Source organism: Amblyomma maculatum, chromosome 5, assembly GCF_055883805.1.
Source record: "Amblyomma maculatum isolate TAMU_Amacu chromosome 5, ASM5588380v1, whole genome shotgun sequence".
In the NCBI taxonomy this organism is placed as follows: domain Eukaryota; kingdom Metazoa; phylum Arthropoda; class Arachnida; order Ixodida; family Ixodidae; genus Amblyomma; species Amblyomma maculatum.
Genome location: NC_139348.1, coordinates 80,766,289 through 81,017,989, shown reverse-complemented (window position 1 = coordinate 81,017,989; position 251,701 = coordinate 80,766,289). Strand labels below are relative to the sequence as shown.

General features: G+C 43.7%; 1 protein-coding gene, 1 long non-coding RNA gene and 1 pseudogene across 6 annotated transcripts; all 3 read right to left on the bottom strand.

Moving 5' to 3' along the window:
• Positions 1-34,831: 34,831 nt before the first annotated feature.
• LOC146188587 (uncharacterized) lies at positions 34,832-64,747 on the bottom strand. The gene is made up of 2 exons (XR_014707231.1): positions 64,445-64,747; positions 34,832-34,957 (listed from the first exon to the last, which is right to left on the bottom strand). It is a non-coding gene; the product is annotated as an uncharacterized LOC146188587 (long non-coding RNA).
• A 7,981-nt stretch (positions 64,748-72,728) lies between these two features.
• Positions 72,729-72,822, bottom strand: LOC146188586 (U6 spliceosomal RNA; annotated as a pseudogene).
• A 3,321-nt stretch (positions 72,823-76,143) lies between these two features.
• Positions 76,144-234,276, bottom strand: LOC146188585 (membrane metallo-endopeptidase-like 1). 5 transcript variants are annotated; one of them, XR_014707559.1, is made up of 23 exons: positions 234,112-234,276; positions 223,473-223,569; positions 223,292-223,405; positions 222,604-222,681; positions 221,166-221,327; positions 196,870-196,950; positions 196,378-196,571; positions 195,235-195,384; positions 175,205-175,276; positions 174,345-174,472; positions 159,619-159,811; positions 151,678-151,776; positions 149,704-149,781; positions 142,184-142,296; positions 134,611-134,669; positions 134,173-134,224; positions 122,035-122,102; positions 114,582-114,697; positions 105,186-105,254; positions 94,253-94,351; positions 83,225-83,329; positions 83,067-83,146; positions 76,144-76,362 (listed from the first exon to the last, which is right to left on the bottom strand). XR_014707559.1 is itself a non-coding variant. In XM_084603858.1 (18 exons), the coding sequence occupies exons 2-18, from the start codon at positions 223,368-223,370 to the stop codon at positions 112,164-112,166; spliced, it is 1,776 nt and encodes a 591-aa protein (XP_084459984.1). In that variant the 5' UTR covers positions 223,371-223,405; positions 234,112-234,276; the 3' UTR covers positions 112,098-112,163. The 5 variants fall into 5 exon arrangements, 1 of the variants encoding a protein (XP_084459984.1); XR_014707560.1 differs by having other exon boundaries at positions 223,478-223,569; XR_014707558.1 differs by lacking the exon at positions 223,473-223,569.
• Between the last annotated feature and the right edge of the window lie 17,425 nt (positions 234,277-251,701).

Here is a 251,701-nt window from a genome sequence, read left to right as displayed (position 1 = left end):
CTCCGCACTACTACTTTGGTCGTTACCTTTTTTAGAGCAGAAGTTGCTTGGTACTGTCTTGTTAAGTGTATTAAGAGTAAAGAAATTATCCATTTTGTTGCCTCCGACCTGTATTTTGAGAGCCTAATAATAGTAATTGTACACTTTTGAGCAGGCAGGTGTACTAATTTTGGATGCAATTTATAAAATTTATTGGGGGATTTAAAATCACTCTGCGCAAGCTGCATCAATCTTACGCCCTAACGTTTTGATCTCATCCCCTCAAATGTCGTGTCACCTACTCTGCTGCAACTACCTTCTTTAGGAATACCCGCTTTTAGGACGAATGACCATCACTTACTTTCTCTTCGCGTTATGGAGAATACCAGGGTTCTTTCTTGTTACATATTTATATATTTCGAGTACAGCATCATTAAGTCACCTCTCTTTGCCGACCAGCGCAGGTGTCATACGTTTTATTATCACGACATCAGTATTTTCCTTTACAATGTTTGCCTTGTCTGTATTTTGAGATCGCCGTTTTTAGCCCCACGTTTGTACTAAATAGTTGCGTCCCAGCAAGATATAGATGTAATGTTTACTTGTCTTGATGCACGCCGGAAAACTGCCACTTCATGTCCCCGAGCGCCTAATAGACACACTGCACGCAATCGTTATTTCAACGTGGTGGTGTGCTTGTGCTTCGCAGAATATTGAAAACTGTCGACGCCTTTTGAGAAGCGCCCCAATATGTATTTTTCTTATCACGTTTAGACACTTTGTTTAGCCTTTAAGACCTACGTCGTGAATTATACATTTCAATTCTTCCACTGAATTTCTTAGCGAAGAAGCGTCACAAGCAGTTATTCGCAGCCGACATGGGAGAATACTTTCTGTAATCTTATCTTGATTAGAATTAGGGAGCTTATGTCGTAGTGTTGGACATTATTCATGTCTGCTACATTTCACCCTTCTGTGGTATGCACTGACAGAGAAGCCCGATAGGTGCCTCTTCGTGCCTTCGAAATGTGCCTTTGAACCGTACACTACCTATCAGCTTGCACTATGGCAATGATTTCGAATACCAATTGTTCCTCGTATTCTTTGAATTAAGAATCTTTTTATCAAATCGGAATCTTTGAAGCGGTAAAGTAGAATAGAAATTTATATATATATATATATATATATATATATATATATATATATATGTGAAGGAAAGAAGCCAACAGTCAGCGGGGCCAAGAAAAGCGTTGGGAAAGGTACTTCGTGTCTTTTTTTTTAATGTTTACTTGGATAATCACACAAATTAGTAATGTAATCTGTTTAGGGGAAAGATAATTAAACACAAAAAATAGGCACGAAGTACAATCCCCAACGCTTTCCTTGGCCTCGCGGACTGTTGGTATCTTTCCTTCATGTATTATAACGAGCACCCTCATTTCCCCTTAATTGATCTGCTTGTAGCTTACGGGGGTCTCGGTTCTGGCAGTCTTGAAGCCATAGGTAGCGTTATAGGGTTCTAGCACAGCTTTCGCCCTCGCTCTTGATCACGTTCCACGGGACGCTGGCGGTAACAAAGGACGTTCCACGTCCGCCGCTATGGCTGAGGGTGGCGCTGGTGAACACTCTCAAGGTTCGTATACAGACAACATAAATACCCAAGCAAGTAGCAGGGGAGACAGCGGCCGATGTAGCTCAGTTGGAAAAGCACCGGACGCGATATTCGGAGGTCGTGGGTTCGGTTCCCACCATCGGCAGGCTGTTTTTTCTTCTACTTTGTGTTTAATTATCTTTCTCCTAAACAGATTACATTACTAATTTGTGTGATTATCCAAGTAAACATTAAAAAAAGACACAAAGTACCATCCCCAACACTTTCCTTGGCCTCGCCGGCTGTTGGCTTCTTTCCTTCTTTTATAATAACGAGCACCCTCATTTCCCGTTATATATATATATATATATATATATATATATATATATATATATATATATATATATATATATATATATATATATATATGCATATGTGTATATAAAAGTGAAACTAAAGTAATGAAGAAAAAAATTGTAGAGATGACCAAGAATTGGCCAAGATGAGGAAGAGGATTCTGGGCGTTGTCTTCATTGTCACAACTTGACATGTCTATACACGGACCTTCCCCTTGCTGATTCTTGACTACAATTACCTCTAATAAACCTTTATGCTACATTTTGTGGGTTTGCAGGATAGAAACGTTGGTCTTGGGTCTCCGCAGCTGCATTCTTCCTACACCTTTAATACCAGACTACGTTCAGCATCGAAGCACACAAGCGGGCCCATCTGTAGTCAGCGCCGGCTCCTTTTGCCAGAACGACTCGCTGTTTTAAACAGGACCGAGTAGCATGCTGTTAAAGATTGCGTCGTTTCTTACGAATGGGTGGCCCTCTGTAATAAATGGGATGACGAAACGAAACACAACAACGTAAATGTTTACGTCACTGGCAGGTAAAACGTTTGGTACAACAACCAAGATGGTGACATCCGTACTTGGGCTGCCCTTGAGACCATTTTCGCGTAATTCTTTAGCCGCCGGCTATTAGGAAAATGCGAGGCAAACAGGGTTTGTGTGAACGTTCACAGCAGATCGCGAAAGCTTTACAAGGTGTATAGAGCACAATGACGTCGATTGCTTGTCGCGGGCACCAGTTGATACTGCCCCTCTCGACCACCGACATGGCCCAGCGACCACCGACCACCGAAGTGGCCCAGCGTCAACGGGCTGACCCCGACACCTGTTTGCGCCCACTTATTGAGCATCTCGAAGGCCTTGATGTGGCTGTCCGACGTGCTTTCGCACGGTGTTTATCCTCCTACAGCATTCGCAATCGCGTCCTATATAGAGAAACGTTAAGCACAAGAAAACCTTTCTTCTAGTTGTGCCGTCCGACTTCTGGCCAGAACTTTTACACGCATGCCACTATGAGCCTTCGGCTGAGCATTTAGGAGTCACGCGAACATTAGCACGCATTCGACGAAAGTACTATTGGCCTAAGTTGCTGACTTCAGTCGAGCACTACGTTAGAGCATGCCGAGATTGCCAGCGGCGAAAGACACCTCCATTGAAGCCTGCAGGGCTCCTTCAGCCGATACCTCCGCCAACAGCTCCTTTCCAGCAAGTGGGTATGGATCTTCTGGGCCCTTTCCCAACGTCCGCATCAGGGCGCAGATGAATAGTAGTGGCGACGGACTACCTAACGCGATATGCAGAGACACAGGCACTTTCCCGTGCAACTGCTGCCGAAGTATCCCAGTTTTTTTTCTTAAGACCATCGTACTGAGCCACGGTGCCCCATCGGCTATTATTACTGACCGCGGTACAACCTTTACGGCCAAACTAATGCAGGCTCTCTTCAGCCTTACCCGCAAAAGTCATTGTAGGACTACTGCTTTCCACCCGCAAACACACGGACTGACTGAACGCCTTAATAGGACACTTGCAGACATGATTTCCATATACGTCGACGTTGAACATCGCACGTGGAATTAAGTCCTTCCGTATGCAGCTTTTGTGTACAATGCGGTTGAACAGCGCCATGAACAGCGCCATTAAACAGCGCCAACAGGGGTTGAACAGCGCCATAGAACAGCGTTATTCCAGCTAGTCTACAGTCGTCCCGTCACTACAATGTTGGATGCTATGCTACCCATAAGTCACGGCGACGGTGCCACCAACGCCTAAGCGGACGTCGACATATTTCTGCAGCGGGCCGAAGGAGCGCGCCAGATCGCACGGTGCCGTATTCAACATCAAAAACACCGCGATGCCAGCCGGTACAACCGCCGACATCTTGAAGTTCACTACCAGCCTGGCGATCTTGTATGGGTGTGGACACGAGTGCTCCGTAGAGGACTCTCCGAGAAGCTACTTCGCCGTTACTTTGGGCCATATGAAGTCATTCGACATCTTAGTCGTGACCTAAGAAGTTGTTCCTCGGGGTCAACGACGCTCAATATGGCGGCGCTCAACTGCTGAAACTGTTCATGTAGTGCGGATGAATGAAACCGTAATATGAGAGACAGTGACCTTTTGCACGTGTGCAGCTTTGTGTTCCCTGTATCTCCTGTGTCCATATAGCTTGAGGACACTCCCAGCGTCGAGTCGCCGCTTTTGAAGAGGGGGGGGGGGGGGTTAATGCCGCGGGCCTCTCGGAACCGAGAAAGAAGAGAACGAAACTGAGTGCAGTGTGTGGAACTGATCGGTTCAGTGTTCGCTTCCTTGTACTCGTTACAGTATGTTAGGGGGTGCCTTGCATACATTTATTGAAGACTTGATGCCGTACCAGAGTTTTGAGGATGTGCGCAAGCAGAGAGTGTTGACGTGTCAGCCGCAAGCAAATGTTGAATAGCTTGTGGAATTGAAGCCTGCAGTTGACAATACTCCATGGCTGCAGCAAATTGAAGGCTTTATTTGTAAAGGGGTGGCATTTCAGCTTTCCCTGCCCACCCATATAGCATCGACGGTGCGGCAGTCCATTCAAGAGCCGATAACTGAACTGCTACCATCTACACGTACGTCATCAGCTCTCGCTGCTTTTCCTGTGGCTTACGTCCAGACCTTTCCGAGGCATGTTGCCGTTCCTATGAGCTATAATGATGCCATCCCAAGGCCTGGTTTCGCTCTCTTGGCTTTCGTCGGCATAGTTGTGCAACCTCAGCCGCCAACGTAGATCCTACTGTCGGTGCCTGCCCAAGTGCCATAACACTATATTCGACAGGTTCCAAGACCACGCAATGCTTGGCGTACAGCAGATAACCGATCAATTTGCTACACTTTCGAACTGGTTGGGTATATAGCAGAATCTGTCTCCCTCTGTCAGCACCACCTCTTGAAGCTTCTGGTACTGGTCTTCAGCGTTTCAGTATTCCGCGCCTAATGACTCTGCAGGAAGTATTCATTTCTCCCCAGACCACTCAGCTCTCTCCAACCGCCATTCAATCTCGCAGTGACATCGCTCGATCTCTACGATCCGATGGGGAGCGAACGCTTCTAGGGAGGAAAACTGTAGGGCTCAGTTTCTGAGGCGAGAACTGCGGCACCGTCGATTTTTCGAAAACTTCGTCTATCACTTAGCAAGCATATTGAAGTTGCGGTTTAAAACGTTTCTCTCATGGCCGTCATTGCCTCTTGGGCGGTGATTTCGGTTCCTCGGCCATATCATTAGCAAGGATGGCGTTCGCTCTAACCCTGAGAAAACGGCTGCGATCACGCACTTTAGACCGCCCGCGTACAAGAAAGCCGCGCGCATGCGCTTATTATAGACAATTTGTCAGGGACTTTTCGAGCATCGCCGAACCGTTGACGCAGATTACAAAGGTTGACGTAACTTTTAAATAAGGAGCGCTGGCCACTTTGATAAAAACGCCTAAACCGAAGTTCACACCAACGCAAGCAGTTTGGCCCTCGCAGTTGTCGTTTAGAAGAGTGCCGGAGAGGACAAAGTTATCGCCTACGTTACCCGTTTCCTGTCAAAAGCTGAATATAATTATTCGACGACGCAGAAAGAATGTCTTGCCATCATTTGGGCGGACTATTTAAGGACGACCATTCAGGGTTGTGAGCGACCACCATGCTCTCTGTTGGCTCGCCAACTTAAAAGATCCCTCCCGCCGCCTTGCGCGATGATGCCTGCGTCTTCAAGATTTCGTTATCACAGTCAACAAATCCGGCTGCAAGCACTCTAATGCCGACTTCTTGTCACGAGCCCCCGTTAATGTGCCGCCGAAAGAAGACGACGAAGACGCCTTTTGGGGGTGGCAAGCACCAGCCGTTTCGCAGACCAGCGATAAGACCATGAGCTGAAATTGCTGGCCGATTACTTAGTAGGAAAGACCACTACTCCTCCCGCTGTGTTTAAGTGTCGGCTGTCCTCCTTCGTGTTAAAAAATGACATCCTTTATAAAAACTTGGCATCCAACAGGACCACACAACCTCAAACCTCACAAACTAAATTCTAGAAGCGTGTCACGATAAGCCAACGGCCGGACATCTCGACCTTGCGCGCACATTACACCGAAGCCGGGAGAAGAATTAGTGGCCACGATTTGCTGCCGATATCGTCCGTTACGTCAAGACGTGCCATGAGTGCCAGCGATGCCGCACACCACCGGTGTGCGGTGAAACCGGTGTGAAACCCGATGCCACCTCCAACTAAGCCTCTTCAACAAATAGGAAGGGACCTGCTCGGATCCTGCCCGACTTCATCGACGGGAAACAAGTGGATAATCGTGGCTACTGACTACATGACCCATCACGCCGAAGCAAAAACCTCACCTTATTGTTTCGTAATAGAAGTCGCCAAATTTTTCGTCAACCAAATTTTCCTCCGACACGGTGCCCAAGAAGTGTTCATTACGGACAGGGGAACAGCATTTAAGGCAGAGCACACTCAAGCCATCCTGAAGTACAGCGAGACAAGCCACCGGAGGACGACCGCCTGACACCCACAGACAAACGGCCTTACAGTACGTCTCAATAAAACTATTGCGGACATTCTTGCTTTGTACGTCAACGCCGAACACAAGAGGTGGGACGCCATCTTGCCGTACGTGATCTTCGAGTATTATTTCGGCTATCCAGGAGGCGACCCGGGCAACACCGTTCCAGCTTGTATATGGTAGGAATCCAGCGACCACGCTCGATATAATACTGCCTCACGTAGCAGACGAGAAGAACCTTGACGTCGCCGCGTACCGTCAGCGTGCAGAAGAAGCTCGACGACTTGCAGGCTGCGCATTAAATACCAACAAAGCACTGATGCTCGAAGATACAACTCCCGAAGCCGCCACACAAAGTACAAGCCCGGAGACCAAGTATGGGTATGGACACCAATTCGTCGTCGCGGACTAAGTTAACAGTTGTTGCGTCGATACTTTGGGCCGTGCAAAATCATTCGCCGCATTGGACAACTGGAATATGAAGTCATTCCCGACAGTGCGACAGCCTCACAACGGTGCCGCGCACGTCCAAAACTCGTACAAGTTATACGACTGAAGCCATATTGCGCGCGTTAAAGAATCTATGGTGTTTAAACTTTATAATATTTATGTTTAAGTGGCTTTGTTTTGGAACATCGAGGCCATGTTTTTTTAAGGGGGGAGTAATGCCGTGAAACCTTTGAAACTGTCTTTATTGTTTTTTTTGCAGCCGACGGGGTGCGCCCTTATCACTCTGATTGCGGCACGCATATCAATTCTGTATTCTTTGTTAATACTCGATGTCACGAGACGCGCCTTTACCAGTTTCTTTGTCGCTCAAGATGCACCGAGATCTGTCTCGAAGATTCCGGCCACTGGCCTATGTTTTTATAGTTGTTCCAGGTTGTGCTAGTAACAGTTTGTGCCTTTAAATTGAGCGTCGACGTTTGCGACAGGCATTCTTCGAGGACTGCCTAGCACGATTGTTGCTATCGCCGCGGCAGAATCGCTTAGTTGTTTTGCCCAAATAACGAGTTTCTTCAGTGCACTCATCGACTCTTCATTTGTGTCATCGACCTTGTCCCCACAACGTGACAATATTGAGCATCCCCACGCCTATTTTCCTAAAAGTATAATTATTCTGCCCGTTCCGTCACCTCAACCATTTATTTTTAGATAACTCTTGAAACAGTTACGTAAGGCATGACTGAGCAAACATATGAAGTAAGGGTGTGTCACAAAGCTATTTATGATCATCTTGGTATAGATTTGAAAACAAATTAGAGAACACTTGTAGAAGTACATATATTTTGTGCACATGAATGCAGTTAAGCAACTAACTCAAATAATTACAACACTGAAGTAGTGAACACGAAGCACTATATACGACAAACATTTTTGCAACAACAGCACATGAAATTCAACAAAACGAGAGAATACCCGAACGAAAAACAACAAGGCGTGAAAACTAACTACTAGAAAATATGCCATAATGACAGAAGAATTAGGAGAAAAATAACAAGACAGCGAACCAGCATAGCACAATAATATGCATGTTAGTGGGAGGGTCGAACACTGATATTTATTAAGGCGAAAACCTTTCTGGTTCATTGTAGCGTACGTGTCGGTTAGTCGGCAGTGTTTGCTGCACGGAATTAAGAAGGAAAATGTGTGCACCTGTAATCGAACCGCTATTCCTCTGATTCCTAGCGGAGTGCGCTAACCACTAGAGGCTCGACTGGGCTAGTAGTTGGGAGGGAGATCGCTACTCCAGCCACTTTTTGTGTACTCGACAATAATTATTCGATTATTCGCGGTTCCTTCAATGAAAATCAGTCCACTAAAACTTAGTCGGTGAGGATGGTTAGAGCGACTACAAAAAAGTCAAAATAAACGTTGCATTAGTTCCAATTTTTCTCATTCCTTACATCTAAGAACAGGCTTGCTTTATACAGAAAGGACTAAATTAATAAAGCAAAAGGAGCAATCGATACACCAACACTAAATCTGAAATGCTCACCAGTCAAAAAACGCTTACCAAGTGCTAAGATGTGCTTTTTATGCATCCTGCTTATATTACCGTTAGCCGCGATCATTATGCTCCTTGTGCGGTTCTTTTTAGTAGATTTAATGTTTTGCTTTGTTATATTGTCGGTCTTAGGTTTTTAACAATGCTTCATTGCCGCGTGCGGCTCTAAATATTGTGTCACAATCCAATAATAAAATATACCCTCTGCCTATAATATAGAAAATGTTTAAGCGCCTACTTTAAAAACACAAGCCTAACGCTGCCCATGAATAATATACAAAAGCAATAATAAACGGCACACCACATGCCAATGCTCGGAGTATTACGTGAAATATTTGGCTGAACTAAATGTCGAATCATTAGCAATACTGTGCAGTTGATGGACTTGTGAAAAGCAAGATCTGACTTTTGGTTTCAGTCTTTTCCATTGGGAAGCGCCCTGTCAGTAGTGCAGCAAATACGCACCCTGAGGTGGCGTTAACCGAAAACATATTTTTTTATTTAGGCTTTATGAGCATGCGTAACTGAGTAACCTTTATTTTTTTTCTGCAGGCACCTCTCATACTAATTCTGGTAGGGTGACTTTTTGAAATGGCTGTGGTGTTGTAGCATCCGAGCTACAGAGCATTAAAAAGCCAAGAGATGAGTCCCGTTATTTATCGAGGCATGTTCTATACCTGTGTTAAAAATCATGCGTTTTTAAATATTACAATTGTACACCCGGTTGCAGTTGGAAACTAACAGCCGGCCATGAGGAATAACCATGGACCATGTTGTTGTAGGAGAAAGTGTTAGAATGGGAGAAAAAGCATTAAAAACTCTGTGTCGGGCCACTTTGGAACTTGCTCGTCTATGGTGTGTGCCAGTCGACGTCAGTCACTAGGCATCACATTGAGGCACACGCACACAAGTCATGTGAGTCTCTAATGTGTTCCACAACAGCTAGAAGCGATGAGCACGCAGAGCTTTCGGAAGAGAGATGGACATGCGGCACATGGGCGGAGAAATTTGTGAATTTAACTGCGTGATGCTGGCAGTTCGAAATGGGCGTTCAGCGGCGTAAATTTTTGTCTCACAGCGCCAAAGCAGCTGCTTTTTTTACAATTATGGAAGTAGGGCGACTTCTGTAAACGGTGAGGTACAAATATGCATTCGCATTGCAAGCGCTTAAATATAAACGCCAAAAAGCTAACTATCATAAATTAGCGCGTTGTATTTATTTTTTAATTGTTTCAGCCGTTTCTCAACGTCCATGATATTTGCTATAGGAGGAAACAATGGGCACGACTTCTTGACATCTAAAAACGCTACATTTAACAATTCTTGTATGCAATACAGTCATCTGAGTTTCCTGCACATGTGTCGAAAAAAAACATATTCTCTTGAAACGCATATGAGCGGAAGTATTTTATCACTAAATCCATAAATATAATTAAATTTGCCATAACAAGTTCAAAATAAATGAATGAAAAAGTAGTCACTTTACCTCTTTCTTCGCACTCTTCGCTTCGGCACACTTGATAACCACCTAAATCATTGTTGTCGGATGTGAACTCGACTGTATCTAGTGCAAAGAAAAAACTGTGAATTAACCTGAAAATAATATCCTGTTGAGAATTAAAAACCTTAAACCTTGGTGAGATTAAGTTATCCAGTCTGCATGCATGCACCCACTGACGTCTTAGGTAAAACAATATGTTACCTTCGAACACCTGTCTGCTATAAATTCTTTTAGGAATAAAACGAAAATATGCACATGACCACGGGTGCTGTATATTAGGGTTTATTTTTACTGAACACAATTGCTATTTCGCGCAGAATATCTGCCCCATATACCCATTCGTTATTTTCTCATGCCTTTTATTTTTATAATGCATTCTCAGGTTTAATGGCTTATATTTTGACATTGTAATGAATATTTCAAAGCCATATTTTACGTTCATTCAAAGCGCTATTGATTTGGATTGAACTATTCCGACTAAAGTCAACATACATCGAGCCACAATTTGCTGAATGCTTCGGCAAAGAACATCAGCTCTTGTCAGAAGAACATGCTAATGGCCTTTTTCCGACAGTATAATACTGCTCTTGAAGACAACCTAGGTTTACACACCTGGCTCACCGGCTATGTCTTCTCCTTTTGTAAAGATATGAACCGATAATATTGCAAATGCCGCCAATATTTTGTTCATTGTTGCTTGTTGACAATCAGCAGCTTGTCAGGCTGTTTTCTGGAACACCAACATGAACAGAAGTGTATCCAAACCAAAAATGTAAAATTTCGTCCTAAGGCAACTTAGTATGCATGCTATAAATGAGATAAGTCGCTGATAATGATACAGTCTTTAGGATCAGCTGAGTCTACGATATGACTCAGGAGAACATTATAAACTCCTATGAACAAAACAGCAACGGCGTTATGAAAAGATACTGACCATCGTCAATTTGCACAAATATCACTACATTCTTCCAAAAATTTGCTAGAAAATCGTCAAATTATTTCAGCCTCATCCTGCAAATACTTAGAATCGCAGCAGAGGGAATTGAGAATAAAGCATAACAATAAATGCCCGAAATATGGTTAACACCATTGACAACAGCCCGCGTCTACAAGTTGCCCTGCATGAAGAAGAAAGCACGAAGCAAAGCATTTCTTATTCATCATAAACGCATCACGACATTTTGTAATAATATACCTGTGCTGAGGTAAGACGAGATGCTCATCATAAGCCTTCATTATAGGTAGGGTAAGTGAATCGTCTTTGACAAATCCGACAGCAATATTTGAGCTCAACTCAAACCTACTGCGAAGCACTGTCCGTTTTCAGTTTCAGTCTGTGCCGAAGTTTTGTGTTCATCACCGCTATCAGACTTGTTTGTCTCCGTGTGCATTGCTGTCATGCTCTATTTTTTATGTAAGAAACTAAGAGGAGTGAAGATCATTCTACAGCTCTTTTCGTCAGTGAGACTTTACATATAGCTTTTCTAAAATATTTTTATATAGCTTTTCACAAGAGTGCCTCGTGGCTTTTGAAATAAGGCATTACTTGCGCGACAATCAATTTTTATATCAAGGCACTGAGAATATTTGCTGCTGTCGCCGCCACTGAATGGCGAAGGAGAAAAGTCTTGACAGATTGTTTAATATAGGAAAGGTTTATTTCGATTTTGTAGTTCCACAGTCATTTTACTTTCAATTCTACCCAGGCTCTGTCGTTACCGCGATGCAGCTTTGTAATGGTAAACATTAATACCCAAAAGCTCACAATACTGGACGCTTGTCAAATGGGGGTTACATTTAAACCTGGGCTTGGCAACCAATTTCGGCCTTCATTAGGTAGCAAGTGTGCCAGCCCGAAATGAGCTTCCCCTGTGTATACCAGCGAAGTGCCTATAGGCATTAGGGTGAAAAACGTGGGAATTTTCACATAAGGCTTGCGCGGGTCCCTTGCGGAGAACTTGGTGGCAGTTTGGAAATAAATGGTGGCTATGTGTTTGTGATAAAAGGGCTAATCAAAGTGGGGCTCCTTGTTCAAACTCTTAAATGTGCCGCATGGGCCGGGGTATGCCTCAAAACGGCATTGCCGGCATGATTCTCGCATGAGTTTCCTTCTGAGGACACTCGGGAGAAGGTATACGTCTGAAATGTGGGATTTACGCAGGAACACCCTAGTCTAGCTTAAATATGGCTTCTCGCGTACTATTGGAATAGCTTCCACATGAGCTGCAGAGGGGCTAGACAAAAGGTATTCCCGCGGATTTCCGGCTTTGGCTTCCCTTGTGGAGAAACTTAGGGAAGATTCGAAGCAAAGACAAAATCAGGCGTCAACATGAACACTCGCGTTGATGTGCTTTTTCCGTCATCGTCTCTTTCGCGCTGTTCTATAATTGGTAACGAAATCCACATACCCAGCTTTCTCTTCTTCAAGCAATCCTTTAAGAGCCACTATGCCAACACCTCACTCCATAAAATTCTATAATTTTCACTCTGCAGCTATGATAAATAACAAACCGCCTGCCATTGAAAAACTTGCCATTAATAGCAGTAATTAAAGACTAATTCTTATATTCAGCAAGCGAAATTGTCTCAGTAGCTATTTTTGTGAACCACCTGAAGATGCACACTCTTGGCATAGAAAACTAAGGGAAAGAGAGCAAGCAGTTGAGATTGTGGTAATGATGCATAATTGATGCTCAAACGCAGAAAGACCTGCGCATTTAATGGAGACAGCACAAAGGAAGTGCTGGTCGTCTGTGGTCTTTCTTCTGTACACTCATCTTTTGGGGTCTTTAGAGTTGATTATGAAAAGTGAGGGACAAATAAGTGCAGCTTTAAGGTCATTTCGGGAATGCGTGAATGGCTCACATTGCAGCTCATTTTGCGGATGTCCCTGTGGAGTATTACACATCGCTATGTCCTTAATATCTCATTACGTAATCTACCTCTGTATTATCTCGCCCATATTTTGGCACAGAGTCGCAAGCTACTCAGTTATTAAAACTACCACCTGGCACAGACATCAGTAAAGCCTGTTTAAAGAACCAGTATATAGAGGTCTGCGTGGCACAAGAACAATGTCTATTACTCATCACCCAAGAGTCCTGCAATGCCTTCATTCGCATCGCGAACACTTTTCAGAGAGAAGGGACAGACCTAACAGCTCTTTTCAGCTACCCAGTTAAGTCATCAGGAACCTACTGATTATTAGACATGTCTGTTATTTTTCCATCGCAACGCCTAGAACACTGACAATAACAACAATGTCGACAACGATGAGAAGTTCCAAATTTGTGCATAATGAGGATCATAACACTCTCGCCTTAATGCACAACTTCAGGAAAATATTTTTGGGCTCTTGCGAGCTGGAAACTAAATTCCCTTTATTTGAACTGCATAGGAATATGACTTTACGACAGCATAACTATGAAATTCTAAAAAAATGATTATCGTTCTGGCGCAATATTTGTTTAATATCTATTCAGTCAAATAACTCAAAGGTTGCTTGTACATAGGAATATTGTGTGAGTGGACGTACAAGTGAATATTCATAATGTAAGAACAGATAGAGTGCAAAATAAACAGTGCTAATCGAGTCAACCTTGCAGTTGATATTGGCGACACATTGGCTTCATTTCAGTGTACATGTTTATAAGAATAGTGCTGCAAACAACTGCCAATGTATTTTGTTTGATTATTTTCATCGGGCTAGAAGAGCGTCCATGGACAAGCTGCCTATGTCCAGGCCCTGACCGTCGAAGAAGCCGTTTTTGTTACTAGCGCGCATTGAAATAACACTATCTTAGAAGCACTGAACACCAGAGAAACCACAGCATTAAAACAGGTTTTGCTGAGCTATAGCTGATTAGAAAGTCTTTTGTAGATGTAAAACCCTATATTTCCGCATGTTCGCCATAGTAAGATGATTTGCTTCTGTCTTTGAAACGTATCACGATACTAAGCGTCTAAAAGTTTGAAGAAAGCTTTGCTCATATATTTATCTGAGAATGATAAACCGCATAAGCAACATTCGGAACGTCGTTCTCGAAGAACAAAGTACCATGTTAATGCGTCTCTGTCCACGCGGGGAACTCGTTAACAAAAAACGTTTATGTAACCAACCAATGAGCATTGAACGGATGCTTACCTGTGGTGAAAAGTTCGATGGCAGATGTATTTTTGTAGAAGAAAAAGAACTATTTTAAAATGCTCTTTATACCACTCTATAATGCATACCAATTCCGCTTTATAGGCATTGCAGTTGAACTTGGTTAGCTTGCGGCGCCAGCGTACTTAACCTATGAGCCTGTCTTTATTTTATAATGCGGAACACACTTTTCCTCGCATTAGAAGTTGCAAAAGCAGGGTTAGCTAAAATGTCAAAGATGAATAGTTGTGGAAACAACACATTCGGGTCACAGCACGTGCCTTACATCAAATGGAACACAATAACATGTGTTCAAGAATAGAAGATTTCTTCAGAATTGTTACACCTTCGCTGAAAAACACGGAGCCTTATTGCCGTGGCCTGACTTGAAATTCCTACTTCTGCGTGACCAAGCGTGACGCTTTCACGTTATGTAGAAGCGCACCACACGATCAATGTAGGATTATTCTCTGCGAAATGGTTGCTTTGTGCAGAAGCCTTCAGATTTTAATATACAGTGGAAGCTTGTGGCGTAGTGGCACCGAATTGTCTAATCACGAGGGAGACCATAAAAGAGCGTAAGGTAAACTATATTCAGCTGTAAACCCGATTTGAAGTGCTAATTAAGCCATGAGAAGATAGCGCATAGTATCATCACATGAAATCCAAAGTGCCTCAGGGTTAATCATTACGGAGGCATACATCGAAGTGTGCCGTCAGCAGTTCGTCTTCACTGGAAAGAATATTATGCAGTAAGACACGCAAATGTAATATAAACTCGCTATTCTACGATTGTTGTTGCACAGTTTCATGTTTTATATTATCAGCGTTACAAGGGGCCGATATCCAGCTTTCTTTTACACTCTTAGATTGAGTGTGGCGACTTGGATGCGTGTAAATCGAGGCCACGTATTTCGAAGAAATTGTAACGTACGAAGGTTTTTTGGGAAATAAAACATACGACAATTGCTCTCTTTGTATTCTTTTTGTAAATAATGCCTCAAAGGGGTGGAAGGGGACGGTGTGAGAATATTTCGCAATTTTTAGAATCCCAAATTTCTTATATAAATCCCAGAGGCTTTGTATATTAGAAACGTCAAAAACGTCTTGTAAGAATAGGCAGATTTGATCAGACATGAAAAGAACAGATAATATACGAGTAGTGAGATGTAAATAATACTTTTTATATCATAGAGAGCATATATTTGATAAATCATGTAACTAAGACGACCCTTGAGATCTTGGCAAAGATATCAATGTTCGTAGAACATGAATCATTCCTGTTAATGTTCTTAAATACAGTGCCTGAAGTCTTGAATGAGGCGTAGGTCTAGGCAACAAGTCCTGAGTAGTTCCGAGTACATCAATTATGTTGTAACTTTACGGAAACATGCCGTCTTTGCCTTGTACCTATACGTTCGTATTGTAATTAATCGTTCACGGGCGCGTAAATGTCTTAGTGGGGCATTTGTTATGGAGTACAGATAATTCCGACATGCGGACTAGAAAAGCATGATAATAATATTATTAATAATATTAATCATCATCATCAGCAGCCTGATTATACCCACTGCAGGGCGAAGGCCTCTCCCATATTTCTCCACTTAACCCGGTAATAATAATAATAATAATAATAATAATAATAATAATAATAATAATAATAATAATAATAATAATAATAATAATAATAAAAGTAATAATAATAATAATAATAATAATAATAATAATAATAATAATAATAATAATAATAATAATAATTGGTTCACAAGAAGGGAAAGGCGCAGTATCTGTCACACTTGCAATGTGGACACCTGAACCGTGCCATAAGGGAAGGGATGAAGGTGGGAGTGAAAGTGGAAAGACAGAGAGAAAGGGGAGCCGTAGTGGAGGGTACGGAGAAAAGCATGATAGTGCTGTCGTCATAAATGACCTGCGGAGGAAGTTGCGATAGCGCTAGCTTGTGTAGGAACAGAAGCCAAGTTCATAATTAGCGACAGCAAAACTGCCATTCAAAATTTTGGGAAGGGGAGGATATCGCCGGAGGCGGCCAAAACCCTCACCCAAAGACAATAAATAGGAAAATTCAGTTAATTTGGACACCCGCTCACGCTGCCGTCCCTGGTAACGAGGCGGCTCACGAGCTAGCCCGAGCTCTCTACTTCCGGGTAGCCGTCGAGCCCCCCGAACACTGGGCATACGACGAGCGTCTGCTAAATTACAGGGAAATCATAAACCATTATAAATTGGGACGTAGACTGGTACCCCCTCCCAGATGTTACACTAAATAATAGATGAGCTGTCGCGTGGAGGCGGCTACAAACTAATACGTTCATGAACCCGGTCTGGGCGTTTCATGCGCTACCAGACCTTAGGGACAATGATCTCTGCAAATACTGTGGGGCGAGAGGGACCCTAGACCACATAATTTGGGAGTGCTCACAATCTCCAGGGATAGGGCAAAAAAATTTGGAGGACGCTTAAGCTTCGCCTTCAAGACTGGAATGCGATAACATTATTGCACCTCGTTCGCACCACGCACTAAAGAACTCGGTGTCTCGGAGGGAGAAAGCCGGGCAGCGACGCGCCATGAAGGCGGACGCGATCATGGGGCTCACGCCTTGATGGGATCGTCCTCTATATCGCTTGGGAGCACCACGCAGAAGCATGATTCCTCGGAAGCAGCTCGGCACACATCGCAGGGGACGCTTTCCCAGCAGAAGCGCTACGGCGCAGCGATCACGTCAGAGGCGTCCGGCATCTGACGCGGCACCTAGCAATCGCGCTGTGAGCGGAAAGAGCAGCCGCGTCGCCTAAACACCACTGTTCGAGTGACGCACCTGGATGTTGGAAGGGGAGAGAGCGAGAAAGCTTATATAACGCATGGGTATTGGGGCATCCTCGCACCGGTACCCGCGAGGCCCGAAGGGGAGAAGCGGGTGAGCGAAGATAGTGATCTAAAGAAAGGAAAGACGCTTGATTCTACAACACGTGAGGGTGTACGGCGAAACGTCAGGTGCGAGTGGCGCGCCACGTGTCGGGGCAGCGCCGCACATTGCGAGGAAGGGTTTTTCTGTGTTTGCCGCAAGATGGCTCTGCATGTGCCCAGAGCGCAGAAGAAATGTAGCGGAAACGTACTTCGCTACTCGTGTAACTGCGACTTCTGTAACATGCTCATAATTACCGATATACACCGCAGTATAACGTTCTACGGCACGTTTCTAAGGCAACACCGCATTCATTAGAAGCACTTTTGTACCGCTTTCAAGCATCGAGCTCGTGGCTGAGTGGTAGCGTCTCCGTCTCACGCTGCGGATACACTGGTTCGATTCCCTATCAGCCCATCTTGTAAGTTGCTTTTTATTTATGAAGTGCATGCCGGGATTTACCACTCACGGCCAACGCCGCCGACGCCGACGACACCGGCTTTTCTGCGACACGAGCTCCTTAACGCTATCGCGTTAATATTACAAGTAGAGAAGCCTGGGATACCCTGCTGCGAAGCGCGGACCCTGCGGTCCAGCACCGCACCGTCCATCTGGCGGAAGAGGCCGCAACAAGCCAAGGGCTACCTGCCACTCTCTAATCCGCGGGCACACGACTCCCCATTTCCGATGGAAATAAAAGTTGTACAACCAACCAACTTGTTGCTGTTTACGCGCTATACATACATTAGTACATTTAATGTCATTTAAGCAGATATACAAAAGGGCCAAGAATACGAAAACGCGCATAACCTATAAAAACAGGCGAAGGTACATAAGAAATTTTGTGTATTCGGCTTTATATGTTTATTATTAGAAACATTTCTTCTGCGGGAGTTCTGTTAGCATTCCTGACTTCAAACGTGATCAGGCAGAGTATATTCAGCCGGCGCCGCATTTCGTTCAGACCACCCTAGTTGGTAATGATTGGTTCACTCGTTCGAGGTTTTGTGTTTTCACCGTGGCAAGCCCATCCATTACTTATGAGAGGGCCCGTTTTGCTAACTAGGCCTGCAAGCTATCCCCCAACGCGCGACAACCACCCTACGGGCAACGAGTCACGGAAATCGAACAGTATGTCACTGAACAACGTATGCCTTCTTAAGCGTCCCAAGCGTTTTCACGTGGGAATCTGGGCGATCCCCTAGGGCACACTTGTAAACTAGAGACGGCGGGATCACTGGAAGTCATCGCGATGAAGTCCCCCTGACGACGCGGACGACAGCTACCATGGACTCTACGAGAACCACGAAAACATCAGAAATGAATAACCTCCTGTCACATGACATGCTTGTAGATTTGGATGGACGCAAGTTAAGAGGCTTGGTGGACACCGGTGCGGGCTTCTGTATTTTGAGCGGCAAACTGGCCACGTTTCTTCGAAAACTGGCACACCAGTTTGCACCGCTGGGGGACACGTAGTCACCCGATAAGACAGTACACGGCTCGGGTGCAAATTCGTGAACACCAAATTTGTTTTTAGGTTCCTTGTGCTCTGGGAGTGTTCGCGCGACTTGGTACTAAGTGTTTAGTTTCTGCGGGCGAATGGGGCTGTTATTTACCTTGTGCAGCGCACCGCTAAATTTTTAAGAGACAATGCGGATCATGACTAGGCCATTTCATCGCCTTGTTCGGTGCGGAGAATTTCCGCGGACAATGTTTCTATTTCCCTCCGGGCCAGTGCATTTGTGAATGTCGCCTGGGAATGTCCAAGTAATGGTACCACCCCCCCTCCTTCAGTGTTTGCCTAAAAAAATATTTCACTTTTGGTTAGGGCATAGCCGCGAGACCCGCATTAGAGCCTTCTGCCGGTGACCGAAATAGAGAACAAGATAAAATACTAGAAATACCTGGATTTTGAGTTTTGTATAAGCACTACACATGCTCCGCCAAAGTATGAGAGAGCGGCAAGGTAGGAAAGATATGTAGTGGGGATGGTGTGATGGTATTCTCCTACCAGCGCCATTGTCCGCTCCTTTGTCTTCCTCATCAATAACAATATGAAAGGATCTGCCCTAGCTGGCAGGTTCTCCCACCTCGTGCAAGTCAATCAGTATCCACCGACATGATATACAAACTTGCAGATACTAAGGTCTGCTGCGGGTTTTCCTAACGTTAAGCCTTCCAACGCTGGCTGAAAAATATGACCAAAAAAGGGCTGACAATGCTCAGATGTTAAAAACATTTACTTGTAACAGCAGGTCCCAGCTATCCAAAAGCAGTGCTTCAAGCCGACGGGAAGGTGTTGTGCGAAATGTTCATAATCGATTGTAATCATGGAGACAAAATCCAAACACTTTCGTGTCTGCCATTTAGCTCATCGTAAGAGACCATGGCAGTTAATTCGCTTTTATATTAGGTTCATGAAGACGTGCTATTATTCGCACTTGTCAGTTTCACGCACAATAGTTTGGTTTTAAAATATGAAGTGAAAAAGCGTGTTAAGGCAGTGTATTAAGATTATTTGGTTAAAAAGTCACCTCCATCGGCGCAACTGAAAATTGAGAAAAACGGGACGCAAAAAATCGATAGGGAATTTTCCATCAAAGTTGTTGCACAATCTTTGTGCAGCCTCCTAGGTTGTGGTACTGCATTTTTTCTAGCTGGCTAGTTACGATGAAAGCTAGTTCATGACAAACTCCAACTGATTGCATGTTTGTATCGAGTTATAATCGTTTATTTTACGTATAGGTGGTCGTCCAAAGACTGAAGATATACTGCGCCTTCCTGTTCCCTAAAGCAAGATCAGCTACACATATTTAACACTGTTCTAAACTCTGTGACAGTCTCTCATAACAAAAGTTTGAGGAATGAAAATACATCGTCAAAGACTTTATCGCAGCGGCTCTTAAGGCGAAACGTGAGCGCCAACCTGATTTTTTAAACTAGCAAAAACATGAGGCTGAAACCGAAGCTTCGTTCACAGCCAGATATGATGCTCAGGTTATGCATAGTTGAATTAGGCAAACCACTTCTAAGCAAGTTCTCCAAATAGAATAGTGACTGGATATAAATAACCCTCCCATAAACACCTCAGGCAGTCAATTACAAGGTTGAAATTTTGCGCGTTATAGAGGTTCAGGACACTTACATGCCATTAAATCCTCATACATCAAAAGCAGAGTGTTGTAAGAGCCAAGCGTCCAGCTGTATACAATAAAATCTAACATTTTAAATAGACAGGAATGATTCACATGTCGGTTATTCTTGATGAATGTGAACACAATCGAAAGAAAGAAAGCTCGTAGCCGACATTTCATGGGTAGATATAAGCCTTCATGTTGGAAATTCGTTCGCATCACACATTACAACGGATTATAAAGGATGTTCATTAAAACTTTCAAACATCACGCAAAATAAAAAACCTCCTAACCCTCCTATAAATACGCACGCTGTCGTAGCTGCATGAAATTTGTCTTCCTGCCTACGCCTAAAGGAGAGGTCATGACATCAATTCTTGTAGCGCCCAATTTCAGTTTGTTTGTTAGTGAAACAAATCTTATGGAAGGCGCTAAAAAATTTGCCGGCTATCTAGGGCGCAGATTACTGAAAGGCCAATAGGAGCTCACAATGTGCAATATGAATTACGCATACTAGTTCAATTGAAATGTTTTCTCTCTGACGTGGCTTTAACCAGTGAAGACCTTCGATTATAAAAAAGTATTGTTGAACAAAAAAGGGCTGAAGGTTTAAAAAAGGGATTGGAAAGAAACTGTTATAACGAAAGGTAAATGATTGAATGATGTCGATGTTGTTATGTGGGACTAAGAGGTCTTCTTCATTTTTCAGAAAGAAACACGAGAGCAATATTTACGGAACAGCATATTTTCTTGGAGCCGCTCTGTTTTTTAATGAGTTCTCTATCCTACCTTTGGTAAGAGTGACGGAACGTTCTCACTTCGCATATTACAGCACCGACATGTCTTGCACACATTAAAACTGTGTAATTGTCCCGCCGCTTCTACACTCATTTTACTGTAATTACGCTTAAACGTTGCATTTTCTCCTAATTGCGTCCTTTAAAAAGAAGGTGCCCCTCTGCAAAAATAAGGACGAGCCTGTTTTCAGAATTCAGTGATGAGCAGTTTTTCTTTGTCACTGGTAATCTAGACACCCGGTAAGCTATCTCCAAGAAACTATTCGGTAATACGTCTCTGAAACAAATCCCATTAATTGCAAGCCCATATTTAGTATGGGTGCTTTTATAAAATTGTATTGAAAACATCGGGGCTATATATTTCAATTGAGGAATAAGCGAACATTTTTACACCCAGGATATATGAACTTGCCAAATATTCATTATTAAAGTAAAATTCCAACACGTATCGTTTCTGCGACGTACCGTGAGCTCCACTATTTTCTCATTCAAGTTATCTAGGTATGCTCCAGAAAAAAACACAAAAGTGTAAGTTTTTCGAAATATCACTGAGTGTTATTAAATATGTCAGACGTCTATAGTGTTTTATTTTTTTTCCAAGATTTTTACGAAACGATGCTTACACCATTAAAAAACATGGTTTCTTGCCATACATTCTCCTTCGAAATGAAATTACTCAAGGAAGTTGAAATGAGAAATTTAAGGTGAGCATAAGCTATGAGCTGAATATTTGGGGATTCAAATGTTATAATATTTCGTTGGGAGCGCTGAAGAGAGGAAAGAGGAATTGTCTTAGAGGAAGACGCTCTCCATCTGTCCTTGAATGCACCGAAATGAGGTGAAGTCGCACCCTGTAAATAAACCTTAACAGTGTGATGGCAGGTGCTGGGACGATCACCATGAACCCTTTTCTACCTGATTGGAGTCGACGATTCGCTAGACGCCCACGTTTGACCATGACGCTTCATCCAGACATCGACGCCCGGCAGCAGGCACAGCGGCACCTGCTTGGCAGCACTACTGTGAGCGCGGAGCTTTTCTGGCAAGGCTGGCTAAGAATCTGCACACAAACAAGCATATATCATCATAAGATACAAACTCAGTTTCTCAACCCTTATCCAAATGAATAATTTAAGTCTTGGGGCTATATAAAATTGAGTTCAAAATATATTTTGAAGACCTATGTCGACACATTCTTGCTTTAGTTTTTTGCTCTAGGTCTCTGGGCCAGCAAAGATATACAGCATCTTATGACGAAGGCATTATAAAAATACAAGCAAACTAATATGCATCCCACATACAAACAGAAAGATATTTGGGAGAAAAAAATTACAGTTCCATAAAATACGAAGACTTTAGATCCAGAACCTATCAGTTTTCAAATATTCCTGTAGAACAATATAGATTAGTATGCACGCAAAACCTGATGATATACAGACCACAATAAAGGCCATTCTTCTGCACTACACCCCTTAAAGGCGCATGTACGCTACTGTGGCCAGGATAAAAGTAATGTTGCCCTGAACAAAAGCTAAGTGAGGGAGATGTGTATATTGCATATATTCTCAAGCCTGTGCATGAATATTATATTCTCAAGATCAGTGATGAATGAGAGACACCTGTTTGGTTTGCGACAGCCACATCATTTCAAGTTCCAGCTTTTAATGTACAAGATAAGAGTTTTCATACAGACCTGATTGTTCAGCAGGAATTCTTAAAGTCAGGCTGCGATGAGTAATTCAGCAAGCATTAGAGATTAAATTTGCATAGGCAGAAAAACTTTTTGCTAGAGCCGAGTACAATGATTTGGTACTTCCTTATCAGCTAGCATATATCAGCTGTACAATTGTCCTCATAGCAGCTAAACATATGACCACACAATGGGCATCTTTCCATGTACAAAACTGCATTCAGTCAGGCATACATGGATCGTTCGATATCAAGGTACCAGGTGTGATGTCCAGACATCCCTCATATCTTCAAACCGAATCGTCGTAGTTGTTGGTTATGGACAACAGTAATGAAGGCTGAATATTTGAGGCAAAAACTTATTTTCAATGCTAAAGCCCACCTTAAAATAAATTCTTGATGGTAATATGGGATCAAAAAAACACCATTATTATGAAAACGATTTTTCATTTTCTCCCCATAATAAGTTCCTTCAAACACCAGTTTAATCCTGAGGTGAAAAGTTGTTTCTCACACATTTTATATTTAAACACCTATAACATGTTGCCGTTTTGCTAATTTACTGCAAAACCAAAATTTCTCAAGTCTCAAGAATTATTTTTTTTCTGAAATTAACAATAATTTGTAATCAAACTAAAAAAATATTGTGCCTTGAGAAATAGTTTTGTTTGCAGAACAAAATAGCACATATGCAAGAAATCAGCAATATGCCTCAAGTTTAGGGTGGAATGCATGAACTGAGAGTTCATTTAAAATACCTAGTACAACGATGCTAAAAGTACAATCTATTGTCTTCTGGCTCATTCAGTTTTCTAAAAAATATCTTGTCTGGCAGAGGGAAATATTTGGAGCAAATCAGCTTAGCAGCATAAGATCCACACGGGTAGTCCAGCACATGACTCCTGAATGCACTTACAATTGCAATTTGCTTAGTCATGCGGCAGTTCATTAAATCATCATTTGCCCAGACATGACAATTGAAAAACATTGCGCGATTATTTCTGCTTTTATTAAGACATACAAGAGCAGTCTTGCGTAGTTTATGTTGTTGGCCTAGCATTCAGAGACTGCGGGAGTTTGGCAAAACGTTTTATATCCTATTTGGTTTGGCAAGGGTAGGAAGTGGATGAAGAAAAAGAAATATGAGTAGAGAATATAACGAGGTGACACCATCCCAAAATGAAAATAATGGATAAGTGATGTACTGTGCGCATTTTAAATGGCTTCACTGATCATAATAGACACAGAAAACTGCCCCTGAGTATCACGCATTTCAAGCCCAGGAGGTGGGTTGGTTTTGGCCAAATAATTGGAAAGGGGCAGTCTCCGCGAGAGGCGAGCGACATACCACTGCCACCCATTATGGATAAAACACTTCCAAGTATTCAGGCAAGGCTGACGTATTAGAGCAATACAACCCGTAACAGCCCACCCAAGACTGAGCAGCTGAACTAGGCATTATTTATTGTCTTGAAGCCCACCTCTCGTGCCTGCTCATGCTTGCCGACCTCAGAAGTATATGTAAAAACAAACAAAATGATCTCTAAAAATGACGAAATTAAAATGCTACTTCATGAAGTTCCCCCTTTATAAATGTATTGCTCTAGGGTAAACAATAATTTCACTGCAGCTGCGAATAAAATCAGTTTCAAAGATAATGGCAAATCTCAATGACCTGGGGAGAGATAACTATATATAATTGCTCCTTTGAGCGACACAAATAGTGTATAGTTTAGGTAAAAGTATTATTATATCTAGTGTAAGCTTACAGCTGCTCTAACCAACCAGCAATGTACAAGCAATCAGTAACTGCATATCAGTGTTAACAAATGCACACAGTGCAGGCAGCTGTAATGAAGAGAGAATGGAAGGCAAATATCCTGAGCAATAATGAATGGTTTTGTTCTCTGCAACCTCAATACATTCCTTCAGTGATTTCTTATAATGCAAGATAATGAACTACGATAAATATTTTATTGCCTGATGACCCTGCACCTCCCAAGTCGAGTGTTAATGTCTACTACTTCGTCATTTCTTCAAGATAAGTCTGACATGGTACTACTGCGGCACAGGTTCCCTCAATCTTGCCTCCACTTGAAACGTCACGTGCTGTTGAAATGAAGCAGCCAAATATAGCACCAGGTTTTAAAGCACTGCCAAAGCCGCGAAGGATAACATTTTCGGCATACTGTGGGCAAGACTCTTGAACAAGTATTAGAGTAAAAACATATACCCACTGTTACGTTACTTCCTAACGCGAAATTTGACGCCGCTCATCACCTGTTTAACCTTTTCTATAGATTGAGGAAAAGATTTTGCGCAAGACACATATACAATTACAAGCAATTTTTTTTAAATTTTTCATACGTATTTCTTCAAGAAACACTCTTTTAACAGTTCTTGTCTATCATGAAAGAAGCTTTGTGGTCGGAGAAATGAAGAAAGCAATTGAGTTATTGGGAGTTTGCGGGAGGTTGCGGGAAGCAGCGCGTGGACCCATAGTAACGTTGCACGACGAACAGATAGAACGACTGGCTGATGCCGCTGGCGCCGCTACTGAGTGAAGCGAGTGAAAACGGGATGCACGCACCGTGATCCGCTGATAGCGAGCCGGCGTTTCGGCAACCGGAGAGCAGCCTAGCAGTAATGCAAGAAGATGGGGGACCCCCTCCTCTTCTTTCTGCATGACGTCGACGGTGTTCTACGTAGTCACGTTGTCTTGACTCGCTAGCGGCGGCAGCGGCATCATTCCGTCGCTGCTAGTGCTGCCTCCGGTGAACCCTCCCTCCTTCTTTTCCTCGTGTTCTCCTGTCTCCATCATTCGCGTTGAGTGTACGCCCCCTCTTCCTGCGAGCCTCCGGTTGCCGAAGGGCTGGCTCGAACGGGGGGGATGAAAGGGGGCGAGCAAGTTACGAGGCCGACGCCGACGACGGCGCCAACAACGACGCGAAATCCAGAAACGGGCGCCAAAGAGCTGCGCTCTAAAAGCCAGCAAAAATCATGCAAGGGGTATTCACTGACGCTCCGAGCGCAATGCCTTGTGGGTAATTGTGGTGAAGTCGGCCGCTTTGTGTCCACCCAAACAACAGAGCGAACGTATGCGTATCAAGGTGCTGTCATGCACGTGTGCAATGAAATCCGCAGATATGACGGAGGTCGTAGAGTGTCATTGCCTTGCACACTATAAGCAACGGAAGCTGAGCAGTTGCACGGACCTCGGCTATTTTAGGGTTTCGAAAGTACACAAAAACGACCCAGCCCTAGCGAAACAACTCACCGAGATGCGATGTCGCATATGACTGGCACAACTCAACCGCGCAAGTATCACGGAAGATGCGAACTAACTCTATGTCAAAAATGGGCTGGACTGAAAACATCCGGATGGTCACTGGCAGCCTGCTGTTGCCACAATTCGTGCACGACTACTCGATCTTCCTGTACTCGCACGCCGTATTACATGTGAAAAAGGAGCGAATTAACCTGAAAACATGAACCGCCGTGTCTAGCTATGCCCATGTGTGTGATAGGATCACAAAAACGGGACAGGGCTTTTAACTGGGACCAGTGGAAATTAAATTACAAGTTGATTAAAGGTGAAATTTTCAGAGATGCAGTAACGGAAGAAATAGGCAAGAATGACCTTAATAGTACACAGAATATGGCAGCAATGGGAGCTTTGTGAGGAACAGCTTAAAATAATGGCAATTAATAGATGTAGTGTCCTTGCCTACGAACAGAAAAATTTGAACGTAACTTAAGGTCCCTGATTGGAAAAATGCTTGAAAATGAATATGCAGCGCCAGGCAAATGGACAGAAGATATAAGAAAGATAAAAGAAAAAGTTGAACTGGTAGAGAAAGAGCGTTATTGTGGTGCGTGCGCTTGTACGGGCGAAAGCGGAAGAGACAGCAGCAGGGGAGGCACCGTCGAGACGAGCGCTAGGAATTGAAAAGGCGCACGCACAGACAAATCGCATCGGAAATATAGAATGGGGCGGCATCTTATCGGATGACAATGCGCATATCCAGCGAACACTCTTTCAATAAGAGTCGCCAATAACTCAATCAGAGGTCGAACGGGCGATAACTAATTTAAACCCGGGAAAATCACCCGGTCCAGACGGCCTAAATGCGGCATTTTACAAAGAATTTAAACTCGAAATAGAGCCAGCCCAGACTGTAGTGTTTAACGAAGCTTATGACGTCAACGCACTGCCTCCTCCTTATGACAAATCCCACAAAGTTCTCATACCCAAAACTGATGAAGCTGATAGGCTGCTACAAGTAACATCATACCGGCCAACTGCACTCACGAACGTTGATTACAAAATTTATATGAAGGTGTTAGCACGAAGGCTGCAGTCGGTAATTCAGGAAATCGTTGGGCCACATCAAACGTGTGGGATAAAGGGCAGGTCTATTGTTGCAAATATACACAAAGCAAGAAGTGTATTAGAATTCTGTGATTGGGGGGGGGGGGGGTCATAAATGGCCGTGTGGCCATCCTGCAGCTTGACCTTGAAAAGGCGTTAGACTGTGTTGCCCATGAAATTCTACTTTGTATAATGGACCATATAAATTTTGGTTTCGTAATTCGTTACGGCGTTGCCCTGGCGTACCGAAATTGCGCTAGGAGATTAGCCGTAAATAAAAATCTGGGGGCCCCATTAGCGTGCAGCGTTCTGTGCGTTAGGCTGTTCCCTCAGCCCCTTGTTATTCTGCATTTACATTAAAACCTCAACAAGAGTTGTTGTCGGGCTAGTTGGCTTGAATCATGTAATGCCATTAAGGCTATGCGCAAAAAAGACAACACAAAAAACAGAGACAACGACAGGACGAGCGCTCGTCCTGTCGTTGTCTCTGTTTTTTGTGTTGTCTTTTTTGCGCATAACCTTAATGGCATTACACAACATTAAAACCCTTTGCTTAAATATATTTGACAATGAGAATATTACTGGTTTTCGTTTGCAAACTGTGGAAGTGAAGCTGCTGGCGTACGCCGCTGATGTTGCCGTTTTTACGATTAACCAGGAGGGCATAATCGAATTTGTTAATTCTGTAAAAACTTTTAGTGAAGCTACAGGCAGCAGGGTAAACTGGTCCAAGTCCCTGGGACTCTGGCATGGTAGATGGAAAAGTGCTCCTAATAATTTCGCAAACGTGTCCTGGGTGACGATTCCGCCAAAGTACCTTGGCGTGCAACTAGAATGCTATCGTGATAGCGAGACATATTGGAAAGCATGCACAGATGACATACGGGAAAGGGCAGATAAGTGGAAAGGAACTAGTTTATCAATTTTTGCTTGAGCCACGGTCTGCAGCCTCTTCTTCATTTCTAGACTGTGGTATGTAATGCACGTTTTACACTGTGCAAGACTGAGCGTGCAGAAGCTGCATAAGATACTCGTGGTTTTTGTGTGGGCTTCAAAATGGGAAAATTGCAGCCGCACGAATTTATTTAGAAGTGTCAAGGATAGAGGCTTGGGCTTAGGGAATCTTATTTTGCTACAGATTGTCAGCCGATTTCTGTTCCTGCGTGGCGTTTATGATCCATTTTCGTTCACAGTCTGTTAAATTAGGCTTGGACGTGCACTGCCAGATTTTGCTGTGCCAACCGGAGGTATACCTCCCGTGCTGTACACGGGAGGTATATTTGGTTACTTTAGAGAAATTGTTCAAAGTGTGCGATTTCTTTCTCCAAGATTTTCAAAAGATTATTTGTCAACTGTGAAAAAGAAAAAGTTGTACTAAAGGTTGTGCGACGTTGTTCTTCCGGAGCCCGTCTATTTATCCGTATAAAGGGGAGGCCCTGGCAGCAATGTACTGAAGAATGAAAGTACCAGCAGCGGCTAAAACTTTCTATTTTAAGTTGCACAGTGGAATGTTGCCAGTAAAAGTGTTTTTACAAGAAAACGTGTTTTTGCAAGAAAAAGGTTTATTTCCTCCGTGGGGTGCACATTGCTTAATTTGTAAACAACCAGAAACGATAGATCATGTGTTTCTTCACTTTAGGGAAGGGATTTATTTTTGGGACGTACTTCAAAGAACCATAAAGATTTACCTAGTAGTCCTTACGGAATACGGTACTTACCCACGCTAAATGAGGAGGGGGTTTCATATGATTCCATCATGCTAATGGGCCTCCACAGTATATGGCGTTCACGCATGGCATGATATCACTGGTGGCCTGATGCGCGTCCTGCACGAAATTTTTTTCCGTGAGGCTGTCCATTGGTTTATCGAGATTGTGAAGTTTGACGATGATAATCCTGAGTGGTTGCCAAAGGCAGAAGCTTTGATGGATCTAATGATATTTTAGAACGTCGAAGCCAGCCCCTGACAGGCTTATTATATCAATGTCTTGTGTGTATTTGTGTTGTCTTGCAAAAGTCAGGTAATAAAGAAAAAAGAAGTGCACCACCAACACCTCCTCCTCCTCATGTTTTGCTGTAATCCAAGACTTCAAAAGAAGGCGCCCAGACTCAGTGTTTGGGAAACAAACGATGTTTGCATCGTCTGTGCCAGCTGCGAAGCAATATTCGGCGAAGGAACGTCGGCGGACAGAGTTGTTTTGCCGAAGGTTTGAAGAGCTTTAGAATCCTTTTATAAATAATAACAAGCGAATCTTAGTTTGGCCGAAATTGCACTGTATTTGAAAAAAGTTTTTTACAAACAATTATTTTGAGCCTGCATTGCAATTTTTTTGCTCCACCAATGCAATCTCTCTACCAGAGGTTTATATGCTTCGTTGTCCTCACAAATGATGAAAACATCCGACTTTTTCCGATTAAGTGAGGCAAGTAAACCAAAAAAATTCGATGTAGCAAATACTGAATAAAAAATGCAATTTCTGTGCTAAATATGAGCGACAAGTGCTCAGCGGTTTAGTTGGGATAAGCTGTGTGCGGCACGCATGTAATTGCGCAAAGCACGAGTTCGTCTGCTTCAACCGCGGCTCTTTGACCCTTACCCTGTAGCTTGTAACGTAGTTGTGTCCTTCATCTGCAGCCTTTCAGGTAGTTTCTTGTGACGAAGTTCATCCGTAGCATAAAGAGCTCTCGAATTTCGCACATATCCTGCTGAGCGGCACTTCTTCTACGGGCTCCTACGCGAAGATCGTTTGTGTTCAGATGAAATTCCGTGTGTCAAGGCCCCACGCGGATATATTTCGTGTTTAAAGTTCCTGTGAAATGTGAAAGCCGGCCCGCCGCCGTGCCGCGGGCGACTCTAGCTGGCTTTGTGACCATTTTTACTACTGCAGTGATTTGAATATTTGAGGCCTATTTAACAAATAGCTGGCGTGCTCGTTTGCCAAATTAGTGTTTTAAGATAATCATACAGCATTTACCATTACGGCATGCGCGCGATATTTTGTCAGTAAATAATGAGCCGCAGTCATTGCAGTCGTACTTTTGCTTATGCACGTATGCGATGGTAAAGCGTGAGATGTAAGTTCGGCGAGCTCTACTGATCTGAAATAGGTGTATGAAAGAAATAGCGCCTTTAGGTATCGCGGTTGACCTATTGCATCGTAAATGCCCGCTTAGGCGAGGGTCGTATGTACCTCGAACCACACTTGGAGAGTCCAGGGCTTGCTTTTTGGACTGCACTGCGCAGCATGCAACCAGACAGCCCCTGCATGAAGAGCTCCGAGCATCTGCTCGGGCAAGTAAGCGACGCTGTTGCTGGCGCCGTGTTGCCCATCTTCCTTTGTTTCTGACGTTTTAATGGACTAGTGAGCCGCCAGTGGAGTGTCCCTATTCTGGTGCGAGTGCGATCACTGGATACGAACAGCGCTACACGGTTCGTCGTCAACAAGGGCAGATGCTCGAGAAAAATTGTGCTAACGAGTGCAATGAAGGATTGAACTGTAACCCAGCTCATTTTTTTCATCATAGCCTTATTGTTCTTCATAAGTGATCGTAAGCGTACGTGATGTGTTTTCTCTCCATTTTTACTTTTTGCTGTTCTCTAACACTTTATTGTACCGGAACGAAGTAGAAAACCTCGATACAATTTGCCATATGTGGGAAAGTCTATGTGCGGACCGACTTTTACTCGATATCCCGGCTTTAATTTATATCACCAATGTTAAATCGTTTAAACCAAAGTATGTGCTGCGTTCCTTCTATTCTTGTAGCTTAAACGGTCTAGTTTATTTTTAAGTGCATTTCGATGGCAGCGCGCAAGCTATAGTCGATATGGGTCACGTATATGCATTAACACGCCGACGCTTATCGCTTGCTAAAAGCATCGCATCGCATGCGTGTTCGGTGGCAATAAACTAAAGGCTAGCGGAACACTGAAACAACTTGGAAATGGCAAGGACAAAACCTTTCTGGTCTCCCATTGCCATTCCTGTCAGACAGTGAAGAAGGAGAAAAAGAAGTGCACTCCACTATTTCACCAGGTTAGAATTTTGTATCGGCACAAAGAAAAGCTGACGAAAGAACTGGTTGAAGAATATTTTATTGCAAAGGATAGTACGTGCGTCAGCACGACTTCTCTTGCTCTTTCAAGAAAAGAAATTTCTTTTTTGAGTGACTTTTTGTATGGCAGATGAACCATCACTTTTGTGTTTTATATGGGCCTTGGAGTAAAGGCTGAGGCTAAGTTGTGAGTCAGCGCTTGTCCTGTAGCTACTTTTTGTTTTGTCTTGTGTCTTCTTGTTCGGGCTGTTTTTATTAACAATGGATGTTTACCAGCTCGTCCAACAAAGCATCTTGGTCTGTTTGAAGCCACTGTTGTTAAAACACAAACACTTCGTCGTATACGAATTCGCTAAAACTATTTTTTTTCTCTTGGCCTCGAGCAGCAGAAATCGCCACGGGAGCAGGCACGGAAGGAGCTAGACCATCACCGATATAGAATATTAAAATATAGCAAACATTGCCTATTGATGATATATAACAGATTGTTTTGATTATTTCTAAGCTCCCCGTCGGCGCGGAGCTAGTTTAGCGCAACCGCCCTCCTGGTAGACGGGCGACCGATGGCGAAATTGATATTTGATGTCGTCGACCGATCGCCGATCTCATCCAAATTTGTCGCAGCATACAAGTGGATATAATACTGTGCCAGCCTATGTGAATGGCGATCTAGTCAAAAAGAACACTGTGTCATTCCAAGCAATAACAGGAATATCTAGAAGGGATTAAACAAACAGGATGGAAACCAGCGCCCCGGAACTGCAATGAATTAGACACAAAATTTTCGAAGCATTTAAAGTGGCAAAGGTAAATAGCTAACAATAATTATCAGAGCACAGTAATGAATACAAATACGCGAAGGAGCCTGCCAACCACAAAATCATCTTAAGGTGGTTGCCCACCGAACATTTGCAGCCACATACTAATTTGATTCTAATATTGACCAATACCTGGAATAGACGAGACATTGCTGACTATAGAACACTGTATATCTGGCTTTGGCGGTACATGGTAACAGATATTGCAGTATTGTCCAACTTCAACCAACGTCAGTAGAGTGGCAGAGTAACGCTGTTTTATAAAGCCATCCTTATGAATGGGAAAAACCAATAACGGTGATAAGTAAGGTATGCCAATGTATATCTGACAGTGGCGGGCTATTGTAACAGAGCTGACTTTATTGTCCAACTAATGTCACATATTGGTCAACTTCAGTAAAGTTAGGGCTAATGCCGTCCGATATAGCCATCCGTTATATCAGAACGTTAGGTGGCCGGATGAGGTTAAGACGTGCGCAGGGGTCAAGTGGATGCAGCTAGCACAGAACCCGGGTAATTGGAGAAATATGGGAGAATCCTTCGACCTGCAGTGGGTGTAGTTAGGCTGATCACTATGATGATAGCCATCCGTATAAAATGGAAACGACAACCACGGCGATGCATAAAATATCCAGGCCCATCATAGCCGTCCTGATATAACGGCAGAAACAGTATTATGAGGTCACCAGATATAACGGACCAATGTCACCATCATTATAAACATGCAAGGTCAATATTGGTTATTAACGTAATACTCAGCGATAGTGCTAAACGTGTTAAAGATTGGCCCAATCCATATCAGCTACAGAATGGTAGCGCTGAGCCTACATGGGGGTGATCTTTGCTAGCTCACTGACAATATTGGCCCACGCTCTTGCGCTGCGTAGGAAGCAGTCGTTATAGCATATGTCAAAAAGCGACACACATATTGCCCTTTTCAGAAATATGTACTCTGCTTTGGAAACTCTCTTTGAGACACCTCTGATTAATCGATGACCAGTCATTTCATCTGCAAATTACTACGTGCCAGATGCATGTCCGGCAGTTTCCAGGGCTATGAAGACTGAAACGAGTGCTACAGGATCCCCGTGTGTACAATTACCATCTGACCCCTCAATATTACCAAGAGGTCTTGAAGACAATGAACACAGAACATGAGAAAGGATGATGGAGTGATATATTAAAGTTTGCAAAAGTAGAGGGAGCGCTCACGCCCAAGGAGCTGACCGCTTCGTCTTCCACCTCCGTACAACTACACGCAGCCAATCTCGTCGCCTTGACAATGGATACGGAATATTGATGAAGTTCATCAAATGCATGAAATGTTGAGAGGCAAGGCTGGATGTAGGAACTGCTGCGATTAGGAAGGAGCTGATTTGTCGCCATGGTGATGACACAATGAAGCTTGGTGTACGAGCCATGCAGGCCTCTTGTCACCAAAATCCGACGTCTAAGGCCTATACACGCATCTAGCAGCACCGGTATTGGGCGATCTCCTTCTATGTCGCGGCGTCTCGGGTCAGTGTGCTCCACATTCCAAATCTATATTTTGTGAATTTGTTCTCCCATATGTTTGTCTCGGAATCATAAAAACCACGTCCCTCATTGCTTGTCCGGTTATATTGTCGAGCAGGAGCACAGTAGGACGGGAAGGCTAACTGGGTATGCTCTAGCGGGTCGCGGTAGTACAGCAGGACAACGTTTCACAAGAACCTTCTGCTTATGGTCGAAGCACAAGTAAAATACCGCAGCTCTAATAGCAGGGTATCAGGAATACAGGAGTATCATGCCAGCTCTGTCAAAATGTAAAGGGCCATCAAGCCACTCAACATTGAAAATGAGTGCTTACTAAGAGAGTGTTTTTAATCATAACAAGCGTAACCATTGCCCTTCAGCGAATGCCACTGCATGCTGCTCGGTCTTCCTCGATCAATGCATACGAACTGAGCCGTCAGAGCTGGCAACTGTTTCCAGTTCCACCTTGCCACCATGTCTCGTGACGTCATCTAACTTCCCCATCAATCAATGTCCGCCTGCGTGATCTGCCAACCACAGTATGACAGACGCATGCGTGTATTTTTTTTTCAAGCTTCAACGTTTCACGAACCATTATGTGCAAGGTTGGGAAGATAAACATAGCCCCAAATAAACACATACTCTAGTGCAAGGCACAACAGACTGGTGCTATCCACGAAAACCTCTCTTCGAGATGGCCTGCTGCTCTGCTCCGCTCCATGCCTCAACGACCAACTCAGGGCTGTCCAGCAGGCCCTCAAGGCGGCGAAGAGACAAGATCTCAACGTTTTTACGCGTGAAGCCTATAGGGACAGGTCACGTTACAGTTTTCCGGATAGTAACTCAAGCTATTACTCACTCTCAAGGTTTCAAATTGTCAGTTCCAATGCATTTAGAATTTTCAAGCATGTGGTTGTAATATTGCTCACGTTTCAAGAATAATTTACATCAATTTCCTGCTACAAGCGATACAAGAGGTCAGGTGCAGTACAAGGAGTAGGGGCTCGACGACGTTTTCTAAACCAGAGTGTGCAGTACCTGAGGTGAAATGCAATATATCTGCCTCTCTGCCATTCAGCTCACTGCAAAGAGGACCAAGGATGATCCCTTTATCGCATTAGTTTGAGGGTGACATGTAACTTTTTTGCCCCCCGTTTAGGGCTAGAAATGGTTTTACAAGACAAAATGCGAGCATTTTTAAAGTACAGACAGAAGCCGAAACTACTTTCACAGCCGGGGATAATGCTGAGGTTAAACCAACTTGAATTTTACAGACATTACTAACTCATTAGCGAATTTAAATCATAGAATAATAAGTGTAAATTATTTAATCGCCCTAAAAGCACACACAAAAAAACTGCGAAGTACAGAGGTTTCTTTCTTGCGTAGATGCGGACAATGGACACCTTTAGCCTACCTTGTTACAACATGCGCTACCAGTGGGAGTGAGCTCTCTGCCGGCAGTCCACGAACTTGATCGATCCCGACGCCAGGCAGAATTCATTGAGGGGGCAGAATGGCACCATGCTCCCGCCAGCCCCACTGCACTATGACCGGTCAGATCATGGGCACTGCCAGTAATAGGGCTCTGGATAATCCAATAGCCCGAACTGTAACCCTCTAAACTTTATGTTTATTGTATATAATATCACGCAAATAACGTGTGAGATTAACGCAGCTATTGAGCGCTCAACAACATGAAATGAATACACGAAAACTGAGACATTTGCTGTGAGGCTTCAGATTTTCAAACAAATGCTCAAGGCAGTAAAACTTTCGCCGCGAGTTTCATTTAAAACATGTAATAAAACGAAACCTTGGCTATAGCACATTATGGACTGCAACTTATAAAAATTCTTTCTCATCTGCAATGGTGCCACATTGTTTAGGCGTTTTAGTTGGTGTTTAAGCTTGGAACCGGACCTAACATAAATTAAACCTCCTGCCACTAATGAGAACTGGCGCAGTCTTTCTTTCGACGAGAAATGTGCCGTTCAGTCTCCGCCAATTAAGATGTAATGGTCGCATTTCTGGCGGACGCCAGAATTATGGGCGTTCAAGTTGTACTAAGAGTATTTAAAAATACGAACTAAATTTGATGCTTCCTTGCATATAATTTGTTCATGAGTAAAAAATCAGGAGTTTAATTATGTAAAGATAGATCGTAAGAAATTATTTGAACAGTAAAAAGAAAATCTCAGTGAAATCTCATGTCTCTTGTCGTTATATATGTTTACAAATAACGACACACAATATGTTATTTTTTAAAAAGCATTGATATCAATCGACAACAAAACACACAGCTGTGATCAAGAGTCGATGATTGAAATGCATTTCCAGGAAATCCATATCGCTGATACATTAACTTGCTGCTGTCTAAAGACTGCTCTCATATATCTTTCGTAATTGCAAACACACGCTCTTAGATCTCGCAACACCGATACCGGGCAAGCGTCAAAATCATCGAGCGCTTTATGTTTGAAAAATTTCCACAATTTCGACCATTCCATTATCCACCTGTCAGAGTACTCATAAAACAAAGTTTGATTCTACTTATCTTCTACTTCAATAACCATTTTATAAATTCGTAAAATAAAAAGTGGAAATATTTGTGCAGTTGCTTCCAATGTTTAAGGATAGGCGACGTTCAAAAAGCGGATTATTTTAGGTATCTTCTCTGTGCTTACATTTGATAGCCATGGTGCTCTGAGAGTACATTTCTTCAGCCCTTGTTGTGTGATGGCTTTAAAGTAACCATGAAACAATATTTAAGGTAACATTCTTGTCGTACAATTACTTAGAGGAGATATATGCTAATTCGAGAAAGTTTTGCAGCCTATACAAAAACAAATTCTGAAAATCTTCTTGATAACCGCTCGTAACCAAATAGGGCGACATCACCCGCGCACCCCTCTTAGCTGATGTTAAGGGGGCCTTCTGGGTGCGCCCACTCACTTGACGCTCCAAAGTGATGCGTGCGAATGAAGCCCAGTGGCGCAGCATCGTAGCTTGTTTTGTTTATTTTACTAGTGCGCCAGCATGCACTGAGTTGAGTGGGGAAAAAAGTAGAGTCATTTTCAATAGGCAATATTTTTGGTTTTAACGAATCAAGCTTGAATATTATTTTTTTGTGGAGAATAGCAAAGGAATAGTTATTGCTCGCGCGCGCCTTCTAATTTCAGTAAATGGTCTTTAAAGCATCTATAAGAATTCTGATAACAGAGATTACATGAGTGAACACAGTCGTATTCTTTACGCATATGCAATGGCGCCACAATGTTTAGGAGTTTTTTTTTTTTGCTTCACTTTTTGAATCTGTCCTATCATGAATAAACCTCCTGCCCCTACTGAGAACATGGCACTTCTACAAGTCGCGGTCTATATTATGGCATCACCGGTAACTGAGGTGATATGGAACGGTAAATAGTGAGAACTAGCATGCGGCAAACCAATATGGTGGTACATTCGGGCATGTGTAAAAGCAAGGCTACGACAACCGCGTGCCAGCTCAAACAAGAACAAGTTCAAAGAGGGCTAATAAGGTCTTCTCAAATACATTATAAAGGCAAGCCATCTGTGTTCCGAACTGGTAATGAAAGAAAAAGTCCTCGAGCAGTCATTGTTTTCTGATCTCACGGTGATGTTCTGTATTCAGAAAATAACAATTTCGTTTCTTCGTATAGTGCGTTTATTCATAAATATTTGCTAACACTTCAATAGCACTACTTTTATGCCATCCATTTAGTTTGCTTCTATTGCGTCTGCTTGAAGAAACGAGCCGGGCAGGCTATGGACAATTTGGCAGTCGCCGTACGTCGTAGGAGTTTTTCTGTTTAGCTTACCCTTAGGGACAGAATAATGAGATCAAATTGGCCATATGTTTCACCTCAGTTACTTTACCTTTCTTCAGTAACAGAACCTCCTGGAGCTTTTTGACATCAGTCAGAATATTTTGACCTATTCATGAACATTCAAGTCCCTGTCGATGTGGCCATTTGCTCGGGCTGTTTCGACACAAATGTTGTGAGTGCGTCCTTTCAACACACAAGTGCAGTAACTCGAAACCTTAGTACACCGTCCTCCATGTAACAGCTTTCACCAATCGCTGTCGATAGCACGTCGTATTAACGAGCAATCATGTACACGACATCAACGACAGTCATGAACTTTTCAGGAATTTTTCTGTAGCAACAACACTTTTTACTTTTCTTTTTTTCCGCAAAAAGTGCGCGATTGGAATGCACTTGACGCCTCAGTTGTAAGGCAACCTACAGTCCAAAAGTTCTTAGAGCTTGCCGAGCCTACTTTGTTGTCATGAAGCGGTCTGAATTTGTGTCAAAGCTCCGGTGATATATTCTTTCTATTGTTTAACTGATTTTTGGTGGTCTTTGGGCTATTCTATGAAGGTTTTCCATACTGAATCTGCCACATCAGCAATCATGTCCATGTCATGCAATTCATGTCCACTTCTGTAAAAATCCCATTGGGGTTGACAGTATATCAAAACAAAAATACAAAAGCATTCCCTACGTAATGAGGCGTGGGTAGAATATGTCCCCCGAATAATCAATTATGAAAAATGATTGATAGTCCTCATGAAGGTAGCTAAAGCACAGCACTTATTGCCGCAGCTGAGCTAGCTACCGTTACTCTGCGCCCAGTTCCTGAGAACGAGCCCTTAATTGCTTTAGTCTAGCGTGAAGACGCCGGGGGCCTTTGAGAAAAGGGGACAATTGAGCGCTGTGGAGGAGAGGTAAAATGTCAACGGCGACTACACGTACCCGTTGCCCACGGCCACCAAAATAAGTTGCCATGGAGGCTCAGAGTCAATAAAATGAATGACACTGAAATCAAATAACGCAGACCGAACGTAAAGAAACACTAAAAGGGTGCAAGAACATTGAAGAAAAGAAAGCTAACGATATAAAGAAGCATTGATTAAGTGTGATTAAATAAAGCGAGAAGTAAGAGTGCACTTATACGTCGTAAAAGCAACCAAACGAAGAACAAGCTCGTAGCAGAACTGCGCACGGAACATGCAATGATTTTGCATTTTCGCACCTAAGGAGACTCAAGTGCCGCTCATAACGTTTGCCCTGACGCCTTCGTATTCAGCTTTGATTTTCGCGTCTTTTTTTCTTCGCCCAGGAGAGTGGCTGCAAAATTGGGAGCGGAAGGACTAGTAGAGAGAGAATTAAGCCAAATTCTCAGTGCGGATGACCGGAAAAAAGCCTAATAAACACACAAAATAGTGTAGAGGTTTAATTACTTTTGAACCAAGTTTCACGGCTATAAGGCATCGATCGCAGCTACATGTAGTCAGCACTGCCGCTTCTACGTTGGCACTTTTTCGCGCTGTGTTAGCTTCTCGAAAAAAAGATAGTCCGCTTTCTCGTTGTTCGGCAATCTCCGCAAGCTATAACTGGCATGGTTATGTCAGTTTGGTTTGCCACCTCGATACAATTGTTGAATGATCGTATTTGCCGTGATGCTTACGGTCATGCGGACGGGCTGACCTCAAGGCAATGGACCATTTATGGCGAGATTGAAGAGCGAGCGCCACGAATCAGCCGTTGTCCGCTCTAAAGCAGTTTCGATGTTAGCGCGCCGTGATTAGATCTGCCACCATACACTCTAAGCTAGCTCAAGGTTACAGCAGCAACGATGAATGATCTTGAGAGACAGGGTAGCAGAACTAAAGGTGTAAAACAAAAGTTCATAGCCCATGCCTTCTCTCAGTGCTATAGATTTGATTTTGACCAAGCACCTTGCTGTCGAAAGTGACGGCTCCGGCCTCAAAGAGACCCAAATGTCTTGCCCGCAGAGATAGAGAGGCCAATGTAGCCCATGGAAATGTGAATCTGCGGCGGGCAGGAAAGGTATATGCGCTGCGAAGCCACGCCAGTTAAAGCGCATATAAAGCGAAAGCGCCGACTCTGACGAATTTCGTGCTAGGTGCGCAGTGCTAGAGCTATAGACACCGAAATCCTGAAACCGCCGCTACCACGCCATTAGCTCACATTGTCTCTTCATCTGGGCCGTGTTTTATTTCAGCTAATTATTTTCCGTATTTAATGAAGCTTGCGCTCCTCAATGAACATTCAAAAACATCATATTTGGCTTAGAAAATTTATAAATGCATATTCTATATTTCCGAAATTGTTTCTGGTATAAATTTGGCAAACTTGGTGCAGGCGGCGTTCTCTACGTCAAAGCAAACAAAGGATAAGTTTCCAGTTGGCTACTCAGGCTACTTGGACTTTCAGAAGATCAAATCAGTCGATATTGTCGACCATAAACCCTGACTGCTCATTGGAGGGTCAAATTCTAAAGTTAAAACTCAGCTACTTTGGTCATCTGATGAGAAGAGAGGAGTCGCTGGAGAAAGCTTTGATGTTGGGAAAAGTTGAGGGTCGCCGGAGAAGGGGTAGGCAGCGAACGCGATGGTTAGATGGCATCCTCGAGGCACTGCATATGAAGTTATGTGATGTTAGGAAGATAGTGAGAGACCGGAAAGCGTGGCGTGACATGGTCCGTAGGGTCACGAAGAGTCGGACATGACTGAACGACTGAACTGAACTGAAACAGTACTGGGGAGATCGTGTCTCCTTGCCAAACGCCTTCCTTGTGACGTGCGCATTGTGGTTATTGATGAGTGGCGTACCAAGCACGGAGACCAGTTCACCCTGACAGCTGGAACTGTTCCGCTCCTATTGCGATGAAAGCAACGTGCAAGACATCCCGGAAAAATTATCAAGTGAATCAAACATCTCGGGCTTGTTTGTTCATCACAAGGTAGAACAGTGCAGGCTAGGCTAAAACGATAAAGGCAGTACGCGTCTTGGCGGCCTTTTCTCGTCCTTTTTTAGCCTGCGCTGCTCTTGTTTATCATTGAAGAAAATCATAGGAACCTTCATTATTCATCTATGTTGAATACTGAGGCATGGTGGATGCTAGGAAGCCGGATGACCTCCACCCGATCGCACGTGTAAGCGCAGCAGACCAATACGGTGTGCCCTCGAGGCGCAGACTCCTATTGATCCTAACCCCCTTGCACCTGGGCTTCCCCGTGCAGTCCAAGTTCTAATACATGAGGCGTGCACGGACTGCGCACTCACCGCAGGTTCATTGCCAAATGACTACTGTCTAATGAAAATCCCAGCCACCACGACCTCGCAGCTGAGCCAGAAGATCGGCAAGATTACGACGAAAATGGGGCCGCAGTTCTATGCAGAAAATGCAACATGGACGACAGCCCAACGGTGCAACACGTGTTGTGGGATTGCCCTGGCTACTACGAAAGCTAGTCATAATGAGAAGAATGGAGCTGCTGGAGAAAGATTTGATGTTGGGAAAGATTGAGGGTCGCCTTAGAAGGGGTAGGCAGCGCACGCGATGGTTAGATGGCATCCTCGAGGCGCTGCGGAAGAAGTTATGTGATGTTAGGAAGATAGTGGGATACCGGAAAGCGTGGCGTGATATGGTCCATAGGGTCACGAAGAGACGGACACGACTGAACTGAACTGAACTGTACTCAGGCGCGGATATATTAGGTTACTTGTTTTGCTCTGTCAAAAATACCAATGTTAAGAGATTAACATTCTGTTTAGCGGCAAACTGCTGTATTTTAAGTTTTTCCAGGACCACTCCAAATGCTGTGGATTCCATATTATTCATGGTTTTGATCACATTCCTGCACTGAGATTTTGGTAGATCATAGCACGTAGCCGTTTATGTAGGTAGCTAGATATCAGACATTTCACCTTGCGTGCCGTTCTCTTTCCCTCGAGACCTCAAATAGCAAATATTAAATGAAACGCATTATGAAAATGTCGATAAACCGACGACAATGAAGTGCTTTCGCTGCTTCTCCTATGGGTAACTATTCCTAATAACAGCTGTAGAGAAATGCCTGAATACGCCTTCGCGACCTCTGGCTTCATGCCAATAATAATACCTGCTCAATCTTCATGTTGTGATGAACGCTAAGCGTGCTTTCAATTTCAGCTCACCCTCGGGTAGTTGCACAAGCTTTCTTTGTTACTTTTGTTCATTTTTTTCCTCTCTCTTCGCTACAGTTTCAATTACAATGAAAGCTCCGACACGTGTGGTGGCTTCTCCAAAGGTCAAGCAGGCCTGTTTTTTTTTCAGCCGTTTTGGGGAAGATGCCTCCTTAAGCAGCATTGGAATCATGCTGGTAAACCTGCGTTTATGGTCACTCCGCCAACCTTCGGTGGTGGAGTGACCATAATCGTGACAACCATAAGGAATATTGTTCAAAAACTCGTATGACTGCCAACTGCTCTCTGTGCTCTCTGAGAAGAAAATCAGCGGATTGCGAGGAATTTCACAACAAGCGACTATTACAACTGATGCTTCCAACGGATGAATTGTTTTATTAAATGCTTGATTCTTAGATTTAAGAAGTGCCACGATACACATTCTTAACATCTGCAGGATTAAGGTTCTTATAGGCACTATAGCCGCTAAAAAGGTTAAAATTAGAATATGTGGATTTTGTGAAGGTGTTTAATAGGGGCACATCTATTTCAGAAATAATGCGCTTGGGAAATGAAAAATTTGAATCAGACAAAGTTCTACTTATGTGTCTGCGAACCATATGTTGAAATATACGAGTAATGTTTAGCCATCCTCTGTAACTCCCATCAGTCTAGAATGGAAAACTGGCCACATTATAGCTTTCTACACACTAATATTCATATATGTGCGTTCTGTGATATCTATGAGGCGTCCTTTGATGTTCGTAATGATGTTTCTAGAGAAGAGTGTACCCTTATTCTGTCTTTTTTGAGCGAGCCCACAGGAAACCTAGCAGAAGAGTCAAAGCACCGCACGCAGCTAAGAAGTAAAGACCAGTTTGAAAATGTGTATTAGTTAAAATGTAGCTCATCGGCATACTTTAACAAGAGCACCTCGGCGAAATAAAAATAAACGCCTTTTTTTATACGTGCGGAAATATTTGCAATAAAGCTCGCCTCGTTGGTAATACGCTTTCACTGCACGAGACAAACATCCAAGGTTTCGCGCGTAATTTTGTTATGTAAGAAATATAATCCGTACACGATATCAGACCACTTTATACGATTGATAATCAAATGGTACTTAACTATCGCTTGTGGATATATTCGCTCTAATCTATCACAAACCACATTGCGACTCCCAATCGGCCCGAGTGCAATCAAGGGAGCAATATTTTTACATACTCTACATGTGAAATCGCTGAACAAGGATTATAATACTTCTTTTAAATAAAATATGCCATTATTCACGGAAGTAAATTATACGGATAAACCGCAATGCTTTTTTAATGTTTTTAGAAAGGTAATCAATGAAGGATGAACGTATCTGCTGAACCCAAGTTTTCTTTTGATAAATGGAAAGCTAACGAAAAAATGTTTATCAAAATTGTGAAATAATTGTTTAACTATTTACAATAACCTTCACGTTTTGGAAAAAAATATTCCTTCTACCATTTTGGCCTTTGTAAACAATCGGGATTTCTTTAGGGGGAGCACTGTCCTTGTCTAGGCCGACCAAGCGTGCAAGTGCTGTCTGGGCGCACATAGCACATAGCGGGCGTAGCTTTCTCTGCGCTTGATGCATAAAGACTCCATGAAAATATGGGGAGGTTGGGACAGGAAGGGGGGGGGGGGGGGAGGAAACTTGTACATTGAAGTTTCCTGTGTACAATGAAGACTACTTCAGGATACGTTAGAATATCAATCTATTATCAATTCAGTCTCTCCAGGCACGTTTCGTTGGCAACAGTTTCTGAGAAAGTTCGCACCTCTGCCGGCAGCCGCAGCCGCAGCGGCAGAAAACAGATATGCCTCCTACATGTAAACAAACAGCTATCGCAAGTCGCCAGCTGCGCCTTCATATCCTCTTTGTTGACGTGTGCTGCTGGTTCTGAGACTACAGGTTTTCCCTCTAAATTTATTCTTAGCGCCAGCGGAAATAATCTGAGCGCCGACTCATGTAATCTAAGTGCCATGTAATTTAATTTGAGTGCCAAGCATTTAATCATAGCATCAGCATATTTAATCCAAGCTCCAACTCGAATAATGTCAGTGCCAACCAATTTAATCCGAGTGCCAACGCAATTAATACAAGCGCCAGCGAATTTAATCCAGGTGCCAACCAATTTAATCCGCATTTGGAAAATTAATGCGGGAGGGTTCCAAAGCTACAAACATGAATTCCAGCCTTAGATCAAAATTGAGATCACATTGCAGACCATACGACGAGTAAGCGTCACATCTGCTTGCACTATTTCGCTTTGGTCTTATATCTTGCAACAACCTAGAATCACGCAACGCTGAAAAAATGCGATTTATGACACGTCTCTTGCAGCTTTTAGCTTAGACGCATGACAAGTGAATAAATATGACTGTCATCTTCTAATTGGCTGGTAAAGTACTGCTTATCATGGGTTGTCATATGCACTAAATCTGCATGCTGATCCCAAGGGTGGCCTTCAAACTACAGCCGGCTTTCTTTATGAAATTGCCACCGATGCACAAATGTATTTTTGTTTCAAATCTTGGTTTAACACCACTAGCAGAAAAGAAGGATTAGTGCAAAGTACAGTTGGTTCAGGCGTGAAAACTTGCGTGAAGGCAGAAAAACATTACCTCATTTCACCGCTTTTCCAAATTTTCATTTCACGGCCACTACCACGGAAAGAGAGAGCGCGCCCCTGCATTTAGTCTGACTGCGACACGGTAGAGTGAATGAAAGTTATGTACAGTGGAGCTTACATCCGAGGCCAGGAATAGCTGCTGGCCTATATATAGTTACCTTAACAGCTGTACTTAGCTTGCCTGGGCGGCAATTCTAGCGGCGTAAGTTGCCAACAACCTATAGGCACGTACAAGCAAAGAAGTAGCCGACTTGAAATGCAATCTTATTATCTGGGAGACATTAGGCAGGTCTATGTATAACTCGGCACTTTTCACATATCATCTTCACGCAAATCTGCCCGTATAAAAGTTATGGCGGTCGAAAGCAGCACACTCTACCCTTTGCATTTGCTGCATAGTGTGTCGGGCAGCGTCGAGCAGCAAACTGCGCCGATGGTCCTTTTTAGCCCTTCCGGGAGGAGTGATTAGCACCAGGCCCCTCCACTCGCTGAGGAAAGCTTTGACTTCCGACTTGAACTTTGAAAAACGGGGTGTAAGGAGGCAGCCGCTTGATCAAGTGCATCTGACTAGCCGAGCTTGCCAGTTCCGCACTACCGTCAGCTGGAGCGTTGTCAAAGATGAAAACCGCTTCAGAACCAGATTCTCCACTTTCGACAAAGGCTGATATGTCGCTCAAAAATTCATTGAACACGATCCAGTGAACCTTGTCGACGGCCGTCCTATGTATGACACCATTTGCTGACATGCAGGCGAGAATGTTAAGGTTTGCTCCTTTGGTGCCAGTCGTCATCTTCCCCGCAGGCTGGCCCATAACTGCACGGCCGAAGCTCCTTGAACACCGTATGTTATAATTAGTCTCATCAACGTAAAACATGCACAAGAAAGGTTCTTCGCACCGCAGCCATTGCGCGTATGTTTTGCAGCTGTTTCACGTCGTCTCAGTTGCGGTCAATTGGCCTCTGACTCACCAACTTCATGGAGTATTCGTGCGAATCCAGTAGACGATCAACGCTACTTGTGTTGATGGTGGTGATGGTGAAAACGTTTATTAAAATATAGAGTTACAAGAAGGTTGCTCTGGGGTCAGGCTATAGTGCCCTTCCCTTGTGGTGATGGCGATTCCCGGCAATCCTTCTTCCACCGTTTGCTTTATTTGCTTTAGCGTGAAAGAATATTGTTATCCACAATATTCTTTAGAGCCATTACTAGCTTATTTCCAAATTTCTTCGATGTTCCGCCTTTCTTGAATGCTTCTTTATCGTTCGCTGCAATGGATCTCGCCATCTTTAAATTGATGCCCAGAGTGTCTACCAATCTTTCGCATTTCCTCCACGCCTCGACACTTCGAGAATTCTGGCCCTGTCATGCTCGGAAACTTTGCTGCTCTTTCTTCTTGGTGCAACTGGAGGCTTGAACGGCGGTCCGCGTTTCCTGTGCCCGACTAGGATGTCAGAGCACTGCTCATCGGCTTCCATTGAAGAAAATATAGCGCGTTCATGGGAAATGAATGCAAACAAACAGACTACCACCTGTTTATAGTAAACGAGTACGCACCATCACCGTCTGGCTCTACTCCGTCGTGCAAATGCAGACGACGATGCGGCACACACAACAGAAGCGCCATGATTGCCGCCTGCTATGAAATCTCTTGTTTTCTGCGTTTCTAGAAAAGATTTTTTTTATGCACTTGAGAAAACATTTCTCTTTTTTGCAAAAGAAAGTACACCTATTTCTAATAGTGAATTCACGTGTTCGTGCTTTAATCCGTGCTCCTGACATGGCGCAAAAACTGACGACAATTCGGCACCGGCTAAACGGTGGCGCAAAACTTGCCGTCTGCTTGGAAACTTTTTGGCATTTGCTTTGTAACGTTTGGCTGATGAAAATATATATAGCTAAATTAGGCACGGCTTATTAAAACGTTTTTAATTGTGTGATAAAATAACTGTGTTTCGAGGACATTTTAATTCTATATATATTCTGTAATCAGCAGTGCGCCCATTTCTGGGCTAATTTGACCTCTGAATATAGAGCCAGTAAGCTACAGCTCTGGGACCCTGCAGTATTTCAGTGCCGAGATTTTGCGTGTTAAACGGCTTTTTAAAACAATTGTATCAAGGCAGTGTTTGTCTTATATGGATGAAAGCCATCCAATAAGCTGACGCTTCGCTTACTCGTCGCATGGTCTGCAAAGTGAACTCAATTTCGCTTTATTTTTGAAATTATTGTTTTGTAATTTGGAGCCCTCTGCGCATTCATTTTCCACATGTGGATTAAATTTGCTGGCATCCGGATTAAATTCGCTGGCGCTTGTATTAATTGCATTGGCACTCGGACTAAATTGGTTGGCGCTTGCATTATTCCAGGTGGCGCTTGCATTAAATACACTGGCACCTTGATTAAATGGTTGGCACTGGAATTAAATTACACGGCGCGCAGATTATATCAGTCGGCGCTGAGATTATTTCCGCTGGCACAAGGATTAATTTCAGTGGGAAAACCTGTAGTTTACTTTCCTGAACAGACAGTCTAGTGCTGACGTCTTTTTATAGCTATAGAAAAAAAATTGCAACTTCTGCTGACTTATTAGACGTTCCGAATAACGTGATGCAGATAAAAACGTGCTTGTCGTACTTCCAAGCTGCGCCAAGCCTCTGGCTGCGACAATACTGGTCAACAACGACCGAGTACAATTGCGTCAATAACCAGAAGGACGATGTCTTATGAAATATGTTTCAAATTATTGCAACACCGTACTAAAGGACGCATGAAAGCTAACATCTGATAATTAACCGACTATTACTTTTCATTCATCACGCGTAAAATAATCATTAATCGAATTTTGATCTCCTTCGCTGCATTAGATATTCTTGAAAAAACATTTATTTGTTACTTCGAATGCAGCTTCTTGGTGTGGCAACCATTGGCCACTGAAGTCACAAAAGCATATCATCTCCATGTCGTCTGCTGTTCGCGGCGTCGACTGCATTTTTGCATGCACGGCGTACACAGGGGTTGCTGAGTTTATCTTCTGCAAACAGATTTTATTCGCACATTCCCTTTTTTCTTTGAGAATCCTTCACAATATTATGCGACCTTAGGGATCCTCGGAGGAGTGGATTCGTTTTCGGCTTCCGTCTAGAGGTTACCGAAAGTCCAAATTCGATGGGCTTATTCTGGGGTATTTAGGCATGCAATCACAAGCAGGGTGCTCGTATGTTATGAGAGTTAACTCGTGTTAGCAACAAGCACTCCTGCATACAAAAAGCGACATGTCCAGTGTTGCCTTCCACTGTTTGCCGCTCGAAAGGGAAGAAGGGCTAGCATTGTATTGCTGATTTGTGAGCTATATCCCGCCGCTGTTTCGATCCAAACACTGAGAAGGAAACCCCAACAAACACACACTGACACGAAGGCACACTGTGAGACAAAAGGAGCAGGGAAACTTTTAAGTGAAGGCCTCTTCAGAGGCCCTCGCTTATATAGCCAACTTATATATTTTCTACTGGTCAAACCTTTTTGCAAAACCATGTTCAGTCTTGCCACTGCCAGCACACGAAATCACACAGCACTGCCACCGCCGCCGCTTTAGTGACACCATCGCAAAAACCAGCGCGCTTCGAATGCGCTTCACTGCCCACGCCAGACAACAACCTTCAGGTCGACGCCACCTCCGTCTCTCTTCCCCAGCAGCCGCGCGCGCGCGGCACTGCAACCGACTCCTGAGTCTAACCTTGCTGTTTGCTCCTGCTTCTCCAGCAAATGAATGGTTTGTGCTTCAAAGTAGCCATACACGATGTAGCAGGGAGTGCGTGAGCCTTAACATGCAGCGAGAGTGCACCCATTCTCTTATTATGACTGTGCCGCCACCGTGTTTATTTACATAGCTTTTCCGTATAACTGGATTGATGCTGCTCGTTCGCAAGGCATAAAATTCAAGTTGAGCCAGCAATACCAAAAATATTCTTTTTTTTTTCACACCAGTTGCACTTTTTTTTTGTTTACAAACAACAATAGCGCTGCAAAAGAAGCCGGGGGTGCTACGTCTCTTGCCTGAGCCGGGTACCCACAAGCGGCCCCGATAGCCGCAAGCTGCCCCTAAGCTACACACAAGCGCAGTTGTACACTCTTTTAACTCATCGGGCGTAAACTTCTCGCTCGGGGCCTCCGATGTAACCAAAACATATCGGGCGACAGTCTTCTGATCAATTCCTTGGGCGCCACGGGCCCGAACAAACTCCTACTAAGGTGATAGGTGGCCGTTGGTAGTTCTGGCGTCGCAGCCTGTGTAATGCAAGAGATCAGTGCGAGTTACACACTAAATCTACACACTTGAAGCGCGTCTTCATACTGCTACATCCTACACTTAGCCGGATGTTTACTTCTACTTTAATCTACTTTGCAAACATCACGTTTTTGATTTCGGACAACACGTTAAAATTATGCTTCAGTACTTTCTTGTAACTTCTTTCGATACTTTAAGTTTGAATACTCCACATTGATCTAAAACATGAGCATAGAATACCTCACTTTCCGTGGAATCTGAGCTCACCCTTGGTTTCCCATTCTCAGTTTCAACTTTTACCGAAGAAGTAATGCTACTATTACGAAAGCAAGAATTTACCAAGCACTCTTATCATATTACATCTGAATAGAAGCATTGAAAATATTTTGTAAAATTATATAATGAAGTTCCAATAAAAAGAAAGATGCAGAAAGAGCACACAACAGTTGAGCGCCCAGTGATCCCCGCCACAATGTTTTCATCAATTGATTCCTTCTAATATAATTCCACAATTCCTCCATACACATGTCTCGCGAGAGCTCAAACCATATCGAACGTGACATACTCATAACGTATTTCGGTGTGTGAGCACCGAACTATGCACTTTGTAATATTTGCTCTTTTGGGGACAATTTTATAATCTGTCCCCTCGTTTTCCGCATGCTAAGGGTTCTTCTAGTTAATATCAAAACAATCAATGTGCTTCCCTAAGAACTGTATTATAGATTTGTTGCATGGATACGACCATTGTCATACATTTCGAATATTGGCAGATTTCCTAACGCTTTTCCATTTCGAAGGTTATTCAGTTTTCTTTGGTGCTTTCTAATTGAATACATTTTCAGAATATTCGCCTCTCAGCTCTGTAAAACTCATCGTAACGATCTACTTCTTAAAGGTCTTCTGGAATTTCACTTCCGTTAATATTTTAATACAAATAATCTTAGAGGTGATCCTTTTGAGTATCCGAGTCAAATTCAAAAATTCTGCATGAAGCGTATAACTTGCAAATATTATTTAATGTGGTCCTGGCGACCGGTCGCGACTGATTTGGGTGACGCATCTCCATGCGCACCTCGCGCAGACGTCCCATGTGGCGTCACATGGGTTTGCTGGGCGAGTCCGCTCATTGCACGCTCCCAAGTTGTGCGCGGGCGTAATGGGGTGCCGGGACGGCTTGTTTGCTTTGTTTTTTCTTGCGCTCCGCCGTTGGTCAAGTTGAGGGGGGAGAGGAGAAGCATCACTTTTGATCCCCGATATCCTCAGTGCTAGTAGAGGTAGCTTAAACCTTCTTGCGTTCTGGTGACAAATAGTGAGATATTTGTTGCCCCTGAGCGTTCTCTAGTTTTCGTAATTACATTTTTATTGGCCACTAATGCTGCATTCCCCTTCATGGATCACTGCCTTGTCGTGGCGGAGGGGCTTGCCAAACTCGATGAAGTCGTGAGCTCTGCTGTGTAGGGCCACCCAAGATAGACAGGTCACGGCAGAGAGTTCTGACAAAATGTGATTCACTGGAGAAGGTAATGGCAACCCACTCCAGTATTTCCTGCCAAGAAAACCCTATGGCCAGTCACAATACCATTGTCGATATGGCGCCGGAAGATGAGCCCCCCAGGTTGGAAGGCGTCCCACATGTTACTGGGGATTAACAAATGGCGATTCTTAGTAGCTCCAGGACGAATGAAGCGGCTGGGCTAAAGCCAAAGGACGCTCAGTTGTGGATGTGTCGGGAAGCGACCGGAAAGTCAGATGTTGCAAGGAGATGTATCACATAGCAACATAGAATGTAAGATCTATGACGCAAGGTAAACTGGATATCGTCAAGCGAGAAATGGACAGATTGAGCATTGATATCTTGGGCATCAGCGAGCTCAAGTGGACCGGAATGGGAGAATTTAACTCCGGCGACCATTATGTCTTTTATTGTGGGCACGAATCCAAGAGAAGGAATGGGGTCGCGCTCATAGTAAACAGAAGAGTGGGCAAAGCAGCGCTAGGGTACAACCCCAAAAACGACCGAATCATTTCACTTCGAATCCAAGGTCACCCTGTAAACATAACAGTTATCCAAGTCTATGCACCGACCACTACTGCTGAAGAAGCTGACGTTGAGAGATTTTATGCGGACCTACAATGCTTTTTAGACCGCACCCCATCATCAGACATCGTTTTTCTCATAGGAGACTGGAATGCTAAGGTAGGGAGGGAAGAAATATCCGGAATTATAGGCAAGTTCGGTCTTGGTGAGCCAAATGAAGCTGGGCAGAGGCTAGTAGAGTTTTTGTCAAGAAAATAACCTGACCATAGCGAATACTCATTTTCAACAGCACAAGAGGCGCCTGTACACATGGACTTCACCGGACGGTCTGTACAGGAATCAGATCGATTATATTATTCGCTGGCCGAGATGGAGAAGCGCTAAACAAGCAGTAAAAACAAGGCCTGGGGCCGATTGTGGCACCGATCATCAGCTTCTTGTTGCCAAGATTAAGGTTCGATTGAGGAAAACGCAGAAAACTAGAAGACCTTTCAGGTATAATCTGGATAAAGTTCCATTAGAATATGCTGTGGATGTGAGGAATCGATTTCAAGAATTAGATCTAGAAGACAAACAGCCCGAAGAGATGTGGACTGATGTTCGTGATATAATACAAGAAGTTGCTACTAAGGTAGTTCCAAGCAAAAGAAATGCAAGAAAGCAAACTGGTTATCTGAAGAGGCTTTGCAAATAGCTGAGGAAAGGAACATGGCAAAAGTTATGGGGGAAAGAGAAAGATACAAGGATCTCAATGCTGACTTTCAGAAAATAGCAAGGAGAGATAGGAATGCCTTCCTGAACATACAGTGCCGAGCAGTTGGGGACAACAGCCAATTAAGGAACACAATAGCTCTATATAAGACAATCAAAGATATCAAAGGAAGCTTCTGTGCTAAGCTGGGCGTGATAAAGGACAAACGAGGCAAGGACCTCACTGAAGCCGTAGAGATAAAGAAGAGGTAGCAGGAATACACAGAAGAACTGTACAAGAAGGACTCGAATGGGCAAACCCAGCATAAGATGGTTGTGATCACTGATCTCGAGCCGGGCATCCTGAAGAGTGAAGTTGAATGGGCCTTAGCCAGCCTTGCTAAGAACAAAGCTAGCGGAATTGATGGCATTCCAGCTGAGTTGCTTCAAAACCTCAACCATGACGCTGTTAACATTCTGCATACATTATGTCAGGAGATTTGGACAACCCTGCAGTGGCCACAGGATTGGAGGAGGTCAGTTTACATCCCCTTTCAAAAGAAAGGCAGTGCCAAAGATTGTTCCAACTACCGCACGATCGCGCTTATTTCGCATGCTAGCAAGGTGATGTTGAAAATCCTCCAAGGTAGGCTGCAGCAGTATGTGGATCGGGAGCTTCCGGACGTGCAAGCTGGGTTTCGCAAGGGCAGAGGAACTAGAGACAAAGTTGCCAACCTTCGCTGGATCATGGAAAAAGCAAGAGAGTTCCAGAAACCCATCTACTTCTGCTTTATTGATTATGCGAAAGCGTTTGACTGCGTGGATCACAGCAGATTGTGCCAAGCTCTCCAAGAGATGGGAGTTCGAATTCACCTCATCTGTCTCCTCAGGAACCTGTAGAAGGGCAAGAGGCCACAGTCAGAACTGGGTATGGTCTTACTGATTGGTTTTCGATTGAGAAAGGAGTGAGGCAAGGCTGCATACTGTCGCCCTGCTATTTAACCTATATGCAGAGTGCATCATGAGGAAGGCCGGTCTGGACGAGTCTTCAGCTGGAGTGAAGATTGCTGGAAAACGTATCAACAACCTTAGATATGCGGATGATACCACTTTAATGGCAGAAAGTGAAGCGGAACTGAAGAGACTTCTGATGCGCGTACAAGAAGAGAGTGAGAAGTTTGGGCTTAAACTGAACATTAAAAAGACAAAGATCATGGCGTCTTGCCCTATCAACTCCTGGAGCATCAAGGGACAAGAAGTGGAAGCTGTGACAGATTTTCTCTTCCTGGGCTCCAAGATTAACTCGGAAGGAGACTGCAGCCATGAAATTAGGAGACGCCTGCTTCTGGGAAAGAGAGCAATGGTTAGCCTTGACCGCCTAGTAAAGAGCAGAGACATTAGTCTGCCAACCAAGATCCGTATAACTCGTGCTATGGTCTTTTTAGTTGTGATGTATGGATGCGAGAGTTGGACTGTGAAAAAGGCTGACCGCCGAAGAATTGACGCGTTTGAATTGTGGTGCTGGCGAAGGCTCTTGAGAGTTCCTTGGACTGCCAGAAGATCAAATCAGTCAATATTGTCGACCATAAACCCTGACTGCTCATTGGAGGGTCAAATTCTAAAGTTAAAGCTCAGCTACTTTGGTCATCTGATGAGAAGAGAGGAGTCGCTGGAGAAAGTTTTGATGTTGGGAAAAATTGAGGGTCGCTGGAGAAGGGGTAGGCAGCGAACGCGATGGTTAGATGGCATCCTCGTGGCAATGCAGATGAAGTTATGTGATGTTAGGAAGATAGTGAGAGACCGGAAAGCGTTGCGTGACATGGTCCATAGGGTCACGAAGAGTCGAACACGACTGAACGACTGAACTGAGCTGAATGCAGCATTGCTGTTACTGCCGCTTATGCCTAAAACACCTGCGTATAATAAGGCCTTTCTACTACATCTTCAGCAACTGTATTTATTTCTTTACATTGACTTATTTCATCATAGTGTAACCTTTCTCAGTCTCTCACAGGAATGGAAAAAGTACAAACAGCAGTCATGGTATTTCAAGGCAGGAGGAAAATGATATGCAGTATTCATTGTATCAAGAATGCGGATCAGTCAAAGCGAGCAATTGTTGATACTAATGACCAAAAAGGGGACAATGAATACAACTCTATGAACGTGACATTTCTTGTAAAAAGCTTTCAAAACTGGTAGAAAAAGCATGAGGGGACGCATCTACACATGCTTATTTGTATATTATTCTGATTGTCCTTCTAAGTGTAGAATCAGTTAATTTCTTTACCTGCTTCATAGGCTGAAATAATCGAACCCATCTAATATTATTTCGATTTTATTTCAAGTTTTTTGCATGACATAGCGCTTTCCTTCCCAAAGCGAGAGCGTTTCCGAAATCATGCTTTTCTTAGCAGATTATTTTCTATATACTCGTAATATAGGGCAAGGACAAGCTATTTCCGTATTAGATCTAGCCTTTGTATCTAGTTTTCTCTGTCCTGAAGTTAGCGGGGAAGATAGAATTTCTGACCATAAATTGCTTTTTCTTACTTTTCCTCACCTGCGCAACAACGCTGACCGTAATGACAGCAACTCTTCAATCACTATCAAAGACTACAGCAGGGCAGATGATGCAGGCATCATAGATTACCTAGAAACAATTCTCGATAGTTTTTCTTGTACAGATTCCTGCAGTGTAAACAACCTGTGGCTACAGGCAAAAACTGCGATAACACAATGCGAAAAAAAAATTTGTACCTACGAGAAAAACGAACAAAAAGAAAAACCCCGTGGATTACACGCACCGCCATTCATCTGAAGCGAAGATTACAGCGAATGCGTAGAAAGAAGGGAAATCGCACTCAGATATGCGAACTGGCGAGCAAACTAAAATTGGAAATTAAAACCGCGCGGAATGCGTTCTTTTCGACAACTTTATCTAATTGTATCACTAGCGACCCAGGAAAGTTCTGGCGATATTTATCGAACCCTGAACCCCGTTTATCACAAATGGAAATAGATGGTGCGGTAGTCACAGACCCCCTCGTTATCGCAAATTCTTTCAATCAATATTTTCAATTTGTCCTTGCTCACGAGCTTGCCACGAGTGCTATCACAAGCGAGCCACAACCACTGATGCCGGATATTGAGATTTCCGAGGCTGGTATTGTTAACCTGCTTTTGAAGATTGACGTTAAAAAGACCCCTGGTACAGATAACATCTCAAATACATTTCTGAAGCGATACGCGGAGCAGTTGGCTTCATTTTTGCCCAAAATTTTTACACTCTCTCTTGAAACAGGTGTTCTTCCTTCAGACTGGCTATGTGCAAAGGTTATTCCGGTTCATAAAAGCGGCAGCAGACTGTCTGTAGACATGTATAGGCCCATCTCAATAACTAGCTGCTGCTGCAAGCTAATGGAGCATATCATCAATAAATCCATCACAAATATTTGGAAGAAAATAACCTAATTTACACCAGACAACACGGTTTTAGAAAAGGTCTGTCAACGGTTACCCAGCTGCTGGAAATAACTCATGATTTTGCACAAGTGATTGATTCTCAGCTTCATGCAGATGCTATACTCATTGACATTAGGAAAGCATTTGATCGTGTCCTACATTCCAAATTAATAGAGAAGCTTCGTGCCATTGGCATTAACCCAAAAGTAGTAACCTGGATAGCCTCTTACCTCACAGGTCGTATGCAGTACGTGGAAGTAAATAGCGCTCAATCAGAACGAATAAGTGTTTCTTCCGGTGTCCTACAAGGATCCGTCTTGGGACCGATCCTATTCATGATATATACTAATGATATTCATGCTTGCACCGAACCTGGGGTGACAATAAGGCTCTTCGCTGACGACTGCGTTCTCTACACTGCGGTACGTACACGGGATGACCAATTCAATTTAAATTCTTCTGTAAATAGTATTGCCAAATGGTGTAAATCATGGGGAATGGAAATTAATATCGACAAAACTTCTTCCATCACCATTACACGTAAAAAAGCGCCTCTTATATATTGTTACTGTTTATCTGGATGTAACGTAACGAGGGTTGATACGGTGAAATATTTAGGCATCACATTTACCCATAAACTAAGCTGGGACACTCATATAAGTAACACGTGTGCAAAAGCATTCAAACAACTTGGATTTCTTCGTAGAAAACTGTCAGCAGCTCCTTCTCATGTAAAGCTAACAGTCTATAATACCCTCACAAGGCCCATTCTTGAGTACGGTAGCATTATTTTGAGCCCTCATCAATGATACCTCAGCTAATAATTAGAAAAAATTCAAAATAAGGCCCTTTGTTTTATTTTCTCCAGCTACTCACACCACGATATTGTATCATCCATGCGAACTAAAGCGGGTATTCCTACCCTTCCTTGTCGGCGACGAGTAGCTTCCATGAAATTTCTATACCTTCTTTATAACGGTGGAATAAAAATTGATACAGATCAGTACATCAAGGCATCATATCATCGTTCGAAGAGGCTAAATCATGGGAAGTGCATCAGACCCATCCCAGCTCGATGCTACGCATACAAATTTTCATTTTTTCCTTCAGCTATTGAAGAATGGAATAGGCTGCCACATGAATTTATGGGCGATATCTGCCTTCATATTTTTCTTAAAAACGTTAAGTCATATTTTGAGAAGCAAATGGTGTAAACAATAAAAATCGTTCCTAAAATGTGTTTCGTTATTCACTGCGAGTGTTCAGTGTAGGATTTTATCTTATTAGTACCTATTGTCTAACGTGTTCTATTATTGTGTCGCTTCGCGGTTCTTTACGGTGCTTCATATCCGACAAATTGAATGCCCGTTAGAGTGTTGCACTGCGTATGTTTTCGATTTTTTGTGTTTCTGATGTTTTTCATTTTTTATAACGGTCCCATCAACTCACCCACTCCTGTAAGAGCCTACCAAGGCTTCAGTTCAGTTCAGGCGTTCAGTCGTGTCCGACTCTTCGTGACCCTATGGACCATGTCACGCCACGCTTTCCGGTCTCTCACTATCTTCTTAACATCACATAGCTTCATCTGCAATGCCTCGAGAATGCCATCTAACCATCGCGTTCGCTGCCTACCCCTTCTCCGGCGACCCTCAACCTTTCCCAACATCAAATCTTTCTCCAGCGACTCCTCTCTTCTCATCAGATGACCAAAGTAGCTGAGCTTTAACTTTAGAATTTGACCCTCCAATGAGCAGTCAGGGTTTATGGTCGACAATATCGACTGATTTGATCTTCTGGCAGTCCAAGGAACTCTTAAGAGTCTTCGCCAGCACCACAATTCAAACGCGTCAATTCTTCGGCGGTCAGCCTTTTTCACAGTCCAACTCTCGCATCCATACATCACAACTGGAAAGACCATAGCACGGGTTATACGGATCTTGGTTGGCAGACTAATGTCTCTGCTCTTTACTAGGCGGTCAAGGCTAACCATTGCTCTCTTTCCCAGAAGCAGGCGTCTCCTAATTTCATGGCTGCAGTCTCCTTCCGAGGTAATCTTGGCTCCCAAGAACAGAAAATCTGTCACAGCTTCCACTTCTTGTCCATTGATGCTCCAGGACTTGATAGGGCAAGACGCCATGATCTTCGTCTTTTTAATGTTCAGTTTAAGGCCAAACTTCTCACTCTCTTCTTGTACGCGCATCAGAAGTCTCTTGAGTTCCACTTCACTTTCTGCCATTAAAGTGGTATCATCCGCATATCTAAGGTTGTTGATACGTTTTCCAGCAATCTTCACTCCAGCTGATGACTCGTCCAGACCAGCCTTCCTCATGATGCACTCTGCATATAGGTTAAATAGGCAGGGCGACAGTATGCAGCCTTGCCTCACCCCTTTCTCAATCGGAAACCAATCAGTAAGACCATGCCCAGTTCTGACTGTGGCCTCTTGCCCTTCATAAAGGTTCCTGAGGAGACAGATGAGGTGAATTGGAACTCCCATCTCTTGGAGAGCTTGCCACAATCTGCTGTGATCTACGCAGTCAAACGCTTTTGCATAATCAATAAAGCAGAAGTAAATGGGTTTCTGGAACTCTCTTGCTTTTTCCATGATCCAGCGAAGGTTGGCAATTTGGTCTCTAGTTCCTCTGCCCTTGCGAAACCCAGGGCAGAGGAACTAGAGGCTTACCAAGGCTTACAGTATGCTTAAATAAATAAATAAAAAATAAATAAAATAAATACAAACAGCTCAAGATATATTGTGCTTAAATATGCTTGCGCTTACTAAACTTCAGTTAGTTTTAGCCCAGTTTATATATCTCATTTCAGAAACTATCCGTAGCATTACCTAACAGTGCGAAAGGCAAGGCTTACAGTGTATTACGAATGAGGAGGTTCAAATCCAAAATAGGTGCCTCATGCGCTTTTTACGACGTAGCCTAGTATGTTTCTTTGCAGTTTGCCAATATATACAATTATGGATATCAGTGCACGCCGCTGTTACCGCGCCACTGACATTCTGAGGGGGAAGGGGAGGGGAGGAAGGTAAACTATATATCTTGCTTGTGACAGCCGCTTGTGCATCAAATTATCATCTGCACCGTTACAATTAGCTACCCACACAAGGTTCAAATTGCCTTATGGAGAACTGGCGCTCGTCTCTCTCAACTTATTACTCCGTTAGCAGGCCTTTATGAAACGTTGACGCATTATCGTTCATTGCGGTCAACGTGAGTTCGCGATGCACTGTCCCGAAAGAGAACAAAATAGATAAAAGCGGAGACTTCAATACACCCAAGCGGCCTAATTGACGGTAGCGCATCAAGCGCCGCTTGGACGATAAATTCGGATTCAGCTTGAGGCGCGATCAGATTGAACGCTAGCATCTGCTGCTACTTGGCGCACCCTATTAGCACATTAATTTATATCTGTGTGCTCTGCTACTCTTTCTCTATATTAGACATTGAAAAAAAAAACTACATTCTGAGAACCCTTGACCCTCCATCATAGCAGCCGCTAGAACTCTCTACCAAAAAGCGCACTTTTCAAAAAATTACGTCATATCATTTGTGAAACGAAAACTTTAATTTTGCTGCATAAAGCCAAAATTGGATTCAATGATGTCTCTTTGGGTGCATCATAAGTAGCAAAAAAATACTGACGATACGCACAGCACATGAGACGATGTGTACAGCGTAAAAAAAGAACCAAATCACATAAATATCACACAACGCGTAGCTCATAGAAACGAAAATTGCTTCACATTAAATTAAAATTTGGCCAAACATACGCAACAAAAACGGTGTCATATAATCACACGCTCACATTATACTCGCGGCTCGCTCATGCCGTGTAATCTAAAGTTTATTTTTATTACATACTTCAACAAATAACTGCCAACCTCCTTGTGTAGAGCTCTACAGGGTACAACATTCACCTGTACATAAATGCATAGCCTCTCCTCGCACCTTAACGTGCTGCTCACTGCCACCTTCCGAGCGGAATCCCTGCAACGTTCATCCTGGCAGTCACATCTTCGGACGTACTTATACAAATATGCTGTACGAGTGAAATAAACTAAAAGTATCATGCTGCACTCTTCCTCGCCATATTCCATGCAGTTTATTAAGGCTAGTCAATATATACTTAACTATATTGTGCACCAGTTGTTTCGAAACCAGCATTCGTCAACATAACGCATGATCTTCTTCTTCTTCCCCTTTGTTATATATGGTTATATATATATATATATATATATATATAAATCTCACTGTAGTCTGCTCACAATGAAACGAAGTTTTTAAAAATATTGCTGCATATATGTCATCGCAGAAAGCAGAAGTCGAAGTGATAGCAAGGGTTCGTGCTAGGAGAAGGATGGCGCTGCTGTGTTTCTGTGGGTTGTGTGCTGTGTCATCAGCTGCTGTGCTTCTCGGACTATTCTTGCCACATATTACAATGGTGGAGGTGACTAAAGATTCCCGTGTGCCGAGATAAGTTCATTTCAGAAGCCAAAAGCTGGATTTGTGCAGTGGCCGCCACCTACCTGGGATCACAACTTCAACAACGGCCACTATGACCTCTGAGGGAGCCCTTCCACCGCAACATCGGACCAGCCACTCGTTCGCACAAACACTCGCCACCCTCCCATCTTTATTGGCGAAGACAAGACAGAAGATTGATGATTGGTCGTAGGAATATCAGCGCTGCAGCAGGAACAATCACTGTGACGTGACCATCATAGTGGCTAATCTCATTTTCTATTTGGCGGGAACCACTCGCACGTGGTTTCAAAAGAGCTTGTCACCTGGGAATTTTGCAGGCAAAATCTTCAAGACTTGTTTGGGAAGCCCTTTGGACGGGCTCTCGAAGCCAAAAGCGAGCTTTTGTATAGCGCCAAATCCACCATGGACTCATACCTTGCCTACATTCAAGACATGCCCGCACTGTGTTGCAAAGCGAACAGCTCCATGCTGGAAAGGGAAAAGGTAGGGCACATCATCAAGGGCATCGCAGATGACGCGTTCAACATCCTCTTCTGCATGGATTACTCTACCGTCGACTCAGTGCTGCAAGTGTGCTGGAAATTTGAGCAGGCTAAACAACGACGTCTCGTATATCGCTTTGACCGCTTTCCAAATACGGCGGCTACATCATCTTGTGATGACCTGGCACATTTGCAACAGTCGTCTCGTCCGACAAGTGAGAACTTGTGGCATTAGCTCCCGCATCACTCACTTTTCCACTGCCCGATACTGTAGCCATGATACAGGCTGGTACCCACCGGGACCTTGCTAACGTCGGCCTCTCCTCCAGCCCTGTGCTGCCCCCGTCGCCACCGCAGCCTGTTCTTCCAGTGGCTGCTCCAACCACCACCCAAGCCCCTCCCCCCTGAATTTGCTATCTTGGTCGCAACCCTGCAGAGTGGCGCACCTCAGACAATAGGCCAATTTGTATTTGCTTTCGAGCCGGCCACACTTCGCGTTATTCCCGTAGCCGTACCTTCACTACCCCTCGCGCCTATTGCAACGCGGACCGTAGGTACTACTATGGTCTATGGACCTCGACGCTTCCTTGCCGAACCTGAGGAGCTCCGCCCCGCATATGATGGACCTGGACGCTTTTTCCCTCAACCAGATGAGCCTCGTGCCGAAGCCGGCCAAAGTGGCCGTCGCTCCAGCCGATCTCCATCTCCACGACGTCGTCGCTCCAGTTCAACGGTACTTCGCCGCAGCTCCTCCCCATCATACGCCGGCACCTACTAGAGAAACTAGCGAGTGCAACGCCCGGGAGTGACACGACATTAATGACCCGGACTGCCAACTTGGTACTGACCTACGCACCCAGACGTAATCTAATTGATATACATGTTGATGGACTCCGAGTTTCTGTCCTTATTGACACTGGCGCCCACATTTTTGTTCTCAGTTCCACGCTTCGTTTATGGCTGAAGAAAGTTTTTACACCCGCTGCTTTATCTACTGTTCGCGTTGCTGATGGCAACACAGCTACTGTAATTGGTATGTGCACTGCGAGAATCAGCATTGCCGACCGCCACATCCCTGTGTTATTTACAGTCCTCACCAGTTGTCCTGAAGATGTTATATTAGGCCTTGACTTTTCAACTGCCCACTCCGCTCTGATTGACTGTTCTTCTGGACTGCTTCATCTAGAGCTGCCGCATTGTACCGGCGAACAAGATCCTCCAACTTCGACGCTTAATCTCCGCTTCGCTACATTTACTCGCCCGCGGCCAGAAGCCGCTGTGTACGTGCCCATGTCGTCGTTTCCCTCCGTTCCTGAAGGCGACTACGTTGTTTTCCCCATAACCAACATGACTTTGCAGCGTAAAATCGCTCTCCCATAAAATATCGTGCACGTAGTGAACAAGCACATTTATATTCCTATTTTGAACTTTAGCTTTTTTGTACAAATGCTTCCCGAGGGCATTTCTCGCGACAAATTGACCCCATTGTCTGACTTTAATGTATCTGCGCATTTAGCTGACCCTAATGCAGAAGCATCGCCACGACTTGCACCGTCCTCACCTCTGGAGGCCTGCATATCAGTAATGATGGCTCCAGACTTCGGTCACGATCGTTCCAAAGTACTTACAAGCCTTCTTACTTCATACAGTGATATTTTCGATTTTGCGACCACCCCTTGGGTCAAACGTCCCTAGTTACTAATCACATCGATACTGGAAACTCCAGCCTCATTCACAAGAAATTTACTGTGTCGCCATTTCTGAACGCTGCGTCATACAAGATGAAGTAGAGAGGATATCGTCAAGAGATATTATAAAGCCTACGAGCAGCCCCCTGGGCTTCACCTGTCGTGCTTATTAAAAAGAAGGACAATACCTGGAGATTCTGCGTGGATTACCGACACCCTAATAAGATTACAAAGAAGGACGTTTACCCACTCGCCAGGATAGATGATACCTTCGACTGCTTGCACGGTGCCAGCTATTTCTCTTCGATTGATCTTCGTTCCGATTATTGGCAGATCGCAGTCGACAAACCGGACCGAGGGAAGACCTGCTTCGTCACTCCCGATGGCCTCTTCCAATTCATGGCTTTGCCTTTTGGACTGTGCAATTCCCCGCAACATTTGACCGCATGATGAAATCTCTTTTACGCGGCTTCAAATGCACAGGCTTATGTTTCCTCGGTGACATCATTGTATTTTTGTCGACCTTTGAGAGCCATCTTCATCGCCTTGATGCCATTCTCGGAGTCATCCAAAGAGCTGGCCTCCAGCTGAACTCGATTAAGTGTAGCTTAGGCAGATGTGAACACAAGGTGCTCGGACACTTGGTCGATGCCCGTGGCATTCAACCCGACCCCGATTAGATTCGTGCTCGATGCCCGTGGCATTCAACCCGACCCCGATTAGATTCGTGCTGTGTGTGCGTTTCCTACACCCAGCTGAACCATGGGCGTGCGTAGTTTTCTTTGCCTCTATTCCTATTTTCGGCGGTTACTCCAACATTGCAGCGACGACTCGTCCACTCATTATTCTTCTGAAGAACGTCGTTCCTTTTTCTTGGGGCCAATATCAATCTCAAGTATTTTCTGCGATCATTGCAGCCCTCACCAACTCGCCCAACCTCGCACAATTCAACCCCTTAGCCCCAAAGGAAGTACTCATTGACGCCAGTGGTCATGGTACTAGTGCCATTCTCGCCCAACAGCAGACGGGTCGCAGACGCGTCATTACTTATGCCAGTCGCCTTCATTCTACGGCCGATGGGAATTATTCGATCACAGAGCGTGATTGTTTAGCCCTCGTGAGGGCCATTACCATGTTTCGCCCTTATTTGTTTGGCCGCCCGTTCTCTGTCATCACCGACCACCACGCCTTATGTTGGCTTTCTACGCTGAAGGACCCTATTCGTTGCCTGGGGCGTTGGGCCTTGAATCTTCAGGAATACACTTTTTCTGTCGTTCACAAGTCCGGCAGGCCGCATACCTATGCCGATTGCCTGTCCCGCAACCCAGTAGATACGCCGCCTGAAAACGAGTGTGACGATGATACCTGTGTGTTGTCCATCTCTGGCCGTTTAAACATTCGCTATGACCAGCACTTGGGTCCAAAGTTTTGCATCACGACCAACCGCATTAGCATTGACCACCCTGAAAATTCCTCTGCTTTATTTGTGCTGCAGAACGGCACCCTATACATACGAAATATGCGACCAGATGGCGCCGAGCTTCTGCTCATAGTCCCCGAACACCTGCGTGCCACCGTTCTTCAGCAGCTGCACGACGTGCCCACTACGGGTCATCTTGGTGTATCTCGTAGGTACGACAGCGTCCGCCGGCGCTTCTTTTAGCCAGGAATGTACCGCTCTGTTCGCCGTTACGTGGCTTCTTGTGACCGGTGCCTGCAGCGATGTAAAAAGCCCTTGATTGTGCTTGCTCTATCCCTGCAACCGATCAACATCCCAATAGACCCGTTTGACCGAGTTCGGCTTGATCTCCTCGGGCCTTTCCCCCTGTCTGCTTCAGCTAATATAGATTGCGGTGGCCACAGACTATACTACATGCCACGCTGTCACACGAGCAATACCCACCTGCTGTGCAACTGACGTGGCTGCGTCTCTTCTCCGTGACGTCATCCTAATTCTTTCTTGCTCGAGTAGTCAAGAAAGTCATCCGCTAATGCTCCATTAGTGTTTATTTCACCACCGCTTACAATCCAAAAATGAACGGCCTTACCGAACGTCTCAACCGCAAGCTCATGGGCATGCTGTCAATGTATGAGTCGGATGACCACCTTGATTGGGATATTACTTTGCCGTTTGTAATGTACGTGTATAACTCGTCCCGTCAGGATACAATGGGCTACTCGCCCTTTTATCTTCATTTCGGTCGCGCATTCACTTCCGTTTCACAGCGTACAGCTTCCCACCGCTAGGTCTAGTTCCTACGTTCGTGACGCCATATCCCGAGCGGACACCGCCCATGTTACTGCTCGCCGCCGATTGTCTTCCTCTCAAAACGCACAAAAACTACGCCATGATGCTCTTCATCGGGATGTCCACTATGCCCGCGCTCTGTCGTAATGGTCTGTATTCCCGCTCGTCGTGCTAGGCTGTGTGACAAGCTCTTGCCACGCTGCACAGGCCCCTACCGTGTGTTACGGCCAGTCACTTTCGTGATATACGGGATCACCCTGTGCATCCCCCCCAACAGTCCGCTTTGCCGCCTAGTAATATCGTTCATGTCAACCACATCAGGCCTTACTCCTCCAACTGCATTTCTCCGAAATAGTACGCACTAGGACTGTGCTTTTCGCAGCGAGGGTAGTGTTGCATGTATGCCAACGCAGAAAGAAGAAAACGAAGATCACCAACAGAGACAGAAGACGACGTGATAGCAACGGTCGGTGCTATCACGCTAAATATTTAAACATCACTTGTTCTACAATTGTAGTGTCAATCTCCCGTGAGTGTTACCACTTTTCATTTTATATTTCACTTATTTCCCGTTTTGTGTCCTTTCCTCTACCCCTCAAGTCATTTTTTTATGCAAGTATACTTAAAAAATAAAAAAAGAGAAACATAATATTAAAAAAAAATTCTTTGCTACCCAAATCTTGGCCGATCCCCCTCTGTGGGTAGGTGCCATAAGTTATTTGGACAACAACAACAACAATAAGTTGGTGCTAAAGGCTGGCGCTGCTTTGTTTGTGTGTTTTCTGCTGTGGAATCAGCTGCTTTTCTTGAACCATGCCACGTACCAATATGTCTTTAATCGCTTATTGCGCGTATTGTTTTCTACTTTCTGGAACACCTCATGAAATAGACTTTGGACTGTGAGAAAGGTAACTTGCAGAAAAAGAAAATGTTACGGGATGATATACACCTGATGCTTCCGACTCACAGTTCGCAGTCATTCATTAGGCCCGCCGGCGTGGCGCAGTGGTTGCGGCGCTCGACTACTGTTCCCAAGGGCGCGGTATGAAATACCGGCCTCTGCGGCACCTTTTTGATGGCGACGAAAAGCAAGGCGCCCGTGTGCTGTTCAATGTCAGTGCACGTTAAAGAACCCCAGGTGGTCGACATTTCTGGAGTCCTCTACTACGGCGTCTCTCATAGCCTGAGTCGCTTTGGGACGTTAAACCCCACAAACCAAACCAATCATTCATTAGGTGTCAACAAGACGACTAAAGATTGAGATACCGGAAATACCGGCTAAGGATTATTCAGAATACTGCAGCGAAGAACTTGAAATACGGTTAGAGCATTCTGCTGCTCACATAGCACATAGGATTGACGTATCCAGTATCTGCATAATTTTCGCAGCTTATGTCGTTATCATCTGATCGTTCTCATTCAGCTCATTTCGAAGCTGACTGAGAGGTTTATTAATATTATACGTGGAATAATCTCGAACTTAACGATATTCGCCATAGAAAATAATACATCTGAAATAATTTACACATCATTCTAGCTTGCTAAAAACTTACGTTTACTTTGTACATACTTAGCCGGTCACATCTAATAAGTTACAGCAACGTTACGCTAGATACTCTTGTCACTAACTATTGATGGTTTTTATCTGCTAAATTTTTCAGCGCAGAAGAGCAGAGTTGAGTACCTCACGTCTTGTACCCGTTATGAATCAAGCCATTACTTATGTGCATAAATATGGCATAGTGGCTCGGTGAAACGTTAGTACTGTACAGTCAGTGGCCTGAAGTGGCCATACAATACCGTAGGTATATTTCATTACTCGGGCAGCGGTGTCAGAACACCTGTTTTCTTGCCCACTCTGTAGAATTTCTAACACAATTTGAGAAGCTTTCTTTATGCTGTTTAACTGCTCTCCCACATGTAATAAATTGCAAAAAGAAATTTTCTTATTGTGGTAATAATGACAACAGTAACTAATTTTCTTGTGGAAAATTTTGATTTACTTTAGCTCTTTAATTTTAAATTCGTTAGTAGTGCCACCACATTCAGCATTGTTATCGTTCCCAGATGATGCCTTATATATACACTTTGTACTGTCGGTTATGCAGAGGATAGAAAAATAAGTTGCGTATGGCTTGTTTTTGGCGTGCACAAATGCCTCAATTACTGGCATTTTACTATTTATGTTAGTCGAAGTAAGGGGGTCTTGCCCACATTCGACGTATTATGATATTGCAACTGTTTCTACTGAGTTTCGTATTACTAGCGTTCCCAGCAGGTGACAATTCAAGGTGCCCTGAGGCAAAATCAATCGACTTTAAATCACAGTTCTTATTCCACTAATCAAGAGAATTGACCACGCTCGATAGTCCGCCCGCTACATACGCCTTGATTAATCATGCACGATTATTCGATGATATTTCAGTCATTGAAAGTCATATCCTTCTCTCATGGCTGTGGGCCCCTATACCTCACACTATACCGATAAATTAAAAAAATGACCATCATCCTTATACACCCAATACCTCATCATAGTAAGCAATGGGATCCTGCCTTGAACAGCAATTGTCGCAGATATTATGTTCGTCTTCCACTGACAACCGAATCAAAGCAGTATTCTAGGTGGATTGGAAAAAAATCAGGAGATGGTGCTTCATGCATAAAACTTTGTTCTACAAAACAAAGTGAAGATATGTAAGGGAGATAAATAGCAATCAATAATGTTCACAAGGAATCAGTTCTCGATATTGTATTGCGATTTCTTATGTATTGCCGCTATACGTCGTAGCACTTCCGGCAACGCAAGGTGGGCCCAATCAGAAGATGTTTACGATCGCCCATCCAAGAGTAACCTAAGCCAAACCACGATGAACCAGCAGACCACGTCAAGATGTGCTTGTTGCATTATTGCGTACAGCCTTAGGGAGCTCTATTGTACCTTTATATTAAGCAATTATTGCGTCTATGCAGTACGAGTCGTCATTGACGCACAAATAGCAAAAATATTCTTCAAATTTCCACATTGTCTTAAAATTTGATATGCTCAGCCATCTGAACGTATCATCCTAAGAACCATAATTAAGCCATGTTACAGTCCATTTGGCTTCCGTTCATTTCAGAAAACAGACTTTCGTATTAAGCTCGCTCAGGTCAGTTATTTTGTCGGGCCTTTAAAGAGAACGAATTAGGATATATATTTAAAAACAAAATACGGTGTGTTCTCCAGTGGTTAAAGTAGGGTAATTAGCCACCAGGATACTCTGAAGCCACTATAATGCGATTTTATTCGGGGCTCGAAAATTTTGACCGATAAGGTAATTGATGCACAGAAATGGTTGAGCTGAAGATGATCAAAACTAGTTTATGGTGTGTAAGCTGTGCTTTACATTATTTCACCATAGGTAAGAAAAGGTGAAATAATGTACTCCTCAACTGCCGTTGAAAATACATAACATCATAATGATTTTCAATTATTTCAACTTGATGCATTCTTCTAGAAATAAATAAAGTCAGAGATTGTACTTGCTGTAGTCAAAAGCTGTCGCGCGATTTATCATGTTGTTCACAGAAAAACATTTTGCACGAAACGTATGCTGCTCGCTCGGCCAAGAAGCCATTGCTGTCGCTGTCTCCTGAGCCCATACTTAGGAACTTTCGAAGAAATTGTGCACGTTATTTCATGTCAAAATTGATTATTTAATTGGAGGGATTGCGGTGGGTCCATACCATTTCGCTCTATGTTTAGGATACATTTTTATTCAAGTTGGCCTGATTTGCTATGGAGATTCCAACTTTCCGCATATGCGCATGCACCTACGACAAGTGTAGATACCTACATGAATCTGAGAAACTGAGTACTGCTAGTACTGCTTTCTGCAACAACCAACCTAAACAAAAATATGAATGTAATCGCAGATTCAGAAAGTAGGGTTAAATGTGCTTCGCGTCTGCAATAAAAAACGTGTTTGGAAGTCCCCGTAAATATTTCTACGTACGCCATTATACTTAAGTATTACTTTATAACCTTGTCATCAATTTCTAACTCTTAATGCATTTGCTCTCAGCGCTTGTATACACTGATTTGAACCTACAACACACTTTCTACGTCGGCTGCTACAGACTAACTGCCATGCAATCTCTGCAGTGCTTCAATGCCAGAGTAGGATGGGCAGTTGATATCTGAGTTTGAGCCACAGAAGTAGTAGAGCTTAAGCTTTATTAAATATAGACCATGAGAAAAAGGCAGTGCTGCCGAAAATTGTGATATTGCGCACGGCACGAATGAGGCACTATCAAAAGCCCTCGCAAAATGATTGACAAACGTCTCACCACTTCTAACGTATAGGAAAGTATAGAAGTATTGCATGCATTTTGTTTACCACACGGTGTAAAATTAAATAAAAGTAGGATAGATTAAACGGTGGCTAAGACAAGCATTACTGGATCAATTTCATTTAAAGTAAAGCTTGCTTTATGAAGATGTCAGTCTGCAGCCAATAAGGCAATTCACAATCCAATCGCATCCCTCTAACAGCATGATTAAAAGCCTTTCATGTCCACTTGAGCACGCACGCTTCCATTGCTTAATTTAATAAGACCAATTCAATGAGAACTGCAGCCAGCGTATGTCCGCAATAACTCTAATGTAATCCCCGTCTTGACTTGCTCGGGCCTTTAGCAATGCCTTTCTTTTAATTATATTATCTTATAGCACCATAAGTTATCCTGCCCAGACATTACGTGCAAATCGACTTTTAGGTTCATGTAAGTTAAATAATCTCTGGTGATCACAATTTCCCCAGCCCGCCATCGAGATGCTTAATAGCCATAGTCGCTTTGAAACGTTAAACCCTAAAAACGAACCAAATCAAACCTCCTATTGTTTTTATTGATCAGGACTAGAAATTAATTAACCGGCCCATTTCACGACCTCATCAACATCCATCCTTCCAAATGATCGCTAAACTGCTTCAAATTTCATCTCAATGCATGACGCTTGCTTCTATGATTCGCTGCTTGAGACAAATACAGTTAAGTCGACGCATTACGTTTTTTTCTGGTTTCTTATACAGGTAATATATAGAAAATTACTTTGTAAATTACTTTGTTAATGTACTATATAGGACATCGTTCATTTCTCGGCTGCTTCAGTCTTATGGTTTGAATTCGCAGTTGCTCCCTGCCGTATGCGCATGCAACCTCTTAGGTATGCAGCACTTTGCTTTATAGACTAAAATGCATTCAACTCAGAGAACTCGACAAAATTTAAAATGAAGGTTACCTGATTCCCATAATTTTATTTTTCTTCTCCAGGTTGTCAAACATTTCTTCAAATCTTTATCTTAGCTACTTATAGGGTAATGTCAAGATCAAGAAGAAAGAAGGCTACGTAGGTTGCACGACACCATCACCAAGCATCTCCTGAAACTTTATTTGGATCACCCCTTGTTTTTTGACAGACATACGGTAAGGCTAATGTCCTATAGGGCAAGCCTCGTCATAATTAATGATGCAATACTTTGTGATAAGCGTTTTACGAGCCTTATATAAAGAAGCAAAGCAGTGCTTAAAATCCAGCAACAGTAGCTATGAGGTCACAAGTTTTTCCTGACACAAGAAGGCCGTTCATGTCGACGTTGTCAAGGGGTGGTTCGTAAATATAAACTGCCGCGGATGAAAGAGACCGGGTCAACGGCAAAAGCGTGGGCAAAAGCAACATCAGTTCTTGGGAACTTGAACTAACATCATAATTACTTGGTCTAGAGATAACCAATGACTCATAGTGACATTAAATTTTAACTTTATTCTTGAATCTCACATCTTGACCTTCACGTAGAACATGAGCAAAACCAGTATTTTTAGCAGTAGTTTTAAACTACGTGGCACCATATGCGTAACACAGTTATTCCTCTACGATCGTTTAACTCACCTTTCATTTACACGGGATTGCGTTACAGGCCCCGTGAATCGAATAATTTCCATGTTGGCTTTGCGAGCGAACCCCCATTCCGAGCATGACGTTTCCAAGGTTCAGTTCAGTTCAGTCGTTCAGTCGTGTCCGACTCTTCGTGACCCTATCGGATATGTCACGCCACGCTTTCCGCTCTCTCACTATCGTTCTAACATCACATAACTTCATCTGTAGTGCCTCGAGGATGCCATCTAACCATCGCGTTCGCTGCCTACCCCTTCTCCGGCGACCCTCAACCTTTCCCAACATCAAATCTTTCTCCAGCGGCTCCTCTCATCTCATCAGATGACCAAAGTAGCTGAGCTTCAACTTTAGAATTTGATCCTCCAAAGAGCAGTCTGGGTTTATGGTCGACAATATAGACTGATTTGATCTTCTGGCAGTCCAGGGAACTCTCAAGAGTCTTCGCGAGCACCACAAGTCAAACTGGTCAATTCTTCGGCGGTCAGCCTTTTTCACAGTCCAACTCTCGCATCCATACATCACAACTGGAATGACCATAGCACGAGTTATAGGGATCTTGGTTGGCAGACTAATGTTTCTGCTCTTTACTAGGCGGTCAAGGCTAGCCATTGCTCTCTTTCCCAGAAGCAGGCGTATCCTAATTTCATGGCTGCAGTCTCCTTCCGAGGTAATCTTGGAGCCCAAGAAGAGAAAATCTGTCACAGCTTCCACTTCTTGTTCCTTGATGCTCCAGGACTTGATAGGGCAAGACGCCATGATCTTTGTCTTTTTAATGTTCAGTTTATTCCCAAACTTCTCACTCTCTTCTGTTACGCGCATCAGAAGTCTCTTGAGTTCCACTTCACTTTCTGTCATTAAAGTGGTATCATCCGCATATTTAAGGTTGTTGATACGTTTTCCAGCAATCTTCACTCCAGCTGAAGACTCGTCCAGACCGGCCTTCCTCATGATGCACTCTGCATATAGGTTAAATAGTCAGGGCGACAGTATGCAGCCTTGCCTCACTCCTTTCTCAATCGAAACCAATCAGTAAGGGCATGCCCAGTGCTGACTGTGGCTTCTTGTCCTTCATACATGTTCCTGAGGACACAGATGAGGTGAATTGGAACTCCCATCTCTTGGAGAGCTTGCCACAATCTGATGTGATGTAAGCAGTCAAACGCTTTCGCATAATCAATAAAGCAGAAGTAGATGGGTTTCTGGAACTCTCTTGCTTTTTCCATGATCCAGTGAAGGTTGGCAATTTGGTCTCTAGTTCCTCTGCCCTTGCGAAACCCAGCTTGCATGTCCGGAAGCTCCCGATCCACATACTGCTGCAGCCTACCTTGGAGGACTTTCAACATCACCTTGCTAGCATGCGAAATTAGCGGGATCGTGCGATAGTTTGAACAATATTTGGCACTGCCTTTCTTTGGAATGGGGATGTAAACGGACCTCCTCCAGTCCTGTGGCCACTGCAGGATTGTCCAAATCTTCTCACATAATGTTTGCAGAATGTTAACAGCGTCATGGTTGAGGTTTTGAAGCAACTCAGCTGGAATGCCACCAATTCCGCTAGCTTTGTTCGTAGCAAGGCTGGCTAAGGCCCATTCAACTTCACTCTTCAGGATGCCCGGCTCGAGATCAGTAATCACAACCGTCTTATGTTGGGTTTGCACATTCGGGCCCTTTTTGTACAGTTCTGTGTATTCCTGCCACCTCTTCTTTATCTCTGAGGCTTCAGTGAGGTCGTTGCCTCGTTTGTCCTTTATCACGCTCAGCTTAGCACAGAAGCTTCCTTTGATATCTTTGATTGTCTTATGCAGAGTTCTTGTGTTCCTTAATTGGCTGTTGTCCTCAACTGCTTGGTACTGTATGTTCAGGAAGGCATTCTTATCTCTCCTTGCTATTTTCTGAAAATCCGCATTGAGAACCTTGTATCTTTCTCTTTCCCCCATAACTTTTGCCATCCTCCTTTCCTCAGTTATTTGCAAAGCCTCTTCAGATAACCAGTTTGCTTTCATTCATTTCTTTTGCTTTGGAACCACTTTAGTAGCAACTTCTTGTATTATATCACTAACATCAGTCCAAATCTCTTCAGGCTCTCTGTCTTCTAGATCTAATTGTTGAAATCGATTCCTCACTTCCACAGCATATTCTAATGAAATTTGATCCAGATCATACCTGAAAGGCCTTCTAGTTTTCTGCGTTTTCCTCAATCGAAGCGTAATTTCGGCGACAAGAAGCTGATGACAGGTGCCACAATCGGGCCCAGGCCTTGCTTTTACTGCTTGTATACCGCTTCTCCATCTCTGCTGGCAAAGAATATAATCGATCTGATTCCTGTACAGACCGTCCGGTGAAGTCAATGTGTACAGGCGCCTCTTGTGCTGTTGAAAATAAGTATTCGTTATGGTCAGGTTGTTTTCTTGACAAAACTCTACTAGCCTCTGCCCAGCTTCATTTGGCTCGCCAAGACCGAACTTGCCTATAATTTCGGATATTTCTTCACTCCCGACCTTAGCATTCCAGTCTCCTATGAGAAAAACAACGTCTGATGATGGGGTGCGGTATAAAAGGCATTGTAGGTCCGCATAAAATCTCTCAACGTCAGCTTCTTCAGCAGTAGTGGCCGGTGCACAGACTTGGATAACTGTTATGTTTAAAGGGTGACCTTGGATCTGAAGTGAAATGATTCGGTCGTTTTTGGGGTGGTACCCTAGCACTGCTTCGCCCATTCTTCTTTTTACTATGAAGGCGACCCCATTCCTTCTCTTGGATTCGTGCCCACAATAAAAGACATAATGGCCGCCGGAGTTAAATTCTCCCATTCCGGTCCCCTTGCGCTCGCTGATACCCAAGATATCAATGTTCATTCTGTTCATTTCTCGCTTGACGATATCCAGTTTACCTTGCGTCATAGATCTTACATTTCATGTTGCTATGTGATATATCTCCTTGCAACATCGCACTTTTCGGTCGCTTCCCGACACATATCCACAAGTGAGCGTCCTTTTGGCTTTAGCCCAGCCGCTTCAATCGTCCTGGAGCTACTAGGAATCGCCCTTTGTTCATCCCCAGTAACATGTGGGACGCCTTCCAACCAGGGGGGCTCATCTTCCGGCGCCATATCATTATTGGTATTGTGACTGGCCATAGGGTTTTCTTGGCAGGAAATACTGGAGTGGGTTGCCAATACCTTATACTGTGAATCACATTTTGTCAGAACTCTCTGCAGTGACCTGTCTATCTTGGGTGGCCCTACACAGCAGAGCTCACGGCTTCATCGAGTTTCGCAAGCCCCTTCGCCACGACAAGGCAGTGGTCCTTGAAGGGGAAAAATGTGGAATGCTTCATGATTTTTCGTGTCATCCTTGCGCAAGGGCCATGCTTAACGGTTAGCTAAACGGTAATATGGTGACGTAGTCACCGGTCGTCTGCAGGCGCTAGAAACTAGGGATTTTCATTTTAGATGAAAGGAGTAGCCATCTTTCTGGATGCTGGAATCCGAGTTTAGATAAGTTACTCCGAGGCTAGGCGAGCAGGTTCGAGCGGTTTGATTAAAGCGGTGATCTATATACGCCACGTAGACTCTCATGTTATTCTGTGTCTCTCACTGTGCGCTTGTCCCTGTGCCTGAGACATTAGAGGCGCATATTAGTGAATTACTGAATAGCGGCTTTCAAAATACATGCGTGAGAACAAAGATACCAAAGGGAAGACGAAAAGAGTCCATTAAGGCTGTCGCGTGATACACTTAAATGTCTTGCCTTCGATGTTCACAACATTTGTGTGCGGTAATTTAAAAATAAATTTGTTATTGTTACCTCAAATAACATTGGTTCAATACAAGACTGAATGTGTCGTTTCATGGTGAATTGGGCACCACTATCTGCCTAAAAGACGAGCACACGTTGTCTTCACTTGATTGTTTCGAAGAAAACCTTTAGAAGAAGTATCTATTAGGCAGCTGGTCCTCATCTTACTAGGCGCATTTGAAACACAGAGTAAGCGTAAAATATTTACCGACATAGAAGCAGCCGATTAATGTGTACGAAAGAAACATAAATAACAGCCTGTACTTAAAATGAGGCTAAGGAGGAAAAAATAAGAAATTCTGTATCAGCAAAGACAACATACACGCAATTGTCTGATCTCCACGCTTAGAACCAAAGCTCAATTTTCATACGCTTTCTCTCCGAATAAGCTGCAGACTGTCTTGAGGGAATTCTTAGGTCTTCCTTATTTCCATTGTTTACTTTTTTGGAGAAAGTGACAAAAGAGAGTTATTGAATAACCAAATTATTTTTCAAAAAAGTAGTTCTCATGATGCCAAAATTAGCAAAAGCGTCAAAGAACTTATCTGAAGATAAAGCATAATACTTCCTCAAACTATAGCGTCCTTTCTAGCTTAACCAGTGCTCTTAACGCATCACGAATGTTCCTTAAATGTGTGCAAAAACATGCGAGACAACCTGCCCACCTTTAAATCATGACACAATAGCAGCAATTCGTTCCTACGGTTGCTTGGGGTTAACCTAGCGCGCGGTCTCGAGGACTGCGGGCTCCTTACCGTTTAATACTGCTGTTTATACCAATCTGTCGAATAAACTTCCATGACATAGTAATAACTAAATGTCAGGTAATAGATTCTTCGAGTCGAGCAACCGTTTCTCTTACGCAGTGTCACTACTATTTACGTATTGGCTACGTTCTGACCTCTGTCTATCAACTAGGATAATTCAATCAAGCCGACAGAGTTCTTTTGCAGAACCGGACCGTCAACTCGGTATTGTCAGAACTCCTCTCACCAAATAAGTGCTGCATAAACTCATAATAATTGTAATCTCCAAGCGCAACTCAGAATAACCTTGACGAGGTAAAGAATTATCGCGATCTGCAGCAGCGTTTCTCTAATGTATATAGTACAGCAGTTGCTTACGAGAGAAAAATTTATTTTGTCATTACCTGCTGCACTGTGCGAGCGACATCACGCTTGCATTACTCCATCGTCATGGTCTCTGACGCTTCCAAACTCCTATTCAAGAGGTAGTAATCTCTGGCATAAATCTCAGTCAGGAAATGGGAGCTTTAAATCAATTACACATCACCTAAAGGGGGTAAAATGGAGAGTAAAATCGACCAAGATTGTATTTTTTAATTTCGATGCAAAACGGTGCCAGCATTACTACAAAATGTTTCCACCACTTCTGGTCCTCAGACATCCACGAGAATTACTTAAAAATGGCACCAAACATGCCCTACGGCCGTGGCCCCACCTACTCCCTAAATGTTTTGCGCGACGGGCTGTGATGTTTTCGTTGTTATTCTTGATTTAATTAATAGCGCATAAAGGCATTTGCTTCACTAATTTTTAGAAATATACAGAGCGTCAATGTTTTTTATAACACCACAGCAGCGCCGCATTAGCATTAGGAAACGCGCTTTTGGTGCGAAACGTTTCTTTACGTCTGGTGCGTATGGTGGGCGACCGGTCTAATTAGTTACATTTCAGTCGTGTCCAGGTGTTGTGTGCGATAACCAGACTCTGCAAGCCGCAATATTTCGTTTTTCTCCTAATTCACGCAAGTGTGGACGCTAGTGCACAAGCCCCAACGTGTCAGTCGATTAGATTAAAAAAAAAGGAGGCTTTCAGCAAGAAAACAATAACTCCTAGAAGTAAAATAAATGGCTTTACCAGACTATCCGAAGGTAACAATGGTAAATATTACGCATCAGTGATGTTTTAGGACAGCTTGACTGTAGGTAAAACTTTATTCGTGATTTCCCCAAAACACCTTTTCTGCTGATAAAAGAAACAACTTTCTCCGCACCCGTTCGATTTCCTACAACAATTTTTTTGCGAGTTGTTTGTGAATGCTAAAAGAACCCTGAAGCAAACAAAATGTGTGGTCGCAAATAATTTATTTTTCTTCACTCTTTTTCTCCGCGGAAAGCGGGTCGAATCTACGTGCCCGTTATGTATAAATATTTTTCAAGAAGCAATGCTTGCAGCCACCAATAGTGTTTTGGATCAGAAGCACGCGTAAAGTATACTGAACACCGAGAAATAGTTTAGGAGATGTTGATATACAAGGTTTTCTAAAAATGTTCCTTCAGCAAAGCAGAAATATAGAAAGTTTTTAATAAAATAATGAAGAGTTTTGACGATATTTGTTTCATATTTTGCAAACTTCTACTAGGCTTCAAATGCAAATAGCCTCTAAAATTTTAACTCGATTCGTTAAAGAACGACGAAGATAATAAGTTTACACACTTTAATACTGCCACAGGGAAACTTCTTTACCTTGGAAGCTGAGATCTCAGTAAAGCGTGCAACCGGGCTATCAGAAATATTTTTTTGTTTAAATAACTTTACAAGATGTAATATTTTCTTCAGCACGAAAGAGTCCCGAATGGAAGCCGGTGTTGAAAGGCTTCCGCCGATTCTTAACATCTCTGCGAAGTGGTATATACCTTGTCCCTCTTTTCCAGTAACATTTGCTTCATTGCGTAGAAAAGGTCTTGACAAATTATTTATTGTGAATTATCAGTCGCGCCCTTTCACATGTAGTCAAAGTTTACCCAATAGCAATATATTCTTACATTTTTTGGTCTCTCATGCATCGTTTCTTTTTTTGTGTATCTGCTTCAGGTCCTATTAAAATGCCAGCTTTACAGCTCAGTGCTTGAGCCAGCATGACAAACTATCTCCCAAAATATATTCCAACAAATTCAAACAAAAAGTGTGCTTTATTTTTTTTTTTTAATTTATATTCTAATCCCGAATGTTCCCCGCCAGAAACCGTTGTCTCTTGCAATCAAACACTCTCAAGACTTTATATTCGTGTATCTAAAGTTGAATTCACCACAAACTGCATCTTTCGGTTTCGGGCTTATACATTGCTGATTCTGCAGAACAGTTGAATGCTTACGCAAATGCTTCAAGGTTTTTCATAGGTAGATTCACCCTGGAAGAGAACAAAACGGTGTTATTTCTTTAGGTAAAAGTTTTGCTCAAAGCGATCGCATCTGGGCCCATCATCATCATCATCAGCCTGATTATACCCACTGCAGGGCGAAGGCCTCTCCCATATTTCTCCACTTAACCCGTTTCTGTGCTAGCTGCATCCACTTGACCCCTGCGAACTTCTTAATCTCATCCGGCCACCTAACTTTCTGCCGCCCCCTGCTACGCTTTCCTTCCCTTGGAATATAGTTTGTTACCCTCAGCGACCATCGGTTATCCTCTCTTCGCACTACATGTCCTGCCCATGTCCATTTCTTCTTAATTTCTACTAGAATGTCGGTAACTTGAGTTATTTCTCTGACCCACTCTGCACGCTTTCTATCTCTTAATGCTACCCCTACCATTTTTCGTTCCATAGCCCTCTGGGTTGTCCTCAACTTAAGTAGAACTTTCTTGGTTAGCCTCCGCGTTTCAGCCCAATAGGTGAGTACAGGCAAGATGCAACTGTTGTATACTGTTGTATGTTGTATGTTGGGCCCATCAGTACTGCTTCAAATCGATTAAAAGAAGACATGACGATTTTTTAGGTACACCATCAAATTGCATATATTTTACTTTACCATACAAATGAAAATAAATTATTTTATATTAAAACAATGCTTACTTCCGAATGTGAAACGTCAGAATGCTCAAGGCATCAAAGGTGAACGAAAAATCGGCTGCGTGATTTTGGCAGGTACCATTTGCATAGAAATGTGGCCACGCATTGATTTTTGGGGTTAGTGACGACACTGGACCACATAGTATGGATGATTTGGCTGGAACCACCATTTCAGGCTTCGTATCTGAGATGGAACGGTGAGATGGGAACGCTGCGTTCGATGACCCTTCGCTATCAAGTTACATGTGTTGGCTCTTGCCATCGCAGCAAGCTAGTGCAGCTATGTTTACGCAAAGCTTTATATTTACGTCGAATAGCCTTTATATTTGTGGTAGCTTGTGATTACGAATGCTAATTAGCATGTGCGATATAATATAGTCAAACTAAATAATTTGTGCTGTACGATTTGTATACTGAGTTTGGTGAGCGAGAGTGAGCGAAGAGTACCCGTAAGTAGGTTGTCGGTGGCTGTGCCGCAATGCAGTTGCTAAGCCCGCTCGTTTTTGCAACACAGGTTTTTGCCCCACTCATTACGAAGATGCCATTCCTGCTCTTTTTACCGCCCCTTCGGGCGCCAACATTCCCGGTTCGCCGCTCCTCATCCTGTCTTTCATGGGCCCTTATATGCTGTTAACAGGTCCAGACTTTTGGGCAGCGCCACCACCGCTGGTCACAAAAAGCCCCTGCACTTACTTATAGTCGTCAACCTCAGCAGACCCAGCGGCATTACAGTGTCATTATATACACGCGGCACACTGTGGGTTCAGTGGCTGGGCAACTGTGTAGTCGTAAAACCCGCTTGTTTTCTCCAAGCAACTGGGCAAATAATAATCTCTATTCACGAAAACACGAAGCAAGTACTCTCTCCTGCAGCTACCGAGCCCACAATACTGCATTTAAATTGCCGTCGAGTGTGCTGCAGTCATGCGTAGCCTGCCTATGTTAGCTGGTGACTTCTTACCAAACACAGGTCCTAACGCTGTGTTCGAGGAATTAAAAAACGCAACCACCGCCAACAACCTTCAAAATGCAAGAGCGTAAGCCTTTATGTTCCAATTCTGAAAGCATCCATCACCGTGCATGTAAAATGTTCTCCTTGCACGCATTGCTTCATTTCAATGCATTGAAGTGGCGTCCCTCCGCGACCGCTAGTTTGGCCGCCACGGCCCTCCAGAGGTCCGCAGCAAAGTGAAGTGGTGTCTCTCAGCTTCGAAACAGCGCCCCTCGCCGAAAACTCGTTCGGCCGCCAGGGCCCTCGGAAGGTCGCACTTATTACAGTTTCGAGAACCGAAGGTTGTCTATGCAAGTCGCTCACACAAGTTCGGTCTTAACGCTACTTGTAAGTTTGTGTTCCATGTGATAGCAAACCTTCCGTCACCACTCCGAGCCCTCTGCGGCAAACTAGTGGGTCGCAATTATGACAGTAGTGCCACTTAACCAAGGGGGGCCATAGCCGCACCACGTGACCTAGAATGAACCTTAGGGTGGCCGCCATCTTGTGTTACACTACGTGACATAGGGTGAATCTGAGGGTGGACGCCATTTTGATTTCAATGGCGGCAATTTACAATGGTGAACACTGCTTCGGATATAGAGAAATTTCTAACTCAATTCTTTGAGAGCCCGCGATACATCCGCCATCTTAAATTTGGAACCACCGACAGACAGACAGAAATCGCCAAACGTGGATGCTAAGAGGTATGCTGTTAAAATCCTCTCTGCTGGCTAGTGCCATTTTCTGACTGAGGTTTACGGCCTTAGGAAGCAATTGACAAATACTCATGAAGCCATCTCTAAATTACCAGCATATTAACTGACATAACACATTATTATAAATATATAGTACCACTGAGCACCAATGTGAACACCACAAGGAAAAATGCAGAACAAAAAGCCAAACGAATTCAAGAAATCGAAGCCCGCCTAGGTTATTCTGAGAATCGCCAGCAAGACAAGAATCTCATTTTCTACATTATAGAAAAAAAATGCATCGGGAACAAACGCTGAGTCTGAAGAAACAGCTCTCCGCACCGTTTGCGATAACTTAAATCTTAAAACTTTAAAGAAATTGACCATACTCACCATTTAGGTCAACATTTCGTTGTGCGCATTCGAACAATAATTGTTAAATCTACCTTTTTTAAAGCTGGAGACTTAATCTTTTACTATGGCCAGAAGTTGAAAGATGCTGATCACAGCATTGGGGAGGAGTTTTCACTCCCTGTCTTCAATGAGCACAAGCATCTTCTTGCCTTTGCATTGTCGGAAACTACAAAATTGTTTTCCCAGTGATACATTTGATGCATCAACGCAAAAAGAACCAGATATCTCCCAGTATACGGTTTATCGTCGTGTCACTAAACTTTTTAGCAAAAGTCTTCGCGGTAAATTTCAAAACCTTTCATTATTGATAATTTACACAATGCGGAGTTTCCTTCGCAAACCCTACCACGTTTCTAATTTTGTCTTATGGTCCGCAAGTAAAATATTCATCCTAACGGCAACATGGCACACAGAAGACATCCCTTATTTAGAAGTTGTAGCGTTCTACTAATTTTAGTGTTTTTCGTATGGAGCGCGATAGCTCCCCGGAGGAGGTGTCGTTCTCCCATCTGTTTTTTGTGCCGTAAATTTTATACAACGAGCTGGAAGTATTACAGGTCTTTTGCCGATCCGCATCTCAGTCCATCATAATAGGTATCTTCTATAGGAAACTCCACACTAATATAACGCTTTTGTTGTAGCTTTTACGATAGCCTAATTCCACTTACTATTAAATATCCCAAAGCGGGTATTCTTTTTGATGATTTCAGTTTCCACACTATTGACTAGTAAAAGGGGACCTCAACAAGCAAAGCAGACATAATGTTCTTCATTGATGCTCCTCTAAATTTTAGCTTCACCCACGTAGTAAGAGAACCCATACACACCCCCGCGAATCCTGTGGCGTCCTTGATTTCGTATTGACAAATCAACCGGGAGTTTATCATCTCTTACCACCATGAAATCTGCGTCTATAAAGTTCATGCGACGTTTAGTTTCACACCGAAATCACATCAAATATACTGTGCAAAAACTGCCTTTATCACAAAGGAGATTACAGTGAAATTAACAGTAATTTGCAGGCTTTTTATTTTCAGATTTCCAAACAGTCTTTTATGATTGATCAATTGGAAACAACTGCCTAGGCTTTAATATAAAATCACAAATTTAACAATGAAGTCTCTATTCACTATCAGATGTTGTGAAAATTGAAAAAAAAAAAGCATGGTTTTTGGTCGCAAAAAACAACCCAAATCAAATAAAAGGGACTGTTCCGAGAAGAAAAATTACACCCGAGCGCATGAGCATAAAGCATGCATTACGCAGCCGAGAATATATATGTGCATTCCGTTCATAACGCCACACTTTTTTTGCACTACCTACGTAAAAGCTGTCAAATAGGCCGAGAAAATTCTGGCAACTACTTGACTCTTAGCATACGCCTCTCAAAACGCTTACCAACACAACTATGAGGAAGCTATAGTCATTATGTGCTGATATGCTCAACACCGAGTTCTCATCAGTCTTTACAAAAGAAAATGGTATGCCACTATCCGTCACAACTGGTTATCCTTGCTCATTTATGCCTTCAATAAAATTTTTCATGCATAGAATCACTTGTATATTTAGAAAATTTTAATTCAGCGCCTTCTACAGACACTGAAAAATTCACTAACATACTAAAAATACTCGCCATGTTATTGCAGCATATCTATAATTGTTTGCACAATCATTGTGCGCAGGAAGCATACACAACGATTGGAAGGTGGGAAAGGTTGTTCCAGTGTTTAAATCAGGTAAAGAAGAATCAACTTTTAACTACCGCCCAGTTTCGTTAAGCAGCGTTCCACGCAGAGTTAGGGAACATGTCATTTATTCTCACATAATGAATTTTCTTGACACTAATAATTTTTCTCATCTTTCTCTGCATGATTTCTATTAGGGCCTATCCTCCGAAACGACATTAGCTATTTTCGTTCATGACTTGCTTGTGGATCTTGATTCTAACCTTCAAGCGGACGCTGCCTTCCTGGACTTTGGCGACGCCTTTGACAAAGTACGCCACAATCGCTTAATACTAAAGGTTCCTTGTTTAAACTTACGCTCTAATGTACTCCAACGGATAAACACATTTTTACAAACAACACCCAATTTCTTTATGTTAACAATCACGCCTCTACATTTCTACCAGTAAATTCAGGCAGCCCTCAATGGTCAGGCCTGGGTTATCGTCTGTTATTAATATACACTACCGACCTACACGCATGTCTCTGTCAGCATCCGTATTTTCGATGACTGTTTTCTCTGTCGCACAGTCAATAACCCGTACAATCAAAGAGCTCTACAGAAGGAATTAAATTGCATGCATGGCTGATGTAACCATTACCAAATGGAACTTAACTCCAATAAATGCAAACTGTTATTATTTAGCCGCAAACGTCGTCCTCTGATGCTCATCTGTCTAACCCGACACGTTTGGATTGAATTAACTGAAGTTTACAATTATCTGGGCGTAATCCTGAGCAACGAACTCGCATAAAACGCCGATATCACTAGTGGATATCATCTGCTACATGAAATCTTGGATTCTTAAAGCGTTGTCCGCACCGTGCGCCACAAAGCATATAATTACTAGCTCAGAATACGCTTGTACAGTCAAGGCTGTAATATATCTCACCATCATCAGCCTGTCCCAATATATCTAACCAATACCTAATAATCTGTTCAGTACTAAGATACTAGATTCATTCAATAATGCTACTCGTATAACGTCAGCATATCATGAATAAAGGGGGAGTCAACTCTAACAACCCTGTTTTGTTTCCATCGAAAAGCAAGTATGTGCTTATATCACAATTCTTTTCTTTTTTTCAGTTCAGTTCATCTCGCGTCCTACGTCAACCCTTCAGTGCGGATTTCGCTCCGCATTGGTCATGCCCTTCAAGCTTCCTGCCACCTTCCGTACTAACACATTTTCCGCATCACTCCTGCCCCCCATCAGCGCTGGATTTGAACGACCTTCCACACGACACAGTCGCAATCACTTGTCCATCTTCCTTTTTCGACCGTGTAGCTGCCATCATGAACGGCTATAATTTTGAGTCCTTTCTTCTTCTGTGATTGGCTTTTTTCTACATGTTACCTACTCCTTATGAATTAAGGCCAATTTGGTGGCCTTCAAGGTATGAAAGTGAAATTAAGGGAGCCTTTACGGCGGCCCGCCTACAGACATGAATGCGCATCTAAAGGACGGCAAGCAATTTTTTAAAGGGGCACTCCACGCCGTCTTCATGCTAATGGATAGGTCCGCTTACGAGGTCTTTGCTAGTAATCTGTTAGTATCCCTAGGAACTAACTAGGGATACTAACAGATTACTAGCAAGCTATAAGGCTTGGTTAGCGCGTATGACAGAGTGTAGTCAAGACCGGGCAGTGAACACTACTTTTTAGAGACGAAACATGTATGGCAACATCAACCTTTAGAATGCACAGAATGGGCGCATAATATAGTTATCTTGTGTATTCATATTTTTTAGCATTGCTACCCGTACTCGTCACTTAGTACAGCTGCAGAAGTATAACCCTAGCTTGCTGTCCATTAAAGTGAGTGTTATAATAAAAATGATTTGACATTCAGTCTCACCGCCATAATCCGCCTAAATTTAAGAAACGCATTACAAGAAGAGAGCCTTACATTGCGCTTTGACGGCTATAACAAACAGAAAAGTCAACATTACAGTTGCAATGGCATAAATAAGCTATTTATCCTGGCCATTGGAAACAAGTTTCACGACGTAACCATCATATAAGCAATATTTTAAAGGCGGACAAAATACTTATATAACCATTTCGCAAAAACGTTTAGTTGCATAGAGTCCTGCAGTGCCAATATTCGTTTGCAACTCAATTACTTTTGAGCGAACATAAGCTTTAAAAATATGTTTTTTCATCTTTGCTGTATACAAACTTATCTGAGAGGATATTTTTTTATTGTCACTTACCTGTACTGGTACGGGCTATGGCCCATTACTGAAGTCAGCCACCAAAGCAGATTTTCGCCAGTAGCGGCACCACATAATGTCTGCGTGAAGAGAAGAATTAGCCCTTTTTATGCCGTACGCTTCTTTAGGTTGTTACCTATAAAGTGAGAAACACTTACCATTGCTCGCGTTACAATAAACAACTCCAACCCTGATAAATTCTCAAGACCTTCTACTAGAGTGTCAATATTCTGGTGTTCATCAAGAAGCAGTTTGCGGTAAGCCTGAAAGAAATATAATAGGAAAGTTGATGAAGTCATCCAACGGATTAAGCAGAATTAGATAGTATGTTCGTAAAACGCATTTCTTGAGGAAACATGATGTAATAGTCTTCTTCTTAGTTGCGCCCAATGTTCCGTGTAGCTGAACCATGAAATAAAAAGGCACTAACCAACGGCACATGGCCTCTCCCCAGGAAACACTCCTTAACGTATTTTAATATTTCCCTTGGTAAGCTGAGAGCTAGTAAAATTTATCATAAAAGTTTGTGCATTACAGATGGCATTTGTCTAAGCGGTTGAAGTGTTAGTAAACTGCCGTATTTAAGAGTAATTTTTGCATACATATTCTTCGCATGAAAATACTTTGCGGCGCCCAATGAAAGCTAGCGAAATACATATGTGAGATTACGTGATTATAAGCTATCCTCAAGGAATCGATGCAACAGCATTGGCGGAAAACAATGTCCAACAACGCTAAACATCGACATAAAGTGTTCATAAATACGAGCGTTATGTGTAATGATGCTCAGTGCAACTATGTAGTACAGCTGAGTAGTGCAACAGGCTTACAACGCTCCCTAGAAGGGCACGTTAGTCTTCACTCTTGGCTGCCATTTAATGTGCTCTTGGTGTGTGCTTTAACGTATAACATGGACGCGCACAAGGAATATAAACTATCACACCGAACTAACGCTCGTCGTTAAGTGAAAGGAAAACATGCTTGCACCAGGAATGCACCACTTCAATAGTGCACGCCCATCTGCATTTTGAGCTAACGTGCTAGACGTTTCACAGCCCAACATTGTAATCTGTTTTGTCTCAGATTCGGACAAACTGGCGGAAGTTAAAACACCGTGGGGCCCCCTATCAGAGCACTATCATTTCCATCGTGTAATGTCGTTCTGTGACATCCCGCACACTATCGTATTATGAGCTGCCATCCACAAACCTGCCTAACGGCAAAAAAGACACCTACCAATCAGGCTGCGAAATTGTTAGAATGGTTGAGACGTATGTAACGGTTAGAAAGCTACGTACGAAAGCAAAGCGCCAACTGCGGTCAGCAGGAGTAGGAGGGGAGGGGGAGCGTAACTTCCAGGAATAAACGCTTTCCACATCATAAATAAATTTTGGTGACAGGTGCAAAAAGCTTTTAGAAAAAACTATGCTTTTAGGGACTGACACAGGACGCCTCCTGGTTCATCTTTCGACGTGGGCTGTAATGGTGTTGAATCAAAATACCACTTAGTGCCCCACTTTTCTACACTGAGGCAGGCTTCTGAAACGCGTATCAAACCACTGAAACGTGTTATTTGACAACCAGCGGTGAAATGAACGAACGATGCTCAATCGATCGGTTACTGACTGGAGAAAATAAAAGCATCTTCCACCTTGAACCCGATTTCCACTGCTGTACTTTCCTTCTTTTTCAAGGCGTAAGCCTTTCTTGGCTCATGGAACGAAATGCATGTTCGATAGTTGTGCACGGGATCTGTGCATCGGATGTGTGCATCGGATCTGTGGGCTAAATGTTTCACTTATCAACCATTCTGCTGCTGTCACCAGAAAAAACAAAAAGCCTCCCTCTACCGCAAATCGAATCCACATCCTTCGTATCCCCAACCGAGCGCTTTAACGAACTGCGCCACGTCCGGATTTTTTTTTTCAGTTTGGTATGTATTACACGCGTTTAGATGCAGACAAGAGCGATATATATATATATATATATATATATATACATATATCATTTACAAAGTGATGAGCCTCTTTGAAATATGCAATGCCACACAATTAATGCACGTCTTAACGCAACTCCCTCAAAGCAACACAGTACATCAATAATGGAATCCAGTCCAGTTGATAGTAATTATCTTCGTATGTTTCTCAGCTGTTGCATCATCTGCCTAAAATGAGTAGTGGGGGAAGCGAAAGGCTCAGCATTCCTGTCCAATATGCGTGCTTTCGCATCTTTGCAGACAATAAAATAGTATTTGACAATTTCAGGCGGATCATCTAGGCAACGTTTAACCGAAAAATCAAAAATATTGTTTTGTGAAGTCATACTCTAGCAGACAGAACTTCGACATGAAGTTAAAAGGAAACGTTTCAGTACAAGAAGAAATCGGCATTTTACGGTCTTTTCTCAACGCGTCCTGCCCCTTACAGTTAGAGTAGAGACCGAGATATCATTGAGGCGGGAACGTCATAGATATCAATTGTTTGTGTAAATTTTTCCGTGAAACAGAGAATAACTACTCATATGAAAAGCGAATTACCAGAAAACGCACTGAGCCGTAAACTTCTTTCATAAAATAAAAAATAAGCGCCTAGTCGGTAAGCGAAGATTAATTAGGCCTAAAAAAAAGATTTGCAATCGATGCCCCATACTGCAGTAATTATTAAACTTAATGGTTCAGCTCCAGTGTCCCTCAAAGATTTTTATTTTCTCCCCAATACGCCTTGATATTGTAGTAACTTAAAATATGGAAATGGAGTGAAATTTGTCTTTTTTAGCAGTTACCCGGTTTCATTTCGTCCTTGTCTTCCATTCGCAACTCTGAACGGGCAATAATTTGTACTTCCATTTTAGCCACCTGCTCCAGCAAAGTCTCTTTATGGACACTGTAGATTCTGCCTACTCATCTGCGAGAAACCGTTGGGCCAACAAATTCAAAACCAATGGTAAAAATGAAACATTATGCCGAATGCATGAACCCTCATCAGGGAACTACTTCAATGGTTTATAGACTGCAGTGCGTAGCTATCCGTACTGAGCACCAGCTGCACCATGAGTAAAGTACTAATTCAGACCAATACTTGCGGCGGTGATGTGCCGTGCATAATTTTATCGTTCCCCTCTATTGCTTTCCTTGAGTGCAGCTGACTATAATATTTTTTTAAGAACTGCTGCAGCTACCATAGCGCTGTCGTTCTGTGCTTCTTTCTGTTGCCTGCATCGAGTATTGCCTCGAATATGAAAATGTTACCCATGGTTTTATATCGTTTGCTCGCAGCGGTTGTTATTAAAACTATGCTTTTAAAGTCACTTTTCAGCCATTGTTTTGATCACTGGTTCAATTTCTCATCTCGTCATGCTTAATAAATAACAGCTTTCCATTGGCTCAATTGCCTCGTCACTGAGAGTCGTCTGCCGAAAGTATCGGCAGCCCTCGTGAGGGCCCTTGCTAATTCACCTACAACCAGCAGAAATCAAATGGGCGCATATTGACTATTTTGCGATACCGGTCCGATGGTGACCATAATACGTTTGCGCAGCAAGTCTCTAATCCAAGCGCTTGAGTGTATATTGTTCCTTGTTCGTTGTGCCGGGACATTTTCTTCAGCAAACTGAGGCCTTTCTTCTCCTTAAATCACTTCGAACATAGATAAATTTCCTTTCAATGCGGCGACAAATCTTGAATTGGTTCTCAGGAACATTTGTAGTGCTGTAGAAAACGCCTATGGAATGTCATTGAAGTTTGTGAAATTATAACAAAGTTTTAAGGATTATGTCTCTAAAATTATCTCTAGCAAATAAAATATTACAAGGTGGCGCTTCAGCTTCCAATTTGCTAAAAGAGTGTATCCACAACAGACATCGAAGCTATACAAGCAAATGCACTACGCAGCCTTTGAAGAGTGGAGTCAGCATCGAGTGAGTAGCTGTCCTGGATTTCCACAATAGCAGCCTCATTGAAATCAATTAGTCGATCCCTTGCAAAATACCAAGCAAAAAAGAAGTTTGATTCCATGCAATGATCAGGCAGTTATTCTGCAGAACACGATGTACCGTCCTCATTAATGAACTAAATGTCCCAAACCCATCTCCACTCTCGAACCAACTGGTCATGCTTTAATAGTTGAGCTATGAATCTCGGTACGTTCTCTCCGATTCAAAAACCGCAATACTAAATTTCGCTAAGGTCAAGAGACTTCTGATGCGCGTACAAGAAGAGAGTGAGAAGTTTGGGCTTAAACTGAACATTAAAAAGACAAAGATCATGGCGTCTTGCCCTATCAAGTCCTGGAGCATCAAGGGACAAGAAGTGGAAGCTGTGACAGATTTCTCTTCTTGGGCTCCAATATTACCCCGGAAGGAGACTGCAGCCATGAAATTAAGAGACGCCTGCTGTTGGGAAACAGATTAATAGCTAGGCTTGAACGCCTAGTAAAGAGCAGAGACATTAGACTGCCAACGAAGATCCGTATAACTCGTGCTATGGTTTTTCCAGTTGGGATGTGTGGATGCGAGAGTTGGACTGTGAAGAAGAGTGACCGGCGAACAATTAACGGGTTTGATTTGTGGTGCTGGCGGATACTCTTGAGAGTTCCTTGGACTGTCAGAAGATCAAATCAGTCGATATTGTCGACCATAAACCCTGACTGCTCATTGGAGGGTCAAATTCTAAAGTTAAAGCTCAGCTACTTTGGTCGTCTGATGCGAAGAGAGGAGTCGCTGGAGAAAGATTTGATGTTGGGAAAGATTGAGGGTCACCGGAGAAGGAGTAGGCGGCGAACGCGGTGGTTACATGGCATCCTCGAGGCGCTGCAGATGAAGTTATGTGATGTTATGAAGATAGTGAGAGACCAGAAAGCGTGGCGTGATATGGTCCATAGGGTCACGAAGAGTCGGACACGACTGAACGACTGAACTGAACTGAAGATCCACAGTACCGTCTACCGCATGCTACCCTTAATTTATCCTGAACCATCCTGCCACATGGAGTCGATCTGGGTGCCTGCGAACTCGGGAAGTCCTAGTAACGGGGCCATCTAGTGTCTACGCACGAGGACTGTTCAAGAGAGAGGCGGCGACGGAATCTGGCCAGGACGACTCTAGAGAGATCATGCATAGCTTCAGGAAGCTGACGTAGGCTTATGGAGCTGAGCGGCAGCTCTAACATCCACCCCTCTCAACCCTCCACATCCATCACCAAATCCTGTGGTGCCGTCAGCAGACCGGAATCCTCCTCACCCCTCAGCCAATATTCCGGATGCATCCGAATGTCTTCACCCTTCCTGTTCTTTGCGCTCCCACTCCACCATTGCCTTAACACATAAACTGGCTGAGTGCCCGACTGTTCCTCCTTCGCCGGATTCGGAGCTCTCCACCAGGAAGGATCGGGAGGCCTCACTGCATACGACGGACCCGCACCAGCAGAAGACCGCCACCATGCGGGCCGCAGAAGTGGTATAGCGGCATAGTATAGCGCCTGGCGGAGGAGGCTTAATACAAGACTTTCTCTGCGTCCATGACGCAGGACAGTCGGCAAGGAGACCCTCCCCCTGGCTGAGCCCCTGCCCCGAGGTGCATGTCGGCGGAAATAGTCTTCTCACTCACTCATAACGCCCGTCCTGTGAGATAGTTATGCCTGCACAGGGGATCAGCGACTTATCACCTGCGTTTTCTCTAAATGTTTAGTACGTGTAAGTGTGAAAACGATATTACGAGCCCTTAAAGCCACTGCTCAAGAATTTAAAAACGCAATCTGAGGCTTCGTGACTTGGGGGCAAGGCAACAGCAGACGTTATGAAAATTAAGGCGCTGTCTCTTCATAAGGAGATATATTACGATGAGAATTAGAAATTGTTGAAATCAGATATTCGATTATTGCTGCTGTTGCTTTGCCTGCACGACGAGTCTGATTTGTGTTCGAATGTTAGGTATTCGTCCTTGAATATTGTCGTAGAGCTCGATCCATTCTCTCTTACATACAGCTCTAAAAAAAATCCAAAATCACGTCTCACTGGAAAAATAAGCAAGCCTGAGTGTTGCTACGTTGTCCGCGAGATCTGTCAGTAGGACTCCGCAAGTGACATATAGTGTGCATTACCTTTCCTGCAAACCAATTATAGAACGCCGATGAACTTTAATGTATTCAACGAAACGTTATTTTTTTTTTGCAAAAAAAGGATTCGCGACGTACCGAGTGCAGAAAAAAATGCCTTCTTTCAAATTTCTGCTCTGCAGTTTTCCAGTGCTCTCGGGATTTCGTTGCAAAAGCAAGACTACGCTAGTCGTCGAGCCATTCCTCATAAGGTAGTGTGTGCCAAGCTGCGCATGCGCTAGGAGTCGCGTGACGTCGGAGGAAGGAGCTGGTGTGTCAGAGGTGGCGTCGCGCCATGGTCGGGCGCGCGCTCCGCCGGTACCGGAGAAATGACATAACCACATCCAGCGCCAGCTGCGCATCACTCACCCCGTTGGTTGTGCGGAGAAGTGGTGTGTGTGATGTATATATAGCTAAGAGCGCGGTGCCAAAATCGATTAACTATTCACACGGAGAGCCCGGCCGCTTCACTGCGGCGCGCAACAGCGGAGCAGTTAACTGTTCCGATCGCGAGGCGGTGCTCGTGGCTGCCGATAAGAGAAGGAATGAGAGTAACAGAGCTAAGCGAGCTACCACAAGCTATCCTAAGTGTGGCCATGCAGCTGATGCTTTCGGAACTCAACTAGAGTTCACCGGAGCTGCAGTTGGTTTATCACCTCGCTTTACTCACTTTCTAACCATTCCCATCCATTTGTGCGCACAAATGCCACCCTTTGCCACTTGTTGACGTTCAAACATTTCAAATTTCCCGCCATCGAAAGTTAGGCTATCATCGTATTCAGATATGTGGCGCAAAAAAACACAAACACAGGAGAAGATACACAACACACGCGCACACTACCAACTGTAAGAAGAACCGGAAAACACTTCCTCTTCTACACTCAGGCACGTCTCAACTTCCTCTTCTTCTCATCTTCCTCTTCTTTGTCAAGGAGAAAATGGCACTCTCTTCCTCGCAGACCATAACCTTGTCCAAACATGGCGGTGACCAATCTCTTCTTCCTCTTCTTCTATTCTTCCTCTTCTTTACCAAGGGGGTAGTGACACTTTCTTCCTCTCAGCCCAAAAACATCGACCAAACATGACAGTCACAAATTCTATACTGTCTTGTAAATCCACACCTCTGCATTGCCCAGTAATTCCTACCACGCTGGACAGGCAAATATCACCACATAGTCACAAGTCATACACTAAAAACACCACCCCACAAATACAGTAGTACATGTCCATCTACCCCCCATAACTTAAGTAGTCCCTATGTACTGAGAAACTTTATCTTGCCAACATCTAAGAAGCCACGAGGCCCATGTACTTGAGGGGAAAAAATTCTGTAAACTCCCATGCCCCAAAAACGTATGATGAGTTCAAGAATAACAACTTTAGGCCAAGAATAATAGCTTGAGGCCCGATAATAATCTCGTTCTTTGCATAACTCAAGAGGATTGCTCAATAAAATTAAATTCTTTTCTACGTATACTCAACGAAGCTTCACTAATGCATCTCTCATCTTTCTTCTGTATCCAATACGCCTCTAAAATTTCGCGTGCCATCTTATCCCGACTCTTGCCTAATATGTTTAGCCTGCTAAACAACGGCTCACACTTGCACTTTTGGCAGTGCAGGGCTAAATTTGACCCTTTGCCATTTTCTATGGACTTCTCATGTTCCCTCATTCTATCATTAATACATCTTCCTGTTTGCCCAATATATAGATTACCGCACGTCAGAGGAACCTCGTAAATCACCCCCACTCGACATCCAATAAAACTCTTAACATGCTTCTTATCGCATTGCCCTTTGTTTTTTCTCCCTATTATTGCACATAACCCACCCAGTTTATTGGGGGCAGAAAACACAACTGTCACCTCAAACCTACTAGCCACTTTTTTCAGGCAGTGTGCAACTCTATGTATATAGGGGATCACTTGTGGTCGTTTATTCCTCAACATAACTGGCGATCTTTTTTTCCCCTTTCATTTTTTTTTGAAGCAAAGACTCTGCCACCCCACATATAATCATACCCGGGAAACCAGCCGCATCAAGTCTTTGTAATTGATTATTAAAGTTTTCCTCTGCCATGGCAGAGGAAAGCTTTCAACAACTGATCTGTGAATCTGTGAACTGATCTTTCAACAACTGATCAACAACTGACGCTGTGAATGAATCTGAAAATTTTGTAGCGCAAAATACTACATGCGAAGTTTATAATAATAATAATAATAATAATAATAATAATAATAATAATAATAATAATAATAATAATAATAATAATAATAATAATAATAATAATAATAATAATAATAATAATAATAATAATAATAATAATAATAATGATGAAGATGATTATGATTATGATGATGATTCATTGGCAACAAATTAACAAAATAATAACCAGCCCGTTTAAGCATGCATGCTTGTGAGCGGAGCTGGGCAGTACAGCGTCATTGCATACGTGCCGAGCCATTCACACACAAAATAAAAAAAGGAATATTCAAAAACAGCATTGATACGAAAAATAGATGGAATGAAAAGAGCAAAAAAATGAGAAAGCATTCACAAGACAAATCAATGAAAGTTAAGTGCATTGGTAATCCTTAGTGAATAACGTGTAAAATGTTTCACCCTTCTCAAAACAAACAAGGAAATACCCTCGATGACGATCGAGGGTATTTCGAGGGGATTATACCTTAAGTGGCGCGCACGCAAACTTTGGCGTAAGAAGCGTTCACACATCAGGCAGCCATGACACGATTCATAAACGCCAAAGAAGGGCTGCGACTGAAATTTACCTACAGTAAAGAGGTTAGCTACTCAAGGCCTACTGAATACTAACGCCGCGAGCTTTTTTCTTCTGCTTTACCACGTCATACGGCAAATACTACAATGGTGATTAGGAAGGAATCTACCCATGACCCATTCATTATATCAAATTTACTTTTGAGCAGATCCTCTGCGTGTTTTCTTGTGGCAACGAAGCTAGCCAGCAACGCTTCATTCTTTCTAGCGCCATATCAATCAAGGACTTTGTTAGATTGAAGAGGGGGCTTTAACCCTAGTGTTTAACCTTGACACTAACAAGTCTACTGGGGCGACTGGGTTCCTGAACTCGTTTTTGATACGCTACCCGTTAATGTCCTCTCGCTTTCTACCTGCCGTATTTCGCATGTTTCTCGCTTCCTTACAGTTCATACATCCTGAAAATGTCCCAAGACCTGTCTTATGAGATCTGGAACAAGCAAAATTATCCAATTACTGACAGAACTCCCTAACACCTCATGCATGTAAAGCATTACAGTATATTGATTACGAGCGCATTCAGGATTACATTGAATCACAATTTACCAACAAATGCCCAGCATGGCATCAGACGTAGTTCCAGCACTTAAAGAAAGCTTAACGAATTCACACCAGACTTTTTTAAAAAAATAGAAGCAATATTTTTTTTTTTTCGAAATGCATTCGATACGGTTATTCATTTAAAACGGTTGTATAAACTAGGCGCCATGCTGAAAAATTCCCCGCCTTCACAACTGGATTTACAGTTGTTTTTCTATGCACTCTGAATTTACATATTTCAGTAGGGATAATTCCACGTACGGTATCCGTGGTGCCCTCAGAAGCTTCATGGTGTTCTGATGTTGTCTGTTACTATTAGTAACTTTCATCAATGATTTGGCTTGCAGCATCACCTCTATCAGACGTTTAATATGCTGATAACCGTGCGTCATATAACAAAATATTCTGCCTAGAAGACCATTTACCGCTACAAATATCATTCTCTCAATTTAGATCTTGTTACGCTACATGGAACATGTCAAATAACATCCATAAACCTTTGTGTTTCTTACTAGTGTAACGGTAGCTTCCGAAGGCACTTACAAAATCAACAGTGCTAGAATCTAGATTGTCCATAAGTGCAAATATCGTTTGCACACCCAGCTTGTTGTGATCCAAACAGCAATTAACCTCAAAGACACTTGAAAGTTTAGGGAACCTGCGTCGCACCATAACGGCAGCTCCTAGGGATGGGAAATTTTCATTCTGCAATCATTACTCCGTCCACTATTTGAATACCCTTTACCTGTCCTAACCCGCTTAGACAATATAAAATCAACCAAACCGAGGCAGTCCAGAAGAAAGCGATTCTTTTCGTATGTCACAGGTTCGACAAAATTGTTTTGACCTCCTCAGCGTTCTTATAACTAGGCTTGCAATCGCTCTCGGCTCGCCTAAAGTAGTGGTTCATAAACACTTAGACATTTCATATTTAGCCCTTCTTGCGTACCTGTTCAAACGATTATCTAAACTGTTCGATAGACAGCTAAAACCAAATATTACTACAGCCTAAACCTAGCGCCTTAATTTGCCTGCTCGGACACATTTCAATATACCTTTTTTCCTCGTGTAATCGAATGCGCGAATTCACTGCCTGGTCCTACTCGTTATCTCCCTTTCGACGTATTTTTGTACCGGCAGTTAAATTTTTTCGCTTTTTCTTTTTTCTTCTTGTCAAAACATTTCGCGATTGGGGCTGCTATTTGCCGCTGTTCTGTTCCTGCGTTTTAAACATTGTGCTTCTCACGTTCACTTCTCCAATAGCCCATAAAGGCTGCAATATGAATGAATAAAATAAAAAATATATAATTAAAACTATATTTGTCAGATATTTGTATGTTAAAGACATACGTGTCAAAAGACATCGCAGGGGTCTTTATTTAGCATTTTTTTCCACTTCACAAGGCAGAAATAAGTCAGAGAAATAAACAAAGTTCCGCACCCCATGCCAGTCGTTTCTAGAGAAAGGCTGATTACACAGAAATGCGACAGTAGAAGGTCTGGTTTATGAGAGTTAACAACTCAATTGAAGTGGCTCGTTATGCAAGATACGCACGAGTGGAGTACTCTATTATAAATTTTTCACCTGAAGATCATTTTAGGCATTACATCGCAAATCACATGGGCACGTTTCCCTTTACAGCCATCGCAAAATGGCTACTCCTTCCTAAACGGAACCCGTATTATCGAGTTAGTATTATACCGCATGGACCACGAAGCCGAAAAATGCACGACTCCGGAAGAAAATGACGTAAAAACTTACCGACAGAGCCAAAGAAAGCCCACTATTATCTGCAATATCTGAGTCTAATTGTTTCCTCAAAACAGATGGAAATCGTGCTCTGTAATACTCATCTGCAAGCTGAAACACATTGTCGACATGTTACGTCCAATATAGCTATTGGAAATATCTTTCACACAAAATAATTCCATATCTTAGAAGCTACGTTTTCGATTTATTTCCAAAACTCAAAAACTCAAAGCTCGATTATGAATTCTTTTGTATAATCAAAGCATATTAGAGGCACATTCTCAGGTCTAGCGTTATCGCAAATTTATAAATATATTGGAAATACCGAACAAGGTGAAGTATATTTGAGCGAATGTATTTACTTTGGCAAGACACATTTCTAATTCTTTGCAACATGAAAAAATAAATAAATATTTATTCGCCTATTGGAAATATAAACGATACTTGAGATATATATTGTATATATGTTAAAGCGATACAGGATGGTGAAAGTTTTTTCTGACGTTTTAAAAAGTACCAAGGAGTGTATGCAGCAGTAGTTTTTATAGCTTGTTTTTGTGACCAGAGAGATTTTCATCGCACTATTGTAATTAACTTAATTCGGTATAACCTAAATTCAGTGTTTACCATTTTTATCATAGCAGTTAACATGCCTGTATATATTGAGAAATTAAAATGAAGTATCTTTTGATCACAATGGTATTTTCTACATTTTTGTATCGGATCAGTGCCACTTCTAACATTTCAGCCCAATGCATCAATTTACCAATGTCAGAGGGCGAAACTCGGTATGAAGCTCCTCCCTATTGTGACTGTCACGACATTCGACGCACATTCTTGTTAAGCCGGCGCGGCGCGAAGGAAGCCTGCACGCAGCCTCGCGTGAACCCTTCGAGAACATCCCTGAAATCTCTCCTTTTCACACGTTGAGACCGCGTATTTTTGCGCGCTTTAGTGCCAAGCTTTCCATATAGAGGAAGGGCGAGGGCAGCCTTCTGTTGTATAAAACGCGTGTATCTGCGCACCTGCCTCGGCGAGTTGTAAGAGACCATTGCGACGCGCCCTATAAATGGAGATCGCGTAGTTTCTGTGATATAGTGTGTATTACAATTAGTGACAAGTGCAGCTGCTCTGCTGCCATGATCAAACACTTGTTTGGCAAGCCCACGAATTTGCGGGGGAGCGGCGAAAATCTTTTGGACAGCCACAGCGTGACTCTCCAGATGTCCATCTCTGACAGTGCTGGCTGAACAACCTGGTGTTTATTTGTTCCGAATGTCTCGTGCAATGTGTAGGGTTGTGAAGTCTCTTTGAATTATATGCTTTGCTTCCTCCGCTATGTATTTTATTTCTGTATTCTAAGTCTTAGCGTGAATCACCCTGTGTCCTCTGTTGCTGTATAAAGTCGCTTTGTATGTTAACTCTGACTACGATATTTTCTCTGGCTATAACTGGCAAACGTATGCACGATAAACAACCATCCTCTTCTGTCGCTACAGGTAGCTGAATTCTGGCTGAGCTCTTAACGCAAGTCAGGGGCATGTAATGTGAAATCGGAAAAGCTACCCTCAATCCCTCTAAGTGTACTTGGGAGTATGCTCACCAAAACGAGGTGCATCGCTAAAAAATTAAACATCAATGTGTGACAGTGACGCAGCTGTTACGTATGGCGCTCTTTCTGACAAGACTGTGGTGATGCCAGGCGACGGTGAAGGTTTGTTTTAATTTTGCTATGCGTCAGCTTTCTTGGCAGCCGAATACAATTATAACTGCGCCTGATGTGAGGCGAGGTCTGCTTCTAAGGGGATGGTATGTAGACGGCCTATAAGCATTCGAGCCACTTCAGGACATTTAAGTGGTCGCCTGTAGCAATACAACAGATCAATTCTAGTTTGTGCAACCACGGAAACTTTGCAAAACTATCCAAATTAATACTAGTGAAAACTATAAAGGAATTGTTATAGCTGATAAGCAGCAGATTATTAACAACTAAAGATTCCGGTGTACCATGCAGCTGGGTAACGATAATTTTTCAGCCTTTCATTGCCTAGGGAACGTCCAGTATTTTTCACGTATTCGTTTATTTGATTGGACCAAATAAGTATTTAAAATTCATCACGTTGAACACAAACTGTGCCAACAGTACAGAATTCTAATGTATTTATTAAAATAAAGAACCCGCACTTTCATATAGAAGTTACGTGAAGGCAGATCAGGGGATCTCGGTGGCAAAAAAAATATCTCCTTAGCACTCAATCTACTGCCAAGGAAAGCTACTGTCCAACTGGGACTTCAAAAGAACAGGATACTGGGAGAGTTGTTGGGAGTTGAGTGCTTTGCACAGCGCGAAAAACGAAGACAAGGGAAGAAAAGCACAAAAAAAACAAGCGCTGACTAACAACTGAAATTCAGTTGTTAGTCTGAACAAGTTGAGTCACAATGTTTAACACCTTTATTTGTGGTAACTTCATTGTTTAGTTTTTATGGGGCTACAGTTGCTCTGCACCCACTATAGATATCTTCTAATAATTTCTAATATCACGTATATATGCGATGCGATTAGCATATATACGTGATCTTTGATATGACATTATCATATGCAATGAATTCTGAGTGTACGGCCAGCTATATTCCGTTTAGTTTTATTTCACCCAACATATAGCACGGATGTCATTGACGTTAGTGTACTCTATGCGACAACTTGCAAGATGTTTGGTGATTCAAGTCTCAGCATAACCTTATTGTAAAGTAAAGAAGTCATTAGTCGTGCTCCCATAGCTAATTGCGATCCAGAAAGGCGGGGGGAAGGAGCCTTTTTAAATATGCCGTTTTTTTCACTTTCCCAATTGGCACATCTGAGCTCGAAAAAAGCTGGTGTAACATTGGCTAAGGCAACCTTGACGCAAGTGAGTGGCACAAACTCAGACACAATCTACTACCTGAATCTAATATGTTTTCTGCGACTCTAACTACAACCTTTTAGATTAACCAAACCCATGATGATTTTGGGACCCCATCCCACAACCTTATCTGTTACCCAAAACACTAGGTCCGACCTGAGTTTCAAACGTCAGATCTCATGTAGGATTAAAACCCTGTACCACATTTTGGGAATCGAACACTCTATCATCTCTACCTCTAAATGTTTTGCCACTACTATGTTACACTAATGTCCAATAGCTTTATATTAACACTTCACGCGGAAAACTCCCGTTACAGGCTGTGAAGAAAGCAATTGGTCTCATGAGACAAATAAAATTTTCGCCCTAAAAATAAGCTTGACAGACAGGGCAGCATTTAACCTTTTTTTTCAGGGACTGGCATCCTACGAAACATTTCGACAGGTTTAGGTATCCGTCAGCACAAACAGATTGTGCACAAAAAGAACGTTAGCCGGTGTCTCTTAGTCATATATATTTGTCGATTCGTATCTTTTACATACAACGGTATTATTATTTATATGGTGACAAAAATTATCTACAGTGGCGGTAGAGCTCTTTTTATCATCGAATGGATAGGCATGCCAAAAATTGCCAAAAACAATTACCTACCCCAACTTTCAAAATGAAGCTAGGACATCGTTTTAAACCTGAACTCAAGAAAAATTTAAGCAAAAATGTTTAAATTAACAGGCATCTCTATTCCGATGACTTTCAAAAAAATTTTATATCTCAAGTTTTATAGAGGTTGGAGACTGAGTCATAAGAATGTTATCAAAATATAGAAAGAGGTGATACCCAAATTTTACTTCAGAATTTAAGCCGTGTGACAGGTATATGGACTTCAAATTGGAGCATTGAACGAACGTGATCTGAACTGATCATTTCTGATGCAATGTTCGCCTCACCTCTAAACTAATATCATTACTTCTTAGACTAAAGATCACCTTTCAAAATTTATTAATGTAATATTGACGCAAAAATTATACGTTCCATTGAAAATCTGCTGCACAACTCGTGCACTGAAGGGCCTTTTGACAAGAAAAATATAATTATAATTATAATTTCTTAAAAATATTTAGACCCCAACTATTTTTACTGTAAATTAAAAACAACTTTGCAGTTTTATAAAGAAAACATAACTGCTTCCAGAAAATATGTGATGCTCTTACATCAAAAATTCTTTGTCACTGTTTTCAAAACAAATTACAGTCAATATTTATAGGATTCTCCCAGCAGCTGTAAACTTCTACATAGAGACCGCAATAGATGTAGCTGAATTATGACACTCAGACTTCATTCATCTAGAGAAATATATTCAGTCGAAAGCCTTCAATACCTCGTGAGTGGCGTCTGCTGACAATGTTTGCAGGAACTGAGAGCGACATGTGTCCTCGAGATTCCGCGGGATATTGGTGGGCTTCTTGTGTCTTGGGAGCAATAGTTATGTTTAATGGTAGATATGAATCGAACGCGATGAGAACTCTAAAGAGAGAAGCAGAGTTCTCTCTCACAAAGGGTGAGAAAAGAAGAGAGAGGAAGAGGGTGTGTCCAGGGAGAGATAGAGATTCACTTCCTCTCTTGCTTCTCTTCTTTCTCCTTTCCTTACCTTGCTCCCTATCCTGTCTGATGCTCCCTCCTTCTCCCTCTCTCTACAGAAAGAGAAAAAGAGAGAGTAGAGAGAAATAGACTTTTTAGATCTTTTTAGAGAGAGGAAGACTATCTTTCTCTCACTCTTTTTCTCTCTCGAGTAATCCTGGGTGTTTTAAAGATGGCAGCAGGGTTGCTAAAATCCTTTGCCTCTGGACGTAACGTGGCTTAATTACCCTTGAAATTCTGGTATCACTCTATTAGAGTTTAAAAGTTTGTTGTTTACTTTTTAAAATGATTTTTGCAACCTGTCTGCTAATGCGTATAAGCAGACCGGTAGTTCTTAGGTGACGAAGAAGTAGACTTCATCTTGTGCGCCTCCATTCCTACTAAGTCGACAAAGATATACCAACCGAAATGAAATAGACACATTCGGACCCGCTACTGCAGCGTTCAGTGAGTCTTTGAATACCGGCTCAATAATGGCATTTTGCAGTGCAACCACCCATGAAAGCTACCAGCTGAGCGAGGCACAGCCTTTAAAGAACGAGGAGTGCGGTAAATTCTCGGAAGCATACATACATTGCAAGATCAGCGAGTAGGTCTGACTCTTCGTGACCCTATGAACCACATCACGCCACGCTTTCCGGTCTCTCACTATCCTCCTAACATCACACAACTTCATCTGCAGCGCATCGGGGATGGCATCTAGCCATCGCGTTCGCTGCCTACCCCTTCTCCGGTGGCCCTCTACCTTTCCCAACATCAAATCTTTCTCCAGCGACTCCTCTCCTCATCAGATGCCCAAATTACCTAAGCTTTAGCTTTACCCTCCAATCAGCAGTCAGGGTTTATGGTCGACAATATCAACTGATTTGATCTGGCCGTCCAAGGAACTCTCAAGAGTCTCCGCCAGCACCACAATTCAAACGCGTCAATTCTTCGGCGGTCAGCCTTCTTCACAGTCCAACTCTCGCATGCATACATCACAACTGGAAAGACCATAGCACGAGTTATACGGATCTTGGTTGGCAGTGTAATGTCTCTGCTCTTTACTGGGCGGTCAAGGCTAGCCATGGCTCTCTTTCCCAGAAGCCGGCGTCTCCTAATTTTATGGCTGCAGTCTCCTTCCGGGGTAATCTTGGAGCCCAAGAAGAGAACATCTGTCACAGCTTAACTTCTTGTCCCTTGATGCTCCAGGACTTGATAGGGCAAGACGCCATGATCTTTGTCTTTTTAATGTTCAGTTTAAGCCCAAACGTCTCACTCTCTTCTTGTACGCGCATCAGATGTCTCCTGAGTTCCACTTCACTTTCTGCCAATAATGTGGTATCATCCGCAGATCTAAGGTTGTTGGTACGTTTCCCAGCAATCTTCACTCCAGCTGAAGAATCTTTCAGACCGGACTTCCTCATGATGCACTAAGCATATAGGTTAAATAGGCACGGCGACAGTATGCAGCCTTGTCTCACTCCTTTCTCAATCGCAAACCAATCAGTAAGACCATGCCCAGTTCAGACTGTAGCCTCTTGCCCTTCATACAGGTTCCTGAGGAAACAGATTAAGTAAATTGGAGCTCCAAATTCTCGGAGAGCTAGCCACAATCTGCTGTGATCTACGCTGTCGAACGCTTTCGCATAATCAATAAAGCAGAGGTAGATGGGTTTTCTGAAACTCTCGCTTTTTCCATTATCCAGCGAAGGTTGGCAATTTGGTCTCTAGTTCCTCTGCCCTTGCGACACCCAGCTTGCTCGTCCGGAAGCTCCCGATCCACATACTGCTGCCGCCTACTTTGGAGGATTTTCAACATCACCTTGCTAGCATGCGAAATAAGCGCGATCGTGCGGCAGTTGGAACAATCTTTAGCACCGCCTTTCTTTGGAATAGGGATGTAAACTGACCTCCTCCAATCCCGTGGCAACTGCAGGGTTATCCAAATTTTCTGACATGATGTATAGAGAACGTTAACAGCGTCGTCATGGTTGAGGTTTTGAAGTAACTCAGCTGGAATGCCATCAGTTCCGCTAGTTTAGTTCTTAGCAAGCCTGGCTAAGGCCCATTCGACTTCACTCATCAGGATGCGCTACTCGAGATCAGTAATCGCAACCGTCTTATGTTGGGTTTGCAAATCCGGGTCCTTCTTGTACGGTTCATCTGTGTATTTCTGCCAGCTCTTCTTTATCTCTGAGGCTTCAGTGAGATCCCTGCCTCGTTTGTCCTTTATCACGTCCAGCTTAGCACAGCGCAAAAACTTCCTTTGATATCTTTGATTGTCTTATACAGAGCTTTCCTAAATTGACTGTTGTCCTCAACTGCTTGGCACTGTATGTTCAGGAAGGCATTCTTATCTCTTCTTGCCAATTTCTGAAAATCCGCATTGAGAACCTTGTATCTTTCGCTTTCCCCCATAACTTTTGCCATTCTACTTTCCTGAGCTATTTGCAAAGCCTCTTCATATCACCAGTTTGCTTTCTTGCGTTTTGTTTGTTTTGTAACTACCTTAGTAGCAACTTCTTGTGTTATATCACGAACATCAGTCCACATCTCTTCAGGCTCTCTGTCTTCTAGATCTAATTCTTGAAATCGATTCCTCACTGCAACAGCATATTCTGATGGAATTTGATCCAGATCATACCTGAAAGGCCTTCAATCTAAGCTTCAATGGAAGCTTAAATTTGGCAACAAGAAGCTTATGATTGGTGCCACAATTGGCCCCAGGCCTTGTTTTTACTGCTTGTATAGCGCCTCTCCATCTCTGCCGGCAAAGAATATAATCAATCTGATTCCTGTACAGACCGTCCGGTGAAATCCATGTGTACAGGCGCCTCTTGTGTTGTTGAAAATGCGTATTCGCTATGGTCAGGTTGTTTTCTTGACAAATCTCTGCTAGCCTCTGCCCAACTTCATTTGGCTCACCATGACCGAACATGCCTGTAATTCCGGATATTTCTTCACTCCCCACCTTAGCATTCCAGTCTCCTATGAGAAAAAGGACGTCTGATGATGGAGTGTGGTCTGAAAGGCATGGAAGGTCAGCATAAAATCTCTCAACGTCAGCTTCTTGAGCAGTAGTGGTTAGTGCATAGACTTGGATAACTGTTATGTTGAAAGGGTGAGCTTGGATCCAAAGGGGAATCACTCGGTCGTTTTGGGAGTTGTACCCTAGCACTGCTTTGCCCATTTTTCTGTTTACTATGAGAGCGAGCTCATTCCTTTTACTGGATTCGTGCCCACAATACAAGACATAATGGTCACCGGAATTAAATTCTCCCATTCCGGTCCACGTGAGCTCGCTGATACCCAACATATCAATGTTCAATCTGTCCATTTCACGCTTGACGACATCCAGTTTACCTTGCGTCATAGATCTTACATTCCATGTTGCTGTGTTATATATCTCCTTGCAACATCGAAATCCACAACTGAGCGTTCTTTTGGCTTTAGCCCAGCCGCTTCATTCGTCCTGGAGCTACTAGGAATCGCCCTTTGTTCATCCCCAGTAACATCTGGGACACCTTCCAACCTGGAGGGCTCATCTTCCGGTGCCATATCCTTAATGCTATTGTGACTGATCATAGGGTTTTCTTGGCAGGAAATACTGCAGTGGGTTGCCATTACCTTCTCGATTGAATCACATTTCGTCAGAGCTCTCTGCTGTGACCTGTCTATTTTGGGTGGCCCTAAACGGCAGAGCTCACGACTTCATCGAATTTCGCAAGCCTCTCCGCCACGACAAGGCAGTGATCTAGTAGAGGTCTTACCGCAGCCGTAAATTATGGGAATTAATATTACAAGTTCTGTTGGAAGCATGCTTTCATATCGGTGTATGCTTCCCGCTGTTAATCGTGGCAAGGATCTCCACCGTCTATCTGCTACAAAGAGTTAAATAAACCGAAACCCTGTGCTCTACAAACATAGACTGCTAGGTGCTCGTTGATATTTAGAATGGTCAACCGGAATCCTTCTCAATGACTCTAGTAGGAATTATAATAAAGAGTATTTTAGATCGCATCTCCAAAAGCGCCACTAAGTGCGCTTTGCTATGAGTTCCGTACCGGCCATCAGACTGACTTCCCTTGATGTATTTAAATACATATGAGAATATTGAAATGCTCTTTTGAAGAAATAATTTGCTGCTCGTTGCATGTTGAATTTAGCATGTCATGATTAAATAATAGCGGCAGGAGTGATATTCATTCGAACTGGTTCAATGAAAGCAAACAGAAAAGTAAGCTACATATTCTTACTAAAACGTTATATATATTTTCAAACTTTCGATGTAACTCATAGCATAGCTTTGCTCATAGGTACAGTCATAGCCTCCTTTATACACTCTGTGCCTGGCAACTCCGCGCTCCGCGGCCGTCGCCGCCGCTCCTCCTCCGTTGAAGAGTTAAGCCGCTGGCTGCCGACAGATGGCGACAGCGACGTAGGATCACCATCGCCAGGCGACGGCCGGCTGCGCCGTGTTGCAACGCTGTCCGGATAGCCACGCGCTGCCGCTTTCTCGCTGTTTCGCGGGCTGTTTTGCAGTGTAGAAGGTCAGGCTTCTACTTTTCTCTGCCGTCGGGTGCTGCAGGAATACAGCATTGCACCAACTGGTAAGTGCCAGCTTTGCTTTGCCCTTACGGCGATCGCTGCGTAGTGTTCAGCTGATTTGAGGCTTGTAGAAAATAGTGACAGCACCAAACACTGTTTATTAAGCGTCAATACTGCAATAGTAATGTTATATGTGCACCTGTGCTTTCTGGACTGCAATGCTAATTGCTTCTCTGCCTAGCTCGTCTGCGTAGTGTGTTAGATGGGCTCCTGCGAAGTTTTTTTTGCAGTATACGCTAATGTATCGAATAAATAAATATATTGCTATAGTATAATTTGTTATGCATAATTTTGGTATCATATTCTTTCATGTACTTGATTAATTGCCATTACTATATTTTGTACCTCTGTATTTTTATGCCCTTCCTGTTACGATCCCTGATGGGATTAACAGTATCGAATAAATAAAATTACGAAATTTTGTAATAAAATAGAAACACAAGATTTACCTATTGTGAATATGGCTGCTTTAAAGTGAGTTAGACCGAATCGTGCAAAGCCTATATTAGTTTTCTTTGTCAACTACATCACTGTCCCTCTCTAGCTATGGAAACCGCAAAACTCGTACTCAACCGCATTAAGGCCTGTGAAAAATAATGACAGCACCAGAAGTGTGTTTATTACGCGTTAGTAAGGTAATAACGATATTAAATGTGCACGTGCATTTTCTGGACTGCGATTCTAACTTCCTCCCTGGTTAGCTCGTCTGTGTGGTATATGTTACATGTGCTCCAGCGCAGTATTTTTTGTTTCGCTAACTGCCCAATTCTGTGAAAAATAAAAACACAAGCTTTGCCTATTTTGACGATTATTTTGGAGTGATCGAAACAGAAAGATGCAACGCCTATATCTGTCGTTTCTTGTTTTTCAAGTTAAAAAAAAAACGTTTGTACGACGCACTGAATCATCACTGAATCATTGAAAGTAACAGCTGATACCAAAAAAAAGCTGATACCAAAATTGTTTTTCTTACAGATATCAAGGGAATATGCGATGCAGTTGTTCCAGTCATCTGTAAATCAAGCCGGCTTCTAAAGTGCTATCAGTGACAGCAGTCACCGTGAACATTGTTTCCTACTTGTGGCAACTATTCATCACACCACTTCTACATGGTACTCTTGCAGCACAATTGCTGTTGTGAAATGAGTAAATAAATGCTGCTGCCTTTCTTCGTAAATTTTGTTTTATTGCAGCGTAGACTAGAATTGTATTTTTTTCTATTACCATTGGCCCTAGTGGAGCAGTCATGCAGTTTTTCGAGCCCTGCGCAATTTCTTAAAACTGCCTGACATGAAATGTCATGTAGCGTTGGTGTTATTGCCTAAAAAGTATCATGATCACTTGTTGCGCTTAGCGGAGGTCGGCCTTACAAGTAAATATGCTAAATATGCACGATTCATGCTTAGGAACAGTTACCCCGCTTGCGAATAACAGCGCTCCCGCCCCGCGCCGACGTTGGTATCGGTGCGACCCGTGCGCCTCGACCCCTACGTCAGTGACGCCCTCAGCGAGGGGAGAGCGGTAGCGTCGCGTAGTTTTACCCGAAAGCGCCGCTCTCTTGTTCGCGCACAGAGAGTATAAAGGAGGCTATGGTACAGTTTGTTAAGCTTGGATGAGAATGCTTAATATATTGCGCAAAAATTAGTCAATGCGTTTTTCGTTTGTCGTACCACTTGGTACACTCTACTTTATGGCACCGTGCAGTCTGTAAAAGAGGGACACTTATGAAGAACCAAAGCATGAAAACCACTCCACTGCTTTTAGCCAGTGATGCCTAATCAAATGCATAGACGAATAACAATTAGTAGGAATCTTACCTATGCAGTCTCGTTTCCGTACTTTTCTAGATTATACTTCACACTGGCTTTAGATAGCCTCTCGTACTCCTGCAACAAAGATATTTCTCATCACAAGCGAAAATAAGACTAAAATTCAGATTGTACACAGACACATCAGCACACTAAAATCATTCATTCTAATGCATTGGAAGCGCTAAGCAATCTTTTGTATCGGGCAGGTCAGCTGTGGCGAAGGGAGACATGAATTCGTTAAACTTGACCTCTAACTGCCTCAGGGTGAGAACGTAGCACCAGACAGACGTTTATTGAATGAGCGCAACTATTTATGTAGTGGGAACTTCTGACACAAGTCTGCTATACAGAATATGCATATGCATAAAAAACATAAGGCCAATCTGTGAAACGAAAACAAGAACAAAGCAGAATATGACATAACTGTCTTGATTGCAGATTAAAAATTATTAATTTCTGTACTGGCCACGAAATGCGCTAACATCTTTGCAAGAAAGAAAATAAATTTTATGTAATGCATAAGATAATCTGAACAGCATTTCACAAAGTTCGGAGCACAAAATGAAATTTGCAGCTAAGAACAGTTACATGAAATCTCATGTACAACGCGAGAAAACACAAAAACAAGTATATGCGAATTAGCGAAGCCCTAACAAGAGACAGACGTCAACGATATGTCAGTTCCGAATATTGTAGATAATGTTTCAATTGTTGGTCACTGTTGCATATCCTCTAATCAACATAAATCTCTAATTGAGCTTAAAGGCTGCATTGCAGGCTACATTGCCTCCAGTTTCATGAATTGTGCCGGAAACAAGAATATGAAAATGGGTTGGTTTAACTCTCAATAAAATATCTTTGATAACACAAGAAAGTAAGGTTGCAAGAAATATAGGCACACATAGCTTTACCGACATTTTTACCTACACGTGGAAATGAACTTATTTTTTGTTGAATATCCCCAATTGCAAAAAAAATACACCCAAACGTATATAGGATAAGTATGTTTATATTATAGCTACACATAGTGCGTAGCAATGCGGAAAAATGTGAAATAACAGCTTGAGGGGCGAGTTGGTGCTGCATAGTACTCAGAACTGCGGCGCAACTTACACAAGCCCGTGGATAGAGACAACGTAGGGGCACTGCCAACTGTAGTATGAAATGGAACACTCACTTCCTCTTCAACATTCCACCACAACTTCCTCTGCTACTCCCACGTACTTCCCTCTAGCCCGGCCGTTTTTCCCAAGCAGAGGTCAAGCCAACAATAAAATGTTAGCAGCACAATCATCCCAGTTCATCACTCACATCATCCAAGCATGACAGCCCCAACTTCCATCACATAGACGCAAATTAGACAAACCACCACACATCTGCAGATGCCACGTATAACGTTGTTTATATGATCATTGGTTTATCTGTGGATTCGATACAAACTCATCGCTGTCCCATCGGTATCGTACAGTGCACTAAAATAGAACAAACATGGGACAGGGCGGTAACACTAACGTTCCCAGTCACCGATGTTGCAGATCTTTGCATAAAGGCTCACCTTGTATCCTAGCATGCAATCAAAACAACAAAAAAAAAACACCACATTACAAACTAAGTGAGTTTGCTTCCAGTTTTCTTTTCATCGATAAAAATGAACCAACGAAATCAAGCCAACTTCCTAACCCAAAATATCCAATGAGTTTGAAAGTCTTTATATTTGCATTCTCTGAAAAAAAAAATGAAGGAACTGAATCCTGGATTTCATGTTGCAACATAGTTATAAGCAGCTCTGCGCGCGGTAATTCCGGGAAATGAGAAATGATGTACATGTTTTGTAAGATAATGTGACGTAAGACGAAACTGTTATTGTTGTGACTCGTGTTATTGACTAAAATTGAACTAAAAGTTACGGTTTCAATACAGTGAAGAAACGCGTATGTGTCCTTTGCGTACCTTTTGAAACCTATACTTTCGCCTCTTAGCCTTCAGTCTTCTTAAGAAATTGAACGATATAATGCGACGGATCGTATTTTACTATAAAATACCGTAGTAATGTAACAGACAATCACCACATGGTGATCCGTGCATAGTATAGTTTGAAGGAAAGGGTATTGAAGTATTAGTTGTCTGTAGCCCTGATTCACCAAATGGTCAAACCTAGCCATTGTCGCTGTGTAGGTGGACAAAAGGTGAACCATTATTCTAATTAGCCTTGGGCTTCGGGAAAAATACCACATTCGGTGTAGTTTCCGGGACAGAGAAGAGACCAGGCAGTTCTGTGGAGAAGTACTAAGGTAAACATTTTGAAGGTGGTGTAGTGTTACCCATGGGTGCGAGATTATTCCGGAATTAAACATTTATGAGGAGTTTATTTACCTTTTAGTGTTTAAAGGTCATTTTAAAGAAAACGTTCGCTACCCTCATTACACATTTGGTTTTGTTGCAGCTGTTCTTGGCTTTGTGACTAATAGACTTCTATGTGCGCCAGATTATTCTTTATTGTATAATCATTGTGACGTAACTATTCCGTTGGGGTAATGCCAAATCACTTATTTTGTTACCAGGCATATCTACCTGCACGTGAGGTTGGAGGCTCGTTAGCAACAGATATTCTAACCAGTGACATATTGCCGCGAACCATTCAAATCTTTATTTACTATTTGTCGACAGATGCCGGCATTAGGTTTTACGATTGTGAATCTAACGCGCGGATCACTTCTGTATACTTTGTTTGTTCATGCTCGTTGTCGCACGACGCGTCGTTATCGTTTCCTTTCTTGTGGAAGATGATTTGAGATGTATCTCGGAGGATTCCAGCCAAGCGCTTGCATTTCTACAATGTTCCCGGGTACGCTAGTCACTGCTCGTGCTTTTATCGAGATCGTTCTACTCCGCTTTTAAATTCAGCGCTCACAAGTTAAACGGGCATTCGTTGATCGACAATCGCTGAGCACGATCGTTGCTATCGCTGCCGCCAATTGCTTAGTTCTTTTGCGGGCGAAATTATCCCAATACAAAGTTCATTCTTGCGAAGATGTCTCTTCATTCTTTGCCAAATAACTTGTCGCCAACGACATTTTCAATAAACGTGCACGAGGATTTTGTTTAACTTTTACTTTTGAAAGTTTATTTTACTGAAAAGGTTCGCTACCCTCATTATACGAAAATTCACCTGGCTTTGATGTAGTTCGTCTAGGCTTTGTAACTGACTTCTATGTGCGCCAGATTACTCTTTATTGCATAAGCATTGTGACGTAACTTTTCCGATGGTGTAATGCCGGATCACTTCTCTTTTACCAGGTATATATCTGTGCATGAGGTTGAAGGGTGGTTAGCAACTGGTATTCGAACAAGGGTCATATATACTCCCAATAGGTTGCGTTGTCCACCCTGACAAATGGAGTGCGCTAGCATATCGGGTTCCGTCAGCGAGAGGAAGACAGATGAGTGAGAGGAAGTAATCAGAAGGGGAGAATTACTAGAGGTAGGGTGCTGAGAAAAGCATAAAGGCTACAATGGACAAGGCGCATAAGAGGGAACATGGGGACGACCTCGTTGAGCCCGTTTTCTCCTTCATTGCAAAGGCAGTCCTAAGTGCCCGTTGAGTGTTTCGTTTGCAGAGAATAATGGTGTCCCCTTTCATGCATAATTGTGTGTGCACACTTTAGGTCATCAAAGTGCTCCCTGATGTTTTGCACAGTGAGACCGGTCAGATTTCGGCGCTTGTTCGGCAGTTGTTTAGTGGATTTGGAAAGAGTAAACATCATCAACTTTTAGTTGCCAGCACAGCAGATTCTGTTGCGCTAGGTATAAGCACCTCGCCGCGTAGCATAACGTTATCAAACGCTGAGTACAAGCAATGCGTTCCGCTGTGGAACACCACAGACACTTATCGAGTCCATTGTGCATGTATGTGCTCAAGACAGCGCACAGCCAGATATCTACAGCGGTATTTGGAACCGACTAGAAATGCAAGACGTGTTAGCTACACGGCTATGATTTTGCTGCTGCTAGCTTATAGTGGTGTCGACGTACATATATTATTGCACCACTTCGCCAAACGTTGATAATGTAAGATCACATGGATGAATCGCCAGCGCGCTGTGTACCCGCATAATGCTGCCGGTATGAGGGGGACTTTATTACAGTGCATGTAGCTTGTGGATACCACCTCCCGCTTAGCTGTGGAGGCCATTTTGGGGGGAAGTCAACGAGGCAGAACTTTAATTGTCAAGATTTCCACCAGCCAACACGACGGACCGAAAATGCTGAACAATGGGACACAAACACATACCTAACAAGGTCGATGGCTAAGGCCGTAAATAGGTTGTCTCGCGTACCGACGCAGTGCAGCTCCAGCCATTATCCTGTACGTATCGAACTAAATGACCGGCAGGAATAACGGCAGAAGTGCGTGCACTACAACTTCTAGCAAACAGTTCTGGGAGGTCATAAAATAGCCTGTAGAAACAGACGCATTATCTGCCGAATAACATCACTTCCACCGTATCCTGGAGCTTTCCCCAACTGACGAGGGGCCGAATATAGACAGAGTTTTCATGCGCCAGTGCAGTGAAGGAATGACTCGCAGTACTCGTCCCAGCCTTGTTTAGAGAGCACTATTGCATCGCATCGTATTGCAGCCAGTTACGGTCGCATGCGTATCAGGTCGGGGTAAGTTGAACAATCAGCTATTTAATTTGCTGCAATTATTCGCGGGCCGGGCAACCCATGGCACACAGGTGTTGGAGAATCTCTTATTTCTGCTGTTTTTGAGGCTTCCTGTGAAACCCAACTGGCGCTTTCTAAGCTATGAGGAATGTGTATAAGAGGCGGCTATGAGTTTTTAAAGCAAACTTCCACCACCACATCTGATAGCTCCTATTTCCCAGATCACGAGGACGAGTTAAAGCCTATAGGGACAAAATTCATGATTGCCGAGCCCAGAACAGCTGCCGAATTGGTCACATTGAAGACCAATCTGTGAAAGGATGGATTGGCATGGACAAGAATCGAGAACTTCGCTGTTTCATAGTGCGGGCAACTACTTATGAGCGTCAATGAAATTTGTGTACCTTGTGAGATACCGGCTTCATTAAAACATGAAGTGAGCCGAATACAAAGCCCAGAAAACATGCCTCACGCAAAGCGAATCTGCGCCTAAATTAAATACCCTCCATTGTTTGCAAGCTCCTCGAAAAATACTGGCAAGTTGAATAAATCTCCACCTTGATGACGAGAACTTTTACTTTCATGCCGGAGAAGTTTTATTCATAGAAAACATGAGGGCGCATGACAGCACGTCGTTGCTGCGCCGGGGTCTAGGAAAGACATGTCACAAGGGACCCCAAACCATGGTTGCAGTAGAACTTCGCAATGTCTTCGACTCAATCACTCGTCACTCCAACTTCGTTCTTGACTGCATCAACAGAAGCTACCCAGGCAAAAATGAAGAATTTCTTACGGAGCTCCTTGCAGATTCGACCGTAAAAGGTCCGCTCAGGTTGCGCAGACACGATATTTCAGGATAGGAGCGCTATATCTGATAAGGCCATTTTGTCCCTATTTTTGTTCAATGTAGTGATGCCGAAGCTAGTGCGCGGCGCCGCAACTGTTCCCGATGTCCACAATGCAAATAAGCCGATGACGTGACCATACAACAACATCTCTTGCATTTAGTCTCCAGCGAGCAGTCGGTATTTCCTCTGAACTAGTTTTCGCTGACTTCCAGGCTTCTTTGACCAGGACGCAGTACTATGTCATACAAGGAACGCCAGTTGAACGACACCGAATCTTCATTCTAATGGTAGACAACCATCCACCGTTCCCCTGGCCACTAGCGTTGAGGTCAGGGAATACCTTTTCACAATTTGGAAGAAGCTGCTGGGTAGCTGCGGTAGCTGACCAAAATGTGGAAAACTGCTCAATATCGTATCAAGGTTCGCTAATAATGGGACTGGGCATATCGATATTTTTTTTGGCAGAGACTTCAACCTATAGGCGGCTTCCACGGTGAGGGAGACGATAGCCCAGAAACAGATCGCGCCTCGTCTGTCCTCCTTTCCGGTATTTGGGGATGCAGTGATTGGAGCGGGGGCACCAGGGCATTATACTCAGCGCACACCCTACGCAGTCTTTTGCATTCAAGGTGTCTTGAAAATTCAAAGATCCGCATATAGCATTGGAGCAATGCTCTATCTTTACAGTTATTTATATTTTCTAAGCTTTATTTACATACATATACCCCTGTACATTCTTCTTTCCCCCTTCCTTTCCTTCCTCCCCCTGATCTTTTGCCTTGTGCTGGCCATGATTTAGCTGCTAGCAAGTACAGCAGATAGAAAAATCTTTTATTTACTTTGTTCAAATTAAGAACAGCATATGAAAGCCAACAGAAAATAAAAAAATTAATTCCGGTGGTGTGCACAACTGTAAACTGTTCCAGGTGCAACTATATTAAACGGACGAAGACGAGCGCCCTCTGTATTTCGAACACCCACCAAGAATCATTCGTCTTGGTAAACTTTCGTGCGAGTTTGTAGAGAAAGGACAGGAAAAACAAAGTACCCGTGCAACAAGCCCCGGTTAAGCAAAGAAATGGATGCTATTTGGAAAAAAAAATATTTTCGGCGCATTAGTAACAAGAGATTTATGAAAGTATGAAAGAACATGCATGTTACAATTGAAGACGATTTCGCATAAAGTGGTTGTCACCTTGTTATTTAATGAGTGCTACAAAGGTTTTCTTTATTAAAATACGCATCTCATGGGCTTTCGCTCCTGATAATAAACGTGAATGTGGTCATGGAAACAACAGCCATGCCATAAATTAAGAAAACTTTGCGACAATAAATGAATATTTGTTTGTAAAAGCAACTTTCAATGGGTAGCTTTTAGTTGTTAAACCCCACAAATCAAATGAAACCAACATATTGTAGCTGAGGGAAATATGGTACATTATTATATACGGCCAATATTTGATATGGCTCATTTCTGAATATTTTGTTTCATCTGGCGCAGGTCAGGATCAGGAGAACGCCGCTAGGGGCAAGAAAGAGAAATCTTAGGTTAGCAAGTCTTTCCGACGACGACAGTCATCGCCGTTCCCCCCACACACTTCGCAAACTAGTGGCTGACTCGCGCATGAAATGCAATCGCCAGGCTGTCAATTGTACGAACGCTTAAAAGCTTTGGCTTTGTCACTCAACAAAAGTGATCTAGATAACAGTAAATTTATACGAACAGGATAATGTATTCTGGTTAATATAATCCTAGTGAAGGCCGTAGAAATCCACGCAGCAGTTGCTGAAGCAGTAAAGACATGGTATGCATGTTCAGTTGGTCCATTGAGTGTAGCATGATTATCATTGCTCCTAAAAGTGACATGGCATGAAATAGCTACATTCACCTGCTTTCACTGTTAAAATTGCTTCTTGTCCTTAGAAATCATTCAAGCTTAAAACTTGTATCAAAACGTCTCCATTATTACAAGTAACTGATGCCCACCCTGACTGGAGGTTCCTAAAAGAATGATATACTGTTCGACTGTGCCGAAGCGCTGATATGCAGCATAGGTTCGCCAAGAATAAGTACAACCACGCATGACATAATACAATCATAAGACGATCAAAGAAATTTTTCAGGACAGTCATAACAATGCACTGGATCTCGGGACATGCGGGGCACGTGGGCAAAGAACTGGCTCATATTCTCTGATATGTGTTTCTGGATATATGCAGCCAAGGCTACGGGGGCGGAACTTTCCTCATGGTGCTACTACACCATGTCGCTCTGGCCTATCTGGCCTCAGGTATGGTATCCGTTTCATTTCCTGGTTCACCTCACACAATAGCTTCCGAGCCCTAACGATGCAGAAATGTCTTTCTTTACACAACTTAAGGTCCAAGTGAACTACATTCACTGTTAGTGAATATCACGTGCTACGTATGTTGCCGAGAGAAGCGTATTGCGAAAGCGTGCAGAAACCGAACGGTAGACGCAGAGCAGCCGACGTACGCTTCGAAATATTCGCGGCAGATGGCGCCGCCATTCTGCCGGCATGGTGCCATGCACTGAATTTAAATGCAGTACGCTAACATGTTGTACTTACATATATTGTGCAATTCTTAATGCAATAACATCATAGGCATTTCTGTGTTGATACGCTATTCCAGAGCACGATCTCTATTCAAGGAACTCTATTCTGCTGCGCAGTGAGCTGATGCGTTTTGGTTTTGTAGCTCTGGCAGCATAGCCACAAAAAAGTGTACACCGCTGCCAGCGCGGGAACCTGAAGGTGCCCATAATGCTTCAGACAGACCGTACGTGATCAGGAATGGCGTCGTCAACGCCATAAAGATGAAGGGCGCTTGTGTTCAAGACTGCCATGTATTGAAATGAAGCCCCAGCTTTCCACCAGGTGCAAGCTGCTCCCAAACCGGACACGATCCGGATATGTTTCCACCTACGACTTGGTCACCAGATGGCGCTGCCGCAGGCTCTAGTAAACCAGTAGCGGAGACCAGAAATACCCCTGAAGCCTCCTCACATTTTAAAGGCTTTACTTGCAGGCAGGAGAAGACGCCATGAATTTTAGCTCATGTGAGATTTCTCAGGCCTCTACAGTCACCGTCAACAGCACCACACAGCCCGGAAAGGAACCAATTTGGCCTCGCTGGAGACATACGAGGAGCTGGACGAGTTGAGGCGCCTCGTGTGTCGGGCCGCAATACCATGCCAATACTAACGCGGTATCATTAAACGCCGCATTCACAGAAAGTACGGCGTCGACATTGTCAGCATGGCGCTTTCAGGAGTAGGCTGCGGCTTATATTGCCGATCACTAACTTTACGCAGGGTTTCCTGACATTACATTTGGCAGAAGCTCCTAACTATCGCTTCTAATTTTTATGGGACGGTGAACCGGAGAGGACCGTTGGATTCATGTTACCCCTGGGATACGCATTCATAGGGTACATACGGCTTGCTTAGAGCGGGGTTTTATATGTGTGCTGTGATGTCCAGCGTGGTCAGCTTCAAAGTCAAACTGTCACACCTGATGAGGTTGGCGAAATCTGGCGTAATAAGCAGCGATCATATAAATGTTAATTTACCAGCGCACGCAACATTGATATGAAGGCATTCCGTAATCAATATCGCCAATGGGCACGAAGAGTGCAGCTTATTGTCCTTACCGCTGGGGAAATTTAAAATAAAACACCGGTTTTCGTACATGCCTGTCTCAGGTTTCTCGAAAATAAACCAGCGACTCTGAAAATGTGCGCGCCTCTTCGCCAAGTACGTATTATCAGTGCACTGTCACAAGGCAGCAAGAACACTCCTTAAATTGCAATATTTTGTATTGCTTAAAGTGCAGTTTTGAACTCTGAAGTAATCGCTACTCACCGGCGTAATGGCATTCTTGTACTGCTCCAAGAAACACTCGGAATTGTTCTTGCAAATAGCGTCATCATTGCCAAACAGGCCACATGTGTTCACTTCATCAGCATATCTGCAGTCACCTTCAGTGTCGAATACAACAAAATATCAAGAAGTAGAATTTGTATTTTCACTCAAAGAAATTCATTTTTCTTTATCATGGCAACGCGTTCATTAGTATCGCTTGTATTTGTAAACAGCGAGAAATGGCGTCGAATTATTCAAAGATTTTTCGAAATTGATTAAGATCTGGATGGTAGGGTTGCTGTTTATTAATTTCCTGGAAGTAAACAAAGCAAAGCAGACAGCTCCAGGGCAGTGTAGGTTTCGAGATTAAGGGGCACAAGGAAGTGTAAATATTATTTTTAATAAGATTCATTAGTCACTTGGCAAAGGTTCCAAATTGCTATTATGGCGGTCAGTGTTTATTGATCAACTTTAAATAACGGGAACAAAATAAGACATTGACAATAAGCCCCAAGATGCCCAAGCGCTTGATCTGGAGATAATGTCGAACTCTTTTGCCTGCGATGACCGTAAGCATTTGGTTGAGCTTGAGTGTACGCGCGCATAGTCGCCGTGTGTTCTATTTGCTTGTTATCATCGGCCTGAGGGCAAGAGTCCAGAACGAAATTAAATTTTCTACGATGATTTTCAGTAAAAGGCGTGCTTATAATAGGTACTAAATCGTGGCTGGCAGTTGTACAGGGAGGATGTCACAAGCGAAGCTCAATCGGTTTAAGACTTGAAATCAGAAATGCTGGCACTCCTGTGAAAACATTCAGAAGCTTTCACACGATGGGGCAGACTACGTTGTTGCGTACGCAAGCCGCATGTTTATAAAATGTCAGTTCAACTGCACTGTCATCGAATATGAATGGATCGCCGTCGTTTTCGCTCTGCAAAATTTCCGACTGTATCTATACAGACGCCAGTTCACTACCGTTACTGACCATCATTCTCTATGCAGGCACATGGACTCCGCGGTCCTTATGGTCGTCTGACGCGCTGCACGCTACGCCTACATGAATATATCTTTGGTGTCGCGTACAAAATTGAGCGACATCACAGTGATGCAGACTGCTTGTTACGCTACCCACTGCTGACTTCAGACAATAATGAAGACTGTTTCGAAGAGTGTTTAGCCTTTTCACTCCGACATTTCCCAGTACGGCGACTTTTATGCGAGATCAAAACAGCGACCTCTCACTGCAGCTTCTTATAAAATAAGTAGAAGAGCAGATTCAATGCAATTTACCATAAAACATAGTTTTTTGTTCGAGAACTACTCAATCGACGGCGCTGCACTGCTTTTGGTCGTGCCAGATTGTCTCCGCGCGCATATTTTGCACGCTATGCACAATGACATCCCATCTGGACATCTAGGCTTCTCTCGTACCCTGCACCGAATTCGTCAGCTTTTGTATTGGCGGCGAGTTAATAAGGCAATCAAGCAGCATCTTGCCACATTTGAAGAATGCCAACGACTTAAGGCAAGCACCACCACGCCAGCTGACCCTTTGCAGCTCGTCAAACCCCCTAGTTCTTCGTTTCAAAGGTTGACATTGACCTTTTTGGGCCTTATTCAATGACTTTAGATGGCCACCGCCGGCTTATTGTATAGGTAAACTATCTCACAAGATTCGCAGAGACCGCTTGTCTCGCCAAAATAAAGGTTCCTGGTGTTTCGTTGTTCCCTCTACACATTGTTATTTTCCGCCATGGCATACCCTGTGTTATAAAAAGTGATCGGAAGCGGCAATTTATTGCTGATGTCCTGAAATAAATGCTCCGGAATTATGGATCAGACTACCGAAAGTGGACATCGCATTACTCGCAGACGAACAGTCTAACCGAGCGCACAAAGCGCACACTTACAACCGCATTGTCTATATGCGTCTCATCTGATCATCGCCACTAGGACGCAGTGCTATCGTATGTGACGTATGCCTAAAAATATGGAACATTATGAGGTTATGGGGTTATGGGGTATTCCTTCTTGTATTTAACATGTGCCAGAACTCCCCGCGTTTTCATCTATACCATATTTCTGTTTTCTCCAAACGACAACACGTACATTGCTTAAATACTCTGCCGTGACGTGAACGGCAGTCCTAAATCCCGCTTATGCCCACTGGCCTCTCAATGGCGCGCGAAAGAATACTACAGTCTGCGTGATAGTGCAGTAAGTTACTCCCCTGGAGATTTGGTCTGGCTTTGGACACTTACTCGCAAGGGGAGATTGAGAAGTTTCTGCACAAGTAAGATGGCCCCTTCGTAATATTGGGCCGACTGAATGACGTGCGTCGTCGCCAAAATGACGACGGAGAATCGTCGTTTTCTCAGGACACAAGTCGTTTACTTACTCGCCTGAAACGCTGCTATTGTCGATCTGCCTAATTTTTGCGAAGACGAAAATCGTCGGCACATGGGAATTGTTACGACGCGTAGCGGCCTACTGAGACGTTGGATTTGATGGAAGCAGCGGGACGAGCGCCGATTGATATGGGCTCTGAGGCATTTGCGCCAAGTTTTCATTTGTCATGCCTTCAGCTGTGTTAAAACAATGTCATCCGCTACAATATTATACATTTGTTAGTATAAATTAGTACGCGTATTTGCAACCGGTCTACTTAGAGGCCAATGTCTATTTGCTCAATTTGACAGCAAGCTTTTGTGATATGTTTCAAATTCTAGAACTTAACTTGGGTGCCAAATATTGTGTAATCTATAGTTGCATATGGTAAATACCTAGGTACCATCATCAGTCAGGCAGAAAAGTTCAGCATTAACTTCAAAAAAGGCATGCATTGCAAATGGTGATTTCATATCACCTGCAATGGAAGAATTTGCGTCTCCTCGGTCTTGCACTAATGAATAATTAGAATTTGTTTTTAATTTTCGTACTCACTGCAAGCCCATGTGCACAGGGGGGTTGGGGGTTCGTGCCTGTGCTCCATTCAAGCGAAACAGCTGCCTTCTGCCTTCGCTTGCTACTATCTTTAGGCTCAGTGAAAAATGAATTTGCTGCCTTGCTTTAATATATATATATATATATATATATATATATATATATATATATATATATATATATATATATATATATATATAGGGTGGCGCTGGTGAGGGTGGCGCTGGTGAACACTCTCAAAGGTTCGTATACAGACGACATAAATACCGAAACAAGTAGCAGGGGGGAGAGTGGCCGATGTAGCTCAGTTGGAAAAGCACCGGACGCGATATTCGGAGGTCGTGGATTCGGTTCCCACTATCGGCACGTTGTTTTTTCTTCTTGTGTTTAATTATCTTTCCCCTAAACAGATTACATTACTAATTTCTGTGATTATCCAAGTAAACATTAAAAAATACATAAAGTACCATCCCCAACGCTTTCCTTGGCCTTGCCGACTGTTGGCTTCTTTCCTTCATATATATATATATATATATATATATATATATATATATATATATATGTGTGTGTGTGTGTGTGTGTGTGTGTGTGTGTGTGTGTGTGTGTGTGTGTGTGTGTGTGTGTGTGTGTGTGTGTGTGTGTGTGTGTGTGTGTGTGTGTGTGTGTGTGTGTGTGTGTGTGTGTGTGTGTGTGTGTGTGTGTGTGTGTGTGTGTGTGTGTGTGTGCGTGTGCGTGCGTGCGTGCGTGCGTGCGTGCGTGTCATTCTTCAAAATTATACGCTAAAGGAGAAAAAAAGGTGATTTGATACGTCATTGTCTCATGTGGCCTGGAGAGAAGACCTTGAAATGGATTCTTTGTGATATTTTGTTTTGAAATAAATTGCACGGTTATTTTCTTGAAACCCTGGGTTTATGGATTCCAGAAAGGGCCTCTTATGCGTATTTTGTTTTATTAAAGAAAAACGCACGAAGAGTACTTAGGTATCTTGAAAAAGAGGTGAGTATCTAACCTTATATTTAACTAACTTCATCATTCCCGCTATTGGAGAGATTTTACTGACGCTAATTGTGAAAATTGTTGTAACGTATTTATGCTTAGAATGAAATAACATGTCATGCATAGCATGGTTTGATGAAATGCGCAGTATCTTCATTCTCGCCTGATTTCATAGCAGGTAATGACTCAGCTCGCGAAGTTGACCTGGCTTTCCGCGCTTGTGACATAGAGGGTCAAATGAAGAATCACATCTGTTCGGCACTGGGCCAGTCGGTAAGATTGTCGGACGCTTATCACAGCATATTCAAAACAGCCAGACTTTCTTTTACTTTCGCAAGATGAGGCAAACATTATCGAGCTCGCCCCGATAGTCTTAAAGAAGGCTAGGACCTAGTCATGAAATATTTGCAGGCCACATGCTTACAAATTTGCTTTCCAGCGAGACTTCGCACCAGACTCCTCTCATCCTCTATCTAGCATAAACAACGATATAGCTATAGGCCCTTTATTTACAGATGTAAATAAACACACATTATCACAACCTCAGAGAAAACAAGCCTTTACAGTCTCTAAAGCGCGGGCTCTTCACCTCGGTTTCGACACAAAATTCAGAGTCCATTTTTACGCATCAACCATATATTCGCATTTTAACAGCACAAAATTAGAACGCTAACTTCAACTCGTCTTTGAATCTACATTCATATATAAAATTGCACCTACCAACTCCATATTTCCTTCTAACCACCGCAAGGCACGTTCATTTACAAATTTGCGGCAAGTAAATGTGCGCAATTATATTATAAATAATTATTCTTTTCCGGTAGTCATAACTGTCGCTGCAAACCACATTTGCGAATGCAGTCTACTTACTCTGAGGTATGGCAGAATAGACCAGCCACTAATTGGTTGTTGTGTCTTTATTCCCTGAACACATTCGTCTTATCTGATTCTACTCAGCGAGCATCTGAATCGCAGCTTACGACAGACGTAACAACTCCCTACACAGAACAACTGGCAATGTAAGAAAACATATATCAAGATTAGAAAATATCAACATTCCCGCATCTGTTACCCCCATAAAAGGTCTAAAAGCCGCCCTAAGAAGCTTACTATGACCTCATAGCATGATTTAACTGCGCAAGGCTACGGGCGGCTATTTGCCGTCATTTGCCTTCTATTTGCGCAAGAACATTCCCTTTCCATCGTGTCTGCGTCCTTGGTCTTTCATTTCTGTGGCTTAGCCACTATATTTGTGCCTTCGAGCCTTCTCCAATATGATGTTTATTGCCTGACTTTTTAAGCTTCCAAATCTTTCATTCGGTATTTTATAATGTTATTATTGTTATTTTTCTTTTTACAGTTGAGATAGCGTTGTGGCCAGTTCATTTAAACAAGCGTTGTGAGCATGCTAGTGTCCGCGGTTTCCGGAAACATATTTCTCAGGCATGTACAGGATGCTCTTATATTTATGTATATCTCCGCATTCTGAACCACTGCCCATACAGACGAATTGGTATTCGCGGTTTCACCAATAAATCCCGACACCTCGCCTTGGCGCACAATAAAGCATGTTGGAGCAAAAAATTATTTCACATAAAAGAGTGAGAGAAGAAGACAACGGAGAGGTGCCTTGGCAAGCTACCGCATCCAATTGGCGACTGCTTGAACACGGAATATTGCGCATCGTCAACCTAACCGTGCCGCTCCCCATCTCCATTTTGCACCCACTTCCCGTTACCGCTGTCATTACGTGTGACCAAGACGCCCTAGTCCCCATAGGAGAAATAAAGACCGCAACCTTTAGAAACCATGTTGCTTGACAGCGAGCTAATAAAGCTTCCCCGCTCCCGATGACGAATGGAGACGCTGAAACAATTACAACACCGCTAAACACGATGGCAATATTGATGACCACAAGACAAGATTTGAAACTGGCACCACCGCACAGCGAAGTGAAATGGTTTCACCGACCGGGACCTCAGTATGAGACAAAGCTGAGATCGTACTCCAAGGCCAATGCAAACGCGCAATGCGAAGACCACAATAAGCCACCTTGCAGAGAAACTCATCTTAGCTCTGACACTTCCTATTAAAGTTTGCCATGTGGTACCAGGTCATATGCCTATACTAATATTTAACACGTTAAAGACCACTGCAAAAAGGAAAGAAAGGAACGCAAAACAATCCGACTGGCCGGTTTTTTGCGTGGCTATTTTATGTGCTAAGTATGAAGCAGCTAGCCCAAAGGGCTACTTTGATAAGACGTACAATATTGAAAATTTTTAATTTAGATCATGCAACAAAGATCGCATTCTGTCACCGCCTTCCGCAGGACAGGATTCATATCTTTAGACTCAGTTGTAGTGTACGACACACTCCGACCAAAAACCCGGCACTCGGGTAGGCAAAATAAAAAAATAACACAACTAGCAGTTTTGCGAAAATAAAATCCGGGTCTAAAGATAATCAGTTGCGTTAAATACAAATAATTATCTGTCTTTACTCTTTGTTAAACTTTTTTGGAGTGCCGTAAACATATTCCACAAGAGCAAGTGATAAGCACATGTGCGAGAAATAAAATGTATTTATGTGATGGGTATATTTTTGGCCTCAGATATAAAAAACAGGTAATGTGTCGTATTTGACACATTCTACATTTTCATTACGTTCTTGCAACGGGGAATAATTTCCATTTTTCATATCTGCTACGAAAGCTTTACTCAAGATGTTTATACATGGTGTATTATGTGAAACATATCAGTTGCCTTTTTGTGAACACCAATTTACACAGATGCAGTTATGGTAAACTAAAAAACACATTACGCTATATACATTTGTGAATTAATATCTCTTTAACCTTCCACAATGGCAGTTTGTCTATGGTCAGCTGCAAAAACAAAACATCAAGATAGGCATCCGAAACTTTCTTAACTTGGGAAAGTGGCAATTTATAGACTACTTCATATATTCTGGACATATTTTTTGCAGATTCCTAGCTATAGATTCTAGAGTTTTTAAATTGTATGTTGTTTCTTCATTTGATATCCGGATCTGAACAATACCTTAATTTTTCTCAAATCAAAAGTATTGACGTTTCCTTTTTAGAAATGCATTTACCTCGCTCCATTTCGGTATATGCTTTCACAATACGGTGTACGCCATCATTTATTAGAAAAATCTGTGTCGCCAAGCGGAATTGCCTCATTTTAAGGAGCAGTCAAATGGGGTAAACAACTGTCATGCGGGAATAATACAACAACAAACACCTTCTCTACAGGAGCACAAATAGCACATTCTACCTGGACTATTCATTTCAGTGAATTGTTTTCTAGTACGTATCTACCAAGTTCTAAAAAGATCATTATAATCTCGTCGTTTAAAGTCAATTAATACCACTTGAACGTTAGTAAATGGAAGATTAGCATTGAGGTCTGCACAATGCTGCCTGAATTTCTAACAGCACTTGCTATGACTTATTATGATTTACAGTTTCAATACAACGATTGTTCTCACCTTCTTTATGCATGTTATGAATCAATTGGTGAGCGAAAAGTGCTCCAAATCCGCCGAAGTTAATAGACCTGAAAAGAAGGTAGTAAGCAAATTACGACACAGTACTTGCAACGAAAGACAAAAAAAAAATCAACGAATAAAACGCCATATCCTCACTCTAGCGCAGTCAAGATTATTTTTCAAAAGCCGGTTATGCGCCTAGGGAGCATCATGGGGGCTGTTTGTATTCTTATTTATTTAAGTTTACTGCACGAAAAAACGTATGTCTGTCTTGGTTTCCTAGTAAAATGCAGGACAGTCCAATTTAACATTGCGTGATAGAATATTAGGAATGATGGCACTTAAAACGGAATGGCATTAGGGTGAAGGACTACATGGAACTAAAAATATATACTTTAGTAAGAATGCGCGAGAATTTTCAAATTTATTACCGCCCTTTTTGAGGGCCATTCAACGGAATTCCCGAAAGTAGTAAAACAGGTTTTCGAGCAAAAAAAAAATATCTGTGCTATTGCTAGAACCTTCCCACATTCAAAATAAATTGAGGCTGTGAACCAGTGTTGCATGGAGTATGTTGACCTTCACTGAGGTCCATTAAAAGATCCATTAAAGAACACGAGAAAAACACGTTTTTGTGTCTCTCCTAGGTGTTGATTTTCCTTGTCTATTGCGTATTTTCATTTTCAGTTGAAAACATAATCACATCTTCCATTTAGACTTTACATTGATGATTGAAGAATATTATTCGGTAGCCAAATATTGTTCTTTTTTTTTTCAGCACCAGCGATAAAATAGCCAAGCACTCAGTTTTACTGGCCCACAGAGGTGACTTCCACAAGTTCGTACCGTGGTTTTCTTTTTTTTGTAACCTATGTCTGCTAAAGTTGCTCTGCTTCTGTAGAAACTTTGCAGTAAATCCTGACGAGGGTGATTTATTGGCATATACATGAAGTTCCTGTTTTTCTAATGACATCAGCGAATCTGTCAGATAACGGTTGCAATGTAATCAAAAGAAGCATTTCGGTTACCTATGGGCTGCTCAATTCTGGTTCTTTAAGAAAACGCACTTTAGCCAACCTTCACATGGCGTATTCCTCCATGTGAACTGTGGCGACAGCCCTAAAATATTTTGGCCTTCATTCCTCGTTCTTGGCGGCAATGGTTTGGTCGTAATGCCCAACTGGCTGCTTGCTAACTTTCTGGCCCAGCTAAAAACATGCGGTGGAAAGCTGAGATCAGCAAACCAATATACAGCATCCTTTGGAAAAGCATAAAATAGAATTAGTCAAACCGAAAGCGAACTTTCATTCTTGACCACGCAGCCTCTATGCGCCAAAAAGCTTTGGTTTAACAGTGAAGCGAAGTTTCAAAATTTTTCTGAATCTTCCAGCTTGACGTTCTTGCGTCGTGCTCATTTTCGCTTCGCCCTCCCTGTATTGCTTCTTGAGTAAATTTCCTGACCTTGACGTCGGATGATTCGAACTGTTGACTCTTTTTTGAGCGGTTTGGTTCCATGCATAAATACAACTACCAAACCTAACAGTAAAGTAAAAGTATCCTGTACTTCAAGAAAGGCGTCCATGTTTAAACGCGCGCTTAAATGGCTCAGCAATACCAATCCCCACAAGCCACGACTTCCTAGGAGTAATTATCGTACATAAAAGACACAGGGGCTGTTCACATAATCTTACTTCTCGGGTCAATGTTGTTGAGAGCATCATTACAATGGAAGATGGAACTTCGCACTGAATTATTTAAAGGGTTCATTCAGCCGTGTCTCCTAGTGTCAGGAGATTTCAGTCAACACACATAATCTCTGGATCTCTGGAAAGCGCTTAAATGTAGGCTCAGATGACATGCAGGTTTTGCTAGAATCTGCCTGTGCAGATGCAACGATACGCACAGCTCGCGAGGGTCCGAGGACTACGTATATTCAGTTGTCGTTATAAGACCGCTTATTCGCCACTTCTATCAATATAATCTGACTATATTCGCAGCCGTCTTATTACCAGGTCATATTCATTATTTGAAAGTGGCTATCTTGAATTTTCTCATCTATTTTACATCTTTCCATCGACTCAATTTTGTAACAGGTTCAGTTCAGTTAAGTTCAGTCGTTCAGTCGTGTCAGACTCTTCGTGACCATGTCACGCCGCGCGTTCCGGTCTCTCACTATCTTCCTAACATCACATAACTTCATCTGCAGTGCCTCAAGGATGCCATCTAACCATCGCGTTCGCTGCCACCCCTTCTCCGGCGACCCTCAACCTTTCCCAACATCAATCTTTCTCCAGCGACTCCTCTCTTCTCATCCGATGACCAAAGTAGCTGAGCTTTCACTTTAGAAGTTGACCCTGCAATGAGCAGTCAGGGTTTATGGTCGACAATATCGACTGATTTGATCTTCTGGCAGTCCAAGGAACTCTCAAGAGTCTTCGCCAGCACCACAATTCAAACGCGTCAACTCTTCGGCGGTCAGCCTTTTTCACAGTCCAACTCTCGCATCCATACATCACAACTGGAAAGACCATAGCACGAGTTATACGGATCTTGGTTGCACACTAATGTCTCTGCTCTTTACTAGGCGGTCAAGGCTAACCATTGCTCTCTTTCCCAGAAGCAGACGTCTCCAAATTGCATGGCTGCAGTCTCCTTCCGTGGTAATCTTGAAGCATAAGAAGAGAAAATCTGTCACAGCTTCTACTTCTTGTCCCTTGATGCTCCAGGACTTGATAGGGCAAGACGCCACGATCCTTGTCTTTTTAATGTTCAGTTTAAGCCCAAACTTCTCACTCTCTTCTTGTACGAGCATCAGAAGTCTCTTGAGGTCCACTTCACTTTCTGCCATTAAAGATAATCCGCATATCTAAGGTTGTTGATACGTTTTCCAGCAATCTTCACTCCAGCTGAAGACTCATCCAGACCGGCCTTCCTCATGATGCAATCTGCATATAGGTTAAATAGGCAGGGCGACAGTATGCAGCCTTGCCTCACTCCTTTTTCAATCGGAAACCAATCAGTAAGACCATGCCCAGTTCTGACTGTGGCCTCTTGCCCCTCATACAGGTTCCTGAGGAGACCGATGATGTGAATTGGAACTCCCATCTCTTCGAGAGCTTGCCACAATCTGCTGTGATCTACACAGTCAAACGATTTCGCATAATAAATAAAGCAGAAGTAGATGGGTTTCTAGAACTCTCTTGCTTTTTCCATGATCCAACGAAGGTTGGCAATTTGGTCTCTAGTTCCTCTGCCCTTGCGAAACCCAGCTTGCCCGTCCGGAAGCTCCCGATTCACATACTGCTGCAGCCGACCATGGGGGATTTTCAACATCACCTTGCTGCATGCGAAATAAGCGCGATCGTGCGGTAGTTGGAACAATCTTTGGCACTGCCTTTCTTTGGAATGGGGATGTAAACTGACCTCCTCCAATCTGTGGCCACTGCAGGGTTGTCCAAATCTTCTGACCTAATGTATGCAGAATGTTAACAGCGTCATGGTTGAGGTTTTGAAGCAACTCAGCTGGAATGCCATCAATTCCGCTAGCTTTGTTCTTAGCAAGGCTGGCTAAGGCCCATTCAACTTCACTCTTCAGGATACCCGGCTCGAGATCAGTAATCACAACCGTCTTATGTTGGGTTTGCACATTCGGGTCCTTCTTGTACAGTTCTTCTGTGCAATCTTGCCACCTCTTCTTTATCTCTGAGGCTTCAGTGAGGTCTTTGCCTCGTTTGTCTTTATCACGCCCAGCTTAGCACAGAAGCTTCCTTTGATATCTTTCATTGTCTTATAGAGAGCTCTTATGTTCCTTAATTGACTGTTGTCCTCAACTGCTTGGCACTGTATGTTCAGGAAGGCATTCTTATCTCTCCTTGCTATTTTCTGAAAATCTGCATTGAGAACCTTGTATCTTTCTCTTTCCCCCATAGCTTTTGCCATCCTCCTTTCCTCAGCTATTTGCAAAGCCTCTTCAGATAGCCAGTTTGCTTTCTTGCATTTCTTTTGCTTTGGAACTGCCTTAGTAGCAACTTCTTGTATTATATCACCAACATCATTCCACATCTCTTCGGGCTCTCGGTCTTCTAGATCTTATTCTTGAAATCGATTCCTCACTTCCACAGCATATTCTAATGGAATTTGATCCAGATCATACCTGAAAGGCCTTCTAGTTTTCTGCGTTTTCCTCAATCGAAGCTTAACTTTGGCAACAAGAAGCTGATGATCGGTGCCAAAATCAGCCCCAGGCCTTGTTTTTGCTGCTTGTATAGCGCTTCTCCATCTCTGCCGGCAAAGAATATAATCGATCTGATTCCTGTACAGACCGTCCGGTGAAGTCCATGTGTACAGGCGCCTCTTGTGCTGTTGAAAATGAGTATTCGCTATGGTCAGGTTGTTTTCTTGACAAAACTCTACTAGCCTCTGCCCAGCTTCATTTGGCTCGCCAAGACCGACCTTGCCTATAATTCCGGATATTCCTTCACTCCCGACCTTAGCATTCCAGTCTCCTATGAGAAAAACGACGTCTGCAGATGGGGTGTGGTCTAAAAGGCATTGACGGTTCGCATAAAATCTCTCAACTTCAGCCTCTTCAGCAGTAGTGGTCGGTGCATAGACTTAGATAACTGTTATGTTGAAAGGGTGACGTTGGATCCGAAGTGAAATCATTCGGTCATTTTTGGGGTTGTACCCTAGCACTGCTTTGCCCATTCTTCTGTTTACTATGAGAGCGACCCCATTCCTTCTCTTGGATTCGTGCCCACAATAAAATACATAATGGTCGCCGGAGTTAAATTCTCCCATTCCGGTCCACTTGAGCTCGCTGATACCCAAGATATCAATGTTAAATCTGTCCATTTCTCGCTTGACGACATCTAGTTTACCTTGCGTCATAGATCTTGAATTCCATGTTGCTATGTGATATATCTCCTTGCAACATTGGAATTTCCGGTCGCTTCCCGACACATCCACAATGAGCGTCCTTTTGGCTTTAGCCCAGCCGCTTCATACGTCCTGGAGCTACTAGGAATCGCCCTTTGTTCATCCCCAGTAACATGTGGGACGCCTTCCAACCTGGGGGGCTCATCTTCCGGCGCCATATTATTAATGGTATTGTGACTGGCCATAGGGTTTTCTTGGCAGGAAATACTGGAGTGGGTTGCCATTACCTTCTCCAGTGAATCACATTTTGTCAGAACTCTCTGCCGTGACCTGTCTATCTTGGGTGGCCCTACGCAGCAGAGCTCACGACTTCATCGAGTTTCGCAAGCCCCTCCGCCAAGACAAGGCAGTGATCCATGAAAGGGTTGTAACAGGTTACCCTAAATTATTTACAACAGAGGCAGGCGCGCAGCCCTCCAGTTTTATCTCGACGGTTCATGAAAAAAAAAGTAACTTTCATTCTTGCTCCGTAGATATCTCTACCCATTATCGATATCAGATGCCGCGAAAAGTGAGGCTGAATGTTAACAATTTTTCGTAGAATTCATACTAGTTTTTCAACCAACGCGTACAAATACTGTACCGGTCCTGAAATTCGAGATTCCACCCTGCATGCGAAGACGTGAAGCAACTTTAAATTTACAACGGTGCATTGGTGTTTATTTCATAAACTACAAGCAGCTTGGTATCTCAAAGTCTAGTAGCCCTGAGTTAGAAATGTGGGGGACTGAACGATCGTAGCAGGTATTTTTTGTGCATGTTCGAAATACAGGGACAAAAGAATATTTGTTCGGCGTACAAGAGGAAATCTTCCCCGCGCCCCCTGACGCTGATGACATCCTTAAATAATGGCCGCGGCGATCATTGGCGGTGATGGATTGCCAGGCGCTCCTCTTTCCGGTGACTTTCGGGCAGGCTTGACAGACTGTGACTTCCTACATCGCTCTCCGTCAATTGTTTTTTTCCCTCTTACTCTCCTCCCTCTCTCACATTCTGAGCTTTATATTGCCACGAACCATACTAATTTTGTGCTTTTGCTGACAGCCGCGTGCATGCGGCCGTATCAATCGGATTCTAGCGCATGGATCAATTCTGTATCCTCTGTTTATCCCCGTCGTGGTGGCACAGTGAATAGGGAGCTCGACTACTATGCCCAAGGATGCGGGAGCGACTCCAGACAGCCGCTGCGGCTTTTTGATGGAGGTGCAAAGCAAGGCGCTCTTGTGCTTTGCGATGTCACTGCACGGTAAAAACCCAGAGTAGTTGAAATTTCTAGAGCCGTCCATTACGGCGTCTCTCAGCCTGAGTTGCTTCGGGACGTTAAGCCCCACAAGCCAAACCAAAACTTTGTTAATGCTAGTTATCGCGAGACGCTGCTTCATCATTTGCTTTATCGCAAAGGTTGTGCCTAAATGTATATCGATGCCTCCAGCCACTCTCGCGTGTTGCTGAATTTGCTAGGTTATGCTAGCGACCGCTTGCGGCTTTATCTAGATATTTCTTCTCTGATTTCAATCAAGCGTTGATGGATGCGATGAACATTTTGTGTTCGACGACCAGCGACCAGGTTTGCTGTTATTCCGCCGCTGAAATACTTAGCTTTTAGCGGTTATAAGTCAGCATAATACTTTATTCCAGTCCTACACCTGTCGGTTCGTTTTTTGTTGCAGCATTGTGAACATCACATCACCTCTGGTGGAGGGGCTGAATTCCGTGAAAGCCCTATACCCTCAAAGATGCCCGACGAACAAAAGCCACATCTGGTCTTCCTGCAGCCCCGGGAGCCCCCTATCTTCAAGGACTTCCCAATTAAGAAGCGGAAGACTAGATGGACCTCTTCGACTGCGTGGCAGGATTTAATGGCTAGGGCGCCGTCGTCAAGCTAAGGGAATTCTAATTTTCTCCTAAATAGTCCGCTCGAATCTGGTTCGAAAATCATGAGAACTGTAAAGGTTAGGAAGACATTCAAGGCGGAGCTATTCACGGTATTTTCTTGTCATCCGGAAGGCAAGAGCCCAGGCTCAACTTCAGTAGTATGTATACTTATGTACGTCGCTTGTTCCTACTATAATAAGAACCGCACCGACGCCCGTGGATACAACATGCGACAATAGATAGATTGATGGATTTATTGAAAGGAAAGGTGGAGAGATTGGTCGGAATGAGTAAAATCTAGCCTGCTAATCTGCATTAAGGAAGGGGAAGGGGAGAAGAAAGAGGATCATGATTGGTGACGATGAGGGAGAAAGCATATGACATATATACACGCACGGCAACTTGCTTTACAAGTGCGAATCAAGACCGGTGGCGAATAAAAAACGGCAGAGACTGCACTGCCTGGATACCCTTCCCTTCGTCCTACCAAGCGCCCAGCAGCAGTCCCTCCGACAGAGGCCTCTTGTCCAAACGCTTCAAGAAAGCGGCTAGCACACTTCTTTCGCCCGAATACACTGGGCACACCAATAATTTACGCTCCACCGCCTCTAGGATGCAGATAAGTATAGTATTGGACGAAATATGTAGTATTGGTTTGGACGATGATACACTGTCGCGATCGGAGAGAAAATCACTTGCCGCGGTACTTCGAGCCACACAGAGTCATCATCATCATCATCATCAGCCTGAGTATACTCACTGCAGGGCTAAGGCCTCTCCCATATTTCTCCAATTAATCCTGTTCTGTGCTAGCTGCATCTACTTGGCCCTTGCGAACGTCTTAACCTCGTCCGCCCACCTAACGTTCTGTCGTCCCCTGCTACGCTTTCCTTCCCTTGGAATCCAGTTTGTTACCCAAAGCGACTATCGGTTATCCTCTCTTCGCACTACATGTCCTGCCCATGCCCATTTCTTCTTGGTTTCCACTAGAATGTCAGTAACTTGAGGTATTTGTCTCACCCATTCTGCACGCTTCCTATCTCTTAATGTTAACTCTACTATTTTTTTTCCATAGCCCTCTGCGTTGTCCTCAACTTAAGCAGAACCCTCTTGGTTAGCCTCCACGTTTCAGCCCCCTAGGTAAGTACAGGTAAGATGCAACTGTTGTATACTTTCCTCTTGAGCGATACCGGTAAGCTGCTAGTCATAATCTGCGAGTGCTTGCCAAATTCGCTCCATCCCAATCTTATCCTTCTTGTTATTTATTTTTCATGGTCCGGATCTGCGGTTACCACTTGACCTAAGTAGACATATTCGCCTACTGCTTCCAGTGCTTCGCTACCTAACGTAAACAGCCGTTCCTTTCCGAGGCTGTTGAACATTACTTTAGTCTTCTGCATATTGATTTTTAAACCTACTTGTCTACTTTTCCTGTCTAGGTCATTATTCATTATTTGCAGCTCATCTCCCGAGTTACTTAGCAAGGCAATGTCACCAGCAAATCGCAGATTACTGAGGTATTCTCCATCTACTCTTATCCCTAACTGCTCCCATTCCAAGTCTCTGAATACTTCCACACGGAGTCCTTCGACTCAAAGGAGAACTTGACTGCTAGGGCATCCCCAACGCCACAACCACATCCCTACGGTGCCGGGCTCGCCCCGATATCATCCACGTGTGCCTGAAACCTTATTAACCGCGCTAAAGGCCCCCGCAATTTAAATTTTAATATCTAGTTTACCTTTCTGTGGCCGTTCTCGAAGCATCGAGACGATGCCTTTTTAAGGCTGAATAATGCAACGAACCAATCAAATCTTGCTTTTTCCGACAGCTCCCACTATGATTATAGTGCGCGGATCAATTCTATACTCTTTGTTTGTTCATGCTCTGTGTCGCGAGACGCAGCTTTATCATTTTCTTTTTCACGCAAGATTTGCAAAGATGTATTTTGAAGATTTTGGGCATTCACATGTGTTTCTGCAATTTTCTAGGTTATGCTAGTCACTGTTACTGGCTTTATCTAGATGCTTCTTCATCGCCTTTAAAGGAAACGTTGACGTGAGCGACGGGCATTCTCTATTCGAAGACCAGCGAGCAAGTTTATTGTTATGGCCAACGTCGAAGCCCATATTTTTTGGCCGCATGTCGCAAAATAAAGAGTTGATTTCGGTCCTGCAACTATCGATGGGTTTGTTGTTTACGGCGTTGTCACAACCACGTGACAAAGTCCATTCATCCCTTTTCATGATGTTCAGGGTCTTTCTCCCGAGTGGACAGCACTTCACTGTTTTCAGTTCCTCCACGAACGTTAGATAACATGTGCGCACTGCGTATTGTAAAGTGTCTCGAAATAGAATTGACAGGTAGCATTCTACTATTTGACTGCTTTAGTAACCATGTGTGCTACAATATCACGCGACACAAAATGAACCGCACAGAAGCAAATGTTAGTAGACCATTCTGTGGTTATTACGGAAGCATATACAGCTCATTCTCTTGAAAAACCGTCGTCGTATCTGAGTTTCGGCTGGGGTGTTTTCGGCAGTTGACAGAAGTGTCCGTAACATGGCAGGAAAAATGGAGGCCTGTACTTGATCAACATACGCTGCGCAAATGAAGATCTGTCATGCGTGATTGGTGCACTATAATAACGCCGTGATTATTTGCTTGTGTATGCATATAATTGATATCAAACTAAATTAGCCAAACCAACTTAGGAACATATATATCTAATAAAAAAGTGAAATTTAAATTAAAAATTAATAAGCAATAAAGAACAAAAAATTCTAAGACACTTTGGAGACTAAAGTGATGAAAGGCGAAAGTCTTAGTGCTGCGTTCTGCTACGCTGCTGTTGCGCATGTAGCAATGAATGCTTCAACAAGTAAAGCAAGCGACTACTCTTTCACATTCTGCGAGTGCATTTATTCAGTAAATTCTGCTTGGCAGCAAGAGAGCGTGCACCTTGTATTTTTGAAGTTGTTCTACGTTTACTGTTGTGTGGTTGATTTTATCGGGTGCGCGGCAATGACTAGCAATAATTCAAGGGATTGCGCAACTAACGCAGATTAGCAATTATGAACTAATTAGGCATTGATTAGGAATAAGTAATTGACTGATTAGTCAATGTTTTATCAATTAGATAATTGTAGTTTGCGAATTCATCAACAATTAGATCATTGGTTGGCATATGACCATATAAGGCATGTATTCGTGTATAATCCCGCCGGGTTGGCGCAGTGGTTATAGCAGTCAACTACTGTGCCCAAGGATGCGGGATCGAATCCCGGCCTCGGCGGCCGCTTTTCGATGTAGGCGAAAAGCAAGGCGCCCGTGTGCTCTGCGATGTCAGTGGACGTTAAACAACCCCAGGTGGTCGAAATTTCCGGAGTCCTCCACTACGGCGTCCCTCATAGCCTGAGTAGCTTTGGGACATTTAACCCCACAAACCAATTCGTGCATACTGTGCTGGGGCTCTGTGATTGGTCGACACCTACATGACGTCATCCCGTCTGGGCCAATTAGAGCCGCCGCAAAAGCGTGATACTTTTGCTGACGACAACGATGAGGCAATAAAGACTTTCTTCTTAAAACATAAATGTGCTGAGTCATTCGGGGTAGCGCATGATACCTAATATTAGATAACAGAAAAGAACGCATGCAATCGCGTCTGCCCAAAACATGGAGCCACGCACTATCTCGAGACCATGGCTTGCAGATGAGAGTGGACTGGGTACTGTTACACACGGGCAGCATCGGCAACGAGGTTGCGTACGCGCTGGCGAGCGAGATTATACACGGCGACCGCTCCGTCCCGCAACGCTTGGTCTGGCCTGCACCGGATGACCTCCACCCGATCGCACGTGTCAGCGCAGCAGACAAGAAATACGGCGTGCCCTCGAGACGCAGACTCCTGTTAATCCTAACGCTCTACCACCTGGGCTTCCCCATGCAGTCCAAGTTCTAATACATAGGGCGCGCACGGGCTGCGTGCTCACCGCAGATTTAATTGCCAAATGACTGTCTGATGCAAAGCCCAGCCACGATGACCTCGCAGCTGAGCCAGAAGACCGGCAAGATTACGACAAAAACGGGGCCGCAGTTCTATGCAGCAAATGCAACATGGACGACGGCCCAAAAGTGAAACATGTTGTGGGATTGCCCTGGCTACTACTAATGCATAAAGACACCTTCTAGGCCATGTTACCACATTCAGGGATTCGACAACGCAGAGCAACGACGATTCGCGGTCCCCACACACACTGCCATCCCTTTCGTAGTTTGCTCGTGGGGCAGGTATTGACACCTAAATGTGACCACCATGACCTTACTATCTCCCTCGAAGAGACCTTCTTGTCAGCTCCATTGATTACTAAAGACTACTAACTCACTCTCACGGATAAGCGTAATCCTACTCTAAACCTTTCCCTCCGAATTTGGTGTGTGTGAACAAAACGGCGCATTGGCAGGAACTTCGGCCTCAATCAATTGCTGGCATACAGCAATTCACAGTAAGCGGATTGTTAGAACAAGAAAAATATTCATTGGTTGTCAAAACTGTAATTTCGCAACCGGCTTTCGGAAAAAGACTCTTCTACTTCAGTCATATTGCGGAAAAGCGCAAGAGAGACAGGAAACCGTATATAGTTACTGTGTTTTCTAATAAAACTTCAGTTAGAGAGCGCAAGCGTCGTATTCTCTTTGCTCGATGTTTTGTCAATTTTTGCTCTCTTCCACAATACGAACAACTCCCAATGCACCTAATACCACGTATTCTTAACTTATACTTCTTTCAACGTTTCTACTAATTAGAGATAATAGTGTAGGCGAAAAACACACTTATTGTCTTGTAAAGGCAGTCACTCAGGCGGAGTTTATTTCTGTTCATTAAAAGAAATTGCTTATATGAAAACTGTTGTGCATCAAAGAGACAAAATTGAGAAAATAATTTCTATATCTTCATTTTTGGCAAACTCTAACACTTTTGTAGGAAGCTTTTATCCGAGCTGCAAACTAGTAAAGTTGAAAAATCTGTCATGACATGTAGTGTTTTGCTATTTTAAGTCAACCAAAATAACAACAGCTTTGCGCATATGACTACATGCGTGTAGTAATTACCTGTACAGTAAAGAGCTCCTGCTTCTAAATCAGTCACTTATAATACCAATAGAAGCCCCAGTATCAGCTTGAAAAGACAAGTGACAATTGATTAGCTTTTAGACTATGAGTTCTCATAAACGCGGAAATCGGATACCAGAAATAAAAGTGCAATATTTCGACAGCGTGAGAGCTTGAAAACAATCTTTGCCCAAATGAGCAGCTTACCTTGGCAGGTCCTTCCCAAAGAAAGGTGGTTGAAATAAATCAATCGGGAACTCTGCAAATGAATGTAAAACATATGGTTCGATTATTGAAAAAGAAGGAGATTGATCCTTTATTGCTAAAAATTTAACAATACTTATAGTAAGCGTGCTAACCACAATAAAGAAACTGAAAACTTCCTTTAAAGTATCAGCGGTGGATATAGGCTACTAATGAAAACGTGATACACAAGCGGAGCTTAATAGTCACCTTCTTAAAGAGCCTAAAAAAAAGAATGAAAAGCAAAAAAAAAATGGATATCATGTAATTTTGAGGTGAAATACTCTGATCTCACTAACATGAACAATTAACGGCAGAATGCGGAGTATAGTTGCGACATCTCAGAAAAGCCCGATGAGGAAAAAGCAGGATTGGAACTTTGATAGTATAAATCGATATTACCCAAATGGTTCTTTGGGCTGCAGTGATCACAGTCTGTGAGCTCTTTTTCTACGATCCATCTGCATTTGAGTGGGGAAATAAATGTACAGAAAATAAGTCTAAGGCAAAAAACCCTAAAAGGCAAACGAAGAGCTAGGGGCAATAAAACAACACAGCAGTCATTGCCGAGTAACTTGAGGCTGTGAATTTAGTCTCAATATTGCAAAGTATTATGCAATAAAACAATGTGGCAGGGTAGGTCAGCGAACGAATTGGTGTTAACGAGATTGTAGTCAACTTTAAAGGGTTTCCGAAATGCAACTTGTAATATCATAGAGCAAAAAAATCTATACAGGTGGTCTCCGTGAGCATCTGAGTCAATTTTGAAAGCTTTGCGTGTGGCCTAATATTTACTGAAATTATTTAAAATGTGGTCGTGTCGAAGCCCTTTAACCGATTTTGGCGACAAAACCATGCACGCAGCACCGGCAAACCTTCCCTAAGGCATTAAAGGAGCTTGCTGGGCGCACCCACTCATTGCACGCTCCAAATTATGCGGGCGGCACGAAACGCAGTGAGAAACACCGCAACTTCTTGATGTTTTTTTTTTTTTTTACAGAAACTTGGGTTGACAGTTGACGTCAAAACATTTAGGCGGCATCTATATATCGGAGCCAGGGGGAGCCTTTCGCGCAGGCGATGTGGGGGCTCCAACGGCCGGCAGAGGTTCCGTCCACGCTCCAGCATTCACGGGAACGAAGCAGCATGAAATGAGTGTCACTCTTGCCGAACGCCAAATTTTCGGCACTCGCCTAATAGGGCTGCGTCTGCGCTACCTGCCTCGGTGCCTCACCGTTGCTGTGCTCAAAGGAGCCGTAGACTAATTTAGATGTTATAGCTAAGAACGTGTGCATTTCTATTTTAATAATTGTCATTTTAAAATGAAAATATAAATATAGACACATGGCAAACACCCCAGCAACGGAACGCGTCAAGTACAGCACGCACATCTCTGAATTTTTGGTTTGGTTTGGTTTGTGGGGTTTAACGTCCCAAAGCGACTCAGGCTATGAGAGACGCCGTAGTGGAGGACTCCGGAAATTTCGACCACCTGGGGTTCTTTAACGTGCACTGACATCGCACAGCACACGGGCGCCTTGCTTTTCGCCTGCATCGAAAAGCGGCCGCCGAGGCCGGGATTCGATCCCGCATCCTTGGGAACAGTAGTCGAGCGCCGTAACCACTGCGCCACCCCGGCGGGATCATCTCTGAATTTTTAAAGCTTACCTTATCCCTAGTGGCTCAAATGGAGACAATAGTAGAAATCAGCACAAAGAACTACGTATTGAGCTAAATATTGCAAACGTAGGACAAGGAACACAAATGAAAAGGCTGCCAGCCGCAGCATAAATTCTCCTTGTGCCCGTTCGTCACATACATCCACGGTTCAGCATTCGCGAGATTATGCATTTGTTTTGTGTGCAGAAAAAGAATTTCATTTCAAGAGCAAAACTGCACTGATAATTGGAAAGAAAAAAAATACGCATGCGAGAGAGTAGTTGACGCAAAAATAAAATCGAGAATAAAAAAAACATTGCAAGAAACAGATAATATGCCAGCTTTTTACGTGACATTATTTTACATTTTTTTATGGGCATGCAATGTGTGGCAAGAATGTTCGTTGTTTCCGCGCGATGTAGCCCAATGATTGTGTACTATAAGCAATGCGAATAGGAGAATGTACCAGTAGTTGCGATTTCTAACTTTACATGCAGGCATGAGTCAAATTAATGGAAATATTTTACGAAAACCTTCACGCGTGCAGTTTTATGCGCGTGTAAAAGCGTACATGAGATTGAACACTCTCGTTATGTTGAGAAATTTGTCAAACTATTTACCATTATAGGCACTGCGGTACGGTATCAGCTCGCATAATGCCTTTTCGCGCGACAAATATTGTGATTTATTCTGTCTGAATGCATCTCTGAGCAAAGACCTTACACAATAATTTGAAGGATGTCAGCATTGTAGACTATACTCCGTTTCATACGTCAAATGCAACACTGCCAAAGCTAGAGCCCTTGTTCGCGCTCGCGGCATCCTTAATGAAAAATAGTGCCTGCTCTTGACGAGAGAAAATAATAGTTCCTTTGTCCGCAAGCTTAATCAATCTTACATTTGCCATAAACTCCACAAAAAGCAACTTTTTTAAAGAGAAAGGCTAAGGTTAGGTGAGGTTGTATGTTTTTTGTCGTTTTCGTTTTCGTTCGTGTCGCGTTTTCGCTTTCCCTCAACCCTGCTAACGGTGCCCTTCATGCCGCACAACATAGCGATTTCGACCGCCTCTTCGGAGCGGATTTTTTCTGTGTGATCCGTACTGCGAAGATGTCCAGGCACACGAAGCAAGTTATTGCAAACATGTACGCTCGGAATAGAGCCCGTTTCCGCAGAAACCACTCGGCTAAGAAACGGGCGCGTAGTGATACGCCTTTTTTTTTCTTGCGGACTACTTGCGTAGCTTTCGCTGCGTTGCACTTGATGTATGAAACGGAGTATACGATTTTCACTCTGGTTTGAAGGCTGTGCTTGTGGCAGCACAGGACTCCCTCCGGTTTTAATATTGTTATGGATATGCCATTGAAGAAGACAACGCTCTACCCCAGAGAAAGGCGATGAAACTAAAGCAACGGGTAGTCTTTACCGGAGCACCTACGGCTATCATCAGCTGTTGTATTTCTTGATCTACCCTTCTGCCGCCTATCACCTTGGTGGATGTTACTCAAGATCCCCGTGCGCAAAGAATTAGCCCATTACGCTGTCAAAAGCTGGATTTGAGCAAAGGCCGCCACCTACCTGGGACTACAACGACGTCAAACATCGCCACTATGACCTCCGAGGCAGCTTTACCACTGCGGGAACATCGTCCCAGCCAAACGTCAACACGAAAATTCACCATCCTTCCATCTTTAATGGTGAAGACAAGCGAGGCGTTGACGATTGGATTGATTAGTATGAGCACTGCGGTAGGAGCAACCACTGGGACGCAACCGTCATGTTGGCTAACATAATCTTCTATTTGGCGAGAATAGCTCAAACATGGTTCCGAAATCATGAACAAGAGCTAGTTACATGAGACATTTGTAAGCAAAAGCTTCAGGACATCTTCGGGAAACCAACTGGGCGGGCTGTTGTGGCAAAAACAGGACTTCCTTGTAGTGCACAATCTCACACGAAGTCCTACCTAGGCTATATTCAAGACGTGCTATCGTTGTGTCGCATGGTGAACAGCTCCATGCCGGAAAGGATATTCTCAATGGTATTGCGGATGATGCCTTCAACATCCTCTTCTGTACGGATTGCTCTACCTTCGACACAGTGCTTTATGTTTGCCGAAAGTTAGATCAGGCTAAACAACGACGTCTCATACATCGCTTTTAGCGCCTTCCGACCACGGCGGCTACACCATCCTGAGATGACCTGGCCCCTTTGCAACACCCTTCTCATCCCACGAACGTGACTCGGATCCTCCGGAGAAAACTCGTGGCCTTAACTCCTGTACCACTCACGTCTCCGCTACCCGACACCGTTGTCAGGATGCAGGCCGTTGTCCGCATGGAACTTGCTAACGTCGGCCTCTCCTCCAGCGCCGTGCCGCCCCCGTCACCATCGCACTCTGTTCCTCTCGTGGCTGCTGCAACCACCAGCCAAACCTCTCCATGAAGCTACATTAGTCGCAATTGTCCTGTAGGGTAGCGAACCTCAGGCGACAGGCCAATTTGTTACATTTGCTGTCGAGTGGGCCCCATTTAGAGTTATTGCCTCAGCCGTACATTCCCAACACCTCGCTGCATTTAAACGCTGACCGTCGGTACTACTATGCACAACGAGCTCCTGCCCAACCGCAGGAGCCCGGCCCCGCCTATGATGGACTTGGACACTTACTTCTTCAACCAGATGAGCTTCCCACCAAAAACCGGCCCAACTGCTCGTCGCTCCAGCCGATCTCTATTTCCCCAGGCTCGTCAATCTTGTTCACCGGTACCTCTTCGCAGTTCTTTTCCATCATACGCCGGCACCTACTTGTGCAACTAGCAAGTGCAGCGCCCGGGAGTGGCGCTGAATTACCGACCCGGACTGCAAACTTGGTACTGACCCCCGCGCCTAGACGTAACCTCATTGATATTCTTGTGGACGGAGCCCTTGCTTTTGCCCTTATTGACGCTGGCGCCCACGTTTCTGGTCTCAGATCCTCGCTGCGCCGAAGCCTCAAGAATGTCCACAAGCCATCTACTCTTCGTGTTGCGGATGGCGAAACAGTCATTGTGATGATATGTGTGCTCCATAAATTAGCATTGCCGACCGTCACATATCCCTGGGTTTTTTACAGTCCTCACCAGTTGCCCTGAACACCTTATATTGGGCTCCGACGTTTTAACTGCACACTCCCTTCTATTTAACTGTTCTACAGGACTGCTTCATTTAGACCTCCCGCTCTGTCCTGATAGACAAGCTCTCGAACTTCCACGCTCCGCTTCCGCTCCGCTATATTTACTCGCCTGCCACCAGAAGCCACTGTGTTAATGCTCATGTCACCTTTTTCCTCCGTTACTTATTGCAACTACGTCGTTTTCTCCAGTTGGCCTTGATCTCCTCTGACCTTTGCCTCGGTCTGCTTCGGGAAATGGATGCATTGCGGTGGATATCGAGTATACTACGCGCTATTCTGTCACATGCGCAATACCCACCAGCTGCGCAACTGGCATGGCTGCGCTTTTTCTCCATGACGTCATCCTACTTTATGGTGCTCCAGGCCAGCTGCTCACTGACCGTGGCCGTTGCTTTCTTGCTCGAGTAGCCGACGAAGTATTCCGGTACTGCTCCATTAAGCACTATTTCACCACCGCTTACCATCAACAAACAAACGGCTTCAGCGAACGCTTCAACTGCACGCATATGGACCTGCTGTCAACGTAAATCGGATGACCACCGTGATTGGGGTACTACTTTGCCGTTCATAAAGTTCGCATGTAATTTGTCCCGTCACGATACAATGGGCTACTCGCCCTTCTATCTTCTCTTTGGCCACGACCCCCCACTTTCATTTGACAGCGTACTGGCTCCCACCGCTAATGTCAGTCCCTATGTTCGTAACGCTATTCCCCGAGCTGACGCCGCCCGTGTTATTGCTCGCCGCCGACTAGCTTGCTCCCAAAGCACCCAAAAACGCTCCACGATTCTCATCATCGGAATGTCCCCTCCTCTCCGGGCTCTCTCGTATTGATCTGGACTATCGCTATTCGAATTGGGTTGTGTGAGAAGCTCTTGCCGGGCTACACAGGCTCCTACCGTATTTTACGGGTAGTCACATCCGTGACATAATAGATCACCCCCGTGCATCCGCCACAGAAGTCCGTTTTGCAACGTGCCGATATCGTTCATGTGCTCGAATGAAGCCGCACTACTCCAACTGTAGTACCCTAACATACTTGGCATCGGAACAGTGCCGGCGGGAAAATGTTACGTATATATCATTGAAGAAGACAAGGATCGATAGCAGAGACAAACAACGAGGCTGAGGCAACGAGCCGCGTTTGCCGGAACACCAATGCCTGTCATCAGTCATCAGCTGTTGTGTTTCCTGAACTAGCCTTCTGACATGCATCAATATTATATTAAAAATATTTTCATTTGGGTGTCCCACAAATAGCGAAGCATGCGTCGGCCATCTGCGTTGCTGTTACATCCCGACGTCTTCAAGCTAATTTTAGTATAGTCAGCGTAACCGACATAGGAAAGTCATGGGTAAGTTTCCAACAGGAAATACAAGAGAAAGTTGTGGCTAAATACCTCATAATAAGCTTTTTTTATTAAAACGCAGCACATTTCCGCTACACTACCACCAGCAGTCACCTACTACGAACTACAGTCAAGCGGTTCTCGCAGAGGGACATGGGAGAAGCCTTTGCCCGCAATGGGTGTACTGCGGCTGATGATGATGACAAATTGGTCACTGTTTCTCGCGGATATAGTATAACTGCAGGCTTGCGAAAAGAGAACATTGTTGTATTAAGGCTACTAACATTCGGGGCACACACATCAATGTTTTCGCAAGCGTACTGCCGGCGCTTTAATTTCTCAGCAAGCGTACCGGAACGACAAAGGAAGAACAGCGTTGCTAGAATCGCGCTATAAAATTCTCTTCCGCCTCTGAAGGACTGCTAGCCACGTAGGATATTCTGTCTAATTGTTGCTTGCTTCCGGCATCTCTCACTGCTTGCAACCATTATTAAGACATCATTTTAATCTGTTTGCAGTAACTTCAATCGCCAGTTTTTCTCCAACCTTGGAGATAAAAACATGAATGTACCGCTCAAATATGCGCGTGGTTTTTGGTACAAATCCGACGTTAGGATGTAGACAGATCAATAGAACCACACAGTCATTAGGTTCAAAGCGTCGACATACAATTGTTGTAATAAGAGTGCCACATTGAATATTTTAGAATTACGCTAGACTACAATATACTGCAAAATTCGAACTTCGGATGCAATATGAAGTTGGACACGTTTAATATACCCGTAGCGTTGATATAAGAAGAAAACTCAAGTTTTCACTAGATGGGAATTCAAGGTGTTGCGCTCTTGAACAAAGCACGAGCAGCTCACAATACATGTTTAAAGCCTCATTTTTAGGTGCTATTGATGGCGCTTAAAAGAAAAGCCCATATGCTTTTTTTATACCCCATTGGGCATCTTTCGGACATTTAGAGCTCATAGCAGCTTTAAGTAATGCTCAGACGTTTTAGACGTTTTGTAGCTACAGCAAGTTTTATTAGTGTTGCAAAAAGGCTAAACCAAAGAGCTTTCTCCTTGAAAAAACGTCCTGTAGCTTGAGAGTTTACCTTGTGGCTAATCACGTAATACATATAAGGAATTAAATATATGCACGCTGTCGGCTTTGTACGATACAATTGTTATCCTCTGTATCAACCTATCATCATACATCACATTCATGAATCTTTGTTTGCCCAATATTGCAGCGAACGGTCCGAGAGTCTCACACAGGAGAAAGACATTGAAGTGCCACCTATCACGAATGCAGAAGAAAAAATAAACATTAAAGCCCCTCACAAAATTGCGGCAAATTCCGAGTAAATATATATTTCTCCGTGCCTTTTCAAAGATGACTGACCTAAATGAACAAAAGCGATTCGCTCCAAATAGGACAAAGAAAACAAAAAGAAAACTGCTTACGCTAACAGTACAGCGATTGCCACTGGTAAATACTTCCTCTATATTTGTCCTTACAGAAAGCAGTAACTTGACGAGAAATTTTATAAGGTGACTCTAAGAGTTGCAACCTAGGCTCGCCTGTCTGTAATACAGTCTGCCTCTAGAATCAGAGCTTCAATAAATGGGTGCCCTCGCAGCGTAGAGTGAAGTCTCCAACTAAGATACGCGAAACGAAGTCCTTTCTCTGCAACAATGGCAAATTAATAGAGATTTGCGCCGGAAGCTCTAGTCAGTGACCAGAAAGATGTCTCTACGTATAATTGTTATTTAAATATCTCAACAGTCAAAAATCTTTTACTTACATTGGGCTGTCAGAGTCTCGATTAAAAAACTTCTTTAACACTTTGACCTGTGAGTTGCTCGATACTCGTTCAAGCAATTCTAGAAAGGAACTATTCATTGAAAGTTTGGGAACCTGTAGCGAAACAAAATTTTGAAAACACAATATGAGATGTATTTTATGTCATGTTATCCACTAAGTCTTTGAGCATCATTCCACGAATGAGCAATACAGAAACTACTCCCACATTTACAAACATTTTATACCTTGGATTCACTGCTGATGCCTTTATAGAAGGATATTTTGACTCCAATAAAGGATTATTTGTATATTTTTATACATAAAAGTAATGATTGTCATGTCACCCCTATTGAGCACAGTAAAAAACCGCACACGCGATGTCGTTAAACTACCTGTCAGGGAATTGCGCATGAAGTTCAATATTTAGTCAAAATATATGTTTGAGATATTGTTCCGCCAGTCGCGCATTTATTTACTGCAACTGACGCTATTTTTGCATTAATAAATATACATATCTGATCATCAGATCGAACCTGCATTCTTCAATTGAAGCACGGCAAAAAGAGCAGGGGTCGATACGGCCATAGGCTACAGATATTGGAGGTTGTCGTGGCTGTTTCAGAACCGCAGCCCACGTCAGTGGAGCGCTCACTCAAATAACAGGCGGAGTAACATAGAAAGCGGGTCGGCGATCTGACCCTAGATCAAACAGCGGATCTATGAAGCAAACATTATCTTAAAGCCGAGGGCAAGAGAGATAACTGGCGAGAAAACGAATGAGATCCCCAATGACGTCTTCGAACTCGGAAAGCAGTGCAGACCGGTCGACGTTATCAACAGAGAAACCATAAATTGGCTCCTGAGGCTTTTTTTCAGTAAGTTGAAGCGCGCTGCTGCGCAGCTTGTCATAGCTAAAGCAGGGCGTGAGGAGATCAGCAATTGTCACGATTCTTGTCAAAAAGCATCTGGAATGCGTCGTCCTTGGTGATGTGATTGATATTTCTGCTTCAAGCATGGACAGGCTAGCGCGATGACAAAGGTCTACAACGTCCTCAATATAACTTTTGAATGTCTCACCGCTTTCCCGAGCGCAACCGTGTGGAGTCGTTGCTTTGCGAGAAGCTTGACAGTTTTAGGCCTGGGGATTGTTGCTTCGAAGTTGTTTCGGAATACCGACCATGTCGGCAGTAGCGCTGCGTTATTCTGGTGCCACTGCAGGGCAACGTCTACAAGGTAGATGATGATCGTCGAAAGATTCACTGTATTGTCCCAGTTGTATCTACAAACATGATCATAGGTCAGTATCCAGCCGTGGGCCTCTTGTTCGACGTTGGCAAAGAAGATGGGTGTCCGAGCTGCCTAGTGCAGCAGAAACGATGATGCAGAGGATAGTGAAGGACTCCGTGGGCTCGATTTTTCAGGCATAGTCGAACCCCGCTGCGAGGTTCTGATTTGTAGTTCCTGGTTAGGGACCAGGCAGCATCTTGACCAAATTTAAGGGATCTGCGCAGTTCCTGTTTCACACTTATACGCACCGGCGATAAGATGTTAGATACAGAGACCGGCGATATCGACGTGCCGTCTTTCGAGATCTACAACTTCGGTATTGGCACTTTTTCTCGCAAGGCAAGATTAAAAAAAACTACTTCATCATCATCATCAGCCTGACAATACTCACTGCAGGGCGAAGGCGTCTCCCACATTTCTCCAATTAACGTGGTTCTGTTCTAGCTGCGTCCACTTCACCCCTGCGAACTTCTTAACCTCATCCCCCCCTCCCCTAATATTCTGCCGCCCCCCTGCCACGCTTTCCTTCCCTTGGAATCCAGGGCCCGCTTGCACGAAATGATCTTAAAACTGTCTTAGCTAAGTGCAGACTTAACTTAGTCTAAAAGATAGGCCGCTAGCATGGCCACTTAAGACGAGACGAGACGGGGCTTCAGTCCTGGCTTAAATAGGTCGCTTGCACGATTACGACTCTAGTGCCGTCTTAGTTAAGACACGAGGACGCCAGGTATACCTCAGTAGAGAAATTAAGGAAATACAGTGATGCGCTAGCCCTGTCACCGCTGTAAGATGTAAACATTCCGTCAGTCTTGCGCTGCGTAAAATCCGTGCCATTTCTTTTTGCGGCTTAATATTGTGTTACGAGGTAAAATGCCCCAATTGGTTCTTGAGGACATTCAGGGAAGCCATTCTGGTGAACACAAGCCGAACCGAAGCGTTCGGAACCCGAGCCGTCTTAAAGTCTGGTCCTACTAAAGACACCGTTTAAGTCCGGACTTAGCTCGGCCTTTATCCTGCAAGCCGGCCCAGTTTGTTATTTTAAGCGCCCATCGGTTACCCTCTCTTCGCACTACATGCCCTGCTCATGGACATTTCTTCTTCTTGATTTCCACTAGAATATCAGTAACTTGTGTTGTTTCTCTGACCCACACTGCACGCTTCCTATCTCTTAATTCTGCCCCTACCATTTTTCGTTCCATAGCCCTCTGGGTTGTATTCAACTTATTCAGAACTCTTTTGGTTAGCCTCCACGTTTCAGCCCCATAGGTGAGTGCAGGTAAGATGCAACTGTTGTATACTTTCCGCTTGAGCGATATCGGTAAGCTGCTAGTCATAATCTGCGAGTGCTTCCCAAATGTGGTCCATACCAATCTTATTCTTCTTGTTATTTTTTTTTCCATGCACCAGATCTGCGGTTACGACCTATCCTAAATGGGCATATTCGCCTACTAGTTCCAGTGCTTCGCTACATAACGTAAACTGCTGTTCTATCCCAAGGCTGTTCTACATATTGATTTTTAATCCTACCATGCTACTTTTTCTGTCCAGGTCACCAATAATTCTTTGCAGTTCATCTCCCGAGTTATTTAGCAAGGCAATGTCATCAGCAAATCGCTGATTACTGAAGTATTCCCCATATACCTTTATTCCTACCTGCTCCCATTCCTATTCTCTGAAAAACTACTTAATATATACTAATAAATAATAAGTTATAGAGGACCAAACAAGCTGGAAATCACCATAGGCGACCCTGAACAGCTGTGAATTTGCTTCGAAGTGCTAGGGCTCACCGGATTTTTTAAAGCCTTGGCCCAAGGTAACAGGGGCATCCTATATATATATATATATATATATATATATATATATATATATATATATATATATATATATATATATATATATATATATATCGGCGAGGCCAAGGAAAGCTTTGGGGATGGTACGTTGTCTTTTTTTTTTATTGTTTACTTGGATAAGCACAGAAATTAGTAATGTAATCTGTTTAGGGGAAAGATAATTAAACACAAAGTAGAAGAACAAACAACGTGCCGATGGTGGGAACCGAACCCACGACCTCCTAATATCGCGTCCGGTGCTCGTCCAACTGAGCTACATAGGCCGCTGTCACCCCTGCTACTTGCTTGGGTATTTATGTTGTCTGTGTACGAACCTTGAGAGTGTTCACCAGCGCCACCCTCAGCCGTAGCCGCGAAAGTGGAACGTCCACTGTTACCGCCAGCGTTACGTAGAATGTGATCAAGAGCGAGGGCGACAGCTGTGCTAGAACCTTCTTACGCTACCTATGGCTTCAAGACTGCCAGAACCGAGACCCCCGTAAGCTACAAGCAGATAATTAAGGGGAAATGAGGGTACTCGTTATAATACATGAAGGAAAGAAGCCAATAGTCGGCGAGGCCAAGGAAAGCGTTGGGGATGGTACTTTGTCTTTTTTTTTTTCACGTTCTACGTGACGCTGGCGGTAACAAAGGACGTTCCACGTTCGCCGCTATGGCTGAGGGTGGCGCTGGTGAACACTCTCAAGGTTCGTACACAGACAACATAAATACCCAAGCAAGTAGCAGGGGGGACAGCGGTCGATGCAGCTCAGTTGGAAGAGCACCGGACGCGATAATCGAAGGTCGTGGGTTCGGTTCCCACCATCGGCACGTTGTTTTTTCTTCCACTTTGTGTTTAATTATCTTCCCCCTAAACAGATTACATCACTAATTTCTGTGCTTATCCAAGTAAACAATAAAAAAAAAAGACAAAGTACCATCCCCAACGCTTTCCTGACTGTTGGCTTCTTTCCTTCATGTATTATAACGAGTGCCCTCATTTCCCCTATATATATATATATATATATATATATATATATATATATATATATATATATATATATATATATATATATATATATATATATATATATATATATATATATACACACACACTCTGAACGACTCTTATTTGGTTCGACTGTGCCAGGGAATGCACCCTATTTTTCACAACCTTGGTTACATTCCGCTGGGAAACCGGGTAAATATATATACTCAGTTTACCAGCTGGATGTAACCAAAGTTCTGAAAAATAAGGTGCACCCTAGCACAATCGTACCAACTAAGAGCTGCTCAGAGTTTCCCATGCTATTCGGCAGTATTATAAGGTTCATTAATTACTTAAGACTTATCAATTTCTTCAATTGTTTGTCTGAGAGAAAGTGTCTCAATGCAAATTTTGAAGATGTTCCCGAAAAACGGGCTAGCTGCGTTCTTTGCATCAAGCTTGTGTTCATGTAAAGTGAGTTTTTACCAGCCCAAAATGACACCTGGCGCAATAAACAGCTTCTTCCTGACTGTAGCGTCAATTTAAATCCCCGAGAGGCGGCTTGATAAAAACACCCGCTTTTCTCTGCACTGCTCTCTCCAATGAACCTGGGGGTATGAACATGGACAATATTTTAAAATAACAGTTGGTCAAATAAAAGTATTTTTAAACGCTTATAAAGTCTTCTTTCAGCGTATGAAAAAAAGTTTCTCAGGAGCGAGACTTGGTGTATGGATTTAGGTGCTCGGTTAGGGATCAGAGGGATAGTGGTTCGATCCCTGGTGGATGGCGTATTTTTTATTGTTCGTGTAGAAAGCTTCTCTACACATTTCCACTATCCATATGTCAAGAAAGGCTTAAGCCTAAAGGGGTCAGGACACCAATTTTGTAATATAGACTGTTTATCCGGCTCCCTAATAAAGTTATACATACATACTGTTGATTGCATCTTTATCCTGATGTGCCATGCAAGCAAACCTTAAGGTCTCAGCTGCATCGGAGCTGCAGATATGTTTCAAAATAGTATTTTTGTTTCTTAGTTAACAGCTTGCTGATCTAGCAACGAGCCCAGCCGGTGATGACATAGGCGGACGCCGCTTTTTCCGCTTTGTAATATATCAGCGAGACGTTCTAGTAAAGGGACCACTCGATCATGAAACATCCTTACGCTCAGTCACACTGTTTCGTAGTAAATTAAATTATTTTCGGCGGCACGTTAGCAGCGGAGCTATAGAAGTGCACGGGCACTGCACTGGCTGTCATCAAAACTTCCCACCGTTCGTATGGGCCGGCGTGTCACATGAAGCATTCAGTTTTGAAATTCCTTATTCCTGGGCCTATTATTATTTCGAGAAAAACTAATTTTAGCATGCTTTCTCTGACACGGGCTTAAATGATCTGCCGTATATTCGCTGATGCGGAAAGTTCTCGCGGAAGGCAAGGCCGCCCGGTGGTGTTTACGCCTCTGAGGGCAGTGCTTCCATTGGAAGATGGCGGCGGGCCCGCCGAAGGCTTATTCCTGGCCAAGAACTAAATTGTGCTTCAATGCAGTCAATGCTCTGTTTTCATAAGCATCCTGAGTGCACTTATTCGGAGTCAAGTTAAGAAGCCCGAACACAGTACAGGGTATGGGCAGCTTATCGGCGCCGGCAGAGCAGTAGACGATGCAGAGGCCGGTGAAGCTCTGTGACGACACCGAGAGTTTCAATATGGCGATCGCTGTCGGTGGTAGGAGCTTCGCGGTGCCAACTTGAAACACTTTTTTCAGGAATGCGCCTACGGCGCTCAACTTTTGAAATTAAAATAACGATGTTCAGTATTATCTGCCAGATTATAAAACTGTAATACATTGGATGATCGTGGCATGACCCCTTTAAGACCTTAGGTTTCTATAGCTTCATGAGTTTATTTGCGAAACATGCCATCCTATCGTAATAGTACAGAGCAGAGCTCTCGAGCCTCTATCTCTATACAAGCCGCATTTAAAAAATGTCCCTGTCGGACAAAGAGGCAGAAAATAAAAATTAAAGTTAAAAGGGAAGCGGGAAATCAGTTTAAACAAAAACTCGTCAGATTATTACTAATATTCCTTGAACCAAGTGGCCACGTGCCAGAGCATCTCTCGCATTATTTTTTTTTTTGAAAAGAACAACGGGTTCTGAGTTCTACTTAAAAGCGAACTGTCACTAGTTCAATATGCTTAAGAGGGAGCATGTTAATGTGCAAAGCAGTTTTTATCCCAATCACTTATTATTGTGTCTAGTTGGAGTTGCAAGATCGGGTGAGGTGAGAGATGCCTCATTATTGAAAGTACTTGACGTTCACCCAAAGTGTTCGAAGATTAAGGGGCGAATGCCAAAAACAGGATTAGTGACGAGTAATCACACACCTATTTCAGGGCTGTCCTTCAAACCGCAATAGCATAGCACGTACTCAGCTTTTACGACGTCGTTTTGTTCATTCGTCCTCTTAACATGAGACATAACATATGCAATTTGAGCCCGTTAATTCTTACAACAGCGCTTCTAATCTTGCCTCAACACAAAAGATTTTTTCGTTAACCGTTTATATGTTCAGTTTTCAAAGATGGTTCTTGGGAGCCCGCGATTCTTATCCCCTTCCGCAAGAGGTCGGCTAGCCGTCGTGGTGAGCTCGGCCGCTCGGGACTAAGGGACTAGGGGACAACGGTATTTGATGTATTCTTATTAAATATGCTATTCAATTGCTAGACTGGGGTAGCCATATTCTATTTTCCGGTGTAGCTCCTTATCATTATTGCCACTGATATGAGGCTGCGCCCTGACGCCTGGTTAATCCATTCAATTGGCTATTACAACCGATTGCGGTGTGAGATAGCGCGGCACAGGAATACGAACAATGGTCCTCTTGCACTCAAGCAAGATGTTCTACTCCTACTGTATGTTGCTGGTACAATATATCGCAAGACAACATTTGTAATGATGAGGCCCGAAAATCCGTTTGCATGTAAATTAAGCAAGTAAATTCCTCCTGAAAGCAATCAGACCGGTGTAGCAGCAGAGGGCGAAGTGCAACTGAGACCAGGAAACATGGAGAAGTTAACGTGCGCTTTAAACCTAAGAGCTGCCTTGCATTAGGTTTATGTAAAATGACAGGGTACCTGCAAAGGCAAAATTTTGAGGCAAAATCACTGGTCATTAGACAGTGCTACCTTTTTCAAGAAAGGAAGCAGTGCTTGGCAGGCGGTCCTACTCCGCGACTCAGAAGTTTAGTGCTGTACGTGGAGCTCGTGGAGCTGAACTGACACATTGCAGGGAAATTGCACGAGGATTCAAAAGGTATTTCTTCTATCTTAATCCAAGTAGCAAGACCATTGGTTTAATGTAGCAATCAGATAGGAAATGAGCCAAAATGGTGATATGAAATACACACCTGCGTATAAAGGTCATCAAGAACTGTTTTGTTAAATAAACTGTCTGAATAACCAATCTTGAACGTTACTGCCGCCACCTGAAAAACAGTAGATGTGTTAATATCCGCTACTCTTCCGCCTGCGCCATGGTTAAGGTCTAGTGTATTTTATTAAGACATTCTCACACGGTCTTAACACAACGTGCATGGCGGAGCGCGAGCGTGCCTGATTTTCGAATGGGTGCTTGAATGCTTCGCTTGTTCAGCTGGGTGGCCGCCATCGTCTGTAGCCTTCATCTCAGCCTATGAATGATATATTTTATTCATATTTTGAATAAAGGTTCACTTGGTATCGTCTAGCGAAACTCTAAAATCCGCCCTTCATAAGTTAGGAAGAAACACTATGAAAACAGAGCCTGCCGCGATTCTGATTTCCATCCTTCACCATCTACATTCGCCTTTGAAGCTGCAGTAAAAAAGCAACAAAGAAATAGACCTGAATTCACTAAACATCATTAACGACGTCAGCTATAGCGGCAGCATTTCCTTGCCCTGTGCGTGTAGAGTGGGCTCCCCACACAATGCACCGTCTGAGAGAACATGACGAGGCATCCTCTCTACAGAGAGTGACGTAATCTCCGAATGTGTTAAGCGGCCTCGATAAGACCTTGCAGTGCCCGCAAAGAACTTTCTCCTCCGCTCCACGCGTTCTTATTTCAACCGTGTGGATAAAACCTTCCCGGCTGTTTCAGTCGCCGTGCGAAGGTGACGTTTAGGAGCATCCGTTTGAATGCTGCGCTGACACATGCGGTAAAATTCTCATGAACGTCGGAGACAGGCCTCCTCACAAACCTTTGAGTCCCGTTCCTGCTACTGATGCGACACTTGCCATTTCTTAAGATTCCTAACAACGTGCTATTAATTTTGGGTGCCATACAGGCTACACCTTTGAAGTCACTATTATCACCCTACCCGGCCACATGATAAAGGAGAATGGGTACAGGGCCCCACCACCCACAGTTGTTGGCATTTATAGGTGCCCTGGCACGCATTTTTGTATTTAGACCAGGTATGCTGAAAGGCATATTTTAACAATAAGAACAATAAGCTTGAGCCGATTCCGATGGAGATACAGTTTCAGGGATTATTATTTTAGCATTAAGTCATTCGTAAATATTCTGTAATATATTGTGTCCTATTGCTTTATTTCCTCAATAAAAAACATTTCTATACGAAATACTATTCGGACTGTGAGAGCTGAATAGAACCTGGCCGCTGTTGCTTATTGCTTTTATTATTAATTAACAATATTACAACATTCAAATTTCCTCTAATATGTTATGCTCCAAACGTCCACCGGGAGAATAATTGATGTTCTGATCCCAACTTTTGGAATATATTATGAGAGCTAATAACTGAACCTGAGAATTCTTCGTAGCTTGTCGAACGTTAAGCACGAGGGCAGGGTTTGCCAAACTCTTCGTAATTAGCTCAAAGGTCCATTTCAGGCATGTGCTAGACTGAGAACGGCTACAGACCGGCTATTTAAGTAAATGTATTTATATAAACAAGATAAAAGAGAACAGTGTTCCTTTTTCAAAGCCACTGAAAACCTACTCACTAAGTGAACACTTTGTATACGTAATACTGCACAATTTACACTACCTGAACTGTAAGAACGATATTGTAAACAACGTTTTATAAATAAAATATTGCTAACCATCTCTTGCGTTTTTTACGTAAGCGTCAGTATCAATGGCCACCAAAGGATATTGTACATTTTTATGGACATATTGATTGCTGCAGACAGTATTCGCAAATTCTTCATAAAATAAAAACAAACAAAAGGTTCGAGGCTTTTTGTCGTAACAAGCAGTATTTATTATTCTTAAAGGAGGCTGTGGTATATTTCGCAACATGAAAGTAAACATTATGGAAACAATTTTTCTAATATACACATGCTCGATATTGAAAACCAGAGCTCTATTTTCTTACCTTAGTAAGTAACGAATCTTTCGTTTCGTTCTTAATCCCAGCCATATTCAGTATCGATTCGACAAGGGTCTCATTAACCCTCCTGGCAATTTCTTCGGCCTAAAACAAGAATGACTCTTATTACCACATCATATTCAAGACTCGAAAGATGAAAAGTCCGAGCTATTGCATTTTGGATTGAGTAAGAAAAGCGTCAGCAGCAGCATGAAGAAGCTTATAATGCGACACTTATATGGCATTTCCGGCTTTCTACTATTAGTGCCGGTGATAGGGATGTGTTCTCTGCGGCATGGGCGGCCCTCCTAGATACCGGCTCTGGAATTGCTGCAATGCCACCTTGCTACAATGTTCAAGAATCCTGGGTTCATTACTGGTTTCTTCTATCCTAGGGAACATCACATGAAGGCCCTCCAGCAACACCTGATCACCATGTTAACCTGGAAAGATTAATTCCTTCAGTAGTATTAGGCAGGCGTATCCACTTTCCCTAAAACAGCAGTGTTGTGCAGAAAAGTCAACCTAACAGGCAACTTTACCTTTATGTTAGCTGATAACTTCGCCGATTTCCTGGCCGTTAAGAAAAGACGTTTACTAACGCTCTTCGATTATAATGCCCATAGAATATCCTTTTTTTTTTAATTTCTCTGTTTATCCATTTTTTATTGGTTTCTTTCACACCTCCAGTCAAACTCATATGTATAAGCGAGCCCAAAAACTAGCGTAAAATTCAGAGGCGCTTCAATGCTTGTGCTGTGTCAAGAGACAAGGCGCCATTGTTGTCGGCAGCTGCGTAAACCACAATTTATTTTAAAAAGGTTGTTATAATTTACGCAGCCACTCTTATATTTTTAATAGTAGTCTCAAAAATTCCGAGAAGACCGTGGAAATGCAGAAATGCGAAAGTGTAAGCGTTGCTGGTGCGCACGGTGCATCACCTTTGCTCTCGTCATAATCACCAACTAAATGTTCCTTCATCATCATTGCTAATTTCATCATTTTCATTATCACTAAAACAGAGCCATTGTCATCGTTGTCATCCTCACAGTAGACAAGGAGAATTATGATGCGTGTTTTATGATCCCGGGCGCCATGATAAAGTCAGTTCGAGATATTACACTAAATCAGATGTGACGTTGTGGGTCACGGCCTATGATATCACCATTTGATGACGTTGCAATCTCGCGGTAACTTGCGAAGCCTCGCGAAGAAGAGTTTCACTTCTCGTGGCCGGACGGACAGGGTCATGGCCGTGAGTAAGATCCAATAAAGGATTTGGCTTTTAATCTGCCGTTAAGGGCCCCCATATCTTATCAAAAGTACGGGCACGACAAACACGATATTTAAATTTCAGTGCAGCTTGGGGGCTTCACAGTGCAAGCGGCGATGCGATCGCCGACTGAAACAGTGATATCCTTCGCTTGCAAAGGAAGCCATTCTCGAACGCGAAGGAAGGAGTAAAAGATGAAACCCACTTGTTGATAATTTGGGTTTTTTGCAGGCTGTCAAGGAGTGGCGCTTACATTGTCTTCTCAAATAAAACTTTTTTAAGTTACATGCTTTCTAAACGCTGCTATTCACTCCCTTTTGAGATATTTTGTTTTGTTCCACCCTATCAGTAATATTTGGAAACGAGAGCAAAAACCTGCGTGAGGTTTCCTGATGCACGTGATTGGTTGGGCTGCCGCAAGTGATCAGCTAACTGCAGTAACTGTGGTTTCTGCGCAATTAAGGTTTCACGCTCACAGCGGCCTTATATTTCTAGTCGCAGGCTAGAAACTGCAATCTAGCGACTCCTTATTATTCTGGTACATTAAGATGTTTATTGAACGCTGCCTGGTGGTTTCGCTTTACAGATGCCAACTTTAGCGTAGTTTAAAGGACGACAAAATTAAGATATTTCTTGCGCACTACCACCCTTTATACTAGGCTTCGAAAGGAAGCCTTCTGCACTAGCACAAGATGGAGTAAGAGTGGAATGACTAATAATCTGCTAATTGACATTCTTTTCTAGGCAGCTAAGAAAAGATAAATACTTCAGCTTATAAGCTTTAAGCTTAAAACTGGCTCTTATCTGGCTCTGTGGCTGTTCTTTTCACCAATTTTTATTTCCCCCTCTTCCGTTACGCATAATTAGCCGTGAGCGGAAGTGACATGTCGACATGATCTTCAGCTAGTGCACAGACGACGTCGGTAATTATGACACCACTTTATTATTGTGTCTTGTGATGCCACTTATTCCAGTAGTGATGCCAGAATTATTGCAAAGCTCCCAAACAGATCACGAAGAATTTAGAGACGCCAAACAAGATGGAGCTTCCTGTAGTACATCATCACGGCTTTACGCACGAGCTGCAGCCTGAGCGCAAGTAAAACTGCGATATAATTTATAGATTGGTTCATCACGGTCCTCTAAGCTATATAACGCTTCCAAAATATTCTTACGGACGACAAGGAAGAAGAAGCGGGCAGTGGCCCGGGCACGAGCGCTCGCGCTAGGCCCGCGAACATTCATTAAACGTCATCTACCATGGTCATCGGTCATGTTCTGTCTCCTGTCTTCATCGGCTTGCCGCTTCGTAACATTTGGTTGGAGGTGCGGCGTACGGCATCCCCATCCTCGCCTTGGAGCATCGACGCCACCTTTAAGCCGGGACCATCACCGAGGGCCCAGGGACATCGCCGAGCAGCTTCGCCCCAGCCCTTCAAGCCCAGACCTGAACAACTATCACCGCCCAGACCCAAGCCCGGACCTGAAGACAAGAAGAACAGACATACCAATCAGAACGGAGACGAAGGACCCGAAAGACCCGAATGACCTGAAGGAACCGATGGACACGAACACGCAACCCCCGCCCAAGCTGCCCGACATGACCTCGAGCCATCGGTCCTATGAACCCTGGTGACGGATGGTTGACAGCTCCAAGGGAGGCGGATCACCCACGCATCAGACATCGTACCCGCAAACCGTTCTATTCTTCCTTCTTCCTCTTCTTCTTCAAGCATCCAGACACGCCCATCATCATGCCATAAAATCATTAACATCGCTAAACTTCCTCGTCCACGATCGGGACGATCGCTCGGTGGCCCCGGGTCATGTTACGGACGACAAGGAAGAAGAAGAGGGCAGTGGCGCGGGCAGGAGCGCTCGCGCTAGGCCCGCGAACATTCATTAAACTTCATCTACCATCGTCATCGGTCATGTTCTGTCTCCTGTCTTCATCGGCTTGCCGCTTCGTAACAATATTATTCGGCAACACAATAAACACGAAGTACCTAACTTAGCACCTTGTTATTAGCCGATTGAGATAATATCGAAGAGCAGAGAAGGGCGCTTAAATGTTTTTTTTTTTCCGACAGCATTTGAAACACGTTTCATTTAAACTCTCTCGTTACTGTTTATCTGCTTCCTTTTATGGTATGTCTTTCCTACGTACTCATATTTCGTAGTTACCGAAAAAATTCGCTCATGCTCACTCTGATGTGCTAGAATTCTTGCTCGGAGACAAGCTGCATTTTCAGCAATATCGTCGTGTACGAGCACGACTGGACAGGACTTCCTTCCTGAGCGTAATATAGCAGATGGTATAGAGAAAATAACATCTGAACTTTATCGTCCTTTAACGTTAGAAAATTCACCCTCCAGTTTAGCGTACTCAATATATTAAGAGAGGTCAGTGCGGCTGTTTCCAGGCAGCGACAGAATATACACATGACCTGGGCGAACATGTTAGGTGGTTGCCAACTTGCAGCGTTGCTTGCGTTGTGTCGGCAGACAATGTCGACTGGTCACTAGTGGTAGTGGTGCCAATCAAAATCGTGAATTATATTTCGCACTAGTTTTCGTTCTTATTTTGAGTAAGGAGGTGAATGAAACGAAAGAAAAAAGGACCAACCGCTGATATTTTAAAAAGTCATGTCCAAAACGCCTGCGTACGTGAGTAAAGAGCTCCTATTGAACAGCCTTCAAATTTTTTCTCCGTTACTCCAGTTTTTCTCCGTTACTCCTTGTTTCGCTTGCGAGAACGGCTTCCTTTAAAAGCGTTACGTAGTGAATGACACTGAGGAACGACTCCCTCATTTTCAAAAGTGCGTGTTATGAGGCAAATTGGTTCTGCATTTTGTAGATGAAGTTAGAGCAAACAATTTGACAAAGGCAAGGCAGACACATGTATGAATAAAGACAGGCGCTAATTTATATTGCCCGTTATGTTATATTTAAGTTGCCGCTACCACCTTAAACATAAACGCAGCTCTTAAACCCAATATATGAAGTTTGGCATACCCATGTACTTTATAGGCTATGGCAGCGGTTTCCGACCGATTTGAGACTAGCACTGGAAATATATATCGTGGCTGGAAACAATAATTACTACTTTTTGCCACTCTAAATTATAGTTTGCATGGTGTCCGATTGTATTGCCGGCTTTTCGCTCATGACAAATGGCAAGCATTAAGCGCGCCAGGGGACCTCCGCAATAAATTTTGCTCTCTCTTGTGGTTATATTAGGATGGTGGTGATTAAAAAAAGAAGGATGAAGTGCAAAATAAAAAAAAATACATATACGAGGCTATATATAAGCCAATAGATAAAGTAAGCGCCTTTCCTTGGCGGACAGATAACTGAGCAAATTATCAACTAACCACTAGCTATTGTCGGTTATAGCTTGTTTCGCGTCTCGGAACGGTTCGCTTTAGAAGCTTCAGGGGGAGTACAGTGAGCAAGGACGCTATATTTTAATTGTCCTATAACCGACGTTGATTCGCCGATCGCGTCGTGAAGCCCTGACGCTACGTTGTATTATATATCGAATTTGACACGTCAATATTTGTGTTGTTCTTTGTGAGTTGTATGATACAGTCTAGACTACTATCAGAACTGTATTGCGTGCCTCAAGACATTAACAAAGCTACTTCCAATCTTAACCATACTTCGCACAGGTGCCAACAATATTGCCAACGCGCAATGCAGTTTGCCGCGCCTGTCGTGGCGCCCTCATGCACAACCCAGCTAGACGAAGAAAGAGTTTTTGGGCCATCCAAAAAGGCTTTTTTATGCTATCTGCCTTCGCTTATTGGCATGAATATTGGCACTATGTCGAAGCCGCGCGTTGTGTGCAGTGAGCTAACTGGGCTACGTGGAGAAAACCTTGTCGAGAAACATTGTTAGCTACATGAGTTGTTCTGATGGTTAAGAATGTGGTGTGTATATGTAGCACCGTATAGAATGTCAGGGAAGCAGTTTGGAAGGTCCCAATATGCAATAATGCGGTTCAGGACACCGCATTATTAGGGTGGTATGAATCGGAGGAAGGGAAGCCACAAAGCAAAATGGAAATCTAGATAAAATAAATATAGACTTTGAAAAACGTCCTGTTCCACGCGCTGTAGGTGATGAACGATTGTTAAATCGTGTCCCTTACAGCCTACATTCGGCCCATATTCTTATTATCTACGCTGCCTTCTTATGGAGGCTTCTCTTAAAATGGTTACATCTGTAAGCCGTTAGGCACAAGTAGCACTATTTAAAAGTGTTAGAGAATGACACAGCCTTAAAACAAATTTTGCCGCATATTCGGGTTAGCGTCGCCACAGTACATTAAGGTTGCTTGTAAAACCAGCTTTCTGTGTTATACCGGTGTGGTTAGAATGCTAGGAGAATGGGTACACCTAATCCACCGTTACAGTTTCTGGTTCCTAGATTTGTAAGGCCTCATGCTAGGGAAATTCTCTCTTACTAAGGCAAGTTAATTTAAATATTTATATGTATTATGAACCACATATTTTTCTTAGCTAGACATCTTGGCATGAAAGTTGAATAGAGAGACAATCTGCATATACGAATTCTTGGCGCTGCCCCTAAGGTTCAAAAATAGATCATATATGTCGCTGGTAAAATATCAGTTAGAACATGCGACCGCAATGTGAGACCATTACCAGGTAAACGTGATCTACAGGTTACAAGGTACAACAAACTGTCCGGCAAATTTATGTAAAATGTGCACCATAAATGTCAGCATAGATAACGAAGCAAGTCAGATTATAGCCCCCGGCCTCAATAATGCAAATGAAGCAAATGTTTCAACCTTTAAATGGAATTAGCGTGTGCTCAACAGGCCTTGAAAAAGAATATACTTTTCCGCACCCTCATTACATTCCATTTTCGATGGACCACAGTTTTATAATAGGTGCAAATAGGCCTTTCAGTGAAACGAACTAGGTGTATTATTTGTTTTCTCGTCAGTATTTTTCACTGTAATGAGTTGCCTATTCAAATTGATTTCTTTGTTAAAAATGTAATTTTATTGGTTATCATTTCTATATGGATTGATTCAGTGTTCTATTATATCAAGCGTTGTAGACTAAATACTCTTGTTTCTGGATTTATCCACTTCACTGTTTCAAAGACAATACACTGCTCAATTCTCGTCCATTCATTTTGTCTAATTTCTTTCTACTGTTCTTCATATTTAGGTTGTACCTAGTCTATTGCTATGATGTATCAAAAATGCATAGTGCGATCTAAATAAGTGAGTAAATTAGAAAAACCAAAATACGCACAGTATTTTTCTTTATGCGTATCATTATCTACATATTAATATAAGAAATACCGTTCAGTATGGTTGTGTTGTCATTTTTCATTTACCCAAAAGCGTTCTGTCACATAGTGAATCGATTTCACAGCGCACACGAAACCAGACGCCCTCCTTTCACTAACGCCCCATAGGCATCCTCCAAAGCATATGTAGTGTAGTACATTTGGGAACGTTTAATGTAAGGCATACCTTGAGTACATTTCTGCCGAGTATACAAAGACAATGTTGAATAATGCAATGCAAAGATACAAAAAACAACACTTGTCCTTAAAAGTTCTGTGAACTAGGCAAAATTTTTAAATATGGGAAAAAGCACTCTACAATACGATATTCTAGTTCAAAAATAATGTAAACAACATCTGTAAGGACTGCGTATTCGACTCGAAATATTTTACAAGTCATAGTTCCTCAGCAAATATATTCTAGAACAGAGCATATCTGGTTCCCTGAACCAAGACGCCAAAAGTTACTTGCCTGGCTGTATGCGTTGCAGACGTTGTTACATCGGAACAGGTCCCATTCTGAGCTGATACTAATGTTTAGGCAATATTTCCTCAGGTGAACCAGCAAAATTTCATAAAGTACATTATATTTCATTCAATTATCGTTCCGAAAGCAGTAACCGTGATATACACGCTTGTAAAACGTTTAGTATGGTGCATATTGCTATTTTTGTTGAAAAGGTATAGCTTTAGAAGCACAATGTCTATTTCGGAGTGGTTTATGCTAATGTTATGCTAATAGCTCTGAATGAAAGGCTAACGTTGTTATTACGTTAAAAATGTTATCCAAATCCATACGACATTTGTGCAAAAATACATTTCTCGACTTTTACGGAGTGGTATAAATTTTCAGATATGCGTACATATGTAACCTAAAACATCTAAAGTGTGTGCACGTTATGTATCAAGCACAGAGTGGTTTGTTTGCGTCCAACTTTTCTCTGATGCGCCAGACATGGTATTCAGAAATTTTTCAAGCAGTATGCTTCTTTGATCTAGTAATTCTTCCTGATTGCCGCGACACGAAATCGTTTTGTACGAAGGCAAATCTGCATGCCGTCATTACAAAGTTATGCACAATTCGTTTATTACAGAATTTATATGTCTAATCATAAAACACGTGATATCTACGCCCAATAATCTTTATATCAATGTAACTACCCTTTCAATTCTGTGTTCTTTTCGTCTACCATTGAAGGTAGCATCAGCTATCCCTAGAAAATGCTCTATGTATTTGCATATGTTCTGGAACCCTGATCTATGACCAGCATGGGAATGAACATGGACAACCACCATGTACGAAGACGCACCAAGGACTGAAAAAGTGCATAAAAATCTTTGCTTACCTGTTTTTTGGCTTCCAGGTCGAATGTGTTTCGGGCATAAACGTATGTGAAAGGCTCTGGCAGTTCCTTTCGCACAAGATTCAAGCAATCCCTCATCCGGTTTTCGTCCTTTGTAAGAAGAGCATGTAGGTCTTGCCAGCTGTTTGTGAGGCTGTATATAAACTTGGCACCTGCATAGTTGTATAGCTCTTCCCTTGAAGAAAAACCATAAGCTATAATTTACCTTACGATTAATTTTCAGGAATCGTTCTGCGTGGTGCTCACGCTGTCTCCATTTGAAACCTGTACCATGAACTGTAAGGACGAAATGTAAAAGCATGTTGCTGTCTTTATAATACTTGTCGGCAACTTTTATGGTTTTTAGAAATAACGTCTTGTAATATGGCCAATTAAAATTTCCGACTCGAGTTTGGTAAAAATACAGCTTCGTGTAGAAGCACATGAATCCGAATTTTCTGGTAGTGGTGTTGTGCTATACCCAAAGCGGATCCTGTTTAGGTAATTAAAGCCTGCTTTACGCGAAGTAATATCGTACTTGGAATCTTCATGCATTATATGAGTAAAAAATTAAAGCTTTCGCTTACGTCTACATAAAAGCGTAAATGGCGAAAGCCAATTTATAGGACTGCTTTTACTAACTCTGTCATCATTTTCGTCCTTACTATCGCCAGCACCATTATTGTTACAGCCATCATTATCAAAAAAGTTCACCACAATTGTCATCGCAAATACCATGATTATGATTGTGAAAACACGCAGCGTCATTTCACCCCTACTATCATCCTCACGCTAGACAAGGAGAATGGCGATCGATTTCTCACGTCTCCCGGCATACACTCACATGGAACGGACGCGAACTGCACCATAAGCTTAGCAAGGCTGTCGCCCTAATATTTTATGAAATTTGAAATCTGAGCTCGACGACGTCTTTGAATGCCATTAATTAATACCAAAAACCTTGGGTAAGATTGTAAGATGGTGCAAAAGCATTATGGTGTTGGTTTATTATTATCAAAAAGTGACTTCATGTATTTGCTGAATAACACTTCTGACTGAAGTATTGTTTCCGGGTTAGTGACAGACGGCAGGCATGCAAATAGGAATACAATCCACTTAACTACACTGCAATGGGATCAAGAAGGTAATGTAATCAAGTAAAAAATGAGATGAAAGATAATGTCCCCTTTTCTTGACGTTGATGCAAGATAAGTAAAACCATTTTGAGCTGTAGCGTTAACTATACTTTGAGAGAACGTGCTGAGTACCTCGTGAACAATTGATGAATGCCGTGGAAAATTGGCGATCAAAGTTATGCACATCGTCACAATTGACTTAGAACTGAATTAGACAGCCTGCCCTTCATTCTATGGAGATTAAATACAAGCTGCACACCAATTTGCCTTCTAGTTTCCCCGAAATACTCCGGCCGCCAGTCGATTTTACCCAACGAGACCTTTTGAAGCAGCCTAAGACCACAACTGTTGAGCCATATAGCTTGCTCAATTGCAAACGTAGTTAAGCTAATACGTCATAACATTCTCATTCCGACGGACATGCTCTTTCTGGAACGTGATGAAAACAGTTGTGAATAAGAAGGCAGGAAAAAATATATCAGTTCGTGTGTAACCCGGCAGCCGATTGCAAAAAGGTGGTACATGAAACGTATTACGGTACATACGAGGGATTAATTACTTTCTTCCTCCTTGGTACGCCCTCTTAAAAACCGCAGAATCTACGGTAGCACCGATTTTGTGTAGCGTAATTTATTTTTTTTTTTCTTTTGCCTATAAACATCTCGCAATTTTTATATTGTTGAGTTCCACAAGTTATGTAAAAATATCCACTTCAATCTTGTAATTTTAGAGATAATTTTTCCTGTACAAGAACCTCTCATAAACCCTCTAGGGCTAATTGAGCACAGGTGTCGATGTGGTAAAAGATATCCATAACTGACAAATTGGAAAAGCGTGCTATCAGAACTGACCGAAGCATTACATTGTGACATGAAACAGAAGCTGAACTGTGATGTTCACTTGGAGAGGACTTATGGTCCTCCGTTCGGTTTGAACGTATGACAGCGTGTGGAGTGCAACCTCAAAGCTGAACGAGGGCTTGGCAGAAGATAAACATTTCGCACTCTAGCGATTTACATCACGCCTCGGTATCAAACATAGCACATAGATGAATGAAACAATACTGGCGTCATAATGACCACTGCTTCACAGTGCCCTTGTGCAGACCTTTTAAGCACAGAGAAACCATTGGGTAACTCCAGAATCCACAACGCGAACTAATGTGAAAAAAAAGGCAAGTCGCTGGAGTCTAAATATACTGGATACACAAGCTAAACCCGGAGGATCTCTGACTGAAATTCTTTACATGAAAAAGGAGCGCAATTATCCTGTTTATAAATATCTTTCTTTTAGGGAGAAAGAAAGAAAGGAATAGGTGTTCAGAATCAGAAAAATAAACGGCAACACCCTAAAATGGATATTTACCCACGGATGATGGATTTAGATCCACTTAGGGGTATGTAACAGAACATTAAGAAGTGATGTGCGAAAGCGCACTAATCGCCTGAAAGTAAGAAATTAATGGAGTATGCGCAAGGTTATCAAAACAATGAGGGCTAAAATTTGTTCACAATTTCATAGTTTATAATCTCGGAGAATATTAAATAGATGAATGTCTCGCTTGTTTACGGCCGGCTAATGGGCCAAATATAATTCTAGACCTATAGGTACCTAGTGCGTTACTCTACTAGATGTTCTAATTTCGCGCGTTCTTCAATTGATGGGCGTTTGAGCAGATTATGCTCCACTGTCTCGACTGCATCGCATATGGGGCGTTGTAAACTGTTAATTTCACCTCAATGGAATGCTTAGCTTTTTGAGAACCACCTTTGAGCAGAAGTCGGCAAAAGAACTTTTTTCCTTTTGACAAGATAGTCAGGGAGGTAGGCAAAACCTGAGATTAAATTCATTGTCCAGAATAAAGAACTAATACTATCCGGTAAATCCAAAGTCGCGCTCTTTCTTCGTACCCTATGGTTTAGCCAGGCAGGACATAACGGAGTTTGTGAAGCCGAATCTTCTGTAGTCTTGATGCCAAAAGTATATTGCGAGACACTTCGTTGAATTTTAGAGAAATGCTTTACTGGCCTAGCTTCGCGAGTTTCATCGTCTTCAGCCGTCGCCTATATGACGCATGCGCCATCGCTTTGGCAACTAGCTGCTCCGTGCTCCGCAGGTGAGCCGGCTGCAGCTTGGTATCCGGCTCTGTGCCGGGACCAGGGTCTCCGCAGCTGCGGAGACCCTGGTACCGCAGCTGCGGGAGTATACGGAGCATGCGCAGTTGCAACCAGACGCGTCATCGGGGACAATAGTCAGCGCACGTAGAGCGTTCGGCGCCTTCGGAGATGGCGAGAAGCCGCTTCAGACGACCCGGAAGTGATAGCATGGCGCGAACAGAATGAACCACAAAGAAGTGGGACCCGCATATTGAGAATAAAGCAAAATACCGTACTAACCATTGGTCAGTCTTCATAGCAATAAAAGAACCAAATGAAGATGCGTAAACACAGTTCAAGTCTAACATTGTTTTCGCTTGTCTAAAGTAGCATAACCACGTTTAGCCACCGCCAGTTGATTTCTTTCTTCTTTTGTTTTTGCGGTAACGATTACTCCACAGTCAGCCAGTATTTGCTCACGCACTAAAGTTCTGTTGCTGTCAATAACTTGATGGTTTATGCAGTTAGTGCTTAAATAAATTAGCTAATGATTAGTTTTGTTCACCAGCTTGGAAAACTATTTCACAGCTGCTTCGAAATTAGTTAAAATCGCGCAGTCGCAATGGCGTTTGCGTTGCCTATTTGAAGACGGGTTCTTTCGTGCCATGAACAACTGCTGCAAGAGACGGTGTCTTCTTCTACAGGCGAGAGGAAGCATTAGACTTACTGATGGCAGAAAAAGGCCATGGAAGGAATGTTTTCGACAAATTGAGCCTCCGGCGCACTCAAGATATTCTATTAGCAAGCCTCAAATTTCCTCGTCGTTTCAAGAATTTTCATGTTTGAAAAGCCACATATAGGCTCACATTTGTATAGCCTTTTTAAAATGTCCTCACGCATGTTCTGTTCTTATTTCGGTAGCCTAGTGTTTTTAGAGAAAATTCTTCAGAAAGGAAATTCGAACCCTTGCGAAAACGCCTGCTTGAATTATTTATTTAAGCGATATATGTGTTGTTGTGGTTTTTGGTTGGATTTAAACATGCTTGGGGCCTTCTTTAAATATTTAGTTGCACAGCGATGATTTCGAGTGTAGACAGTTTTTTTTTTTTCATATTTCGAAATTTGCTTAAGGGGGTTGTTCCATTTTGATAGGGTGCTCGAGTATTCATTGCTTCTTTGTTGCTTTTGGAGGATAGTTACTATTTAACTGATGAGACAATGATCGTTATTTTTCCGGGCGCTGTCTTTATTTTATTCATGACGCTACTTTTAGTGAGCGTGCTCAGCCTACGAGAATATATTTTGCTAGCAATAATTTTTCAAGTTTTTTTTGTATTCGTTTGTAGACACTTATTCACATAGCATTCTTTTCTAATAGATTGTTGTTGAATTCCTGAGATAAATTAAATAATATGCCCTAATTACATTGCAACATTTGCTGCACCCACACCACTTCCAATTTTTTCTGCAGACAAACAAAGGTTACCCGGGGGCAAAATTTAGCAAACTCAGTTACGTGCAGAACACTGTAGCCTATAAAATATGCTTTTGTTTCATTTTCTCGTGCTTTTTCCTATGTTTATGCCTTTGTCCTAAGGTTTCCATACATAATTAAACCTTCATAAATTGGGAAAAAATTATTGACAACAAATTACCTGTTTATGCCACAACAACTGTCAAGCATTATCGTTTAGTGCTCGGGCTTATCTTCTTTGATTCATTACATGCTGAAACTACCTTAACCGCTGCACATTGTCAATAGAGTTCCCATATTAAAGCAAGATAGCTGGAAAGGTTTGCAATATGTAACTATAATGCTCATTCCTACATCACCTGGCCCGAGCGGTCGCGTCTATATTTACTTCAAGAGTGCTAGAAGACTGGCGTCAGCAGCATCGATTGGAGGCGAGATTGACAGAAAGCTTTCCATGCAGCTCGTAGCGGAGCAACCCCGTCATTTCCGACACACAGATTGCGCAGATCGCAGTCCCTAAACTGCATTTTTAAGAATTTCTGCTTCATGGTTCTACCACATATTTCGGCTAAAGAAGGTGTATAAAGTGAGTATACACGCTATGGTTATTTCTTCATTGAACATATGCATTTACATGTTACATTCAAAGCACAGGTCACATTGATATTATGAATATAGTAATATTGTGCCTTAAATACCTTTGCCTATAGCAATAAATTTGTGTTTTATGCAGAGTGTTCAGCGCGAAAAAGCTATTCCCAGGAGAAAGAAGACTACTTTACCATGATAGCTTCTTCTAGATCTTACGGTTTGTAATTCACCCACAGCAAATACAGAACATGGATAAAGCAGAAGCAACATGACATGCGCTACTTGCAACTTTTATTGAATAGCGAAAAACTTGATTATATAGTAATAAGAGGATGAGGTGGGATGAAAAAGAAACAACAGGTGAGTTGGCACCCGCGAGAAACCGGAAAAGGCAATAGGAGCTGCTTAGGAAGTTCAATAGTATTGGAAACATATGTAAAAATTGCACTAAGTAATGCATCACTATTATAAGGGATGTAGTCGCATGACCTCCAGTTTTTTGTTTTTTATAGTACCTTTCTGAACTCGCGCCACGTTTGCATCTTTTTTCTAGCTAGTTACACTAGTCGGCAAGAGTATTGTGAAAGAAGGCCAGGTCCAGACGGCAAGGTCGTGAAGGCAAGGCAAGGTATGCCGTGTCAGCGTTTAATCTGATGGAGAAAATCCAAGCGCGCGCCAGAGCCGGCGCCGCGGGACGATGATGATGGTATATGCAAGAGGAAGAAGAATATCATGGTATGTACAAATAAAAGAAGATCCGTGGAGGGCTCACACAATCTGCCCGGGGGGTCGGAAGCGGCCAGCCTGGCCGCTCCTAACCAACCGATGTACCGCGGCGCACAAACGGCTTCAAGCGAGATACATGAACAATTTCAGTTCCACGGTGGCGTCGGTCAGCTGGGGGATCAACAGGTGTGACTCGGTAGTTTACTGGGGAAGTTTGGTTGATTACCTTGTAGGGACCAAGAAAGCGGTGCTGAAATTTATAACTAAGGCCAGGGGTGCGCAGTGGTGTACAGAGCAGTACTTCGTCACCAGGACAAAAAGTGACGACGTGATGCTTCGAATCGTAGCGACTCTTGCGGTCTTGCTGGCACGCTTCTGTGTTGAGGCGGGCAATATGACGGCATCTGGCCACACGGGATAAGAACTGGGCTGGTAATGATGAGGAGTAGTCGGGCGTAGAGAAGAAGGAAGTGTCGAGGATTGTAGTGGGGGGACGGCCGAAAACGAGGAAAAATGGGGAGTAACCGGTAGTCCGCTGTACTGCAGTATTGTAGGCGAATGTGACGAATGGTAGAACAGTATCCCAATTTCGATGATCCGGTGTGATGTACATGGATGGCATATCCGATAGGGTGCGGTGAAATCGCTCAGTCAGGCCGTTAGTCTGGGGATGGTAGCTTGAGGTTGTCTTATGGAGGGTTGATGACGCACGAAGAACTTCGGATACGACTGTCGATAAGAAGGCCGTCCCGCGGTCACTTAGAAGCCCCCGTGGAGCGCCATGACGCAATACAATTGACCGCAAAAAGAAATTAGCTACCTCGTCAGCGGAACCAGTCGGTACCGGGGCCGTCTCAGCATAGCATGTATGGTGGTCGACAGTTGTTATATTCCAATGGTTACCCCCACTGGAGAGGGGTAGGGGACCATACAAGTCGATACCGACTACGTCGAATGGTGTGGCGGGACAGGGAAGGGGCTGTAGGAGACCAGCGGGGGAAGAAGTCGGCCGCTTACGACGTTGGCATAGGTGGCAGGAAGCAACGTATTTAGCTACGGTGGTAGACAGGCCAGGCCAAAAGAATCGTCTTTTCATGCGGTCGTATGTTTTGTTAAAACCAAGGTGACCTGCAGTAGCGTCATCGTGGAAAGCCGCTAGTATACGTGGGCAAAGCGCACGCGGTACGACTGGGAGCCAGTGAGTTCCATCAGGATAATACACGTAGCGGCGTAGTATGCCATCTTCAAGCTTGAAATTGCGAAGCTGTCGGCGAAGCCTAGCGTTGGGTGGGCTCGAAGCGCCGATATGGCGGTCGATGATGGACCGACAGTAGTCATCAGCTAATTTCTGTGAGCGGAGAGCGTGCTTGTTCTCTGAGTCGTCAAAAGAAACTGCAGTAATATGCGTCGGTGGAAGCGATGATCGGCTGTGGTCAGAGGTGGAAATGCATTGTGAAGAAAAACAGCAGGCTGATTCCGAAACCGGGCAGCGAGAAAGAGCGTCGGCATCTTGGTGTTGGCGGCCCGATTTATAAACGACGTCGAAATGGTATTCCTGCAGGCGTAGAATCCAACGGCCAAGTCTGCCTGTCAAATTTTTCAGTGAAGATAACCAGCAAAGAGCATTGTGACCGGTAACAACTGTGAAATGCCGACCACATAGGTAAGGGCGAAACTTTTGAACAGCCCAGACGACGGCGAGGCATTCCTGCTCGGTAATGGTGTAGTTTTTCTCAGCTGGAGTCATGGTCCGACTGGCGAAGGCAATCACTTTCAAACGTGAAGTTGCATCGCGCTGCAGAAGTACAGCGCCAAGACCGTGACCACTGGCATCAGTGTGCAGGATGGTAGGAGCGCTGTCGCTGAAGTGGCCAAGAACTGGATCTGACGTGAGGGCGTGCTTTAGGTCGTTAAAAGCAGCGTTGCACTGTTCAGTCAGTCCACATGAAAGGGCTGCGCGCTTTAAGTAGTTCATGAAGTGGCGCAGCAATAGTTGCAAAATGTCTTATAAATCGCCGGAAATATGACGGCAGTCCGAGGAAACGGCGCAAATCAGCAGTCCGTTGCGGACGAGGAAAGTTCAAGACCGCACTGATTTTATCAGGGTCTGGACGAATGCCGTCACGGATAACCAGATGTCCCAATATTTTATTTCCTTCTGTGCAAAGTGGCACTTCTTGGTGTTGAGCTGAAGGCCCGCTGAAGAAAGACACGTCATGACTTCATTCAGGCGCGTGAGACGGTCATTAAACGTTGCCGAAAAGATAACAATGTCGTCCAAGTAACATAAACAGGTTCTCCATTTTAAGCCACGAATCAATCATTCTTTCAAATGTCGCTGGTGCGTTACACAGGCCGAAGGGCATAACATTAAACTCGTAAAGTCCATCGGGCGTTGCGAAAGCGGTTTTTTCTTTGTCGCCCTCATGCATTGGTATTTGCGAATAACCTGAGCGGAGATCCAAGGTCGAGAAATATTCGGCGCCTTGGAGAGAGTCAAGGGCGTCATCTATTCGCGGCATCGAGTAGACATCTTTACGGGTAATTTTGTTGAGTGCACGATAATCAACACAAAATCGTACCGATCCGTCCTTTTTTTTTAACTAATACTACTGGGGAGGACCATGGGCTTGTTGATGGACGAATAATATTACGACGGAGCATGTCATTCACATTTTCTTCGATTACTTTTCGTTCCGAGAGGGCAACTCGACAAGGTCGTCGGCGTACGATCTAGTTACCTCCAGTAATGATGCGGTGTGGTGTGCAACACTAGTCCGTCCCAGTGGCGGGGAAGTGGCATCAAAAATAGCTTGATGGGCTTGAAGCAATTCCATCAATTCTTTGCGTTGGTGCGGCATGATGTCCGGACTGATTGTCTTCGACAGCATGGGAAGAGAGACGTGCGATGAATCACGTTGCTGAGGTAGCGGGGCGGTGAGCACCATCATGGACTTAGGGTGAGCCTCCACTATGCATGGCAGGTAAGTTGCTTTAGTCAGCACGATGGATTAACGGGATGTGTTCGTGGCAGCTACTATCGCTTAACCGCTGCTGAATCGTACAAGACTTGAAGGGAAGGCGATTCCACGTGCAGGATGACGATGAGATGGTGCGATGAGTACATCCCCGTCAGTGATGTGTTCTGAAACAACGGTAACAAGTTTTTCGCACTGTGGAGGCAATACAGTATCAACTTCGGCAATGAGGGAATGAGGTCCTTCAAACATGTAAGATGAAAAATCACTGTCATATGAATGACACGGTCGCCACAAGAAATTAACGCTGAAGCGGTCGACAAAAAATCCCATCCAAAAATCATCTGATGCGCACACGGTGAAAGCACAGCAAACTGCACATGGTGATGGACGCCGTCTATAACAATTCGAACTGTACACTTTGCTGAAGGATGTAGAGGGACGTCATTTTGCTCCACGAAGTTCAGGTTCATCATATGGTGTCGTTACTTTCCGCAAACGGTGGCACAAATCAGCATGACTAACAGAAAGTGCAGCTCCTGTGTAAATCAAAGCTTCGACCGGTAATCACTCAGCTAAAACGGAAATCATATTATACGGGCGATGAGGAGGACTTTTTGTAAGTTCGCAAAGTGCAGTTTCTCCTCCGGAAACTGCATCGCTTAGTTTTCCGAATTACGGACAGGAATTGTTGTTGCTGGTCGAAGTGGCGAAATAAAGCGGCGGTATGGGGAAGGGGACCGGCGTCGGGATACATGAGCCCCGCTTGGTTCAGACGAGGATACCGGCGGTGGAGAGAATCGACGAGGTTGGCTGAGAATTGGTCGTCGCTGATAATATGCAGGTATGTCACTTTCGAAGGCGTCATAACCACGTCGCTCGTTCTGAATGCGTCGGCGACAAAAGCGAGATATATGTCCTCGAATTCCACAATAATAGCACACTGGGCGAGAGGGGCGCCAAGGTGCGTAATAGGGTGGCGTCGGTTGAGCCGTCGTCATGGCGTTGATGTGGTTGTAGGGTGGTGCTTGGGGTGGGGGAACAAAAGGAGGAGGGGATGCAGCGACGTTAGCGTAAGTCGGTGCTGGGCGAGGTGCAGGAGGATCAGATGTGACAGGGTGGTTGATAGTGGCCAACTCTTCTTTAATGATGTGGCGGAGGCCGGCGTCGTTAGGAGACGAATGATCGCACCCGTGCCGGCAGAAAGGGCTGAGGGCTTGGAGCTCCTCCCGGATTATCGCTCGAATCATGGCTCGTAGATCGAGGTCAGTAGAGGTCGGGGCAGTAGAGAAGCCGGGCTGCAATCGGGAGGACTGTAGCTGGTGGAGGCGTTGGCAGGTCGTTATAATGGAATCAACACTTGATGGATTTTGGGCAACTAGGGTGGTATAAGCCATTGAATTAATTCCCTTCAAGACAGGGTGTAGACGTTGAGATTCCGGCTTGGTGGGACTGATACACGACAGAGTGCCAACACGGCCTCTATGTAGGACATAATAGAACTCATCGGGACCTTGACGGCGGGTAGCGAGCTTGTTCCTTGCGATCTCCGTTCGAACAGCCGGGTCGGCGAAGTACAGTCGAAACTACTGCTTGAAGGTGGGCCAGTTCGTGGTGTGGGGCTCGCGGTTAATGAACCAATTTCTGGAGACCACAATAAGGTAGAAAGATACGTTCAAAAATTTCAAAGCATTATCCCACCGGTTGTAGGCACTGCAGCGTTCATAAGTGTCAAGCCAGTCATCAACGTCTTCGTCGCGACGACCAGCGAACAGCGGCGGGTCGCTGGTCGTCGCGACGAAGACGTTGATTACTGGCGGCGGGTCGCTTTGCCGTGTGGGCACCATCGGAGGCGGCGGTGTAGCCGAGGTAGAGGGTCCGGCCGGGTCGGGGCTGCTCTCGGTTGACATGACGATGGTAGTTGTTAAACGGCGACCGGAACGTAGCTCCAGCGAGAGGCAGGGCACAAGGAAGCAAGGGGATCGAATTTCATCTCCACCACTTGCGGAAGAAGGCCAGGTCCAGACGGCAAGGTCGTGAAGGCAAGGCAAGGTATGCCGTGTCAGCGTTTAATCTGATGGAGCAAACCCAAGCGCGCGCCAGAGCCGGCGCCGCGGGACGATGATGATGGTATGTACAAGAGGAAGAAGGAGATCATAGTATGTACAAATAAAAGAAGGTCCATGGAGGGCTCACAGTATATTATTAAATACATTTTTCATAGATTATATACAGACACCTTCCTTTTAGACAATGAGAATATGTGTTGAATTGTAATCATGCCTCTCACCCCATCTCATTAAACTGTGTTTTAATGGTGTTGAAAAATTTACTCCTAGCGTTATCTCACCAACCTGGGCTTATATTATACAATCGGGAATGCTAAATTATTTAAAATGATCTGCTGACATCAGTTCCCAGGAGAACCACTGATATAAATCTATTAGCAACTTCACTTTGTTTTTGCTTTTGTAGAATCATTGTACTAGCCTGGCTGTGAACATCAAACCAGTGGAAATATTTGAAGATATTTTTCACATTGCAATCGAAGTCAAATCATAGCTTCATCATCATAGCCCAGATGCACATTTTCGTTCAGTTTTTCTATATTATTGTTATTTATTACTATCAGTGGATCACAGCTCTATGTGTCACATTCCTTTCACACTGCTTCCGACGCTTATTCGGCGCTACTATGGTGCAATTTTCATGTTATCTTAATATTTTCGCTCTTACTTTTAAACCTCAACTAAGTCTCAATGGAACAATTAAATGATATTGTTTAATTGTATATGGCTTAATGCATGATCAATAACATGCATATGTTAAAGAACCCCAGGTGGTCGAAATTTCCGGCGTCCTCCACTACGGCGTCTCACATAGCCTGAGTTGCTTTGGGACGTTAAACCCCACAAACCAACCAATAACATGCATATAGAAGGCCTTCATACAGTTTGAGAGGAGAATAGTAGGGCAGCAGTTATTAAGCTTACAATGATATTAGTAGAATGGTACTAAGCGCAGCTTGCTCCGCTCAGCAAGCTAGAATCCCACACCTTTTATTTAAGTACAAATGCTTTGAGGAGTAATTATTTAGGCTCGCTATTCTTACGCCTGCAAGCCCGCCTGCAAAAGAAGGGTGAACTGTTGTTTTGATCTTATGCTTTTTTCTTCAGAGAATAAAGTCATGATTTTTTTAAAAAAACCTCTTAAACACTGACATATTGCACAAGACCGACTATCTAACACGGAAATCTCTCGGCGAAGTTGTTTTGCCGTGGCAAGCTGCATAAAAATTTGACACTTGTTAAAGTATTGCCAGCAAATAAAGTACGGTAAGCCAGTCACTACTTTTCCAAATATAACTTACTGGACGCGTATGTTGATTGGACGTGTTTCCATCACATATAAACATGTAAGCTTCACGGACATACCACAATCTATGCAACCTTCATTTTGAACAGTTCAATCTTGGGCTTTTGTACCATCTATGGCCGCTCTGCATAGTTCCCATTTTTCAATAACCGTCAATTATACGTTTTTTCAACGAATATTATAACCATCATATTTCACAAAGAGGAATGTTGGTTTCTAATATTAGTTTGTCTTGCAGGTTTCGCAATGTGAGTCGAACGTTTCCTGCCTTGCAGCAAGAGGTACCGTATATACTTGAAAGGCACTCAGCCTAACGGCCATCTGAGCGCCATAAGATACGCGCCACAGTACGTTGTGCGCAGTTCGATATTAGCTGTGGTAACAGGTGCTGCACTGAAATATTTACCCTCCCCATAATTTATTACTTGCATTATATAAGCGTGTTCTTCTGTCAAAGGTATCGTATTCGTTTACGCGTTGACTTCCGTTTTCCTCAACCGAAACACGTTTTTTCTGACTAACAGCAGTGGCTTTGAACGTTCAGGCACCTTACTCTATGAAAAGAGTGCTGTCAACTCACAGCTGGTATGAATGTTTTTCCAAGTGTTTATATGACAGCTTTACTTAATTGACCATAAATCTGCGGCAATCAAAACTCATGCGCTGGTTTCTAATTATTCCGACCTAGCACTAGTCAGACAATCCAGCAAATACATAACATTTCGCAAGGCTGTTGGCTTACTGCGAACATATTTTAATACAGCCTCACTCCGGAAATATTCGGAGCGCAAAAGTTGCTATTTGTTTTTTGTATATGTGGCCTTCACCTATGGGGCTGAAACGTGGAGGCTAACCAATAGGGTTCTACTGAAGTTGAGGACAACCCAGAGGGCTATGGAACGAAAAATGGTAGGGGTAACATTAAGAGATAGAAAGCGTGCAGAGTGGGTCAGAGAAATAACTCAAGTTACCTACATTCTAGTGGAAATTAAGAAGAAGAAATGGACATGGGCAGGCCATGTAGTGCGAAGAGAGGATAACCGATGCTCGCTTAGGGTAACAAACTGGATTCCAAGGGAGGGAAAGCGTAGCAGGGGGCGGCAGAAAGTTGGGTGGGCGGATGAGATTAAGAAGTTCGCAGTTGTCAAGTGGATGCAGCTAGCACAGAACCGGTTTAAGTGGAGAAAAATGGGAGAGGCCGTCGCCCTGCAGTGGGTATAATCAGGCTGATGATGATGATGATGATATCTGGCTTTTCTTCGAATGTTCTCTCACCGTCTTAAATAATTTAGTGGCATGAAATTGTTTACTAGCCGGAGTATCCCAGGCGTGTGTAATCAATTGGGTGAAATATTGATAATTCATCCAGCCTTTTCAGCAATTTTCCCTTATGGTACTCTGCGCAACATTTCTTTTTAGAGTTTCTGAGAAACATGCTAGAGGTGTTGCTTGTTAAATGACTGCATTGCACTATTCAAAACTCATTTATTCATTAGAATGATTTAGGCCAAAGCTGTAATGAAAGTTTCTAATCTTATTCCCTCGAATAGTAAGATATATTTTAGCTTGATAACCATATGATAACCAGTAGTAATGGACACATCGGACAACTGTAGTCCTTTAAACATATGTATTTAATTGATTATAGTCAGCATCAAGCAGGTAACGATCTAATGTACCAGCCAGGCGACTCGTCCTAAGACCAAAACCTCTTGAAAACTGTCTGCGTGTGCTCGTTTAGAGATAAAGGAACAAATTAAGCAACTAATGTACAGCCATAGTCCAGGCTTCTCGAATCATGTTTTTTTTTTCATTTCGGAAATGAATGCCTCGAATAATTATTGAAGTCATTTGCGCAGTTCGCTGCTGAAGAAGCTTTCACTGTGACACTATAGACACGCCATTTATAGTCGCTTTTCAAATGTCAGGTACAAGAATGCTCACTGGGAAACTTAAAACGATTTCAATATTGTGACAGTAGGCAAATCACTCAGAAAAGTTTGATTACATTGTACACTGATATAAATCCAAGTAACTGAGCCAGATAATTTCAGATATGTCGAAAACTAAAGACTGGGTGACACAAAAATGACGCCGACCCTTAACCGGTCTCTGACAGGAAACGCAAAACCACTGTATGACAGCGCAAGTAAACATTTTTGCAAAAAAAAAAAACAATTGTGGCGAAGTGAGTATTTCTTTCTTTGTCCCTAATCAGAGAACGACAGTCTTCTATAAGCGATTTAGTGTTTGCTCTACATTTTTTTTCCAAATCTGAAATATACCCCTCTTTGTCAAAAAACTAGCTCGCCATTCTTACAGAATACACCAGCAGATTTATAACAAAACTTACGGTTCCGTGCTTTCAAGCAGTTCATTTAGCTTACTGAAGTAATTTATGTGCAATGGAAGCTCGTCAGTTTCAGTGATGCTAATGCCAGCCCTTGACAGTTTTCGCTGCAGCGCGGAAAGGAACGTAATCTGCAAGAAAACATAATAGTAGCGCATTTTACTCTTAAACAGGACCGTAATAATTCATACATGCTCCATAAAATGGCTCTAGGGTAAAATTTATGAACAAACTGTTTGCCTAAGCAGGCTCACTGTCTCTAGAGAAACAGCAAATTAACCTACGGGCTTACCTAGCGGAGACTGTACCGTATCCATCACACTCTTGGGAAAATGGGCAAGCCAACTATTTCATTTCTGCCCAAATTAAATAATATATTTTTGCAGGCCAATTTAAAACAAAAATTTCTAGAATAACACTGGGGTTTTGTTTGCCTTGACAACAAATATGTGAATTAAGTTTAATTTGCTCTGGTTTCCAATATTTGCACATAACCTATATTTGTGAAATAATGCCATTCTCTTTGTGAACTGGTCATGAAACTAATGTTGTAATTTCTTTGTGCGTAGAGGACAAAAGCGCTCGTTGTGCGGCTTACGACCAGGTATCTTCTTTTCTAATCTTGTTCCCGTGTTGTTTCTTTCTTTATCCACAGAACTTACTCTAGCTCCATGTTAAATAGAGATCCACCTACTGGAGCCCAACTAAGATTCGGCAACAGCTGTACACTGATGATATCTGAGCCGGCTTGCAGCACGCCAATAAAATTAAATAAGTTGTACTTTGTTTCACCCTTGTACCTAGATGCCGAAAGTACCTTAATATAATGAATGTATGGATGTGGGAATAAAATAACTCCTTACGTTGGGAAATTGCTCTTGTAACCATCGAATACTTTTATTTTCTGGATGTTCGTATTCGATGACGCCAATAACCTGCAAGAAAAACAAAAGAGCTGCACGTCGTAGCACAAGACCCATTGAAAGGCCCAGGAGAATGCGACAGTGATATGAAGTGAAAGCGTAAATAGAAGTTTAGGTGGTATTTTATACAAAAATAACTTTTGTTAAATCACCTTACAAGTTTAGTTTGAATGAGCACGATATTTTAAAACAAGAGACTGGGGCCATCATGCAACAAGTATCTAATGCTTTATGTCAAACTACAGCTGTCCTTCTCGAAGAGCCTTCTCTACGTAAATGCAAATCCAGAACAGCCTGTTTTAATCTTTTTGTCCATTTTCAGATTTAACATCTGCAGAACTCAGACGAACAAAACTGAATGGAAAAAAATATGTGCATACTTTGCTGGGAAAAGAGCGTATCCTAGCGATGCTCATTTATAGGCTCCGGCCATCCACCACTGCCTAACACCAAGAGAGTACGCACGACATGCATTTTTATTAAAGTGACAGTCTACTTTCGGTGCACGAATGAAAAAATTGACGTTTCACTTTCTTAAACCTACATGCAGTCAGTGAAATGATCTGCTCGATGGTTGGACGCGACTTGCCGACGCCGTCGAACAGTTGATGGTCTTGGCTTCCAAGGCCAAATTGGCCTATTGAATAGAGGGCATAAAAAATGAATTACATTTGTGTAATGTATTATGATACCTCTTAAATCAACGAAATTCCCTCGATATAAGAAATACAATTCAAATATTACGTACTTTATGTTTGCAAGATATTCTTTGTGGGATATGGCCAGTCATACATGATGTATATTATACATCTCATTCAGCTCTCAAACCATGCAATACGTAATATCAAGGGCCCTATATCTCATTCTGAACCATTCAGGTGGTGTATGAGATTACAAGAATACCGCGATACCAGAATATTCAATATCATGCGTAGTTCCTTTTTGATACTCCACAGGTAATCTACATTGAGTAACAGTCCTTGCTTTTGAAACAAGGAGTAAGGCGTCGTAGTGCTTATGACATAACATATGTTGTTAAATATGTCACAAAAATACATATTTAATTCTAAAATAATAAGTTATTCGCTGCACACATTCTGTGTGACACTATTTTTGGTGAAAAGAACTTCCGAATACCAGGTTATGAAAACTCCCCAATCTATATTTCAAGTATTAAAGTGATCATGCACCTTATGCATTTTAATTAAATCATTTGTCTGATGAAAACATCCAGAGCAGATGGAAATTAACTTGTAACTCTGCCAAATCACACGATCAAATCACTTCATTATCGGTTTGCGCAGAACTACCCCCGCCAAATTTTTTATTCTCCTTTCCTTGTCAGACCAATTTGCATTTTCAGAAGGTTACACCATGATCAAATTAATATCGCTTGCAGCGCGCTTAGCAGTCATGCGCTGAAGTGTCCGTGGTGAATCAAGTCCTGAGCAGCTACTGCTCAATTTCAAAAAGCTTTTCCAACAACAAATATTTCAAGAAAAGTACATGACATTGAATAAAATTTTGTTACGGGGAATGGGTGTAATATTTACAGAATCAGTAGGACTTGTTCCAGAACCATTCCTCGCGCAACCACCTTGTTCTCTCTTTCACATGCACAATGCCGCGTGGTGCAGGTGATTGGCGTACCAATTGTCAGCGGGCGCCATGAAGCTCATCCTAGAGCGACGCAATTATATCTATGACTGCCAAGCCTAAATCTTGCCACGTGAGCCAGCTACGTCTTCCAAGAACAGCGATTCGTCGATGTCACTGTAGCCATAACGTAGCGTATTTCGCTTAGCCGATTTAAAGCAATGTAGTGTCCGGCGTATTGCCTCAGGAACGTTTGATACAGTCCAAAGCGTCGAAATGGTGTCCAAGGCTAAGCCAACTCACCGGGCTCGTAAGTTAGTGCAGCATAAGCTGCATCATATCGGTCCTTTGTAGGGTCTTGGAAGGCGATGATATGCGAACGAGCAAGATGGCGCGCTTCTTCAGCAAGACAGCGATGTCGCGACATTGATGTGTCATCGCGCACTAAGAATGGAAGAATTGTGTCCAGGAAGACTGATGGAGAGCGCGCCTAAAGAAGGGAAAAAGAAGTATATCCGGTCACTTCACGCTTAGCTGTGTTATAGGCATGAGTCACAAATGGCGAGACGGCATTCCAGGTCTAGTGATCGAATGCTACATACATGGACATCATGTTGATGAGAGTCCGGTTTAAACGCTCGGTGAGGCCGTTTATCTGAGGGTGGTTAGTGAGTAGAATTACGATATTCGTAGCTACAGAGCTGCAGAAGTTCTTCCACGATATACGCAGTGAACTGTGGACCGGGATCACTGATGATCACTCAGAGTGCGCCGGGGCGAATAATTATCTGTTGTAATAAAATGTTCGTCACGTCGGCTGCTTTGGCAGAAACGAGTGCAGCTTTCCACGTTCGGGTCAAGTAGTCAATAGCTATGTAAAGAAGACAAAGAACGCCAAAAACTCTGCCGCTCCCTCCGAAAAGTGACTACGCCTCTCGAGGGACTATCGCTTCGTACCGCATCCGCTCACAGTATACAGCCGACAGCTATCTGCACTGCTCGCGTCGTCATTGCTGCAGCCTTGTACATCATCGAATTCGTCGTTCTCCCCACATGTTCTCATGACGTCATTCTCGGCTGGGATTTCCTGTCCCAGCATCATGCTATCATTGACTGCGCCAGTCCTCAAGTAGAGCTCATTGAATCGAGTGATGCACCGTCTGATGCCCTGTTCCACGAGCCGTGTCCTCGTTTTGCGACCAAACTCCTCGTAGCTCATGATACAACCATCCCACCCGGAAGCGCTGTTCTGGTTCCCCTCACTGCCTCTTTTACCACCGCCGCGACAGTCCTCTTTGTGCCCTCTAACGTTGTCTGCCGCCGCCGCCACTTACCGCTGCCGTTTGCCGTCCTTGACATGAACAACGGCGCTAGCACACTTCTGGTAGCCAATCCTCTTGCGTCTCCCGCTATGTTGATCGAAGGGGAGTGCCTTGGCTCGACTTCGCCAGGTCTTCACCTGCCTAACCCGCGCCGGTCTTCAACTGAACCTCAAAAAGTGCCGCTTCGGTGCCCGCCAGCTCACAATACTCGGACATGTTGTGTGTAAAGATGGAGTTCTGCCTGATCCTGAGAAGCTGCGCGCCGTCGCTGACTTTCCGAAACCGACCACTTTGAAACAACTGCGAAGCTTCGTGGGCCTCTGCTCGTACTTTCGTCGTTTTGTTCGGAATTTCGCAACCATCATGTACTCTGGACACAATTTTGCCATACCATCCAGATGCCTCTGAGTACAGTGCTTTGTCAGACATTGTACAGAAGGCCGAGGAATGCCGTCAGCTAGCTCGCACGTTTACCTCCAACACTCAAGGCTATCGCAAAGATCAGCATGATACCGATACTCCTGCTCCCACGTTCCAGGCCGACAGCTTCGTTTGGCTATGCGTTCCTGCCACCAACAAACTAGACACCAAATACCACGGACCTTATCGCGTCTTGGAACGCACATCCCCTGTGAACTACGTCATCGAGCCAGTCACCCCTTCTTCCGACCACCGCCGTCGCGGCCGCGAGATTGTCCACGTTAGCCGCCTCAAGCCATATTACAACCCTCTGGTCGTCTCTTCTCCCTGAGTCGCCAGGATGGCGGCTTCTTCACGTGGGGGAAATGTAAAGAAGACAAAGAACGGAAAATGCTGCGGCATCGCCATCACCATCGCTTGGCTCCGGCGCCCATCTCTCGTGCTGAAGCTGTGCCCTGCGGCTGGCAATTCGACCCTGCTCTGCCCGAATTACTGGCAGCGCTAGACGTTCAAACGAACTATTAAATCCACATCGCAGCTACGATAATCCAGCGCCGGCCCTCAGACGATTTGGGAAAAGGGCCAACAAGATCTATCCCAATTTTCTAGAAAGGCGATCTAGGGGGCTTGACAGGTTGAAGAAGGCCAGCCGGTGGCGTGGTACTTCGCTTCAAGCATTGGTAAGGGACACAGCTTGCCACATAACGCTTCGTTGTCGTTATAACCTGGAGCAATAAAAACATTGTCGGACCCTAGCGAGAGTGCGGGCAAAACCAAGATGACATCAATTGAGGTCGTCATGCATCGCATGTGGGACGGCACTGCGTAGAGAAGGCGGAACAACAAGCAGCAGACGGGCACCATCAGTTCAGTAGTTCTTTTTGAAAAGTCGACCAGCTCGAATAACAAAAGATGTAGATGCAGACTTTACGCACCTTATCAAACAACGGAGTAAGTTCATGGTCTTGACATTGCTCTTGTTGGAACTCTACGTGATCTGGTAATGTTTTGGTCACAGCCGCCAGGCAGTCGTCCAGATGATCATCTGCACCGACTGCCGTGCATGGAATAGGAAATCGGGACAAACATGCAGTCAGCATCTGCATGGAGGCGATCACTCTTATAGGCCACAGTAAAATGATATTCCTGCTGACGCAATGCTCAGCAAGCTAGTCGATCGGAGGGGTCGCGCAGGCCAACAAGCCAATACAGGGAGTGATAGTCAGTCATTTCGTTGAAGTGGCGGCCATACAAATAAGGGTGGAACGTGGTAACAGCGAAGACGCCAGCGATATATTACATTTCTGACACGGTGTAGTTAAGTTCTGCTTTCGTTAAAGTGCGGCGGGAGTAAGTGATAACATCTTGGGCGCCGTTCTGGAGCTGGACGAGAACCGCGTCGATGCTCATGCCACTCGCATCGGTGTGAACCTCGGTGGTAGCGGCCGGATCGAAATGGCATCAAACAAGACCAGAAGTGAGCAGAAACTTCAGTGGTCGGAATATGGCTCACATTCCGTGGACCAAACAAACAGAGCGTCGTTTTGCAGGAGGGAAGTGAGTGGTTGAGCAATTTGGGCGAATTCCTGAATGAAACGGCGAAAATATGAACATAGTCCCAGTAAGCTTCTAGAATGCTTTTTTTTTTTTTTGTTTTTAGGCTTTGCAAAGTCCCACACAGCAGCAATCTTTTGGGGGTAGGGCTGAATATCTTGTTCATCCACGAAAAATCCAAGCACCAAGGTCCGCAGTTCACCCAAATGATACTTTTTTGAGTTCAAAATTATTCCACCATTTTGAATGCAGTCCAGCACAAGTCTAAGCCGCTTATTATGCTCTCGAAATTTTCTTGCATAGATGACGACGTAATCTAGGTAGCACCTGCATATCTCTCACTTTAAACTATGGAGAATTGTGTCCATAAATCGTTCGAGCGTCGCTGGTGCATTGCACAGTCCAAAGGGCATCACGTTAAATTCTCAAAATCTGTCAAATGTCACAAAGGTTGCCTTTTCTCGGTCCGATGGATGCATTGGGATATGTCAGTAGCCAGACCGCAGATCTACTGACCAGAAATATCAAGCGGATTGAAGGCAATCTACGGCATCGTCGATGCGTGGAAGAGGGTAAACGTCCTTTGTAACTGCGTTTAACCGACGATAGTCAACACAGAATCTCGATGAGGTTTGCATGTTCTTCACCCAGATGACGGAGGCTGACCAGGAACTGGAGGACTACCGTATAACTCCTTTTTTCAACATTTACTGGACCTGCTCGTTAATTGCCCTACGCTCGGCTGGTGATACTCGGTTGGGCTTCTGTCTCATCGGGATCGCTTTACTTGTGTTGATGCTATTTGACATGCGGGAATGTGGCGGAACTGAAAAATTTGATCCTTGAGCAAAGTCAAACACAGAGGCGTAAGATGCCGGGCCTTCACATTGCTCTTGCTGGTTAGACGACGAAAGGGATTTGTTTATTATCCGGGTTATATTCGCGCTGTAGTTAGGATCCGCCCACTGGTGCGGCTGAGGAGACACAGACCGAATAGAAAGGACCTCGTAGCCGTGAAATGTAGCCACCTTGAGGCCGGATGGCAAACAAACAGGTTCCGAAAAATTTTCACAGTCCGCAAGGGACCACAATCATCTATGATCTCCACGACGACACGGGGCACTAATAAATGTTTCTTCGCCGCATTGCTCATGTCAGCTTCAACAAACACAGAGTGGGTGCCTGCTCGCTCGGCAGAGCGGTAAACCGCCGTAAACATTTTAGCCATAGAAGCAACACTATACCGTTGGAGACATAAAATGCGTCGTCACTACGGTTACGTGTCTCCTCTACAAGAGCAGACAGAATATTTCGGCGGAGAGAAATTTCGCTGGCGTCGACCGTTGCTCCACAATCGCGCAGTAAATCAATGCTGAAAATGACATCATGTGTGGCACGCTCTAAAAGTACAAATTCAACTCGAAACATTTTATCAGCAATGACAACTGACACGCAGCATAGACCCACTTGACGCAAATGTTCTCCCGCAACAGCGCAAAAGCTGGCACTTATTCCCCAGGAAACATTACTGTACGTCCCAGCCCATTTTTTAAGCTACAATTCATTACGGAAATTGTGCCACCAGTACCCACTAAAGCAAACGTATTTACACCATTTACAGTAGTATGCCCCACGTAGCACAAAGTGGGCTATGAAGGGTGGGCCCCGGTGGGCCCGATGTAGGCAATGCAGGATAGCCCCGGTGGGCTCAATGTGGGTGCTGCAAGAGGGGCAGACATAGGCCCGAAGGGGGCTGTCGACAAAGCCCCAATGGGCCTCACTAGGGGCCGATTCAGACAGCCCTTGCGGGGCTGCCCACATTTTTCCGGCATTGTTAAAAGGGCACATCCCGCTAATTCACCGCGATGGTCCTACTATGGACCGATTTGGGCAGCCGCTTTGGAGGAACATTTTTTTTTAATTTCAGTTAGCCCCTCAGATAATGACATAGGACCAATGCGGGTTCTATAGCGCTAGCCGCACTTGGGTTTGCCCACATTATTCTCATAGGGGTCCGATGCAGGAAATTGACGGAAAGCCCTAGTCCAAATTTTCCCAATTAATATTTATGGACATAATTAAGTAATTATTTTATATATGTCTGCACTTTCTAAACAGCCACAATATTAATTTTTACAATCATTCATAACATTTATCTAACCGAAACGACTTCATGTACATCTTGTTCAGGCTATGGAGATTTGTGTTCTGAACAGTAATATTGTGCTGGGAGTTGCAGGCTGTCCAAAGCAACCACATAAGAGGCAACACTTAGCAATCAGTTTGTTTTAGTATTTGTAGCGCAATTTGCATGAGCGCGAGAACTAAAGCAGTGTAAATTTCTAATCGACTAAACATGGCAACAACTGTTATACAAATGACCTATAATAGTAATTTAGGGCAACATCTAATGCAAATAAAGGTTGGAAACAATGATTACGCAATTGCACGCACGCCTTCTAGCCCCATTACGGCCGATGTGGGACCTACAGCGGTTTTGTGTGGGCAGCCCCAATTGGGCTGGGTGTTGGTTTTGAACCTAAAGCCCACTTGCCTTCAAACCTAAAGCACGTGCCTTCAAATTCCCCACAAGGGACCAATTTTGGTATCATGCGGGCCCTCCCGCCTTCCAGCCCCATTACGGCCCATGTGGGATATAAAACAGTTTTATGTGGGCAGCCCCAATTGGGCTGGACGTTGTTTTTGAACCTAGAGCCCACCTGCTGTTGGACGGGCCTTCAAAGTCGCCACAAAGGACCGATTTTGGTACCATGCGGGCACGCCCGCCTTCCAGCCTCATTACAGCCTATGTGGGACCTAAAGCGGTTTAGCTAAGGCTGCCTCATTTGGGCTTCACGAGGGCTTGCCCAAATTAGGCCCTTATTCATATTTCACCTGCCCTCAAGTAACCTACAAGGGGCCGATTGGGGCAGCATGTGGGTATGCCCGTTTTCTTGCCCCCCTACGGCCGACGTTGGTCCCACAAAGATTTAATGGGGGCGGCCTCACTTCGCATCTATGAGGGCTTTCCCATAAAAAGCCCGCATTTAGGTTGGATTGCCCTCAAATATCCGGCAAGGGACCCTTGTGGTCTGGATGCAGGAATGTCCTCTGCATTAGCCGAAGAAACGCCGCTATGGTACCCATGCAGGAGGAGCAGGGGCAAGCCCAAATTGGGCTTGCCCACTTTTGCCCCATCGGGGACCGATGCAGGTTTTATGATGGTTGCCCCAGCCCCACTTGCCTACATCGGACCTACTGGGGCCCCACATTCTGTGCTACCTGGGGCTCTTTGTCCTTTACAGTAGGCAAAGGAATTGGGGAAGATGACCGTTCCACAACCTCACCTCCATCGGACATTCTTGCTAGTTTCCGGAAGGCGACGTAGGCGAGCGTCGACGTGAGGACGGGGACCGTTCTCGGCGCGGGGATGGCGGCGTAAAGCTGCGGTCAAAAGCGGGAGATCCACTGTGAAAGGCACCGGAGGGAGGTAATTGTTGGCGACCTTGACTCCACTCAGTGATGTGGTTGTCGCGGAATCCTACCCAAGGGCGCGTTCAAGAAGGCGAGAGCTGCTGTCGCCGGCGCTGACAAAAGTGCGCGATGTGTCCGCGGCGGCCGCAGTTGTAGCAAACTGGCGACTCACGAAAAGCGTAGATGTTGGAGCCGGAGGAATTCGGCGGTTGTTGATAGATGGTGGGAGCTGCACAACGCACTTGCCAATGTGGAGAAACTCGGGTTTTCAGAGTTGCAGCGGCGTTATCATTGCCGTAGGGTTAGCGTGGAAGATCTGGTTGCCACATCCACGAGGCTGGGTGGTCAGCCTACTGTGGCTACACTGCGCATTCCGCGTACACAGGTCGCGTGTCGGTGCCTTGCATATGCTAGGCAAGCTCTAAGTTCACAACTCTGCGGATCAGACAGGCGAGATCGTCATGGAAAGTGAAGTCAACACTGGCCATTGTTGGGACGTGGAGAGGCATCCAAATTTGGCTAAATTACGCCGAATTTTTAGAGTTTCAAATTTAAAGCAGTGCCGAATAACGTCCGATGTACTGGCTAGGGTTGCTTTCGTGATACGAAAATAACTATGTAGACATGCGTCTATGCACGATGCGGCAGAGCTTCAAGAATTCTTCGTTGTATGTCGAGCAGGCAATTGGGCTCCTTGGGAAACGGGCTGTCCCCTTTTCGTCTTTTTGATGTACAGTATTCAAAACGGTTAGTTATCTCTTCCACAAACCTCTCCCATTAGAAACGTTGCCTTCGTGGTTCTCGAACCAGAGTAGAACTGTGCCGGCCAGAAAGAAGGCCACGTTCGCGAGTTGCCAGTCCTCTATATCCTCATCGGCCAAACTAGAAAATATTCTTGGCTCACGCTGATGCCATCGGGAACCCAGGAATTGACTGGCATTAGTTGCTGGCGGCCTGAGTTGCCAGTAGCTCAAGTTGAGCTCGAAGAGTGGACTTCTCCGTCATGGCTTGCCATTGCTTTTAGGTGAGGCAGGATCCGGACAAACGTCCGCTTCGTCAGTGTTCGGTATGGTCCAAGACTATATTCAGCACGCTCACCCAAGTTTTTACGGGGAATTAATGTAATTAATGTAATATTCAATACACATCATCTCACTGTCGTCGACCATCTCTCTGTCCTCTCTTCTCCTGTTTTCATCAGCTTGCCGCTTCGTAACATTTGGTTGGAGGTGCGGATTACTTCATCATCACCCCTTCATTCTGGTCCCGAGCTTCGCCGCCTTGCGACTTCTTGCGCCGTGGGCTGAAGGTCAGGAGGCACCGCTTGGGTGTTCCCCAGCCTGCCGGACCCCGCAAGACCTTGCTGTGCCTCCGCCCATCCGCCGCCCCGACCAGAAGACACGACGAAGGAGAGACTGACCCGAGACGGCCACGCTTGACCACGAGGCACAATAAGAGACTCGAACGATCATATGTGACCCCACTGAATAAATATGCCGACCAAAGACCACACAACCCAAGGCACCACTACAATTGAAAAATTCCTCCCCTGCTTTTTCAAATGGTTCCCCGAAATAGATATATATCGTTGTTTTACCACTGGAATTTATTGTCTCTGCCAGATCATGGACTATTGCTATCAGTTGGTTACTGTTGAGATTCCCTTTCGGGAGGCACACGGACGATATGATTTACATTATCTTGATACAGCACATTATGTTGATCGAGATAGGATCACCCTTTATAGCCACCTGATCAAGAGTATGGGCACACAGGCCCGCCAAAGCGCAGCAGCGACGACACTATTTTGCTCGTAACTAAATCGTATTTGTATGTAGACATTTCGGGAAGCGTAGCGATGACCAAGGGCTCGGCTGCTTTATTTGCAGAGCAAGAAGGAGAGCAAAAGTTCGAGAAACACGCAAAATATTATGCATAACAAGTGGTGTGTATTGTTTTGTTTTCTCTCATCGGCCCATCGCTCGGTAAACTACTCTCTTACTCGTTTTATTTTTTCTTTCTGCTATTTATACTGGGTCATGGTGTAAGCTACCCTCGCTAATGCGTAGGCCCTGTTTAGAGCCTACGATTGAGGCCGCATTCAACATTTTGGCAGCAATCATTTACTTGCAAGTTAATCATCAGTGTGACATGAGATTCAGAGGCGCGACGATCATGGTCTCTCTCGATACGATCGAAACGACCCCTGAACAGGTTTTTCTAGTGAAAAGCGCCCATCCCCATCTTCGCTTTTCTTCTGCCTCGTCTATTTGCAGCGCTCCCAAATGCAGGGATGCGCACTATAATAGGTTATTGTTGTCCTACGCACCTCTCGCCACAGGGTACAATAATAAGCAGTTGTGCTCCCCCCCTGCAAATTCACAGGGCGAGTGACGCGACGGAGCACAATTACCTTTTTTACTGTGCATTATTACGCATAGACTAGGGCTCCCTTGCTTTTCCAGCGCTGCAAACATAGTATGCACGTTTAGTCCATCGAGCCAGAAACACATCCTCTCCCTCCGAAACGCGCGACGAGAGAGGCGGGAAGGGGGGCCAGGGATGAAAAGAACACTTTGTCTTCCCGTTTCTCATCTCATTAGGCCTTTTTGAGCCAGACCTAATAATAAATGCTCCAAATTTGCACACGGCATGCTTCTCGACGCAGTTGCTCCTCTCACAGAGTAAAGAGGTCCGTGTTGAGGACCAAAATGGACTTTACTCCCCGCTTCAGCCGTTTTTTTTTCTAAGCGCATATTTTTACATCGGGGAACCATTTGAACAAGTGTCGCACGTCCGTTCATCTTCTTATTTCGTTTGTGTCTTTTTGCGCTGTACCTTTCCAGCATGAACGAATACCACTTTGCCTAATCGTCTATACTCCTTCAATGCATTTATATTGCACAGGGCCGTTTTCCGTGTAGAGCGCACGTCTTTCTTTCGTCTTGTGCCTTTTTGCGCTGCACATTTTCAGTATGATATGCAAGGCTTGCCTCTAATAAGCGGATCAGCAATTTTTAACACGTTTAGCATAAACCTGGATTTACTCTTTTATGCAGTTCCGATTCATCTTAGGGCATTTTCTTAGGGCATGTTCTATGATGAAGCAGCATGTTCTTTGTTGCTTCATCATAGGGCACAGATTTAAAATTTTTTCTGTGTAGGTTTACATGTATTGTGAAGAAGATGGACTCCTTCGCTGGACGTTGATGAAGAGGAAGCAGTCTGTGGAATTATTGTCGCGCAGAGCCTAGTGCCGATCTGAATCGCCCGACTTCCTCGCCGACCTCGACGCCGTCCTCCACGTGTAAAATAAATTATCTCCTATATTTGGTGGAGGTGCGGATTGATACCCTTGCCTCACGCTGTAGCTTCGCACCCGCACCCTACCGGCAATACGCATGGCCGAAGACAAAAGCGCGCCAACCGCCCCGATGACAACGGCGGTCGTCTGCTCTGGCTCCGTACGCCAGAGAGACCCTGCACTCTTCAGTGGGACTGACGAAACCGGCTGTGACGACTGGCTTGCGTCATACGAGCGAATAAGTTCCTACAATAAGCAGGACATTGCTACAAAGTTAACAAACGTCGTCTTTTATTTGACCGGAGTTGCCAACTTGTGCTATCGTAACCCCGAAACCGATATCACAAATTGGGACTCGTTCAAGTCGAACGTTACCACCGTGTTTGGTTGTACTGCTGTACGCAAGCTCCGCACTGAACAACGCGTGCAGGATCGATCACAGCTGCCCGGCGAGACATTTACCAGTTACATTGAATATGTGCTTCACCGGTGCAGTCGCGTAAACGCTCAGATCTCCGAGCCACAAAAGATAAAACACATCCTGAAGGGCATCAAATATGACGCCTTTCAGATGTTAAACTCCCGGGATATGACTACTGCTGCTCAGGTTGTCAACCTTTTCCAGAGTTACGATGAGTTGCGCGAGCAGCGCATCCTCCCTCGACAGCCTTCCGCGCCTGCAGAGTCACTTAATGGCCGCTCCGCTACATCTGAGACTTCCCCGCTTCTACAGCAGCTCAAAAACTTCATCAGGGAGGAAGTTGCTCGCCAAATATCTCTGCTGCCGACAAACTGCGAGCTGTCCCGCAATTTGGAGCCCCTTCGACAAGTCATCGCCTACTGCGTGGCTGAGGCCCTTTTATCTGTCCCTCTGCCAGCGCCCATGCCTCAGACCATGCGAACTGTGGAGCCCCTCACATACGCCGAATTGTTTGTCGCTACACCAATGACATGAGCCTTCGCTCCTGTCGCACCACTAACCTACACTGCCGTCGCAGCCCGACCAAGGCCACCTAGCTACCCTTTGGTGTACGCTACCCCTCCAAGACCTGCTCGGGAGTTAGTTCACGCTCCACAGCCATTGGTTCCACTTCGTCCGCATATGCGCAATCCTTAGCCAACGAGTGATAACCGCCCCATTTATTACTCCTGTGGATTTGCTGGCCCCACTGTCAGGTACTGGCGAAATCGTGCTGCCGACAATTTTCTGCCGCGCCGAATGGCAGCCGCCCCGAAATCAGTACGCAGCCGCAGAACCATCGGCAATTCAGTCGCAAATGACCGTGTCACCAATTCTCCTCGCCGCTCAAATTTGCCGCGTCGCCGCTCCTTATATCCTCTGCAACGGCGTCCCAATCTTTCTCAAGAGGAAAACTGAATGCCGCAGTTCCTAAGGCTAGAACAGCGCAACGAGCGCACTGTCAAAGGAATCACGAATCTCCCGCAAATCTTCTTGAAGTTTCTGTTGAGGGCGTATTAGTACTGGCCCTAGTCGAGACCGGCGCTGCTGTTTCTGCCATGGCTGCAAGTCTTTGCCGTTCATTGCGAAAAGTGATGACACCTATTTCGGGAGTCTCATTATGCACGGCAAGTGCCCAGACTGTAGAGCCTATAGCGATGTGCACAGCTAAAATCGTCCTTCAAGAAGCTGTAAACGAAATAGGGTTCGTCGTTTTGCCTTCTTGCTCTCATGATCCTATCTTGGATTGGGATTTTCTCTCGCGCCATAATGCGGTGATAAACTATGCTCGTGCCGAACTGGAATTTTTTTGCGCAAGGCGAACCGTCGTCGGGCGTTCTTTTTCCCAAAGTCGTCGTTACCGAAGATACCGATCTCCTTGCGTGCTCTTTCATTCTTGTGCCCACCGCTTGGGCATTTTCCCGCAGTACCGATGTGCTTTCACCCCATCGTCTACCTTTCTAACCCGCAAAAATCTTCCTCGGCCTTATGCCGTACTTACATATCTGCTGACTTCGAAGGGCTCTGGATTTCTAATCCGTTTTCATTTCCCGTATCCCTGCGTCGCGGTGAATGCCTCAGCACCATCCGGCTCATTGATTCTATTCACCGGTGACGCAACAACCGCTTCACAGCCTGATGACGTGTCTGCACTAACACCACCTGTTATTGCGCTGGACCAGTCGTCTCCCGACGCTTCCCTTCGCTCAATCGATGCCAATTTTCCTTGACCTCAACGCTGTGAACTTCTCGCATTGTTTCACCAGTTCCGTTCTTCATTCGACTTTCATCAGCCTGCTTTGAGCCGCACATCAACTGTCGCCCGCCACATTGACAACGATTCCCATGCTCCTCTGCGTCAGCGTCCCTATCTTGTCTCTGCCACCGAGCGCCTAGTTATTGAAGCCCAAGTTCACACTATGCTTCAGAATAGCGTGATTAAGCCTTCAAACAGTCCGTGGTCTTCCCCTGTTGTCCTGGTGAGGAAGAAGGACGGTTCTATTCGCTTCTGTGTTGACTACCGTCGCCTAAATAAAACCACGCGGAAAGGCGTCTGCCCTCTACCGCGTATAGATGATGCATTGCACTGTTTACAAGGCGCTGAACTTTTTTCTTCCTCGATTTACGATCCGGGGTCTGGCAGACTACCGTCGCCTAAATAAAATCACGCGGAAAAACTTCTACTCTCTACCGCGTATAGATGATGCATTGGACTGTTTACAAGGCGCTGAACTTTTTTCTTCATCGATTTACGATCCGGGATCTGGCAGGTACCCGTGGCTGTAGAACATCGTCCTAAAACTGCATTTGTCACCCCCGATGGCCTCTTTGAATTTACCGTCATGTCTTTCGGTCTCTGCAGTGCCCCTGCACTGCGTATGATGGATACTATACTGCGTGGCCTGAAGTGGAAGACATGCCTCTGGTACCTTGACGGCATTGTGGTGTTCTCGCCTGACTTTGCGACCCACCTCTCTTGCCTGAAACAGGTCTTGACATGTTTTGCGAACGCCAGTCTACAGCTCAACTTGAAGAAGTGTCTTATCGCTGCTCGTGAGTTTACCATTTTAGGCCACGTTGTGTCCATGGAGGGTATACGTCCAGATCCCGTCAAACTTAGAGCTGTGACAGAGTTTCCGAAGCCTACGACCATCAAGCTAAGGAGTTTTTTGGGTCTCCATATGATTTGCAAATTTGGGTCTCTAATATCGAGGTCTCCATGTAATTTGAAAATTTGAAATAAAAAATAAACATTCTGGCAGAAATATTATTCTGGCAAGAACACAAAACAATGCTAAGCAGCTTTTTCCAGAAAGCATAGCTTTCTATGAAGATATCTTAAATTGTCGTTTATCTGGTGTCGGCAAAACGATGCAAAACATATTTTGCTCTAAATCATAATCATTAATTAGATTTACAAACATGGGCCTGCTAGCATCAATGATGGCGAGAAGTCCTATATTCTGAAACACAGCAAATTGTTTTGCTAGGTTATAAAATGGCTTCACAGAGTGCACACCATAATTTGCATTGCAGCGTCTATCTACGGAGCATTCCACACTCATACAGGTTACATTACTAAGACATTCCGTTCTACAATGATATTTATTACTTGCTATGGACAGAGATAATTTTACAGATATTTGTTGGTGACAAAAACGTTCTAACTATTATCGTAATTAAGCTGCCAATGCGACACAGGCTATCAGGTAATCCACCGGCTTTCGGCTGCAGCCTCCCCTGAGCCGTAAGCTAGCAATTCGGAGTGCGTACAGCAGCACTGTGGAACAAATAAAGTGATCTGCTACCTTTAAAGCTTACATTACCATGCATTCAACAAAATTTCGAGCTTATGGTTTGTAAAATCGTATTATGTATACTCAGGTTCAAAAAGAAAAAAAAAGAACGATTTTAGAAAGCTACTGTGTTTTGGTATTTCTCCTGGCCCAGGTATAATATGGAAGGTATATTACTGTTTTGAGTTTTCTGAGGTCTAAAACAACTACAGCATTATAACTACTGAAATGGCTTGTTTTCACTACAAAAATTCACATCAGCTACACATCCCTTTTCTTATCTCACATAAATAATTTGTCGTAGTTTGAAATATTCTTTTCGCAGCATTTAGGCTCCTGTGAGCAGCAACAAAATATTTTGCGGCTAAATTACTTCAAACAAAAATGTTTGCTGCAATCCTGGTTATTTCGAACACTAAACGCGCCCTTTAGATATGAAAACAAATTATCCCAACACGGCCTTATTACGGCAGCAGTTATATGTGCCGAACATATGATTTGTAATATACAACCAGCGATCGCCCAAAGCACAATGTTTCAGGCGGCGCATAATGTTCCCGCAATAAATATGTAAACTGCTTGGTTTCAAATACGATTTGAAAAATGAAAACAAAATAAATTGCTGTACTTATCAGTTTGGACAGTTGCAATAATTTACAAGCATTGTTTAATTTTGTTTCATTTTCCCTGGCGACACAAACCATCCCCAATATCTATACGGCATTGTCAATGCATTGTTCTGATTTATAGGGAGGCTAAGGCGAAATAGACGAGGACAAGAGAGGATACAGAACCAACGCCAGCTTACAACTGACATTGGAAGTGAAAAATATCGTATGAAAAAGGAAAGCGGCAGTAAAGCGTCAACGGGACAGCACGCTAGACTCCGACTGACATTTATTCAACACTTAAAAGAATTTGGCACTTGACGTCAGCACATGCTAAGGAGATTTTGTCGCGCGAAGAGCTGCGTGGAGCGGACAGTGACTTATCGGGGCATATTGGGGAACTTTTCTATTCGGCGCATCATGATTACTTCTTGTTGCTGGTTGGGAGAGCATTAGCCTCTTCGGTAGTGTTGCCTTTCAAAACGAGTGCGGTCTCAGATTGAAGCATTTTCAGAATTATTAATGTTTACCATATTTCTAATTTAATTAGCTTTGAAGAGAAATGCTTTTTCCAAAACCGAGCAATTTCTATAGACTTTTGAGTAGCTGCTGCTTTGTTTGAACGTTTCTAGAAAACTTTGACCATGAGTAAGCTAGAATCTGAGCAATGAATGTGTGGGTCATGATTTTAAATTTGTTGGTTATTTGCGAGTGTTTTTACAAGTTAATAATGATAACATTGATTTTGTTGCTGAATCAGTGCTTGGGAGTTTTTTGGAGTCACCAGTTTCAATAATTTTAACTTTGAACGGTTACGAAATTCCTTGCTTCACGTTTTCGATCTAAGACTGTTTCAACATGACAGGCCACGCACAAATAAAGCACCTCTACCCTATAATTACTCATAGTTTAAAGTCGTGAAGCGTGGCATTGTGTTCTTGTACTTTGGATTCGCGCTGTCCAAGTATTGTATTCACCTTGTAGAATCGAATTTTGGACTTCAGGCCTAACGCCTGAATGATGTTGTCTATCCTGTTTTTGAAAGCTTGCTTACCAAGCTAAGGAAGCATGAAAAGATAACCTGTTTCCAGCACTTCCACTGAACATAGAAAGAAAAAAAATATGTGGTGGTCTCACGTTCACGACCTAGCGCATCATATAAAGAGGATATGAAGCAATTTTGTATAGACGTCGTTTTCACGGCATCTCAAAAACAGTCGAGCCCTTTTTTTGTTTTTGTTTTTTGCTAGTAGTAAAAGTTTAAGAGCGGCCAGCCTTTTTTGGTAGCTAGGTATAACACCTCAATTGCATTTCATTGTCAGCTGGGAATATATAGTTTCTGTGTGGAAGGCATTGGAATTTTTTTCGAGGCCAACATTTTAGCGGCAAAGTGGTTACTGCTCATTAGCACTAGCTCTCTGAAGCGTAATTCCTCATATCGCTTCACAGGATAGCAGCTAAATATAACTGTATCAGATATACATGGACATTTGGTACGGAAATATGAAAGCATTATGTTTCAAGAAAACAGAAAATCATTGTTTCTTTAAATTCCGCCAAGCAAATTGTCCCTACTATAACATCAGCTCTTGTAATATTTATTTGTTCCTGCTGGCAGCCTCTGGCATGCGGCCTCATCAGGTTTCTCCAGCTGTACAGAACGATCTTTTTTTATCTTTAAGGCGGAAGCCTTCAATCGCTCATGCTATCGTGGACAAAATGCGTCCCGCTTTTGCGCGTTCTGATCGGCCGAGGCGGGATGACGTCATGGAGGTCTCGACCAATCACAGAGCACCAGCATAGTATGCGCGAATGCATGATTTATATGGCCATATGTCAATCAATGATTAGTTACTAATTAATTAATTATATATCAATCACGGATTATTGAATAATTATGTATGCATTAATTAACTTATCAAATGTTAATTATTTGCTCACGTAATGAACTGTATACCTACTTAATTGCTGATTAGTATAAACTAAACAGCTATATAATTAATATTATAGTACCAGTTGTGTATTAGAATGCGGCACTCAGGCTTTCACATTTCACTACTTCAGTCTCTAAAGTCCGTCGTTTTTATTTATTTATTTACGCTTATTTTCCCTGAGATCAAACTTTGTCATTTTCGTTTTCGTGCACGATGCGCTAATATGTATCTCCAATGACTTCAGCTACTCGCGTCTGTTGCCGGACTATTCCAGGTTTTTCCTGCACACTATTGCCGGCTTTATATCGATGTTTCTTCAACGAACTTGAGCATTGACGAGCGCAAAGGGCATTCTTAGTTCTACGGCTGACGAGCATACTCTGTTTTCACCACCGTCGAGTTTCGTAGTTCCTTCGCAGCTGCAAGTCAATATAATAACAAGTACCCCGCGTCATTACTTCTACATAACCCAGCAGTGCTAAAATAGACAGTCACAATAAGGTGGAAATTATCGCTACCAGCAACATCATACTGCCACTTTCGCTGCGCGTTTATCAAGAATTACAGCCTCAAATGTACATTCTTTAGGATAGGAAAGCATAATTCTAATTGGAAACCACACCTTGACGGCAGAAAGAAGGCCCCGACCTAAGATAGACAAAGTGCTAATTATAGTTTTTTTCCACTGATTTAAATTGTAATTTCTTCTATTACATGTAATTTCACAAATAGGCTGACAAACTCTTGGAAGTAACCTTCCTTGCTTCACATATACTTCAAAGCTGGACTCGGGGTGGCGCAGTGGTTACGGCGCTCGACTACTGTTCCCAAAGACGCGGGATCGAATCCCGGCCTCGGCGGCAGCTTTTCGATGGAGGCGAGAAGCAAGGCGCCCGTGTGCTGTGCGATGTCAGTGCACGTTAAAGAACCACAGGTGGTCGAAATTTCCGGAGTCTTCCAATACGGCGTCTCTCATAGCCTGAATTGCTTTGGGACGTTAAACCCCGCAAACCAACCAACCAACCAATAAATTGGTGCATATGATTACATGCGAAACTTGGGACGCTCAGAAAATACCTCGTATTAAAAATAGTTTGGCATAAAAAATGATTCATCGTCATCTTTTCATTGCAACAACACCTATTCAGCAAGTTCTATAATATGCACATCCTTGTATTCTTAGCCGGATACAGTCACTAACACTGGCCGTGCTCTAACGTTATCAGATTTCTTTTTGTACACTTTAAACTCCTAAAGCAACTCGGGTTGTGAGAGACGCAGCTGTTAAAGCCTCTCTGGTGGTAGTTAATGCGCACTGATATCGCACAGCCTTGCTTTTTGCCTTCACCGCACAGCATCCACCGCGACCGGGATTCGATCCCGCAACCTTGGGTACAATAGTCAAGCGCCTTTAAGACTCCACAACCGCGGCGGGGCTAACATTTAGGTCAGAGATAAAAATGCCACTCGGCATAAAACCTTGATGCAGCTGTCTGAATGATCTTTTGACAATACCGATTGTGTTCACGACACCATGTTCGCGAGTGTTGTGAGCGAGGAATCACGAGCACGCCTAGCGAAAGCGACAATTCGCATCTCGCTTGGCCAGGAATGAGTTCATCGGCAGTGTGTATGACATAACGAGACTACATGACCGAGTTGCAGAAGATGCGAACTCGAGAGCACCTTTGAGATAGTGAGAAGGCAATCGAACCTTCATTGGTTATCGAAACCCAACAAAGACCTTCTGTTATGAGGTCATGCAAGATAAACCGTAAGGTTGAAAAAGTGAGGCTTTATAATTAGTGTCCCTGATATTTCAAAAGTTTGGATATTTAAGTGTGCACGAGTAGGTGTAAGATGGTAGGCGCTCAGTTTGCTTTGGCGCCAGTTTGTTTAACCCAATCCTTGAATATTGTCAAAATTTGAGTTTACACAGTTTCCCATCCTCCCAAAAGCGCAAAATAAAAAATATGTGAATAAAATAAATGCAGTTACTCACCCACGAGAGCGCCTCATCAAAGTCTGCAATCTCATTGCTCAATTCTGTCAGGTCTTCATTACTTATATCTGGCTTCTTTGCTCTCACGGCAAGTTCAATAACAACTTTGCGGCTATCACCACTGTCCCTAAGTTCATTACCCTCTATAACCTGAAATATGGATCGATGGCGACAGTAAGTATATACTGTTATAGATGAGAGCATACGTGCAATGAGCAATAAAGCAGTAATTATTTAGCTTTTATGATTCTTCCCTGGTCACAATTTCATTGGTCTCACCCGATTGATAATTTGCAGGCCACATGAAGCTTCCCGGGGAGTGAGATGATCACCCTTTCTTTAATTAAAATACTCCCTTTGTGCGCGTTAAAATGCCTTGTTGAGTGGAATCCCTTTGTAAAGCTCAAGTAAGTGTGGGAAATCTCTAAGGGCTCAAATGAATTCACCTTAGAACGAATAAATGGACCATGAATTTCATTTATCGCATCGTCACTTCTTCATTGCATTAGCCCCGTCATACGCACCTTCATCTCCTATTGTTAGGATTGGTTAGCATTGTTCTTTCCGCGGGAAATAGAAGTTTAGGGTTTGTTTCTGGTTCTTTTGACCTATTCTGTGAGCGAATTTCAATTATGCTTTATCGGTAAAAAGTCGGTATTCATGCCTAAAATTCCGAATGCCACCTTGAAACAAGGCAAAATAAAATATTTGGGAAATTGGAAATCGCAAAAACATACCTTTAGCAGTGCATGTCACGGAATCGGGTGCAAGTGGAAAGCGGGTTGAATGAAGGGGAAGAATGACCATAGTTCGTTAAAATCAATGGCGAAAAGAACACTTTCAGAGGTTCTTAGCATCAAAATTCTTGAGAACTGCCTTTGAACACTGCCCCTGAACTGCAGAGAAGCCGTCACATCACTCCGTTTCCTCCTTGTCTTTGTGTGCATTTCGGCAGACAAAAACATTTGTAAGCGCCAGTACATATTCTCACAGCACTTCCACTACAACAGTTAATCTTGAAGAGCCTAATAAAGTGAAATTCTAAAATATTTTCTAATATTACGCAGTACTTTCTGATGAGGAAACGTATTCTTTCCGCGCTTTCAATGAAGTTGTTTGCATTCCGTTGCTCTGTTCACTTACTTGATCTAATTTGTCTTTGAGACTGAAGTAGAAGTATGGAAGCAATCCAACATGCACAAGGATTTCTCCCAAATCTTCCTTTTCTATATCGCAACCTATATCGATATCATCGGGAAAAAGCGGCCAGTTTGGCAGTCCAGCACTTTCAAGGATATGAGACCATCCGTCGGCTTTGTTCGTCTGATGTGGGAACTCTAGGAAAGCAAACGCACAAAACAAAAGACTTGTAAGTGATATTACGTAATAGAATATTGCATTCGGTTTATATTGACGCAGTGATGCTTCACGTTATACATGTTGCTTGTGAAAGGTGCAGTATTTTATATTTTTCGCCACTTTTATCCTTTTTTGCGCTGTAAAATTTACCGCTGCCTTCAAGATGTAAATTTTTCTTTTAGGGCCAAGCGATCTTAGCATTTTAAGGCGCGTAAGGTAAGAATTTCAAAGTAATACGTCATAGTTTCAATACTGACGCTGATATAGGCTTCTTACCTAGACAGGATTCGTACAGAACTCCGACGTTTTGTGCAACACTTGGATAAGTTTCATCATTCTTCGTGTTGTCAATAACACCTTAGAGAGAGAATAATTGTTCAGGTACATCAGACAGGATAACTCAAGTCCATGGCAGCTTACATTTCAAAATTTTATTAGCAACACATTGTGCGAGCAAGACGTTGTGCAAAAACCATTTCGAGGAAACAAGAATTAAGTGTGACGTCGTTCTCTCCCTAAAGTATGGTAATACCCAAATTAAAACTGCTGTTTACTAGCCATAATTACGAAAACATAATAAACTAATTGGCTTTAATATTATATGTAATGAGAGCAAAATATGGCCGCGACAGTGGGGCATAAGCACACTTCCGGTTTGCCACGCTTCATTATTTTGGGGGGTTTAACATCCCAGAACATCTCAAACTATCAACGACTACTGAAGGTCTCTGAATATTATGGCCGCCTAGATTTCTTGATCTTGCATTAACGTCACAAAAAAACACGATATAATTCAGTTGCATCCCTTCCGCTTAAAGACCCCCATTCGGAAGTATTACATAACGTGTGGGCACATGTCTAAACAATCATATATAAAAAAATTTCCGACGATTACGTTACTTACTAATGCGAGATTTTAGCGCAGCTCATCAGCTTTTTCACCTTGTCGATAGATTCAGCAAAGATTTCGAGCAAGGCTAATATGTATAATTACAGACGAATATTTTATTTTTCACACATATGCCTTCAAGAACCACTCCACTAGTAGTTCTCAACTGTCATGAAGGGAGCTTTGCGTTCGGAGAAAGGAAGAGGGATATTACGTTATCAGGAGTTTGCGGGAGGCAGCGCGTGGGCCATGATTTTATCTGTGAGTGTGTGAATTCTCGGTTATTGCACATTTTACCCTGCAGTTCGATGTGGGCGCTCGCATTCATGAATTATTATTTTTGCAATGCGTACCATGTGCGGTTCCTTCTTCCACTCGAGCTCTGAAGCGTGCCTCGAATATTTGGTTCACAAGAAGGAAAAATCGCAGTATCTGTCAACTTGCTTCAGTGAACACCTGAATTGCTCCGTAAGGCAAGGAAGGAAGGTGGGAGTGAAAGTGGAGCTGGTTACGAGGGACAACGCCGACATCGACGGCGGTGCGAAACCCAGGAACGGGGGCAAAAGAGCTGCGCTCTAAAATATACAATTGATCAAATGTGGCAGGTATACATTTAAAAATATAATTTCCAGGGGCTATGGGGCAGTGTTGTCCTATGGAAGGCTACTCCAGTCTATGGCTGAGCGAGCAAGTAATGATGCAGCAAACTTTGTAGTATGAGTGTCTGGACATGCAACATGTGGGGGGAGGTGGGTGACAAATGAGGTTTGGTTGGTTGGTTGCACCAGATATATTATATAAAGGTGACACGCTAGCTTTTATGTCAATAACACACAGTAATGAATGTAGTGGCTCGATTCTGCTAAGATTCAAGAGAAGTACCAAAGCATTAGGTTACGACTCTAGATTGTGGATGCATATTCTGATTTTTTTCGTGCCAAGGATTTGCCAAGGACGAGCCAAGGACATGCACATTCAGTTTTAAACCTTTTCCTAAGGTTAAGCAAATATATTTATATAAACTAGTTAATTCTACTGCAGCGCCCGAGATCGCATTATTGAAAACAGGGGGGGGGGGGCTACATTTGCGGCAAAATTACACCTGCTTGTACTTATTGAAATTGAGTTCCACGACCCATTAGATTGTTTTGAAAAGCCAGCTGATCAGATATGGTATGAAAGTACGTTAGACTATGCCATCGTCTAACGCATGCGGATGTTAGAAAAAACGAGCGGGAAAATGTTATATATATATATATATATATATATATATATATATATATATATATATATATATATATATATATATATATATATATATATATATAACTGCAGCATACCACACACGGGCTCTTGGTCAACACCTGATGTTACCGAAAAGAAGTGAGAAGATTGACTATTCCCATAAACGAACTCCGAGCATTGTGCCAAATATTCCTGTATTCAGACTAGTACATTATAATGCAGATTTACCTGGGGAAGTTTTTTTGGGAAGCGTTTGGGAGGTAATTTCTCATAAACTTTAAAGCAGCTTAAAAATATCAAGTCAGTCAGTTTTACATTCGCGATTCATATCATCATAAATAAAAAGTCTTATTCCATTTCGTGGGACCTTTCCTTATGAAATCCGTGCTGAGAAGGATAAAAAAAAAGAAGGTTACAGTGAAAAAAATTCATTTTTTTGAGAATACGTGAGCTGTTCTATATTTTGCATGCTACGCTAGTTAAGGAGATGAAACGGTAGTTGGTTGGTTGGCTTGGGGGGTTTAACGTCCCAAAGCGACTCAGGCTATGAGAGACGCCGTAGTGGAGGACTCCGGAAATTTCGACCACCTGGGGTTCTTTAACGTGCACTGACATCGCACAGCACACGGGCGCCTTGCTTTTCGCCACCAAAGGAACGGTAGTGAAGCGGATATTTTTTGTTTCGATTTGAATAGTGGAGTGACCTTCCCCATTTTGCAATCGGAAATCGGGAGGTGTGTTATCTTCGTGAAGTGATCAGGCGCAAAATAGAGATGTGCACAATGTGGAGGCCTGCCGAGTATTTTTCAGAGCCTGGAGGTCATTTCGTCAGTAGCCGCTCAGGACAAGGACCTATGGTGTTTAATTTATTTATTTTTGTTTCATTCGTAGCCTTATTTAAGACACAGCTGGTCTTGGATGGCAGGGCAAAAGGCAGATGCTCTCTGCATGACGAAGCGGAGCACCTGTGCTAACATAGGCGATTCCAAGTGCAGATAATGTGGTTGACGGCATTTGTGATATCATACCAAAAATGCGACGGATATGGACGTGTTTGGTTCTTTAGCAAGAACGGATGAGGATACTGGTCAAAATATGTTGTCACCCTCGAAAAAGGGCATTGGTAAGAGGTATAATGCGTGTCTGTCGAGGGTTTATCACTTGCCACAACTTTCGTGGATAGAAGAATTATGGACTTAACAGAGGTGTTCCAAAATTGGGCGTTTGGCATTTCGAATGCACCGCAGATACGCGTCATCATTCGCATAGTATTTGTTCTACACGTATGCGTTTTCTGTGAACATTTCGGCGCGGAATAGGCGTGTGTATTTTTTTAAAGCTTTCTAAGGACTTAGATATTCATGCAGTTTTGCAATTTAAAGAATAAAGAATAACAGTCAACAGATCGATAATGAAACCTCTTGTAAAAAATTGGAAAAACATGCAGGTGGTTATCAGTAGTTTTGTTATTACCTTTTTCGTACAAGCGCAGAATTTTCTAGTAAGATTGGCGTGGCGCCAGGGTAAAGGTGAAATTAGGATGCAAAACTTTATGGTCGTTATTTTCGCAGAGATTGGTACGAGAAGATAGACACGGTTTAATTAGATCGGTTCAGGTTCAAAATGTTAAAACATTCACGTGTGCTGCCTGCAGGTTTTGTTAATATTTTGGGAGGCTAAATGTTAAACAAATATCAATAAAGTCATTTGTTTCTGCGCTCCCAGTCGGTGTAGCAATTATCTGATATATAGCTTTGTTATTTAAATTGCCAAAGAGAAGAATGCGCTCGTTAGGGTATTTATTTTTTGCTGCTTTAGGTAATCACTAAGGTAATATGCGAATGCGTGTTTTTGGGGGGGATCGATAGCAGACGCAAATCTTGTGTAGGTTTTGAATAGCCGATAACCAACATATATCCATGATCTGAAAAAAGAGGTAGCTATTGGTCAGTAAGATTTAGAAAACCTCCCCTTCGTGATCGTTGTTATCCTTCCAAAAGATATGAACAATATGTAGGTCGGTCAATAATTCATAATTGGTTATCTCTTAATAGCCATGTTACAGTAAGCATGAGTATGCTGCTTGCGGATGAGATAAGATTATAAATTTGATTGCTCTTTTGGAGGTAACTGTTGTTTTTTTGTAAAGGTAAATGAAAATAAGGAAACAAATTTTGTCGCAAGGAATACTGTAATGATGTTTTCTGCTTTATGACATGCTGACTGCTATGATATTTCTTTCAACGCCTGTGCTGATTCATCAAACGTTTCAAATCTACAATACTTTGTATAGCAGCGAAAATGCGTTAGATGTTCTTCGAGCGAATGCAACAAGCCTTTTGTAGGCTGTGCGGACCGTGCTCGAAATGGCCTCCCTCACACTGTAATCGTTACCCTTGAGCCTTTAGAAAGGAATAAATGTTTGGCTTTTAGGAAGGCAAACTTCACAATTTTGGACTAGAGAACGCGTCTAAATGGCAACAAATATGGTCAGCACGCTTAATGTATTTGCGGTCAATTGTTTATTCGAAGGTTGTACTGCAGTGGCAGAGGACTGTTCCTTGTGACTTAGCATAAGTTTCTGATAGGTTATTGTCAAAAAGATTGTAAAACGTTGTGAAAGATTGTAAAACATGATATTGTTCTGGCGTTGACGATTCTCGGTATCATGCATTCGAGCTTAGATTTCAGAGACCTGGCTTGTTATGTGACTTGAGACGGTACTTAAGGCTTCAACGTGGTTGCGTAGGGTTAACAAGCCTTGACGGTGCATTTAAAGGTCAGCCAATCTGTTGCTGAGTTCGCAAATTCTTCCATAGATGTCACCTTGTTTATGAGCCCCTACATTTTACTGCGTAGTTGCGATTGACCGGCAGGTGGCGCCTTCATTTCGTCCAGCACATTATCGGGTACTGGGTTCAATTCAACGTCCCGGGCCAATAACAACCTCAAAAGAACAAAATTACCCCTTCAAAGCCTTTCATCACAAACCACCGCCTCGGTCGCAACTGTCCCTGCTTCCTATAGATCAACGCTCTAGTGCTGTAACGTCTGAATCACCGTGGCAGACAAGGTCAGCTAGAATAAAATTTCTGATGAGATGTACATATACTACCGATATCTTTATGAACTCGGACATCCCTTTCGACAAGCATGCATCAGAAGCTCCACATATACTGACGCACAATGTTATTAGTTGCAGATAATCCAGCGAATTTTGTGCGGTCAGTTAATACTCAAAAATAAATGGCTTTGTGTATATGTCGTAGTAGCTCAAGGAATCAAATTCCAAAAGAAGCGCCTTGCGCCCTTGAAAGAAAGGTGATTGAAAATGATTGCAAATTTACCAATCTCTCTATCCATCAAAAGCATTTTTTCACAAAAGTGAAATGGTAGACGTCAGGAGTTTAGCAAAAAGCAATTTCGTCTTAGCTTAATAAATTTAAATCTTGCACTGTCCCTGCTAACAGAGCTCGAGGAAGGGGAATTTGAAACACTGTGAAGAGTACCAAAGCAATGAAAAGAAAAGGAAGCTGATATTCTATGTTCGATACGTGGTTTAAAACTGCTTATAAATAATGGGGATTTGTTTTATCAGCATATGATACTAACTAAAGGAAAATATTACTTTAGGTACAAAAAGAATAAAAGCTTGATATCCCTACCGTGCGGTGTGAACAAACTACAAATATTGCACAGAAATCCTCAAGCCTGGAACAATTTAATAGAAGAGTAGAATAGAAGTACAGGATATTTAACGAGGTTAAATGACATACTCAGTTGATGGAAAACTACTCTCCAAACGTTAACACCGAACAAACCATTATAATTTTCATAAAAAGATGTATAGTATGGCAGTTTTCTATGAGGTCAAAGGTGTTATTTTGAGAACAGTCTACAAAAATTATAACGAATATACCAATTGATTGAGAGAATGTGCACTGGTATATTCGTTATAATATACCAATGCACATTCTCTCAATCAATTATAATATTGCGTCATGCTCGATCTTACCCGACAATCAAACCATATCAAATAATAATACTTCTATGGACCTGTAGGCCATATCCCGCCAGTATTCACATATAATCCCATATAAAGACATTTTTACCCAGAAACCCTGACACCAGTACGCCGGCTGTGGCGCACCTTGCACCTAACTGTCGTGTTTGGAAATTTCCTCTGGACTGTGGCATGGAGTAAGCTTCACCCGATAAGCCTGCAGAGTTTTCATTTTAAGTCGTCTGGCCGGTATCGTTGTGTATACAGCTGCAGTAACAATCAATGCTAGGGGAATATTTTAGGCATCATTCTATGTACATAGCATAGGACTACGCGCGATAGATGACATTAGGTTAGGATAACACTCCATCGGTTCCCCGTATCGCTCTAACAGCACCGACTATCGATTTCCTCTCATCGAACGAAAACACTTCGACGTTTCAACATAGACGTATCATCGCTTCGTCGATCGTAAGAAAAACAATAAAAATGCACTCCCCATGCTGGATCTCAGCTATTACACGGAAAGGAGAGGCTCGCTTGTGCTAAAAAGATTTGCAGCGCTAAAAGACGACACAGAGAAAAAAGATGCACAGGACGGCGCTACACTTTCAACCTTTGCCTTTTTACCTTTTGCTTTTTTAGATAGATATGGAAGATTATAGATCATCTCATGATAATTTTCCATCACCCGCTGCATATATATTCTGTGTATTTGCATGAATTAAAGCATTGTTGAAAGTGTAGCGCCGTCCTGTGCATATTTTTTCACTGTGTCATCTTTTAGCGCTGCAAATCTTTTTAGTAACTATGAACCAACAAGCCCAGCTTGGAGTCTTGCTCGCTTGTCCGTTGTTACAATCCCTGAAAGCGTATACAGTCAACACCCCATAGACTAAGAGAAGGCCAGCGCAAGTCCCTCTTTCCACTAGTCCTACGTCACGAGAGTGAGATCTGGGGATAGATCGGCGGCGGCGAGTGAAAGCGTACGCAAGCAAGGGGATCTGGAACGACTCGGCCTGAGTGTGCGTGTTTTCGGCCTGTGTTTGCTGTATTCCTAATCCGTGCTGTATAGACGCTTGCGAGCAAGGTATCTACAACGTCTGGGTGTTGTTGTGCGCTAAACTGTCGCTCTAACTATGCCGATGGATCCAAAGCTGAAGTGTACAAGCTTCCGTCGGACTCGGCTCATAATGCAACGTGTACAAAGGCTGTGCCGTGGAAAAACTTATTACCGATGAAGTGCACTGCGGTGAGAAAGCGTTCTTGTTTGCTTCCTAATACTTGTGCTGCTATTCACCACTATTTGATTTAGCACAGTGTTTAAAGCGTAGGCATGCCCATATCGAGCACACAATTTGGACAGCACAGCTACTAATAATCGAGAACCATTCGCCCTGTTTTGAGCGTGGAACAAAATTGTTTTGCAACTTAAATTATTTTTTTATGAAAACAATTTTAATTCGCTAGTGGCCACGAGATCGTTTTTGCCGTAGTAAATGACTGGTTTAAAGCCGAGTTAGCTGCTCGCTGCGTTAATATACTCATGGCAATCGCTGCTCCCAGCTTAAGCAGATCTTTTTTATGTTTGCGTTACAGCTTGGTGAAAGCTTCGTGAAAACGACCTCGTATTCACGACAAGCTACACCGAGTGTCGTCAAGGTCACCGTTCTGAGTAATATCTCTGCCTACCATTCTTAGCTTTATCTATCCATCTAACAATAAATGCGCTTTCAGATGAATTTTATGCCTGTCTAAATGTTTATTCAAGTAACTCTTAATGAAGTCGAAAATTTCCTTGCAATTTCATTTCTGTCATTGAAATAAATGCCAGGTGGATTGTGTCAAGCTTCTCATATACTTTAAAAGACTGACAATATAGGATAACACAGGTAACACAAGTATAACCCTCTTCATCGCTAGCACTAAAAATCTCAACAGGTAGCTCTAGAGCAGCGTTGAATTAGAAAAAACGCAACCGTGTAGGATGAAGCCGACTTTCAGTATTATCTCACTACGATGACATCACATAAGCTTGCACAGGCCTTGTAGTAGTCTAGGTGGTGTTTATACAGTTGTGCTCGCTGAAACGGCTGGACGATGCCACTTGCTGCTGACAGCTTGTGGTGTTATCACATCTCCTTTGAAAAGCATTATTACATTGTTTATTTTGTGAGGCAACACTTCAACCACACAGCTAGATTCCAAATAAGTATGTGAATCTAGCGTTTAGCACACGTGCTGGAAGTCGCACGTTCTTGCGCTAAAGCAGTACTGTGCAATGTTCAGATAGTAATAATAGGACTTTTGCGTGTGCCGTTGTCACGAAATCGGCGCCCATTTTCATCAAGCCGGCACGGCGCGAGGCCCGCGCGGCGTCGCGTGGAAAGCATGTAGAGAAAAGCCCCCTTCCCCGCGCGGGAGAGCGCGTAGCTTTGTACGCGTTGCCGTCACCCTCTTTCCCATTGCCCGGGGAGGACGGTGATTCATCGGACTGGAATCAGCCAGAAAATTCTAGCATCTTCTATGGGACCTAGCCAATGACGACGCGCGGCTCGACGGGAGGAGAAGAGGGAGCTATAACCAGCGAAGTTATGTGTGTGTGCGCGCTATCTTTGGCGCGTGTTAACAAACAGACGCGGCGCGCCCTATTTAAAGCGACCGCGCCGCTTGTTGAGTCAGTCAGGCAGTCAGTCAGTCAGTTCGTCAAGTGTTTTGCGACGTGCTCGCCTGTGATTCGGCTGGACTCCCGGGGATCACCCGCTGCTGGCAAGCCCACGGACTTTCAAGGGAGCGGCGCTCGTCTCGTATGGCGGCCACATCGTGACTCTTGAGGCGTCGGACTGCAACAGTGCCCGGTGAACAATTTGGTGTTTGTTTATGTAACTCTCTCGTGTTTGATCTGTTGTAAAGCCTGTATTATTGAATCATTCTGTAGTTGCATGCTTAGCGTTTGTATTCTGTGAACCTCTCGTCTATGTATTTCAAGTGATCTTGTGTATTCCTTTGTATCGTCTCTTGCTGTGCATAAATTGTGTTTTGTTTGTTACTTCTGACTCCGATCCTTTCTCTGGTTTGAACCGGCGACCGCTGGGCACCAAACGACCACCCCCTTCTGTCACTACAAGGTAGTTGAATTCCGGCTGAGCTTGCCACGCAGGTCGAGGGCATCTCCTTTGCGACCGGAACAGCTACCCCCATTAACTCAAAGGGTGTCTGGGCGTGTGCGCACCGTTAAGGGCGCATCGTTAATAATCCCCCCTTAATTATTAACGGGTGACAGCCGTGCAGCCAATCTTGAACATCGCTGTGATGAGCGTACCTCATGGTAATTACCAAGACCGAAAAGCCACGTTTACATTCCAATTAATGCTACGCGACGGCATTATAAAGCGGAACACTTCATCGTACGCGAAAGTGATAACTGTCGTAAAGGCACTGCTGAAATAGCTCACACCTAAAGTTGAGGGAGGCTTGCATAGCGCATTTCAGTGGCATGATGCCGAAAATACTGTATACAGTTCATTTCTTAGCAGCATGGTGTCCGAAATGCAATAGCACGAAAATGATTAAGGTTGCAAACAGAGTAGCAGCTTAAAGAGGTGATGACGAGCGTTTGATGTATTGTCGGTTTATACTTCTATGAATAATATACAGGTCTGTGATTCAACTCGCAAAGCTTTAGTGCCTAGCGCGGCGCGCATATTACACAAAAAAGCGATATATAAATCGGAATTGGGAAGCCCCTCCCACTGAGAGCGACCGCCATTTAGATGGGATGTGATAACAACTTTATTTTTCCACCAAATAAGGAGGCCCCCATCCCCACCCCCGGCAAGCAGGCCTAAGGGACGGGAGCCGAGACCTCCGCGATCAGAAGCAGGCAAAGAGGTCCTGGCTCTTTGCGGCTTCCTTCGCCAGGCGGATGGCTTGTTGCTGTGGAGCAGGGACCTCGCTCCGCAGCAGAGCTTCCCAGGCTTCTCTACAATTTATATTTATTTTAGCCCTTGGGGAGCTAGCGCAATCCCAGATTATATGGTCGAGGGTCCCTCTCTCTCCACAGTGCTTGCATTTATCGTTTTTTTTTTATCGTCCATCTCGACATAATATGCCCAGACCAGGTTTACAAAGTTTCCAGCTTGCAGGCGCCCCCATGCGACTGCCTCCCTATTGTTTAGACTTTTATCAGCTGGTGGCATCAGGCTTCTGCTCAACCTGTAATTTTGAAGAATCTCCGTATAATTTAGCAGACGCTTTGTCCATGTTCCGGCAGTCGGGCGGCTCCACAGTTACCCGGAAGTAGAGAGCTCGGGCTAACTCGCTCGTGTGATGTCACGGAGGATACGCGGAGGAGCGTCGTCTGCAATGCAGGTTGCAGTATCAAAGGACACGTCTGTTTATTTTTAATAGTTTTAGACAATTGACACAGTGGTTCTCCCTTATGCAGAAGTGCTCGATGAGGATGTTACCGCACGAAAGCGACATAGAGTAAGCATGACTCAGCATAATTGGCTTAGTCACAGTCTGGGCTGCACAGGCATAGGTTCGTTAGCCTATTGACGTACTGACATCTCGCATAAAACCGGCTACGACGCCAACACGGCCAACGGTCGCTTATTACCGTACTGTGAGGTTTCGGCCCGCGACGCCGACGGAACTGATCAGCGGATGGCCGTCGGATCTATTTTGGTTGGAGCGGAGGCCGAGCGAGAAATTACACCCGATATGAGTGAACGGCCGGAACAGCTGCGCTTTTCTGTAGCCTAACCTTCTTAGAAAAGAGAAAACAAGAAGCTAAACTCTATATGTTTCCCCGTGCCATCAGCAATGACCTTGGCCAGAAATGTTAGTCGGCGCCGAACTACCCGCTCGTTCAGCGACGAGTAGGCCTAGCGCAAGTACGCGAAGTTTGGGTTCAGTGATTACGGAGCGCTCATGTGCTTGCATGCGCGGTTGCATTTGGCCATCGAATATATTTTTGGCAGTAGGGACCCAAAATCGACTACTGCTTACATCACAGAGTGCTTGCACATTGAGCGGGAAGCGTCGCAGCCGGCAGCTGTCGGCGCCGCTTGTATGTATACCCGGCGCAAGTAGGGGACGTAGCATCCACGGTGGTTCTTGCAGCGCAGTTGTGATTTGTGACAGATAAAGGTGCAACCTTTATTTTCGTCACGAATGGTTGCGCTACTAACGAAGGACGTGGTTAAGAAAGCATTAGAATACATGTAGAGGGGGAAAGCAGCTGGCGAGGATCAGGTAGGCACAGATTTGTTGAAGGCCGGAGGGAATATCGTGCTAGAAAAACTGGACACCGTTTATTCGCAATGCCTGAAGACATTGAAAATACCGGAATCATGGACGAACGCTAAAATTATCTTATTTCATAAGAAATGCGACGATAAAGACTTCAAAAAAATACAGACCATGCAGCTTACTATCAGTTACATACAAGGTATTTACCAAGGTAATTCCGGCGACCATTATGTCTTTTATTGGGGGCACGAATCCAGGAGAAGGATTGGGGTCGCTCTCATAGTAAACAGAAGAATGGCCAAAGCAGTGCTAGGGTACAACCCCAAAAGCGACTGAATGATTTCACTTCAGATCGAAGGTCACGCTTTCAACATAACAGTTATCCAAGTCTATGCATCAACCACTACAGCTGAAGAAGCTGACGTAGAGAGATTTTATGCTGACCTGCAATGCCTTTTAGACTGCACTCCATCATCAGACGTCCTTTTACTCATAGGAGAATGGAATGCTAAGGTATGGAGTGAAGAAATATCCGGAATTGCAGGTAAGTTCGGTCTTGGTGAGCCAAATGAAGCTGGGCAGAGGCTAGTAGAGTTTTGTCAAGAAAACAACCTGACCGTAGCGAATACTCACTTTCAAGAGCACAAGAGGAGCCTGTACACATGGAATTCACCGGACGGTCTGTACTGGAATCAGATTGATTATATTCTTTGCCGGCAGAGATGGAGAAGAGCTATACAAGCAGTAAAAACAAGGCCTGAGGCCCATTGTGGCACTGATCAACAGCTTCTTGTTGCCAAATTTATCTTCAATTGTGGAAAACTCAGAAAACTAGAAAGCCTTTAAGGTGTGATCTGGATCCAATTCCATCAGAATATGCTGTGGAAGCGAGGAATCCATTTCAAGAATTAGATCTAGAAGACAGAGAGCCTGAAGAGATGTGGACTGATGTTCCTGATATATACAAGAAGTGGCTACTAAGGTAGTTTCAAAGTAAAATTGCAAGAAAGCAAACTGGTTATCTTAAGAGGCTTTGCAAATAGCTGAGGAAAGGAGGATGGCAAAAGTAATGGCGGAAAGAGAGAGATACAAGGTTCTCAATGCGGAGTGAGAGAGAGAGAGAGAGAGAGAGAAAGAGAGAGAAGGCAAAGAGGTTAACCAGGAAAGCTTCCGGTTTGCTACCCTGCACTGGGGAAGGGGAATGAAGAGTGTAAAGGAGAAAGATAGATGAGAATGATAGGAAAGGTAAGGCGGCGAGGAGCACAGTCACAGTTTCTCAATCAAGTTTGTGTCTCTCATAAAACACATAAGTGCTTTGAAGGCTTTGCCGTTAGACGCCTTCTGTGGCCATGGGCCGAGGATTTTCTTCTCTGTGAAAGGACGGCTGTCAAGATGGTCCAGAGCCGAACGCAGCGCATATCTTTCGCTTGAAAAAGCAGGGCACTCGCAAAGGAGATGCTGTGTGGTCTCTTCGCAGCCGCATCTTTCACAGTTAGGGCTATCCGCCATTCTCATCACATAAGCGTATTTTTTGGTGAATGCAACACCGAGCCACATACGGCACATCAGTGTTGTTTCACGCCGCCCTTTGTTAGTGGGACCACGAAGGCGCAGCCCAGGGTCTAGTTCCCTGAGGCGTCGACTGGAATATTCTCCTTTGTTCCAGGCTGAAAGCGTTAGCTCCGCCGCTAAGAAACGAAGTCGACAAGCTGCGTCAACTCTAGATATAGGAATGTTCACTGTAGCTCCGTCGTTGTGTGCAGAACGGGCAACTTGGTCTGCCTGGTGGTTTCCCTCAATACCGCAATGTCCAGGTAGCCACTGGAAAATTATATCATGACCTTTTGATGTAGCGTCGTGGTATAGCACGCGGATCTCTGCAGTTAGTTGTTCATGTGATCCACGACGTAGCGCAGCTTGAACGCGTTGAAGCGCTGCTTTCGAGTCCGTAAAAATGGACCAGACACCTGGAAGTTCCTGGCCGAGGTATTCAATAGCTGCACGTAAGGCAGCCAGTTCCCCAATGCGGAACTCAATGCGGAGTTTCATAAAATAGCAATGAGAGATAAGAATGCCTTCCTGAACATACAGTGCCAAGCAGTTGAGGACGACAGCCAATTGAGGAACACAAGAGCTCTGTATAAGACAATCAAAGATATCAAAGGAAGCTTCTGTGCTAAGCTGGGCGTGATAAAGGACAAAAGAGGCAGGGACCTCACTGAAGCCTCGCAGATATAGAATAGGTAGCAGGAATACACAGAACTGTACAAGAAGGACCCGGATGTGCAAACCCAACATAAGACTGTTGTGACTACTGATCTCGAGCCGGGCATCTTGAAGAGTGAAGTTGAATGGGCCTTAGCCAGCCTTGCTAAGAGCAAAGCTGGCGGAATTGATGGCATTCCAGCTGAGTTGCTTCAAAACCTCAGCCATGACGCTGTTAATGTTCTGTATACATTATGTCAGCAAATGTGGACAACCGTGCAGTGGCCACATGATTGGAGGAGGTCAGTTTACATCCCCATTTCAAAGAAAGGCAGTGCCAAAGATTGTTCGAACTACCGCACGATCGCGCTTATTGCTCATGCTAGCAAGGTGATGTTGAAAATCCTCCAAGGTTAGGCTGAAGCAGTATGTGGATCGGGAGCTTCCGGACATGCAAGCTGAGTTTCGCAAATCGCAAGGGCAGAGGAACTTGAAACCAGATTACCAACCTTCACCGGATCATGGAAGAAGCAAGAGAGTTGCAGAAACCCATCTACTTCTTCTTTCTACATTATGCGAAAGCGTTTTACTGCGTAAATCAGAGCCGATTGTGGCAAACTCTCCAAGAGATGGGAGTTCCAATTCACCTTATCTTTCGCCTCAGGAACCTGTATGACGGCCAAGAGGCCACAGTCAGAACTGGGCATGGTCTTACTGATCGGTTTCCGATTGAGAAAGGAATGAGACAAGGCTGCATACTGTCGCCCTGCCTATTTAACCTATATGCTTAGTGCATCATGAAAAAGGGTGGTCTGGGCGAGCGTTCAGGGGGAGTGAAGATTGCTTGAAAGCGTATCAACAACCTTAGATATGCGGATAATACCTCTTTAATGGCAGAAAGTGAAGTGGTACTCAAAAGACTTCTGATGCGTGTACAAGAAGAGAGTGAGACGTTTGGGTTTAAACTGAACATGAAAAAGACAAAGATCATGGCTTCTTGCCCTGTCAAGTCCTGGAGCATCAAGGGACAAGAAGTGGAAGCTGCGACAGATTTTCTCTTCTTGGGCTCCAAGATTACCTCGGAAGGAGACTGCAGCCATGAAATTAGGAGACGCCTGCTTCTGGGAAACAGAGCAATGGTTAGCCTTGACCGCCTAGTAAGAAGCAGAGATATTATACTGCCAACCAAGATCCGTACAACTCGTGCTATGGTATTTCCAGTTGTGATGAATGGATGCGAGAGTTGGACTGTGAAGAAGGCTGACCGCCGAAGAATTGACGCGTTTGAATTTTGGTGCTGGCGGAGACTCTTGAGAGTTCTTTGGACTGCCAGAAGATCAAATCAGTCGATATTGTCGACGATAAACCCTGACTGCTCATTGGGGGGTCAAATACTAAAGTTAAAGCTCAGCTACTTTGGTCATCTGATGAGAAGAGAGGAGTCACTGGAGAAAGATTTGATGTTGGGGAAGGTTGAGGGTCACCGGATAAGGGATAGGCAGCGAACGCGATGGTTAGATGGCATCCTTGAGGCGCTGCAGATGAAGTTATGTGATGTTAGGAAGATATTGAGAGACCGAAAAGCATGGCGTGATATGGTCTATAGTGTCGCGAGGAGTCGGACACGACTGAACGACTGAACTGAACTGAAATGAACTGAATCGCTAATAGGATCAGGATAACCTCAGACTTTAATCAACGAAAGCATCAAGCAGGATTTCCGAAAGGGTAATATAAACCTATAAACACTATACACCAGGTAATAAAAAAGTTCTCGGAATATAACCAGCCCCTCTACTTAGCATCGATTGACTACGAGGAAGCATTTGATTCGATCGAAACCTCAGCGGTCATGCAAGCATTGCGAGATCAGGGTGTAGGTGAGCCGTATGGGAAAGTACTGGAACACGTCTATAGTGGCTGCGTAGCGACAATAGCTCAGCAAAATAAAGTTATAAAATTACAATTAAGAAAGGCGTAGGCAAGGGGACACACTCCCCCCAGTGCAATTTACAGCTTGCTTAGAGTGTATTTACAGGTAGGAAATGGGAGCTGTTAGGCATCAGGATCGACTGAGAATAACTTAGTAATCTGCGAATCGCTGATGGCATTTCCTTGTTAATTAACTTAGGGGACCAACTGCAACTAACGCTAAATGGTCGGGTGGATGTAGCTAACACAGGACCGGGTTAATTGGAAGAAAATAGGAGAGGCCTTCGCCCTTGCAGGGGGTATATACTCTGGCTGATGATGCTGCTGCTGATGATGATGATACCAATACAGAGCTATCTAGTCTAGAGAAAACGCGAGCCAACACGGAACTAACCCGCCGTCTGCTTGAACTACAGGCTAAGTTTTGCAGTTTAGGTGGACAGGGTGGTCGCTCTGCGTTGGCTCGCCTTTTTTTCTCTCCGGTAAGCTCTGTCGACATGAATACCCGTCATCTTGGCTAATTTATGCTGCCGCCCCAAGGAAATATAAATTCCACTAAAACTAGGACACCTCAATGGGCTTTGCTTATATTAAATTCACTTAACAAAATGTTCATCAAAATTAGAGCTGCATTAATTTTTATGATAGCTGAGAAATGAAATATTATACTTAAAAAGTGGATTGAATGCCATTGCACCACACAATAAAAGAAAATTACAGGTTAGAAAAAACGATCAACAATTCGTTGCCTCCTGCCATGAAATTGCCAGAAATAGAGAAATTATTCCATTTTAAACCATCTTATACACTGCCAACAAGCATAAAAAGACTTTATACACCTTGATAATGCTCTCGATATTACATCAGCTATAATGTAACTAAATTCAGCAAACACCAAGCCCAGATTTTGACGCCTACATCTTATGGGGAAGCCCTAAGCACTTTTATAGAATAAAAACATGCATACATTTTATATGTTTTGTATTTTTGTATTGTATATTGCAATACTTCTTGGTGCTTGATACTTAAAAACTACTTAAAATTGTTTTATGGAGACTTCGTTAAATATCAATGCTAGGGTTCGTTTTTATATTTAAATGAAAATTGTCCATGATTTGATATTCTTTTTGTTTCATTTTGGCCGGTTTCAAAACAGTATAGGGAAAGAACAAAATACTCTAGAACTTCCATTTTTTTCGAATAGAGGTCAAATTCTGGATACATAAAAAAAGTTTATTGTGCAAAATTGTGTCATGCATAAAGTAAGGGTGAATATCGTCAATTGACAACAGGAGCGTTCAGATTTATATATATATATATACTTTTGAACAACATTTAGAGGAAGTATTCAGAGACTTGGAATGGGAGCAGTTAGGGATAAGGCTAGATGGAGAATACCTCAGTAATCTGCGATTTGCTGATGACATTGCCTTGCTAAGCAACTCGGGAGATGAACTGCAAATAATGATTGATGACCTAGACAGGAAAAGTAGAAAGGTAGGCTTGAAAATCAATATGCAGAAGACTAAGGTAATGTTCAACAGCCTCGGGAAGGAACAGGAGTTTACATTAGGTAGCGAAATACTGGAAGTAGTAGGCGAATATATCTACTTAGGACAGGTAGTAACCGCAGATCCGGACCATGAAAAGGAAATAACAAGAAGAATAAGATTGGGATGGAGCGCATTTGGCAAGCACTCGCAGATTATGACTAGCAGCTTACCGGTATCCCTCAAGAGGAAAGTATACAACAGTTGCATCTTGCCTGTACTCACCTATGGGGCTGAAACGTGGAGGCTAACCAAGAGAGTTCTACTTAAGTTGAGGACAACCCAGAGGGCTATGGAACGAAAAATGGTAGGGGTAACATTAAGAGATAGAAAGCGTGCAGAGTGGGTCAGAGAAATAACTCAAGTTAACGACATTCTAGTGGAAATTAAGAAGAAGAAATGGACATGGGCAGGACATGTAGTGCGAAGAGAGGATAACCGATGGTCGCTGAGGGTAACAAACTGGATTCCAAGGGAAGGAAAGCGTAGCAGGGGGCGGCAGAAAGTTAGGTGGGCGGATGAGATTAAGAAGTTCGTAGGGGTCAAGTGGATGCAGCTAGCACAGAACCGGGTTAAGTGGAGAGATATGGGAGAGGCCTTCGCCCTGCAGTGGGTATAATCAGGCAGATGATGATGATGATGATGAACAACATTACGCTATATTTTTTTGTCCGTAAGATTTCTGAGGTACTGATGATGCTTGAGAGGAATTTTAAGAAAAATCAAAGATGGCGTTTTTCTTTAAATATAATCAAATTTGTTCTTTTTTTAATGTTTTCGAATTTCTGAGGATTTTGATAAGTTGTGGGTAAAACACCTAAGTCTAGCAATCGAAATACAGTCTCAATTTCGTTACATAACTTGAATATTAAAGAAGAAAACTTTTAGAGCAAGCAACTGAAGCCATAATGGCAGAATGTGTACATGAGTTTGGACATTTTTGGCGCGCGTTACTTCTGAGATAAAGTTGGCGATTTTTTCCAAATTCAATTGCCGAAATAAAAAATGTTTCTAACAGTTTCTTTAAAAGTAAAAGTAGCATAGATTTTTTTTTGGAAAACATAATGGATGACAAAAACTTTAGTGTGCAGGAAGCAGGTCTCCAAACGTGGAACGTTTCTGAAATGCCAACAATATTTTCCATCTCTTGCGATCTCAGATTTTTTCAGATGAAACTACGTCGTATAATAAAAGCACACCTCATTTACACATTTTATTGAAAACAAACAAATTGTCATGTGGCCTCGATTGCCGTTCTTATCTGAACACAACCAACGAATTCCTCAACTAATATTGGCCACGGGCAGGCTGTAGTCATAACGCAGACGATGCTAGAACCTGGTGTTTGATGTACCGTCATATCGCACGGCATTCAGGTGTTTTTGATAGTCGATTCAAATGGAACACGGCTGCCATGGGCCTAATTCAAATTCGCGAACTGATCTTCCTCCTTGACCGCAGATAACATGAAGTCCTTGTTCATTAGTCACAAGCATATAATTTGTGCCTTGCAACAAATGTTAAGATGCAAGCATTTGCTGAGGTATCACCAAGCCATATCTTTGAAATACCGTGATTTTTAAAGCACAAACGATTTGTGTTTCAAGACAGTATTGTTTGTGACGGCAAGAGCTTCTCTACAAGGCTATTTGTAAGTGGAGCAAGATTTGTCGCTGCTGACCCTCTATAGTAAATTATCATCCTCAAATTGGGAATGTGAGAAAGAAGGCTAAATGTCTATGCTGCTGCTGGGAAGTTGACTTTTGTCAAAAGCAGATTTATTTTCCCATCTGTGGCGCGCACCCTTCCACAATTATCAGAAAGAGAGAGAGAGAGATATTTTAATGGCAACAGGAGATGTCTGCCTGGTGGTAAGCCTAGCATGCTACTCCTGATGAGGGTTGAGGGTTGAGGGTGACAGATTGTGGGAGGGGAAGGGGAAATAAATGAGAAAAAAAAGAGAATCGGTGTCGCACACTTTCACGCGCACATAAGCACACACAGATGAGTTTTAAAGGGTATTGATCAACCCTGTGTCCTTAAGAAAAGTTAACTTTCATACGCACATAATCACACACAGATGAGTTTTAAAGGGTATTAATCAACCCTGTGTCCTTCAGAAAAGTTAGTAAGGCCTTGGTAGCTCGCGCAGCAGACGATCCGTCGCACCAAGGACCCAGGACATGTTCAAGGCGCAAGGCTGTTTCTTTAGGTAAGCTTAAATTACTGCGCAGTGTCCTGCGATGTGCAGTAAACCGTTGACAGGAGGTTACCAAATGTTCAAAATTTTCACACACATCACATGTAGAGCACAGAGGCCTGCTCGCTATGCCTATTTTATGTAGGAAGTAGTTTGTGTATGACACATTTAAGCGGATTCTGTGTAGACAGTTTCGATGCCACCTGTTCAAATTGTGAGGAATTCGAAAGACGCAAGTGGGATCTATTCGGTGTAGAGGTCGATATTGATGGTTCGGGTCACACCACAGAGAGCGTTGCAATCGCCACGATTCAGTTGCTACAAGTCTTGCTGCATCTCTTCGTGAGAACGGTATTGAAATTGTCCTTGTGGAATCTTTTAGTTCTTTTGCAGCGGCGTCTGCGAGGTCGTTGCCCGCGATGCCGCAGTGAGCAGGTAACCACTGTAGCACAATGCTGTGACTCAGGTCATAGGCCTCTGTGTGTAGCTTATTTATGTCAATGACGAGCTCTTCCTGAATTCTTGATGATTTAAGCAATTGTAGTGCAGCGCGACAATCGCTGAAGATAACCCATGCTGCAGGGCGTTGTTGTAGAATATATATAATTGCTTCTCTCAGAGCTGTTAACTCAGTAGCCACAGCTGAAGTGCGATGACTGAGTGTTGCCGAGATTGTGGTGTGCATTGATGGTATCCACACGTCGATGGATGAAGAAATAGCTGTGACAGAGCCATCAGTATAGATGTGGCAATGATGACTGTAGCGTGCACAGATGTGCTCAAGGGCGAAGTATTTAAGTGCGGGTCCTGGGGTGTGGGCTTTTCTTTTGATGCCAGGTATAGTTGTCGAAATTTGCCATGAAGCAAACCTCCATGGTGGGAAAGATGACAGTACTGCACGTTGATATTGCGCAGGCAGTAGATTGGAGAGTGATGTCATGCTTTGCTCTGAAAACAGGTGGGTAGGTTCACGTGCAAAGCGCAGCTGGGCGCGAAGCAGCTCCTGCGGTATCTGCACGGTTACAGATAGACGTCTGCTCTCCGCCAGAGTGCCCACTGTGGAAGTGTTTTTTGGAAGACCAAGGCACACTCTCAAAGCTTTGGCCTGCATGGCTTCAAGTAGTTTAATGCTTGACTGCGAGAGGCCTTGAAGAACAGGGAGGCTATAACGCAGAAGACCTTCACAAAGTGCTCCATAAAGCCGTAATAAGGAATCGGTAGAGCAGCCTCTTCTGGTCGTTGAGAGCATACGGAATATAGATACGTATGAAGAGAGTTTGGTCTCAAGTTGTTGAACGTGTGGTGACCATGAAAGGGACCTATCAAAGGTCACACCTAGAAATTTTTGATGGGTGACATGCGGTATAGGAGTGCCAGCAACTTTCAGTACATAACGGGAGAGATCACGTCGTGAAAATGAAATTGCTGCGCACTTTTCTGGAGATATAACAAGACCTCGCTTGTTTAAAAATAATGCAATGCCAACTATTGCTTTTTGTAGCTGAGCATGCACAATGCGCCTGTTTCTTCCGGAGCACCATATGCAGATGTCATCTGCGTAGAGGGAGATTTGAACAGTAGGTGGCAAGGACCTGTCCAAACCAAGAAGAGATATATTGAAGAGGGTTGGACTTAAAATCCCTCCCTGAGGAACGCCACGAGACACATGATGTAAGGACGTGTCACCTTGATCCGTTGACATGTAAATGGTCCTATCCCGAAGATAGTCAGAAAGCCAGTTATACATTCGTCCAGCAATGCCAATTGAACGCAAGGCTGAATGAATCGCCTCGTGCGTGACATTATCAAATGCTCCTTTAACGTCAAGAAAAACAGCAATAATTAGAGACCGCTCAGCTTTGCTGCGCCTGACACAGTTGGCAAGAGCAATAACATTATCAATACTGCTTCGGCCTTTTCGGAAGCCAGACATTGATGGAGGGTAAATTCCCCTATTCGTCAAGTCCCAGGTAAGGCGTGAATGAACCATTTTTTCCATCAATTTCCCAACACAGCTTAGCAGTGCAATAGGACGATAAGCGTTTAGATCAATTGATGGCTTACCAGGTTTAAGAACGGGTATTACGCGCGCAGTCTTCCAGCTCTCGACAAGGCTGCCAGCTATCCAAGAGTTGTTATAGATGGTAAGCAGCTGAGTTTTGGCTTTTCTTCCAAGACGCGACAGCGAAGTGTAGCTAACATGGTCAGGCCCTGGGCTAGATCTTTTGTTGGTAACTGATAGCGCAGCTTGAAGTTCTTCCATAGTGAACAGTTCATCTAGGAAAGAAGTGTTGGGCGACGGGACAAAGGTGGGGAGCACATTTTGCAGTGAAGGAGCTGCTAATGGAGCAATCATCTTTGAACAGAAAGTCTCTGCTACATGAAGACAAGTAGTATTGGCATTTAGAGCCACGCACTCGAAAGGATGTAGTTGTGAAGGCTGACTTCTTAAGCTTCGCACAATACTCCACACTTTAGATAGTGGCTTTCTAGGATCTAATTTTGCACAAAAAGATGTCCATTTCCTTCTTTCTAGCTTGTCCAAATGGCGTTGAACGTGCTTTTGTGCTCGCCTAGAAGTCCGGATATCGTCTCTAGAAAGCTTGCGAGCTCGTCTTTCTGCTCTGCGACGTATTGCTCGAAGTTTTTCATATTATGCGTCAACAGCTGAGTACACCTTTGGCAGGTGGAGGACTCTCGTGTGCAATGTTTGAGCATGTGCTACTGCAGCAATGAAGAAGTCATAACTTAAGTTCGACAGATCCTGCTTTTCTACGGCATCAGCGAAAGCTTCCCAGTTCGTGTAGCGAACTTTATGCCGCTGAGAGGCGAGAGAAAAGCCACAAACATCAATATATGTAGGTAGGTGATCGCTGCCATGAGTCTCGATGTCCACAGACCAGGTTGTTGAAGCTGACAGATCAGCAGAGATCATGGAGATGTCAAGAGCACTGGACCGTGCTCCTTGATAGTAAGTTGCTTGGCCGTCGTTGAGAAATAATAAATTGTTGGAAAGTGCGAAGTCGAATAGCTGCCGGCCTCTGGCTGTCGATCTGACGCCTCCCCAAGCAGGATGATGTGCGTTGAAATCTCCCGTTATAATGTGTGGCACAGGGGTACTTCGCATGATATCTTGTAGGCGTTCAATATTGAAATTAGCACGAGGTGGTATGTAGGCAGCAATTACTGTAAACTGCATGTTCATGCACTTTAAAGTGGCTGCAACGTACTCATTATGTGGATCAGTTGGTATGGGATGCTGGATGAAGTTGACGTCTTTCCGGATAGCCAGAAGAACTTTACTGAGGTCTGTACCAGTTGTTGATTGCAGTACTGTGTAGCCTGAGAGACGGATTGTAGTATTAAGCCGAGATTCTGATATAGCAATTATAGGGAAACTATGCTTGAAGACGAAGTGTCGAAAGTCAGAGAGACGGGGGCGGAGGCTGCAGGCATTCCATTGAAAGATGGTGGCCTTATTTCGGATGGCTTGCACGCTGGGTGGAGCAGACGACTGATTGTCTGCTACCGCCATTGTGCCAGGAGAGGAGATATGAAATCAAGAATTGTAAGGATGGCTTTCGCCACCGGCGAGGAGAGTGGTATAAGAAAAGCACGAACAGCTTCAACAAGTGAGCACAGTTGGGAACTAGAAATGTCAGAGTTTCTGCGAATAGAGGTTTCGCATGAGCGGTTCCGGGATGCACTCCTCGAATGAGGCTGCTGTACAGTAATTTTTTGTGGGCTTGGTACAGATGGTTGTTGAACCTCTGATTGTTGTGGAAGAGGAGGAAATTCAACCACGTCATCAATTCTCGGATGACCAGCATCATCTTTCTGTGACTGTCCTTGTGATTTCTTTCCCGTCAATGGTTTTTTTCTGTGATGACTACTCCTGATTTGATTTTGGTCAATTAAAGCAGCTTTTGCTGACTTGTAGTCGGTATTGTTGGATATCTTGTACTTATAGATTAGTTTCTCCTTTTGGTAGGCAGTGCAGCTGGAAAACGTTGCCTCATGCTGCTTTCCGCAGTTGGGACAAATGGGGATGTCACTTGGGCACGTGGTACGGTCATGATTTCCCCCACAGCGTGGGCAGCGCAAGGCTAGTCGGCAAGCTGTAGTCACATGGCCGAAGCGCTGACATCTACCACATTGTCGTGGTTTTTGGATGTATTCATGCACACGGTATCTTGTATATCCAAGAATAACGTATTCTGGCGCAGATTCTGTCACAAATACAATGCGGATATTTTCGGAATTTCCCAGACGGCGCACCGATTTTATTGGAACTCTCTGTAATAGTGCCGAGTAGATATCTTCTTGAGAAAGATCCAGGGGCACACCCTTGAATACTCCTACGCCACAGTTGTTTGGTCGGGGCTCGTATGCTTGCACTGCAATTCCTGCTATTGATTGTATTTGTAAAAGGCGTTCAGTAGCGACCGCGGTTCGGGTGTCAACTGCCAGAAGATTAAGCCGCTCGTTGGGGCGAACTTGAAGGACGGCATCTGGACCCAGAGATTCAAATGCTTGCCTCATTGCCAGCGGATTAAAGCGAGTAATACGATATCCGGTATCTACTGGTTTTATGATTACTGTGAGGTTGCACTTGGGCGCTTTAGAAGCGTTAGTTGCGTCGACACTGAAATTCGACCGCCTCGAGCTGCGGCGACGCTTCGATGGCACTTGAATAAATTTGTCTGGCTCTTGAGCAGACTTCGCCGCAGCATCTATACAGGTAATGGCAGACGAAGTATCTGAGCTATCAGGAAAATCATCCTGACCTGTAGGCATCAGCCGATCCCAGCTTGCGGTGGAAGGACCAGATGCGTGTTGTAGATGAGCATCAGAGGGTGAGAGTCCTGAAGTACCTGGTGATGACAGGTGACCGCATGATACACAGGTTGGGATGACGGGTGATGATTGCAGAGCTGGCACAGTCTGCTGAGGTAGGCCTGACGCGATTCCAGAAGAACACTCAGGTGATGATCCAGGGTGCGGCACCAGTGGAACCGCACCCGCCACTGATAACATGTCAGGATCTTGCAATATAGGCTATTTGGGATATATATATCGAGTATTAAATGGAAAATCAAACAGATTTCGCAGAGACGAGCAGGCAGCCTGACAGCTCCCTGACTTCTTCGTCTTCCTCTCCCTCAATTATCAGAAAGGTTTACTAGAAAAAGTTATTATCACGTCAAGCTATAATTCTATAGTTCTATAAGTGCACCCGAAGTTAAAGGGATTCAGTCATCAGCACAAAAATGGGATAGAAATATGGCTCACGTTTCATTCTTTCAGGTAGACCTTGCGCGAGCTCCTGCGGAATTCCGTAACGCTGCCAGATGGACTGGATATTTGCAGTTTTATTCCACCCACCACAAACAAAGAAGTAAAAATTCTCACAAGGGTCAAGACTCCAGTCGAGGGATGCGTTGATAAGTGTTGCTGAAAAGAAAAATTAAAAACTCTTTACTCTCTGAAATGTAGACCTAGCGCGTAAACATGCCAAGGATAATTTAGATGCTACCGTTTGAAGCGTATGAACCTTCGTTTCTGCTCCTTGACAGAAATCCTTCAAGGAGTTTCCCTTCGCGGTCTACATGAAGATAAAACATCTTCTTAACTCTGCGCTATATTTGTGCCAATTACCTGCCGTCAAAATAGAAATGCCGTGCAGCTCCTTATTTACTTTTTGTCAAAATAGAAGTCGTGCACTACACCTTTCTTAGAATCTTCAGTCAAAGAAGGCATCAAGTTTCTTTTGAAACAGGCTTTTAGAGAACCCGGAAATATTTATTTTCAGTATCGTGTAGGCTAAGAGAACGTGTTCCATCAACAAATTTGTTGTTATGATTCAAATGCACTGCGTGCAGAGCAAGTCCAAAATATATAATGTCATTATCATAATAAATGATAATTCGGAGGACTCCGAGGATTGGTTTATCTTCGGATGGGCCCGGCCTGCGTGCCGGGGACGGGGAGTAGGGGGCCTCCTACGTTGATGGAAAAATGAAGTTGTCAACAACAACACGCATATCCAAAGCTGACACGGCCGGCCGTTCGATCCAGTCATCCGTGCGGCGCCTTTCATTTGGCGGTGGCTCGAACGCTGCACCACAAAGAATATAGAAATAGACACACTACATTAGGCATCAGCGGCGTTTAAAATTGATTGACATTAAAAAAAAAGGCGCGGTATTTGTCGCATTTCTGCGCGGACAGCTTTACCGAGCTGTAAAGAAAGGAGAAAGTTGGCAGTAAAAAAAGAGAGAAAGAGGTGCTGTAGTGGAAGGCTTCAGACGACCGCAAAGCTTCCTTTATGAGAGTCAAGAACGGTTAGTGGAGTGTTTTTAGAATGAATATGGGTTAAAAATAAAACAACGTTGTCTGTAATTGTACATACATGTTTTGCTCGCAATATATGCCTCAATATATCGAAAAGGTGAAGCAGCGGATGAGCTCCGCTCAAATTTCGCATAACGCAACAACATAATTGTCGGCAAATGTTTGCTTGACTCCCACCTTTCTTCTTTCCATTACGACTCGGTTGTGGTGCCAACATAAACATGTGTTGCAATTGCAGTGCACTTCCTATGTTGTGAACCAATTATTACCATTAATATTATCCCATCTATAAATGAACACATTTTATCCATAAAACCGTGGACATCACTAGTTTTGTGAATATTGGCTTCGAATATTCGAAAAAAGGGTACCTTACCTCGCTCTCTACAATTCGTGCTATTGCACACTTGGTAACAATCTAAATCATTATTGTCGCTTGTCAGCATGGGTGTACCTAGGGGATAAGGAAAATTGAATTATTTCATGTGAAGTTAAAAATAATTATTTCGTGTGAAGTTCGCTTACTATTCAGCATAATAAAGCGCGAAATATTGCTGTGATTATCTCAACAAGGCTGCATGCGTGCACTAATATCTGGGTAACATTTAAATTGGCCCTCTGTGATCAGAAATTCAGTTCACTTCGAATATTGAACTCAAGAATTGCATATGGCCGCCAGTGGTGTAAGCTAAGCTTGCTCAATGTAGGATAGGGTTGTTTTCAGAGGGCACACAGGATGGTTTGCTCAGAGTATCTGTGCACAAAATCCTTTTCAATCCTTTTTTTCCTCTATTATTTACCGGCATTTATTATTAGGTTTAACAGGGCTTCAAGTTTCAGTATATAAATTTTTTCAAAAACAGTTTTTGACATTCAAGTTTATTAGCATGGATAAAGCAAGCTTGATTACGGGACAATTCAACAAAGGTTAATATGTATCTAGTTACACCCTACTGATTGCACTGACAAAGGCCATCGTTTCATCCGAGGTTCCAGCAGACAATTTTTTTAACATTTTCCAATTGTTCGAAAACGCTGCTGACTGACGATCACGGTAAAAATACCTTGTTTATTGGTTACATCTTCAGCTCTTGCAAAGAAAAGCATTGATAATACTGTAAACGCAGCCAAAATGTCCTTCATTTTGCTTCTCCGCGCTGCAGCGTTTCAGTCTTATTCTGGAACACCAAAATCATAAGAAGACTATTAGAAACTGAAATCCCGCATTCATTTCAGAGAAGATACCTCACTCGGTATTCTAGGTGACATGAATCCTCGCACGGATAACATTATGCGGTTATACTGGCCAAATGAGTCCACATAATGATGCAAGAATTTGTATCTATAAAGAAGAGAGCAAAAATGCATTAAAACATTTATAAACATCTTCAATCTTCAAGAATATTACGTTTCCTCTAAAATCTAACAGTTCTGCTAAAAAACTAGCAACGCACCGCACTGAGTACGGGACAGTAGTGGTGGAGCTTGCAGAGTAACTCAGCACCGATCCCCACGGTCTTCGACGAAGCCGCCGACTGGCAGGTTTACCACCCCAACCATTCAGTATATCTGAAGGCGGTGACGCTGGCCGCGCAATACATATGGTGGGAAACTGGCAGCATTGTCACGAACAGCAATAATACGAATCAGGCGAAGACAACAAAGACTGGCTAACCAATCACTAACGGGAGAGCCGGTACAATTTTTGTGATTCTACCATGAAACTAGCGAACGTAGTGTTCTTCCTCGAAGGCATGGCGCTAATTTGATTTGACAATCACGAGGGCTCACTTACTAGCCAAGATCGTTTCACAGGAGAAATGAAGAAGCGCATTGGCGAAGGATTCGCGAACAAGAAACTCGAAGAGACCCAAGGCCACACCTTGCTGTGGAATGTGAAGTATTCAGATGAGTCAGCCATGTTACCTCGTGGCATGAAACTCGCTGAATTCTAAGAAGGTGGGTCGACTGACGTGGCGTCACTAAGTGACTGTGCACTAGAAGACAAAATACATGCTTTTGCGGTCTCGAATGCAGGCAATCATAAACACGCCTTCGACAACAAAGGAGAGTCGAATTTTGACTGATCTCCTTTCCAAGCACGCTTCCGTTTTCGACTTCACGCAGTAATCGTGTGCCATTGATTCCAACTCTCGAATTCATCATTCCATTGATACTGAAACCTCTCATCTGATCAGATAGAAGCCCTACCATGTGTTGCCGAGCGAACGTAACCTCATTGAAGAACAAGGTTACAACATGCTCCGACGTGGCGTCATCCGTAAATCCGCAAGGCCTTGGGCGGCTCCAGCTATCCGCGACAAAATGAAAGACACTACATGGCGCTTCCTTGTGGGTTATCATGTGCTTAATGCCGTAACCAAAAAGATGTGTATCTGCCCCCATATATTGACGATGTAATCGTCTGTCTTCTCTCAGCTTTATACTGCTCCTCGGTAGACTTAAAAACAGGGTACCAGAAGATACCAACGAACCTGAGCACAAAAAAAGTACGGCATTGTGGCACCAGATGGTCGTTTAGTTTACCGTAATGCCATTTAGATTGTGCATTGTTCCTACCACGTTTCAACTATTCATGGACACTATTGTGCGCGGACTCAAGTGAGAAAATGGTTTGTGTGTTTTGGACGAAGTTGTGGTCTTCGGAAAGACCTTTAGGAGCATAATAGCCGCCTCACCATCGTTCTTCACTACATTCAAAGAGCAGGCCTTATCCTTAAGTCTAAGAAATGGCACGTTGGCGAATGCCATACAATTCTTCTTCGTCACTTGGCCGACAAGGACGGTGTTCAGTTGGACCCTCAGAAGATGAGACTGTAACCAACTTTGCAGCGCCAAAATCAGTGAAGGAGCTCAGGAGGCTTTTAGAACTATATTTCTATTCTCAGAGTTTTGTGCCCAGATTCACTGACATCGCCTACCACTCATGTGCGTTTTGCACAAAGATGTACCGCTGAATTGGGCTCCTGACTATGATTTTACCTTTTGCCATATCGAATTTCTTCTGACATCGGGACCCATTCTAAGCCACTTCTACCCTTCTGCGTCCAACGAAGTTCACTGACGCTAGCGCATGGGCTCTGTGCTCATCCATCGGCATACTCGTAATCAGAACATGATAGCTTATTCTATTCGTTCGTTGAGCAAGTGGGAAAGTAACTACACAGTTACTGAATAAGATTTTCTTGCAGTCGTTTTTGCATTGCAACGATTTTGTCCACACCTCTATGGAAATATCTTTACCATTATAAACTGGGGCCGGCTTGCTCTTTGGGCTTTGCGTTTGAAAGAGTTTAACTTTACTTTGCATAGAAAAGGGGCCGTCAACCCGCATGACGCTGACTTTCACCCTTGCCGTTTTCGCCAACTGGTAGTGACAGTGACAACTTTGACGACTACCTGGAGCCTTTGACGCTTCCTTATTCTCACCTGTGCCACACAGAACAACGCAATGCTCAGACTGACGCCGCCCTTCGCTGCAGCTCATGTTTCAAGGGATGAGCGTTTCTGCGTCCATGCCCGGGATGCTTTGCAAGAATTCCTAACCCAGAAGTGCGCGCCTCCTCCTTAGCAACGACTTTACAGGCCAAAAAGGCGTCAAATCATTCAGCGCGATGTACCCAGTGGTGCCAAGCGCCAGCAATATAAACTTCCTATTACCCGTTCACCGGGATCGCTGCATCACATTGCACCTCAGAACGCAGGCATTAAGCAGGTGGGAATTGACCTCATGTGTAGTTTGGCGTTGCAGCCGTGGATAGTGGTATGTGTTGACCGTTTAACTCGATACTCAGAAACAGCCGCAATATCCAAAGCCACTGCTTCGAAATCATCCCTATTTGTTCTGCGATTTCTCGTCCTTGGACGTGGCCATCCACGAGTTCGGATTAGTGATCATGGGCACTAATTTACAGCAGATGTAACTGAAGAACTTCATCTCCGTGTCTGCGATTACCGTCATTCAACGCCGCACTACACTCAAACAAATTAGGTTGTTAGTCTCATCAATCGGACTATGACCGCTATGCTGTCGATGTACGTCGATTCGGATCAGAGAACCGGACAACATCCTCTTTTCCATTACTTGCGCGTATAATACTGCGCAGCATGAGACGACTGGCTCCATCTTTTTTACCTCGTTTAGGCTCGAGTTTCCGCAGTTGTCTTGGTACCATCCTCCATTTCTCCCTCTTTGATGAGACGTCTATTGCCCCCACTCTAAATGGAGCTTAAGAAGCTTGCCGAACTGCCCTCCTGTGCAAACTGGACTCCCAGGAGCATTCGAAGGCGCGTTTCATCTGACGCCCACATAAGTTCTATGTCCCTGGTCATATAGTGCTGCTGTAGACATCGCTGAACAAGCGTGGTTTATTCCAGAAGATACTGCTTCACTAATGCGTCCTTTCGGTCGTCCTGGAGATCCTGAGTTACGTGAACTATGTCATATCATGCCGCACTGCAAGTGATCTATGCTCACGCAGAACCCAGGTATGGCAGGTTAGTCAGCTGAAAACGTTCCAACCTCGGCACCTTATTGAAATGCTCTGTCTGAGGGCTTCGCCTGCGAATGGGGAAGTGTCACGTGCTTTGGGGCGTCGTGAGAAGGCAGAAGAGTAAGCTGAATAGTGAGGAAGAGGAAGCAGAAACTGGTGTGTCTTGGGACTCGGAGTACTTAAGCTAAAAATAAACGACCCGTTACTGACTGAGCAAGTAAAAATTTTAAGGGAAGCTACAGGAGTATGCAACAAAGCACTGAGTGCATACAATATTGGAAGCCACATTTCAGAACGGACCAAGTGGTGGTTCTACATATCGGGAGAGAAAAGAATTAACGAAGTGTATTGCTAATTTTTCTAATAGGACGGCAACAATTTTATACCACAGATTCTGAGTAATATGTGTAGCTTCTTTCAAATCTCCGGCATTTTAGGCCTACTTTTCTTCGTTTATTGTACAACTCGTCCCTTGAAAACCTTAAAAATGAAATGCTATCAATGAACGCCAGACCACTAAAAAACTTTTCATGAAATCGCATCCCTAACTGCTCCCAAGTTTGAATATTTCCTCATAGCGAGCACTTAATAATGCTGGGGACCACGTGTTCCATACGAACGCCTTTCTCTAAGGGAATTGTTTTGCGTTCTTAATAGAGAAATATGGTTGTTACGCAGCCAATTTGAGTTCGCAATGCTTGAAAGACTGCTGACTTTAAGTTAGTAGCCTTCTCGCAAATCAATGAATGTTATAATAGTACCTGTTTTTGTTCTGAGCATTTTTCTGTTACGTGATTGACAGTAGGCATATGACCCATTTTAGAGTCTTCTTTCTGAAAACCTGCTTGATCATTTCCTCGAGCGAAGTGTAATGTTGCCCTGATTCGATTGGAGGTCACTTTCGTAAATATTACGTACGTCACTGAATGTACGCTTATTGATCTGTAATTGCTATTTTTCTTAGCTTTCCTTTGATGTGGTTAAGATTGTTTTAGCATTCTTCCATTATTCCTGTACAATTTATGCAATGAGGAACTGCGTATAAAACATGGTTAGTTTTTCTGGCATGGTATCTCCACGGTCCTTTCAAAAATATCTGGCTACTAATCCTCCACGCATTCAACAGCCTGGTAATGAAACAGCAGTCTGCAATAGGTAGTGAAGCACTGAAAGTGGTAGACGAATATGTCTACGTAGCATAGGTAGTAACTGCTAATCAGGATCGCGAAGGAAAATAGCTGCGAGAATAGGATTTAGAGGGAGTGTGAGTACTCGCAGGTCATGACTAGCAGCTTACAGATATCGCTCGAGATGAAGGTATTTAACAGTTCAAACTTCACGATACTCAACTATGGGACCAAAATGGGGGGGGGGGGGGGGGGTTAACGGGAAGCATTCTACCTTAGTCCAGGACAATGTAGAGAGCTATACAAAAAGAAATGGTGGGCGCAACGTAAGGTGCGAAACTTGCAGAGTGTGTCCGAATAAACAATTATACTAGTGCAATTGAAGGAGAATAAATGGGCATCAGCAATACACCTAGTTCAAAACGAGGTTAACTGATGGTCGCTAAAGGAGAGAAATTAAATGTCAAGGGAAGGAAAGCGGAGAAGGCGGAAGCCGAATATTGGGCGGGAAGATGATGTGGACAAGTCTGCAATAATCAAGAGGATGCACCTTGCACACCGACCGGTTTAATTGGAGGATTACCGGAGCTGCCTTCGCCCTGCAGTGGGTGCAGTCCAGCTGATGATGATGATCAAGGTGACATTCTCAGAAGTAAGACGAGGTTCCCATCTTAAGCTTTCGTGAAGTAGATAGGGCTAGCAGCTCTTTCTTGACAAATGTGGTCAACAACATTTGGGCTCTACAAAAAGGTAATGCGAAAAGCTTTTCGGGATGTTGTTTGGCCTACACCGATATTCTGCGTTTATCACCCCTACCACACGTGTTTATCAGTTTTTTTCTGCCAGGATTTATTTGGGGAATTGGGAAGTATGCACATTATCCTACAGCATTTTAAAAAACATTGGCTTTTCTAACAGTGTGTTTTGTGTTATAACGAACAATTTTTTTTTTGCAGTGAAGTAAGAGATGGCTAGGCTGGACGGTCAATCTTAGATTAGAAGACACCAAGTGCATTTGCTGCTGCCGCAAGCAATTAGTGGCAGAGGTGAAATGTTTAATTGACAGTTTGCTACAGGGACCGCGTGATGAGAATCTGTTGTTCAGGGCACAATGGTCTGCCGCTGCTACCTTTGCCTTCTCGTGCCTTTAATTCCGATTTGTATCACGAAAGAGTTACTACCCTAGTATCGAACAACTGTAGATCCTAGTGGGGCTCACAAGGGCGGTGTGGGCGAATACTGCACTACTAAGTTGGTATTAAAGTGCTGACTACCGCGCTAGTAACACATTGTCGCTACTGCGTCGATTAAGATTTTGCATAGCTGCAGTAATAAAGCTTTCTGCGTGTTTCCTGCCCTCTAGCGCAATACAGCATGGCAACGAATTATACAATGATAAGCTATTTCACAAACCAAAGGCTGCTCTAATGAATACGCACATCCAAGATATTTCATGCACACCTTAAATGCAGATAAATACGCCATCTACGCTTAAAACGCCAAGGTGAACTCTTAACTATAAAGGATTTGGGCACAATTTACCTAACTAAATTTACAATTTAGTTCATAGAAAACAAGTATTTACTGAAAAAAAACAAAGGAAATTGAAAAGTTGCGATTTAAAGTAAACGGAGAAGAATTGTGCCAGTTTTAAAAAAGTTTTAGAAGTCACAACATCTGTTTTATCTCATAGAGTGTGGGATCGTGGGGATAAATGTATTGGTCGCTTTGTCACGGAGGCTTTGAAATTCCTACACCGTTTATGTAAATTATTACAACGATTATAATAGAACATATCGTGTTACAGCGCATCATAAATAGTCATGTCCCAATTATCCCCGTAAAAAAAAAAACGTTTTTGATGAAAATAATTTAAACTGCCACAGAGGAAAACCACTGCAAGCGAATCCTATTATTGACGACTATGGTGTAATTGCTCTCACACAAATTCCCGCAGGCGCGTTAGAGGGCGGCACTTCATATATACATAAAATCTTTCAACTGCGTAGTAACACATTGTACGTGAACGGAGAAGAGCAGTGTTAAAGAAATAGCTACTACATACATACCAGGAGTTTTCTTAACAAAAACAAAAATGAATAACAGGCGTGAAGAACTCGCTTCCCGTAAAAACTATTCAGGCGAGGACTCGCAAACATGAAAGAGCCTGAAGTATGAGAAACAAAGATCGCGTTTCTATAGGTTGAACCCAAATGCTCCTCCCATCTATGCGGTTTTCAGCATAAAAACGAAAAATATCTTGCACATGCTGAAAAAAAATGAAGCAGTCCCAAAGATGTGCACCGTTGCGTGGAGGCAAAGTCAAGGATTTCATTGCGAAAGCACGAATACGATTTTCAGTACAGAGCAAAATATTGGTTGTGCATCGTTGGTCGCCATTTGAAATTCGATTCCAGTGTTTGTGGAGGTAGCGAAGCGGCTAATAGGACAACAGCATGAAAAACAAGTACCTGTGTACCAGGACGCCTCCGTCATGTAATCCTTGGTAGCGCAATTTTCATTAAATTCATCACAACGGACCTCCAAGTAGCCCCAAAATATTTTTACTTGAAGCTTGTTTACGCAATATCTGTTTGCTTGTCGTTTAGTGTAATTTGATGCAATTTCACTTTTCGCATTTTCGAATTTACCTGCACGTTAAGTTTGAGGCGCGTTTGCGGTACGGTATTGAACCGACGGCTAATGTGCCTCCAGTTGTAAGTCTCGCAATAAAGACGTTTACCGCTTCCGAGCTCAGTGCTTGTCTCTGAATGCTACAACCCTAAGCGAAACATGTCATACCACCCAAGCCGCTCTTTTCGCATGTCTCAATTTGGTTTAGGGAAGTTAAAAGACGTTTAATTTGCTCACATATTTTTCGTTTATATTTAAACCAGGTGAAGGATGCGAATCTGCAGCTGCTGGCAATACACAAGCCTGAATGTCAGAGACGTATTTGAGTTTCGAGTGGCAAGGTGTGTAATTCGCTGAGAAAAAGCTGATTTCCTTGTATCAAGGTATACGACTCCTCACACGGAGGCGCATTTCTTGGCACACGAGCTGCGCCACATACTATAATTTACCATCATTTTTTTATTTATTACATGAGCTATGGGGTGTGAAATGCAATTAACATGGATGCAGAAAATCTACGATTTACTTCAGCAGTGCTTTTTGGTGTTGCCTTGCCTTAGTGATTGCAACTCGGCAGACGTCTCTGTGAAATAAGCCGTTTTAGAACCATGGCGGTCTGAGCTCACTCCGCGCGCTGTGAAATTGACAAAGAATGTGGCCGAAAATGTCAACAGATTAAGGTACCCTTAATCAGAAGAGTTGGATAAAAATACCATTGACAAAATATAAATAAATAGACTGAAAAGCCGTCAGGGTAGCAAAGTAGACAAAATTAATATAAGTGAAACTCGGAAGCGATGGGTACGGATCTCGACAGTGGCAGTGGTATTTCTTCTATCGTTATTGTAAGAGGCCTGATATTCCGCGAATCGCTCAGCACATATCCACCCTCGATTGCTTTCCCAATTCCTTTTATCTCTACTTACATCACCAGCTGAAGTTTTTGAAAGTGAAAGTGAAAGTTTATTAGATTAGTGCATAAATATACAGACGAGGGTCCCATAGTCATAATACTGCACCGGAACCCACGATAGATCACTACAACAAAATAAATAATAAAAGCAAAGTAAGCGAAAGGTTATAATATACAAAACATGGCAAATCGGTATTTTGACGCAAAAACAACGGTACTAACACAGGAATTAGACAAATCAGTATTTTTACACAAAAACAAAGGCACTAACACAGGCATCAGACATAAAAAAATATAAAACATCAGCAATACAACAAATATTCCAAGTTATTCTTAAAAGTGGGCAAGGACATATAAGTTTTCACTGTTAAAGGCAATAAGTTTCAAAATGAAATGGCTGCAAAAGATGTCATTGTTCCATAATTAGTACGAACTTTCGGGAGTAGTAAATAGTTATTCAATGTAAATCTTGTACAGTTATAGTTCGAAAGTAGTAACGGATTAACCAACTGGAAATGCAAGCTGCCATTCAATAGCTTAAAGAACGCGATTACAAGGTGATACTGACAGAACTGGTGGACTGATAAGATATGATGTTCATATAAGGGACGAGCGCTAGTGGAAAAAGTGCTACAGGTTATAATGCGGATTGCCTGATTTTGTATATGCTGTGCAGACGATAAATGGCAGTTGTATTTTCCCAAACGACAATCCTGAAAGTGAGGCGACTGTGAATAAAAGCATAACACAGAGGTAAGAGAATGTAACAAGGAAAATATGGGCGTGCTTTAATGGGAGCTCGGATGCCAAACATAAATTTTTCTTCCACTAAAAGAAATAAAAAATACTGGAGCTGGGCTAGACTACATTTTTCCCGCAAAAATGAAAATAATTTCAGAAGTCTGTCATCTCTAGCGCACCTTGCACACATTATATGTAAAACAGGTTATTTCCCAACTAAGCTTGGGCAAGGAAAAGGGGTTCCTGCTTTTAAAACAGGTGACAGATGAGTGATTTTAATCTACCGCCGAATAAGTAGTCAACAACAAGTGTAGTCAACAAAATTGGCCCGATTAGATTTTTAAATTATGTGCAAAACTTTATGCTTTTCCAGTAGCTTTTGTGGCGCGCACGCTAACATTGCGGATGGTCAGGCCAATAATTTCCTTTGGGTCATTTCTCAAGCCAACGTTGGGTATCTGTATAGTAGAACATATATTTGTTATGTGGATACCAGTCGTGATATCTTGTTACTTTATTTTATCCACGAATAATCGGTATGAAACATTGGAATGGCCCACGTCTTCGCTCAAACACTGCCCTACCCCATCCCCATTATCCTAACGTGGTCTCTATTCCTCGTTAAGCGCCCCAGGAACATATACTTCAAACCACCTCTCTCACTACGCACCATGTATAATCCTTTTGACCTGGCAGCAAGCATCTTCTGCTAAACAGTTGTGTGCTGCAGCAAGTGCTGCATGCTTTACCATATCGCCGATCGTTGCAGAATCGTTTGCTCGATTGCTAAATCACGTTTCACTCGAATCGAGGACGAAAATAGCTTACATAACACGGACCTTTTAAATTTAGTTGCTGAATAAACAGCTATTCATCAAGTAGACGCTCTTTGTGTTATAGATATATCCAAGAATTCAGACGTAAACAAATGGCAGCCGGTGGCATTACAGCCCCAATTGAATCTTTGTATGGGGCAATGAATCTCATTTCACGCGTAAATATAAGCTCTAGCAGCGTGCATGCTTAAACGGTCCGCCGGTTCTGCTTTTGCCATAAGCCTCAGAATGTGCAGGCGCCCTACTCTCTTTGTCCCACTATTAGAAAGCGGTGTCCTCGTGACAATGCTACTGTTTCCCTCAAGGTACCTCATGTAGAATTGCGCGCCGTAAATTACATTCGTAGCCAGTTACATTCGTAGTCGGTCTTATCTTGTACGCTGATGTTACCGCAAACAGGGAGTGGAACAGTCAGAGCTAAAAAAATATGTTTCGAGAACGGGATTTCAGTTTCACTGCATGAAGGCACGTCGTACTTGGCCGCCCTGTCATATTACTGACAATAATTGAGCTGTTTACCGCTGGCTACGATTCACAGTGATTACCCATGAATAACATGTTGCGCAGTAGTAAATTACTCCTGCCTACAGTCCTTGCCATGCCATCATAACGTTCGCGTGATTTTTATCACAGACAACATTATATAGCGGTTCTTCTTTCTAACTTCAAGCGCTTCAGTTTCATTACACCATAGCCACTAAATCTTAAAATATAATATAGTCCATTTCCACACCAAAATTCTGGACGCTGGTTAAATAGTTTGTCTGGCAGTTTCCACTTTTATATTACACAATCGATTCGCTTACTCAATAAAACTTAACCATGCCATGTAACAATACCCTGAATTCGCTCCAATGTTCTTCATCAAAAGCATTTTTGTGGACAAGATACACCTAGACATCTACAACACCCCGCTACGCCTTCGCATCCCCTGTATTCCTTTCGCGGTGTCCTTTTCAGATTTTCTTCGACAGCGAGCGCACGCAATACAACCTCTAGGGTGGCACAGTCGTCCCTATAGTCTTATCCGAGAGGACGAACTACGCCGATCAGGGCATGGTAGCCTTCATTCCTTCTAAAAGTCACTGGTAGCGTGACAAACTTCTGCTAAAAACTTACGGTGTTTGTACTTTAGCACTTCACCGGAACAGAGGGATGTGTGTCGCTGGTTGTTGATGGGTATTTCGGGGATGCTTCACTTCCTCGTGAAAGTAGGCCTTTGGCGCATTCGCAGATGCGACAAGAAATTTGGACCTTGTGCAGTCGTGCTCCTAATACAACGTCTTCATTAGATCTGGTACTCGCTCACTCCTTTTATATCTAGACAACTCTATTCTAAAGTTCACCGCTAATTTATGCAACTATTCTTGAGATAAAAAAAATTCCCACATTTGTCAACGCAGATTTAGGCTGTAAGCTTGTTTTCTTACTCGCATGCAAGCACAGAGCGGAAACTGAAACGTGCTTAGAAAAAAGAAAAGAGCGATTAGTTCTGGGAAATCTGTTTTGATATAATGTTAACAGAGCACTGGGATGTTGCAATTCAGTTTCTCCGAAAATATGTTACAAATATCTGTACAGAACACTAATTATTGCACTTTAAACACATATATGTTTCATTCTAGATGTTTTTGTCTTTAAACTTCAAAAGCAATTTCGATATATTTCAATAGAAAGATAACTGGCAATCTATAATGAGTCCGGCTGATCTGTGTGCACTCATCAAGAGCGGAAAACTATAATTACACTTCATATTTGGCACTGCTAGCATTTTTTAGACGCCATCTCATTCGGACCACAGAGTGTCTCGAACATCCACACTTATTTTATGAAGCAATTGCGTTCTGTTCTGCTGGTTTTAAAAGAAATTTTCAGGTGGTAAAAAAATCTTACGGTACACGACTTGACCATAAATTACACATGACCAGAATTTACTCCGTACCAACCGATGTTGGCAATTGCATCAAACAATTTTCTTCCTCTCAGCACATCGCAAATATTTGATGAAAATAAGAGGTATAGAACCATTTATATATAAAACAGGTCACATGTGGCATGTTTACAACAGTATTCGCAGTTCTAAGTAGATGGCTTACAAGCGCAAGTACAAATTACACATTGCCAACGAACTACCAACTTGCAACTTCCACCACGTATGTAATAAGTTTATGTGCAGCGATAGAGTGAAATCTACGAGTTGAATTGTATTGCGTAATTATATTCAATATGGTACTGCACGTTTTCTTAACTACAAGTGAGGCATACTAAATAAACCAAAGTGCATATTTTAGCTAATCCAAAAACATATATTTTGTGTAGTATAAGAGCACTCAAATTACAGCAAAATGTATTTGTCTGTTTTGAGCCCGTACAGCATGGAAACGTAAAACTACATAAACAAAAGTGCGTCAAATGAAAGCATGAAATAAAAAAGCCAATAAAACATCGGATTCTTCTTATTCGGCTTATTAGATAAATCACAACATTCGATAATAGACATAAATAATTCGGGGACGTTTGAATGTCCTATCTTTACTACACCCGCAACAGCGTTACGCTTCTTCAATGTGCTACATGATGTTAAAATCTTTGAGAGAACTGACACATTATTCTTGTACGAAGAAATAATTATTCTGGTCTAATTTTTAAGCCGATGGAAACATTGACCGATCTGTCCCAGGCGATGTCGCCTGACAATTACCAAAAGCCAGAGTAACGATAGCAAATTCTGGAGTTCGCGAAGCTTCAATTTGTGGTCTCAGGGTGCCGATGTGTTTCAATCCCATCTTATCCTTGGACACTACAATGAGGCGAAAAGCCAATTATTAGAAGAAATGACCAATTGTCCTGATATCCTATAAATATGATGGCAGCAGCAATAGCATGTGTCCCTCTGAACAGGCAACTACCCCCTATGTGGTGTCCTCCTTCGTGATACTACCTGCAGCCTAAGAGCAATCGTCCTGATCGTCAACAAGCAGGAATGCGGAAGTCGATAAATTGCCTAAAATGAGCTATAGTAAAACGTTCTTCCAGGCAAGTTTGTTCATCGCGCATAAAATGTAGAACTGAGCGCGTGAAACCGTACAAGAGGCATAGAAGTCCGCACCCGTGTTTTCGCTATTCGTTTGCGTGTCTCTTGTTTTATCGCAGGGTAGAACGAGCGAAAGACGATGGCTAAGAGGTATAAAAAAGCACTGAATAAAGGCCGGTGGGGAGCCTTGGTTCGCAAGCCGAGCCAACGTTTTTAAAAGTGTACTTTTCTTCGCCTTGGGTGCGACTGGAGGAATACAGATATACGAGAAGCATGGTAACTCCTTTTCCGACACGGTGATGACACGATGAATCCCGGCCCAGGCATCTTCCAGAGGCTCAACGTCATCCGACGACCCGAGTACCAGGCACACATCAAACAGCATAGGCACCGCACGATGTCCTCATGGTTGTGCTTCAGTCCTCAAGTCATGTCACTCGTCGTTGGTGGCGTATGGTCTGGTCGGGGCTCGAAACAGAGGGGAGAAACGGTTAAGTGGCGCAGTGTGATGAGGCCTGCCGAGCTGGAGCATAACCGGGTGACTCAGCCCGCATAATCGGGTGACTGCAGCTGACCGAAGCAGGCTGAGAATGCCGCAGCCAAGGGCCGCTTATGAGGGAGGCAGGAGTAGCAATCAAGCTCCGCCACAATGCAATCGGGCACCAAGGTGGAGAAGAGATCATACGGTTTGTAGTAACGATATCTTTAATAATGGCAGTAATCCTCAGGATAGGACTCCAGCAAACGAAACTGTCCGCTTATTCATCTTGCTCGTGATTAACACTACGAAAAGAGCCGCCCAATTTGGCAGTCATTTCCTACTCGACCGCGGCATTTTTTGGGGTGATGTCACCCAACCTGCCGACAAATCAGTGCACGGTCACGTGGCGTACCGTCTAACTCCTGCCACAAAATATTCTTCTCATTATATACCGAAAATTCAGGCTTTAAGCTGTCGATAAGCTGTTCCGACGCCGAGTGATATATTTATGGACATAAAAATATTTGCATTTAGCAACAATTTCCGGGCGCAAGTGATTCAAGAGTCCTGCTTTATGATAGAGACCAGGTGCTAAATGAGCTTTTTTCACGGCGAGGGAATACAACTGGAGCTAAATGCAAAACGTATACGTATCTGCTTTTCAGTTCATTGTAAAAACAAGTCCAGTGAATTTTCTGTCACATCATATTGATGACGTCGTTGCATTCCTAGCCGGCTTTCACGAAGAAAAATTGGTTTTCAAAACCCTAACCGGGTTTGCCTAAAGTACCAAGAACTGCAGACTTAGATCGAAGCTCTGCTCACTGCCAGAGATGATGCTGAGGTGGTGCAGAGATGGATTCGTAGTAATTATTGGTAAAACAATCAGACGCGAGCTCAGTGCCACAGTGAATAGCATGAACAATGTACTGCAGTCCTGATTTTTTCGTAGTACATAGCGAGCGTCGACCAAACTGCTGGTCAGCGCCTTATAATGGCGATAAGCGTGCAGCACGGTGAGAGTTGTGGCACATGCAAGGAGGTAAGCGTCGCGTGCTACGCTGCTCCGATCCCGAACACACACGCCCTAGCACAGTAGCTGTTAAAAAAAATGCCGGTGGGAATTAGGCCACACGTACTTTACTTGGTGCCTCTTTTATTGGGCTTCGACTTCACAGAGGGCTACTCAAAATCAGAAGGTTCGCTGTTAAGGCAATGCTTTCCACGTTCTGGTGTATTTCCTTTCCTTTATGTTTTGTTATCTTACTTCTGCTTAATTAGCGCGGCCTCTCGTAATACAAAGACAGAGAAACCCCCTCTACGTTTCATATGTCATTCATGCTTATGCGCTCTAATGCCCGTCTGGTTTTTCGTGGCAGGGCCTGTGTCTTTCTTATTGAAACAACGTAGACAACGAAGCTGTCTATTGAACTATAGCCACGTTGCGCGCTAATCGTGGTTACAGGGCGCTCACCAGTAGTTTGGTGGACACTCGCGGTATGTTGTTAAACATCAGGAAGACTGTACCTTATAAACGCATAGGAGAGCCTAATACGTGCTTTGGGTTGTACGCGCGTGCACAAAGAAGGCCAATATTATGCACTTAATGCTGGTGGGGTAAAACGCAGGGTATTGCACAATCATCTTCGTTGTTGACAGGGGAATATTGCTACGGTATACAGCCGAGTTGTCAGAAGAACAGTATGTTTTGGGCGCTCTGCCAAACGACGACGACCTTGAAGACGAAGCAGTTGTTCTGGCGTGCACTGTGTTTAGGAGGTGTTTAGGAAGTGGGGATCTTCCCACTCGGGAACGGCCCGTAACAGTTCGGTGGAGTTTATGGGGTAAACCTATTCCAGCCCACAAACTCGAGCTCCGACACGGTAGCCAGGTTGATTCTATTACCATAACGCAGCGCATTCCGACACATAGCACCGAAAACAGCCCCCATCGTTGTCATAGCACAGCCTAAGCAACCGGTCACATTTAGCGGCACCGATGAAGACAATGTCGACGACTGACTCTCCGTATCTGAGCGGGTAAGTAAGCGCAACCGCTTGGACGCTACTGTCAAATGTTTCAAAGTTGATATTCTGCCTTGCGGGATAGGCGCGCGTTCGGGTCGAGACACGTTAGGAAGATATAACATCCTGTGCTATTTTAAGCGGAGACTTGAAGACTTATTTGGAAAACCAATTGGACTCAAGCTCAGTACAAAAAAAAAAAAACTTGTTGTCAAGCACAGTCAACCACCGAGTGTTACGAATCATACCATCCGGACGTTCTAGCTCTGGCCATAAATTGAAGAGCGTCATGTCAGAGACCGAAACGATGGGATACCTCCTGAAGCTGGTCGCTCATGACGCAATTATTCTTCTGTTCTGTAAAGATTGCACCACTTTCGATTCCAACCCCCAGGAATGCCCCGCAGTTGAACAACCCAAACTCCGTTCACTCCCCGTTTTGACAGACGCCCCATGCCTGCTGCTACGCCTTCTTGCGAGGACATAGCTACAAGAACCAGCATTCGTACCCAGCAAATATGACCCGGACAATCAGCAGCGAAATAGAGCCTACAACCCCCGTTCCCTTCACTACTAAGCCCCCCGAAGCCAGTGTTGCTGTCATTAAAGCACTTAATCGCAAGGAGCCTGTGATTGTTGGCCTGAACTACGGCAGACCTTCTGAGCTGTCTTGTTCTCCAATTGTCACACCAATATTTGGCGCTGCTGCTCCCGCCTAGCCCTTTTCTGTATGGCAGCGCTTGTGCAAACTTTCAGGTGGCGCCAGACTAATGGCTCATCTGCTTCCCCTGCTCACGCGTGGTCCACATTTCTCGCCATTGCCGCAGGAGCTGATTTTAACCTCCTCAACCATGTTCCGGTTATGGCCGAGGCGGTATCTATGGACCCCTCCTGCTATCATCACGCCTTCAACACTCCAGCCCATCTAAGGTCTAGCCGCTCAGCATCCCCTCAGCCCCAGCTATTTTGATCGCCACCACGTCGCCGCCCGCCATTTCCCAACTATTCCACCTCCCTTTCCAAACCACTAACCGGTGCAGCGCCCAAAATTGATGCTGCATTGCTTAATCAGCCCATAAATCCTTTCCTAACAATAGCTAGTCAAATATGCCTTCTCGACACTCATGTGGATGGTTTACATGTAACCCCAATTATTGATGCTTCCATCTAAGTTTATGCCCTGAGTTCATCATTTAGTCGATGCCGGTAAACGGCTTTGACCCCGCCGCTTCCTCCGTGATTTGTTCGCCGATAGCAGTGCAGCAGCTATCATTGGAATGTGCTGCACTGCTCGTGTGAGCATCGCCGACCGCACTACTCCTGTACTGTTCATTGTTATTGTACGCGGTCTGTACCAAGTAAATCTCGTGGTAGGTTGGTCTTTATCACTCATGCTTCCCTTTTCGACTGCTCTACTAGTCTTTTATGCTTGGCCCTTCCAGTGTGCTTTGACAGCGCCTTTCAGAAGCCCGTCTCCGCGCTCCTGATGGAAATCACCTGCCGCCCGAAGCTGCCATTTGTTTCAATGTACAAATTTTCCTCGATGACGTCGTGAGCTCTGCTGTGTAGGGCCACCCATGATAGGTCACGGCAGAGAGTTCTGACAAAGTGTGATTCACTGGAGAAGGTAATGGCAACCCACTCCAGTATTTCCTGCCAAGAAAACCCTATGGCCAATCACAATAGCATTAATAATATGACGCCGGAAGATGAGCCCCCCAGGTTGGAAGGCGTCCCACATGTTACTGGGGATGAACAAAGGGCGATTCCTAGTAGCTCCAGGACGAATGAAGCGGCTGGGCTAAAGCCAAAAGGACGCTGAGTTGTGGATGTGTCGGGAAGCGACCAGAAAGTCCGATGTTGCAAAGAGATATATCACGTAGCAACATGGAATGTAAGACCTATGATGCAAGGAAAACTGGATGTCGTCAAGGGAGAAATGGACAGATTGAACATTGATATCTTGGGTATCAGCTATCTCAAGTGGACCGGAATGGGAGAATTTAACTCCGGCGACCATTATGTCTTCTACAGTGGGCACGAATTCAAGAGAAGGAATGGGGTCGCTCTCATAGTAAACAGAAGAATGGGCAGAGCAGTGCTAGGGTACAACCCCAAAAACGACCGAATGATTTCACTTCGGATCCAAGGTCACCCTTTCAACATAACAGGTATTCAAGTCTATGCACCAACCACTACTGCTGAAGAAGCTGACGTTGAGAGATTTTATGCGGACCTGCAATGCCTTTTAGACGGCACTCCATCACCAGACGTCGTTTTTCTCATAGGAGACTGGAATGCTAAGATCGGGAGTGAAGAAATGTCCGGAATTACAGGCAAGTTCGGTCTTGGTGAGCCAAATGAAGCTGGGCAGAGGCTAGTAGAGTTCTGTCAAGAAAACAACCTGACCATAGCGAATACTCATTTTCAACAGCCCAAGAGGCGCCTGTACACATGGACTTCACCGGACGGCCTGTACAGGAATCAGGTTGATTATATTCTTTGCCGGCAGAGATGGAGAAGCGCTATACAAGCTGTAAAAACAAGGCCTGGGGCCGATTGTGGCACCAATCATCAGCTTCTTGTTGCCAAAATTAAGCTTAGATTGAGGAAAATGCAGGAAACTAGAAGGCCTCTCAGGTATGATCTGGATCAAATTCCATCAGAATATGCTGTGGAAGTGAGGAATCGATTTCAAGAATTAGATCTAGAGGACAGAGAGCATGAAAAAATGTGGACTGATCTTCGTGATATAATACAAGAAGTTGCTTCTTAGGTAGTTCCAAAGCAAAAGAAATGCAAGAAAGCAAACTGGTTATCTGAAGAGGCTTTGCAAATAGCTGAAGAAAGGAGGATGGCAAAAGGTTTGGGGGAAAGAGAAAGATACAAGGTTCTCAATGCGGATTTTCAGAAAATAGCAAGAAGAGATAAGAATGCCTTCCTGAACATACAGTGCCAAGCAGTTGAGGACAACAGCCAATTAAGGAACACGAGAGCTCTGTATAAGACAATCAAAGATATCAAGGGAAGCTTCTGTGCTAAGCTGGGTGTGATAAAGGACAAACGAGGCAAGGACCTCACTGAAGCCTCAGAGATAAAGAAGAGGTGGCAGGAGTACACAGAAGAACTGTACAAGAAGGACCCGGATGTGCAAACTCAACATAAGAAGGTTGTGATTACTGATCTCGAGCCGGGAATCCTGAAGAGTGAAGTTGAATGGGCCTTAGCCAGCCTTGCTAAGAACAAAGCTAGCGGAATTGATGGTATTCCAGCTGAGTTGCTTCAAAACCTCAACCACGACGCTGTTAACATTCTGCGTACATTATGTCAGAAGATTTGGACAACCCTGCAGTGGCCACAGGATTGGAGGAGGACGGTTTGCATCGCCATTCCAAAGAAAGGCAGTGCCAAAGGTTGTTCCAACTACCGCACGATAGCGCTTATTTCGCATGCTAGCAAGGTGATGGTGAAAATCCTCCAAGGTAGGCTGCAGCAGTATGTGGATCGGGAGCTTCCAGACGTGCAAGATGGGTTTCGCAATGGCAGGGGAACTAGAGACCAAATTGCCAACCTTCGCTGGATCATAGAAAAAGCAAGAGAGTTCCAGAAACCCCATCTACTTCTGCTTTATTGATTATGCGAAAGCGTTTGACTGCGTAGATCGCAGTAGATTGTGGCAAGCTCTCCAAGAGATGGGAGTTCCAATTCACCTCATCTGTCTCCTCAGGAACCTGTATGAAGGGCAAGAGGCCACAGTCAGAACTGGGCATGGTCTTACTGATTGGTTTCCGATTGAGAAAGGAGTGAGGCAAGGCTGCATACTGTCGCCCTGTCTATTTAACTTGTATGCAGAGTGCATCATGAGAAAGGCCGGTCTGGACGAGTCTTCAGCTGGAGTGAAGATTGCTGGAAAACGTATCAACTACCTTAGGTATGCAGATGATACCACTTTAATGGCAGAAAGTGAAGCGGAACTCAAGATACTTCTGATGCGCGTACAGGAAGAGAGTGAGAAGTTTGGGCTTAAACTGAACATTAAACAGACAAAGATCATGGCGTCTTGCCCTATCAAGTCATGGAGCATCAAGGGACAAGAAGTGGAAGCTGTGACAGATTTTCTCTTCTTGGGTTCCAAGATTAACCCAGAAGGAGACTGCAGCCATGAAATTAGGAGACGCCTGCTTCTGGGAAAGAGAGCCATGGCTAGCCTTGACCGCCTAGTAAAGAGCAGAGACATTAGTCTGTCAACCAAGATCCGTATAACTCGTGCTATGGTCTTTCCAGTTGTGATGTATGGATGCGAGAGTTGAACTGTGAAGAAGGCTGACCGCCGAAGAATTGACGCGTTTGAATTGTGGTGCTGACGGAGACTCTTGAGAGTTCCTTGGAGAGTTCCTTGGGACCTTATTGCCCTGTTACTGATGTTCTGAAGTGCAACGACATCCTTCCTCACAGCACCATCACCACAACCGCCAAGAACTAGATTTCTAGGCCAAAGTCTTGCCCCATGGCATCGCACTCGCGGCAATGTTTCCCGTAATCGAATGCACACTTTCTGCTATCACGCCTTTGCTCCATCCTGATTACTGTGTCCCCCCTTCGCTCTCTGCCACTTGCCATTCAGAATTTACTTGATCTGCAATAATCATGCCATGATCTCTACAATTCTGTCACCTACTTGGTAGGGATAGACCACCATGCCTGTGTTGGGTGTCGTCAACCCAGGAAGGCCTACAGGGTACTCACGTCGCTGGGCATCTCGCTTAAAGGATTACACATATAATATCGTCTGCAGGTCAGGTTGATCGCATCAAGACGCTGAATGTCTCGTTATCCCATCATTACTCCTGAATTACATGACCGTACTGCTGACAACTACGCGTTGTCCCCCGCGGACACTCCGCAATCGGCGCTCAACAGTCTTGACCCCTCTCTACGTCCCATTATTGACCGGCTGTGCAGCGACGACTCCAATTTTAACATCAGCATATTTGTGCTGCGTGACGTTACATTGTTCTGACGCAAAATACGCCCAAACGGTAGGGGCATTTTCTTCGTCGTGCCTACCCATCTCCGCTCTACTGTTTTTGCCCAACTTCATGCTCCCATCTGTGTTCGCTGCTGCCGTTCAACTGTTCCAGCGAGAGAAGATGCCGCATCTTCAGCCTACAACCTATCCAAGTTGTTTCTGAGCCATTTTCGGCGTTGGTATTGACCTCCTTTGGCCTTTCCCGACATCGACTTCTGGCAACAGATGGATTGTGGTCGCCGCTGATTTGATTGGACTGCGTCATTGCGCTCCCCTTCAACTGCAGACGGATCGAGGCCTATATTTAATTTCTAAAGTTGTTCATGACTTGCTCCACTCATGTTCTACCTGCAACAAATTTATGATGGCCTATCAACCCCAGACGGATGTCCTTACTGAGCGCCATAACCTGACGCTTACGAACATGGTCTACATGTACGTTTCTTACACCATTGCGACTGGGGCGTCAATTTGACTTTAGTCGTATTTGCGTAACATTCGTCCCGTCAAGATACAACCGGCGCCCCACCCTTTTCTCTCCTCTCTGGTCGGGACCCTCTGCTCCCATTCGGCACTTTCCTACCTGCTGAAAACCTTGCCAGCTGTTATACTTCCAATGCCATAGCATGTGCCAACACTGCCCGCCCGAATAATTGCTCCGGATCGCCCCCAGCATTCCCAAGCGGCCCAGCAACGTCGTTACTATCATCCCCATCTTGGTGTTCGCTATCCACCGGGCTTCCTCGTCATCTGGCTCCCGGCCCACCATGTGCGCCTGAGCTAGAAACTCATATCTTGTGACGTGGGCCTCTACTATGTCTTGGAGGAACTGAGTGACGTGACCTAAAAGATCACATCCCTGTCTCTCATGCCAGACTCGACTGCACAACCTACAAACATTTTCCACGTCGTTGGTCTTAACCCTTCTGTTTGCGCTCCTTGGTTTAGCAATCACCGGCAATATTCTTGCCCTGCAGAGACGTTGCTTTATGCATAACGGCGAAATGGCGGAAGAAGAAAGGTGTGTTTGAGGCGCTGTGCCGCACGGCAATGAGGCTGCTAAGTGAAACTGTTGTGTTGATTTGCATTGGTGTTCTGGAGGTGTTCAATATTTTGAAGTGAGATTTTCGCTAGGAACCACCGGTAACATTTTATTTTAAATTTCAGCTTCATAAGAACGATTTACCCGAGATGCTTTTTTTATATATATTGTAACGGAGAGAAGGAGAAGAAGACAATTAAGACAGAATAAAGCTGAGTGTTAGAAACAATGGCCTAGTCTCTGCTTGTTCCCCGTTACAATGGCGCAGTCGACAGGATACAATATATATTTACAAAAACAAAAGGATTCATGGTGCAACTTTTTGTTGGAATTCATAATTACCTAGTAAACCTGGTAGTTGCCCATTGAGGACATTAAACGATGGAACCTCTTCCGCGTCCGTAATCGGGCGGCAACCCAAGGGCGATGTGGTCTCTTCGGATATTTACCCTTGTTCAGCATGCATTACACCTCTGGCCTCTCCTGTTAGCAGGCGCACTCTCCTTGGTGCGAGAATTGCGTTATTCGTCGGCAATCACCAATACATTGACACCGCATTTTAGACGCATACAGAGAAGACTTATAAAATGTGCGAAGACAATGCGAAAATCAATTTCTTTTCGTTCGTGTGCGCATCTGTTTTACGTTCGTTAGTGACAAACCCAAACCTTATTATTACCCGTAGAGATATGAGCAGTATTTAAACACTAATTAGAGAATGAGGTCAGAAGGAAGCGTCAAAGGTTCTCGCTTTCTAGGGGTGCAAAGTGCAAAAGATCAAGCGGGGGTTAAAACGTGGGATGAAATTTTTGTATATTGGTTCATCATGAAAGCTTTGTGTCTGACGTCACTTTTACCCCTAAAATGCTTCCTCGATCATGAAGGAAAATTTACCATCATTCAGAAAAATATTAAGTTTCATCGGCATAATGACGCGCAGATGTAGAGAAATATATCGTTGGAATACAGTTCCAAGAAATATTGTCGGAGTTGTCATGTTCAAAGTTAGGTTGTTTTTAACTTCCTATACAGAAAGGAATACAGGACAACGTTTTTAAACAACAGGGCTAATCTAACAAGCGGCGTCGTTTGAAGAGGTTGCTTTAGTGTGATTTTCTTTACACTGAGGAAATATTTTTTAGTTCGCACATGAAAATACTAACCTGTCTTACACGTGTTCGGTTTGTGAGATAAACGGGAAAACGTTATTGCCACCGTGACCTTTACTCGTCTGGCATTGTACTGACGCTTAAATATGCCGTTCCGTTTCGAATTCTGTCTACCGAAATGAACGCATAGTTATAACCGAAATATGGCTGTTAGTGTTTTCTACGTTCAGCGCCGCAATTCTTCTTTTATTGCCCTTGTTATCGCCGTCGAATCAAAACTCTGCGATATGATATTCAGCAATATTTTCTTATATCAATCGGCCTTTGCATTGGCCTTACCCTAGCATGTGTGTTATTTTCTTCGAAATATTTGGTAACATCGTGCCAATGTATCTTTTTTAGGTGATGCGTGAACGTTTGCAGAAAAAATATCACCACATCCAAATTCTTGTGTTAAAGGGAAATGCAATATCTATGCCCTTACTATACACCCTGATCTCGAAATTTTTCTATATTATCCAATCAAGGCAAGTTGGGCAAACAACAGCGATTATTTTTGCGTATCTAGTTTTTAGGTGTGTTGCCCGTATATTTATTCGTAAAATAGTGTTTTGCAAGGTGCACATAGCATTGCTTTGAAAGCGCTCATAAAACCTTATTGCTCGCATACATTCGCCTTAGTTAAAATAATTTTAAGAAAATGCGAATGCAAATTTAAAAGTAAAATAAACTTTAGTCGAGGAAGTGCACAAGCAAGGAGTGAAATACTTGTAACAGAAAAAAACATTAGCTTTCAAGTTCTCAATTTTTTATTATAATCAAAGCCTTGTTCAGAGGTCGGTTCCACTATCAGGCAATAGGCCCGCCGTTGTGGTGCAGTGGTTAGGGTGCTTCACTACCATGCTAAAGGATGCGGGATCGAATTGAGTCTCCGGTGAGCGTTTTTCGGTAGAGGCAAAAAGCTAGGTGTAAGTGTGCTGTGCAATGGCAGTGCAAGATGAACCCCAGGTGGCTGAAATTTCCGGATACCTCCACTGCATCGTGTCCCGTGGCCTTGTCGCTTTAACGTGTTACACCCTACTCATCAAGTAAAACCAATTGCTGGCTAGTTGTTGCTGTTCACAGAAAAGGATATATTCCACAGCGCTGACAAAATACGAATTATGGTTAGCTCTGTGGAATCTTTCTATTTCCCCACAACTCAAACCTAACTATCAGGCCTGCCTAAATGAAAGGCTCGCTTAACTATCTCGTCATGATTTTGTACCTAATATCGATCTGTTCAAAGCACAGATTGGCACATTTTGGCATGTGGTGGTGACACTGAAGTAGGCAACTAACGAACAGAGAAGCGAAACTGTAAAAGCAATACTTTATTAGCCTGAAAATAGTACCCGCCAAGGACTAGAGACTCGTGTCGGTGACAGCAGCAAACGGACTGGTTTGTTGTTGAATTTTCATTGCGCGTTGCAAAGGATAGCGTTAAAGTTATGCTCGACGAAAAAACTTCTAAAAAATCCAAACCAAAGGAACTAAAACAGTATTAACAAACGCGAACGTAGTCAAGCGTAACTGCAATTGCACAAGATGAACCTCGAGGCATTTGCGCTGCAAAGCAAGAAAGTGATTATGACAAATATCTCGAAACCTAAGCGAGAACTAATGCAGAAGATCCTTCCGAGCAACACAATCAAATTGATGCGTGCATTGCAGCCATCGGCTCACGGCATCGCAAGCGCGCTCTCATACTTAAATTGTCGGGGCATTGTTCAGAGATCTGATGCCTGAAAGCATCCTGCTTGATGCGCAGGGTCATGTGGTCCTTACCGATTTTGGTCTGTGCAAAGGAGTCAGGAAAAAAAGGGCCACATAATGGGCTTTTGTCGCGCGCAGAGCACTTGTTGTCGTCAAATGGAGGAACGGATCACTGTCCTATCGGCACAACTATTGAGACCTATGACCCTTTTCCCAAGCATTTCACCCCGAAAGGGCCGAGCACCAGGCCGGGAAAAACTTGTGAAAACCGGGGGGTACTCGTCGTCACTGTGGATCGAAGCTGGTGCCTCTTGAATACGAGGCGGAAGCTCTACCATAAGGCCACAGGGAGCTTGCTGTCCTAGTTGGCAGCAACAATTAAACATTACTACAAGGCCACGGTGGCCTTGCTGTCGTGGTTGGCAGCAACAACAAAGCAATACTACGAATCCACGATGGCCTTGCTGTCGTGGTTGGCAGCAAAATTAAACAATACTGTGGTTCGCAGCATTACACCTCATTAAGAGTGTTGCCTCAACGCTTCGAGAGATATAAGGTTGCGCATAGACATATTAATAAATCACATATTAATGAATACAATCTGAAACGAGCCTCTAGATGACGTATCAGGGCACACAACACGCACGATTTTTGGACAAGTGGGGCGCCACTGAGATTCTGCATCGCGCACGAGAATGGCTTCATAGTGCACTGGTCAGACGCGGAGGTCTTGTATGGGCAGAAATATTGGCGTAACAGCTTCTAACTTACAGTGCGACCTCAATTGCCCGTCCAATCAGACTCAGTCTCACTGCTCGCAGTCTGTGTCATGACGTAAGTAGTATCGTCGGGCGCAGATGTGTTTCTTGGTAATAAGGCGTGGCCGTGCAGTTAATCAGAATTCGTCGCGCAGAAGTTAGGCGGTGCCGTTGAGTTCGCCCTTCTCTGCGTCCATGGGTAGCATACTGTCGAGAGTTGTGGGCGGCTCCCCGGACATACAAAAGACGGAACGACACGCTCTGAGTTGACAAACATCACTTAGATTGAGCTGATGTTCCATGTCTTCAATTCGGCGTCGATGTACAGGCGCTGTCAAAATTAACTCAAACTCACTACCATGTGGCAAACCGGGCTTCTGCTCTGTGTCAGGGCGGCTTTAATAACTAATTACCTTGGCCACCAGGTTTCTTCACTATCTGTCAGATGATTCGTGCCTGGTGTACCGGCGATCACCTACGTACTCAAACTTGTGCGTAATGCTTTTGTAATGCAATACCAGAAAATTCGCACTGCTAGAAGCAAAGCCTTTCATCAGATACTACAGCCGTGTGAAGATGGTCAGCCGCTTGCATGAAATTCATCCGGCATGTGTGGCGCGAGTGCTGTCGTGGTATTCACGGCATGGATTATTCCTGATTGTCACGGAGCTAGGGCGTCGCTGTACAGATTTTATTGTTTGCCTCGTGATTGTGAATTTGTTCTTATTAAGCATGGAATCTAGCTGCTCCTAGTGTGATGAAAATGTTTACATGTGCCAGAAAAATCAAAATATTAAAATCATAATAGCACCAGAGGGCTGTAGTCCCCGGAACCTTTAGTAGGAACTTTTATTCTTGCACTGGGACAATGTGCTCTTAACCAACCTCGAACGGGGCTCACATTTGCAAAGTTACCACAAATGCATGCAATCTCCTTTGTTGTCTTCGGCGAAAAAGGAAATGTAGAATACCTAGGGTCACGCTGGAAGTCACCCCTGTTTATCTGGGCAGTTCTCGACTTTACCTCGATAATATGGTACTCGTACTAAAACCTGAATTTTTTTTTTTTGATCTAAAGTGGATAGAGTGTCTTTCTGACACGGGTAATAACTCTCATTACCGCCAACATCTTCGGTTACTAGTATGCTGAGTTGGTTCAGGTTGGAAGGAGAAGGAGGAGGAAGATGAGGAAGAAAAGCAGGGAGGTTGACCTGTAAAAGAAACCGGTTTGCTACCCTGCACTGGAGGAAAGGGTTGAATGGATATAAAAGTTGTGAGAGAGGGATGGGTGAAGTTTGTAGTCACATCACAAACATGTCACATCACATCATTTTGCTTGGGAGGCCTTCACGGCAGGCGATCGCCGTGGCCAGGGGCCTAAAATCCTAATTTCAGTCAATGGGCGTCCATCTAGATGCTCCAGCGCACGGCATAGACACTGTCTTTCCTCCCTGTATGTGGGGCACTCACAAATAATGTGGTCTATAGACTCGTCGCACCCACAGTTTGTACATGCAGGGCTGTTTGCCATGGAAGCTTTTAATATAAGCCGTACGGTCTCAGGCAGAAATTCTTTCACATGATGTATGACAACATATTGTGAAAGAAGGCAAGACCAAGACGGGCAGGCAAGGTATGCCATTTCTGGCATGTATCCTAAGGACAAATTCGAGGCGCTTGCCACTGGCGGAGCTGCAGGATAATGATGGTTGTATGTACAGTCAGGTACAAAAGTTTGCAGGACGTGACTTTGTGGAAAAATATGTATTTCTGCGGACAGCGCTAACATAGTGAATAAATGTGCTAATCACAAGGGACAAACACCCTCCGCACAGAAAAAAATATATCACAAGAAAAATTAGCGAGACAACTAAGAAATAAATGACTTTCCACAAGTCTTCATCTCACAAAATGTGTTGCTGACTGTATATGTGAAAGAAGATTATTCATGGCAGCCTCGTCCTTAATGCACCGATGACAGACACGGAATATAAGTAATCTGATTCATCAAAATTAGCAAACTAGTCTGGGCAGGGCACCAAGGTGCGTAATAGGATGGCGCAGCTTGAGTCGTCGCCTTTGCATTGATGCCGTTGTATTTTGGTGCTCGTCGGGGTGGGGAAAAAGGGGGGGGATGATGCAGCAACGTGACCTTAAGTCGGCGCTTCATGGTGAGCAGGAGGGTCTGATGCGATAGGGTGGGTGATCGCTGACAACTGTAGTATAATAATGTTGTTGAAACCGGCGACACTAGAAGCTGCGGGAGAAAGATTGCACTCATGCTGCAGAATGGGCTGAGGGCATGGAGCTCGCCACGGATGATCGCTCGAATGAGCCCTCGTAGATCGAGGTCAGGAGACGTCGGGGCAGTAGTGATTCCTGGCGGGAAACGGGAGGACAGTAGCTGGTCAAGGATACGGCCGATGGTATGCTTCAATCGACAGTTGAATTGTGGGCAATAAGATGATAAAAGCAACAGAATTGTTTACCTTCCGGATGTAGTGTACGCGTTCAGTTTCTGGCATGGTGGGCGGCAAAACGCAAGTACTACGTAAGAAGCATATCATTCATCGTTGCCTTGTATATGGGAAGGCAATTTTGCTCCGCGACCCAAGTCTGAATAGCCGGGTCGACAAAGTACTGGCGGAACTGCTATTTTAAGATGGACCAGGTTACGGTGTATTGTTCGCTATTTAGTAAAACAGATTCTAGCAACCTCAGTAAGGAAGTCAGAAACGATGACAAATTTATGAGAAATTCTAATGTGCCATCCCACCGATATAGACACTGCAGCGTTCATAGATGTCGAGCCAGTCATTCATGTCATCAACGTGATGACCAGAAAACATCGGCGGATCGCATCATCAGGTAGGCGCGGTTCGATTGCACGGTGCAGGAGCGGCCGGGGTAGAGGATTCGACAGGATTACTGTGCCCTCGGTTTATGTGACGAAGGTTGTAGGTGCCACACGTTGACTGGAACTTAGCTCCATGTCATGTATGTCACGTGATACATACCTTTTAGCTTCTTCCAGAAATGCGGTGGACACAGCAAAATAGAAACCCCTTGTTTGGCATGAAAAATTCTTTACCAGAATTGGTAATTTTCCCTCATGACACATCAGCAGAACTATTTGATGCATTTACATGCGAAGCGTACTGAGCTCATTGCGTCAAAAAGCTGTCGCCGTACAACAGTTTGAGACCGAGATTTAAAGGTCTAGCGGGAACGGTGCCGGCGAAAACATTTGAGTCGCGCCACCCAGCAGCCGCCAACAAAACTGTCCTGATGAGTCTGCCAAGAAAGTGCATGGCATGTTTACTTCATGGACGATTCCAAAAAATCTCTCGGTAAAATAAAACCCTTTATATGGAATGCTTATGATATATGCGGTAGTGTCTGGTGGAGTGAAGTGAATGATAGTTTGGCTATTCAAAGAGTGATCAGTGATTAGTGAACGGAATGAGCCTTGGTGGT

Excerpts from the sequence above, each read along its gene's own strand:
- LOC146188585 (XM_084603858.1), bottom strand. The coding sequence starts at position 223,370 with ATGAAGGACATTTTGGCTGCGTTTACAGTATTATCAATGCTTTTCTTT. Across the intron at positions 149,782-151,677 it reads AAGATTCGTTACTTACTAAG|GTGGCGGCAGTAACGTTCAA; the intron begins GTAAGAAAATAG and ends ACTGTTTTTCAG. Across the intron at positions 134,225-134,610 it reads CAGCCCAAAGAACCATTTGG|AGTTCCCGATTGATTTATTT; the intron begins GTAATATCGATT and ends ATTCATTTGCAG.